General features: G+C 42.3%; 3 protein-coding genes and 2 long non-coding RNA genes across 13 annotated transcripts; 2 read left to right on the top strand and 3 right to left on the bottom strand.

The window, feature by feature from the left end:
• Nucleotides 1–100885: 100885 nt before the first annotated feature.
• Gm14634 (predicted gene 14634) lies at nt 100886–160100 on the bottom strand. Its single transcript, NR_045852.1, has 5 exons — nt 159392–160100; nt 152043–152149; nt 105119–105192; nt 102213–102293; nt 100886–101576 (listed from the first exon to the last, which is right to left on the bottom strand). It is a non-coding gene; the product is annotated as a predicted gene 14634 (long non-coding RNA).
• On the top strand, nt 159784–247010 carry Med14 (mediator complex subunit 14). Of its 7 annotated transcripts, NM_001048208.1 has the most exons (31): nt 160405–160911; nt 165923–165949; nt 168166–168271; nt 173041–173214; nt 173830–173959; nt 174401–174529; nt 174802–174909; nt 175621–175753; nt 176482–176632; nt 177550–177661; nt 194239–194364; nt 198517–198595; nt 202628–202787; nt 205322–205516; nt 206297–206431; nt 208719–208795; nt 215686–215846; nt 215933–216079; nt 217199–217290; nt 218475–218627; nt 218896–219165; nt 226088–226225; nt 228682–228793; nt 232918–233049; nt 235177–235359; nt 236427–236662; nt 238014–238193; nt 238293–238400; nt 241481–241606; nt 241942–242134; nt 244727–247007. In NM_001048208.1, exons 1-31 carry the CDS (start codon nt 160679–160681, stop codon nt 244798–244800), a joined length of 4380 nt encoding a protein of 1459 aa, NP_001041673.1. In that variant the 5' UTR covers nt 160405–160678; the 3' UTR covers nt 244801–247007. The 7 variants fall into 7 exon arrangements, 6 of the variants coding, with proteins under 6 accessions (XP_017173999.1, XP_006527692.1, XP_030107217.1 ...); XM_017318510.2 differs by lacking the exon at nt 218896–219165 and having other exon boundaries at nt 159784–160911; nt 244727–247010; XM_006527629.4 differs by lacking the exon at nt 232918–233049 and having other exon boundaries at nt 159784–160911; nt 244727–247010.
• Gm52422 lies at nt 216430–225295 on the bottom strand. The gene is made up of 2 exons (XR_003953047.1): nt 224166–225295; nt 216430–222255 (listed from the first exon to the last, which is right to left on the bottom strand). It is a non-coding gene; the product is annotated as a predicted gene, 52422 (long non-coding RNA).
• Nucleotides 247011–248441: 1431 nt separating the features above from the next.
• On the top strand, nt 248442–267499 carry 1810030O07Rik (RIKEN cDNA 1810030O07 gene). Of its 3 annotated transcripts, none has more exons than XM_006527698.4 (7): nt 248442–249052; nt 249218–249352; nt 252732–252851; nt 257729–257878; nt 259549–259728; nt 264354–264516; nt 265343–267499. In XM_006527698.4, exons 1-6 carry the CDS (start codon nt 248837–248839, stop codon nt 264513–264515), a joined length of 963 nt encoding a protein of 320 aa, XP_006527761.1. In that variant the 5' UTR covers nt 248442–248836; the 3' UTR covers nt 264516; nt 265343–267499. The 3 variants fall into 3 exon arrangements, with proteins under 3 accessions (XP_006527761.1, XP_011245797.1, NP_780350.1); NM_175141.6 differs by having other exon boundaries at nt 248739–249052; nt 265892–267499; XM_011247495.3 differs by lacking the exons at nt 252732–252851; nt 257729–257878; nt 259549–259728; nt 264354–264516; nt 265343–267499 and adding an exon at nt 249946–251442 and having other exon boundaries at nt 248622–249052.
• A 2053-nt stretch (nt 267500–269552) lies between these two features.
• Gm4984 (predicted pseudogene 4984) lies at nt 269553–270125 on the bottom strand. The gene has a single exon (NM_001101484.2). It carries the CDS (start codon nt 270073–270075, stop codon nt 269716–269718), a length of 360 nt encoding a protein of 119 aa, NP_001094954.1. The 5' UTR covers nt 270076–270125; the 3' UTR covers nt 269553–269715.
• Nucleotides 270126–288358: the final 18233 nt, after the last annotated feature.

The following is a 288358-nucleotide window of genomic DNA, read 5'->3' as shown; positions in this document are numbered from 1 at the left end:
GTGTATTTGTGTATATATGCATGTGTGTGATATGTGTGTATGTATGTGTGGTATGTATTTATGCATGTGTAGTGTGTATGTGTGTGTGTGGTATGAATGTGTGGTGTGTGTGTATGTGGTGTGTGTGTGTATTGGGTGTATATCTGTGTGTGTATATATATAGGTGTGATGTATATGTACATGTTTGTTGGTGTGTATGTGTGGTGTGTATGTATGTGTGTGTGTATGTGTGGTGTGTATGTATATGTGTATGTATGTGTGGTGTGTATATATGTGTGGTGTATATGTATGTGTGTGTGTGTATGTGTGGTGTGTATGTATATGTGTATGTATGTGTGGTGTGTATATATGTGTGGTGTATATGAATGTGTATGTGTGGTGTGTATGTATATGTGTGTATGCAGACCAGAGGCCAACATGCAGTGTCACTCTCAGTCACCACTGCTCACAATTGGGACAGGGTCCCTCACTGAACATGGGCTTCAACAATCTGTCTAGGCTAGCTGCTCAGCAGGTTCCAGAGACCTGCTTGTCTCTTGCCTTCCCAGTGCTGGGATGACAGACACCTGTTGCAGTAGCAACTGGCTTCTTAGGTGATGGTAGGCTTTGAACTCAGATCTTCGTGCTTGCAAACACCTTACTGACTGAATTATTTCTCCAGCCCCTGGTAAGTCTTAGAAATAGGAACTGAAGATGCTTCGGACTTTGTTCTTCTTTAAATTGTTTCACTTATGCTAGTGACTGCCTTTCCAGTTTAAAATTCACTTGTCTACAAAACAATTCTGACAAGTTTTTGACATCTACAGGTCATTTGGAGGCACTTGCTCTGTTTCTATGTTGAATCTTCCAATTTATATTTCCATTTCTTTACCTGTTTGTCCTATCTTCTTAGTTTCTAAATAGTTTTAGTGTCTAGAGCCTAAAAATGTGTCATTAAATTTTTATCTAGTGATTTCATTTTTAGAGCTATGCAGATGATCTTTTTTAAAAGTTAGGGCTTCTTTAAAACATGGTGGCACATGCCTTTAACCCTAGCACTCCAGAAGCTGAGATGGATAGATCTCTGTGAGTTTGAGGCCAGTCTAGTATACAGAGTGAGTTTCAGGATAGCCACAGCTATATAAATGAGACCCTGTCTCAAAAGATTACAAGAAAAGAAAAAGTCAAATTGCAACTATGCAAGAATCACCCTGCAAACTGTTAGAAATACTGTGGTTGGCCTTGACTGCACATCTTTTTCTTTTTTTTTTTTTTTTTTTTTTTTTGGTTTTTGGTTTTTGAGACAGGGTTTCTCTATATAGCTCTGGCTGTCCTGGAACTCACTTTGTAGACCAGGCTGGCCTCGAACTCAGAAATCCACCTGCCTCTGCCTTCTGAGTGCTGGGATTAAAGGCATGCGCCACCACGCCCGGCTTGACTGCATATCTTGTGGCCTTGCTGAATGCCCTCATTCACGTACTCTAACATTTGTTCTTGTTTGAATTTTTGAAAGTTTCCTTTGTTTTTATTTTATATAAATGGGTATTTTTTTTCTGCATGGAAGGAAAGAACTGACTCTATAGAGTTGTTCCCTGACTGCCCTACTCCACATATTACCTGGCATGACTACACACACACACACACACACACACACACATCATACACACAAAAACACACACTATAATACTAAATTTACCCATCCTTGGCAAAATTGCCATGCATCAACTGAATTCGGTGCAAATCCTCTTGAAAGCACTGAATTTTAGGGATTAAGAAATAATTCTGTTGTTGCCGGGCGTGGTGGCGCACGCCTTTAATCCCAGCACTGGGAAGGCAGAGGCAGGCGGGTTTCTGAGTTCAAGGCCAGCCTGGTCTACAAAGTGAGTTCCAGGACAGCCAGGGCTACACAGAGAAACCCTGTCTCAAAAAAACAAAAACAAAAAACAAAAAAAACAACCTTTTCAGTCAATTTGAGTTCGAATCCCTGGAGCCCAAGTAAAGGCCGGGAGTGAGAACTAGTCCAGCACTCTCACAGCAAGACAGCAGGAGAATAGCTGTCCTCCCCACCAGAAATTCATAGAACAGCTAGCCTAGGGTGCAGGGTAGCAGCAATATGAGCCAGTACTTCAAACAAAGGGTAGGCAAGAACTCACACCCAAGTTGGGCCTCTGACTACCACAGGAGCACTGTGACATATGTGTACCCTAACACACAGTACATGCACATTCATACACACAAATGAATTAACTGATCGAATAAAAAATGACTAGGACCTGGGGCTGGGGAGATGGCTCAGTGGTTAAAACTACTGGTTGTTCTTCCAGAGGACCCACATTCAATTCCCAGCCCCTACATGGCAACTCACAATTGTCTATAACTCCAGTCCTAGAGGATCAGACACCTCTTCTGACAACTGAGGGCGCTATATGCACAGGGGGTACCCCCTCCCCCCACACAGACAAACACACATATACATAAAACAAAAATTAAAATTAAAAAAATGGCTATGAGGCCTGGAGAGATGGCTCAGAGGTTGAGAGCACTGACTGCTTTTCAGGAGGTCTTGAGTTCAATTCCTTGCAACCAAATGGTGGCTCAGAACCTTCTATAATGAGATCTGGCGCCCTCTTCTGGTATGCAGGCATATTTGCAGGCAGAACTACATAATAAATCTTTTTTAAAATGGCTATGATTGGTCAATGGTCTATAAAAGGCAGACTCTCAGAGACATGTTATATACACTGTGACAAATGGAGAGAGAAATAGCGATGAACATGATGTAGCCAACTAAATCCTGTAGACTCTGGAGCTAGAAACCCGTGGAGGTGGGTGTATGCATCCAGTACCCTCTGAAAATTATTTAAAACCTCTCAGTCAGGAATGGAGACAGAAGTATTTTTCTCTGAAGGAATTAATGACTGTCTTTAAGGCATTTGTTATGTAGAGACACACTTTGTTTTTGTCAGAGTAGTTTAAAGCAAAACCCAGACCATGTTGTGGCATCCAAAAAATGCTTCTATAAGCATTTCTACCTAGTAAAGTCATGGAAGTTGTTTTAAGTTCCATCCACGCCCAGCTGCATCTTCAAAACGAATAACTGGGCTCTGTAGCTCTGTGGTCGAGTGTTTGTCTAGCATGTGCAAGGTCTTGGGTTAAATCCCCAATTCTAGAAACAACAAAAGTCTCTTTCTCCTTTTTTCCTTCTTTTCTTTTTTTCCTTCTCTTTTTCTTTCTTTTTCATTTGTTGGGCTGGGACTCAAACTTGAGGCCCAATGCCTGCTAGGCAAGCATTTTGTCACTGAATTCCATTCCCAGCACCAATAATTCCACAGCATCGTCTCACTTTAATCTGTATCCAAAGGTCCTTAACGATAAGAAAGACATACTTAAGACCTAAGCAAGGATCCTACATTCCACTTGGTTACCAGGGCCCTGAAGTTTGTGTTATTCACTAACAGCCTTATCCCCACCTTACTTCCGTGCTATTGACTTATTGAAAATGCAGACTGGCCGGGTGGTGGTGGTGCACGCCTTTAATCCCAGCACTTGGGAGGCAGAGGCAGGCAGATTTCTGAGTTCGAGGCCAGCCTGGTCTACAAAGTGAGTTCCAGGACAGCCAGGGCTACACAGAGAAACCCTGTCTCAAAAAACCAAAACCAAACCAAACCAAAACAAAACAAAACAAAAAAAAAGAAGAAGAAAAGAAAAGGAAAGGAAAAAAAAAAGAAAGAAAATGCAGGCTGATCCTTGACACTGGCTGATTGCTTCTGCAGGCAGTCACTCCACTCATCTGCTCTTTTAGACACAGAAACTTATTGACGCTTTGTTATAGGTGGGATTATTTAATAGGCACTGTAATGTACTTTGGGTCACGCCACAGCAAGAGATGGATAGCGTGTGTGTCATCTCAAGGTACCACGAGCCTGGTTCATTTATTAGAAAGTTTCCAGGCCTGATTTTACTTAATGCTTTCTTTATTCATTAGTGTCCACTAATGAGCATCGCTGAAACCCATTACTTTCATCTTTTCTTTTCTTATATATTTATTTTTACGTGCATTGGTCTTTTGCCTGCCTGTGTGTGTGAAGGTGTTGGATCCCCGGAACTGGAGTTACAGACAGCTGTGAGCCGCCATGTGGGTGCTGGGAATTAAACTGGGGTCCTCTGGAAGAGCAGCCACTGCTCTTAACTGCCAAGCTGTCTCTCCAGCTCTGCATCTTTTGTTTTCTTGCACAGACTTCTCTTTGTAGCTCAGGCTAGCCTAGGATTCATGATCCTACTGCCTCTGCTTCCTGAGTGCTGGGATTGCGGGTGCTGGCTAGCATGAGAAAGTCCCCGGGGCTCATTTATTCTGCATGCACATGAATTATTGACAAATGAAACAATACAAGGCCTAGCATTTGCTGTGAAATGGTGAAGACAGGTAAGCAGGAGTGTGGGACTGGCTCTGGGATAAGAACTGGTGACCCTAGACATTGGCTATTAAAACTCATTATATGACTCCTTTTGTTGTTATATTGCTTTTTTTTTTTAAATATGTGTATGTTTGTGTCTTTGTGAGAGTATGTGCACTTGAGTTCAGGTCCTCTCTGAGGCTGCAGTCCTCAGATGACGCCGGAGCTGCCTGACATAAGTGTTGCAAACCAAACTTAACCATCGCGGAGCCATCTCTTCAGTCTGCTTGTTTTGTTTTTCTGAGCCTGTCTCATTTAGCCCGGGTGTCTCGAACTCATTATGTAGCTGAGGATGGCCTTGAACATGGGTCTGATCCAGGTATGTGCTACCATGCCAAGTTTGCCACCCACTCCCCTCCGCGTCCTGGTGTTTGAAAAGCTTTGTTTGAAGTCTTTCTGAAGGGGCAGCGGGTATTGGATGTTTTCCTTTCGTCCTCTAGATCTACTTTCTGCCGTTCCCTACCATGCCCTGTACCAGCGAGGCTGGCCCCCATGAACAGAATCAGTGGGCTCCAGTGCCCTCTGTTGGGTTTGAGAACTGGGCTGGAAACAAGGAGTCTGAGGCCCTGCACTGTAGTTTTCCAAGGCCTCTTGCTGAGAGTCCTGGGAACCGCCCGCCTGAGGCAGCCAACCACTGCTTTAGCTACAGCAGCGCCGCTCCCACGCTGCTACCGCCTCTTGCCACGCGGGGCTGCCCTAGCCGAGTGACTTCCCTATGTCCTGCCACACTTTCGGGAACAATCCTTCATTAAATTCTTAAATTGCCCAGGTGGAGTGTGTCATCTGTTTCTTGCTGGGTCCTGTCTGCTACCAGAAGGCGATTAGCAGCAAAAGGACCAGATCAAGGCCAAGAGCCCCGAAAGAGGCAGGGGGAGGAGGTACTGAAGAGCGAGGAATGGCTACGGGGGACAGAGGTGATAAGCGAAGTATGTGATGGGGTCGGTGTCTCAAACAACCCTAGTGAACAGAGTAAACAGCTCTGTTAGCGCTGATGTATCTATCCCTTTGGAATCCCCGGCCTGCTGGAGGGGGCGCAGACCTGCAAGACAGGCTCCGCTAGGTTCTTTGAATGCCCGGCTTTCCCAGATGCTTGGGGTCTGGCAGTTAGCCAGTGCCTCCGAATCTTCCCTCCTGGGGGTGACCTTCAGCTGCCATCAGGGGCCCTGGGGGCGCAACAGGAGAGCCTTGGTGACCTCTGGGGAAAAAAGCAGCCCCTAAATCCTGTCCAGCTCTCTTGGGGTGGGAAAGTTAAGGGGTGACTCCTCTAAAAGCTAGTGACGCCCCTGCAAAATCCGTAGGACGGCTGGGGTGGGAGGAGGTTGGGCACCAGGCTTGGTACTCCAGTTAATACTGGGAAGAAGTGCTAGAACGATCTCTTGGTTTCTGAGCTCTACTGCTCCACAGCCTCTTTAAATGTTTTCATTTAAAACACATTCATTGGAGGCTGGAGAGATGGCTCAGCAGTTGAGAGTGTGTCCTGCTCTGGCAGAGGACCTGAGTTCAGTTCCAAACACCCTGATCACGTTGCTCACAACTGTCAGTAAGTCCAGCCCAGGGAGATACGATGTGGCTGTACAAACACACATGCACATGGTTTTAAAAACCCTTAGAAATAAATACATGTAAACAATAGTTTATATAATTGATAGTTCAATGTGATTCAAAAACAAAATATATAGGGGAGGAAGCCACAGCTCAGTTAACGGAGCACTTACTTAGCAGCCCAAAGCACAGACCCAGTGTGATAACTCAGGCCTTTAGTCCTAAGCACTTAGGACGCTCATGAGTTCAAGGTCATCTTCAGCTACACGGTTTGAGGCTGGCCTGGAATACAGTAGACTCTAGCCCAAAAATAAAAGTAAAATAAACTAAAAATGTATCCACAAACACTAGTGAGAGGCTCTGTCCCTCATCTTCTCTAGTCCCCATTCTCTCCAGGCAGGCAGCCATTGTGGGCCTTCCAGGAGGGTTAATTCAAGAACGAGCAAAACCAAGCCTGGACCCTCGGTTTTCTCCTTTTACCATTGTGGGTGCTTTGTTTTTCCTTAAAAAATGTATTGAAATCGTTCCAAGTTGATTCATATAGAACTTCTTCATCATGTCCTCAGGAGTATTCAATTGTACACAATGTATCGAGGCATCTCTACAGACAGGCATCTAGATTATTTTCTATGTTACTGGCAATGCATACCTATTGACTGACTGAGCAGCTGTGTAGTCCTGTATAATGTTATACCCAGTACAGATCACCTCCCATGTCTGCTAATGTATGTCTCTGGGTGGAGTTAATTCCTAGAAATGAAATAACTGAATCAAAGAGCATATACTAAAGCCAGCCACATGGCTTGGTGGGTAAAGTCACCTGGGCCAAGCCTGGGGGCCTGAGTTCAATTTCCAGGATCCACGTGGCACAAGGAGAGATCGGGTGCTGGTTATTTTATTTTATTTTTTTTGGTCAGCTTGACACAAGCTAGGGTCAACTGAGAAAATGCCCCCACTAGAATGTCCTATAGGCAAGCCTGTGGGGGCATTTTCTGGATTAGTAATTGATGTGGGAGAGCCCAGCCCACTATGGGTGGTGCCACCCCTGGGCAGATGCTCCTAGGTTATATGAAAGGGCAGGCTGAGCAGCCATGGTAGCAAGCCGAGCAAGCAGCACTCCTCCATGGTTATTGCTTAAGTTCCTGTTTTGAATTCCTGCCCTGACTTCCCTCAGTGACTGACTGAAATAACAGTGTAAGCTGAAATAAAATGAGCTCCTTTCTCTCCATCTTTCTTTGGGTTATGGTGTTTATCGCACCAATAAAAAGTAACCCAGGCGCACGCCTTTAATCCCAGCACTCGGGAGGCAGAGGCAGGCAGATTTCTGAGTTTCACAAAATGAAACTATCTCAGAAAAGAAGCTAGGCTAACAGCCTCCACCTGCAGAATTGGGGGAAGATGGGGAAATGGAAGTTTTCTGCTTGCCTAGGACAGGTAGGAAGGTAGAGACAGAACCAATCTAAGAATGGCTGACATCACCCAAGCCTGAAAAGGGGTCCCAGAAGACCCAGCCACCCCTTCTAAAAAGCTTAATAGGGGCATCTTAGCAGAGCTCCTAAGCAGGCACTCGGCAGTGCAGGATTTTGTCTTCTGGTTCAAAACTAAAACTTAGAGCAGGATGGACAAGGTAGCTCTGGGAAGAGCTCTCCCAGCACCACTGCCCTGGGACCTGGCCCTGGTTCCTAACTCATCCCTGGAGACATTATATTTAATATATTTTATATTAAGACACAGAGGAATAGAAAACATAAAATCTGAGAAATTGAGGGAAAGTGAGGATTTGGGGAGAAGATGGAGCTGCAGACCTTGCTCAGGCCAACTTGACTTCTTCTTTGACCCCTTTGGCTTCTGGCTTCTCCTCCTTGGTTTTCTCCTCTTCTGTGACTTCTTTTTTCTCTTTGGGATCTTTCTCTTTCATCTTCTGTTTTGACTCTTTTAGCTTTTTTGGGGGGAGGGGGTGTTCTGAGACTGGAACTCACTTTGTAGACCAGGCTGGCCTCGAACTCAGAAATCTGCCTGCCTCTGCCTCCTACGTGCTGGGATTAAAGGCGTGCGCCACCACGGCCGGCTCCTCTTTTAGCTTTTTTGAAGTTAAAAGAGTTCTTATGACCACCTTCTCCCTCCTCATCTGAATCTGAGAATTCTTCCTCACAGGCAGTGCATCTGTCAGAGGAGCAGATGGAGATGTTTGTCAGGGTCTTCCTCATCCTCATCACTTCTCTCTTCTGGGATGGCATCCTCAGGTATGGCCTGCATCTGGACCCCAGGGTTATGGGGCAGCATTCTCAAGTTCTCAAAGAGCTTGATCTTTTGCAGGTAGTCATTAGTGTTCTGGTTAGTCATATTGGAAGGGCTGATGTGAAGCTTGAAATCTGATCACAAGTATTCAAAGTAGTCATTGTATGGCAGCTCATGAGGGATCTCTGTGTCCAGGGCCACAGCTGTTTCGTAAGTCCAGCACTGAGCGACATTACAGATAGTGTGGCCACCTCCTCCCAGCATCCCTGGAATAAAGTCTACTTTATCATTTGCATAATTCTTTTATATATTTGTATGTTTCATATATGTTCAATTCTATGTGAGAATATTTTAGCTGGTTATCTCTACATGTATATGCACAATGGGTGTTGGTTTGTAGAACCTGTTTGTTCAGTCTTTGTCTAGTCTTATAGATGTGATGCTCGCTAGCTTCAGAAAATAAATTGGGAACTTGATTCTCTTTTTTTTTGGAAGATACTATATAGAATTGGTAAAGTTCTCCAGTGAGTCCATAAGGCTACTGATATTTATTTTGGGGAGAGTTTTTAAATTACAAATTTGATTATCTTGATAGTCATAGAGATATTCAAATGGCCTATTTCATTGTTAATTTTTAAAATAATTTATTTTTAGTCTATGTGCATTGATATTTTGCCTATATGTATGCTTGTGTGAGGGTGTCAGGTGCCTTGGAACTGGAATTACAGACAACTGTGAGCTGCCATGTGGGTTCTGGGAACCAACCTAGCTCCTCTGGAAGAGCAGCCAGTGCAGTTAACTTTTGAAGCATCTCTCCTGCCCCTTGAATTACCAATTTCCTCCTTCCTGCCTTCCTCCCTCCCTCCCTCCCTCCCTCCCTCCCTCCCTCCCTCCCTTTAATTTTTTGGTTATTTTGAGACATGGTTTCTCCGTATAGCCATGGCTGTCCTGAAACTCACTCTGTAGACCAGGCTGGCCTCGAACTCAGAAATCCACCTGCCTCTGCCTCCCAAGTGCTGGGATTAAGGGTGTGCGCCACCACTGCCTGGCTTGAATTACCAATTTCATATTGGGTAAATTGTAGTTATGTTTTCTTCCCCCTTTGGGTAGTCTGTCTATTTGCTCTAGTTGTCAAATCAGTATGTGTAGCATTCTCACCAAAGTTCTCAGGCCTTTTTGATGCTGACATGGCCTGTAGTGACATCCCATATTCCATTCTTTTTTCTTTTTTAAAAAAGATTTATTTGTTTATTTTATGTATATGAGTACACTGTACAGATGGTTGTGAGCCTTCACGTGGTTGTTGGAAATTGAATTTAGGACTTCTGCTGCTCCGGTCGCTCCCGCTTGCTCCGGCCCAAAGATTTATTTATTATTATACATAAGTACACCGTAGCTGTCTTCAGACACACCAGAAGAGGGTGTCAGATCTCATTACAGGTGGTTATGAGCCACCTTGTGGTTTCTGGGATTTGAACCCAGGCCCTTTGGAAGAGCAGTCAGTGCTCTTACCTGCTGAGCCATCTCACCAGCCCCTGTAGTCCATTCTTGATATTGGTCAGGCCATACCTGGCTTTCACACTGACCATGGTACCCTTTCTTATTCTTCATTTTTTCTTTCTTCATCTAAATGGAGTTTCATCATCAAGCTTGTTGATGAATTCACAGAACCAACTCTGTGTTTCATGGTTTGTTTGTGTTTTTAAATTGTTTATTTATTTGTTTCCTTCCTTCCTTCCTTCCTTCCTTTCTTTCTTTCTTTCTTTCTTTCTTTCTTTCTTTCTTTCTTTCTTTCTTTCTTTCTTTCTTTAGTGGGGCAGTTGTTTTGTTTGCTTGCTTGCTTGCTTGCTCACTTCTGGAGACAGAGTCTCACGATGTAGCTCTGGCAAGCCAGGAAATATGTTGACCAGGCTGGCTTCTAACTCAGACATTCATCTGCCTCAGCCCCTGAAGTTCTAGGATCAAAGATGTGTGCCACCACACCCAATCTTGTCTTACTATTTTAATTTTATTTAATTTTGCTCTCATCTTTATGATTACTTTCTTCTTCTTGCTTTTGTTTTTTATTAGATATTTTCTTCATTTACATTTCCAATGCTATCCCTAAAGCTCCCTATACCCTCCCTCCACCCTGCTCTCCTATCCACCCACTCCCACTTCTTGGCCCTGGCATTCCCCTGTACTGGGCCATATAAAGTTTGCAAGACCAAGGGGCCTCTCTTCCCAGTGATGGCCGACTAGGCCATCTTCTGCTACATATGCAGCTAGAGAGACAAGCTCTGGGGGTACTGGTTAGCTCATATTGTTGTTCCACCTATAGGGTTGCAGAGCCCTTTAGCTCCTTGGGTACTTTCTCTAGCTCCTCTATTGGGGGCCCTGTGATCCATCCAATAGCATCCACTTCTGTGTTTTCTAGGCCCTGGCATAGCCTCACAAGAGACAGCTGTATCAGGGTCCTTTCAGCAAAATCTTGCTGGCGTATGCAATGGTGTCTGAGTTTGGTGGTTGTATATTTGCTTTTGGTTTGTTTCTCTTTTACTCTGGATTCTCGAGGCACATTCTGCTACTGTCAGGTACAGTATTGCATAAATGTCCATTGCATTCTGCTAGTGAACGATGCTCTTCTGAGTTTCTCTATACTCTTGCTGATTTTCTGTTTAGCTGTTGATAAACTAATGTTGACATTTCAAATGCTGTTGTCCATTCTCCTTTCAGTTCCAGCGGGTTTCGACTTCCATGGTTTTTATGCTCTGTTGGCTGCTGCGCATACATTACAAATGCCATGTCCATTTGCTGTCTCCGTGCTTTTATCCTAATACAAAGGCGGGCTTTGTTGCGGGTGATTTTCCTTTCTCTGCACTCTATCTTATCTCATGCAACCAGTCATAATTTTAATTAATGTTTGAGATACACACACACACATCACTTTTCATCCTTTTACCCTTTTTAAAAGAATTATTTATTTATTTTATGTGTGTGAGTACACTGTAGCTGTCTTCAGACACACCAGAAGAGGGCATCAGATCCCATTACAGGTGGTTGTGAGCCACCATGTGGTTGCTGGGAATTGAACTCAGGACCTTCAGAAGAGTCAGTGCTGAGCCATCTCTCCAGCCCCCTTATCCTTTTAGTTTCAATGGGCTTTTTCTTAAAAAAAAAGAAAAAAGAAAAAAAGCCTTGTGTCTGTGTGGGTACATTCAATATGGGTGCAGGTGTCTTAGTATCCCTCGAGAACTGGAGCTACTGATCGGGGTACGGGGAACTGAATTTGGGTCCTCTCCAGGAGCAGTATTTGCTTTTGGCCACTGAGTCATTTCTCTAGCTCCTCACTCAACTTTTATCATTACATTTAAAGTTAGTTTCTTACATACACAATGTCACTGGGTTGTGCTTTTTAAATATACTCTACTATTCTCTGCTTGCAATTGGTGGACAGCCTCTGCTTAAGGTAATTAAATCTGCTGTTTGATTTCTTGTTTTCTGTTTTTCTTTTTTCTTTCTCTCTTTCTTTCTTTCTTTCTTTCATTTTTTTTCTATCCTGGGTTTTCTTGAACATTTCTTATAATTCTATATTGGTTTATTTATAGTACTTTTCCATGTATGTATTTGTTTGTATTTTCTTTCTTATTGGTTTCTCCAGGAATTGCATTATATCATTACATTTTATTTATGTATTGAGGGTGGCCATGCATGCCTTCATTTTTTACCATGTGAGTGGAGGGTGCTTCTTTTCCTCCAGCATACTGGTCCTGGGGATCAAACTCAGGCAATAAGACTTAGTAGCAAGCCTCTACATCTTCTGGCCCAGAATTATATCATATACACAGAATTACACCGCCATAACCATCTTCTCACCATTTTGAATGATGGGCAGAAATTTTATGCCTATTTATAATACTCACTCTCCCTCATTTGTAATTAAATTTTCTGGGCTATTTCCTCTAGAGGTACTGGACACTGGGCTAAACAGTCTATAGTTTCTGCTTTAGCAGCCAGCAAAATATCTACGACCCAAGAGAGGGAAAGTTGCAGCCGCTCATAACTTTCCCTACTGCAATCTCTTTTCCTTCTGTCTGTTCCAAGAGTTCTTTTCTTATCCCTTCTACTGCATGGCCTCCCGCTGTCCTTTCTTTAGGAAGCTTGCTGGAAACAATTTCTCTTTGTTTTCTGGCATCTGAGAGTGTCGGCATTTCCTCTTCTTTCTAAAGGCTATTTTCACCGCGTACAGGAGTCTAGATTGGCACTTCTTTCATAGCCTGAAAAGTGCAGGTCCCGCCTCTTTCTAGTCTGTTCCCTGAGCAAGGCTGCTCTGCAGCATCGTCTCTGCAGTCCTGCCATGTCACTCCTTCCTGCCTTTGAGATTTTTTTCCTCACTGTCCTTCATCTTCAAAGGTTGATCGTATGTATGGTTTCATTTCATCTTTTGGGGGTTTATCCTGTTTCCTGGTCAATCACTCTGTTAGATCAATTGACAATTCCTTTGCCAAATGTGGACAGTTTCAGCCATTACTTTTTCAGATTCTACTTTGGTCTTACCGTTATCTTCGGGGACACCAGAGATATCAACGCTAGAGTTTCTGTTAGCGTCCCTAAGGTCTCATCTATTTGTGTGTTTTTTTCAGACCACTTTTCTTCTGTTTGAGGGTGGGTAGTATTCTGTTTTCTGTCTCTTCCACTCTGAGTTTTAGATTTGGGGACCCCTCCATCTAAACTTTTCATCTGTTTCTTTATAGCTTCTATATTTGTTGACACACTTTATTTTATTTTATTTATCTTAATTTTTGGAGTGTTTTGCCTACATGTGTGGCTGCACACCAGGTACAGGTCTGTTGCCCTCTGAGGACAGACGACGATGTCAGATCCCTTGGAAGCAAAGTTAACAGATGATTGTAAGCTGCCATGTGGGCGCTGGGAATGCAAGCCAGGCCCTCTTGAAAAAAAATTCAGTGCTTGTAACCGATGAGCCATCTCTCCCTCCTTATATTTTATTTTTTAAATCAAACATTTTTTGTTGAAAATCGTTTTTTAAATATAATATATCCTGATTACAATTTCCCATCCCTCTACTCCTCCCAGTTCCTCCCCTCTCCCCTCCATCCAGATCCACCCCATTTCTGTCTCATTAGAAAGCAAACGGGCTTCTAATGGATAATAATATAATAAAAATAATAAGATAAAACAAAAACAAACACATCAGAATAGGAGAAAACAAACAGAAGGAAACAGATATGGCTGCAGCTTGTTCATTCATTCAGAAATCCCATAAAACAAGAAAACCAGAAGCCATAATATATATGCAAAGAAATTGTAGGAGAGGGAAAGGGAGAGGGAGAGGGAGAGAGGGAGAATTACAAAAAGAAAGACAAGGACCCTCCAATGACGCCACTACTGCTGGCCACCCAGTCTACCCTTAAGAGTGGTTTGTTTTCCCAGTGAGATTCCCTTGGAGGAAACTAAATTTTCATTTGCAAGTGGCTATAAATGGGTGATAGCTTCTGTTTTAGGAATTGGAGCATGTATCCACTTTTTTTTTTCAGCTCTAGGATTCCATCTGGTGCAGACCCTGTGTGTGCTGTCTCAGGGAGTTCACATGAGCTTTGATCCTGTTGATTTCGAGGGCCTTGTTTCCTTGGTGTCTTCCATTTCTCTGACACTTACACCCTTTCCAGCCTCCTCTTGCACTTGGTTCTCTGAGCCCTGAGGGGAAGGATTTGATGGAAGTATCCTGTTTAGGGCAGAGTGTTTCAAGGTCTCTCACTCTCTGTGTAATGTCTGGCTGTGGGTCTCTGTATCTGTTCCAATCTGCTACAGGGGTTAGGTTCTCTGATGATGTCTGAGAAAGGCACTGATCTATGACTATAGCAGAATGTCTCTGTCATTTTATTGCCATGTTCCTTTAATAGAACAGGAATATTTAGTTTTTCCCCTAGGTCTCTGGGCTATCTAGCATTAGATTTTTGTCTACTCAAGCAGTGTCAGGTATGGATTCCATCTCACGGAGTGGGCCTTAAGTCAAAGCAGACAGTGGTTGGTTGTTCCCACAAGCTTTGGGCCACTGTTGCACTAGCATCTCTTGTAGGCAGGGGACCATTGTATATAAAGGGCTTGTGGCTGGGTTGATGTTTACATTCCTCCTTTGTTATTAAGCAGAGTACCAAGAACACTAGAACATAGGAGTGAAGGCTCTAGGTAGGCACCAGCTGAATTTCTCTGTTTATTGAGTTGTTTAGATGTTGTCTTCAGCAATGGGGCCCTCCCTGCTGTCAGTTTGTTGAGAGCAACCTATAGTCTGGGCAACAGCCTGAGTTGTTTGTGGATTCCCATTGCCCAACTCAATTAGATGTAACCCATTTCCAGTACTGGAAGCTTCACTTGGTGACAAGTCCAGTTGGGTCTCTGTCTTCCCCATTATTTGCTGATTTCCTTTAGAACTCCTTTATATATAATTTTACTTTTTAGGAAGTTTCCACTGTACTATATTTCCATAGTACCTGTCAAATGAGCCTTCATTTTAGCTGTCTCTCCCTGTATTGCCTCCCTTGTTTCCCTCTCACTTGACCCTCTCATTTCAGTCCCCTCCCTGCTAGTCCACTCATAACTATTCTATTCCCTTTCCTAGGGAGATATATCTGCCCCCCTCCCCAGATCCCTTACTCTATACCTAACCTCTGTGGTTCAGTTTGTCTTGCTTATCATTACCTTAACAGCTAATATCCACATATACGTGAATACATACCATATTTATCTTTCTGCATTTGGGTTACCTCACTCAGAATGTTTTGTTTTTTTCTAGTGCTATCCATTTACCTGCAAATTACATTGTGTAAATGAACCACATTTTCTCTATCTATTCTTCTGTAGAGGGCTATCTAGCTTGTTTCCAGTTTCTGGCTATGATGAATAGAGCAGCACTGAACATAGTTAATTGATCAAGTGTCTCTATGGTAGGATGAAGCATGCTTTGGGTATACGCCCAAGGTGGACCTTGAGGAAGATCAATTCCCAGCTTCCTAGGGAACTACCACACTGCTTTCCATTGTAGCTGTACAAGTTTACAGTCCCATCAGCAATGGATGGATATGCCTCTTACTACACATTCTCACCTGCATGAGCTGCTATTTGTTTTATTGATCTTGGCCATTCTGACAGGTGTAAGATGAAGTCAAAGGAGTTTTGATTTGCATTTCCCTGATGACTAAGGGTATTGAACATTTCTTTAGGTGCTTCTCAGCCATTTGAGTTTCCTCTATTGAGAATTCCCTATTTAAATCTATACCCCCATTTTAAGTTGGATTATTTGCTTACTTGATATCTAGCTTTTTGAGTTCTTGATATATTTGAGAAATTAGGCCTCTAGTAGATATGTAGTTGGTTGAAAAACAATCTTTTCCCATTCTGCAGGCTGCTGCTTTGTCAGAAAAACTATGCCCTTGGCCATGCAGAAGCTGTTCAGTTTCATTAACTCCTGCTTATTAATTGTCAATCTTAGTGCCTGGGCTAACAGTGTTCTGTTCAGAAAGTTGTTTCTTGTGTCAATGTGTTCAAGACTATTCCCCACTTTCTTTTCTATCAGGTCCAGTGGATCTGGTATGTTGAGCTCTTTAATCCAGTTGGTCTTGACTTTGAAGCCTATGTATGGATCTATTTGCTATCTTCTACATGCAGACATTCAGTTTCACCAGCACCGTTGAAGATGCTTTCTTTTTTCCAGAAATGCTGTGTATTTCTGGCTGCTAAAAAAAAAAAAAAATCCGGTGTCCATATGTGTGTGGATTTATGTTTGGGTCTTCAATTCAATTCTATTGCTTAACATATTAGTTTTTGTGCCAATACAATGTTGTTGTTGTTATTGTTGTTATCCTTATAGCTCTATAGTACAATTTGAGGTGGGGGATGGTGATACCTTCAGCAGTTCTTTTATTGTACAGGATTGTTTTGGCTATATTGTTTTTTTTTCATTCATCCATATGAAGCTGAAAAGATCTGTGAAAAAATTGAGTTAGAATTTTGAAGGGGATCACATTAAATAAATAAATTGTTTTTGGTAAGATGGCCATTTTTACTGTTAATCCTACCAATCCATGAACACAGGCGATATTTCCATCTTATTTAATTTCTTACTTCAATGTCTTAAAGTTTTTTAAAAAAATTTATTTGTTTTATGTATGTGAGTACACTGTCACTGTCTTCAGACACCCCAGAAGAAGGCATCAGATCTCATTACAGGTGGTTGTGAGCTACCATGTGGGTGCTGGGATTTGAACCCATGACCTCTGGAAGAGCAGTCAGTGCTCTTAACTGCTTAGCCATCTCTCCAACCCTGTCTCAAAGTTTTGAATCACACAAGTCTTTCACTTGCTTGGTTAGAGTTACCCCAAGATATTTTGTATTATTTATGGCTGTTGTTTCCCTTCCCATTTGTAACTTGCATATAGGAGGGCTACTTTGCTTTATTGGCTGTAGAGTTCCCCAGTGAAATTTTTAGGCCATTTATGTGTACTATCATATCATCTGCTTATTTGATCTTAACTTTGGTAGGCAGTATGTATCAAGAAATTTATTCATTTCATTTAGATTTCCTAAATTGGTAGAATGCAGGTTTTTAAAGCATGATCTTATGATTCTCTGTATGTTCTTGATGTTTGTTTTATGTCTTCCTTTTTATCTTTAATTTTGTTCATTTAGATCTTCTCTCTTTATGTTTTAGTTAATTTAGATAAGGATTTGTCAAGCTTACTGATTCTCTCAAAGAACCAACTCTTGGTTTTATTGATTCTTTGTGTTGTTTTTTGTTTGTTTGTTTGTTTCTATCTTATTGATTTCAGTCTTAGCTTGACTATTTCCTGCAGTCTACTCCTCTTGGGTGTGATTTCTTCTTTATGTTCTAAAGCTTTCAGGTGTGCTATTATGTTGCTAGTATAAGATCTCTCCAATTTTTTTAAAGTTTTTTTTCATTTATTTATTTACTATATGTAAGTACACTGTAGCTGTCTTCAGACACACCAGAAGAGGGCATCAGATCTCATTACAGATGGTTGTGAGCCACCATGTGGTTGCTGGGATTTGAACTCAGGATCTTTGGAAGAGCAGTCGGTGCTCTTACTCACTAAGCCATCTCACCAGCCCCTCCAATTTTTTAGTAGGCACTTAGTGCTATGAACTTGCCTTTTAGACTCCTTTTCATTGTGTCCCATAGCTTTGGGTATACTGTATATTCACTTTCATTGAATTCTAGAAAGTCTTTCATTTCTTTCTTAATTTCAGTCTTGACCCATTTTTTAATCAGTAGAGAGATTTTCAGTTTCCATGAGTTTGTAAGTTTTCTGTTGTTCCTGTTGTACATATCTAGCTTTAATCTGTGATGGTCTGATAGTATGCAAGGTGTTGTTTCAATTTTCTTGTATCTGTTGAGACTTGCTTTGTGTCTGAGGATGTGGTCAGTTTGGGAGAAAGCTCTATGAGGTGCTGAGAAGACTACAGTGTTTGGGTGAAATGGTCTGTAAACATCTTTTGGGTCCATTTGGTTTATGACGTCAATTAGCATTTCTCCTGGGGTTTTGTTTTATTTATTTATTTTTGTCTGTATGACCTGTCTATTGTCAAGAGTGGAGTACTAAAGTCTCCTACGGTCCGTGTGTGAGCATCAGTATGTGATTTAAGCTGTAGTTTTGTTTCCTTTATAAATTTGGGTGCCCTTCTGTTTGGGGCATAGATGTTAAGAACTTCAATGTTTTCTTGTTGAATTTTCCCTTTAAGAAATTTTCTTCTATAAGGACCTGCAATGTTTAAATTCAAAGTTTCTTTTTAGAGCTGCTTTATCCATTTCCCATTGTTTGTTTTCATAGATTTCTTTAAGGGTTTTCTTCATTTCCTCTTTAAGGACTTCTATCATATCCATAAAGGCTATTTTAAGGCTCTTGTCTTGTGCTTCAACTATGTTGCATTTCCCAGGGCCTGTTGTGGTAGAGTTGCTGGGCTCTAGTGGAGACATATTATCCTGGCTGTTATCAATAGAGTTTTTATGCTGGCATATAGGCATCTGGGTTTGGGATAATTGTAATTCTGGGTGTTAATACCTGGTCTTGTCTTTACTGGGTAAGTGTTTTTTCTCTTGGTTTCCATTGTCCTCTCTGGTCCTTAGGAGGGTGTGGTGGCTATATGTTGCCTGGTTGAGAATTCTTCTAGAATCCTGCCAGGTGTGGCAATGGTTTCAGGTATAATGTATTCCTAGTTACTGGGAGCTGACACATAGGAAGGGTGATGGGCTAGGAGCCGGGCTGAGGGGTCCACAAGAGGGAAGTATTACAATTATCCCATCTCACTGGGCCCATTTCTTACTTTTTTGAGAATGTTGAGATAATTGAAGTTTCTCTATGTCTATGTCTATGTCTTTGTCTTTGTCTCTCTCTTCTGGATCCACATTGAATGATTCACTTAATAGTTCAGAATCTTGGGCTGGAGAGATGGCTCAGCAGTTAAGAGCACTGACTGCTCTTCCAAAGGTCCTGAGTTCAAATCCCAGCAACCACATAGTGGCTCAAAACCATCTGTAATGGTATCTGACTCCCTCTTCTGGTGCATCTGAAGACAGGTACAGTGTACTTACATATAATAATAAATAAATCTTTAGGCTAGAGTGAGCAAGGCTGACTGAAGCAAGCAGAGGTCCTGAATTCAAAATTCCCAGCAACCACATGATAGCTCACAACCATCTGTACAGCACAGCTACAGTGTACTCATATACATAAAATAAATAAATAAATCTTTGAAAAAAATAGTTCAGAATCTTACTTCGTAAAACTGGGACTGGACTGGGCTGGAAAAAAAAACATTCACCTCTTACCACAAAGAGGATGGAGCTAAAGACATATTTTATAGACAAACTTGTATTATATTTCCCTCCACATTCATTCATAAGAGCCATCTCATTCAAATAACAATGTTTTTGAAAATTATTTCTCACTTCAATGTCACAGCAATAATTTCATGTATGTTCTTTTTTTTAAAAAGGACTTTTTTATGTTTGCTTTCCCTGCATGAGTGTTTGTCTAAATGCTTGTTTATGTACCATGTCCATATGCACCTGTCCAATAAGGTCAGAAGAAGGTTTCAGATCCTCTGGAAGTGGAGCCACCGTGTCGGTTCTGGGAATTGAACCCTGGTACTCTGCTAGAACAATAAATGGGCCTTAAATACTGAACTCCTCGTGTAACTTCTAGTCTTTGTTGGGTTTTATGTAGGTGGATATAGTAGAGATCATGATGCACCTTGGCTTTCAAAGCATGGTAATATGCTCTATGATATTCCCAATATCTTCTACTAACATATTCCTATCCACACAACTTGTGGGTAACTGAGCTAAACCTGCCCATTGATAGGCAGTAAGTGCCCTCTGGCAGAGTGATGGGAACACTTGTTTTTCTATTTCTCTTTAGCTCCAAGGTTCTCACCCTGTGGGTTGTAACCCCTTCAGAAGTTGAATGATCTTTTCATAGGAGTCACATATCAGATATCCTGCACAGGGCACAGGAACTCTATGAGAGAGTCAATTAAGGCCCAGCACAGAGTAGTTGAAGCAGCGTGACATGGGTCTGGAGGAGCAGTAGCAAAATTACAGTTAGGAAGTTACAATAAAATAATGTCATGGTTGGGGTCACACCATGAGGAAGTGTGTTAAAGGGCCGCAGCCTTAGGAAACTTGAGAACAGCTGCTTTGGCTGGACTCCTCGCCTCTTCCAGGCCTAGAACGTCAGCCTTGAGCAAAAGTGGAAGCCTCTAGAGCCAAGCCTCCATTCTCTTTTCAGTCTGCCTCTGCCTCTTTTCTTGGAGAACGTTGGCATCTAATGTCTCCTCGGGCACTCACTGACTGCATTTATGGGAGTAGAAAACCACTCACAGAGCAATCTCATGGTCTGAGAAAGGGAACCCCTTTTAAGGCAGAATGGTGATCCAGAATGAAGGAAGGCAGCAAACCTGTTCTTAAGAAGGACCCACTGTCAAGGAGCTCACATTTCTGGCTTCATTCTAGGCAGTACTCTTCCAGTTATGTTCAGGCTGCCCTACCTCTGCCTAGCACAATAAAGGGTACTTGGGCTTGCCATCAATAGCTCTTGTTAGACAAGCCATCTGTATCATTCCAGGTTCTGGCACGAAACAGATGGTACTCTCTGATTGGGTAAAATGAGATGAGTTTAATAAAGAGACTATTTACGAAGGCAGATCAGGGTGTATGGAAACCACAGGCCAGAAGGGGTAGAAGAAGGAAGCAATTACTGGAAACTTGAGAGAGAGAGAAGCCTGTGAAGAGGGCCTCTTGACAAGACTTGTGGCTTCTGGTTCAAAGCTGTAGCTGGCTAGCCCTCAAGGAGGCATTTGTGGGAAATACATATGCTTTTACCTACTGGCTCCTAGAGTTGGCCAGGATCACCTGGAGGGTAGAGGGCACAGGAACTCTATGAGGGAGTCAATTGGAGCCCAACATAGAGCAGTTGAAGCAGGGTGACATGGGTCTGGAGGAGCAAAGGGCAGTCACAGAACATGCCAGTCAAGTTTGGAGATAGTCTGCTGTGGTCCTTGCACAGGGCTGTTGCTCTCAACACTTTTTGGAGAATGAGTCTTTCTAGCCAGAGATAGGAAAGCCTACCTAGTCTTCTTTCTAGCGTTTGGGCTCTTGAGTGTTCTTTCTCCTCCATCCTTCATTGTCTACAAAAGGCAATTGCATTAGTTACCTTTCTGTTGCTGTGATAAGAATAGCCTGACAAACGCACCTTTGGGAAGGAAGGGCTTATTTTGACTCTCTGTTTGAGGGTACAGTCTATCACAGTGAGGCAGGCATGGAAATAGGAGACCAAAGCAGTGGGTCATGTACCTACAGTCAGGGAAAAGAGAATAATAAATGCTAGTACTTGTCTGGTTTTCTCCTTTTTATGCAGTCCAGGACTTAAGCCTAGGGAATGGTGCTGCCCACTTTCAACCTAAACAAATTCTGGCATGTCTAGAGACTCACCTCCCATCAAGTTGACCATTGAGATTAACCATCACAGAAGAGTGGTCTATGAAAGACAATGCATGTTCTGGGTCTCAGCCTTTAGATAGAGGACTGGCTTCCTGCACCTAGTCTGCAGGTCGTGTATCTTTTCTTCCTGCCATCCTCCGAACAGCAAGCTGCCTTTTCCAGGTTGGTTACCAGACAACCCTGACATAGCCAGATCACAGCTCGTTCCACTTCTTTCCCTCATATTCCCCACCGCCACCAGAAGTCAGAGCATACTTCCCTATGTCTGTGGAGGGAGACTTCATCTAGATTAGAGGGCCCACTAATACTCACTCCAGCGCCATGCTCCACATGACCTCTGCTCTGTCTTCCTCTGGCTAGCTCACTTGCACTTTATTCCTAGCCTACTACGTGTGGCTCACTACCATACAATGCTTCTCTTTTTAAAATAAAATTTGGAACAATGAGATTGCTCAGTAAGTAAAGGGACTTTCTGCCAAGCCTGATGGCCTCAATTCAATCCCTGAGACCCACAGAGGAAGTGAGCGCCAAGCCACTGAAGATGGAGTCTGACCTTGTACTCCAGGTAGGCTGGCCTTCAGTGAGAGTGGAACTAAGTACGTTTCTCTAATTCTGTTAGGAGTCTACATAGGAAACTGAAGTAACTGTTGTGGTGTTCAGTTACTCCCTGACAACCTGGCATCCTGCCCAGACAAGTGCCCTAGGATGCTGTCTGGTTGGCTTGCCCTTTTCTGGCTCCCCACGCATCCTCGTACTTGCCAGGGGATCTTGTTGCTGGTGTTCTGTATCCTTTATTTAATAGTTTTCATCGCTGTGGCCAAAGATGTTCGACAGAACAATTCAAGGGCAGAAGGGTTGGTTTTGGCTCAGGGTTTTAGAGGGTTCAGATCGTGGGTGCACGGGCCATGCTTGGGTTATTGGGCAAACCATCATGGAGCAGGGAGGGAGCAGGTAGCAGTGGAGCGTATGCATCTTGTGGCAGACAAGAAGCAGAAAAGGCGACAGATAGGGACCAGGGACAATACTAAATGCCCACCCCAGGGACATGCTTTCTCCAGCTAGAACACACCTCCTAAAGTTTCAAGAACCTCCTAAAATAGCATCACTGGGGGCCAAGTCCCCACCACACAGACCTATGGGGGACATTTCACCACGACAGACTGACAAGCAGTCTTAATTATCCTTCCAGGTCACTTAAAACCTTGCTAAGAATGAATGAGACTATTCCTAACTCAGGGCAAGCAAGCAAGCCAGAGTTTTCTTCTCTCTTCTAGCGTCCTTTCCAGCCTCACCTACCTGAGAGATACAGTAGTTATAGGCAGCACAATGAGGAGCCAGCACAGTCCTCTACTGAGGGATTCCAAAGAAAGGCCCTTCACCCTCTCTCTCCCCCTCTTCCTCCTCAAGCCCTCTTCTCCATCCCTCCAGCCGCCTGCTGAAGCACTGTTACCGGCCTGCCAAGGGGAGCCTAGATAAGAGGTTCCCAGGGATAGCCAGGTGGAACTGGAACTGTTCCTGAGCTGAGAGAGATGTTAGATAGTAGGATGTGTGGGGAACTGAAGGTTGCAACTCTCTGTAGATTTGTTTAAAGAGCGATAGTCCAACAGCTCTGATTGTTGCCAGCAAGGCTCTGGTAAACAAGGCCAGTAATGGCACACTAGTCTTACCTTGATAGACAGTGAAAGTCATGATAAAGGTAGTCTTATTAGAAAGATAGGGTCTTGGCACAGGAACAGACAGTGGGACACAGTGGAAAGAAATTGACTTCGTGGGAACTGGGTACAGTGTATAATAAAGGTGTCATTTCAATTCCCTAAGGGCTTGTTTCATAAATGCTGGTAGAACAATAGCCATTGTGTGGGAAACAAAAGACTTGCCATTGATGTAGCTACTGTCAGATAAGGATGCAACAGTAAAGCAAAGCAAATATCTAGAAGGAAATTTGGGGGAAAATATTTGTGTGCCGATCAGGGACCTCAGCCCTCTAAATAGCACAAGAAACGTAAAAGTCACAAGAGGAAGAAAACAGAATTGTTAATGTGGATAATTAAAATTTCCAGGGGTAGAAAACATTATAAAATATCCAAGTATGGGCCAGCGAGGTGACTCAGAAGATCAAGGGGTTTGCTGTCAAGCTGGATGACCTGAGTTCTGTCCCCAGGGCCCATAAGACAAAAGGGAGGAACTGACTTCTCTGAAAGTTGTCCTCTGACCTTCACACAAGTGCCATGACACATGGGTGCCCATACACAAACACACACAAAATAAACTTAAACAAAATGTACAGGGGGTGGGGGGGTATGGAGAAATGGCTTAGTAGTTAAGAACACTTGCCGTTCGTTCTTCATGCAGAAGATCAAGGTTCAGTTCCCAGCACCCACATGGCAGCTAACAGACATCTGTAACTCCAGTTCCAGGGATCTGAGCCCCTCTTCAGTCCTCCATGAGCAGCGGGTGTACACGGTGCACAGACATCCATGGAGGCAAAACTCTCATACACATTAAATATGACTAAGATGCTTTTTTAAAAGTTTTTTTTTTATTTATTCTATTTGTATGAGTGCACTGTGGCTGTCTTCAGACATACCAGAAGAGGGCATCTGATCCTATTACAGATGGTTGTGAGCTACCATGTGGTTGCTGGGAATTGAACTCGGGACTTCTGGAAGAGCAGTCAGTGCTCTTAACCACTAAGCCATTTCACCAGTCGTAAAAGTTTTAAAAATTTTAAAGTCAAAAGACAGCTAATAAGCAATGAGAAAATAGTTATAACTATAGTTACAACGGCTGATGGAAGATGACTGTCAATAATATTAGAATTAATATCAGTATGAATATTAAGCTGCTGAATATCAAATATTTTTATTAAGGAAATGGCAGATTTGTTATTTTACTCCAACTCTGATGAGAAAAAGGCAAATAATTTAAGGAGTTGGGGAGATGGCTCAGTTAGAGCAGTAATGCCACCCACATTAAAGTCAATTGCAAAGCAACAGTGAGCCTGGGGTAGAGAGGAAAGAACAAACAAACATGGCACATCAGTGGAAAAAGAGTCATTTCCAGGTGATCCGAGTGGCTAACCCCAGCAAAAGAGCAAAGCTCATAAGCTGGCTGCCTATGTTGCCTTGTCATGGAAGGTACACTTAACATGCTCACTGTCAGTAGGCACTTAGTACATTCTCACTGTGAGTCAAGGACTTAACAATATGGTAAACAAAAGGACCAATCTGACCTCTGGGCCAGCAATAAGGCGGGCTTATCTGATGAAGGTGCTTGTCGCCAAGCCTAATGATTTGAGTTTAGTCCCTGGGACCCACGTGGTAGAAGGAGAGAACTAATTCTCATAAGTTTTCCTCTGATCTCCAAGCAAGCATGAGTATACACACACACACACACACACACACACACATACACACACACTTGGGTGGGGTGTGTATATGCTGAAACGTTGACCTCTCTTCTTAAATTTCACAAGAACTGGTCCAATCAAAATGTCTGCACTAAAGGACTATTTTTCTATATACCCAATAAACTTTATTATCCTTCTCCCCCTCTTTGTGTGTGTGCACATATTTGTGTGTGTTGTGTGAGTGTGTACTCGAACATACTATGGCACCTGTGTGGTTACAGGACAATCCTAGCCTCTGGCCTTGTTTGAGACAGGGACTCTCTGTTCCTTGCTGCTTACCCTGGGTTAGTCCCTAAGAGCTTCAGGGGACTCTTCTGTCTGTATCATCTCTCACAGCAGAAACACTGAGAAAGACTACAGACACGAGCTTTACACGGGTTTGGGGGATTTGAACTCAGGACCCCATGCTCTCTCTGAGTCTTCCCTCCAGCCCCTAATCTTGATTCTTACTGGATTCTGGAACTGTCATCTAGATAGTCTGGAGACACCAACTAAGGACCATGCCAACTGATGTCAATAAAGATACAATAAGGGCCATAATAGTACAAGCCATGCTTCAAAGAAAGTTTTCCTCGGTTTCTTCTCCCAGCAAAGCAAGCACAGTTTAGACACCCAGAAGGACAGATCCATGGTTGATGTCTTTCTAATTGAGGATCTCTTTTGAACACCCTTCATAATGCAGATATAGAAGAGGGAGATTGAAAAACTATACAAAGCCATAAAATTGAGCACAACGTGGAGTTTGGCACTATGGCTACAACCCAGGGGTTGTTTGCTGACATATTTTAGATTTAGATTTAGTAACTTCAGCTCTCAAGGGGTTGGGATGATTTTCTGAGTAAAGGTTATATTTTTAGAACTATCAGACACCTTTTAAATACAAAGTCCTCAGGGCTGGAGAGATGGTTCAGTGGTTAAGAGCTTGTGCTATACCTCTTGTGGTATGGTTCCCAGAACTGCATTGGGCAGCTCACAACCACCTGTACCTCCAGGTTCAGGGGATCCAACTCCCTCTTCTAGCCTCTGTTGACATCCACATTCATGTGCACATACCTATACACACATACACAGACTTAAAGATAAAACAAATCTTTAAAAATAAAATCTCCACTAGATGTTGTTGCATAGAACTTTAATCACAACACTAGAGAGGCAAAGACAGACAAGTCTCTATCATCTTGAGGCCAGCTTGGTCTATGTACATAGTAAATTCTAGTTCAGCCAGAGCTACATAGTGAAACCCTGTCTCAATAAAATAAAATAAAATCCCCAATTGAGTATAGAGAGCCTGCAAAATGGGGGGAAAAACTGCTAGTTATATATACTTACTGAGAACATCTAGGATACACAGATATACAAAGAACTCAAAAAACTAAATAACAAGACATTAAAAATAATAAGCACTGGGTGTGGTGGCGCACGCCTTTAAATCCCAGCACTCAGGAGGCAGAGGCAGGTGGATTTCTGAGTTCGAGGCCAGCCTGGTCTACAGAGTGAGTTCCAGGACAGCCAGGGCTATACAGAGAAACCCTGTCTTGAAAAAACCAAATAATAATAATTAATAAATGAACAAATGAAATGAGCAATGCTTCTCAAAAGGTGAATTACAGATGGTCAATAAACATACTCAGCCTTATTAGTCATCAGTAAAATGCAGATTAATACTATATTGAGATTCCATCTCACCCCAGCCAGGACCTTCAGTCATTAAGAAAACAAATACAAATGTTGAAGATGTGGGCACACTGCTGGGCATGGACTAAACTATTAGTTCAGCCACTCTGGACATCAGCATAGAGATTCCTCAACAAACTAAAACTAGATTTACCATATGGCACAGATTTTCCACCCCTGGATATTTAGGCAAAGGGCTTCAAGCCAACATGTGACATAGATACTTGCTAATCAATGTTCACTGCAGGGCTATTAACAGTAGCTGAGTTATGGAACCAGCCCAGTACACTAATGTGTGTGTGTGGGGGGGGGGTGGATAATAAAAAGGTAGTGTATATGCACAAAGGAATTTTTTAAGCCATAGGAAAAAATGTAGTTACATTGAGCAGGGAAATGGATGCAACTAGATGCTATCATATTAAGCAAATTAAGTCAGTCTCAAAACGATAAAAATTGTGGGCTGGAGAGAACTCAGCTGTTAAGGGCACATAGTGCTCTTCCACAGGACCAAAGTTCTGTTCCCAGCTCCTACAGTGGGTGGCTCAACTGCCTGTAACTCCAGCTCCAGGGGATCTGATGCCATTGTAGGCTCGCATACATACACACAATTTTAAATAAATAAATAGATAGATGGATAGATAGATAAATAAATAAACAAACAAGCAAGCAAATAATGTTTGTCTTCTCTCATGTGTAGTTCAGAGATCCACCTGCCTCTGCCTCCTGAGTCCTGAGATTAAATGCATATGTTACTACAACTGGCTCTAGATTTTCTATAGATACATAAGATCATATACGTACATATGACAAGACAATTAAAGCAAAGCTGTTTAGGGAAACAAAGGATTATTGGTGGGGGAAGGAAAGACATGGGAGAAGAGCAGGTTATGAAGTAGGTAGTATGATTAAAAATTACCTGTATGGAAATGTCTTTGTGTAACATGTCCTTGTGTGTACAACAATAGAATAATAATAAAGAAATACAATGAGATAAAATCCTGCCAGGTGTGGTGGCGCACGCCTTTGATCCCAGCACTCGGGAGGCAGAGGCAGGCGGATTTCTGAGTTCGAGGCCAGCCTGGTCTACAGAGTGAGTTCCAGGACAGCCAGGGCTACACAGAAAAACCCTGTCTCAAAAAAACAACAAAAAACAAAAAAAGAAAGAAAGAAAGAAAGAAAGAAAGAAAGAAAGAAAGAAAGAAAGAAAGAAAGAAAGAAAGAAAGAAAGAAAGAAAATGCCAGGTTCCAGGTTCCTTCTCTGGGGATTTTGATGTGGGACGCCAGGATATAAGTGTGAGGCTATAAGTTCCTAATTTGGAAGTTTCACAGGAGAGCCTCACACATGCCTTTGTTTAAGAACCCAGGGAGGCTTAGGGGACAAGTGTACTGCGGGTTTGCAACCATGCCCACTCTCCTGATTAATAGGCACCTTACACTGAAAGCTTGGGGAATTAATGGTGACCTTGGAAGGCAGTGAAAGTATCTATCCCTTGGAAAAGCCCTGATAAAGGGTGCAGAAGGACCTCTGTGAATGACAGTCATCACAAGGACTCACAACTCTAGTGAGCCAAGAAACAATCCTGGATATCTTTGGTTTGATGTTGAGGACAGCCCCAAAGCTGTATTTCTTCACTTGATAGCAAATGGGCTTAAGTGAAGAGCATCCCCCACCCTCACATTGAAACATGGATCGTGTAAGAAGGTTGGGGCAGATGCTAATATTCCTAACTTAGAGGTGAAAGATAAGACACATAGTAATGAGCATCCCCTGGTTACACGGTTAATCATTCGTTGAAACCAGGTCACCAAAATCGGCTTTCTACACTACATCCAAACAGCCGGATTGCCTATGTAAGCTTCCATGCTTGGCAGCTATGGTGTCCCACACTTGGAAGGCTGAGGCAGGAAGAATACAAGTTCTAGGCCAGCCTGCACTACAAAGTGAGTTCCAGGCTAGCCCAGACTACATAGTAAGACCTTGTCTAGAAAAATCAAATCAAATAAACCAACAATAAAGATAATGTTCTGGGGGACTAGAGAGATGGCTCAGTGGTTAAGAGCACTGTCTGCTCTTCCAAAGGTCCTGAGTTCAATTCTCAGCAACCACATGGTGGCTCACAACCATCTGTAATAGGATCAGATGCCCTCTTCTGGTGTGTCTGAAGACAGCAACAGTATACTCACATAAAATAAACAGTATTTTTTTTTTAAAAAAGATAATCTTCTGTAGTTCATTACTTCATTCTTCTTTTCTTATTCTGTCATTCCTTCTTCTTTTCTTCCCTCCCTCTCTCCCTCCTTCAATTTATCTCTGAGATCTCTTGCTATTGGAAATATAATGGACTTCAGGGTCCCTGCAGCCTTTAAAATCTACCACCCCTTGGTGCTGAGACCATACCTTTACAGCCTATTCCCTACCTGGTAGAGACTGGGTAAAACAGGGGAACACTGAGGTGGGCCCATTTCTAGGGAACAAGGAAAAAGGTCTTTGACCAACAACTTTTGCTCTAGGGCTCTGCGCTGGCCTCACCAACCCTTCCTAGACTGAACTTAGTCTGTTGCTTCCACTAAACTTCCTTCTTGTTCTCTCTCCTTTGTAAGGTGGACCCTCACTGAAATCTAAGAGGCCTCGTAGTCTTTTCAAATTCCCTCCTGCATTTCCTCTTTAATATGCTTCTTGCATATCCTATCTCCTCTTTGTGCTGTCTTAGAAGAGAAACTAATCCGATTTGTGCTGCATAGGTTTTGTCATCTCAACAGAAGCTAGATCAGTGGTTCTCATCCTGTCAGATATCCTGCATATCAGATACTTGCATTACAATTCATAACAGTGCCAAAATTAGCAACAAAATAGATTTATGGTGGTGGGGGGGTGTCACCACAATATGAGGAACTGTATGAAAGAGTTGCAGCATTTAGGAAGATTGAGAGTCACTGAGCTAGAGTCATTTGGGAAAAGGGGACTTCAATTGGGAAAAGGCCTCGACCAGACTGCCAGTAGACAAGTCCCTGGATTATTTTCTTGATTAGTGATTATTTGAGAGGGCCCAGCTCACTGGGAGTGTGGGCAAGTGCTCCTGCGTGGTATGAGAAAGCAGTGTTCCTTCATGGCCTCTGCTTCAGTTCCAGCCTCCAGGTTCCTGCCCTGACATCCCTTCATGATGTAAGCTGTAAACTGAGAAAAACCCTTTCCTCCCCAAGGTGCTTTTGGCCATAGTGCCTCATCACAACAATAGAAAGCACTAAAAGAGCATCCCTCTCTTGCTTCTTCCCTCTCTTACTTGCTTCTTTCTGGACTCTGCTCCAATCATACTGCATGTACACAGATTGATGTTATCTCGTCATAGGCTGCGGATGTAGTTCAGTTGAGTTGGAGGCCAGCCTAAGCTACATGAGACTTTGTCCCTTCCCCCAAAAAGTATTATAATGGGGCCGGGAGAGATGGCTCAGTGGTTAAGAGTCCTTGCCACTCTTGCATAGGACCTGGGTTTGGTTACCGGCACACACGTGATGGCTCACAATTGTCTGTACTCCAGCTCCCAAGATTCCCGTGTTCTCTTCAGGCTTCTGTGGGTTACAGACACATGCACGGTGCACATACACACACACAGGCAAATAATCTTGACTCAAAAAACAGAACTAGGGGGCTGGTGAGATGGCTCAGTGGGTAAGAGCACCCGACTGCTCTTCCGAAGGTCCGGAGTTCAAATCCCAGCAACCACATGGTGGCTCACAACCATCTGTAACAAGATCTGATGCCCTCTTCTGGAGTGTCTGAAGACAGCTACAGTGTACTTACATATAATAAATAAATAAATCTTTAAAAAAAAAAAAAACAGAACTAAAGGGCTCATTGAAGCCTAGTGTAATAAATGTGACTGCAGGGTATGGATAAGACATCAGGAGGACCCAGAGGAGTAGAGAAACCAAGCCAACTCACAGTGAGAATAGGTCCAATCCTAGGTAAGAGAATGGAAATCACTGGGGTGCTTTGACCTGACCAGAGATGATGAAAACGCCCCCGGCTCTCATACCTCCTGGGCTGCAGATTCTACCCAGAGAGCAGGAAAAGAGGCCAAAAGCTGAACAGGGGTACATGCCCTAGCACTTTAAATGCTTCCCTGAGAGCTGGGCTCTTAGCCTGGAGCCAGTGTTTCCCAGTATTGAAAATTATAATTATGAATTATTTATAATTATTATAATTATAATTATGTCGCTATGCTAGACGACATAATTACCTGGCACCTGATTTTTTTAAAAATCCACTCACATGCAGTCTCCTGCCAGAGGAGAGCGGTTTGGAGACTGAATATGCATTTTTCTTGTTCTTCTTCTTTTTTTTTTTCCATAAGAATTTGTCCCTCCGTGCTCCAGACAGGGCTAAAGAGTCACTCGAGAATTGTTTGACTTGGCAGTCTCCCTTATGTATTATGGAGACTAAAGCAATGGAAAATATGAAAATCCAGAGACCTGCTACTCCGTGTTTGTTGTCATTTGTTCGTTTGATTTCTGGTGACTTAAGTTTTGTTTTGTTTTCAAGCCAAGCAAAACAAGGAAGTCCCCACTTACAGTCTTTAACCATGACTTGACTTGACATGACAGTCTTAACTCTTCCTTGATCCCTCTTGGGAGAAGAGACATTTCAACAACAGGACCCCAATAGAAGGGTTCATGCAAGCACCCAGGGTAACAGGAGAGTAAGAGGGCACAGCCTCCTAGCCCTAACTTGCCTCCATCTTATTCAGACATTTCATGGAAGGCTTTCCCTATAATGAGATGTGGAAATTTGAATAGGTATGGCTCCTATAGACTCATACGTTTCAATGCTTGCCCATAGTGAGTGGCACTATTAGGAGGTGTGGCCTTATTGGGGTAAGGGTGGCCTTGTTGAAGGAAGTGCTGTATATGTGGGTTTTGAGATCTCCTATGCTCAAGCTCTGCCCAGTATGGAATGAGAGCCTCCTCCTGGCTGCCTTCAGATCAAGTGTAGAATTCTCAGCTCCTTCTCCAGCACCATGCCTGCCTGGATGCTGCCGTGCTTCCTGCCATGATGATAATGGACTAAACCCCTGAAACTGTAAGCCAGCCCCAATTCAATATCTCATAAACAAAGAAGTGAATGGGGACTTAAGCATTCAAGGTGCAGATAGGGAAAGAAAAGTCCTTGAATAATAAGAAAGACTGATTCATGGTACATTAAAAAGAAGATGAAAATAGTATCAAAACAACATCCCTAATAATGAAGTCTTACTCTTGCTAGGCATTATTTTAAATTCTTTACATGAAATAATTTGCTTCTGCTTTCACTCTGTGTTTCTTTGTCTTTCTGTCTCTGTCTCTTTTTCTCTCATTTCTATCTCTGGACATAGTCTCATGTGCCAAGGCTGGCCTCAAACTTGTTACACAGTCAATGCTGACCTTGAACTCCTGATCTTCCCATCTCTATCTCCCAGGAACTAAGATTACAAGCATGTGCTGCCACACCCAGTTCAAAATTTCTTACAGAAACCTGTAGAAGATGCTGTCCCACTTCAGTGTCCCCTAAGCTAATATCTGCTTGATGACTTGGCCCCAGAGTATGGCAGGAGGCTGGAAGTGGGCCCTGAAACACAGAGAAGAGGGATCACAGACTGAGCCCCCTGAAAATGTGAGCCAAAATAAAGATGTGAGTGGCTTCTGTCAGAAACTGGGTCAGAGCAAGGAGAAAATTAATATGGAAAATTGGTCCCAGAAAAATGGATTGTTCCTGTGACTAAGCCTGACCACACGGACCTAAGACCTTTGAAACTGGTTTCTGATATGAATGTGAAGAAGGCTGGAGAAGTGGGCCAGAGAAGGAAGGGAACGCCATCGGCAGAGCTCAGTGAGCAATGCTGATGGAAGCTCAATACCGAAATATTGAGAGAAAGGCTGAAGGAAAGCCTGTGTTCACTGAGGATTCCGATGGCACTGAGAGCTATGGGGAACTGGGTTACAAGCACTGCATTCTGGCAGTTTCTCTACACTCTGACCGTGTGAAGTTGAATTTATTTTATTAATGTTTATTGGTTGTAAACAAACAAACAGCAGGAAGCTGGGGAGATACTCAGTTGGTAACGTGATTGTCTTACATACATGAAAACCTGAATCAATCCCTAGAATTTGCATGTTTTAAAAAAGCCAGGCATGGCAATGTATTCTTGTAATCCCAGGGCTGGGGAGGTCAAGACAGGTAGAACCCTGGAGCTGGCTGGACAACAAGCCCAGCCTTGGTGAGGCCCTGGCTAGTGACAGACCTATCTCAAAGGAGGTGGATGCTCCTAAGAATGACAACCAAGGTTGTCCTCTGGCTTCTATAAATGCATGCACACACACATACACGGATTTCATTATGATATTTCCTACATGTATTGTTAGTATTCCTTCAAGGCTCTGCCACACAGTTACCTGGCAACAGTCAGGTCTGACTGACTCACTATAAAAGGAGCTCTTTGCCCCCTCCTCTCTCTCTCTTGCTCTCCCTCTGTGCTCTCGTCCTTTCCCCCTCTCTCCCCATTCCTCCTTTTTTCCTGGCATTCCCCCCCCCCGGTATGTGTGTGTGTGTGTGTGTGTGTGTGTGTGTGTGTGTGCACGAGTGCACATTTCTCTATCTCTACTCCATCCCCAACTCCCCTCCCCATGCCCTGAATAAACTCTATTCTATACTATACCATTGTGTGGCTGGTCCCTCAGGGGAAAGGGGTACCTCAGCACAGGCCCCACAAAGGCATTCCCTTCCACCTCACCATACCTTGCTTCTATCAGACATACCCTGGCTCTTTCTTTCTTTTGTTTATAAAGCACAGCATGTATATGATGTGCTTTGGGTGCCCTCCAACAATCCTCTCTTATGGCCTTGTGCCCTCCCACAGGTCCTCTTACCCCTTCTGTAGTTTTCATGGGTTTTGTTTTGTTGTTGTTGTTTTCTAAATCTAGGTTCCTCTTGAATGAGAGCATGATGTTTTTGTCTGAGTCTGGCCTATGTCTACAGCCATTCAGTCCTGACCATGCCAGATCTCTCCTGACTATTTCAGTGAGCATGCCGATCACCGAGTCCATTTTTTTCCCTGTAGGTACTGTCCCTCTGTATGGCTGAACAAAAATCCCTTTGTGATTTGTCCTTAGTGTCTCTCTCTCTCTCTCTCTCTCTCTCCCTCCCTCCCTCCCCCTCTCCCTCTCCCTCTCTCTCTCTCTCTCTCACACACACACACACATACACACACACTCTCTCTCCCTCTCTCTCTCTCTCTCTCTCTCACACACACACACACATACACACACACACTCTCTCTCTCCCTCTCCCTCTCCCTCTCCCTCTCCCTCTCCCTCTCCCTCTCCCTCTCCCTCTCCCTCCCTCTCTCTCTCTCTCTCTCTCTCTCTCTCTCTCTCTCTCTCTCTCATGCACACATACACACATACACAGAGGGGGGAGGGAGGGAGGAAGAGGGTGTGTATTTGAGCTCAAATTAATCCATTAGCCGTCTCAGCAGAGGCGACACTCTCTCAGGGTCGAGATTCTTACCTTTACCCAGCAACAAGGCTTTGGTTCTGAAGAGAAGAAAAACAGACAAACAAAACCCTTCAAATATCGCCCTACAACACACATTAGCTTAAGAAAGCCTAAATTTGCTCTCCCACATCTTGCACTCTAATTTACACATATCTCTTACCTGATTTTAAAGGAATCCTATGGCTTTCTGCTTGCGAAGGAAGCTCGAAATGAAATTATATTCCCCAAATCACATTTTAAGAGACCATAATAAAGGCAGAGATGTGTTTCAGATGGCCTCTCCTTGTGTACTTCCGCAGCTCACCACGCTGTAAACACTGGAGAGTAAAGTCCGTCACAATGCTTCATGCTGTGTCGCTGCAATTGGAAAGATGTCAGAATGTGTCACCAATCGGTACAAGCAATGTCCAAATTTATGCTTTCCTAAGCTAATGTTTTTGTAGGTAGCTATTTGAAATAAAAGACTGATTTGTAAAAACTGTGGTCATATAGCAAGACAAAAGACTAAGTGTGAGGATGGGGAAGTAATAAACCCACTAACCAAGGCATTGTTAGCATTCTTTGTTCATTTCCATCAGTAATCTTTTGTGTGTTTTTAAGGGCTTTTGTGACTTACGATCAAATTTCCTCAACTTCTGTATTTTGGGGACAAATGAAGCCGGTTTGGCCACATTGTGAGCTTATACATAAATACCCTTGAGAATACATAAACAGAGACACGACTAATAGACTTGCCAATTTCTCTAATAAAGGTAAACTGTGCAGGCCAAGATATTTGGGATGGCTTAGTACTTAACCAATAAATGTTGCTAATAAAGCTGCCCCCTGCTGTCCTGTATAGAAATGCAGAGGCTTAAAAAAAAATCAAAGAAGGGATTTTAAAAACCTACAAGATGGACTCTACAGCCTGGAGTCCCATAAAAGTCTTTTACATGATGAATACTGCTTGCCTTGGTGGAAATCAGTGTCATGGCATACAAATGACAACTGTGTCAATTTATTTCAGGCCTACCTGATACTATAATGTCCCCTCACTTTCCATTCCATTAGCAAACTTTAGCATTTAGATCCCATTTTGGGATGAGGGAGTGTCAAAATTTCAAGTCGCCGAGACTAGACTCAAACTTACTATGGAGCTGAGGTTTTGATCCCTCCTGCCTCCAACCCCCATTTAGATTTCTGGTTTGGGAAAAAAATCCGCTGGTAAATTCATTTCATACTTAAATCCAAAAGGTCCTTTTAATATGGCCTAGCATTCGTATATCATATTTGCATTAAAAAGGATTACATGAAATACAATGGAGGTTGTAATAACCACGCTTACAGAAACAGCAAGAGAGGCTTTTGTTTGGTGCTGCTGTGCCTTGGATGTCATCTGTCCCTCTCAAAGGTTAATTGGGTTGAGAGATTGGTCCCCGGTGTGACAAAATGGAAACAGCAGGAGCTTCCCCGAGATGGGGCCTAGATGGCAGGTCCTATGTTGATGGGGAATGACTGGGGGTAGTCCTTGCAAGAGGATTATTCTAAAAGGTTGAATCTGACCCCACATGGTCAGTGTTGCTGTGGTTTCTCATCACACGACCTATGAGTGCTCCTGTCGCTGCCATCTGCTATGACGTCAGACAGCTGAGAGACCTCTTCCAGGGCTGAGCTGGTAACAGTACCATACCCTTGAGCCTCCGGAACTGAGAGTTAAATAAACCACGTTTCTTTCTATGAATACCCCGCCCTGGCTATTACATTGCGGTAATGAAATACTCATCTACGTCAGCCAGGCATTCTTTGAACACGTGACTTCAGTTTACCCTTATAACGACTCTGTGAAAGGAGTCACTGTCCCCTGTTGCAGTTTGAATATAAAATGTCCCCACAGACTCATGTGTTAAAAGCCTAGTTGCCTTCTGGGGCTATTTTCAGAGGGCATGGAAGCGATTCGGGACAGCGCAGTTGGAGGAAGTGAGCCCCTGGGGGCGTGTCTCTGGAAGGTATTTTGTCCTGACCCCTCCTAATCTCTCTTTGCATCCTAGGCACCACAAAGTGAACAGCTTTGCTCCTCCCTGCCCCTGCTACAGCGACCCTTCCCCCCAGCACCACCCCCCTTCCCATGAAGGGAAAATTTGTGAAACTCTAACAGGCCTAGCAGAATGCAGATATTCTCGATCTGACCACTGGACTGTTGAAATAACTGACCCAAAAGAAACAGGAACACCGCACCCCCACTCCCCAGCAACCTCATGCTGTGAGAAGGAAAGGGCACCATCAGAGGGGGAACTTGGCTCCAAGCAAGAGATTTCACACAGTTCTAAGGACTTGTCAGACCACCTAACAGAATGAGACGAAGCCCAGAGAAGGAAGGGGTTAATCTTTGCTTAGATCCTTGCTTACAGGATCCTTGCTTTAAAGATTTTTTTTAAACGATTTATTTATTTCATATGTGAGTACAACTGTCACTGTCTTCAGACACACCAGAAGAGGGCATCGGGTCCCACTACAAATGGTTGTCAGCCACTATGTGGTTGCTGGGATTTGAACTCAGAACCTCTGGAAGAGCACTCAGTGCTCTTAACCGCTGAGCCATCTCTCCAGCTCCCCTTAAGTCATTTTCTTATACCTTTACAAATTGCACGTGCACACCTTAAGACACTTTCTTAGACCCCTATAAGTTGCATCTATGAATCCTAAGCATTCATATCCTCAGATCCTACATAAATCTTTTTTCTATCCAATCATTCACCATGAGACACAGGTGGTTGGTTACTGAGAACAGCTGTTGTAAAGCTCTTTACTTTAAGTAAGGGAATAGTAACTTTTTACCAAAATTACTTTGAAATCTGTTTTGTGAATTTATCTCTTTTTTGAGTCTGGTATAAAGGAAACAGCAGGAAGTAGTCTAAAGATCGTGGCATCCCCATTCCTGCCTCACCAGTCACCCCCTCCTATTTCTTCACCTTTTATAATAAACAAAGGGAGAGATGGCTCAGCGCTTAAGAGCACTGAGTGCTCTTCCAGAGGTCCTGAGTTCAAATCCCAGCAACCACATAGTGGCTGACAACCATTTGTAGTGGGACCCGATGCCCTCTTCTGGTGTGTCTGAAGACAGTGACAGTTGTACTCACATACGAAATAAGTAAATCTTTTTTAAAAATCTTTTTTTAAAAAGGAGAAATGTTAAAAACCAGGTGCTCCCACAGCTTACCTTCAGTGACTCAGCAGCCACCAAATGGGACACATTTCTACTGTTGCCATGAGTCACCTGTCTCTGTCTCTGTCTCTGTCTCTGTCTCTCTCTCTCTCTCTCTCTGTGTGTGTGTGTGTGTGTGTGTGTGTAGCTGGGGGGGGGGGTCTTGTCCCTGCTCAGAGGTGACCTTTTACAATCTTGCATGCAGTTGGATGGTATGATCTTCTTTAAGAGCTCCCTGGTGAGGCCTGAGGGCTTTGGGGAGGAGCTGGTATCCTTGCTGCTATTAAACTGGCACATTTATTACTAACCTAGTCATCAATGCCATCAGAGAAGGATAAATGTCACCAGAGTAAGCAGGAAGTATAGACCAAGCTACTCCCAAATCTATTAAAAATGACTGACTGATCAGCTACCTGAGCTTGTCTTCATTTTGTTCGGGGCAGAGGTCCTGGCACATCAGTCTCTGCAAGACCCGCCCAGAAGATCTAACGGACTTTATGATGGAGTAGGAACTTGAAGGGAAGCCTGTGGACTGGCCTGCCTTGTCAAGGCAAATCAAGCCAATCAACTCCTCAGAGTCCTGCTTTTCCACAGTATGGACAGAGCCCTGGAAGTGGTCGAGATAAAGGGCAGTTTTTCACCCAATGGTTGGCTTTGCCACATTTAAAGCATGCTCCAGGTGGAGTTCCTCTGTGCTCTCATCTTCTTTGGAGAACATTAGGGGTGCTATCAAGAGCTGTCTTGTCTCTCTGTCATGAAAAGCTTTTTCATTTTCTTTTTTAAAAAGATCTATCTACTTATTTATGCACATGCATGCTCTGTTTTCATGCACACCAGAAGAGGGCATTGGATCCCATTACAGGTGGTTGTGAGCCACCACATGATTGCTGGAAATTGAACTCAGGACCTCTGGAAGAGCAGTTGGTGCTCTTAATCACTGAGCCATCTCTCCAGCCCTGAAAAGCTTTTTTTCCCCCATGAAACATTTTAAATGCCATATTCAGCAGACCTCTGAAAAGTTTTGAGGCCCATTAGCTATTAAGTATATCTAAACTAAACAAACTTTGTTTCTAGTTACTTGGTTTAGGCTTAACTTTGAAAACATAGCAGGCTAAATAAAGCTTATTCCTGTAATAATTACTAGTATTTAACATGACTACAAGTATAGTTCTGAACACATTAAAGAATTTGATATTTTGACTATTAACTTGCATGTCTTAATTATCTTTTAACAGTTTTTAATAAGTTGGTAGCTTTTATAAGATTAGGATTTTATAGCTTTATCCCTATTAAGTTTGAATCTTAAAAATAACAAATTTTTAATTGAAGCTCTTTTAGTATCAAAACCCTTTTTATTATAGATACAGTCCACATTGAGAGTATTGAGGGTGTATGTAGCTGCTAGTGCTGAGTCTCTGAAGGTGGGTTGGAGGTGAACCTGGTTTCTAGTATGAAGTGGAAACTTAAGGGTTCTTTGGAAAGTAGGTTGGATGGTGTTTTGCTGGGGCAACCACATGAGGGAGTGTTTTCTTGAAGTGGACATAGGTGAGAGGCTAAAGCAGATTCGTGAAGGAACATTTGGCTGAAGCAGACACAGGAGAATGGATATTCTGCTAAAGCAAGCACGGGAAAGGGCATGTGATGAAGAATTCTTTGCTAACAATGCATGTATTGGTCCACCTTACATTGTGTAGTTGAGCTGCATTTGTCAGAACTCCATAGAGAGAAACACACCAAAAAAAAAAAAAAAACAAAAAAAAAACAAAAAAAAAACAAAAACAAAAACAAAAAACCATTCTGGTGGTGTGCTGCAGTTTCTTGCCACTTCCTCGGACTCGGTCTGATTGGCAGAGTGACGTCAGCTGAGACAGATGCACATGCTGAGGCCAACACGTGCTGTTTGGAGGGTATAAATAGGACTCGGGGGGGCTGGTGAGATGGCTCAACAGATAAGAGCACCCGACTGTTCTTCTGAAGGTCCTGAGTTCAATTCCCAGCAACCACATGGTGGCTCACAACCATCCCTAACAAGATCTGGCGCCCTCTTCTGGAGTGTCTGAAGACAGCTACACTGTACTTACATATAATAAATAAATAAATCTTTTTAAAAATAAATAAATAAATAAATAAATAAATAGGACTCGATGGATGATGACGAGGCTGAGCTAGGCTTGCTTATAGAGCTAGTGCTTAATGCTTGTTGCTCTCCAGTCTTTGCTGGTCTTCACTTCCCTGAGAGAGGCACAGCTGAGAACTTCTCCTGGCATCTCTCTGGGTCCCTCCTGCCGACTCATGTGGAGGCTGAAGTCTCACTGTCTCTGCTGCTGATACATGTTTGCTATTCCAACTCTACTGAACTGGACTGCTGGTGTATGCGGGTGGATCGAGCTGCCACTGCCTGCTGACCCGTGAACTTAACTATCGATTTCCAGACAACACAGAGGGAGTTGCTCCAAAGAACCATTTCTAAACAGGTCCACTTCCCCATATCCTTTCTTTTCCACTACCTCTGGTGCGTGGAGACTAAAAGGGAGGTTAAAGCATTTAAGAACCATCATTAAAAGTAAGATTTGAAAAAAAGTAAAGTTACACTAATGCGTACATTTTAAGAATTTTTTCATTTATTTCATAAAACAAAAGTCATGACTACAATGCTAAATGATTAAATGATAGATTCTTCACTTATGTATATATTCAAATTAAAGCAAAATGCACATAATAATATTAGGTCTCACACTCAAGACAAATGACTGATATACCTATTTAACATATGTACTGGCTAGTTTTGTGTCAACTTGACACAGCTGGAGTTATCACAGAGAAAGGAGCTTCAGTTGAGGAAATGCCTCCATGAGATCCAACTGTAAGGCATTTTCTCAATTAATGATCAAGGGGGAAAGGCCCCTTGTGGGTGGGACCATCTCTGGGCTGGTAATCTTGGTTCTATAAGAGAGCAGGCTGAGCAAGGCAGGGGAAGCAAGCCAGTAAAGAACATTCCTCCATGGTCTCTGCATCAGCTCCTGCTTCCTGACCTGCTTGAGTTCCAATCCTGACTTCCTTTGGTGATGAACAGCCATTTGGAGGTGTAAGCTGAATAAACCCTTTACTCCCCAGCTTGCTTCTTGGTCATGATGTTTGTGCAGGAATAGAAACCCTAAGATAACATATCAAATCGGAACCGGCCACCAGGCTTCCAGCACCTCTCAGTATCTGTTATTGAGTTATCCTGTCTGGAATACTCCCTATCCTAAACTCTCCAGCCCAGGCACTGCGCTGAACCCCTTCCCCTAATTTCTCTTCCCTAAATAACCCAGCCATTTTGGCTATGCCAGTCTTTCTTGGTCTCCTGGCTTGCTTCTGGTCTCTTGGCCCCCCCCTTCCTTTCATCGCCTAGTTCAGTCTGGATCGTTCCAGATACCTCTAGCTATGTTCCCCTTCATATCTACAATAAATTTCCTCCACCATATCTAAGAGCATCATGTTCTCCTTTAACTTCTTTTCTTCAGTTACAAGTGGGTGGAATCACCATAGAAATTCATGGAAAGTTTGTAGTAGCCATGATTCAAAGCTCAAAGATGATGGCTGTATACCTGAAGCACCTGCTTTCTGTGCATGATACATGTATACTTGTTTATGTGTGTGTATATATGTGCATGCCTGTGAATGCATGGAAATCAGAGGTTGATATCAGATGTCCTTATGGTCGTTGTCTCCTCCTCCTTAACATCTTGGGTTTTTTTTTTTTTTAAGATTTATTTATTATTATATGTAAGTACACTGTTGCTGTTTTCAGACACCCCAGAAGAGGGAGTCAGATCTCATTACGGATGGTTGTGAGCCACCATGTGGTTGCTGGGAATTGAACTCAGGACCTCCGGAAGAGCAGTCAGTGCTCCTAACCGCTGAGCCATCTCTCCAGCCCCAACATCTTGTTTTTCTGAGATGAGGCATATCACTGAATAAGGAGTCTACTGATTGGCTAGACTGGCTGACCAGAAAATAACCAGGGTTCTTGTCTTCCCCTCCTAGTACTAAGATAAGCGTGTGCCTCTATGACAGTTTTTTCCCCTTACCATGTACTACCCATGTTATACAAATCCAAGTCTTTGTACAACCCCCAAATTCTGAATGTATCTGCTATATTCACTTTTTGTTTGTGTTTTAAGACAGGATCTTCTGTAGCTGAAGATGACCCTGAACTTGAGATATTGCTAGTTCCCCCTCCCAAGTGCCAAGATGTCAGGCATGGGAGGTTTGTAGTATCCCTGATTAAAATCTGAAAGATGAACTGGGTGGCAGTGGTGGCACACACCTTTAGTCCCAGCACTTGGGAGGCAGAGGCAGGTGGATTTCTGAGTTTGAGGCCAGCCTGGTCCACAGAGTGAGTTCCAGGACAGCCAGGGCTATACAGAGAAACCCTGTCTTGGGGGGAAAAATACAAAGAAAAAAATGTAAATTAAATCTGTAAGATGATAGGTGTGTACCCAAAGAGGCAGGCACTCACTCTTGCTCGCACTCGATCGCACTCGCTCTCTCTCGCTCTGTGTGTGTGTGTGTGTGTGTGTCTGTCTGTGTGTGTGTGTGTGTGTGTGTGCGTGTGTGTGTTTGTGTTTATGCAGAGCTAGGGATTGTGTGTACTAGGCAGTCACTGTAATCATTTAGCTCCTTTCTCAGCCCTATGCTAGTTTTGTTAATTTTGTTTTTCTTTCCCTCTCAGTTTCATCAAGCCCTCACTGACGAGTAAAAATTATATATATTTAGGGTGTTCAGTGTGATGTTTTGATATGTGTACACATTATGACATGATCACCACAGCTACGCTAATTGGCATATCCATCACCTCTCCACAGCAAGGTGTCATCAGAAGCCTGTCAGCCTTAGCTCAGGCTCTTTTCTGCTCCTTTACGTTTGTTTAATCAGAATGGATGGTAATTCTGAGAAAGCAAGGTCCTGCACTGCTCACCCGCCTCCAGCTCCTGCATTATCATTCTCTCAAGATGTGGCTGCTTCCAAGGAAAGCTGGGCCTGGCAGGTAGCCTGTGAGCCTTGAGCCTGAGAACCACTTTAAAAAAAAAAAAAGATGGATTTCTTTGCAGTTGGGCCAGAATCAGGAGAGTAAAACGTTCAGTCTCTCTCCACCTTTCCCAGTATGATATTACGGTTTATAGACAAGATGCAGTTATATAAATCTGGAGAATCAGCTACGGGGGCACCATGACAATGGCCTGGAGGACATGTTTCCTAGGAGCTTGCCTCTGGCAGCCCCTCCTCTGGTATAGGGGCTTCAGGCTATTCTCAGCCTAGCGTGCTGTTTTCTTGAGAAAGTTTCATTCTTTAGGTCCCTGTTGAGACTTTCTCTTTTTTTTTTTTGGGGGGGGGGGGGTCAGGGTTTCTCTGTATAGCCCTGGCTGTCCTGGAACTCACGCTGTAGACCAGGCTGGCGTCGAACTCAGAAATCTGCCTGCTTCTGCCTTCCGAGTGCTGGGACTAAAGGCGTGTGCCACCACACCCAGCCGTTGGGAGGTTTTGTTTTGTTTTGTTTTGTTTTGTTTTGTGTTGTTTTGTTTTGTTTTGTTTCTGTTGAGACTTTCTAACCCTGCTTCTTTGTGACTTATTTCTTGATCTTGAAGGATTTGAAGTGCTGTGTCATCTACAGGCCAGTGTGAGGTTTCCTGAAATATGCTTACACTTACATAACTGCTTTGTGTGTGTGTGTCTGTGTTCACATGTGTGTCCATGTGAAATCCAGAGGTTGGTGGCAGATGTATTCCTCAGTCATTACTCTCTATCTTATGATTTTTTAATTTTTTTGATATATTATTATTAGGGTACTATAGTATTGTGTGTGTGTGTGTCTGTCTGTGTGTGTGTTAGAGAGGGGGAGGGCCATATATACCATGGGTACTGTCTTAGCGGTTTTTCTAGGTTCCAACAGTTACCTAGCAACAGCCAGGTACTAGCCTGGCTTGTGATAAGAAGACTGTTTGAAAGGACTATTTGTTTGGCATGTGTGTCTCTCTCTCCCCCGTATGGCACCTCCTTGTCCCTCCCTTCCTTCTCTCCCCTCCCTCCCTCTCCGCTTTCTCTCTCTCTCTCCCCACTGTATTCCCAGCTCTGCCTCTTCCCTTCTTTCTCTCTCCTCTCTGTGTCCTTCTCTGTCTCCTTTCTTTCTCTGCCTCTACTCCCTTCCCCACACCCCCTTCCCATGTCCCAAATAAATTCCATTTTATACTAGACCAGTCATATGGCTGGTGCCTGGGGGTACTAGCTAAAGCACACATAGAAAATGTTTAAGAAGCCCTGCCCTGGCAGATGGCTACCCATCCCTCTGCAGGCTCTCTATGTTGCCTGGCTCAGGGGAACCACAGAAACCCTCACCGTGTGCTGCTGAGTCTAAGATTAGTGGGATAGAGAGGTGGACCCTTCTTTAAGACCTTCTGACCTATTAGCACAGTCTAAAACAGTGCTTCTCAACCTTTCTAATGTTTTGACCCCTGAATACAGTTCCTCATGGTGTGGTGAGCCCCAACCATAACATTATTTTCATTGCTACTTCATAATTGTAGTTTTGCTACCGTTATAAATCGTAACTCAAATCTGTGCTTTCCAATGGTCTTAGGTGACCCCTGTGGAAGAGTCACCTGAGCCCCAAAGTCGCAACCCACAGGTTGAGAAACACTGATCTAAAGGGGGACAATGTTCACAGCACTTCTTGCCACACTTGTATCTCAAATGGAGATTAGGTTCTGAGGAGCCTCACTCTCACCCCCTACCCTAGCCAGAGTTCCTTAGTTCGTCACACAGATGGCTTGGCCTACCACCCAGAGGCTCTGGGTCCCATTCCCAGAACCTCAAGCAAAATAAAAACCGAATTGCTGCAGAAGAACAACCTTTTTCTTGATGATCTATGATCTATTCAGAACTAAGCTGCGAGTATCCAACTCAAGCCGGGGGAGCATGGATCACTGTTTATGATAACAGCTGTGGCCTTGCTCTTTGGTTTTAGAATGGGGATGAACTCAAAGAATGGACATTCTGTTGCGTGGCAATTATTGGTACCAACCTGTGATTTACTTAACAGGAGTTGGTGGGAAGTTTTGGTTTCATTCCCCATTTTCCTCTCAATGCATATATTCATATAATCATGGAAATTGCATAATATAGTCTGAATTGCATAATTATGGAGAGTCAGCTATGTATGCTAAATCCGGTACTGTGGAGCCTTCATTTCAACTCTTTTCCTGGTCAGAGCACAAAGGACATTTTTCAGTTAATTTCCTTTGTCTGGGCTTCGTTTTCCATCTCTCTAGCATAAAGAGATCGATGTGTTTTCTATGAGATGCTGGGTTTTCATTTTAGACTCTAGGCAGTCTGATAGCCGCAGCCCAACATTGCGTGCCTAGCGGCTTAAGTTTCAGCTCATTGCAGACAGGTCTGGATTTCTGTGTCACTGAATGTGACTTCTACTCGATACTTGCTCACCTTGTGATGTGCCCCTAGCCCCACCCTGAAGAACTCTTCAGGTTTCTTTGTGGGTAGTAGCTTCCATGATAAAGCAATAGATTCTCTCCCCCCCCCCCGCACCCCCCAAAGGCTCTGCATTCCTTGCTGGAAGAACTGGAGAGCCAGGAGCCTCACACTGCAGGGTAAACAGAGCTGGAGCTGAGCCGAGCTGGTCACCTGGCAGTGCCTCCCATTGACGCAGAGAATTATTCCTCTGCTCAGTCATTTCAAATTGAACTGCATCTGCAGAGATGAACACAGTCCTTTAACCTCATTTGCTAGGGATATTTGTCTGCCCTGTCAATAGCCACCATTCTTTTAGAATAGTCCATGTCAATCTCCTTTGAGCCTAATACACAATAAGGAACACATCTCTCCCCCACCCCACCCCGCTCCACCCACCCCACTCCTTCCCTCCCCCCTCCCCACCCTCTCTCTCTGTCCCTCTGTCCCTCCCTCCCTCCTCTCTCTCCCTCTTCTCTCTCTTCCTCTCTTCCTACTCTCTCTCTCATAAATATACACCACACAAATACACACATAACACACACACACCACACAAACACACACACACATGATAGAGGAAAAAAACAGCTTAACAAAACCCTTTTTGTTCTATGATTCTTGTTTTTATCTTTTCTAACAGAAAAGAATTGACTAGATCTGAGGCTGGGGCTCAGTTCTTAGAGCACTTGCTGAGAATTCACAAGGCCCTGGGTTCCACCCACCCCAGCATGTGAACCTGATGTGGCAGGGCATGCTTCTAATTCCAGCATTCTGGAGGTAAAAGCAGGAGGATCAGGAATTTAAAGTTCAAGGTCAGTATGGTTTATAGAAAACCTGTCTTTTTTTTTTTTTTAAAAAAAAAAAGGAAGTAGAAGAAGAAAGAGAAAAAGAAATGACTGATACTCATTTAACACTGTTTTTCCCAACTGTAGACCAGGCTAGCCTGGCAATCACAGAGCTCCGCCTGCCTCTGCCACCCTTCCATCTGTATGCCCTCTTCGGAGACTGCCAAATGCAGATTGACTCTTTGGTTCTCAGTCATTTTGTCACAGTCCAAGCAGACGGCACACTCCGAATGGGTAATTTGAGAAGAATCAAATAGGAACTATTCATTAAATGTGGGCAAGGCCTAGGGAAACCACTAGAGACCTGGCTGGTGAGACTTTGGGCACACCGATGCCATCACTAGGCCCTGGAGAACCTGGAGCTAGAGAGCTGTAGAGATAGGTGCCAGATAGTAGCTATAGGTGTTGGCCGAGGTGTGGGGCCACCCTTAGAAGCCAGTGCCCTAAACAGAGGCAAGAATCACAACCCTCCATCCCTTTGTTGTCCTGCTGAGGATCCTGGGGGGTGGACACCCACCTAAGAATCAGAGGCCACAAAGAGTCTGTTGGCAGACTCCACAAAGCTGGGAAGCCAAGAGAACAGAGGCAACATTTTATGTAACTAGAATCCATAGCTGAACAGTCAACATTCTTTCCTTTCTTAAATAAATTTGGTTTTCCTTGGAGTTAATAATTGGCTCTTTTTCTTTTAAAGATTTATTTATTTACTATATATATATATATATATATATATATATATATATATATATATATATACAGTGTAGCTGTTTTCAGTCACACCAGAAGAGGGCATCAGATCTCGTCACAGATGGTTGTGAGCCACCATGTGGTTGCTGGGATTTGAACTCAGGACCTTTGGAAGAGCAGTCAGTGTTCTTAACCACTGAGCCATCTCTCCAGTCTGGCTCTTTTTCTTTTAAAAACGTTTTTTCAATTTCCGTTTCTTATATTTCAAATGTAGGTTGTTTCATTTTCACCAAAATTATCCATCCTTTTTCTCCTACTCCCCAAGGCAACCATTTTCTCCTCTGGTAATAGATTCTTCTTGTACTTTGCGCACATGAGGGTAGTGTTGCCCTGACCTGTACAGGGACATCTAAATGTACAAAAGAAAATTACTGTTCCCATAAACAGTGCCACACTGCCAGTCCTCGAGCCCCCAATCAAGTTGCATCATCATTTTGACTAAACCAACATGGAACCTTTACATCATTATAATTGTATAAATGTGCTTCACGGTGAGGCTATATAGTACCATTCTCTCTTCCTTTTCCTTAGTTCCCCCTCCCCGTCCCTCCCTCTCTTTCTTCCACTGCTGAGAATAGAAGCCAGGGCTTCATGCAGAAATAAGCCTATACTCACTCCTGAGCTACCTCTCAGCCCTTCTGTGCTCATCCGTTAGTCTTCAGCATCCAGCTTTCCTATCACTGGACCTGCCTGCAGGGCTTGCACCCTGGTGGGCTGTGAGTCTCATCCACTGTCACCCTGGGAGCTCCCATCACCACACTCCTCCTCTTAAGGATCTTTCTTCCTTGCTGGAGCAGCTCTGCTAGCTCTTGAGGACTCAGGGCATGGGAGGTCAAGTTTTTGAGATTGTTTATCTAAACATGTTGTTAATTAGTCCCGTTAATGGGTTCTTGTTACAGGTCCAGAAGTCTCTGTTGGAATTCATTTTTCTTGGCATTTTTAAAATACTGATTTTGTTTTGGATGATGCTCTATGTGTGAGGGAGGAGGTGTACACATGGAATTGGTATTCCGGGCAGATGTGACCCACTGGATGTGGGGGGTGGAAAGCACCCAACCACTGAGCCACCCATCTAGCCAGCATTTATTATAAGGCAAGAACTCTGCTAACTGAACTACATCTCCGGGCCTTCTTTTGTATGTTTTTAATTAATTAATTAATTAAAAATATTTTGAAAGAGGGTCTCATTGTAGAGCTCCAGCTCTCCTGGAACAAACATCTACCTGCTTCTGCCTCCTGAGGGCTGACATTAAAGGCTTGTGCCACCATGGTTGGGTACGGTTTCATATTTGAGAGATTTACTCAACCTTAGCTTTCAATCTGACCGTTGAGTTTTTCATGTATTCTAGTCAGTTCTTTTCTTTTCTTTTCTTTCCTTTCCTTTCCTTTTCTTTCCTTTCCTTTTCTTTCCTTTCCTTTTCTTTTCTTCTCTTTTCTTTTCAAATCTCCAGGGGACTTTTCCTATCCCTTAGGTGGTTTTGTTTTGGTTTGGTTTGGTTCTTGGTTTTTCAAGACAGGGTTTCTCTGTGTAGTGCTGGCTGTCCTGGAACTCACTCTGTGGACCAGGCTGGCCTCAAACTCAGAAATCCGCCTGCCTCTGCCTCCCAAGTGCTGGGATTAAAGGCGTTAGTCACCACCACCCGGCTCCCTTAGGTGTTTTTATGTGGTTGCAATATCATCTCCTATTTCTCAGAAAATATTAACTGTTGAAGTGGCTACATCTCTCAATGGATTCTTTTTCTTCCAAATGATTTTATAGTCAATGTTTTATGTTCTGTCTTGATGTAGTGGGTTTCCTGGGGTATATACTAGTTCCAGGTTATAAGATTAGAACCTAAGGACAGGATTAGAAGAGAGTCTGATGAGGGTTGTTTGGTATGACGTTTGCTGAAACCCAGTTTAGACCACTATTCTGGTGTCTAAAGCTGTCAGTGCCTGAGAAATGCAGCTTTCTGGCATGCTGATGACAGGTGATATCTTCCATTGAAGGTGACCGGACGATGAGGGCTGAGGGTCATTTCACCCTCAATTACTCCTCATTCTTGATGTAGAATCCCTCGTTCAGCAATGCTTAATATGCCCCAGTCAAGTGACAACACCCTTTAAACACATCCCCGCGCGCGCGCGCGCGCGCACACACACACACACACACACACACACACACAGGCGCACACACAGATTGTTCGGCATGCGGCAGGGGTCGGGGGAGCCGTTACATCTCTGAGGCTGGGAATCTATGGCTCCTGACACACACACTGTCAATAATTACTGTTTTGTCTTCTGGCTCTAATCCACCCTTTTCTGTCTGGCTTTGTGCTGGCTGGGCGGAGTCTGCTAGCCGCATTGATTTTGCTGGCTGGTCCTTGCTAGACTTCACCCGTAGAGGGCAGTAGAGGGAAGCAGCGGCTAGCAAAGGAAGAGGGACCAGCTTCCCACTCCAGCCTGCCGCAGCCCAGCCTGGCTTAAACGCTCCAGCAGCTGCGTTTCCCTGCAGCAAGGCAGGTCTGCAGTGCTTGAGCTACCTTATCACACCCTCATCCCAGGGACACTTGAACCTGTGCGTGCAGCAACGCCCTGCTTTGGGGGCGTGGGGGTGGGTCCTACGTTCCAGTCCTTTGGGACCCTTCTCTGACATACTTATTTTTTTTGTTGTTTGCTTTTTAATAATTCCACTCTCTTCTTTGTTTCCCCAGCCTTGAGGATTATCACTGCCTCCTGTGGTTACTGTCTCCATGATACCTTCTTTCTCAGAGTTCTCTTTGTGTGCTTTCAATGCCTACCGAACAACTTCCTAATTAGTCAACTCGTTGATGCAATACATTAGTCAGTACATTAAATCCCTTCTGTTCAGCCTAGGGGTGTCGCTCAGCAGCACCTGCTGAGTATGTGCTATTGCGGTCCTGGTTCTCTGTGCAGCAGCGTCCTGTTTACACTGCTTCTATCTCCAAACCGGATTCACACTGACCCAACTGTTTTCAATATGGCTTCTTATTTTCCAGCTTCACCTACACCCCAGTTTCATAAGCTAGAGTTGGGCCCCCCATCCAAATCCAGAGTCTTTCTGAAGCTTAACAAAAGGTCAGTTTGCTTCTTGGATTCAGCCCCTGCGGTCCATTTCCCTATGTGTTTTGCATCTTCACCCCCAAAGTTCTGCTGCTGTTACTCTCCCAATCTATTTGGCCCTTTGGGTTTTGCTTTTTTTAAAAAAAAAAATTAGTTTACTGTCAGCATAATGAAGTCTGATGGAGAGGACCTAGTGTTACCATTATTATTTTCTTTTTATTAAAAGCATACAGGCATGACGGTAATTCTCTAATTCCAGCACAAAGGAGCCAGGGGCGGCGGGATTACTGCAAGTTTTTAGGACAGTCTGCTACATAGTGAGTTCAAGGCTATCTAACCACTACCACATAGTGAGACCATGTCTCAAAAGTAAATAGAAATAAAATAGGGGACGGGAGACGATTTACCAGGCAAGAGTATGCTGCTCTTGGCTCTCAGTACCTATGTCCAGCTCAGTCACCTGCCCCCCACGTGTGTACACATGCTCAGCATGTACACACAAATAAAAACAAACCTTGAAAATTATAAAAAGGGGGCTGGTGAGATGGTTCAGTGGGTAAGAGCACCCGACTGCTCTTCCGAAGGTCCGAAGTTCAAATCCCAGCAACCACATGGTGGCTCACAACCACCCGTAATGAGATCTGACGCCCTCTTCTGGTGCGTCTGAAGACAGCTACAGTGTACTAACATATAATAAATAAATAAATAAAATAAATAAATAAATAAATCTTTAAAAATAAAAAGAAAATTATAAAAATACATCTGAGAAAGCCAAGTGTGGTGCATACCTGTAACCCCAAGGCTTGCAAGGCACAATCAGCAAGATCTTGAGTTTGAGGACCGCCTGAGCTACTCAGCAAGACCCTGTCTGAAACAAAGAAATGAAGAAATAAGCGGCCAGAGTAGGCAGCTTTCATTTTTAAAAGGAATAACAGGGCTAGGAGTGGTGGCGCATGCCTTGAATCCCAGCACGTGGGAGGTAGAGGCAGGTGGAGCTTTCTAGATCCAAGGCCAGCCTGGCCTACTCAGCAAGATCCAGGACAACCAGAGCTATATAGAAAGACCCTGACTCAATAAACAAACAAATCAGTAACTTACTAAAAGGAATGACATCAAACCTGGAAAATATTTCCTGACAAGTCAGGACAGTGGGCTGCTCCAGGCCAAGGGAACAGAACAGAGACCAGGAGGAAGTACACAGGGAATTTCTACTGGATTTCTCAGTCATATATGAGTATACATATAGTCTGTACATGAATTATTTTACAACATTTGTTGTGTGTGTGCTATGTGTCTCTCTGTGTGTTGTGTATGTGTGTGTGTTGTGGGTGTATGTGTGTATGTGGCAGTCGGAGGACTCCATCCTGTTAGAGGCAGAATCTGTTGGTTTTTGCTTTGCTTCGTATGTCAGGCTAGCGGGCCATGGGCTTCCAGGAGTCTCCTGTCTCCCTCTCCCATCTCCCAGTTGGGTTGCTGGGATAACAGCCATGCACCTGGCTTGCCATTAACTCTAGGTATTGTATTAGGTCTTCACATTTTCCTGATGGCGAGCACATTACCCACTGAGCCATCTCACCAAGCCCAAACTTTCATTTTGGAAAAGGTTAAGCTCACTGTACAACCATACCAGTTATTCAGCTGCAGAGGGTAGGAATTGGGTTTTAATCAAACAGGACTTTGTTTTAGACTGGTTTAGAACTTGTTATGTAGCCCAGGCTGGCCTTGAACTTGCCATCTTCCTGCCTCTGTTTTCTAAGTACTGGGATTTCAGGTGCGTGCCACCATGCCTGACTACAGTTTGTTTTTGTATCCCTTGCACTCCAGTGTGTTACATATATGTTGTGTATGTACATATGTATGTGAGTAGCCATGACAATTCCCACTCATGGAGGCTGGAGGAGGACAACAGGTCTCCCACTCCATCACTCTCTACCATATTCCCTTGGAGACGGGGGTCTCTCACTGAATCTGGAGCTAGTCTAGCTGCTAATATACCTTATCAGCCCTCCTGTCTCTCCTTTCCACCATAGTGCTGGGGTTTCAGGCATGTGCAGTCATGCCCAGCTATTTATACGGGTGCTGGCAATTTGAACTCGCGTCTTCATGTTTTCACAGAAACTGCTCTTATCCACTAAGATATTTTCCCAGCTCATAGGGGTTTGTTTTTCTTACATGATTTTTTTTAACGGGTTCAAGGGAAGGCAGGCCAGGGTGACACACAATCTCTTTGGTATCCTGGGCACTTAAGGATCCTCCCAGCTATTATGAATTCATGTTCAGCTTTGAGCTTTAATGTGGCCGCTTTACTTCTGAGTATAACCTGCCTATTCCAACAGAATAGAAAGGGCCAGGAACAAGGTGGCTGAGGGGGCCCCCAGTGGGAAGTTCTCCTCAATGATGGTAACAGCAACTTTTCTTTCTCAGAGCCTTGTCACAGGTCTCACCCAAGTGAAGAGGTCTGGAAAAGGGACAGTGTGACCTGAGCAGGTCACCTTAGGAACCAGGCTTAGGGAAGAGACTCTTAGGAGAGTTACCACTGCACGTCTCAGGCCCAAGGGAGAAGCAGGGAGAGCTCTGCTTCTCTCCAAGATTGTGAAATGACAAAGTGGGCATTAGGTGGGCCATTGAAACTGTGTGCTGCTCTGGCTAAGCAAAATGTCTGCTTTTGGCTGCTACAGACAGACAAGATGGCATTACACTTAGCTTTAAAAGCATTTATATGAAGGTTAGCAAAATGACTCAGGGGGAAGGTTGCTTACCACTGAAGCCTGCTGATCTGAGCCCTGGAATTCATGTGGTAGAACAAGAAAAACTACTCTTGCAAGTTGTCCTCTGACCTGTGTGTGTGTGTGTGTGTGTGTGTGTGTGTGTGTGTGTGTGTGTGTGTCTGTGTGTGCGCGCGTGCACACACACACACACACACACACACAAAATTTAAATTTAAATCCTGGCCTTTATTAACTCATAAAGGTAGATGGTTCTAGACTTCACTGAGTCAACATTATCCAGGACTGTTGCTTTGGGCTTCATGTTAGTGCCTTGTTATCACAAAATAGCAGCAACTAGTTATCCTCACAAAATGGCATTGGAGGATGGGCAGAAAATGAGAGGAATGTTTCCTGTCTTCTTTCCTATCCTACAAGTGAGCAAAATGCCTCCCAAAATTCCCAGTGGCACAAAGCCCCTCAAATTTCATCAGCCCACTTTGGATCACACACCCATAGTTAAATTACCAGAGAGGAGGCATGGACTCACCCTACCTGTCTGGGAGTTGGAACAGTCTGGGAGGGTGGACTGGGTGGCACCTTCCCAAAGAAGGTGATTCTAGGGGAAATGGAAAGTGGCTAGGAAAGCAACAGTGGCTGCTGGATTTCATCATTTTGATGTACTGTGACCATAAAAAACATGTTAGTGCGAGAGCATCCATGTAGCTGGGAAATGGAAGCAACCTCGATGCCTGAGAACAGATGATTATAGGAAATGTGGTCCATATGCACAATGGAATTTTATTCAACCATAAGGAAAATGAAGTCATGACATTTGTATGAAAGGAACTGGGTATCATTATGCAAGGCCAAATAAGCCAAACTCAGAAAGACAAATAGCACATGCTTGTACCTATGTATGAACTCTCTCTCTCTCTCTCTCTCTCTCTCTCTCTCTCTCTCTCTCTCTCTCTCTGTGTGTGTGTGTGTGTGTGTGTGTGTGTTTGAATGTGTGCATGCATGCATGCATGCATATGTAAGCCATAAAACTAGAAAGAGAGGAAGACAAGGTCTTAAGGGATGGATAGAGGATAATAGAATATATGTGATATGAGAACAGAAGAGAGCTATTTGAAGGAGGAAGGGGACAGGCAGGAGGAGGTGGGGGATGGAAGATGGGACTGGGAAAGGAGGAACAATAAGAGTTCTTACTGCTGCTAATTTTAAAAGAAAATTGCTGCTAAGAAAAATGCTGCTAATTTTAAAAGGGAAGGACACCGGGGTGGTGGTGGTACACTCCGAAGACAGAAGTAGTTGGATCTCTGTGAGTTCAAGGATAAGAAGAGCTATTACAAAGAGAAACCCTGTCTCAACAGAAAAAGCAAAAACCAACCAACCAACCAACAAAACCCTGAAAGGACAAACACAGGACTGGGAAGGTTTAAACAAAGGGAGCGATGCGAAGAATGAACGGTTGTCCTCCTTTCTTGATTCTTTCATATGCTCATTTCCAACTTTGGGCACAGGGAGCCTTATTTGATGGTTTAAGTTCTTTCAATTGACACTAGTCTTCCTTATCTGTGGTTTCCCATTTTCATTCACTCATAGTCAATAGGCAATTATAAAAAACAAGCAACAACTTTTAAATTACATGCCATGCTGCATAGTGTGATAAAATTTGCAACTGGATGCCAAGTACAGTGGTGGATGCCTTTGATGCCAGCACTCGGAGGTAGGTGGATCTCTGTGAGCTGGAGGCTAGACTGGCCTACACTGAGAGTTCTAGGCCATCTGGGAGCCAGGGTTACATGATGAAACTGTCTTTGAAAAATGCAACTACCCTGCTCCATTCTGCCTAAGGATGTGAACGATCCTTTTGTCCAGCATGTCCATGCAGTATGCTTTATCCACCCATTAGCTACTTGGCAGCTATTAGTTATGAGACCTACTGCCCCAGTACCTCAGGGTTTATGTTCAAATAAGCCTTGTGTACTAGCCTAATACTACCTCACGATGCCTAGATCATTCACTTCATTTCACCATGTAGATATTGTGTCATGTCACAAGTAGAAGGGTGAGGGGCTAGGGATGTGGCCCCGCTGACAGAACACTTGTATGGCACGCACACAAGCCTGAGGTCACCACAGAAGCCAGGTGTGCTGATGGATGTCTAATCCTAGCATTCTGAGGATGGAAGCAAGAAGCTCAGGTATTCGAGGTCATCCTCAGCTACAAATCAAGTTCAAGGATAGCCTGGTCTATGTAAGACCCTGCCTTAAAAGGGAGTGGGTGGGGATATTAGTACAGTACAATAAGATATCACCACAAGTGAACTCCTGCCCCTTGTCTCTAGACTTCCAATTTGTCTCCCATAAAAGCTTTTCAAACTGGACACTCTCTGAGATGGAGATCTGAGACAAAGTATCTCTTCCTCTGGTCTTCAGCACTGGCTTTGAAACAGGCCCATTGCTACCAACTTCTGTCTCTTGGGTCTTCAGTTGAGCCAAGAGCAATACAGACTTCCATGGTGTGGGTGGCACACGCAAGAAAGAACTACCCTGAGCTGTATGACCTTCCAAGTTCCCACTGGAGGACTGGAGATGTCTCAAGCAGGGGGGATCCAACTGCTCATGGCTAATGAGAAATTGTCTTCTGGATTCCAGGAAAATCCCAGCAACTGTCTGGAAACATTTTACATACAACCAGCGGCTTTTCCCTCTCTTTCCTACTGAGGCCTTGGCTGCCTATCAATGCTCTGTGTTGATGGAAGAAAGGGGTCTTGACGCTCTCGTTTGGTTGGATTATTTTGGATTTTTTCTTTTGGTTTGGTTTTGAGCCAAGAAGCTCCAAATCTAGCCTCCAAGTTTGGAGAATACTCATTTGTTTGCTTTCTGAATTCAGGGATCCAATTGGGCTATAGCCTTGGCGTATACACCAGTTTTCTCCCTCAATCACAGGATGAGTTGATCTGCCATATGAACTGATGAGCTGAGCTAGCTCTACTGTTTGGGGACTTGAACAGCTTTGTAGACATTCCTAGGGTTGTTTTGGGGGTTCCTGGTGATGTAAGATTAGACTTGCAGGGCTGACACTCCCAGAAATGTGGTTGGTGAGATATTGCTTACATGTTGGCTTTCTCTTTCGCTCGCAGCCACTATTATTTCTAGACTGGGGAGAGACCTCAAAAGCAAGCAGATCTGCTTCTTTGACAAGCAGTTCCACTGAGGCCAGAAAGGTCCTTGGCTCCATCAGCAGTTCTGCCTTGGCCTGAAGCCAGAAATGTATGAATCATAATAGGCACTGGTTTGTGTCTTTAAAAAAAAAAAAGTTCTCAGCACAGCAACCTAAGGAGCATGGCAGCAAGCTTTCAGTGCCTCTTGGAGGGTTTGTACTGTCAGCAGGGTGGAGAGGCTCATGGATATACCTCCTGGGGATCAGTGGGTGGACCACCTGGACTGTGCAGCCTACCTCACCATATCTCAGCGGAGTCACTTCCAAAACCAAAGGATGTTCTTAATCGTCTCTCCCCACTCCCACCCCATTTTGCTCTGGACTTCGCACTGGCTGATGGCCAACATTCAGCAATGGTCCATATGGACCATGTATATGGTAGAGTTTTGATGATACCATTGTGGTATAAAGTTTGCCTACCAGTCTGTCAAAGATCAAGAAAATCGGAATCAATCTCTCTCTCTTTCTTTCTTTCTCTCTCTCTCCAATATTTTTATTTTATTTAATGTGTATGTTCATCACATGTGTGCCTACAGGGATCAGAAGAGGGCATTAGACCCCCTGGAACTGGAGTTACAATTGTAAGCCACCATGTGCCTACTAGGAATTGAACTCAAGTCCCCTGGAAGAGCAGCCAGTGCTCTTAACCGCTGAGCCTCAGGGAAGCGATCTTTTATATAGGCTTTCATATTCTAAAATAATAAAGTTTTTTTTTTAACAAAGAGGGAACTAGAGCAATGACTTAGAGAGGAGGGAATGTACAAGAGTCATCTCCTAGTTAGTGAAACTAGGGAGAAAAAATAAGACATGCTTTCACTCTACCCCAGTTGGCATAGTGACTGTGGCACAGGTCCCATGGATTTTAAATAGCCTCCTACTGGTCCAGAGCACCTGTCACAACTTCAGTTTGGGCATGACCTTTTTCTCCTGCCCTCTTGCAAATCTAAATTTGTTTCTCTCCTTCCCGATCATCACCATCTTGTGTCTTTAAAAGTGGAAACTCCAGGGCCTGGAGAGATGCCCCAGAGGCTCGGCTTACTAACTGCTCTTCCAGAAGCAGCGAAAGCATGAGGAACTTTTAATCCAATCAATTAATTACTTTTATAGTTGAGACAGGATCTCACTATGTAGCCTTGGCTGTCTTGGAACTTACTATGTAGACCAGGCTAGCCTCAAAGTCTTACAGAGCCTCCTGCCTCTACCTCCCAACGTGCTAAGATTAAAGGTGTGTGTTACTATGCCTGGCACTTTTTATTTTTTAGATTTATTTTTTATTTTATGTGTAAGAGTGTTTTGATCACACGTGCACCGGGTGCCGAAGGTGATACTGGATCCCCTGGAACTGGAATTATGGATGGTTGTGAATTACCATGTGGGTGCTGGGAACTGAACCTGGGCACCAAGAATAGCAAGTGTTCTTAACCACTGAACCCTATAGTCAGGAACTTTAGTGCATCTTCTGAGAAAGTACACAAGGGTGTGACCACGCAGTGGAAGAGCCCTAGTGGACCTAGTCTAGGGCCCTAGACTCTCTCCAGGAAGGTGAGGATAGGTGACCCACAGGAGCCCTGGCATCCAGGAAAAAGGCTGAATCTACATATGCAGATTTCCTGATATCACCTCTTCTATAGACAAGGCCAAGAGAAATGGAGAGCTTTTCTCCCTCCAGTTCTGGGCCAGCATAAAGAAACCCATGACCTTCTCTTTGGTCTGCAGGTGGGGAGTGAAGGGGACAGAGTGGATTGCTGGAAGCCACAATGTTTCATTCCTGGGACATCGTGAGAGGCTCCTGTTTGTCCTGGAAACCTGCAGGAGAAAACCCCCAGAAATTCCTCCCTAAGCAACCCAAAGCCCTTCAAAACCCGATTCCAGCAGTAGTATAGAGGGTTGCAGTTTTCAGGAAGAGCAGCACCTTTAGCTGAGTTCTGTGTGTTCTCAGGTTAAATGGGCATAATGGCTGCGCTTCGCCCTACGAATCCAGGGCTTATGTTAAATTGTGAAAAGATGTTTCCCACTGGGGGTGGGAGGGTACAGTTAAAGGATCTAAAGACTATATATTTTGACTGTAAACATGACTCATAACCTTGTTCGAGAAATTTTGCAGGCAATTTGGTTAACCATCCTGAAATTCTTGACACTTAACCAGTGAGACACCTCAACCAGCTTCAGGGGACTGAGGGGTTCTTTTCCTTTCTCATGGTCCTTTACATGTTTTAAAAACTGTTTTTAAAGAAACCTTTCCAGCCTGGTGGTGGTGGCACACACCTGTAATCCCAGCACTCAGGGAGGGAGAGGCAGGCAGATCTCTGAGTTCAAGGATAGCCTGGTCTATAGAGCAAGTATCAGGATAGCCAGGGCCACACAAAGAAAGGAGAGAAAGAGAGAGAGAGAGAGAGAGAGAGAGAGAGAGAGAGAGAGAGAGAGAGAGAGTATTATTCAGGCCCAGTGGAAGAACACTAAGAAACCTTGTCCTCTGGAAGAGCAGTGCTCTTAAACACTGAGCCATCTCTCTACCCCTGTAACTTTTTAAAAGATGAGATAGAATAAAACTGAGGGAAAAGAACCCCTCAGTCCCCTGAAGCTGGTTCAGGTGTCTCACTGGTTAAGTGTCAAGAATTTCAGGATGGTTAACCAAATTGCCTGCAAAATTTCTCGAACAAGATTATGAGTCATGTTTACAGTCAAAATATATAGTCTTTATTTTTTAAAGATTTATTTATTACTATACATAAGTACACTGTAGCTGTCTTTAGCCACACCAGAAAAAGGCATCAGATCTCATTACGGGTGGTTGTGAGCCACCATGTGGTTGCTGGGATTTGAACTCAGGACCTTCAGAAGAACAGTCAGTGCTCTTATCTGATGAGCCATCTTGCCAGCCCCAAAATATGTAGTCTTGACCTCAGTGTGACACATGTATACTAAGAATTCTGGTATTTTTTTTCTGACTTAGGATCTTATTTTGCTGGTACTTTTTTCTTATCTGCAAACCCATGTGAAACACCTCAATTTCACCATAAAATCCCATCTATGAAAGAAAAATCTTTAGATGGACATGAATATACCCAAACATTGTTTTACTGTCATTTAAACATACAGAGAGGTGGTGGTGGCCTTTGAACAACTTCAAAAAGCCACAAAATCATATAGAAAGTTCTTATTAGACCCTCTAGTGTGACTGTCTCAGGAGGCTGCATATGCCTGCTCAGTGTCCGAATGTCCATTCCTCAGGAAACCCTAACTTGGCTTCATGCTTAGTCACCCTGAAGTTCTGTTCTATGGCCTACACTAAGATCCAGCTTATAGCTGGGATGTAGTTCAGTGGTAAAGTGACTACCTGGCATTCACAGGGCCTCTGTTATGTTGTAAAATTGCTACATGTAGACCCCAAGCTGCAGGCTCTCCACGACTCAGGGCCATAGCAAGATCTCGGAGAGGCGTCTCTGTGGGGGTTCAGTATTGATAGTGCAGCAGAAACCAGAGGCCTCCAGCAGGACCGATAACTCACTGCAATAAGAATTAGCAAGTGAATTTTTGCCAAAGGATATACTGTGGGACACACTGTAGCTTCCATAGGGAGAAGGTTTTTTTGTTTTTATTTCATTTTCTTTTTTCTTTTTTTTTTTAAAGATTTATTTATTTATTATATGTAGGTACACTGTAGCTGTCTTCAGACACTCCAGAAGAGGGCGCCAGATCTCATTACAGATGGTTGTGAGCCACCATGTGGTTGCTGGGATTTGAACTCCAGACCTTCGGAAGAGCAGTCGGGTGCTCTTACCCACTGAGCCATCTCACCAGCCCCATTTTATTTTTTCTTATTTTTTTATTTTCTTTTAGGGGTGTGGTTACAAGGGTAGAAGGCAGATCCGGGAGGGCTGGGAAATGAGCAGGACTGGGATGCATGATGTGGCCTTCTCACAGAATTAAGAATTATATTAGCTATAAATAAATAGAATGACTTCACGTGTGCTTGAGCGGCCTGGGGCCTCCAGAGGTCAGAAGAGGGCGTCAGATCATCTGGAACTATAGGTACGGATGGTTGGCTGCCACTGTATCAGTGCTGGGAGTCAAACCCTGGTCCTCTGAAAGAGCAGCAAGCGTTGTTAACTGCTGAGCCACCTCTCCAACCCTGAAATCCGATAGTACCCTGGGTCTCCCACAGTATGTATGATGGAAAAACCTTCTCCAGTGTAGAAGCATAGGACGATTGGTTATAATCATGTCGTGAAGGTTCAGCCCTCAGGGAGAGACTGACCTTGTTATCGTGGGAGTGAATTAGTTACTTTGAGAGTGTTAAGTTCCAAACCTGGGACTAGCAGTTGAGATGTTTATTTACTATATTAAAGCAAACCTTGCCTCCAGGTTCTGCTAGCATCCCTCAGCTCCTACCTGTTACATGGTACGGCTAGCATTCCCCGCCTGCTACCCTAAACGCTTCAGTCCCGGGGCTGAGCTGCCCTGCCCTCAGAGACGCTTCCCTGTATAACCCAGACGTTTTGGTTACCCACTCTTTTGCTCCTTTTGTACCTTTGTCCTCCTGGCTGCTGCACTTGGTTCCCCCTCACCCTTCCTCTCCTCACAGGGCTCAGGGTCATGACCACTATGTGGACTCTCAGATGTGTCTGCCTGTGGCTCTGCTCTCCCACATCTCTACAATAAATTTTCTCCTCCACCATTCCTAGGGACAGTCACATCCCTTCCTTTCCTTCTTCTTTTTTTCCATTCAGAGAGAGCCTGTTATTAAAACGGAGTTTATCTTTCTTTACAAAGACAAATATTTATTTTTATTATTATTTAAAATTTTTATTTTTAACGGAAGGGGATATGTGTGTACATATGTAGGTCTGCAGAGGCAAGATGAGGGCATCAGATGCCCTGAACAGACATCTCAGGCAGTAACTTGTGCCCTCTGGAACAGCAGTACTCGCTGTTAGCCACTGAGCCCTCTCTCCAGCCTCTTTCTCTTTTGCTATTTTTGCCTTTCTGCTTTCTGCCTTGGGACAACATAGCAGGAAGGGCAACCTCAAACGCCAGCACCTTTTCGTGTGGGATTCCTTAGCCTTGAGGACCATGAGAAGTCAAATTCTTGCTTTCTATTGTTTCTGTGATAAATTGCCCAGACTATAGTATACTACTGTGGCAACATAGCGAACAAAGGCAGGTGGGTGTCTGCTTGGGAGCTGTAAGTACCTAGTTAGAAATCTGCAGATTTTTCTGCATAGTGGCCCATGCCTTTGATTCCAGCACTCAAGAGGCAGAGACTGAGTTTGAGGCTAGCCTGGTCTACATAGTGAGTTCTAGGACAGCCAGGGCTACACAGAGAGAGTCTATCTTAGGAAAAAAAACAAGAAAACAAGCAAGAAAGCGATTGAGTAAATGAATTTTCAGATTTGAAGGTCACTGAGGGTGACCTCTTCATTCCTAACCAGCTTCAGGGACCTGTGTTTCTCTTTCAGGCTTCCTGTGTTCCCTGTAATACACTCATTTTTTTTTAAAGATCTATTTATTTTATGTATATGAGTATATTGTCACTGTTTTCAGACACACCAAAAAGGGCATCAGATTCTATTACAGATGGTTGTGAGCCACTATGTGGTTGCTGGGAATTGAACTCGGGACCTCTGGAAGCAGCCAGTGTTCTTAACTGCTGAGCCATCTCTCCAACCTTTGGTTTGGTTTTGTTTGTTCGTTTGTTTGTTTTGTTTTTCTTTTGTAGACAGGGTTCCTCTGTGTATCACAGGCTCTCCTGGAACTCTCTATGTAGACCAGCCTGGCAGAGATCTGCCTGCCTTTGCCTCCCAAGTGCTGGGATTAAAGGCATGGGCAAACATCTCCCAGCCTCTGTTAATGATTTTTTATTTGTGTGTGTGTGTGTGTTCAGGTGTGCACACATGTGTGTGTACATGTACACATGTGCTTGTTACACATGCATCTGTCATGGGAGACGGGAGAGTGTTCTCATACTCGCACATGTGAGTAGAGGATAGGGCTTTGTGTTAGATCTCTTCCTCTATTCTTCTCATCTTATTTTTATAGAAATGGCCCATCAAACTTAAGGTTGCCACTTTGGCTAGACTGGCTGGCCAGCCAGCCCCCAGGATCTGCCAGTCTCTGCTCCTCACCACAGGGGTTACATGTGTGCACCTCCTATTCCAGTTTTCATGCAGGTTCTGGGAATCTGAACTCAGGTCCTCAATGCTTGTGTGACAAACACTTTCTCCAATGAGCCATCTCTGCAGCCCCAAGATTTAAAACACCTTAACATAGAGACAGCCTGGCTTTGTTGAGGCCCATGAAGGGAAGCCCATTTCTTCCTGGTAAAGTATTACTATTTTAACAGGTTTCATTAGGTTCTTATTTTTTTCTTTCTATGATCCCTTTTAACTTACTCTGTTACATGACTTTTGGTTAAAAGAATGGGGTGTGAGTCATATGTCTAGCCCTGGATACAGATATGAAATTCTGAGCTGCCAGGAAGATTACTGTCCAGCAGGAACAAAAGCACTTTGTCCCTTCTCTTAAGAGTTAATCTAAATGGGGCTGTCAATCACCTGGACAGGAATCTGCCTTGCAGGAAATCTGTTTCAGAAACTTTCAAATAACTTAAAACCTGACTACCAACATATGAGACCAAACCATGAGCTCTCTGGCCATGGTCCTTTCCCACTGTGAAAGTGTCTTCCTTCACAATGGTCCCTTTTAGGAAGTGCCCACCACTGCCTTTGCGCGTGCCTCCTGCCGTTCTGTGAAAACCTTTGCCGTCTAGCCATAGATATAGAATAGAGGGACTGGGAAGACCAGAAGGAGGCCAGAGCAGATTCCCAAACAGGAAGTGTTATGGATACCTCTGGCCACTGGATGGAGTAGAGTTGCAGGGTCAGAGTATGGTAGGCCGGAGCCCAGGAACACAGTCCTGTCTACAGAAACCTGACTCCAGCATAGCGGCATAACAACCATCCCAGTTCAGCCTAGGTGCTAGGAAGGAATGCAGGTTTGGAAACCTGTTTTTTCCTGACTCCCTTCTATGACTTTGTGATCTCTCCTGCACTGGGCCTCACTTTGGTGGCTTGTTTTTGCCTCAAGTTGTGCTTCCTTTCTTGTTTTAATTTTCAAGACAGGGTTTCTCTGTGTATCCCTGCTTTCTAGAACTCAATCTATAGACCCATCTTTGCCTCCTAAGTGCTGGGATCAAAGGCATGTGCTACCACCGCCTAGCTACTGCTGCTTTCTTTAAGATTCGTTTCATTATTTTAATTGTGTGGATGGGTGTGTTGGTTTGTGTCTGCAAAAGTCCAAAGAGAGCATCAGATGCCTTGGAGCTGGAGTTATAGGCAGTTGTGAGCCACCCAACATGGTACCCAAACTCAGGTCCTCTGTAAGAGCCATATATGATCTCAATGCTGAGCTGTCTTTCTAGCCCTGCCTTGAGTTCTAATAGCCCGTATTATAAGCATCCTTAGCAAGACCCACCCTTCTCTTTCTTTGTTTTCCTATCAGCCCAGTAGTCTACTGGGCAGTTAGTCTTTTCACTTGATTTTCTACAGAAAAATCTGCCTTTGTGTATCCAATAAAGAGTGTTAAATTAACACCATGGGGCCAGCCAGGTATGCTCCTCCCCACAGTGACCTGGCAACAGCCATGTAGGCCTGGTCCACTATTAAAAGGGCTGCTTGCCCCCTCCTCCCTCTCTTGTTCTCTTGGTCTCTTTCCTTCTTGCTCCTGCTCTGTCTCCTCGACCCTTCCCCACCCCCACCACCACCATGTGCTCATGGCCTGCCTCTCCTCCTCTCCTCTCCTCTCTCTACCTTTCTCTGCCTCTACTACCTTCTTAACTCCCCTCCCCATGCCCTGAATAAACTCTATTCTATTCTATTCTATACTGTTCTGTGGCTGGTCCCTCAAAGGGAAGGCATGCCTCAGCATGGGCCTGCTGAGACATTCCCTTCCCCCACACCTCACCACACATCCAAAGAACATAATCTCTTCTCTCTTTATCTTTTTATTAACACATCACAGTTGACCTGGTTCAATGCCCAGCACCTACATGGCAGCTTAATTCTAGTTCCAGGAGATCCAATGCCCTCTTCTGTCCTCCACAGGCACCAGCCACACATGTGCATGGGCATACATGCAGGCAAAACACCCAAACACATATTAAATAAATATAAGTAATTGCCAGGTATTTGGTTGTTTTTTTTAAAATTACACAGTGTGTACATGTGCTTGTTCAAAGACAGTTGTTATGCATTGTACCAGCTTTGTGGGAAAACCCGCATCCATTCTCCTCACACAGCTGGTATCTGAAGGCAGAGAACAAGGGTCATCTATGTACTATACACTTACCGACTCACTGTTTTATCAGAGGATGTTAAGTAATTACAGATTTCAGCATAGACTCAAAGATTCTCTTCATCTGGGAACTTCTCTTATCACTTGTATTCAAAGGTTAAATATAGAAGAAGGAATAAAAAAAAAAGACTCCAGACATTATGTAGTCACTGTCTGGAACTGGCAGGCATTATATTTCAACAGGATATTATCACTAAGGCGAAGAGAAATGATTCTTACTGGGTAGGAAATGATTGCACAGAGCAGTGTTGTTCAAGCAATCAGAGATCACGTCATGTGGTGAATGAAGGGTTTGCAATTCTATTGTTCATTTAAAATGGGCTGCTGGGAGAAAAAAGGCTGAAAAGAGCTTAGGGAGCAATGTCACACAGCTCCCCACCCCACCCCCACCCTGCTCTCCGCCCAGAAAATTCTGGAGTTCTAAAGTACCTGCTCTGACATCAGCCATCAGCAACCTTGGCTCTTTGAATTCCTTGCGTTTAGCTTGCACTCCCACCCGGTTCCCGTGTGGCGTTCATAGGGAACTGAAAGGGACCACGGGGTGTCTTTCCAAAGGTTTGTTAGGAAATCTGTCTTAGTTTCAGAACAGATTTTCTTCAGTTCTCTCACTGACTTCTGTTCTCAAGCAGGCCACTTGAGCGCATGTCACCCTTAGGAAATGAGCGTTTGCTACGGGATGACAGTAAAGAGTCGGTTCCTGGCAATCTCTAGCTGAGGTGCCATCTTGGAGCAACGCAGTCTTCCCCCCTCCCTTCCCTCCTTGCCTCTGCATGCAGGAGAAGAAAGAAAGTGGGAGGCACCCGGGAGGCTTTGAGCAGAGGTGGGGACTTCCCAGCACTAATAGAAAGAGGAAGGGAAAAGTGCCGGGGTGGCCCAGTAGTGAGACAGGGGGCAGAGCAGGAACATTGATCATATTAGCCGCCATCAGGAGGAAAGTCCCTGCCCGTGGGACACTGGCAACTGGAGTGGTAGTAGCTGAGGTACTGTTCAATGTACAGGTTGCTGGTTTAATGTTTTACTCCAGCCCACTGAAACCTAACCTTTTTCTTATTTTGAAACAAGCCTTCACCGGATCTCTCTCTCTCTCTCTCTCTCTCTCTCTCTCTCTCTCTCTCTCTCTCTCTCTCTCGCGCGCGCGCGCGCGCACACACACACACACACACACATACACACACAGGATACAATCACTGGGTCTGTCTGTCTGTCTCTGTCTGTCTCTGTCTCTTTCTCTCATACATACACACACATGGGATACAAAACAATACAGCAAACATCTGGCTTAAGATAGAAAGCAGGTCTGGGGGTGCTAGGCTTGGTGGTGCACACCTTTGGTACCAGCACTTAGGAGGCCAGGACAGCCAGGACTCCATGGAGAGGCTCTGTATCAAAAAGCAAACAAACAAACAATAACAAAAACACAAGAAAGGGAAATAGGGCTGCACTGCGGAGCACAGAGACTTGAGTTCAGACCCCCTCCCAGCCAGGCACAGTAACCCCTGTCTAATCCAAGAGCTCCACAGCAAGATGGGAAGCAGAGACCAGAGAATCCCCAGGAGATCTCAGGCCAGCTAGCCTGGTATAGCCTGGGGCAAACAGCAGACTTTGTCTCACATAATGTGGAAGATATGGATTGATACCCAAGATTGTTCTTGGACCTCCGTACATGCAGTGTAGTATCTGTGTGAGTACACTCACACATATGGACAGATATACACAGACACATACATCACATATATATAAACTCACAAAATATAATGATAAAATACAAGATAGAGAATGGCTTAGATAGTCAGAGGCAGCCTCTGTGTACCCTCAAGACAACCATAAGTTTTGAATAGTATTATAACTTCCATGTGGACTTTTATTGTTTTGTTACACATATATTTATTTTATCAATCTTAAATGTATTAGTCTACTTTGGATTACTAGAACAAGATACCTAAGGCTGGTTGTTTGTAAAAGGTTTATTTAGCTCATAGGTCTGGACATAGACTAACTAGTCAGGGAGCATGGCAGTAGCCACTGTAAGGCCCCCACTGGCTCCATCACAACCCAGCAGAGGGCAACATGTGGTCAGCTGCTACAAAAGGAGAAATTACAGAGTGGAACAGTAAACTGAAAATGACTTGGGGTCTGGCCTTGCTTTTTCAGGACAATTCATGCCTGCAGAGAACAAACTGACAGGCCATCACCCTGATCCTTTCTAAAGACAGTGCCCCTAATCAACTGCTAGGAGGCAGATCTAAAGGTTCAACCACCTCTTAGCATTGCGGCACTGGGACCCAAGCTTTCAACACATTATCACTTAAGAGACATACCACATACCACATCCAAACTACTGTATCATAGAAGTGATATCCCATTAGGAATCACTAGGGAAATGATTTCTAAGATTTTTGCATATTTTAATATTTTAAAAACACTAGCAATTCAGTATGGCCTTCTGAAATTTGCTTTTTCTCATCACACTCTTAAAAACTGTGAGCAAGTGCATTTGACACATCCACTCTAACTGTTGGGTAGCATTTCATCCTCTGAATAAACATACCCTTGCTACCAGCCCAAACCAGGACCCAGCCACATACTCAGCTGCTACCCACAGGAAGTTTAATTCTTAGTTTACAATGAAAGGACCAAATAGCTCACATCCTTTATGCAAGCCCTCTTTCCTGGACCTCAGGAGAAGTTGCCAATGGCTACTGCTGGCAGCTTGGTGTGATAAGTTCAGAATATTATCTGACTTTGAGAGAGCAATTGCCCTTGCCACAGGATGACTGTGGTGTCTAAGTGACTCGGGTCACTGAATTCCCTGTCTTTCCGCTGGATGGAGACCCAGTCATGTTCTCAGTGGGTAATTAGTTTGCCTATCATAAAGGGTTAAGGAGCCTTAATAGTGTATGAGAACCACCCAACACAGAGTAGATCTCTGATCTACTCCTTCCTGACCACAGCTCCCAGCCCTCAGTACAGCCCAGAGGACATTCTGGACATCAGCCTAGCAAGCCATCTGAGCAAATTGCAAGACTATTGTCACTTGGGGTGTGCAGGATGTGAAAACTTGGAAAGGGGGCCAAGGCAGAGTGCTGCAAAAGCTGAGTACCACCTTGGTGACACTCAGTGACAGGCCAGCCATTTCTCTCTGGACTCAGCTCACTCACTAGTCAGGAATCTCCTGGCTGAAGGTTCTGTCTTAGGATTTCTGGCACTCGGTTTTCTGGCCCGTGGCAAACATTCCTTGAGAACCGGCTAGCCAGTCAAGTGCTGGCGCCTGCCACATTGTTTGTAGCCAGATCACTGAAGGGCTCTTTTGAGCTTTAAGCCAGTGGAGACTTCTCACTTCTCAGTCTTTCCAACACCCTTTGATCCTATAAGCAGCAACTGAACAAGAATCCCAGGAGGGCAGGCTGGCATGAGTTCTTGAGATGGTCTTGTTCAACATCTGACCCATCATTTGTTAATTTTATAAATAGAAGCCAGGTGCCTACAGTAGACCAGATTCTGGGCTGGGCACCAGGTTAGCCTCATCTATGCATCAAGATATGTCTCAAAACAAAGAATGTATATTATGTGTATGTGTTTGTTACACATATATCCTTTTTATCAATCTTAAATGTTTCAAAGAATCTGACCAGATTCTGGGCTGGGCATCATATTAGGCTCCTCCATGCATCAAGACACCGTCTCAAAACAAAAGCAAATAAACAACACCATCCAAATCAAAAGCTCCAGGGCTGGAGAGATGGCTCAGTGCTTAAGAGGCCATTCTGCTCTTGCAGAGGATCACAGTTCAGTTCTCTGCAAGCACATGAGATAGCGCACAACAGGCTGGAATTGCAGCTCCAGGGATTTGATATTCTCTTCTGCACGCCATGGTCTCCTGAACGCATGTGCACACACCTCTCATCATGCATAGACACAGCAAAAACTTTCATATTAAAAAAAACACTTTTCTTTTTAAGAGAGAGAGAGAGACATGCCCTCTTGAAAAATGCACAACAGTGGGTGGGACCAGAGGCAATCAATGCTAATAATAGAGCAACAAGGCCACACCTCCTAATTCTTCCCAAACAGTTTGAAAAAACTAAAGGCCAAGTATTCAAATATATGAGCCTACAGGGACCATCCTCATTCAAACCATCACAAAGATTGTGGTGGTTTGAACAGGTTTAGCCTCCATAGACTCATGTGTTTGAATGCATGGCCCATAGGGAGCAACACTATTAGGAGGTATGGCCTAGTTGGAGTAGGTGTAGTCTTGTTGGAGGAAGTGTGTCACTGTGGGTGTGGACTTTGATGTCTCCTATGCTCAAGCTATACCTAGTGTGGCACATAATCTCCTGCTGCCTGTGGATCTAGATGTAGAACTCTCAGCTCCTCCAGCACCATGTCTGCCTGCAGTGATACCATGGTTCCCACCACGATAATGAACTAAATCTCTGAAACTGTAAGCCAGCCACAATTAAATGTCGTCCTTTATAAGAGTTGCCTTAGACATGGTGTCTCATCACAGCAATAAAACCTTAAGACAGAGAGCTTCTGTTCACACCACATGAGCCATGAAGCCCAAGGAGAACTATTACTTTCTGTCCTAAAAGCAACAGAATGCCACCGAGATCTTCAACTAGGCCGTGGAGCATGCTGAAAGACAGCTCTTGACTGCTGTATGGAAACCAGGCTGCAGAGGTATCCATGGAAGCTACTTTTAGGCAAGGGACAATGGTGACTTGGGCTGGGATGGTAGAACAGAGAAGAGGACATGTCGGACACACGTTTAAGGGATAAAATCCACACAGTGTCTTAGATAGAAAGCCATTTGTAAGCTGGTTGTGTTGACTCACGTCTATGCATGCAGCATTTTAGATGCACAGGCAGGAGGATCACTGAAAGTTCCAGGCCAACCTGATCTACATAATGAGCTCCAGGCCAGTCAGGGCCACATAATGAGACAGTCTCAAACAAACCAACCAACAAATAAGAAGCCATTTCTAACAGACTAGATATCCAGTCTACAGGCTCTATAGTTCGTTTTTGCTCGGAGTAGGATCTGGAATGATCTATGACACCGGCTAAAGGGCCTTTTGACCTTTGGAATTTCAACAGTGAGGGGCCAAATCTGCATTTGTGACAGCTCCCTTGGAAACCCCCTCATCAGCTCTAGTTCAAATGCCCACACTAAGAAAAACCCACTGTTTTCTCCATGATCAAGTAAAGGACTAAGATGTCTTAGTCTGTTTGGGCTGTTATCTAACAGACTCCTCCACACTGGATGGCTGATGGACAAAGGAAACACATGCTTCTGATATGGTATCCCTCGAGGGCCTGCTTCTGGGTCCATAGACAGCTGCTTGTCACTATGTCTTCACATGACACATGGAGTGCCACTCTCTGAGGCTTCTTTTACTTCCTGCGTCTTCCTCAGTTCTCTCCTCTTGCCCCCTCTCTCCCTTCCTCTTTCCTTTCCTTTTTTTAAAAGACATTGGCCTCAAACTTGCTGTATAGCCAAGGATGACCTTGAACTTCTGACCCCCTGCCTCCACCTCCTGAGTGCTGACACAACAGGTTTACACCATCACATTCCGTTGACTGGGTGCCAGGGATCAAATTTAGGGCTTCCTGCATGAAATGCACTCTACCGGGCGAACTCCACGCTCAGCCTTCAGGACCTGTTATGAGGGAACTAATCTCATTCTTGAGGGTTCTGCTGGTAATGACCTAATTAATCACTTTCCAAACACCCATCTCCTAGTGCTAGCACATCAAGGGCTACCCACATCAAGGGTTAGGACTTCAAATTGCAGATTTGGGAAGGAGGTTCTTAAATATTCAATCTTTAACAAAGACTATTACATCTCTAGGTTCCCCAGTCTCCTCAATAAAATAAATGTGCTGGATAAAACTTGTGGGATACTATTTGGACTAAAAGACTAATCCAAGATGGAGTCACTCATGCTCAGGTTCCATGTCACAAAGAAAACTCAGACTACTTATTGGTAAGAACTGACCTCTCAGGAAACTGGGAGAGAAATAATAGCCAACTCCCAGAAAGCCAACAAAATTCCCTGTTTTCCCCTAAGGAAAGTAACTTCAAAATCACCAATCTGGCAGAGGGTGGTGGCAGAGGAAGGCAGATCTCAGTGACTTCAAGACCAACCTGGTCTACACATTGAATTCCTAGCCAGCCATAGCAACACAGTGAGACCCTGTCTCAAAAAATATATATCATAAATAAATGGATAGTAGATAGATAGACAGATACATACATTGAATAAAACAAATGAATAAATCTTCTGCTTGTTCCTAATTTTTGCTTTCCTCAACCCTTTTGGTTTTAGTGTGTTTTGTTTTTGTGGTATTGTGATGGACTGAACCCATGATCTCATCTGTGCCAGCCAAGTATGCTTCCAGTGAGCTGTGTCTTCCAACCGTGCCACCCTTTAACTTCGAGAAAGGGCCTCACTAACTTACCCAGACTAGCCTAAGAACTTGTGGTCCTTCTGCCTCAGCCTCTCAGATAACTAGAATTACAGATTTGGACCACCAGGCTTAGCTTCTTCAGCCTTTTGCCTACCCTTCTCTGCTCAACTTGTCAGAGCTTGTTTCTGTCTTGCACACCAACTGTTGCGCAGTTCAGGAAGTTTCTAAGGAAAGTTAATTAGAGTGGCCGAATGTTTTCACTCCAGATAATGGCTCTTGGTTTAACTTTCTGCATCACAAAAAGAATAAGAAAGTAAACTAACAGAAAATTAGATATTTTAAAAAATGTATTATTTTGGGCCGGGCAGTGGTAGCATGCACCTTTAATCCCAGCACTTGGGAGGCAGAGGCAGGTGGATTTCTGAGTTCAAGGCCAGCCTTGTCTACAGAGTGAGTTCCAGGACAGCCAGGGCTACACAGAAAAACCCTGTCTCGAAAAAACAACAACAACAAAAAAGTATTATTTCATTTGTGTGTGGGTGTGTGTGTGTGGGGGGGGGTTGCTTTGCCTGCATGTACACTATATGCATGCAATACTCATAGAGACCAGCAGATGGCAACAGATGTCCTGAAACTGTAGCTAAACAGACTGTTTTGAACCATCAAGTGGGCTTGGTGCTGGAAATGTAACCTGGGTCCTCTGCTAGAGTGGCCAGTGTTCTTAACCACTAAGCCATCTCTCCAGCCCCCACATTAGATCGATCGATCGATCTATCTATCTATCTATCTATCTATCTATCTATCTATTTTTTAGTTTTTTTGAGACAGGGTTTTTCTATCTATCTATCTATCTATCTATCTATCTATTTTTTAGCTTTTCGATACAGGGTTTCTCTGTGTAGCTCTGGCTCTCCTGGAACTCACTCTGTAGACCAGGCTGGCCTCGAACTCAGAAATTCACCTGCCTCTGCCTCTCAAGTGCTGGGATTAAAGGTGTGCGCCACCACTGCCCTGCACATTAGATCTTTTAAAACTCTATTAATAGATCTGGGTGTGGTAGCACATGTCTGTAATACTCAAGAGACTGGAGCAGGGTAATCTAAAACTTGGAGGCTAGAGTAGGCTACAGAGTGAAACCTTGCCTAATAAATAAATAAATAAATAAATAAAACCCACCACTACCACCACCAGCAACAACAAGAAAACACACTGTTTGCTGAAATGTTGTGGAGAAGTTCCTGTGATGCAGGCAAAGCGAAGACACCTACATTTCTTCTGCTGTCACCTTCCTGGCACTGTCTTGTCTTTTCCAGGCATCACCCTCTGAGGTCACCTCTGCCCTTACATTTTAACCTGTGCCTGTTTGGTTAAAATAGCCATGTAACAGTGTCAGACCTAGTTTCCCCCAAACTTTCCCGTTTTAGTACTGAGACCTCATCTTTTAGGAGCTCCTGAGTCCCAGAGGAGGTAGGCAGTCGGTCACCATACATCCTGTGCCATACCTGTGCAGTCCTGCAATTTGTACCATACCGAGCTGCCCAAGGACTTTTGCTCTGGGAAGACTGGTTGAATGAGCTGGAAAGAACATTACCTATTAAACTCCATTTAACTCATTCAATTCTTAGCCCGCACTCCAGACCTATCAGATCTGAATCTTGTTAACACAAATGCACTACATCTTATGAAGCCCTGCTCTCAGATCGCTTTTATCACAACTGATTTCATCTGGGAACTGTGTCCAACAAAATATGGCCCCTGCTCTCACCTCTAGTGCATCTCATTTACATGGTTTGCAATGTGGCTTGGACAGCTGGTTATTTGGTTTATAAAGCCCTAAATCTTTTCCCTGGTGATCCTACTGGGTAGCCCAGGTTGAGAAATACCATTCTAGGGCTGGAGAGATGGCTCAGTGGTTAGGGACACTGACTGTTCCTCCAGAGGTCCTGAGTTCAATTCCCAGCAACCACATGGTGGCTCACAACCATCTGTAATGAGATCTGACGCCCTCTTCTGGTGTGTCTGAAGACATCTACAGTATACTTATATACATAAAATAAATAAATAATTATTTTTAAAAAAGAGAGAGAAATACCATTTTAAAAAATACAGAACTTGCTGGGTGGTGGTGGTGCATGCCTTTAATCCCAGCACTTGGGAGGCAGAGGCAGGCAGATTTCTGAGTTCGAGGCCAGCCTGGTCTACAGAGTGAGTTCTAGGATAGCCAGAGCTATACAGAGAAACCCTGTCTCAAAACAAAACAAAACAAAACAAAAACAACAAACAAAAAATATAGAAGTCAGGGGCCAGCGAGATAGCTCAGTGCATAAAAGTACTTGCGCTGTATGCCTGACAACCAGAGTTCAATCTCTAAACCTATGTAAAGGTGGAAGGTGAGCATTAGCACAGATACAGAATTTAAAATAATATAAACAAATCTTAAAAAAATAATAAACAATCGGCTGTAGTGGCACTCGCCTTTAATCGCCACACTCAGGAGGCAGAGGCTAGCAATGGGACAACATGAGATGTCTACACCTTGTTCTTTGAGACAGGGTCTCTCACTGAACATAGAGTTCCTGATTCAGCCAGCCCAGCTGGTCTATAAGCCCCAGGGATCGGCATAGCTCCACATCTTCAGTGTTGGGATTACAGGTACAAGCCTATGTGCCTGGCTCTTTTACATGGATGCTGAGGATCTGAACTCATGTCCTTGTGCTTACATTTACTGGCAGATCCATCTCCCCATCTCTTTTACTTTTTAAAAAAAGATTTATTTATTTTATGTCTGAGTGCTCTGCCTGCATTTATACTTTTGTGTCAGAAAAGGGCATCATATTCCATTATAGATAGTTGTGAGCCTCCATGTAGTTGTTGGGAGTTGAACTCAGGACCTCTGGATGAGCAGACAGTGCTCTTAACCGCTGAGCCATCTCTCCAGCCCCACCAGTTTTCTTTTAGGGGTAGACTTCCAAGTCAGCCTGGCTTCAATGAAAAGTCAGTATATCCACTCACATGAGAGCTAAGTCCAGGCATTCTACCACCATTCAGGTCTGGGGGAATCCCGGTTCTGACATGACATCATCGGAAGATGCCCTTTTCCCTTTCACTTACTGCTTGCTGTGTACCCTTTATTCTCAGACAGCCTTCTGGCCACTTTTTCCCATTGCTGTGACAAAAGCCACTTAAGGGAGGAAGGAGTTGTTCCAGAGGGATTTTAGTTCTGTAACAGGGGGGAAAGGCTTGGCAAGGTATCCAAAAGGTTTCAGGCTTGGGATTCAAGAATAACAATGAGATGGACTGAGATACACTTTGTATCTGAAATGTATTATAGAGGTATTGAGGGCATAAACAAGCAGACAGCCTTATGGAGTGGGCTCTGAGGTTCAGGGCCAGGTGGATGGGTAGAAACCAGGTGGAAGGGGGTAGATTGAAAAGTTTCTTTTTTTAAAAAAAAATCCGGTTTTTTTTCTTCTTTCTTTCTTTCTTTCTTTCTTTCTTTCTTTCTTTCTTTCTTTCTTTCTTTCTTTCATGTAAGTACACTGTAGCTGTCCTCAGACACTCCAGAAGAGGGCATCAGATTTTGCTATGGATGGTTGTGAGCCACCATGTGGTTGCTGGGATTTGAACTCGGGACCTTCGGAAGAGCAGTCGGCGCTCTTAACCACTGAGCCATCTCGCCAGCCCCGAAAAGTTTCCTTTTTGACCCATAGTTAGCCCCTGCTGGGGGTGACCAGTGAGGGGTCTGGTAAAGAACCAACCATAAGTTAGATAAACATCTCTCCTGGCTGAGCAGGGCAGGGATGACACCAGCTTAGAGAAACAGCTTACTTTAGTTCTACAAAACAAATGATTGAGGTTATTGGAACTATCAGTTCAACCAAAATGGAGCTTTGCGAAGTAGCGAGGCCCTGGCTAACATTACCTGCTGGAGAGAGTGTGAGGGAGCAGGTCACTTCCTAGAGGCTGATTGAGAAGCAGCCAAACCTACCAGAACCAGGTATGAACATCAGGGCTGGCTGCTGGTGACCCACTTCTACCCACTAGGCCCCACGTCTGAAACCAGCACCACCAGTCGAGAGATTAAGTGCTCAAGCCTGTGGGGAACCCAGCACATCCACGCCATGCCAAAACCAAAGTGGCTGCTGGAAAAGCATGGGAAGTTGAGGTGTGGGCACTCTGAAAGCACTCTGAAGTTTCCTCTGGATAACTATGCTTACCGTTATACCTGGGGCTGCAATCAACCATGTCTTGTATCAGCTTTGGTTTGGAGACAGGGTCTCACTGTATCGTCCTGGCTGGCCTGGAATTCACAATTCAGGCTGGCCTCAAACTCAAGGAGCCTTGCCTCTGCCTTCTGAGTGTGGTGAATTAAAGGCATGTGCCACTACACCCGGATTTTATTTTATTTTATTTTATTTTATTTTTTTGTTTGTTTGTTTTGGTTTTTCGAGACAGGGTTTCTCTGTATAGCCCTGGTTGTCCTGGAGCTCACTTTGTAGACCAGGCTGACCTTGAACTCAGAAATCCACCTGCCTCTGCCTCCCAAGTGCTGGGATTAAAGGCGTGCGCCACCACTGCCCGGCCCGGATTATTTTTGTACGATTTGTTCTATTATCTCATATTAGTGTTCATATTAGTGTATGTGTCCTATCTCTCTGTGTGCATGTGCCATTGGATCCCCTGGAGCTGGAACTGCAAGTGATGGTGAGCCACCTGAAGTAGGTTCTGGGAATAACACTCCAGACCTCTGTAAGAGCAATATGTTCTCCTGATGGCTAAGCCATCTCTCTAGGTCCCACATTGGGGGGGGGGGCATAGAGAACTAGAGAAAAGACACCAGGGGACAACTTACAGAAGCAGCTTCTCTGCTACCATGTGGTTTTCGGAGGTCAAACTCAGGTCATTAAGCTTGACAGCAAGTGCTTTTATCCACTGAGCCATACTGCCATCAGTCCCATTTTAAATATCATTTTGTCAACCTATTTGACAGAAACTTAGCTCCACAAAGAACAGAAACAGCACAGAACACAGACACATCCCAAGAACAAAAACAGTGAGAACCAGAGAGCTGGCCCCGAACTCTTCCTAATGCCCTGCCTTGCAGTGCAGAACGGTTACACCTCTAGAACATTCCATGCACATAGCAGACACCCACCACCTACTGTGTGTTCAGCATAGTGCTAGACTCTGGTGAGGAAGACACGGTCTCAGAAGGAAGCACCAAGAGGAGATGGGGAGATGGGTCAGCGGATAAAGTGCTCTCCACAAAAGCATGAGAACCTGAGTTCAGATCCCCAATAGCCAGGTAAAAAGCCAGGCTTGTTGTGGCATAACTGTAAACCCAGGGTGGGGGTTGCAGTGACAGACGGTCCAGTGACACCAAGTTGGTGAGCTCCAGGTTCACTGGGAGATACTATGTGACAAACCATGGTGGAGAGCCATGGAGGGAGGTGCCCACACAGGCACATGAGTACACACATGTGTATACACACGTAAATACATGCACAAATATGAGTCACACATCAGAAGGAAGGAAGCAGACAAGTCACTCTTGGGCTGGGGAGATGGCTCAGTGGTTAAGAGCACTGCCTGCTCTTCCAGAAATCCTGAGTTCAATTCCCAGCAACCACATGGCATCTCACAACCATCTGTAATGGGATCTGATGTCCTCTTCTGGCATGCAGGCATACACGTAGCTAGAGCACTCATATACATAAAATAGTGATTCTTAAAAGGACAGGAGTGCTAACAATTGCATTACATCATGGCAAGGCCAACTGTGCCTGTGTCTGGGCTATGCTTCTGTAAGGATGGGCTTCCTCCACTTAAACTGCCTGCTGTCACTTTTCTCTCCGTGAAACCCTCCTCCCACTGGAACAAGCATATTTAGCTCTGTGAGGAAGGGGGTGGACTCCAGCTAAAACCCATTACAGATTACCTTAGGGGTAACTGTTTTAAATTACTGATGACTGCTCCCAAGGAAAGCCACTTAAAATGGCGGAAAGAAGCGAATGGAAATGGGATCTGTTCCGTGGGACATCAGAAGAGGACAGAGGGGGAAGGGCTGGCTAGCTGCAAAAAAACTGCATCTGACCAGTCCACTTCCAATATTTAAGAGCAAATGAACAGCAGAGGGAAGAACTTCCATTCCATGTTGGTCTTTGCATGGAGACCCAAATGTGGACTTGAGTTTTGGGCTATAAGTAGGTTGTTTCAGCTCCTCACTGAAGTGCCTGTTTCCTGATCCTTCATTTCTTTTTTGCGCCTTTTAAGATTTTAGTTTTACTGTTGTGTTTCTCTGTGTGTTTCTGTATGGTTATGTGCATGTGAGTAAAGGTTCCTGAAGAGCTTGGGTATTGGGAACTGAACTTGGGTCTTCTGCAAGAGTAGTATGTGCTCCTAACCACTGTGCAATCTCTCTAGGCTCAAGCTGTCTGTTTGTTTTGCTTTGAGATGGGGTCTCACTGTGTAGACTAGTCTGCCCTTAAACTCCCAGAGATCTGCTGCCCTGCCTCTGGATTAAAGGATGTACCACTGTAGGTGATTAACCATGAACTTCTGGTTCTCTTGTCTCACCTCCAGAGTGTCTAGCTTATAAGTGGGTACTGCCATGTCCAGTTAGGGTAAAACCTTCCAAAAATAGAAGGGGAGGGGTGAGGGCTCAGAGCACCAGGGAGAGAAGAATATACTAACCAGGCTGTGTAGGCCCCTATGACAAACAACACAGGCTAAGCCGTAGGTGGCAAAGAAACTCTTTCAGTATGCTAGGACTGTGTCCATCAAAGACCTCACACACATACAAAAACACACAGACACACACACACCACATATAGCATACACAGATATAACACACGCACACCACACACATAACAGACACACACCTGACACACCACACACATAACAGGCACACACATACCCCACCACCACACACATACACATACACTGTACACACATACCACATGCAGATATACCACCCCAACACACACACACCCCCATATAAGATCTTTGGGGTCTAGAAGGAGGCCAAGTTCTCAGGCTTAACACCCAAACCAAGGAAACTTTGTACCTTATCAGAATAAAAACGTGTGCTCTGTAAGTTCATGTAAAGCTAAGCTAAAAGGTCTGTATGGTGGCATACACCTGTGACCCCAGAACCCTCCAGCAGAGGACTGGGCATTCAGGTGTGCACCCTTCAAATAGATTAGTGCATCTTTTACCACTCACCAGGAAAGCTGCTTGTTTTCACTGCACAGCCTGCAGACATTGAGAGTCAGTGAAGTGCTCAGCCCCAAATAGGAAACACTCAGTATGTATGTATATATGTATGCATGCATGTATGTATGTTGTGTGGCACTGCTTCTAGGGAGACATGAACAAACATCTACTAACCTCAGACAGGGGACCAATAACAGACTAAAACACAGGTGTCACCAAAGTCCGACTTGGTGAACCAATGAGATTTATTGGAGTTGCTTATAGGAGCAGAAACAACTCAAAAGACAGCTGCATCCCCAAAGCCCACTGCAGCCACGTGACAGTTCATGAAAACTGGAAACCCGGGGCGCACTGCACAGGCTGCAGGCAGCTCAATAGGTTGGAGGGTGTCCCTTCCTGGTGCTTTGAGTCCCTTCCAGGCAGCTCTGCTGGTCTTTGTTTCTTCCAGGCACTTCAGCTGCTCTATGCTGCACCTAGGCCACTTGGCTCAGAAGGCTCTGTTTAGTGCAGGTTGCTCACTCTGAGCCTCAATGTAGTAGTTCAGCTTATCTGAGAATGAGTATAGGCAGTCGTTTTTGCTAATATGCTCCTGGGAAGGAAGAACCTACTGAAGCTGGGTTCTTTCAAGGACTTCCTGAAGCTATTGCATGTTTACTTCCTGTCTAAAGGAGGTGATGGATGGAGTATCACACCTCCCCTTAGAACATCCTGTTGTTTCACCTCCCAGTAAACATTCCATCTAAAATATCCTGTTGTTCTGCCTCCCTTTTCACACCCTATGTCTTAAGTAGTTTCTCTCCAAGATGGGATGTTTTCATGTCAGAAGAAACTGCTACACAACAATGCACCACAGACTCCTCCAGGGTTAAGGACCGTCTCAGAAGGGGAGACAGGAAGACTCTTAAGAGCCAGCAGTAATGAATGACTACTGACTCATCAGGAAGAGCCCTGTTGGCTACTGTGAGACAGTAGTCACTGGACAGGACAGGGTCGTTGTACATATGACTGTATACACATGACCTAGACCACATCAAACCAACCAAAAATCCCAGCACAGATGGGGGATCGGCTCAGGGAGGTCCACTCCTCACTCAAGAGCTACTGTCAACTGATGACTGCTAAAGAGGAAAAGTCAGTTTACATTAGCGATGCAAGCCCTGAGAAGCTAACAGATGGTCGTGGCTCTACAACCAAGGATAGACAAGCAGCACTAAGTGGACTTAGCAGATTAAAAAAAAAAAGTCATGAAGTTGGGAGGGAAATGAAGTATGGCACAGGAGAGGGACTGGAGGGAAAGAATGGAGGGAGTAGATTTGATTAATATACATCATATGTCTATATGAAATTCTTGCTGGGCAGTGGTGGCGCATGCCTTTAATCCCAGCACTCGGGAGGCAGAGGCAGGCAGATTTCTGAGTTCGAGGCCAGCCTGGTCTACAACATGAGTTCCAGGACAGCCAGGGCTGCACAGAGAAACCCTGTCTCGAAACAAACAAACAGAAGGAAATTCTCAACAATTTAAAAAAAGAAGGAAGGAAAGAAAAACGTGTCCTGTGTCCCGCTTCCTGCTCTTTCTCTCTCTGCACTCTTTTCTGTTCTTAACAATTATTTTATTTTAGGTACATGAGTGACTTGTGTGTGTGTGTGTGTACCATGTGACTGCCTGGTGTCCTCAGAGTTCAGAAGAGTCTATCAGATTCCTTGGAACAGGACTTACAGATGGTTATAAGGCACCGTGTGGGTGATGGGAACCAATCCTGGATCCTCTATAAGAACTAGTGCTCGAAACTGCTATGCCATCTCTCTAGCCCTTCCTCTGTATTTTTAATACATCAACTCAGATTCATATTTGGCTCACTCTGAAATCCATCTTTGCAAAAGCCATGAATCCTGGTGGGGATTCTGGCTAGGGATTTCTGAATGCAGCTCTTCAGGCAGCTGCCCACCTGGGATGGAGCTGGGCATCTATTTCAGGAATAAGAGTTTCTTAGTTTCAGCCCGGGCAGTGGTGGCGCTCGCCTTTAATTCCAGCACTTGGGAGGCAGAGGCAGGTGGATTTCTGAGTTTGAGGCCAGCCTGGTCTACAAAGTGAGTTCCAGGACAGCCAGGACTGCACAGAGAAACCCTGTCTCGGAAGAAAAAAAAAAAAAAAAAGAGTTTCTTAGTTTCTTGAAAGCTCATATCAGTGGGTTACGGATGTGGCTCAGTGGTAAACTGGAGGCTTACCCTGCACCAGGGAACCCTGCATCTCTTTAGCCCGAAATAAACAGACAAATACATATAATTAAAAAAAATTATACAGTGTAACCTGCCAATCAAACTCCTGGTATTTATCCTAGAAGAAAGAAGGTTCCCGCCCATGCAAAGCCCATACAGAAATGTTCATAGCACCCATCTATAATAACCTAAAACTAAAAGCAACTAGGTTCTACCTCAGCAGATAAGTGGCCAGCCAGAATGTGGTACTCTGGACCACGTCATTTTCACTAGAACAAGTATTCTCCCTGGTTTTAATTATTTTGGGACAGGTTCCCATATAGTCCTGGGGTGGCTGAGGCTAGCCTTTAACTCTTGATCTTCCGGCCTGTACCTCCTAAATGCTAGGATAACAGTGTGTAACAGCATACCTGACTTATTCAGGGCTAAGAATCAAACCTAGAGCTTTGTGAATGTTAGACAAAGCACTCCACAAAAAGACCTATAATCTTTACTTTGATGTAGGCGAAAATTATTTTATTAATAATATTTAAACAATTTATTTTTATTGTGATGGATATATAAGTTTACACAAAGGACCAAATCATGCAGACACCTAAAACTACATCCAGTACCATGTTCAAGAGCTCACACATTCACACCCAAGTAACACTGGAAAATGTTATTTTCTTCCTTTTAAAAAGTGTGTGTGTGTGGGGGGGGGGCTGGTGAGATGGCTCAGCGGTTAAGAGCACTGACTGCTCTCCCAAAGGTCCTGAGTTCAAATCCCAGCAACTACATGGTGGCCCACAACCATCTGTAACAAAAATCTGATGCCCTCTTCTGGAGTGTCTGAAGACAGCTACAGTGCACACACATATAATAAATAAATAAATAAATAAATAAATAAATATTTTTTTAAAAAGTGTGTGTGTACGTGCGTGCGTGCTCGTGCAAGCACTTGTACATGTGTGTATGTGAGTGTGGAGGTAAGAGGAGGACACAGGGTATTCCCCTCCATCACTATGTGCCATATTTCCTTGAGACATATTCTCTCAATGAGCCTAGATTTGGGCTGAGAACCTCCAAGCCCTGGTAATCCTCCACCCATCCCCACCCCCACCCCCAGCACTGAAGTCAAGTGTATATGGCCACATCCAGGCTTAAAAAATAATTGTATGAGCCGGGCATGGTGTTGCACGCCTTTAATCCCAGCACTTGGGAGGCAGAGGCAGGCGGATTTCTGAGTTCAAGGCCAGCCTGGTCTACAGAGTGAGTTCCAGGACAGCCAGAGTTACACAGAGAAACCCTGTCTCAGAAAAACCAATAATAATAATAATAATAATAATAATTGTATGTATGTGTATGACGTGTGTTCATGTTTATATGTGAGGGGACACACATATGGAGGTCAGAGGACAACTTTGGGTGACTTTCCCCCTTGTGACTTATAGTGACATTGGAAGCCTATTAAAGGAAAACTATTCTTGGTCAGGAGAATGGAATCTCTCTCTGGGTAGAGACATGGCATTGTCCCTTGAATTAATCCAGTTGGCCTGCTTATTATATAATCCAGTGCTCTGGCCAAGGACCACCCCTCAGGAAGTCGGGTTCACTGGATCTATGCTAGAGAGACAGGTGGAATAATGAGCCCTTTAATCAGCTGATGTATTTTCCCTCCCCAAAGCAGTTGCTAAGGAGCTTCCATGAAGTCTATCAAAGTATAAATTTTCCTTTTTCTTCTTCTTCCTCCTCCTCCTGTTCATGGAGCCTAGGTAAGACTGGTCTACACAGTTCCAGGAAAGGCAGGGCTACGTACAGAGACCCTGTCTCAAAGCGGGGCAGGGTCAGAAAAAGGAGTTTTAGTCAACTTGACCACCTTGGGAAAAGGGACAAAGAAATCTGTCCTCTGTTCTTGTGTCGTCATGCTTCCACTCCCATCCTCCACTGCTTCAGTCTCTCCAGCAAGGTCACCTGACAAGACAGAACCTGGTCTCCATTTCAGCTCTCAGCCTTCCCTTTTCTGAGTATGAGGTTCCTAGGGAAATTACAATGTTAAGAGTGTCTGTTGTTTCAATAGTCTGTTTGCTACAATGTCTCTTTCCAATATCCTCTTTCCTGCCTAGCAGGCTGGCTACAAATGGGTGGTGGTTAGGCGGGGTGGTGGTACGGTGGTGGTGATGGTGGGATATTCCTGGGGCACACCTTTCCTCCATTCCAAGAAACCGACCATGGTCACTAGCTGCCCATCAATTTAGTACCAGATTCTCAGACCGGACTAAGGAGATCAGTCCGTGCATTTGATTTCAGAAACCGTGAGACTGGAGGTCATCGTGCCCCTTTCACTGGAGAAATGGTGGGAAGAAAGAAACGCGTCATTACAATCGTTAAGGCTGTCTCTTTGTCCTTGGTGATACAAACTAGTTTGCTGAATTGGCTGCTGTAATGAAAAAGGGGGTGGGGGGAGAGATTGAGATTTTTCCCAAGCGTGGGAGGTAATTACTGGAGAAAGGTTGCGCGTCTGCGGCGAGCAGGTTACACCACACGAACAAGAAAAACGCGGAGCATTTTTCTAGCTAATAATGCCCATCCAAAAGCAAAGGGTGGGAGGACCCTGCGGCCCCGCAGGCCTGTGCTGCCGACAGCAAGCTGCTTGGACTGGATCCAGGATGCTGCTGGCAGCTGCCCATTGCTCACACGGAGGGGGAAGGGGTGGAGACTCAGCTGGAGCAGGAACAGGGCTGCAGCTCCTTAAACGCCCCAGCTTTTGCAGGCATTGTCATTCCAAATCCCAGCTCCCTTAGGGACTTCGTCCAAGAACTCAGGCTGGCTGTCTTTGCTATTTAGGACTAAAATAAAATTCCCTGCTTCTGTAGGATGATTTGGTAGTAGCTCTGCGTAAATCAGCTTCTAGCCCTTTAAAATTTTTTCGTTCTTTTCTTCTCTCTGGTCTGCAACAGATGCTTGAAATTCCTCTTTGGCAAAAGGAATTCTCCTTTGCAGCCTTCGCTTTTAAATGCAAATAAGGCCGTGTGGGGAAAGTGAATCGGTTTGTCTGAGGATAGCATGTGGATGCTTGCACAAACATAACACGAAATGAAAATGTTGTAAAGGGCTTTATGGGGGGGGGGTCTGCCTGCAAGACCACCACCAGTCTAGCCCGTTGGCAGAATAATTCCATTTGGTCACATGCTCACTTAGGCACTTTTTTTTTTTTAAATCACTTTCAATTATGTCTGTAAACGCCAAGTGCAGGTGCTCTCAGAGGCCAGAAGAGGGCATCAGATCTCCTTTAAGCTGGAGCTACTGGTAGTTGTTGGGGAAAGGAACTCCAGTCCTCTGTAAGAGAAGTAATATTCTTAACCACTGAACCATGTCTCCAGCCCTCCCCAAACTTTCTAATTAAGGGTTACTAAGTACAATAAGTTTGAGATAAGAACTGCCCCACCCCCTGGCATACCACACCTCCCCGTGGGCATGGGGTGGGGGGGTCCGCTCTCGAAAACACACACACACACACACACACACACACACACACACACACAGTTCCAGTCGCTGAGCCAGGCCCTGCAGGTACAAAGAGATGGTTCCTCACAGAGAGGTTCAGGGAATCAAATGTGTAAAGAGAGGGCAGTTACAGTATCAGGTTTCTGTTAGAACCATGCTGACCTGGCACATGCAGTGGAGACTGGGTTAGGTAGTCACAGAAGGCTTCTTGGAAAGGGCATGTCCTAGTGTTAGAGAAGCGATATGCTTTCTCAGTGAGAAATCAGTCCTCAAACTAGAGGTGAATGAAAGCTCTTTAGTAGCGGTTAGCCAATTGGGGTTAATGCCCAAATAAGAACTGACCCCCATCAGAAGGTTTCTATAAACTTTAGGATTATACAGTCCATGAACATTGTCATCCTTAAATCTTTTTTGAGTCCTAGCTCCAGGTTACACTTTAAACAATTTAAACACAGACAGGAGACTGTAACTTTGGTCCCTTAGGCAGGGAAGAGGTTCACACAGCAAAGATACTGCATATTGCTAGAATTATTTTTAAGTACACCAGTGGTCTTTCTTTCTTTCTTTCTTTCTTTCTTTCTTTCTTTCTTTCTTTCTTTCTTTCTTTGAATAATTGTTCCAGGTGGGTCATCTTGTTAGAGGTATTCTTTGGGAATGAGAATCAGGGATTAATGACTGGTTGTATATCAGAGGTGTCTCCTTGTTGGGAATAGGGTCTAATATCTGGAAAAAAAATTTACACCCTAGTATCCTAAATTTGTTTGTTTTTCAAGTCAGGGTTTCTCTGTGTAGCTCTGGCTGTCCTGGAACTCACTCTGTAGACCAGGCTGGCCTCGAACTCAGAAATCCTCCTGCCTGCCTCTGCCTCCCAAGTGCTGGGATTAAAGGCATGCACCACCACTGCCCAGCTCAAATCAAACTCTTGTGTGAATCTGTTTTGTGGTGTGATCTTTGCATTACCTTAGCCCTGACCTGCCAAGATACTTCTCTGCCAAAACCCTAAGAGGCCTGGTTCACATACCTCCGGTATTTTGGAGGCAGTGCTCCCTTAGCTAAATTCCATGTCTCCTAAGCAAATCTATTAACAAATTCTTTATAACACCATTTGTATTTGTTTTGAACTTTGATCTCATTAGTGTGGCAGGAGATCAAACTGGAGACTACATCAAGATTAACATAAAGGTTAATCTTAGCGCTCCAGAGGCAGAAGCAGGCTCATCTCTTATTTTGAGGCCAGCCTCTTCTACTTAGTAAGTTCAAAGCTAGCCAGGACTACATAGTAAGACCCTGCTAAAAGAGAAAGGAGTGAGGAAGAGGAGATTAACTCATAAAAGAAGCCAGTTGGGGAAAAAAAAAAGGCAGGAAACCCTTCTCTACTTCAGCTTCACACAGCTAATGAAGAATGTTTATGGCAGGTTGCAAAGAAAGACTGCAAACCTTCTAAGGGACTAGAAATTAGCCAGTCTGAGGCAGCCAGGGAGAGGAACCATGATTACATAATAAATGTGGCAAACGTCCAAGATGGCTGCCTTCTGCCTCACCCCACTGACCTGCTGGCAGCTTAAAATAAAGGCCTGGTGGGCTTTTTTTCCTCCAGCCAGTAGGGCCCCCTCCTGACAGACTTACTTGTTTAACAAGCTCAAGGCCAGATCAGCACTGTTTATATCAAAGATTTGGGCTTATCCTTTCCAATTGACCAGCAGTAAATTGGGGGGTGTGTGTGTGTGTGGGGGGGGGAGCCTTACAAGAACAAAGCAGGAAAGTCCTCCAGGAAAGACTGGACTGTGAGCGTCCAGAGGGCCCTCCCTGCTGGATTTCTTCTCTTGTCCCCAATTAAAAGCCAGTCTTCGGCAGCTCATTTTCTCAGCAGTGTTGGAGATTTTCCCTGATGCATTTGATGGTAGCTTATAGATGATTCTACTAGGTTCCTGCCAGGGACCTAGCACGTGCCACTGCCCCCTACCCCTGTGCTTCTGTTCCAGGCCCACACTCCTCTCCTCTGTCCTTCTCTGTGCCACCTCCTCTTCTCTGGCCTCATGGCTCTGCTTGCAGCTGTCGGTCTTTCCCAGGTCCTCACATCTTTCCCTTCCCCCAATAAACTCCCTTTGTACCAGCTCTGTTGCATGGGAGTCATTTCTCAGGGGCATGCCTTGGCATGGGCCTGCCAGGTACCCCTTGCCACATTATAGTTGATAACACTTGAGATTTTCCCTGACATTTGTTTAAATGACAGAGAAAACAAACCCAATCAAGATCCCTAGAGGGACCAGTCATCCCTGAGCTGGAGGAGAGAGAGGAGGAAATCCCTGGAACTCACCATCAAGTGATAGAGAAGAAAGAGTAAAACCACTGACGTTAAAAAGGAATTACTACTGGGCGGTGGTGGCGAGCATGCCTTTAATCCCAGCACTCAGGAGGCAGAGGCAGGCGGATTTCTGAGTTCGAGGCCAGCCTGGTCTACAGACTGAGTGCAGGACAGCCTGAGATACACAGAGAAACCCTATCTGGGAAAAACCAACAACAAATAGACTTGTCTTCTGCACACCCAAGGCTGACCTATTGAACCCTGCCTAAGGGGGTGTGGAGAAGCACCTCGTGTACACAAATAAAAAACCTTAGCCAGGCGCATGTTGGCGCACACCTTTAATCCCAGGAGGCAGAGGCAGGGGAATTTCTGAGTTCGAGGCCAGCCTGGTCTACAAAGTGAGTTCCAGGACAGCCAGAAACCCTGTCTTGAAAAACCAAACCAAACCAAACCAAACCAAAAAACCCAGAAGCTCTCAGTTCATTTGCTATGATGATTTGAGTCAGTGGTCTTTCTCCCCCATCTTTGAGATCACCATTTGCTTAGGAGACATTAGCTCACATATAGTAGAATTGAGCTAAGGGACAGTGCCTCCAAATTATCCCAAGGATAAGTAGTACACAAACCAGGCCTGTTAGAGACCAGGCCAGGATGGAAGCATTAGTTCACTGACCAGCCATTAGGTTCCATTTTCACAACAAAGAACATGCCCCTACCAGGCAGCTCGAGGGGGCAGTGCAGGCCTGCCTGTCTTAAAGAATCTAGTTCTGTTCTTGAGAAAAGCATGATTTTGTTAGGTGGGCAAGAGGACCTCAGGTGACAACTATTGGAAAAAGTACACTGGTGTACTTAAAATAATTCTGGCAGTATCTCCATGTGCCTTAATGGCCAGACTTGCAGTCTCCTGTCTCTGCTTAAATTATTCAAAGTATAACATGGGGCCAAAACCTAAAAGAGCTTTAAGGATGACAGCATACATGGACTACCCAAGCTTAAGGTGTATATAAGTTCGAAAAATCATCTATTCAAGGCCAGCTCTTCTTTGAGCATGTGGTAGCTTAAAAGAAGATGGCCCCAAAAGGCCCACAGGCAATGGCACTATTTAGGAGGTGTGGCCATGTTGGAGTATGTCCCTGGGGGTGGACTTTCAGGTCTTAAGACACTCAAGCTAGGCCTAGTGGCTCATTATCTCTTCCTGCTGTCTCTGGGTCCAGTTGTAGAGCTCTCAGCCCCTTCTCCAGCACCATGTCTGCCTGGACTCTGCCATGTTTCTGCCATGACCATATGGACTGAACCTCTGAAATCAGCCCAGATTAAATGGTTTCCTTTATAAGAGTTGCTGTGGTCATGATGTCTCTTCTCAGCAATGGAAACCCTAAGACAGAGCATTAGCCAGAATTGGCTGCTTGCTATTACAGTCTTTTCTTTAATCTCTAAGTGTGCTGAGTGACTTCTCACTGGGAACACACCCGATGTCAACTTCTGACTTAAACACACACATGCACACTTGCTCTTGAGAGCACACATGCACATCCTACACAAACATGTACAACACACACAGAGAGACAGTGATCAGTTCTAAATACACATGGTCCCAGTAAGAGAGCTTCCACATACATAAGACAGGCTGCGGATGTAGTTCAGGTGGTGGAGTGCTTACCTAGCCCTGGGTTAAGTTACAGCACTCTACAAACTGAGTGTAGTGGCACACATCTGCAATCCCAGCTATTAAAAAGTGCAAGCATCGGTATCAGACGTTCAAGGTCATCCTCACTACCTCCATATACAGCAAGTTCCAAAACCTCTAGGATTTGGCCCCAGTGACCAGGCTCTGGGAGTGCCTTTATTAAAGCACATCTCAGACTAGCAAACATCTTATCCATACAAACAGGAAGCCAGCCTTTCACAGAACAATGCCTGCCCCTGCTACCTGTGCTGCTCGTTGGCATTTCTCATTGTATTCAAATCTGATTCCATTCCTTTGGGGTGGTTTGGTTTTTGAACTGGAGGGGCCATCTCTTAAGTCAGTTTCATGAGCCCTTACTGTACTGCAGACAGCAGTTTAGAAAACACTGTTTGCTCTGAAGGGCTGGGCAGGGAAGGGTATCAGGACTACTCTTCCTTGGAATTATGTCACTTCTACACTTTGAATAATTTAAGCAGAGACAGGAGACTGCAAGTCTAGTCACTGAGGTACATGGGAGATTTATACAGCCGGAATTATTTTAAGTACACCAGTGTATTTTTTCACCGGTGTACTTGTTACCTTGGGCCCTCTTGCCCACCTGACAGAATCATGCTTTTCTCAAGAAGAGAATTGGGGACGTTAAGACAGGCAGGCTTGTACTGCCCCCTTGAGCTGCCTGGTAGAGGCATGTTCTTTGTTATGGAAATGGAACCTAATAGTTGGTGAAGCCTGGTGAACAAACACATTCTAGCCTGCCTTTTGTCTGGAGAGTAAAATGTAATCAGGTATCTTTCGGCACCTAGTTTTCTGTAAGTGTTGACATGTGACATTGGGTAGAGGATCTCCTTCTAAGTCTGGAGAAGTACAATCTCTCTCTCTCTCTCTCTATATATATATATATATATATTTGTGTGTGTGTGTGTGTGTGTATCATGTGTAAATACTGATTGAAATCTTTTAGTAGACACAGCAGCTATCTGGTGCCTTTTAAATTTTTATTATTATTTTGAGGAGAGTGAGTGTGATGGTTTGTATATAATATGCTTGGTCTTAGGAGTGGCACTATTGGGAGGTGTGGCACTATGGGCAAGGGCTTTAAAACCATAGCCCTAGGTGCCTGCCTGGAAGTCAGTATTCTGCTAGCCACCTTTGGATGAAGATGTAGAACTTTTAGCTTCTCCTGTACCATGCCTGCCTGGACTTGCCATGTTCTTGCCTTAATGATAATGAACTAGACTTCTCAACCTGTAAGCCAGCCCTAATTAAATGTTGTCCATATAAGAATTGCCTTAGTCATGGTGTCTGTTCACAGCAGTAAAACCTTCCTAAGACAATGAGGTTAATAAAGACATTTTAAGCCGGGCAGTGGTGGCACATGCCTTTAATCCCAGCACTTGGGAGGCAGAGGCAGGTGGATTTCTTAGTTTGAGGCCAGCCTGGTCTACAGAGTGAGTTCTAGGACAGCCAGGGCTACACAGAGAAACCCTGTCTCGAACACTCCCCTCCCCCCCCCAAAAAAAACCCCAAACCAAAAAACAAATAAAAAAAAAGACAGGCGGTGGTGACACACACCTTTAATCCCAGCACTTGGGAGGCAGAGACAGGCGGATTTCTGAGTTCGAGGCCAGCCTGGACTACAGAGTGAGTTTCAGGACAGCCAGGGCTATACAGAGAAACCCTGTCTCAAAAAAAAAAAAAAAAAAAAAAAAAAAGACATTTTTATATAGGTTTTAAGCACACATATTAACAAAGAAGATTTTTGTTTTGTTTTGTTTTTTGTTTTGTTTTTTGAGACAGGGTTTCTCTGTATAGCCCTGGCTGTCCTGGAACTCACTTTGTAGACCAGGCTGGCCTAAGATTTTTTTAAAGGTTTATTTGTTATGTATTATATGTAAGAGTACTTTCTCTGCATGCCCACATTGGATCCTGTTATTGATGGTTGTGAGGCATCATGAGGTTGCTAGGAATTGAACTTAGGACCTCTGGAAGAGCAGAGCAGTCAGTACTCTTAAGACCAAGCCATCTCTCCAGCCCCAAGAAAGAAGATTTTAAGCACCCAGAGTAAAGGGCAAAAGAGACAATCAAGAGAAGACCAAGACATACTCACGTGTGGGCATGGGCTTCTCAAGACAGAGTCACCTATTTTTACTTGGGATTGGAGAGAGAGGCAGTCAGTGCCAGCTACTCTGTTTTAGGAGTTCTGAAATCTGCCAAAAAAAACCAACCAAACAAACAAACAAACAAACAAGACTGGGTGGTCTCCTAACCCTCCAAGCTTTAAAAGGCCACACCAGTGGTGGAACACAGCTGTCTCATCTCTGAAAAGAAATGGACAAAGTGACAGGTGAGGCAGAAAAATGTAGGTTGTCAGAAGGCAATTTAAGTTATAGTTATGGAAGGGCCAGGAGTTCTTCTAGCCATAAGCTAAGCGGCATGATACTACAGGGGGTTGCTTTTAAAGAGTGACCAAGCATGCCGGGGAGAAGGCTCAGCAGGGACAAGCACTTGTAAGCCATATGTTCTAGTGTTCCGGTTTGCCTTCTGTTGCTGTGATAAATACTATGACCAAACAAACAACTCAGAGGAGGAAAGGCTTTCTTTAAGCTCTAGGTCCCCCAGTCTGTCCTTGAGGGAAGACAGGGCAGGAAGTTAAGCAAGAAACTGAAGCAGAAACTGTGGAGGAACATCACTTCCTCCCTTACTCTCTGGCTTAAACTCAGCTAGCTTTCTTATGGAGCCCCAACTCAGCTGCCTAGAGATAGGATTGCTCACAGTGGGCTGGGCTCTCCAGTAATGATCATCAGTCCCAGTCATTTCTCAGCCAAGACTCCTTCAGATGACTGTAAGCTGGTCAAATTGAACACTGTACAAAACTGATACTTGAGTTTGATCCCCAGAACGTAAGGGGGAAGGAACTTGTATGTGGATTCATGCAGCAAGGCTTCCGTAATAAGCCAGAAAATTTCCCAAAGGTCTCCAAGTTCCCTGCCATTTGCTACCAGTGGGCAAATCATTCAATGTCCAAAGCCTTCACTATGTGGTGGATGATTCTTAGTAGAGCAATTTTATAAAAGTCTCATCAATGTTGATGATCGTCAGACTATCACAGCACTGGTGTAGCCTGTGGCTAAGGGTCATGCTTTGTACATGGAATACCCCGGCCAGAGCCTCTAGTCTTCCTCATCCTATATACTTGTCTGAATTAGGGTTTTATTGCTGTGAACAGACACCATGACCAAGTCAACTTATAAAGGACAACATTTAATTGGGGCTGGCTTACAGGTTCAGAGGTTCTGTCCATTATCATCAAGGTGGTAACATGACAGCATCCAGTCAGACTTGGGGCTAGAGGAGCTGAGAGTTCCACCTCTTGTTCCAAAGGCAGCTAGGAAAAGAATGGCTTCCATGCAGCTAGGATGAGGGTCTTAAATCTCATGCCCACAGTGACACACTTCCCCAACAAGGCCACACCTCCTAATAGTGCCATTCCCATCACAATACTGTAGCTCCTTCCTAAGATTCTGAGGCCACCTAAGGTTAGTGAGGGCAGAATTGTGTACCGGGGGGGGGGGGGGGAATGACCAGATACTCAGTTCCCAATGACCGTCTACACCCGTCCTTCTCCGAAAGCTAATAGCCCACAGACCAGATTCAGGGGTCGCCTGCAGGTAGGCACAGCTCATCTTATGGACATGTTGACTGTTTGGCTTGGAGGATAGTCCTGTACAACAATTCCCTAAGAAGAAAGAGAGCTGTACCCTGTATTGAATTCTGTGGGTACTGGAGAATGTCTGTGCTTCATTCAGACATAGTACTTGGTCTTTTGAATCAGTTCATGTCTTGAAGCAGTATCCTTTGAGTGGGACTTCTACCAACATCTGTGTTGGAAGCTGTCTGGCAAGCTGCGGTGTACATGTCACTGTTAGGGTCCTGTAACTTCATGATCTCTAGGGGTGATTTGATGGCTTGAAGACTCTGGCAAGAGCTTGGGATACAGCTCAGTAGTAGAGTGATTGCTGAGCATGTGTGATCCCTAGTACTGGAAGATACTGGCAAAGGCAGGGAGCTTCCGCCAAAAATGCCCCTTGGCATTTGGTATGAGTTTCCTTCCTGACAATGGCTACCAGAAAAAAAGCCTTTGGAAGAATACCTCAGCCTGTTCCTGGGTTCTGGTTGAAAAGGAGCGCCTACCCTATCACTGCAAACAACAGTAACAAAAGCCGATCATTTAATTCATAGAGGTCCTGGGCCTGTCTAGAGTGTTTTCCCCATTTGCAAGTGTGCTGATTTTCATGGGAATGGCCTCCATGGGCTCATTTATTGGAATCCTTGACCCCCCCAGTTCGTGGAATGGTTTGGGAAGGATCAGGAAGGATGGCCTTGGGAGGAGATGTATCATTGGGAGCAGGCTCTGAGGCTCCAGGTCTCTTTCCATGCGCACTGTGTTCTCCCCTCCTTCCCCTTCCCCTCTCTTTGTATGTATGTGTATGTCTCCTGCTAGTGGATCAAGATGTGCACTCTCAGCTACTGCTCCAAAACCATGCCTGCCTGCATGCTGCTCTGCTCCCCACTGTGATAGTCACGGACTCTAACCCTTTATAACCGTGAGCCTCAAATTAAACAATTTCTCTTCTAAGTTGCCTTGGTCATTGTCTTAGTTACCATTCTATTACTGTGAAGTGATGTCATAACCAAGGCAACTTAAGAAGAAAGAGTTTGGGCTGGTGAGATGGCTCAGTGGGTAAGAGCACCCGACTGCTCTTCCGAAGGTCCAGAGTTCAAATCCCAGCAACCATATGGTGGCTCACAACCATCCATAACGAGATCTGACTCCCTCTTCTGGGGTATCTGAAGACAGCTACAGTGTACTTACATATAATAAAATAAATAAATCTTTAAAAAAGAAAAAAAGAAGAAAGAGTTTATTGGAGGCTTGCTTACAGTTACAGAGGGTTAGAGCCATGTGACCATCATTGCTTTCTATTGCTGTGATTTAACAGTGACCAAAACTGACCTTGAGAGGAAATTTCGGGTTTATTCAGCTTACCTGGTATCAACAAAGGAAGCCAGGGCAGGAGCTCAAGGCAGGAACATGAAGGCAAGCAAAGACCATGGAGGAATGCTGCTTACTGGCTTGGTTCCTCTGGCTTATTCAACTACGGATTTTATACAGCTCAGGTCCATTTACCTAAGGATTGCGATGCCCACAGTGAGCTAAGGCCTTCCTACATCAGTCAGCAATTAAGAAAATGCCCTCACAGACATGGCCACAGGCCAATATGATCTAAGCAATTCCTCAGTTGAGGTTCCCTCTTCCCAAGTAATTCTGGGTTGTATCAAGTGGATGGCTGGAATGAACCAGGCCAGGATCAAAGTCAGGCCCTCAGGCTTGTGCTGCGATCATTTTAGTGACTTAGCTACCTATTGCTCAAGCCTCACAATGGATCTTTGGCCCTCTTTGAGCCTATGGTGTGGAGGGGGGTGCAGTCATTGTTGCTGTCATCCTTCTGGGCTACTGCACTCCGGCTGAGCCTGAGTAAATCATTGTGACCCTTGAGGCGACTCTGTCATGTGATAAATACCACATACATTTGCAGACTGACAATAATGCCCCTTTTCTTACAAAAGTCACACACATTGGGCTCATTGTTAAGGTATTCAACGGGCCTTCCATGATGCCTAGTATCCACAGACATCTGTTAGGGAAGAGTATGACCAGTCCCCTTTGAAAAGCCCTCACCAGTGGTGTGATAAAAGATGAAACTCAGGGTCCCAGCTTGCAAGTTCCAAATGTCTTGGACCTATATCCCTAGCAACTCAGAAATCTTTAAAGAACTTCTAACTCTATTTTTCTCAGCACCACTGCCCACCCCAGGCCTACCAGCTTTAATAAGTCAATTTGGCCACTGAATACAGTTGGCCTAGAAAGAGATCCCCACCCCAGTTTAAAAAAAATGGTAACTGTGACAGGGCAAGACGGTGCAGAGATTTTTTTTCCCCATCTTGTCTTCTTGCTGAGGCCAATTCAGGTTTAACTAGAATTTGATCTCTTTGATGTAGGATCCCATGGAAAATTACCCAACTCTATTCTAGAAACCTAAGATCAAGATGCCCCAGCTAACTTACCTTAGCTTTTGTTAAACTCCCTGCTTGCTCAAACCTCCCTGTCCAGCTGACTTATCTCCCCATCTGTTAAACTGCCTGCTTGTGCAAGCCTCTCCCTCCAGCTAACAGCTTATCTTAGCTTCTAAACTGCCTGCTTTCAGATTGCCCAAAACCTTTCCCTGCAGCTGCCAGGTAAGACAACAGGATTCGGGTTCTGCCGGTGAAAGCCCTTGCCCTAAATGCTTGGTGACCCTTCGATTCCTGAATATCTGATTGTAGTTGCAGCTGTCTGGAATAAAGACTCTTTTCTTTTCTTTTCTTTTCTTTTCTTTTCTTTTCTTTTCTTTTCTTTTCTCTTCTCTTCTCTTCTCTTCTTTCCTTCTTCTTCTTCCTTTTTCTTCTTCTTTTCTTCTTCTTCTTCTTCTTCTTCTTCTTCTTCTTCTTCTTCTTCCTCTCCTCCTCCTCCTCCTTTTTTTTTTTTTTTTTTTTTTTTTTTTTTTTTTTTTTTTTTTTTGCTTTTTCAAGACAGGGTTTCTTTGTGTAGCCCTGGCTGTCCTGGAACTCACTCTGTAGACCAGGCTGGCCTCGAACTCAGAAATCCACCTGCCTCTGCCTGGGTGTAGTGGCATATGCTTTTAGTCCCAGCAAAGGCAGGCTGATCTCTGAGTGTGAGGTCAGCCTAGTCAACAGAATGAGTTCCAGGACAGCTATAGCTACAGAGAAACCCTGTCTTTAGAAAACCAAATGAAATGAGGCCAAAAATAAAAAAAACAACTGAGCAGTACTATCTGGATAGAAATGAGAATATCTCATGAGATACAGAGCTTCTGTGACCTTTCAGAGTCAAAACCTCGAGGGACACAGTGGCTGTCCACTGAGGCAAGGGCCCAGTTAGGAACCTGAGGAAGAAATCCTGATGTGACCAGAGCATCTAAAACCAAATCCCCATCAGCCTGATAGCCACCAGGCAGCCAAAGCCCACAGCCCTACATAACACAGGCCAGAAGCCAACTAAACCTCTCCAGCCAGGCTCCAGGGAGTGAGGAACAGAAGACTTGCAATTGGATATAAACTGTATACGGGCTGGCGAGATGGCTCAGCGGGAGCATTGACTGCTCTTCCAAAGGTCCTGAGTTCAAATTCCAGCAACCACCTGGTGGCTCACAACCATCTGTAATGAGATCTGACGCCCTCTTCGGGTGTGTCTGAACAGTGTACTTATTTATAATAAATAAATCTTTGGGCTAGATCGATCAGGGACTGAGCAAGTGGGGTTGACCAGAGCGAGCAGAGGTCCTAAATTCAATTCCCAACAACCACATGAAGGCTCACAACCATCTGTACAGCTACAGTATATATACTCATATACATAAAATAATTAATCTTAAAAAAACAAAAACAAAACTGTGTCTACGTGGCCAACCATGGTGGGCTCCCTGTAACGCTGTACCAAGAGAATGCTGGCCCACTTGAAGATAACTGAAGCTTCAGCACTCCAGGACCTTTGTCGGTTGAGCTTAGCCCACCAGGCAAGATGGCTTGGATTTGCCTTGAAGAGACGGAAGCAGCAGCATGTCCCTAGCTGGTGGCTTTTCTCTGTCGAAATAAATGATTAATTTTCTGCTTCTTTTTTCATCGGTTATACAATATTGTGGTGGTCTGAATGAGAATGGCCCCCAAGGGTACATAGATTTTAATGCTTAGTCATTAAGGAGTGGCACGATTTGAGTGAATTAGGAGGTATGGCCTTGTTAGGGGTGGGCTTTGAGGTTTCAAAAGTTATGCCAAGCTCAGTGTCTCTTCTTCCTGCTGTGGATACAGATATAGAATTCTCAGCTATCTCTCCAGCATCTTGTCTGCCTGCACACCACCACGCCCCTGCCTTGGTGATAATGGACTAGGCTAAGCCTCTGAAACTGTATGCCAGCCCCAATTAAGTTGCCTTAAACTGGGTGGTGGAGGAACATGCCTTTAATTCCAACACTCGGGAGGCAGAGGCAGATGATCTCTTGAGTTTGAGATGAGCCTGGTTTACAGAGTTAGTTCCAGGACAGCCAAAGCTACACAGAGAAACAGTAGAAAAACCCCATCTGGAAACAGACACACACACACACACACACAAGTTGCCATGGTCATGGTGTTTCTTTACAGCAATAGCAATGGAAACACTAAGACAAGTAAGATTTTTAAATAATCGACTGTTTTGGGAAATATTAAAAATTGAACCTGCCTCTGCCCCAGTGGTCTGGCCGATGAGCAATGGCCAACCTGTTTTTATCTGGTGGAGACTCTCTGGTCCTGAAACGCCTCTACCCAGCTCACTAAGTTCCCACTTGTGGGTCACTATAACACCCAACCCTGTGCTTCAAATTCCCCACAGCCTTTGTGGTGCACATCTGGCAAACCCACACTTTGCTGCAACACAAACTTAGTTGACAGTAATTCAATCGTTGGGCGCAGCAACTAAAATCCTAATCTTGTAAGCCTTATTAAATCTAAATCCTCCAGTGACAGATCCACCATTGACACCTGGAGACACTCATAGCTGCATCTCATCCTCACACTATCCCCATCCAAAAGGACCTAGCTCTCTCCTGCTTCCTCTCTTCGGCTGTCCAACCTGGAAGTCCCGCCTACTTGCCCAGTGGTTGGCTCCTTTATTCATTAGAGGATTGGTTCACAAAAAGTCACCAGAGTATGACTCACTGCTTGTCCACAGCTCCTCCCAGGAGAGTGGAATTAGCATCAACATACAAATAGTACCAGGTCCACCACAACAGTTGGCATATTCATAGACTACTAGTATTTGTTGCTGATATATATTCAGTCCTATTTTTCATTTTTATAGCTGTAAGCACTGAGAAAAATGATTCTTAAATGGCAACAGATGTTTTGCTACCTCTGTTCTTTGAACACCTTTGTTTGAAGGAAAGCAACTATGTTCAGGGCATATTGCCAAAGTGGGACATTTAATAGAAACTCCTCTTATAAATGTAGGACCATTAAATTTCCCAATAGGAGGCATGTTCATTCACACTGGATTCTATAACACATTCATTGAAAATATGAAGACTTCCAGGTATAGTGGAATTTTATATGTATGAATGAGACAGAGAGAGAAATGCACAGTACCTCTTGGGTGGAGGGAAGCAATATGAAGGATCACCTCCAAATTTCTTCTCCATTCCCCCTTTAAAGACAGGATCTCATGTATGCAGGCAGGTTTTGAACTCCCTATATAACTGAGGATGACTTTGAACAGAGGGTTCCTGTTGTCACCTCCCTAGTGTTGGAATTACAGACAGGAACCATTTTGGACAGCTCATGTGGTAGGCTGGGTTGCTCTCATAGTTCTACAGTCTCTAGCCTTTATATCAATTTGGACTTGACAGTCTGTGGCCAAGACTAGAAAGCAGGAAGACAAAAGGGGGCAACTGCCTCTGCTCACAATACCAGGTGTGATGCTTGGTTTTTTGTTGTGGACTTTATACAATATAGAATCACTTAGGAAGGGAGCCTCAACAAGGAAGTTTTTAGATTATGCTGGTTTGTGGGCATGCCTCTGAGCAATTTTCTTTGGATTGAGGTGGGATGAACTCCGCCCCCCACCCCACACACACACTGTAGGTGGCTCCATTCCCTAGCCATCAAAGCCTGAGTTGCACAGAGTGAAGGAAAGGAGCTGAGCATTAGTATGTATGCACTAATCCCTCCATTTCTCTTCTTCACTGTGGATGTGATGTGGCTAACTGCTTCAACTTCCTACCCCTTGACTCCTCCACTTGACCCCGTGGAGCTCAATGATGCACTGTAACCTAGAAACCTAGAATTGTGAGCCAAATAAACCATTTCTCCCTAAATTGCTTGTGCTTGGTTATTTTATCCTGACAACAGAAAAGTAAACTAAGACACCTGGGGATCCATGCCTAGCCCTGTTCCCTACAGTAGCCCTAGCAGGACGGTAGTGTTTCCACAGTTCTCGGGGCAGTGGCAAGCAAAGCACTCACAGCTGTGTGATAAGATAAAGCTGCAAGCAGACTGGCCTGAATAGTTCTAGTCAGTAAACATGTGCCTTTTCTGTAGACCTGGCTTTTTCCACAGCCCAGATTCACTTCATGAATGCCAACCTTCCCAATGCCCAAGATATAGAAAGGTGGCCAAGCTAAGGATTTTTATGATCCAAATTTCTAAATGCTTTTCTTCTGTCTTCTTTTTTTTTTCTTTCATCCCCCCAGCCCTCTTTAAAAAAAATTTATGGCAGGGTGTCATGTAACCCAGGCTGGTCTGGAACTATTCACTATGTATCACATGGTGATAAAGATGACCTTAAAGTCCCAAACCCCTAGCCATCTCGCAAGTGCTGGACCACCCTGGTGGCTCCTAAATGGCCTAAACTCAATCCTTTCAGTTGACTGGGGTTGCTCTCCCTGCTGTGTTCCCATCCATTCCCTCTCTCTGGTCTCTACTTGACTCTGCTCTCCTCTGGGATTCAGGCCTGGCAAGAGCTGGCCAATTTTCTTCCCGCACACTCCAAGGGGTTCGTGGGCTCAGCACTCAACCAGGTTACCTAACCTACTCTGTTTAACTTCATCTTCGGTTACCATGGCACTGTTTCTGATACAGCTTTGCCAGCTGGATTTTGACAGGATGTTGTCATGTCAGACTAGAAGGCAGTAAGAAGGGGAAGGCTGTTAGGCTCTCAGGATAGCAATGACAGCCCCGGTCAGGCGGTCAGGCAGTCAGGGGTTGTAGGTAGTGAGAACAGGCTTAGGCCCTCAGGCCTTGGATAGCAGTAACTTCCTCATACTGCTCAGCACTCTCTCCCTAAAGGAGAGCAGCTGCTTCCTTGTTTCTAGGGCCCAACGGTCCTTGCTCCTCTATCCTTAATACCGTCCTCATTCCTTGTATAAAGGCCTTCCCTGCCCAAAATAGTCAGTACACAGGGTTTAGACCCAGTTTTGAGACAGGGACACCTATATGCCAAGCTGAGTGTCTCATTGTTCTGCCTCCTCCTCTGGAGTAGCCTGATTTCAGGTGGACACCACCCATATCTGGCTTACCGGGGCTGAGGAGGGTGGTGTCATGCATGTGAGGCAAGCATTCGACTGACTGAGCCCCAGCCCCATTGTGCATGGTGGTTTGCGTTTGTTTGGTTTGCTAGAAATTCACGCCGTTATTCTCCAGCAACCTTTTACACCTCTCTAAATCATATCTGAAGCATGTGAGTTTTACCTAAAGAATGATAACTGAGCACTTCCTGAGTGCCTTGGCCCTGAGCAGTTTAGAAAAGACAGAAGCGTCCCGAGACAACTATTGCAAATTGACCAGAGATATATTTCATAAAACCTGGAGTTTTTTTAAAAAACAAAACAACAACAACAACAAAAACTCCGCTAGGCAGTGGTGGCATATGCCTTTAATCCCAGCACTTGGGAGGCAGAGGCTGGCAGATTTCTGAGTTCGAGGCCAGCCTGGTCTACAGAGTGAGTTTCAGGACAGCCAGGGCTATACAGGGAAACCCTGTCAAAAAAAAAAAAAAACAAACCCAAACCAAACCAAAACAACAACAACAACAACAAACCCCAAAAACCAAAAAACTCCACCAGATATTTTCTTAACAGTCTAGGGCCAGACATGGTACTACATGTCCTCAATCCCAGCACTCAGGAGGCAGAGGCAGGTGGATGTCTGTGAGTTCAAGGGCGGCCAGGGCCATAACTATGTATAGTGAGAAGCTGTTTCAAAACTAAAGCCTACAAACAGCCATAGGATACACTAACAGCAGGAAGTGCAAGCTCCCAAGGGTCCTAAATAATTACAGATGCAAAAGTCACTGGGAGAAGGAAATGGCTGCACCTGGATGCAAGCCAGGTGGGAGAAATGAGGTCAGGTAGAGCGCTGGGCACAGTTCAGCTGGTCAAAGGGAGCATGCGTGCATGCTCAAGGACCTGAGTTCCAGAGAAAACATGGCTAGAAGGCTAGAAGGGCTGTTTGTAATTGCAGTGCTGCAGAAGTGGAGGCAGGCTGGTCCCTGGGGCACTAAGGCCAGCAGGCTGAGCCTAATGATGTGAGCCCTAGGCCAGTGAGAGAGAGAGACTTTGTCCCAAAACAAAACCAAAGAGGATGGACCTGGGGAGGAATTCCATCTGAGGTTCTCCTTTGGCCAAAGGTTGTCATTTGTCATTTTTGCTAGACAGTTCTCAGGTCGTTATTTCTAACTGTCTTTTCTAAACGGCCAGAGGCCAAGGCACGTCTGAACTCAGGAAGTGCTTTCAGATATGATTTAGAGAGGTGTAAAAGGTTCCTGGAGAATAGTGAGTTTGAATTCTAGCAAAACAAACAAACAAACAAACAAACAAACAAACCAACCACCATGTACAATGGGGCTGAAGCTCAGTCAGAAGAATAGAATAGGACTTGAGATCTGGCTCCTCTGACGCTCGCTCGCCGCTCCCTAGCCCCAGGCCAATGCTTGCTGGAGTTGGTCCAGCGGACTCAAAGCTTAGAATCAAGAAAAGGGGAGGGTAAGGGCCTCTGTTTAGAACGCGCTGGGTGAGTTACTTTTGTCATGCCGATACCTGTCCGCCTGGAACAAGGAATGTTTGTGTTCATCCAGGGATGTACATTTAAAGAGAAGGAAAGGAACATGGACATTTTTTTTCAAAGGCAGGAAGTTTGCTTCGCCCCTGTATATGTGCTGTTTATATGCTCTCTTAGACAGCATAGTTAGGGCTGCCGAGACAGCTCATTCTGTGTAGTGGTTCTTAACCTGTGAGTCTCCATCCCTTTGGGGATCGCATGTCAGATATTTACAGTACAATTCACAAGAGCCAAATTATAGTAATGAAGCACTAATGAAAGTAATGTCATGGCTGGAGTCACAACACGAGGAACTGTAATAAAGGGTCACAGCATTAGGAAGGTTGAGAACGACTGGCTCAGTGGGTAAAGTACTTGCTTTGCAAGCATGTAGGTCTGAGCTCAGACCTTCAGAACCCACATAGACGCCTAGACTGGTGTAGCTGCTATCTGTAATAGCAGCGCTGGGGCATGAAGACAGGTGGTGCGGGGATGCCTGCTGCAGCCAGTCTGGTCAAAACTGACAGCTCCAAGTTCAGTGAGAGATTCTGTCTCCAAACATGTAAGATAGAGAGTGATTAGGAAACCCTCTGATATGGGCCTCAGGCCTCCACATACCATGTGTGCATATAGCACATACACACACACGCACACACACATTCACACATACCTGCATCACACACACAGACACTAATAACCAAGACCGATCAAAGCAAGACAGATTGGGTACAGAGTTGAGTCAGTGACCAAAGCTGTAACTCTGTTACTGCATTCACCCTAATGTCTTGGAAGCAAGCAGGGCAGTTGACTTTCCGCTGTCAGCCATCCCTGCTGAAATGGGTACTTAACTTCTAAGCCACCATCTCTTCTGCTTGTCAACTGGAATGGGAAGTCTTCCCAGATAAAGTGCTTGGTGCTTCCTAAGCCCAGGACCAGTGTGAACACAGCCCTAGTGTGAATTGTAGTCCTAGTGCAACTGAAGAGCTTCTAATGGCTGGCTGCAGCGGTCTGGGTTTCTATTGCCCTTAAAACATACCATGACCAAAAGCAGCTTGGGGACGAAAGGGTTTGTTTTAGCGTACATGTCAGGATCAGTTTATTATGAAGGGAAGTCAGGGCAAGAATTCTAGATAGGATCCTAGAGGCAGGAACTAAAGAGAGACTATAGAGATGTGCTACTTACTGGCTTGCCCTTCTTGGCTTGATGAATTTGTTTTCTTACACACCCCAGGCCTACTTGCTTAAGGATAGCAACCACCCACAATAGGCTGGGCCCTCTCACATAAATCATTAATAAGAAAATACCTTACAACCTTGCTTATAGCCTAATTTTATGGAGGCATTTTCTCAACTGTCAGTTGCCCTGTTTTGACATACCCACCAGAAAAGATGACTCAGACATGGGTTTAAGCCAATAAAAGGTCTTTATTATCTGTCCAGCAAGTATATTGGGTGTTCAGGGTCCCAGGGTAGCACTGAGCCTTTCTTAGGGTGAGCTTTTAGAAGCACAAAAACCATGATCTTGTTGACATAGTTCAGTTAACAAGAACAGTTAGCCAGAAGCAGAACTATAGAAGGCAATAAGCAAGGTCAGTACATTTAAGGACTTCGATGGATTAGCTTTTGGTTATTGTTTTGGCTAGTGGTGCTTTCTACATGCTGGATTCTATGACCTGTATTGTACTTCTATGAGTTATGCTAGAGGTCTGGGGACCTGGAACACATCCTCTCAGATAACTCTAGTTTATGTCAAGCTGGCGAAAAATTTAGTCAGCATGGGTATAAAAGGAGAGCAAGATACAAGGAGATGAAGATCCATTTTCTCCTGGAGAAGAGGGAGACAGTGGCCTTGAGGAAGTTTGAAGAAAGGGAAGCTGGAAACCAAAGCCAAGTCCACTTTTGTTTGTTTTGAGACAGGGTCTCAGTATGCAGCCCAGGCTGGTCTTAAACTCCTCATAGAGATCTGCCTGCCAAGTGCTGGGATTGAAGGCAGGCACCATCACAATCCACCTCTTGGCTGAGACTGGTTCTGATAACTGAATGTGGTGGAGTGGTCAATGGGCTGGAAACGCTGTAGAAGCAATGCTTCAGCACCAGCCCTGGTTAATGAGAGATAGAGACTGTGTCACCAACACTGAATGTGAGGCATGCAGGTTAGCCATGTCCTATCTCCCAGAGAGACTCCAGTAGAAACTTGGAGGCTCTGTCTGCTAGCACTTAGTAGTTGTGGTGGGCCGATGCCTTGTCAGCTTGCAAGTAGGGAAAACCTCAGAATTTTCATCAGTCTTCATCTTTTCTGGAATTCTGTCATAAGTATCATTTGTATTTATTTCTGTTAAGATTTATTGTATCTTAATATTTATTTACACGTATATGTGTGTGAGTGTATACCACATGTGTGCAAACCAGAAGAGGGCATCAGGACCCTGGAGCTGGAGTTACAGGTGGTTGGGAGTTGTGCAGCCATGGGTGCTGGGAACCGAACTGTGGCCCTTTGAAAGAACAGCAAGATCTCTTAACCACTGAACCGTCTCTCCGGCCCCTATCATTTTATTTTTCTTTAAAAAAACCTGTTAATTCACATTTATTTATTGGTTGTGTATGTATAAGGCTAAGGGAATATGTCCCTAGTAAGGCAGAAGGGTCAGAGCAGAGAGAGAAAGTCTGAGTGAGGCCTGAGATGGTAAGGGAGCCAGTGCCCAGGAAAACCCACTACCTCCCTTACCCACTCCTACCTATGGATGGCCTTTCTCTTCCCAGTCATTTGGTTCCCAGGCGACAGATTCACTTAATGACCATGAGATGGTTCAGAGCCCCTGGAGAATTGAGTGAAACATGATGAATACGGCATGTGGTACATTTGTCTGAACAACGAACTGCAGTAATAAACAGCCCTTGGACACTGAATAGGAAACATGCGAAATATTTAATTTTAAAAAGCATTCTGATAATGCATGAAAATAACTAAGAGTCAGGGTCAAATTAAGATCCAAATAGCAGCTATATACAAAGAAACCTATGAGCGCTAGAGAAACTAGTGAGGAGCATTAAAGACAAATAGCATGCAATCTGACTCAAAATATTTTTCTCTCATATGCATAATTAAAGCATGCTATTCATGTTCAAGGTTGCTACAAACTGAAATGAAGAGAGCAAATTACACTTTATATAACGATGCTTTGAAAAGGCATCTGGAGCTTTACAAAAAAAGTAGAAATTCAAACAAACTAGTGTTTTGGCATGCCCTCTTGTCTGTGGCTGGCTGAGTGCTGTGTGGTGCAGGTGTGAGTGAGCGCATGTACGTGTGTGCATGTGGAGACCCAAGGTCAGCCTTGGGCCGTTCTTCATGAGCCACCCCGCCCCCGTGTTGATTTAACTATTTGGGGATGGTACTTGCATGCCACAGTGCCAAGTATGGAGAACAAAGGACAACTTGAGGAGTTCATCCTCTCCTTCCAACATGTAGGTTTTAGAGCTTGAGCTCAGGTCACCAGACTTGTGGGAAAGTATCTACCAAGGCATCTTGCAGACCCCAACCTTGTTCCATAAGACACAGCCTCTGCCGCCTCCAGTCTGGCAATGTGACACAGCTTCTAGGGATAGAACGCATGTTCTCATGCTTGTATGACAGGCACTTTACTAAATGAACCATTGCCCCAGCCCTGCCATGACTTTTTGTTTGTTTTGTTTTCAAGACAGTGTTTCTCTGTGTGGCCCTAGCTGGCTTGTAACTCACAGAGCACAGCTGGCTTTCTTTTTCCTTCTTGACACTGGTTTATTCAAACCCTGACAGCTTCCCAAGGTACTGTCTTAAGTGACCACCTTCTCCAAAGGTGCCTGTAGTATTTCTTATCTCTACTACTTGTTTGGCACTTAATAATAATAGCTAGCACTTAGTGAGTAGCTATTCTATGTCATGAATTAACTCTCTAAGGACAATTACTTAACTAAACACAGCAATCCTTAAATTAGCACTATCATGCCAAATTACATTAAAGGAAGAGGAGGAGAAGGAGGAAAAGGAAGAGAGGAAGGAGGAAAAGGAGGAGGAGGGAGAGGAGGAGGAGGAGGAGGAAGACAAGGAGGAGGAAGAGGAGGAGGAGATTTCAAATCAGTGATGCTGGTCTCTTATTAATCACAGCGGCTTTTCAACCCCAGCTAACTAGCATCTCCTGTCTCAGCAACATCCCTTGAATAGCACTGGTAGGTTTGCTTCTCCCTGAAATTTCATAAACCAGGCTTCTATCTGCTACTTTTTAAAAAAGATTCATTTATTTTTATTTACATGAGTGCACTGTACCTGTCTTCAGACACACCAGAAGAGGGTGTCAGATCCCATTACAGATGGTTGTGAGCCACCATGTGGTTGCTGAGAATTGAACTCAGGACCTCTGGAAAAGCAGCCAGTGCTCTTAACCTCTGAGCCATCTCTCCAGCCTCTCATCTTCTACATTTATCTTAGTATTCTTTCAAGTTCCCACAACAGCTCATTAAGCAATGAACATTCAATGGATTTTCTAGCCCAAAGCTCCAAAACCGTCTATCTCCCTCTCACAAAGGAGTTTAAGGGTTAAATGCTACATGGTGAGGCCCATCACTGAAACATGCAACTCTCTGGTACCAATTTCTGTTCTAGTTTGCCTTCTGTTGCTGTAAGAAGCACCACAACCGAAAGCAACTTGGGAAGGAAAAGGTTCATTTCATTTTATACATTACAGTCCATCATGAAAGGAAGACAGGGCAGGAGCTAAAGCAGTGAGCAGGAAGGCTGCTTACTGCCTTGCTTCCAGGTCACACTCAGCTGCCTGTTTTTATATCACCCAGGACCATCTGCCCAGTGATGCCTATAGCTTGTTCAGAACAGGCCTGTAAACCTAACACTCAGGGGGTTGAGGCAGGAGGGTCAGGAGTTCAGGGTTATCCTTAGGTATTATATTAGTTCTCTAGAGTAACAGAACTTACAGAATAAATCTCTCTATATAGAAAGGGGATATATTAGAATGGCTTACTGGCTCTATGGTCCAGCTAGTGCAATAACGACTGTCTACTACCAAAAGGTCCAAGAATCTAGAAGTTGTTCAGTGCACAAGGGTGGATATGTCAGCTGGTCTTGAGTATATGTCAGAATTCCAAAGAAGAAGGCTCTAATGCTAGTGAAGGAATGGATTTGCCAGCAAGAGTGAGAGGAAGCAGGCAAAAAGCAAGCTTCCTTCTTCTATGTCTATGTTCATATAGGCTGCCAGCAGAAGGCATAGCCTAAAGGTGGAATTTCCCACCTTAAATATCTTGATTAGAAGTGGATCTTCCCATTTCAAATTAAGCAAAAGTCCCTCATAGGTATGCACCTCCATTTTTGGGTTTTAGTTAATTCCAAGTATAGCAGAGTTGATAAAGAAGACCATCGAGGTATGTACTAAGTTCAAGGTCAGCCTTGGAGACATGAGGCCTTGTCTCAAAACAACAGAAACAACAACAGCAATCTTCTCTCTGGGGCACAGCTCAGTGGTAGAACATGCACTAAGTCTGTATAAGGCTCCAGCCCAAAAAGAAAGACAGACAAATTAATTTTATGTTATTAAAATGACCCACAGGTCAAGGAAACTTCTTGTTACAACAGAGGAGACCACCTATGGAAACTTACAACCAGTCCATAGAGTTGTGGAGCCCAGTCCCAGTTTATAGCAAACACTCCAAACATATAAGGCTCAGGAAACACTGAAAAAGAAGAGGCAGAAAAATTATAAGGGCCAGCAGGGATCATCAAGTTTGCTGTATGAGTATGTCTCCTAGTAATACCAGAAGCTGCACTCATAAAGTCTCATTAACATGATTGTGCAATGTGAGCTGAACAAAGATGGCGGCACACGCCTTTAATCCCAGCACTCGGGAGGCAGAGGCAGGCGGATTTCTGAGTTCGAGGCCAGCCTGGTCTACAGAGTGAGTTCCAGGACAGCCAGGGCTATACAGAGAAACCCTGTCTCAAAAACCCAAAAAAAAAAAAAAAAAAAAAAAAAGATGACACTATGAACACCTTGAACTGGAAAAGGAAAAGCCCATGAGGCCTCAACCCCATACAGAGCATGATAGGCAACTCAGTAAAGCAGGGAATGGGAGAGGAGGGTATAGAGAGAGGCTGGCTTTCTTTAAAACCCAGTTATGTTAAGTGACTATGTTTTTGTTTTAATCTCAGCTGTACGATAAGAGGCTGCTTCACAACAGGTGATTATGATTTGCCTGGTGCACTAGCAGGGAATGATTTTTGCCAACTGCAGATAGTTTAATTCTGGGGACTCTGGAGAGGGTATAAGTGGGAGACCAAAGGGCCTGTGGTGATTGCTGCTGCTGGTTTCTGCTGCTGTGCTTGCTGGGTTGCTATTGCTGCACTGCTGGATTGCTAGATATCCTGACTATGAAGATTGGATTTGCCCCTAGCCACCTGACATCCCTAACCAGTCTAAAGAGGCCTACGCCCCCTTTCCCTCTAACCTTCTCTCTCTTACCTAGTTTTGGGGAGTTGGAAGGAATTAGGGTGTAATAAGGATCGAAAAGGTGGTAGTTTTAAGAATCCAATAAAATACCTAAACAAATAAGCTGACAGGAGCCTTTCTCCAGGGAAGAAAACACACCGATTGGCTGTAGAGTGCCCTGAAAACATGCATACAAGAAATATATGAGCAGAACAGGTTATAGTTAGGAATATATGTGTATGTACATATATGCAATTAGTGAAAATGAGGTCATGAATTTGAAGTAGAGTGTGGAGGACTATATGGGATGGATTAGAGGAAGGAAAGGGAAGGAGAAATGTTGTAGTTAAATATAATCTCAAATTACATTTAAAATTGTTTTGAATGGTCAACTAATGTTTGTCTGAAAGTAGTACAGATGGGGTCATTGCACAGGTCAGCTTTTTGTGGGTTACATATACAATGTCATTTGTTTTTAATGAAGAACCCAATTTTGCTCAGTTCTGGGAGGCTTGGGTACAACTGTGTAGTGGTTAATATTCCAAACCACACAGCTTCTTAGAGAATCAAGGCGCCTCTTTGGTAAGTCAACAAATGTGTGCTTTTTGCCTACACTCATTCAGATGACAGATTCAACTACCAGGTATCCAAAAAAAATCTCCAATTAGGGTACTTTGTGTGTCCTTTCTTCTCAAATACTTACATACTGTTCCTTCTGAAACCATGTCTTCCTCACCAGAGTCCATCACTTTGCTGGGCACACAGTAGGTGGTGGGTGTCTGCTGTGTGCATGGAATGTTCTAGAGGTGTAACCGTTCTGCACTGCAAGGTATGGCATTAGGAAGAGTTCGGGGCCAGCTCTCTGGTTCCCACTGTTTTTGTTCTTGGGGCATCTCTGTGTTCTGTGTTATAATTCTGTTCTTGGTGGGGCTGAGATTCTGTAAAATATGATTGACAAAGTGACGTTTAAAAAGGAGATGATTTGGGCTGCCAGTATGGCTCAGGGAGCAAAGGCACTTGCTGCCAAGCCTGATTGTCTGAGTTTGATCTCAGAAACTCACATGGTATAAGGAGAGAAGCCATCCCTGTAACTTATCTTCTGATTTCTATATTTTCATATGTGTGCACATGGGGGTGATGTGAAGGAAAGAGTGGGATGGAGAGTGGGGTGCCACAGGCTCCTGTGACTCCTTGAAGAGTCCTGAGCTAATGCCACATACAGCATTAGACCTAAGATGGCTCCCAGAATATTGGCGAGACAGCAAAAAGAGCCGAGGCCAGGCTGGTGGCTGCTTCCCTGTCTTCACAGAAATCCTAACAGGTGACAATGTTCCTCCCCCTGCCCCAAATGTGAGAGCACATGCCTGTAATCCTAGCATTAGGGAAGCAGAGATAGGAAGACCCATGGGCCTCAATGGCCACACAGTCTTACTCACTCAGTGAACTCCATGTTCAATGTGGAACTCTGTCTCAAAAACCATGGTGGAGAGGGATGGAGGAAGACATGTGATATGGACCTCTGAGATCCACATGTATGTGCACACATGTGCCCATATGCATACATAAACGTGCAGAGTCATGAAAGGTTAAAAAAGGTTCTTTCTTTCTAAAAGAAAGAAAATGGCTTGAAGTAGGGCAGGTGCCTTAATAGGCAGAGGCAGAGAGGCAGAGGCAGAGAGGCAGAGAGGCAGAGAGGCAGAGAGGCAGAGAGGCAGAGAGGCAGAGGCAGAGGCAGGCTGGTCTCTGAGTTGGAGGCTACATAGTAAAACCCAGTCTAAAAAAAAAAAAGAAAGAAAGAAAGAAAAGGTAAGCAAAAAAGAAAAAACGGGGTGGCTGGTGAGATGACTCAGTGGTTAAGAGCACTGACTGCTCTTCCGAAGGTCCTGAGTTCAAATCCCAGCAACCACATGGTGGCTCACAACCACCTGTAACGAGATATGACTCCCTCTTCTGGTGTGTCTGAAGACAGCTACAGTATAATTACATATAATAAAGAAATAAATCTTTAAAAAAAAAAGAAAAAATGATACTTCCAAGATAAAATGGCAGGTTAGAAATTTCCTCTGAACGGCTCTGCATATAGCAGGAGTCGAGAGAACAAAGATCAGGTTGCCCCGGTTGAGAGAGAACATCTCCAGTCAAAGAGACCAAAGGGAGCTTCCCAGAGCAAGCAATGAAAGAAATTCAGGAAGAAGCAGGAAGATGCCCTCAACCCAAGCCCCACTTTCCTGAGAACTCAAGGCCACACAGCACAGCCTAAATCTGGAGAGAGCAGATAGCCTCAAGGAAAACAGTTATCAAGGCCAACACCATACACCCAGCTAAGAGTAGGGGATAACCTTGCCTGCAAACATGGAGCTCCAAGAGAAACCCATTGCTCGCAAACCTGAAATCTAAAATAGGGATTTGATGCTGTGAATTTGATGCAACTGAGAATTCCATCACATAGCTCCTCACTATCCTGAGACTGAGCTTCTCTTGGAACCTGAAAACAAAGACCAGTCAGTCCCAAGTCGAGCCTGGGAATACCTTGTGTGGTGACTAATACTGTGAGTTTGACAGGATCTAGAATCACCTAGGGCTCAGGCCGCTGGGCATGCTCTCAGGGATTATCTAGAGTAGATTAATGGAGGTGGAAGATCCTCTCCAAATATAGGTAGGTGGTGTCAGTGTTATTCCACAGGCTTGGGGCCTGAAGTCGATAAAAAAGGAGCAAACCAATCCGGCAGGGGTGGTGCACGCCTTTAATCCCAGCACTCTGGAGGCAGAGACAAGTAGATGTCTGAGTTCGAGGCCAGCCTGGTCTATAGAGTGAGTTCCAGGACAGCCAGGGCTACAGAGAGAAACCCTGTCTCAACAACAAAAACAAACAACAAGAATAACCATAAAAAAGGAAGAAGGGGGGGAGGAGGAAGTCAGCTTCCACTCTCTGCTCCTTGACTGTGACTGTGGATACAGTGTGACCAACTTCCTCAGCGTTCTGATGTCATGGCTTCCCCAAGGTGGACTACATGCACATGAACTGAAATAGAACCTTCTTCTTTCAGTTTGTAAATTAAAGTACCCAGTCAGGGTGTCCAAGAGAGGCACAGGCAGTCACGGGATTGGGAGGAGCAGGGGAGAAGCTCCAGCACTAGGGAGCTGGGGGAGTGATAAGAAACTCCACATCTGCGGTGAAGACCGAGTCCTCATTGTGCAAGAGTGCAGGCAATGAGCCTTATAGCCTGTGGGCATCTCCCTGTCACAATGTGAGCTAGATAAGGTCTGAGCAGCAAAATGAAGGCCGGCTGAGTCCCCAGCTTCTCTCCTTCAGGGTATAAGTCCATGCTCTGTTTGATCTCCCTAGCCTGCTTTGCTGTTGCTGTCCAGGCAGGTGGCTTTCTCCTCTAAGTGGTATGAAGTATTGTACCCTGAAGAGAAGGCTGCTCATAAGACCTTTGCATGAAAGAAGAGAGATCCTTTCTAACAGTGGTACAAAGGTCATTAGAAACAGAAGAGAGCCAGGTGTGGTGACACACGCCTTTAATCCCAGCACTTGGGAGGCAGAGGCAGGCGGATTTCTGAGTTTGAGGCCAGCCTGGTCTACAAAGTGAGTTCCAGGGCAGCCAGGGCTACAGAGAGAAACCCTGTCTCGAAAAACCAAAAATAAATAAATAAATAATCAAATAAATAAATAAATAAATAAATAAATAAAATAGAAACATGTCCCATGTTGGGGCTAACTTGATGGTCATTAGGTGAGGTAATCTGTTGTCCACCCTGACAACCTGAGTCCCATCCCCAAGATCCATATGGCAGAAAGAGAAAATTGAATCTTTCAAGTTATCCTCTGACAGTCACAGGATCTACACACATGCACAAATACACACAAAGCAAATACATAAAATGTAGTAAGAAACAAACTAGCAAACAAATAACTGTTGAAAGAGGGCTGGAGACATGGCCTGACAGTGCAGAGCTGGCTTCCAACAGCTGGAAAGAGCATCCCATGGTGGCTCACAACTGTCTGTAACTCTAGGTTCAGGACATCTAGCATCTTCTGGCATCTGTGGGCATCAGACATATATGAAAGTAAAACACTCTCACACATAAAAAATCATTACTTAAAAAAATAAAAGAATGCGAGAATATTTTTTCCACTCTTTATATGACAGCAGACCAAATCCAGGATATATAAAGAGGTAAAAACTTACTGATTTTGAGTACTAACTCAGAACAAATAATCCAGTCAATATATGGTCAGTTATCAAAAGAAATATGAAGAAAGAAAGACATACATACATACAGACAGACAATGAAAAAAATGCTCACCATTCTTAGTCAAGGACCAGTCAATCAAAACAATAGTGAGGTTGTGGTTTATGTGGTAAACACGGCTCAGGGGTAAAGATGCTGATCTTCCAGAAGACCTGGGTTCAATTTCCAGCACTCACATGGCAGCTCACAGCTGTCTGTAACTCCAGTTCCAGGGGATCTGACAACCTCACACAGACATACATGCAGGCAAAACACTAATGCACATAAAACAATAACAAATAAACCACTTAAATATATTACAAAATTAAAAATAAAAAGGAAGGAAGGAATGAACAAATTAATTAATTAATCAATCAATCAATCATGACCAGCTAGCCATCACTGAAAGAAATGTTAAACAAAGGTCTTTGGGCAGAAAGAAACGTCAATCTATATAAAGGAAAAACATAGAAATTGCCCCTAAGTATAGATGAGTGGCTTAGTCTGTTTAGATGGCCATGTAACTGGCTAGTTTACTGTTACGGTTTAATAGGACATGCTATCCACAGGCTTATGCTTTAGGGCCTTGGCTGCCAGAGCATGGGCTTCTCAGGATGGGATCCTGAGGACTCTTGCCTGTTCATTGGAGTCATCTCTTCATGGAGTCATCAAATGATGGTGGCACTATTAGGAGGTACTGAACATAGGAGGTGGGGACTAATCAGAAGTAGGGGGTCGTAAGGGATGTGACATGGAAGAATTGTTATTATCAGGGATGGAAGCCAGGACCTTGCAGGTGCCAGACAAGCACTCTGCCATTGAGCTGCACCTCAGCCCCACAACCATGTAACCTGTCTTTCTTGTTCCTGTCCTTTTCCTCTCTTTGCTTTCTGACCTGCCATGACGTGGAGTGGTTTGCCCTACTACATACTCCCCGTCATGAAGTTCTGTCTAAATATGGCTTTCTTAGTCTTTAATGTCCTTGAAATACTTATAAGATAAACATATATAAAGTATAAACCATTAGAATAACAAAAACATCTATAGTCCATAGGGCGGTGGGTGGGGAGGGGGTGGGAATCTCATAGGCTAGGTGTATTGGTATATGCCTGCAATCCTAAGATTTGAGAGACTGAAGTAGAGAATGATCACTTTGAGACCAGCCCAGACTACATAGAAAGTTCAAGGCCAGCCCGAAACAGACAAAACAGAACAGAAGGGCTGGCAAGATGGCTTGGCAGGTAAGGATGCTTGCATCATGTCTGACAACCTGAATTCAATTCCTAGAATCCAAATGGTTGAAAGGAAACTGACTCTCACAAGTTGTCCTCTGACCTCCACACACATTTGGTGGAACAAGGGCATGTATATCCACGCCCCTCCCCAACTTAGTAGACATTAAAAGTTTATAAAAGAAGACAGAATAGCACAAAACAGTAACCATTCAGTTCTGGCAGGGGTCAACTGAGTGTTGCTTTCAGGTAGTTGTTTTTCCCCAACACTAACTACAGTGGAGGATTGGGGTCAAAACATAGAATTACACAACCTGACTGAGAGAATAATTTGTCCAGACTGAGACAAACAGGGTAGCAGTGGAGATGAAAAGGGTCTAGTCAACCAGAAACACAAATAGAAACACTTGACTGTGGGCTATAGCAGATCTGGGCACCAGAAATCAGAATATCACCAAGTGTGTCACTACAGTCCCCAAGAATACTGCGTGTGTGTGTGTGCATGTGTGTGTGTGTGTGTGTGTGTGCACGAGAGTGCGCAGTTGATAAGGTCAGTTTTGCTACATGGTATCAGACCAGGCTCCAGAAAGGTTTACCAGAAGGTGGTGATGTTCCCAGCAGCCAGTTCTAGCACAAGGGCCAGGAGGTGGCCCTTGGGAAGTGCTATGTGGTCTTCAGAAAGCTCCTTTGGGAATCAGCACTTGAAGTCAAAGGCATAAAGAAGGGGAAATGTGACAGAAAATCTAACAGAGTACATCTTCACACCGAGCTCCATGGGGCCTTCTAGGCTTTCCCCACGGACAATGATTTCACTCTGCTGGCAGGGTGCTCACTATTGCACAGTCTCAGGAGTGAGGAAGCACAGCTTCTACTGCATCTCAAAAGGAAAAATAACCACTCCCCTAAGGAAAAAAGCCGGAGATAGGAAAACTGTTCAACAAAAAGCAGCCAGATCTGCAGTGAATTTGTGCAAATTGTCAAAGAGTAGGACTGGAAAGGGCATTATATGTTTTTAAAAATGCTGAACTCCATGTGATCAAGGATTGTATCTCAAGGACAAAGAGGAGGCTGGAGAGATGGCTCAGTGGTTAAGAGCACTGGCTGCTGGTCTACAGGTCCTGAGTTCAATTCCCAGCAGCCACATGGCAGCTCACAAATGTCTGCAACTCCAGTTCCAGGGAATCTGACCCCCTCAAACACCAACATACATAAAATAAAAATAAATAAGTTATTTTAGGACAAAAAAAGCAGAATTGGGAAAACACTTGCTCAAGGAAAAACTGTTTTGTTTTGTTTTTTGAGACACAGTTTCTTTATGTATCCTTGTCTGTCATGGAACTCACTAGGTAGACCAGGCTAGCCTCAAACTGACAGAGATCTGTCTGTCTCTGCCTCCTGGGAGTACTGGGACTAAAGGCATGGACCATCTCTGCCCAACTCAGAAAGTATTTATATAAAGTTACTCTGATGTCACTGTGGCTCACCCATGTGTGTGTTTTCCCCCACCCTGTGCCATAAATAAAGTATAAATGTGTTAAAAATGGCTTCTGCAATGGTTTGAATGAGAATGGCCCCAAAAGCTCATATATTTGAATGCTTGGTCCCAAGTTGATGGAACTGTTTGGGGGATTAGGAGATATGGGCTTGTTGAAGGAGGTGTGTCACTGGGAGGGGAGCTTTGAGGTTTTTAAAATGATTATTTCTTTATTTTATGTGTGTTGACATTATGTCTGCATGTATGTTTATATGAGGGTGTCAGATCCTCTGCAGCTGAAGTTACAGACAGTTGTGAGCACTGGGAATTGAACCCAGGTCTTCTGGAAGAGCAGCCAAACTGCTCATAGCCTTTGAGCCATCCCTCTAGCCCTAAGCCTTGAGGTTTAAAAGCCGATGCTAAGACCTGCTCCCCACCCCTCATTCGGCTGCTTGTGGATCAAGATCTAAGCTCTCAACTACAACTCTAGAACCATGCCTGCTGCATGATCCCTGCCATGATATTTATGGACTAGCCCTCTGAAACTGTAAGCAAGCCCCCAGTTAAATGCTTTCTTTAATAAGTTGCCTTAGTCATGGTATCTTTTCCCAGCAATAGAAAAGTAACTAAGACAACTGACAACTTCTTCTTCTTCTTCTTCTTCTTCTTCTTCTTCTTCTTCTTCTTCTTCTTCTTTTTTTTTTTTTTTTTTGGTTTTTTGAGACAGGGTTTCTCTGTGTAGCCCTGGCTGTCCTTCACTCTGTAGACCAGGCTGTCCTGGAACTCAGAAATCTGCCTGCCTCTGCCTCCTGAGTGCTGGGATTAAAGGCATGTGCCACCACTGCCTGGACAGACATGACTTCTTTAGTGTCATTAAAAGACACAACTAAATCAAGAAATAAATACAAAGCAATAAAAGTTAAAGTGGTTTTTGTTGCCCTTTGTCGACACTTCTGGTATAACAGCTGATGGTGCTCCAGTGATGAAATAGACTTGTAAAGTTAATAGAAGACAATGTAACTGTCACTGAGATCCATGTGTATCAGAGTCATCAAGAAATTTCAAAAGCATTACAAAGTCATGTAAGCAGACGTCATGCCTGCATTTTCTGCAGGGATTGCTAAAGGTGACTCGGACTGTGGTGACAGCATTCACTTTTCAAATGTAAGCTGGCTAAGGCGAAGCCAAATGTGGAAATGATCTTATGATTTGCAGTGTGTTACTAAGCTGCTTATGGTAACGAAGGCAAAAAGTGTTACCAGAACCTGATGATGAAAACTGATTTATACTTTTAGCAAGTTCCAGGACAGCCAGGACTGTTAAACAGAGAAACCCTGTTTTTGGTTTCTTGTTTTTTTGAAGATTTATTTATTTAATGTAAGTACACTGTAGTTGTCTTCAGACTCCCCAGAAGAGGGCGTCAGATCTCATTACAGATGGTTGTAAGCCACCATGTAGTTGCTGGGAATTGAACTGAGGACCTTCGGAAGAGCAGTCAGTGCTCTTAACCACTGAGCCATCTCTCCAGCTCAAGAAATACTATCTTAAAAACAAAACAAAACAAAACCAAACAAAAAACAAACCCCCAAACCCAACCAAACAAAAAACACCCAACAACAATAAATAAATTTGAAAAAGAAAAAAAGACACAGTGACATGACTAGGGGTAATCACTGGCTTTCTGATGGAATCTGAGGCCTGTTCCAAAGGCTGGAATTGACAGATGGTAGAAATCTATGGCTGGGGAACTTAGAGGCTTTAGCAGGTAAACTACTGCTGAGTTTTGCTAAATACATATGATGTGCATGTTGACATGGCTTCTAAATATGTATATTTATACCTATAGATTAGAGAGTGCTATACCATGTGGAATTAAAGTAATTTCTTTCTTTCTTTTTTTTCTTTTTCTTTTTCGAGACAGGGTTTTTCTGTGTAGCCCCAGCTGTCCTGGAACTCACTCTGTAGACCAGGCTGGCCTCGAACTCAGAAATCCACCTGCCTCTGCCTCCCAAGTACTGGGATTAAAGGCGTGCGCCACCACTGCCTGGCCCTAAAGTCATTTCTTACTGATAAAGGAGTGAATTAGTTAGAACTTGATCTAAAACATCTATACACCAAAGAAGAACAGAACTTCAAAATAAACAGAGAAGAAGTTCAGAGAATATTCAGAGACTTTGTGGTAATGCATTTACCTAACTTCAGAATTGGGAAGTTGAGGTAGGTGGATTTGGAGTTCAAGATTATCCTTTCCAGCTGTGTAGTCTTTTAAAAAAATGTCTTTGAGAACTGGGAGGAGAAACGAATGATTGTAATTCATTGTTTTCACCCCCTCGCCTTAATTAAATAGAGTAAGTTGACAGAAAATCAGCAAAGCCATTGAACACTTCAACAACATAATCAATACATTTGACCCTTAGATAATTATAAAACACTCCATCCAACAATAGCAAAATAGAGAACATTTGCCAAAATCGGCCATATTATGGGTCTTAAAATCAGTTTCACTAAATATAAGCTGGATACTAAAACCTACAGAGCATCACTGAGATAAATGGGAGCCATTTAAGTAGCCAATGCTCTTAGCTGCTGAGCCACCTCTTCAGCCCCTATATACTATTTAGACATTTAAAATTACATTTATTGGGCTGGCGAGATGGCACAGCGGGTAAGAACACTAACTGCTCTTCTGAAGGTCCTGAGTTCAAATCCTAGCAACCGCATGGTAGCTCACAACCATGTGTAATGAGATCTGACGTCCTCTTCTGGTGTCTGAAATCAGCTTCAGTGTACTTATTTATAATAATAACTAAATCTTTAAAAATTACATTTATTAATTTATTTGGTGTGTACATATGTGTGTTTTGTGCCTCTGTGTGTGTGAAATTGAGGTCTATGGCATATATGTGTAAGTCATAGGACAACTTTCTGGACTGGATTCTCTCTGTCCGCCATGTAAGATATGGGGACTAAATCAGGTTATGAGGCTTGGTAGCAAGTGCCTTGACCTGCTGACCCATTTCAAAGGCCTTATATATTATTAATTTTTAAACATGGCACATTTGTCTTTTTTGTTGTTACTCTTTTTGCTTTTGAGGGATACATTTAAATTTAAAATTAAGCACTTATGTAATTATTTCTCTCCCCTATCTGTGTGTGTGTGTGTGTGTGTGTGTGTGTGTGTGTGTGAGAGAGAGAGAGAGAGAGAGAGAGAGAGAGAGAGAGAGAGAGAGAGGTGGGGGAGAATGTGAGTTGATGTGCACGCCATAGTGCATACAGTGCATATAGTGGCATGTGTGGGGTCTGGATTCCTCTCAGAAGTCAGTCCTCTCCTTCCAGGATGTGATTAATTCCCAGGGGTTAAACTCAAGTCACCAGGCATGCCAGCAAGCACTATTACCCACATAGCCATTCTAACCACCCTTAATGTCTATAATAATGCAATCTCAATAAAAATCCCAGCAAGCTTTTCAATAGAAATTGACAAGGCCATTCTGAATCTTAAACAGAAGTGTGAAGGACTTGAAATAGCCAAAATAGCTTTGGAAAACAAACAAACAAACAAAAGCAAAACCAAAAATGATTAAAGCTACCTGATTTCAAACACTTACTATAAAGACAATATAAGATTGATGTCAAATTATACCATTAGATAGATATAATAGATTAGAGGCTAGAAATAGACCTATACATATGTGAACACATGATTGTTCTTTACAAAAATAGAAGATAAATTAGTGGAGAGAAGATAATCTTTCAAAATATTATTTTGGCAAAAAAATATTTGGGTTCATCCCTCACAATACTAATAAAAATGGAAGCAAAATATTTAGGACCTAAATATAATAACTATATACTTTCATAAGGAAAAATGAGAAAAAAATGTATGTGCTCTGAGTGAGGCAATTACCTAGAAATGGCGCCAACAGCTCTATCAAAATAGAAGCAAAAAAAATTAATAGGTTGTGGGGTTTTTGCTAATAGGATTGACAACTTAAATTCCATCATATTTAAAACATCTTGGGCTAGTCAAAGAAGCATTCCTGTAATCCTGGAGGCAGAGGCAGGAGGATCTCTGTGAGCCTGATCTCTGAGTTCCAGGCCAGCAGGACTACAGAGTGAGACCTCATCTTAAAGAAAAACAAAATCCTTTCAAATGACACTGTTTTTTTTTAAAGTTTTTTTAAAAATATTTTTTATTATTATGTATTTTCCTCAATTACATTTAGAATGCTATCCCAAAAGTCCCCCATACCCCCCCACTCCCCTACCCACCCACTCCCCCTTTTTGGCCCTGGCATTCCCCTGTACTGGGGCATATAAAGTTTGCTGTCCAATGGGCCTCTCTTTGCAGTGATGGCCGACTAGGCCATCTTTTGACACATATGCAGCTAAAGACAAGAGCTCCCGGGTACTGGTTAGTTCATAATGTTGTTCCACCTATAGGGTTGCAGATCCCTTTAGCTCCTTGGATACTTTCTCTAGCTCCTCCATTGGGAGCCCTGTGCTCTATCCAATAGCTGACTGTGACTGTAGAAAAAAATTACCAGTTTCAAGGATAGAGAAACATTTCTTAGGCAGGATAGCAGCAATAGTATACTGGACATGACGGCACACAACTTTAATTCCTGTACTTGGGAACTTGGGAGGCAGAGCCAGGTGGGTTTCTGTGAGTCAAAGGCTGCCTTGTTAGTGAGTCGGTGACTTCCAGAACAGAGAGGGCTACACAAACATTTGTCTCAAAAGAAACACAAACAGCTCCTGCACACACACGTGTACACACACACACAATCAGGTGGAGCAGCACATAACTGTAATTCCAGAATTTGAGAGACTGAGACAAGAGAATTTCCAGGAGTTCAGATCAGTCTGAACTACAGAAGAATAACCTATCTCAACACCACACACATAAATGTAAGTTTTCTTGACTAAAAACAGGACTTATATCCACAGTATATAAACAATCTAATGAACTAAAATGTAAAAAACAAGTTTTAAAAGCTACAATTGATCTATATGTTGCCTGTGGTCTAATGTGAGGACTAACGTTATATTATTAAGAGATCCATAAAACAAAAACCGCCGCTGACCTATAAGCCCCACTTGCCCAAGGAAGAGAACTTTCTGGAATGTTGGGGGCTGTTGTTCATGTACAAGCTTGGTTGCCCAACTGCACAGGATATATGGTTGATCACACATAGGCAAGGAGTTACATAGGAAGGAAGTCAGGATGTATGATTGGCTCTGATTGGACAAAGGCTGGAAGGACGTAGCTTTGTGGGGTTTGCCTTTACAAGACCCTGACTAATATAATTTTTCTGATGCTCTGAATAAAGTGTAAGAATATTATGTATTGGGGTTACAAACAGTTGTTAGTTACCATGTTGAGGCTGAGACTTGAACTCAGATCCTGTGGAAGAGCAACTAGTGCTCTTAACCACTGAGCTATTTCTCCAGCCCCTTTATTAACTTTTAAAACAGCAGTGTGTGTATGTGTGTTCATATATGAGGTCAGGTCAAGACACTGTTGAGTGTTGGCAAGCTATCTGGCCCTTGCATTTCTGGGATATCTCTTTCTCCCATCCATCTTGGCACAGGTACACTGGGACTGCAGATATACCTCCACTGTGCCCAGCTTGCATTTGGGTTCCGGAGCTCCAAATTTTAGTCATCACGCTTGCACAGCAGGCTTGTGCGGCAAGCACTTTGACCCACTGAGCTATCATCTCAGCCCAGTGTATTAACTCTTAGAGTATCTTTGTATTCAGGTCTCATGGTTTGTATATTCTTGGACCATGGAGTGGCACCATTTGTAGGTGTGGCCTTGTTGGAATAGGTGTGACCTGGTTGGAGTAGGTGTGTCACTGTGGGTGTGGGCTTAATACTCTCACCCTAGTTGCCTGGAAGTCAGTCTTCCACTAGCAGCCTTCAGATGAAGATGTAGAACTCTCAGCTCCTTCTGTACCATGCCTGCCTGGATGCTGCCATGCTCCCACCTTGATGGTAATGGACTGAACCTCTGAACCTGTAAGTCAGCCCCAATTAAATGCTGTTTTTTATAAGACCTGCTGCGTGGTCATGGCGTCTATTCACAGCAGTAAAACCCTAACTAAGACATCAGGTATGAGGAAACATTTACTTTTGTCTATTTTGTGAGTAAATAGACTTTTAAGTTCTCCCTCCTAAAACAGTGTATTACAGTTAACAGGTGTCATTATCCCATGTTGTCCTGAACCTCCAGCATCTTCATCTGAAGGATTTAGTTTTTGCTATCTTAAAACCAGAACATCAGTTCCTATCTGCCTCTTAATCTCCTTTCTCTCCCATTCCTGAATAAAGTATGATCCCAGGTATTGTAATATAATTTAATTTTCATCAAAATTGTAAAGAATGGGGCTGAGGGGTCTGGAGAGATGGCTCAGCAGTTAAGAGCACTGACAGCTCTTCTGAAGGTCCTGAGTTCAAATCCCAGCAACCACATGGTGGCTTACAACCATCCTTAATAATATCTGACACCCTCTCCTGGTGTGTCTGAAGACAGATACAGTGTACTTACATATAAAAATAAATAATAAATAAATCTTTAAAAAAAAAAAAAAAGAATGGGGCTGAAATGATGGCCCAGCCATTAAAAGCTAGGCTCCCAAGCAAAAATACAGAATTGTAAAAGTTAAATGAGCCAGTTCAAGTAGTAGAGGTAAGAATTCCTTTCTTTTGTTTGCTCAAGCCCTGCTCATTCTGAATAGCTTCTTTTGCCTGGTGCACCAATGCAGCTCAACAAAAAGGACACGGACCCACCCACCCCCACACCCCTGTCATACTCCCCAAAGTTGATTCAGCTGACATCTCTTTGGTTTCCCATTTTAACATTCAAGTTGTTCAACTGTAGCTTTCTTCCCTGCCCCTACTCAGAGGGATTTCCATTTTCTTTAAAATGTTTATGATTTGTTTATTTACTTCTCCACTGTGCATTCATGGGTCATGACCATAGCACAGGTATGAAGAAGAGCTTTCAGAAATTGGTTCTCTCCTTCCACCATGTGTGTCCCAGGCTGGTGCTACACCTTGGGTCCTCAGGCTTAGCAGCAAGCACCTTTACTCACTGAGGCATCTCCTCCACCCTGCTAGCTTTTTTTTTTTTTTTGAGACAGGGTTTTTCTGTGTAGCCCTGGCTGTCCTGGAACTCACTCTGTAGACCAGGCTGGCCTCAAACTCAGAAATTTGCCTGCCTCTGCCTCCCAAGTGCTGGGATTAAAGGCATGCACCACCACTGCCTGGCACTAGCTTTCTTTTATAGTAGGATTTATCTGTACAATAAAACTAGATGCTGTTTTATCCCTCTGCAGTACAAATATAGAAGACTGGAGTAGTGGCACATACATTGGAATCCCAGCAGTTGGGAAGCAGAGACAAGTAGATCTCTGAGTTGAAGATCAGCTCAAGATCAGCCTGGCCAGTCAGGGTTACACAGTGAAACCCTGTCTCAAATTTAAAAAGACTAAGAGAAGCTGGGGTGAAGCTCAATGATATAATACCTGATTAACAAGTACAGGGTGGGGTGGGGTTCACATGTAGCAGAGCAATTCCCTCGCTGCGACCTATTGAAAGTCAGCCCTCGACACAAGGGTTTCAAAAAAATTAAAAAACAAACAAAAAACAAGTACAGAGCCCTAGAGGCCATCTCCAGCAACACACACACACACACACACACACACACACACACACACACACACACAGAGACACACACGTCTGTGTTAGTGGTAAAGATGTCAGTGGGTAAAGGCGCTTTCTATACAAGCCTGACAACCAGAGCTCAACCTCCAGGGTGCACATAAAGGTCAAAGGAGCGAGCTGACTCCACGAAGTTGTTCTCTGAGCTCCATCCATGTACTGTATGCACTGTGGCATACATCCTCCACTACCCCACAACAATACTAGATAGAATATTTCAAAAAACAACAACAACAACACACACACACACACACAGAGAGAGAGAGAGAGAGAGAGAGAGAGAGAGAGAGAGAGAGAACAAAACTAAATACAAGCTAACAGGGACAAGCATTGAGAGCTATGCATTAAGATACTCAGGGCAGCCATGGCGCATTTTGTGACATGTCCAATTTGTGACAGCAGCAAATGCATACTGACAGAAAGCATGGAAAGCCAAATAAGAGCAGGAGCCAAGATTGTAGGGTTCTAACAGACCAGTGGCAATGGTTCATGGAAATCATAAGATGGCTCCACCAACCTGCAGTCGTTCAGCCAAAGCATGCTTTAGGATAGAGCTCTACACTGAACAGAACTGCTAACTAATCTAGACTGAACAGGACAGTGACAATAAAGGAGAAACACATCCAGGATAACTAGGGAAAGGGACCAGTCCAGGTCCCTTGGAATAAAAGAGGACCCTTGCTTGGTGGGCCTCCAGCATCTACTAAAAGGATTCACAACTGAAATACCTTTCATAGTTCTGAAGCATTTTTTTCAAGGACATGAGAGACATCAAAAGAAGACCTGGGTCTGTAAGTCTGAGTGGGAGAACAGGATCTAGCTTTGATCTTTGCAAGCCAATAAACGCAGCCTGCCTAGTCTCCTTGGGACTCAGCAATCTCTTCTACATTTTATACCTGATTCTGAGCCCCTATGCTTCCTTAGGTACTTGCTTTCAGTTGTCTTTGAAAATGTTGCTGCTCACACAGCTGTAGACAACATCTCTGACATGTGAGTCGTGATGATAATGGTTGCCTAGGCTACTCTTTGGAGATTTGAAGGCTGGCTTTATCTCTTTTTTTTTTTTCTTCAGTTATTGTTTTTCCCATGAAAACCCGTGGACTCTTCTTTTGGGTCTGAACAGGTATCTGATGGGTGACCCCCTGCCATCGGGAGGCTGAAAACTCCATCCTTAGACTATGGTAGCACTGCTATTTTCTGAGCACACATTCTATGAAAAGCCAAAGAGACTGAGTACATGTGTGCAGGCTACTCATGCCTTCCCTGCCAATCGCCCTCTTCATACCTCCTCCAACCACCCTGTTTCTTTGCCCTGTAACCATCCTCAAATCCGAGGAAGATTTGAGGCTTGGGTCTCCCATGTTTACTTGGCAACCTTACAGATGTGTTCTTTGTCTTTTGCAAACTCATTATTTCTCTAACTGGTTCAGCACTCCTCGAACAAAAAGAGCCTGATTTGGTACCAAGAAAATAAGCCACCATATTTTAGGATAGTTTACAACAACAGGAGACAAATTCCAGCCATGAAGTTTGAAAATGCATTCCTATCTTCTAAATCATAGAAACATTAGACTTACTTGACAATGGAAAGTGCAACAGAACAAAGGCCAAAAGCCACATGTCCATTTCCTGCTTCCCTTTTCCCCTCATAAAATGGTTATTTGCTATTTGCTCTGTAATACAATAGTGACAAATTAAAATCTTAAAAAGCTGCTATGGCTTAAAATTTTGTTGTGTATTAAATATGCAGCATTGAACAATGGAAAGGCATAGCTTTATCTCTGACCAGCAGAGTTCAAAAGAGAAATCTCCATTCTCCTTCATGATCATGGGATCCACACTGATCAGGCAGTCCAGAGGAATAAAGTCTTGTACTTTCACGGGGAAATAAGACCAAGGGCACTGGTTATGTTGCCATACATTTACAGTGTATAAGAAAATACATATGCGAGGCTCTGCCAGTGCCTGACAAATACAGAGGTGGATGCTCACAGCCATTCATTGGACGGAGCACAGGGTCCCCAATGAAGGAGCTAGAGAAAGGACCCAAGGAGCTGAAGGGGTTTGCAGTCCCATAGGAAGAACAACAATATGAACTAACCAGTACCTCCAGAGCTCCCAGGGACTAAACCACCAATCAAAGAAAACACATGGTGGGACTCATGGCTGTAGCTGCATATGTAGCAGAGGATGGCCTAGTCTGTCATCAATGGGAGGAGAGGTCCTTGGTCCTGTGAAGGCTCGATGCCTCAGTATAAGGGAATGCCAGGGCCAGGAAGCAGGAGTATGTGGGTGTTGGTGAGCAGGGGGAAGGGGGAAGGGATAGGGGATTTTCAGAGGGGAAACCAGAAAAGGGGATAACATTTGAAATGTAAATAAAGAAATTATCTAATAAAAAAAAGAAAACACACATGCAGAGAAGTGAAGGGTTAACAAGAATCTATTCATAGGAGCACATGTACAAAGAGAAAACAAAGTTAAGCAAATGAAAGGGGACCCAAACCATCTTTCTCTTTGGAGCTTTTAACCTGTACCCTGTGAGCACATATGGAGGGGACAAAAGGCTACCAACATGCACCAAGACAGGATAGAAATCCTCCATTGTATTAATTTCTTTTGTTTGTTTTTCAAGACTGGGTTTCCCTGTATAGCCCTGGCTGTCCTGAAACTTGCTCTGTAGACTAGGCTAGCCTGAAACTCAAGAGATCTACCTGCCTCTGCCTCTCATTGCTTGAATTAAAGATGTGGGCCACCACACTCAACTGTATTCAGTTTTTAAACATATATTTAAGATCATGCTTTGAGTTGGGCATTCCATTAATCCTAGCACTTAGGAGGCAGAAGTAGGTGAATTTCTGTGAATTTGAGATCAGTGTAATCTACATAGTGAACTGGAGGCCAGTCAAGGCTACAAAGTGAGCCCTGTCTCAAAACAAATCAGACTTTGAACAGAAAAGGGAAAGCTTAGAGATAACATGCTGAGTGGGAATAAATATTAAAATAGAGGACCAGCCGAGCACTGGTGGCGCATGCCTTTAATCCCAGCACTTGGGAGGCAGAGGCAGGCGGATTTCTGAGTTTGAGGCCAGCCTGGTCTACAGAGTGAGTTCCAGGACAGCCAGGACTACACAGAGAAACCCTGTCTCGAAAAACCAAAAAAAAAAAAAAAACAAAACCAAAAAAAAAAAACAAAAAATAGAGGACCAGTGAGATGGCTCAGTGGGTAAAATCACTGTGACCCACATAGTGGAAGGCAAGAAACAGCTTCTTGAAGTTGTCCTCTGACACTCATATGATTGCTGTAGCATGCACACCCTCAGTCTCCCACACTAAATTTATGTTAAAAAAAAAAGGTATGATAGTTTGAACAGCCCCCATAGGCTCATAGATTTGAATGCTTAGTTACCGAGAAGTGGCACTGTTTGAAAGGATTAGGAGGTGTGACCTTGTTGGAGGAAGTGTGTCCCTGGGGGTAGGCTTTGACATTCCAAAAGCCTATGTCAGTCCCAGTATCTTGGCTTGAAGATAAAGATGTAGATCTCTCAGCAGCATACCTGTCTACTGCCATGATGATAAAGGACTAACCCTCTGAAACTGTAAGCCAGCTCCAATTAAATGCTTCCTTAAAGCTGCCTTAGTCATGGTGTCTCTTCACAGCAATAGAATGGTTACTAAGATGGTAGAGGGTTGGAGGAATTGCTCAGTGGTTAAGAGCACACTCTACTCATACAGAGAAGACAGGAATGTCAAGCCCAGCCCCATATCAAGCAGGTGGATCTCTGTGAGGGTGAGGCCACCTGGTCTCTCAGTTACAGGACAGCCAGGACCACATAGTGAGACCTTGTCTCAAAAAAAAAAAATAAGTTAAATCATTAGGAGCACCTGGTCATCAATAGATAAAGGAAAATATAGAACACTCTTGTTTTTCAAGATTTTATTTCTATATATAATAATTTATGTGTTTATGTTACTTGGGTTTTAAGGCTTTCTTTTTCTTGTTTTGAGACAGGGTCTTTAAATTTTCTAAGTCTTCTTCCTGTGACATACTTCTTCCAATAAGACCACACCTCCTAAACCTCCCAAACAACACCATCATTGGGAACCAGGTGTTCAAACATCTGAGCCTATGGGGGATAATTCTCATTCAAACCAGCAGCCTGTGTGTCTCTGTAAACATATGCAACAAGTGTGCCAGTGCCCAAGGAAGAGGATGCTGGATCCCCTGGCACTAGAGTTCCAGGTAATTGTGAGCTATGGATGCTGGTGTCCCTGGGAAGAGCGGGAAGCATTCAGTAAACTGCTTATCTTGCAAAGTTTAAGGTCCTGAATATAATCCTCAGAATCCACATTTTAAAATCTAGGTGTGGCCACACCTTTAAACCTAGCACTCAAGAGGCAGAGATCTTGAGCCAGTCTGGTTTATATATCAAGTTCCAGGCCAGCTGGGCTACATGGTGAAACCCTATCATAACAAAACAAAACACATAAAAAGCGGGCATGGTGGCTCATGGTTGTAATTCCAGTGTTGGGAAGGCAGAGACAAAGCCCTGGGTTCATTTGCCAGACACTATACGAAACAGTGAGTCCCAGGTGTCAGTGAGAAGAGATGGCTCATCTGATAAAGGTTTCCCTACCTGAATTTAATCGCAGGTTCCACTTGATGGAAGGAAAAAAACTAACTCCTCCAACTTGTCCTCTGATCTCCATATATACACTGGGGCACACCTATGCCCCCAGTAAGTAAGTACATAAGCAAATAAATAAATGTAAACAATTAAAAACAAAAACCCCAAGGTGGATGGTTCTTTAGGAATGTAATACCTGACATACACACATACCTGTACACATAGAAACAAATACACAAATACACACTCTTGAAACCCTAGAAGCTAGAAATACAAAATTAAGGTATCAATACAAGCTCCCCTTCTTCCCTCTCTTCCCAATCTCTCAAGGTTGGCTTTTTTTTTTAATTTATAGGGAAGGGACATGTGTTGGGGATTGATTCTAATGTTGTGAATTAATTGGGAATCTGCCTGTCCAAACACTGGAGGTTTTTTTGTTTTGTTTTTGTTTTTGTTTTTTTGAGACAGGGTTTCTCTGTATAGCTCTGGCTGTCCTGGAACTCACTTTGTAGACCAGGCTGGCCTCGAACTCAGAAATCCGCCTGCCTCTGCCTCCCGAGTGCTGGGATTAAAGGCATGAGCCACCACGTCCGGCCCCAATTGGTTTTTGATCGATCAATAAAGAGCCAAAGGCCAATGGCTGAGCAGAAAGAGAGAGAGAGAGGTGGAACTTTTAGATTTGCCTAGGCTAGGAACTGGAAGAGAGGAAGAAGAGAGAGATTGCCATGAAAGAAAAAGAAAGACCAGACCTAAAGGCCCACCAATATGTAAGAATTAAGGAAAATAACCACATGGGCCACTTCCCCTATTGTGTTTGGGATAGCAGAGATGAAATATAGATTTTAAAAGATATTAACTCAGGAGTACTGGAGGGTAGTGTTTGCTAGCAGTGGAAAGGATTAGAAATGCCCAGCCATTTAAGCTAGTCAAGGCATATTAAAAATAACTGGTGTGTGTGTGTGTGTGTGTGTGTGTGTGTGTGTGTGTGTGTTTCATTCGAGAATCCAGATAGCTCTTGAGCGGGTATGCGGGTGCTCTGGAATGGGAGTACAAAGTGATTAGCTAACTACAGGTACAGACATGGTCTCATTATATAGTTCAGGTTGGCCTTGAACTTATTATGTAACACACACCTCCTGATACCTCTGTATCAGATTCCTCAATTCTGGGATTGCAGATGTGTGCTATTATGCCCGGCTTTCTGAGGGACCCTAGGGAAAAACATCTTTCCTGGCCTCTTGAGGCTCCAGGCAACTCCTGCATTCTGTGGCATTCTGTGCATACCCCGCAGCTCACTGTCACCTGAGAACAGGGCCTCCTTCCTCCTGTGTGTCTCTGTTGTCTAAATCTCCTTCTTTCCCTTATAAAGACATGGGCTGGAGAGATGATGGCTCAGCAGCCAGGTAAAGGTACCTGTTGCCAAGCCTGATGACCTGGGTTTAATCACCAGGACCCACATGTTAGAAGGAGAAAACCAACTTCTTCAGGTTGTCTTCAGACCTCCACATGTGTGCTGTGCTGTGAGTGATCTCTCTCTCTCTCTCTCTCTCTCTCTCTCTCTCTCTCTCTCTCTCCTCTCATGCATATTAACTAAAACGGTTTAAAGAGATAGCAGCCACCCTATTCCAGTGTGACTTCATCTTAACTGAACTATACCAACTGTGGTGAACATATTTTGAGGAGATAATATATGATTTTCTATGCTGTCAAAGAATCACCACAGACTTAGCAAGTAAAACAACAATGATTTCTTTCTAGGTCACAAGTCCAGACAGGCTCAGACGATTTCTCTGCTTCAGATTGTACAAGGCTGAAATCTATTTGCTGGTAAACCTCAGCTCTAATCTAGTTGGTACGAGGTAGCCTCAGAGACAATCTGGGCTAAGTGAGACTGTCTCAAAAAAAAAAAAAAAAGTCTAAAAACAATGACCAGGAAAAAAAAATTCGAAAGGGGATAGAGAGATGGCTCTTCCAGAAAACCTGGTACCTCTACTTCCACACCCATTTAGGTTGGCAGAATTCAGTTCCATGCAATTTTAGTTTTGAAATCCTGAGTTGCTTGCTGGCTGCCACCAGGGGTCATGCTTAGCTTCTAAAGGGTACTGTGATCCTTGCACATGGCTTCAAGTAATTGGCAGCATGTCTTTCTTCTGTTTCAAACCCGACTTTACTTTCTGTTCAACCCTGTAAACATGCACACACACATGCAAACCAACCAAATCAAAATAGGCTCATGGTGGTGCATAGAGGCTCACACTGGCAATCTCTGAACTTGGGAAGCAGAGGCAGAGGGTTTCCACAAATTTGAGGGCAGTATGGGTTAAGTGAGACTCCACCACCCTCAAAGGCTAAAAACAACAACAGGGGCAAAAATCCAAAAAAGGGCTAGAGAAATGGCTCTTCCAGAAAACCTGGGTTCAATTCCCAGAACCCACATGGCATCTCACAACCATCTGTAACTCCAGTTCTGAGTTACATGGGATGATCAAAGAAAGCAGGTCACTCCAGGATGAAATGTGGCCTTGAAGGCAGCAGGGAGGTCCAGCCTCTGATGGACTGAACCTCAAACTACTGTATAGAAGCATAGTCATTGATTATCTCACAAAGTTGCTTTGGGGGTAAAATAAGTTTCTCATATCAAATCTATAGTTCTTGAAGGAGCACCTCACAGTCTCTGTCCTTACTGTGCACTGTTTGCAGCACTCAGTTATGCAGGATGTTCCAGGTGTGCCAGGACCGTCTTCTGACTAAAGCATGCAAAGGTTGTAAAGCGCCCGCAGGAAAACAACTCTGGAAACCAGAGAAAACCATCACTATTTTCTTTGTTTTTTTTTAAAGATTTATTTATTTATTATATGTAAGTACACTGTAGCTGTCTTCAGACACTCCAGAAGAGGGGATCAGATCTCGTTATGGATGGTTGTGAGCCACCATGTGGTTGCTGGGATTTGAACTCTGGACCTTCGGAAGAGCAGTCGGGTGCTCTTACCCACTGAGCCATCTCACCAGCCCTCATCACTATTTTCTACAACAATTTCTTAAAGGTCGAAGAACTTCTAGAAAACAACAACTTCATTCTGATGTTCACCTAAGATATAATGACTCTACAACTTATTTTCCCTCTATAGTATCCAATGCTCTCTTCTGGTCTCTGAGGGCTCCAGGCATGCACATGGTGCACAGACTGGGGAGGTGGAGGCAGGAAGATCCTGAGTTCCAGGACAGCCTGGTTATTTGAGACCCCGTCTAACACATATCCTACCCACCTAAGAGGCACTAGGCTAAAGCAGTTTTAAAACCCAGCTGAGTAACTCCTTTAAGTGTTGAGACTGGTAAAAAAAAAAAAAAGCCTCACGACTCCCAGTTTTGCCCTTAGGCCTTCTGGCTCCTCCCTTTGAGTCATCCTTTTTTTTTTTCCATGAAAGGTAGAAAGTATTTACATCCTGAGTAATTTCATTTTATGTATATGTGTGTACAAGTGTGTGGGGGTACCTGAGATCAACCTTAGCCATCATCCTTACGATGGCCACCCATCTTGTTTTTTAAGATAGGATTTCTCACTGGACTGGTTTGCCACGTAGGGTAGCCTGGCTGGCTAGTCAGCCGGAGGGGTCCTTCTGTCTTGGCCTCCCCAGCACTGAGAGTGTGCCACCATGTCTGGCATTTTTACATGGGTTATGGGGATCAAATTCAAGTACTCATGCATTTTACTGAGCTATCTCCCCAGACCTACAGACATTTCTCCTAATTTTTCATGTAACTTGTTTGAAATCTGAAGTTGTGTTTTTCAATCCTCAAGACAAATACATAAACCTTAACATACCTCCAATTCCTCTTCCAATTTTACATATTAGTATTTTCATTTCATTTTTAATGTACTCCAATCAATCACTGTTGTATTTATCTTTTGAGAGAGTCTCTCCCTACTTAGCCCAGGTTAGTCTCAAGTTCAAAATCCACCTGCCTTATTCTCCCCAGTCCTGCAATCACAGGTATGCATCATGGAAATTTGGTTTACTTCTCTACTTACAGGTAATCAACATCACATTTAGATATTTTTAATAAATAATGTCAATAGATTTATCTGCATATTTGTTGATTTTTAAAATTACATTTATTTTATTTGGTGGTGTGTTTGTGTACATATGCAGAGTAGAAGTCAGAGACTGGTGGTTTGAATAGGGAAGGTCCTGACATAATAGACATAGATTTGAAGGCTTGATAACTAGGGAGTGGCATTACTTGAGAGTATGCATGGTCTTGTTGGAGGAAGTGCATCACTGGGGGTGGGCTTTGGAGTTTCAAATCTTAAGCCAGACCCAGTGTCTCTCTCTTCCTACTGCCATGGATTCTAGATGTAGAACTCTCAGCTACCAGGTCCCCTTGTGTGCTGCAATACTCCCTATATTGTGGACTATGAACTACGCCTCTGAAACTGTAAGCAAGCCCCTATTAAATGCTTTCCTTTATAAGAGTTGCCATGGTCAAGGTGTCTCTTCACAGCAATAGAGCACTGACTATGACAGCGGCCAACTTGCTGGACTAGGTTCTCTTCTACCCTGTGGGTTCTGGAGATTAGACTCAGTACATCAGGCTGCTGAGTCAGCTGCTGGCTCCTGCATTCATTGATTTCTTTCCCAAATGTTTCCTAGCTTATTTGCTTTCCACTGCTGCTTCCACCCTACAGTGTCCTTCTGAAACCATTTCTCTTTGAAGCAAATCCTTAAGAGGTCCTTAGGTAATACAGGAAGCCATGCTACATCTATAAAATGTCATACCAGGCAAGTCCAAAGTGACGGTTAGATGTAAAATGAAATTTATTTGATGTAGAAGACACGTGAGTGATAAGCTCATTTAGCCTTTGTCTGAAAATGCCTTCGTCCCTTTCAATACAAAATTTCGTCTCATGATGTGGCAGCTATGAAAATATGCCACTCCAATCTCTTGCTCCAAGGAACATAAGTAACAGATGGCCTCAGCCTGCTGTATTCTGAATCTCCAAGGCATCAGTGCAGACATACATAGTCCCTCACAAAGGCTGCTGGTAGCAAGCAGCCAGTGACTAAGTACGGCATGTATATCAATGTACATCTATTTCTGCAGGATGTATCTTTCTTCTGATGGGTATTTGGGGCCTGGGGCTGCTTCATCAGCCTGACAAACCTTTTCCAGAACTGCTCTGCAGTGTTAAGAATCTGTGGAACAACCTGCCTTCCCCAGGCACCAGAACTGCATTGTCTGAAGGCTCCTCCCCTTTCTCTCTCACAGACATCTCCCTAATCAGTCCTCAGTGGCCAATCCCATCCTGGCTTCTGCTTCAAAGAGAGGCCAGCCTAATGCACCACTTTGATAAGTGAAACCAATATAAAATGCATACAATTAAAGTCCCAATCTCATTCCTGCCTATCACCTCCACACACATACAAACAAATGACTGCTCTTAATTTCATTATTTGTATGTCATTTTGATTTGCTATGGAAATATAATAAATATAAACACACAGATTTTTTTTTTAATTTTTATTTGAGATACAATCTTTGCTTCCAATTGTGTCACAAGTACTGAGATTTCAGGCACCCAAAAACCATACCCCACTTTCTTTTCCTTTCTTAAATACAAGGGGACACACTATAAACAGTTCTCTTAACATTATTACTATTGCTGCTGCTGCTACTACTATTATTAATTTGTGGGTTTTGAGACAGGGTTTCTCTGTGTAGCCCTGGCACTCACTCTGTAGACCAGACTGGCCTTGAGCTCAGAGATCCACCTGCCTCTGTCTCCTGAGTGCTGGGATTAAAGGCGTGTGCCACTATACCTGGCTTTTCTTAGGTTTATATATTTTATCTTCTAAGTCTCAAACTTGTTTATATGTTTCAATTTGGTGTTATTCCTGTCACAGCATTCAGGAAAACTGCCTTAATCGATTTTAGTGAATTGACTTCTTTTTAGCTATATCTAATTTGCTTTGCAATATATCAACTGACTTATTTTTTTAAAAGATTTACTTATTTTATGTATATGAGTACAGTGTGGCTGTACAGATGGTTGTGAGCCATCATGAGGTTGCTGGGAATGAAGGTTGCTCGCTCCAGTCGGCCCTGCTCATTCCAGCCTAAAGATTTACTTATTATTGTATCTAAGCTGTCTTCAGATGCACCAAAAGAGGGTGTCAGATATCATTACAGATGGTTGTGAGCCACCATGCGGTTGCTGGACCTTCAGAAGAGCAGTCAGTGCTCTTAACCACTGACTGTCTCCAGCCATCTCACTAACCATCTCTCCAGCCCTGCAACACCTGATCTTAATGGCTTAGCTGAAGTGGAAACTTAAGGGTTCTTTGGAAAGTCAGTTGTGTTGGATGGGGTTTTGCTGGGGCAAACATGTGAAGGAGTGTTTTCCTCAAGTGGACACAGGTGAAAGACTGAGGCAGACTCCTCCAAACATGACGTGTCCCCCACAGATCCTGCCTTAGCACCTGTCTTGCCTCAGCATGTGCATTTGTCTCAACTGACATCACTCTGCCAATCAGCCAGAGTCTGTGAAAGCAGCAAGAAACTGCAGTACGCCACCAGAGGGTTTTTAGTGCTTCTCTCTCTATGGAGTCCCGACAAATGCCACTCAACTATGTGGGTAAATGCACATGTATGCTGGTGCCCATAGAGGCCAGAAGAAGGTGTCTGTCACAATGGAGCTGAAGTTTTAGGTGGTTGTGAGCAGCTTGGCATGGGTGCTTAGATCCCAACATGATCTTCTCTGTAAGAGCTAGTAAGTACCCTTAACACTGAGCTATCTTTCTAGTCCTAGTTCTTTTTAAAAGTATTTTTAGCCGGGCGTGGGGGTGCACACCTTTAATCCCAGCACTCGGGAGGCAGAGGCAGGCAGATTTCTGTGTTCGAGGCCAGCCTGGTCTACAAAGTGAGTTCCAGGACAGCCAGGGCTGCAGAGAAACCCTGTCTCGAAAAACAAAACAAAACAAAAAAAGTATTTTTATAATAGTGTGTGTGTGTGTGTGTGTGTGTTAGGTTTGGAAGCAGGCATCTTTATCCATGGAACGATTTCGCCAGCACATGCTTTTTGTTGGGGGTGGTGGTGGTGTCTTTATGGTTTTTGACAGTTTTTGAAATATTTATGTTTAGCCAGGCAGTGGTGGAGCATGTGGAGGACACACAGAGAAACCCTGTCTCAAAAAACCAAAAAAAAAAAAAAACCAAAAAAAGAAAGAAAAAGAAAAAGAAATATTTATGTTTGATAGTGGTGGGATGTCATTTTTCAAGTGGGAATTTAATCCAACCTGGATTCTTTGCATTTAGTTTTGTCATGTGTATCAATTAGGGTGCAGTAAGGAAACAGAAACCATACCAGTAATTTGAACACAGTTTGTGTAAAGAATTACTAAATAAAGATGATAACTGAAGGGATAGAGGGCTAGGGGGATGGCTCAGTAAGCCATTTGCCTGAGAGTGTAAGGACCCGAGTTCAGATCCCCAGAACCTCTGGACAAAGCTATTGGTGATGCCATTTTCTTGTAATCCCTATGAGGATGAGACAAAAGGTTGACCCCATGCACCTACTGGCTAGATGGGCTAGCCTGCCCTATGAGAAACCTTGTTAAAATAATAACAAAAGTTAGAAGACTTCTGGCTTCCAAATGTGCTTTCTGATTTATATGCACACATGAACACACGAGCATCCCCCCAGACACATCCACTCACAAAGGATGACTGACAGAAGACTGAAAAGAATGGGCCCTTCCAGTCGGTGTCAGCACCAGGTCATCTTGGGCACGGAGTCAGTGGACACCTCCGCAAGGTCCCTAGAGGACTCTCCACTCGATCTTAGGACCACCAGTGAGTGGAACACAACTTCTGTTCCATTCCAATTGCACAGGACCTAAGACAGCATTAGGGAAGCAGAAAACCCAGCCTGACCAGGGTCACAAGTTCCTTCCGGTTGGTGCCAGCACTGGGTCACCTGGGCGAGGAGTCGGAGGACACACCCAAGGTGCATTAGGCAGAACCCATTTCGGGCTCCAGACATCCTGGCACCTTCCCTGCCAGAAGAGAAGTGTCCTCCCCGCCCGGGAGGGCTTTCCCTGAGCACCTGGGGAAGCCATCTTGGTTCCCAGATCCCTTTGAGACTAGTCTGCACAGGTGAGAGTATGGACTACAGAAGCTAACAGCTTCTGGGACAGGCCCTGTTTTGGGCCTTCATCTTCTGCCAGGAGGCAGGTCCAAACGCCAGACATCTGTGTACCTTCCCTGCAAGAGGAGAGCTTGCCTGCAGAGAGTGCTCTGACCATTGAAACTCAGGAGAGAGCTAGTGTGCTGATAGAGGCTAACAGAATCACGGAAGGAACAAGTTCTAACCAGAGACAACTATAACAACTAACTCCAGAGATTACCAGATGGCGAAAGGCAAATGTAAGAATCTTACTAACAGAAACCAAGACCACTCACCATCATCAGAATGCAGCACTCCCACTTCGCCCAGTCCTGGGCACCCCAACACACCTGAAAACCTAGACCTGGATTTAAAAGTATATCTCATGATGATGGTAGAGGACATCAAGAAGGACTTTAATAACTCACTTAAAGAAATACAGGAGAACACTGCTAAAGAGTTACAAGTCCTTAAAGAAAAACAGGAAAACACAACCAAACAGGTAGAAGTCCTTAAAGAAAAACAGGAAAGCACATCCAAACAGATGATGGAAATGAACAAAACTATACTAGACCTAAAAAGGGAAGTAGACACAATAAAGAAAACCCAAAGTGAGGCAACACTGGAGATAGAAACCCTAGGAAAGAAATCTGGAACCATAGATGCCAGCATTAGCAACAGAATACAAGAGATGGAAGAGAGAACTCTCAGGTGCAGAAGATTCCATAGAGAACATCGGCACAATCAAAGAAAATGCAAAATGCAAAAAGATCCTAACACAAAACATCCAGGAAATCCAGGACACAATGAGAAGACCAAACCTACTGGAGTAGATGAGAATGAAGATTTTTCAACTTAAAGGGCCAGCAAATATCTTCAACAAAATTATAGAAGAAAACTTCCCAAACCTAAAGAAAGAGATGCCCATGAACATACAAGAAGCCTACAGAACTCCAAATAGACTGGACCAGAAAAGAACTCCTAAACCTGATAAACAGCTTCAATGAAGTAGTTGGATAGAAAATTAACTCAAACAAGTCAATGGCCTTTCTGTACACAAAGGATAAACAGGCTGAGAACGAAATTAGATAAACAACACTCTTCTCAATAGTCACAAATAATATAAAATACCTTGGCGTGACTCTAACTAAGGAAGTGAAAGATCTGCATGATAAGAACTTCAAGTCTCTGAAGAAAGAAATTAAAGAAGATCTCAGAAGATGGAAAGATCTCCCATGCTCATGGATTGGCAGGATCAATATAGTAAAAATGGCTATCTTGCCAAAAGCAATCTACAGATTCAATGCAATCCCCATCAAAATTCCAACTCAATTCTTCAAGGAATTAGAAAGGGCAATCTGCAAGTTCATCTGGAATAACAAAAAACCTAGGATAGCAAAAATTCTTCTCAAGGATAAAAGAACCTCTGGTGGAATCACCATGCCTGACCCAAAGCTTTACTACAGAGCAATTGTGATAAAAACTGCATGGTACTGGTACAAGGACAGACAAGTAGACCAATGGAATAGAATTGAAGACCCAGAAATGAACCCACACACCTATGGTCACTTGATCTTTGACAAGGGAGCTAAAACCATCCAGTGGAAAAAAAGACACCATTTTCAACAAATGGTGCTGGCACAACTGGCGGTTATCATGTAGAAGAATGTGAATTGATCCATTCCTATCACCTTGTACTAAGGCCAAATCTAAGTGGATCAAGGAACTCCACATAAAACCAGAGACACTGAAACTTATAGAGGAGAAAGTGGGGAAAAGCCTCGAAGATATGGGCACAGGGGAAAAATTCCTGAACAGAACAGCAATGGCTTGTGCTGTAAGATCGAGAATTGACAAATGGGACCTAATGAAACTCCAAAGTTTCTGCAAGGCAAAAGACACCGTCAATAAGGCAAAAAGGCCACCAACAGATTGGGAAAGGATCTTTCCCTATCCTAAATCAGATAGGGAACTAATATCCAGTATATATATATAAAGAACTCAAGAATGTGGACTCCAGAAAATCAAATAACCCCATTAAAAAATGGGGCTCAGAGCTAAACAAAGAATTCTCACCTGAGGAATACAGAAGGGCTGAGAAGCACCTGAAAAAAATGTTCAGCATCCTTAATCATCAGGGAAATGCAAATTAAAACAACCCTGAGATTCCACCTCACACCAGTCAGAATGGCCAAGATCAAAAATTCAGGTGACAGCAGATGCTGGCGAGGATGTGGAGAAAGAGGAACACTTCTCCATTGTTGGTGGGATTGCAAGCTTGTACAACCACTCTGGAAATCAGTCTGGCGGTTCCTCAGAAAATTGGACATAGTACTACCGGAGGATCCCGCAATACTCTCCTGGGCATATATCCAGAAGATGTTCCAACCGGTAAGAAGGACACATGCTCCACTATGTTCATAGCAGCCTTATTTATAATAGCCAGAAGCTGGAAAGAACCCAGATGCCCCTCAACAGAGGAATGGATACAGAAAATGTGGTACATTTACACAATGGAGTACTACTCAGCTATTAAAAAGAATGAATTTATGAAATTCCTAGGCAAATGGATGGACCTGGAGGGCATCATCCTGAGTGAGGTAACCCAATCACAAAAGAACTCACATGATATGTACTCACTGATAAGTGAATATTAGCCCAGAAACTTAGAATACCCAAGATATAAGATACAATTTGTGAAACACATGAAACTCAAGAAGAACAAAGACCAAAGTGTGGACACTTTGCACCTTCTTAGAATTGGGAACAAAACACCCATGGAAGGAGTTAAAGAGACAAAGTTTGGAGCTGAGACGAAATGATGGACCATCTAGAGACTGCTATACCTGGGGATCCGTCCCATAATCAGCCTCCAAACGCTGACACCATTGGATACAATAGCAAGATTTTGCTGAAAGGACCCTGATATAGCTGTCTCTTGTGAGACTGTGCCGCGGCCTAGCAAACACAGAAGTGGATGCTCACAGTCAGCTATTGAATGGATCACAGGGCCCCCAATGGAGGAGCTAGAGAAAGTACCCAAGGAGCTAAAGGGATATCTGCAACCCTATAAGTAGAACAACATTATGAACTAACCAGTACCCCCCGGAGCTCGTGTCTCTAGCTGCATATGTATCAGAAGATGGCCTAGTCGGCCATCAGTGGAAAGAGAGGCCCATTGGTCTTGCAAACTTTATATGCCTCAGTACAGGGGAATGCCAGGGCCAAGAAGTGGGATGGGTGGGTAGGGGAGTGGGGGGCAGGGTATGGGGGACTTTTGGGATAGCACTGGAAATGTAAATGAAGAAAATACCTAATTAAAAAAAAGGGAGAGAGAATGGAAGAATAGCATTGCAAGAAGTAGCTATCTCTAGAGTTGAAGGGATGGGTCCAAGGTAGGCCAACACATGGGCACTGTCCTGCCCCATTCAGGCTAACTTTCACACTGTTTGACAACATAGTTTGTAGCTGGCTAGACAGTGGGAAAGCAGCAAGGTAAAGCTGGGCAAGGATAGAGACAAGGGAGCTGCTTGCCATAGTGCTAGTGAGCTGTTGGCGGTGAGCTGCTGCCACCGAATATCCTGATTGCTAACAAGGATGTTAACTGCCGAGATGCTGGCAACTGCTGAATGGTGGGTTCTAGATCTTCTACACACCACTTGGACCATAGATGTCAGGAAAAGGAAACAAGCTAAACTAGAAAGACAAGTTCCTGATGTTGTCGGGTTTTGTACTGTTTCCAGCACCCTCACCTGACCAAGCTTGACATTGTGAGACCTAGTAACTGCTTACAATTCCAATATTACAAATCAAGCCCAAGAAATGGGGTGGGGTGGGGCAACTAGGAACTGTGAGGCCACAAACTGATAAATGGCATAACTTGTTCTGAAGTGGGAGTTAACTGGCTGGGTGAACTTCTAATATGGACTTACAGCTTGGGATGAGCAAGTGGTATGGCAGTATATATTATAATGGGAAGTTTTGGAGATTTTCAATACTGACTTCTTAGGGAAGATTACCCTAAAGCTTTATACATAACACTGTCTGCTTTTAAAGGAGGCCCCACTTTTTTTTCCATTTTTTTTTAAAGATTTATTTATTTATTATATGTAAGTACATTGTAGCTGTCTTCAGACACTCCAGAAGAGGGAGTCAGATCTTGTTACGGGTGGTTGTGAGCCACCATGTGGTTGCTGGGATTTGAACTCTGGACCTTCGGAAGAGCAGTCGGGTGCTCTTACCCACTGAGCCATCTCACCAGCCCTTTTTTTCCATTTTTTATTAGGTATTTAGCTCATTTACATTTCCAATGCTATACCAAAAGTCCCCCATATCCACCCACCCCCACTCCCCTGCCCACCCACTCCCCCTTTTTGGCCCTGGTGTTCCCCTGTACTGGGGCATATAAAGTTTGCAAGTCCAATGGGCCTCTCTTTGAGGCCCCACTTTTATGTAGCATCGTTACATATGTAATATGGATGTAAAACAACTTACATTTGGGAGCTGGGGATATGCCTCAGTTGGTTCAGTGCTTGCCTCGCATGCATGAAGCTCTAGGTTCTCTGTTCCTAGCATTGCATGGACTGGGCATAGTGGTACATGCCTGTAAATGGTCCAGCCACTTAAAAGGTAGTCAGGAGGACCACAATTACAAGGTCATCCTTGGCTAGATAGTGAGTTGAAGAAGCCAGGAAAAAAAAATAACCCTTCTATTTTGGCATTGAAATATCTATTCTGCGGATTAATTCAGCTAACAGAAACATACTTTGAATCTCTCATTGATAAAACACTGACTTCCCTCTATGGAACAAGAATTCACAGACAAAATAACAGCATCTTGGGTCCTGTTAGATGGCTCAATGGATACTGATGCTTTATGCATAAACCTGGTGACCTGAGTTCCAGCCCTACAACCCATACACAGGAAGGAGGAAAGAACCAATTCCTAAAAGTTGCCCTTTGACCTCATCTCTACAGGTATGCCCCTGCTACCCAACAATAATGATAACATAATTTAAAAAAATAACAGCATATAACATTCTCCTGCCACCATTACCCCCACCTTCATCAGACCTGTGACTCCTGAACCATACAAGTAAGCTTCCCTTCCTTCAGCTTGCTGAGCCCTCTGGGGACTTCCATTCTCCTGCCACCTTCATCAGGCCAGTGACTCCTGAACCATACAGGAAAGCTTCTCTTCCCACACCCATCTTCCCTGCTCACTTAGTCCTCAGGAGCAAGCAGAGCTGCCCTGAGCAAGCTGCTATCCCAGGGGGACCTCCATTCTCCTGCCACCTCTCTTCCCACCTTCATCAGACCTGCAGAGCCTGAACCATACAGGAAAGCTTCTCTCCCCTCCTCCCACCTTCCTTGCTCACATAGTCCTCTGGGCACGCCAAACTGCTCTGAGCAGCCTGCTAGACCAAAGGGACTGTCATTTTCCCAATAACTATCTGCCCACCTTTATTGGATCTACAGCTCCTGAACCATACAAACCTGTGGAACTGGAACCATATAGACCTGCAGTTTCACAACCATACAGCCCAGGGATACCCACCAGAGGCCTGTCACACCAGGACCATCCAGATCAACCACTGCCACCCAATAGCTACTACAAGAGCCTCCAGGGACCAAAGCCATCCAGTTGACCTTTAGCTCTTGAAAGAACACAATTGTCAAAATCCAGGGAAATATGACACCTTCAGAACACAGCTACCCCACTACAACTAGCTCTGGATATCTTAACATAACAGAAGCACAAGAAAATGACTGTAAATCCAATCTTGTAAAGATAGAGGTCTTTAAAGAGGAAATGGACACATCCTTTAAAGAAACACAGGAAAATACAATCAAACAGACAGAGGTCTTTAAAGAGGAAACAAATGAATTCCTTAAAGACATACAGGAAAAGACAATTAAACAGGTGACGGAAATGAATAAAACTGTGCAAGACCTGAAAGTGGAAATAGAAGCAATAAAGGAAACATAAACTGAGGAAACCCTGGAGCTGGAATCCTAGGGAAGAGAACAGGAAAAACAGACCCAAGCATCAGCAAGAGAATACAGGAGATGGGAGAGAGAATCGCAGGCATAGAAGATACAATAGTAGGAATTGATACTTCACCCAAAGAAAATGTTAAAGTTAAAAAATTCCTAACACAAATCATCCAGGAAATCCAGAATACCATGAGAAGACCTAACTATGAATAATAGGAATAGAAAAAGGTGAAGAGTCCTAGCTCCACAGCCCAGAAAATATTCAACAAAATCATATAAGAAAACTTTGTCAAGGTAAAAAAAGATATGCCTATAAAAATACATGAAGCGTATAGAACACCAATTAGACTGGAATAGAAAAGAATATCCTCCCACCACATAATAATCAAATACAAAATCTACAGAACAAAGAATATTAAAAGTGGCAAGGGAAAATGGCCAAGTAACATACAAAGGCAGACCTATCAGAATTATACCTGACTTCTCAACAGAGACTCTAGAAGCTAGAACGTCCTGGACAGGTATCTTGCAACCTCTAAAAAAAAAAAAAAAAAAAAACCACAGGTGCCAACCTATACTACTATATCCAACAAAACTCTCAATCACCATACATGGAGAAAACAAGATATTTCAAGATAAATTCAAATTAAAGCAATATCTATCCACAAATCCAGCCTTACAAAAAATACTAGAAGGAAAACTCCAACCCAAGGAGAATAACTACATCCAAGACAACACAGGAAATAAGTAATTCCACATTAGCAAGAACAAGGAAAGTATGCTTGCACATGTATGTGTGTGTCTGTGTGTGTGCACACGCACTCACACTCACACACACACATACACACACACCACCACCACCAACATCAAAATAACAGGAAATAAAATCACTGGTTGTATAAGTTAGGGTTTTACAGCTGTGAAGAGACATCATGACCAAGGCAACTCTTATAAAGGACAACATTTAATTGGGGCTGGCTTACAGGTTCAGAGGTTTAGTTCAGTATCATCAAGGTGGGAGTATGGCAGCGTCCAGGCAGGCATGGTGCAGGAGGAGATGAGAGTTCTACATCTTCATCTGAAGGCTGCTAAAAGACTGGCTTCCAGGCAACTAGAATGAGGGGCTTAAAGCTCACCTCTACAGTGATGCAACTACTCCAACAATACTATACCACCATAGTGCTATTCCCTGGGCCAAACATATTCAAACCACCACACTGGTCATTAATACCTTTCAACACCAATGGACTCAATTCCTCACTAAAAAAGACACAAGCTAACAGAAAGCATGTGAAAACAGGATCCATTATTCTGCTGCATATAAAAAACACACCTCAGCCATAAAAATAGACATTACCCCAGAGTAAAGGGCTAGAAAAAAGTTTTTCAAGAAAACAGACCCAAGAAGCAAGCTTGAGTAGCCATTCTAATATCTAATAAAATAGACTTTCAACCAAAATTAGTCGAAAGAGACAGGGAAAGACACTTCATACTCATCAAAGGAAAAAAATCTAACAAGATGATATTTCAGTTCTAAGCACCTAGGCCCCATATACAAGAGTACCCACATTTGTAAAAGCTTAAATTGCACATCAAACCCCAGACATTAATAGTGGGAGACTTCAACACCCTACTCTCACCAATGGACACGTCATCCAGACAAACCTAAACACAGACATAATGATATTAACAGATATTATGAATCAAATGGACTTATCAGACATCTACGGAATATTTCACCCAAACACAAAACAAAAAAAAAACTTCTTCTCAGCACCTCTTGGATCCTTCTCCAAAATTGACTACATAGTCAGTCACAAAGCAAGCCTCAACAGATACAGGAAAACTGAAACAACTCCTTGTATCTTATCAGAGCATTGTTTATTAAAGCTGGACTTCAGCAGGGCGTAGTGGTGCACGCCTTTAATCCCAGTACAGGCAGAGGCAGGCAGATTTCTGAGTTCGAGGCCAGCCTGGTCTACAAAGTGAGCTCCAGGATAGCCAGGGCTATACAGAGAAACCCTGTCTCGAAAAACAAAAACAAAAAACCAAAAGAAAGCAAGCAAGCAAGCAAGCAAGCAAGCAAGCTGGACTTCAAAGACACAAGAAATACCAGAAAGGCTACACACTCATGGAAATTGAACAACTCTCTCAATGATCTCTGGGTCAGGGAAGAAATAAAGAAATTAAAGACTTCCTAGTATTCACCCCAAATCTATCGGACACAATGAAAGAAAGCAGCACTAAGAGGAGTGTTCACAGCACTAAATGCCTCCAGAAGAGAGTTCTCTTACCAGCAATTGAAAAGTACACCTGGAAGCTCTAGAGAAAAAAAAAAAAAAAAAAAAAGCATGGGCTGGAGAGATGGCTCAGAGGTTAAGAGCACTGACTGCTCTTCCAGAGGCCCTGAGTTCAATTCTCAACAACTACATGGTGGCTCACAACCATCTGTAATAGGATCCAGTGCCCTCTTCAGGTGTGTCTGAGGACAGCAACCGTGCTGTGCGCTCAAATAGATAGATCTAAAAAAAATAAATAAATAAGGAAGCAAGCACACCAAAGAGGAGTAGAAGACAGGAAATAATCAAAATCAGGGCCAAATCAATCAGAAACAAAGAAAACAATACAAAGAATGAAACCAAGAGCAGGTTCTTTGAGAAAACTCAGTAAGATAGAAAAACCTTAGCCTAACTAACCAAAAGACAATATCCAAATAAACAAAACCAGAAATGAAAAGGGAGACATAACAACATACACTGAGGAAATTCAAAGAACCATTAAGTCTTACTTCAAAGGCCTGTATTCCACAAAATTGGAAAATCTTAATGAAATGGCTGATTTTCTAGACAGATACTATTTACCAAAGTTAAGTCAAGATCAGGTGAACTATCTAAAGAGTCCCATAACCCCTAAGAAAATAGAAGCAGCTGTTAAAAGTCTCCCAACCAAAAGGGTCACATGGTTTTTGTGAAAATTCTAAGAGATTTTCCAAAGAAGAGCTAATACCACTCAAACTATTTCACAAAGTATTCCACAAAATAGAAACAGAAGGAACACACTGCCAAACTCATTCTATGAGGTCACAGTTACCCAGATTCCTAAAACAAACAAAGACTCCAAGACCCAAGGGGATGACCTTAGTCAAACTACTCATCAGTGGGGAAATGGAACCTGAAGAGACCACCTCCAGTAGATAGGCGTGCCCCCCAGTTGAGGGATGGGGCCACTCACCCACCTCAAAAAATTTGACCCAGAATTGTTCCTGTCTAAAGGAAATGCAGGGACAAAAATGGAGCAGAGACTCAAGGAAAGGCCATCCAGAGATCACCTCAACTTGGGATCCATTCCATGCATAGACATCAAACCCCAACACTATTGTTGATACCATGTTGTGCTTGTAGATAGGAGCCTGGCATGGTTGTCCTGTGACTCTACTAGCAGCTGACTGAGACAGAGGCATATGCTTAAAGCCAACCACAGGACTGAGCCTGGGGATCCCTATGGAAGAGTTAGGGGAAGGATTGAAGGAGCTGAAGGGCATGGCAACCCCATAGGAAGACCAACATTGTCAACTAACCTGGATGCCTAAAAGCAACTCTTAAGGACTAAGTCACTAACCAAAGAGCATGCATGGGCTGGCATGTAGCACTCACTACATATGTAGCAGAGGACTGCGTTATCTGGCTTCAGTGGGAGGAATGTGCTAGGTTCTTTGTAGGCTTGATGCCCCAGAGAAGTGGGATGCTAGAGGGGGAGGGGGTAGGGGAGCACCCTCTTAGAGGCAAAAGGGAGGTGGACAGAGTTGCAGTCTCATGGAGGGGGGACTGGTAATGCAGATAATATTTGAAGTGTAAATAAATAAGACGATAGAAAAACAAAGAAAGAGAACTTCAGACCAATTTCTCATAAAAACATTGATGCAAAAAAACTCAATAAAATCCTTGCAAACTGAATCCAGGGATATATCAAAACCATCATCTATCATGATCAAGTAGGCTTCATGCCAGGGGTTCAGGGATGATTCAATATATAAAAAACAATTAGCATAATCCACCATATAAACAAACTCAAAAGAAAAAAATCACATGCTTCTCTCAGATGCTGAAAAAGCCTATGACAAAATCTAACACTCCTTCTTCATGTTACTAGTAGTAAAGAATCAGGGATACAGGGCACATACCTATACACAATCAAAGCAATATACAGCAAGCCAATAGCCAACATCAAACTAAATGGAGAGAAATTTGAAGCAATTCCACTAAAATCAGGAACAAGACAAGGCTGCCCACTAAAAGAAGATCAGGGGGATACAAACTGGAAAAAAAGAAGTTAGGTATCAATACTTGTGGATGATATGACAGTATACATAAGTGACCCCAAAAGTTCTCCCAGAGAACTCCTACAGCTGATAAACACCTTCAGCAAAGTGGCTGGGTACAAAATTAACTCAAAGAAATCAGTAGCCCTTCTTTATACAAATGATAAACAAATGGCTGAGAATGAAATTAGGGAAACACCCTTTACAAAAGCCACAAAAAATATAAAATACCTTGGTATGACTCTAACCAAGAGAAAGATCTGTATGACAAGAACTTCAAGTCTCTGAAGAAAGAAATCAAAGAAGATCTCAGAAGATGGAAAGATCTCCCATGCTCATGGATCGGCAGGAGTAATATAGTAAACATGGCCATCTTGCCAAAAGCAATCTACAGAGTCAATGCAATCCCCACCAAAATTCCAACTCAATTCTTTATAGAGATTTTCAACCTCTATGGAAAAACAAAAACCCCAAGATAGGAAAAACAATTCTGAACAATAAAAGAACTTTGTGAGGAATCACCATCCCTGACCTCAAGCTGCATTACAGAGCAATAGTGATAAAAACTGCATGGTAGCTGGGCGGTGGTGATGCATGCCTTTAATCCCAGCACTCAGGAGGCAGAGGCAGGCGGATTTCTGAGTTCGAGGCCAGCCTGGTCTACAAAGTGAGTTCCAGGACAGCCAGGGCTATACAGAGAAACCCTGTCTCAAAAAACCAAAAAAAAAAACCAAACCAAAACAAAACAAAAAACAAACCAAAAACCAAAAAACCAAACCAAAACCAAAACCAAACCAAACAACAAACAAAAAAAACCCTGCATGGTATTGTTACAGAGACAGGCAGGTAGATCAATGGAATAGAATTGGAGACCCAGAAATGAACTCACACACGTATGGACACTTGGTTTTTTTCAACTAAAGAAGCCAAAAGCATATAATTGAAAAAAAGAGACAGCATCTTCAACAAATGATGCTGGTCTAACTGGATGCCTGCATGTAGAAGAATGCAAATAGATGTAAATTCATCACCCTGCACAAAACTTAAGTCCAAGTAGATCAAGCACCTCAACATAAAACTCAGTACACTAAATGTTACAGAAGAAAAAGTGAGAAATACCCTTGAATGTATTATGGCTCAGGTTCTAAAATCAACAATTGATAAATGGGACCTCATGAAACTGCAAAGCTCTGTAAGGCAAAGAACACTGTCAGTAGTATAAAATATCAGCCTACAGATTGGGAAAGGATCTTCACCAACTCTACATCTGCAGAGGGCTAAAATCCAAAATTTACAAAGAACTTAAGAAGTTAGACACTGTGGTGGTCTAAGTATGCTTGGTCCATGAGGTGGTACTGTTAGGAGGTATGGCTTTGTTGAAGGAAGTGTGGCTATGGGCTTCAAGACCCTTGTTCTAGCTGCTTGGAAGCCAATCTTCTCCTAGTGAAGATTTAGAAGCTTTTGTGATTTCACATGAAGATGTAGAACTCTCAGAGCCTCCTGAACCATGCTTGCCTGAATGCTGCCATGCTCCCACCTCAATGATAATGGACTGAATCTTTAAGCCAGCTCCAAATAAATGTCCTTATAAGAGTTGCCTTGGTCATGGTGTCTGTTCACAGCAGTAAAAGCCTAATTAAGACAGACATCAACAACACAAATAACTCAATTTAAAAAATGGGGTACTGAGCTAAACAGAGAATTCTCAACAGAGGAATCTCGAATGGCTGAGAAGCACTTAAAAAATGCTCAAAGCCCTTAGTCATCAAGGAAATGCAAATCAAAACAACTTTGAGGTTCCATCTTACACCCATTAGAATGCCTAAGATCAAGAATTCAAGACATAGTACATGCTAACAATGATGTGGAGCAAGGGAAACACTTCTTCATTTCTGGTTGGAGTATAAACTTGTACAACCACTTTGGAAATCAATTTGGTAGTTTCTCAGAAAACTGGGAATAGTTAGTTCTACTTCAAGACTCAGCTATACCATTCCTGGGCATATACCCAAAAGATGTTCCAACATCCCAAAAAGATACTTATTCAACTATGTTCAAAGCAGCTTTATTTGTAATAGCCAGAAACTGGAAACAACCTAGATGTCTCTCAACTGAAGAATGGATAAAGAAAATGTGGTACACTTATACAATGGGTACACTTATACAATGGAATACTATTCAGACATGAGTTTTGCAGGGAAATGGATAGAACTTGAGAATATCATCCTGAGTGAGGTAACCCAGAGCCAGAAGGACATGGATGGTATGTACTCACTTATAAGTGGATATTAGCCATAAAATACAGGATACACACACAACATACCACAGACCCAAAGAACAAGAAGGAAGGCCCAAGGGAGGATATTTGAATCTCACTTAGAAGCGGGAATAAAAGAGTCATAGGAAGGGTGGGTTATTTTTGGCTCACAGTTTGAGGCACAGTCTGTCTTGGTGGGAAAGGCATGACAGCAGGTCATGCTGCAGCTACAGCTGCAGTGGGGGAAGCAGAGTGGTGCTAAGCTTCTTTGCTCTTTCGCTTCATACGGGAGGGACCCCACCCCATGCAGCAGTGCTGCACCCATGCAAGGAGGATCTTCCCGCCTCAAGGAACTAAATCTAGACATCCCTCAGACATGCCCAGAAGCTCGTCTCCTAGGCGAGGCTAGACTATTTGTTTATTCATAAGCATTTTGAGAATTCCAAGGCAAAGGCTGAATAAAGTAGGAGAGGAGAGGCTAGTAAGAGGAAAGGTACTAGGCTGGAGAAATGGCTCAGCGGTTAAGAGCACTGACTGCTCTTCCAGAGGTCCTGAGTTCAAATCCCAGCAACCACATAGTGGCTCACAACCATCTGTAATGAGATCCCATGCCCTCTTCTGGTGTGTCTGAAGACAGTTACAATGTACTCATCACATATATAAAATAAATAAATAAAATCTTTAAAAAAAAAAAAAAAGAGGAAAGGTACTGTTCCACCCTTAATTCACCCACTCGCAAGCACAGTGTTGAGTGAATAGATTTTGGCATCGGGCAGAGCTTGTCATCAGCTGTGTGATCTTGAACAACAGAAACTTTCTAAGATTTTTGTCTCAGCAGCCTCACAATGAGGACAATAGCTATACCACTGGGCATGCACACACATGAGCACCTGCACACACAAAAGTGCAATACACCATGCACATGACATAATCTCACACAAAGCACCTTAAGACAGTGTTCTGAAGACTAGAGAGCCTATGTAAAGTCCTCAAGCTGCTGCCACTTTAGACAGTAATGTGCCTTGGAGGTCACAGATCAAACCCATTTGTGGATACTAGGGAATATCTCCTTGAAGGGATATTGTTTAAGCATAGTTGCAATGAACAACAAAAGGCTGCTGAGATGGCTTAGCAGATAAAGGTGCCCGATGACCTGGTATGATCCCTCAAAACACATGATGGAAGGAGACAAATGACTCCCCAAATCTGTCCTCTGGCATCATGCATACCATGGCAAATTTGCACACTAAAGAAAAGACAGCAGGGTAGGGGGATTTAGTACAGCTGAGCTAGCCATGAACAAATGCAAGAAAAGTGGGGACTTAATTTGGTCCAATAGAGAGGATATTAAAGAGGCAGAGGCAGAGGCAGAGGCAGGCGGATTTCTGAGTTGGAGGCCATCCTGGTCTACAAAGTGAGTTCCAGGACAGCCAGGGCTACACAGATAAACCCTGTCTTGAAAAACCAAAAACCAAACAAAACAAAAAACAAAACAAAACAAAACAAAACAAAACAAAACAAAAAAGAGGGTATTAAAGGATATATTAGTAAACAGAGTTGCAACGGCCTGTGTGATTTATAGTTTGGAAAAGTAAATAGAACCAGGATCTTGACGTTCCCACAACAGAATGGGTTTGATTTTGTGACAGGACAAGACAGTTCCTCCATCTTGTATTCTTGCTGGGGTCATTTCAGGTTTAACTAGAATTTGAACTCTATGATGTAGAATTGCACCATAAATTATCCAACCCTATTCTAGAAACCAAAACTCAAGATGCAAACCTTCTCCTCCAGCTAACAGTTTATCATAGCTTTTGTTAAAATGCCTGTTTGTGTAAACCTTCCCCTCTAGCTAACAGCTTATCTTGGCTTATAGCTTCTGTTAAATTGCTTGCATGTATAAACCTCCCCTCCAGCTATTGAGAGAGAGAGAGCAGTATGTGGTTTTCTTTTCTCTTTTCTTTTCCTTTCCTTTCCTTTCTTTTCTTTCTTGTTTTGCAGTGCTGAGATCGAACCCAGGACCTCAAGCATGCTAGGCAAGTGCTCTACCACTGTGCTATATCCCCAGCCCTTCTTTTCTGTTTCTGTTTCTTTTTTCTTTTTTTCTTTTTCTTTTTGGCGTTTAAAAGACCCTTAGTATATATGCTCAGGGCTACACTTGGGTCCCTAAAAATCTGAGTGTAGTCCCAGCTGGCTGGAATAGACTTTCAATTGGCTATAAACTGTGTCTTGAAGGGTCATTTCTGGTAGGCCCCCTGCAACAATTTCTCTTATTTTGCTGCCCCATGTCCTACTGAATAGACCTGATTAACCAAACAGTACCACGCGCACTCATGTACTTGTAGGCTAAGCCAAGTTTTGTTCCTGTTTTCACTGATCCTTGGCCCTCATTTCCCAGCCTCCCTTGAGTGTTTTCTGCTGACTGGAGACAACCAGTAGAAACCTGTTGGAGAACTGGGAAAGTTGTTCTATAAATTAAAAGATACATCTCCTGCTCCCCTTTCTTTTTATGCCAAGTGTACGGATCTTGTGATCATAAGCTTATGGAGCAGAGGACTCGGGTACAGGAGAGACGCTGAAGCAAATTCCCGATAGCCCAGGGCTTCGGACACCTTGGTATCTAAGAAAAGCAAAGCCCTGTGCACTGGCAGCCATACTTTCTAGACTTGGGACCCAAATCCCTCCTAACTGACACAATGACGGAGAATGAAAAAAGCTGGTCCTGGTCACGCATGCCTGCAACCTCAGCATTCCAGAGACAATAGCAGGAGGACCAATTAAAGATCATCACCAGCTACACAGCAAATTCAAGGCCAGCCTGACTTTACAAGTCTGTGTCTCAAAAATTTTCATTAAAAAATAAAGTAGTGTTTTCTTCAGGCTGGGCTTCACTTATTTTTGCTTTTCTGAAGTCAGAGCCCACAGTGTTACAGACTAAGACACACTCCGGTATTTGGCTGAGGTCAGCCTAGGACTGGGCAAGTCTATAAATGAGCTGTTACAACTACATACCAGGGACAGATGGGCTAAAGCTCAGTTCCGTGACTCATCAAAACAGGATGTGAATAGTCTCTTCAATCTATTTATTGTTTGTTCTATCTGTAAACATGCTCTCTCGTAAAGATTTAATGCTGTGACCTTAAATCATGACCCACAGTGTCAGATTATGGAATGCAACATCCATAAAGAGTCACTAACTGGCTTTTACACACATTCAGCAGGACAGATTGGCACCTTTTGCCAAATATAAGGCAATTTTGTCTAACTTTTCTGCAGTTAGGTGGAGATTCTAAGGGCTAATTAAAGGTTGGACCCAATGTCAGGATTCAAGGTACAGTTTCATTCTCTTGTACTTAGACATCTTGGTATAGAACACACCTTTAATAATCTTTTGACAGCCTGGCGTGGTGTTGCACGCATTTAATCCCAGCACTCGGGAGGCAGAGGCAGGCAGATTTCTTAGTTCAAGGCCAGTCTGGTCTACAAAGTGAGTTCCAGGACAGCCAGGGCTATCCAGAGAAACCCTGTCTCGAAAAAAAATAAAAACAAAACAAAAAAATCTTATGACAACATTCAGAGGAAATAATTTATTTAGCCTTCATAAATAGCGAAACAAATTTCAAGTTTACAAGACCAGTATGGGGTTTATATGTGTAATCTCAGGACTTAGGGAGCAGATGCAGAAGTAATACAAATGCAAGAGCAGCCTGGGTCACACAATTAAAAGTTCAGTTCTACCTGGACCACAGAGTGAGAACCGTCTCAAATCCCAACCCCCACCAAAGCAACTATAAAACTCAGGTTATAATTTCTATTTTCTTCTGGAATATGCTTCTCTCTAAACTTTATTTAGTTTGGAATTTGGAGTTTCTCTTTTGATTCATTCCATCTTCTTTAAAACCTGTAGAGAACCAAGAGCTTGGAAATGTGGTTTTAATTGGGAATACCAGACTCAAGAGTTCACATATATTCCTTGTAGAGCTCAGGGAATCCCATAGCTGCACTGGGCAGTGCAGACCTGACCTGAGCCCTCTGTCCGCAGCCTTGCTTTGAGCCTAGCACAAAAGTGACTCGTTTAAACGGTACTGGCTTCCCAACATTCTCCTAAATGTCATAGTCGTCCTTTCTTTCCCTTCATCTGGCAGCCTAAGCATTATCCCCGTCCCATCATGCTGTCTGCATTTCTGTATACCATGTGTGTGCCATGGAGGCCAGAAGAGGTTGTTGTATCCCCTGGAGCTGAAGTAACAGGTAGTTGTGAGCCCCCTCACCAGGGTGCTGTGGACTACACTTCAGTCCTCTGTAAGAGCAGCCAAGAGCTCTTAACTACCGAGCAGTTTCTTCGGAACTACTCCCATAGGCTTTACACGGAAAGATATCAGTCAGCCTGGGAGCAGCAGTCACCCAAAGGTGCTGGCTCTTTTTAGCTGTAGTGATCCCTTGGGAGAGAGGTCATTTTCTGTTACTAATCAGTTGGCTTTATCTGTGTATCCTTCCAGCTTAATGAACGGCTGGGCAAATTCATACTTTCTCACTCTGAGCTGATTTACTTTCTTAGTCCCTTTTGGCCAAGAGCCATGTAATTTATCCCCCAGAACATTCTTTTGCGAAATCCAGAACTGCCCTACTGAAATCCAGTCAATGGAAGGCCATGCAGGCAGCTGGCCTGGAGTCAAGCTTTTGTGTTCTTTTCCTTGTAAGAGAAACTGTTAACTTATGTAACAATGACTGAACAGTAGCATTTGTGAGTTAAGATAACACATTTGAACACTGCAACATAGACAAATGTAACATGTTTGTTACAGAGTAAGCTTTGTAGTGAACTTTGAAATGGAGTCAAGTGAATCTAAACTAAACTCAAACAGGCTGTCTTCCCTAATCTATTTTTGGCCAGGTGTGGGGTGGGGGGTGGGGGGACTATAAAGTCTTTTTTTGTTTTTTGTTTTTTGTTGTTGTTGTTGTTTGAGACAGGGTTTCTCTGTTGTAGCCCTACCTGTCCTGGCACTCACTTTGTAGACCAGGCTGGCCTCGAACTCAGAAATCCACCTGCCTCTGCCTTCCAAGTGCTGGGATTAAAGGCGTGCACCACCACTGCCCGGACAACCTAGTTTTCCAAGAAGTCCTTCTTCCCTATAGAGTACTTGTTGATAAGTACAATCACCCAGGAAGCTAATTGGTAAGCTCGCTGGCCTATCATAAATGTCTATACTTAAGGAAGTTGAATAGATGGTAAATACAGTTTCAGTAGTTGCTTTTTTTCTCTCCCGAGACAGGGTTTCTCTGTGTAGCCCTGGCTGTTCTGGAACTCACTGTATAGATAGACCAGGCTGGCCTCCAACTCACAGAGATCTACCTGCCTTTGTCTTTCAAGTGCTAGGATTAAAAGTGCATTCCAACAGCACTGGGCTAAGTTGCTTCTCTACATTTGAGACAAATCACAAACGGCAGTCAGGCGTATTGTTAGACCTAAGAAGCAACTAAAGCTGCAAAGGACAATATTAAAACTATGGCCACACGTATTATCAAAGTTGCTTTACAGTGTCTCACTGTGCAGCCCTGGCTGGCCTAGAATTCACTAGGTAGACCAAACTATCTTAGAACTTACAAAGATCCGATTGCTTCTTCCTCCCCAGTGCTGGGCTTAACGGCATGTACCATTGCCTGGCTACAGTTTTGAAGATCTCAACAATTTAATCCTTACCTGGCAAAACGGAGAAATTTCTCCTGTTGTGAGTAGATGAAATCTGGCCACATCAGGCTGTGACCCAGTCACCCTGTGCTCTATGGACATCATATAACCTTTGAGATACCTGGGTCTACGGAGCAACAACCTGGAATATTAGTCTTCTGCTGGGTAACAGTGCCAGGCAATGACCTTCTCATTATATCTAGCAAGATGTCTTCCTGTAATCTTCCCCCAGAGGACAAAGTGTCTGCTTTTCAATTGTGAAGAGGTTTCTTGTCCTCAGCACCACTGACCAAAACGTCGCTGTTGTAGGAGGACTGTCCTATGCACTATAGGAGCTTCCCAGTGCCACTTGCTTCTACCACCCCCACACCCCCATACCTGACAATGAAAAATGCTTCCAGAGGTTGCCAACTGGTTCCCAGAGAGCAGAGGAGATGCTGCCAATGCCACTGCTTCAGAGGCTGTGCTGAAAAGTCTCCTTGGGCCTGTGAATAAGAGCAAAAGTGATTTGGGCAGTGAAGAGTTGAGCAAAATGTAATCTCTTTTCTTTTTGTTTTTAAATTGAGATAAGGTCTTACTATGTAAGCCTGGTTGGCCTGGAACTGTATTTAGAGCAGGGTGGTCTCTAACTTGCAGAGAGCTGCCTGTTCTGGGATTAAATGTGTGCATGTACCGTGCCTTAATTTCTTGAGATAAGGTCTTATTTTATTTTCCTGAGACAAGGTCCAGTCTAGCCTTAAACATACAGATACTTGAAGATGGCTTACAACTTCTTATCCTCCCATCTCCATTTCCCAAGTATTGAGATTACAGGTATCTACTACCATGCCCAAATGATAGGGATTGAAGATGGGTTTTGTGCATGTTAGGTACAAACTGAGCTCCATGCCCAGACTAAGATGAGGTATCTTCAAAAATATTTAGCTGCAGTTATAGACAAGTATCACCATTATTGGAAAGAAAAGTCAACATTTTTCAAGTGGAAAAATATTAGCAAGATTTTTTTTGCTGTAATAGTTGTATTTTTTAAAAATTTTAAAAAAAAAGATTTATTTATTATTATATTTAAGTACACTGTAGCTGTCTTCAGATGCACCAGAAGAGGGCGTCAGATCTCATTACGGATGGTTGTGAGCCACCATGTGGGTGCTGGGATTCAAACTCAGGACCTTTAGAAGAGCAGTCGGTGCTCTTAACCACTGAGCCATCTCTCCAGCCCCTTAAAAAATGTTTTTTTAAGTTTTGCTGATGCTCAGAACAGATATAGAATGGACAGACATATTTATAAGTATAGTTGGGGGCAGCTAAATAAAATCAGAAAGGAAGTCCCAGGCTTTGATTCCAGTTTCTAGTTCATCTTTACAGTTTGGACCGATTCATGCTAGAGGTGGGAAGGGCAGGCACACACATGATAGAGGTCAAAAGGGAATCTTTCAACTTTCCCTACCAGTGCTGGTTTTACAAACTTGTGAATTTGCTGAGTGTGGTGGTACACACCTTCAGTCTCAACACTCAGAAGGCTGAGACAGGAAGATCTCTGTAAGCTGGAGGCAGCCTGGTTGACTTAATGAGTTTTAGGTCTTAACAACAGTGAAACAAAGTAACAAAGAAAAAAATCAAGAAGAAGCTAGTCATTTTCTCTAGGCCTTAATGATGTGACAGAGCAACTCTGGAGGCACCAGCGGAAGAGAAGCAAGTAGAATCCTCTCCTGGGGTAAAACACAATTTATTCACAAGGACAGAAAAAGTACTGGGGGGGTAGGAACACAACATGTCACAACAGTGGGGCACTGGCAAGCTTCCGGGCTTTTTTCCCTTTAAAAAAAATGTGACTTTCCTTTGTTGCTGCCTCCCTCCACCCCCACCCCCACACCCGCCTGCATGTGCCAAAAAGAGTGCATTGGATGCCCTAGAGCTGAAGATATACAAGCAGCTGTGAGCCACTACACGCACACATGCTGGGAATTGAACTCTTGTCCTTTAGAAAAGCAGCAAGCCCTCTTTTAACTAACTACTGAGTCATCTCTCTTGCCTCCAGCCCTTGTTGATTTCTATCTTAGAGTATTATAGCATTGCCTTTCATTGACAAAGTTACTGAAGAAAGGAAGCAACTTTGTTGACAACTACTGTAGCAAAGTATGTGCAATTAGGAACACATTTCCTTTCACCTGAAGGTCCACAATCTCTGACAAGTATTCAAGCGATTTAATTTACATACAAATGACCTAGGAAGACTAAACTTCTTTGATTGGCTAGCATCCCATAGTTTTCTCCTAGCACCTCCCCACTAAACCTCCAGCCCAAAGAATCCTTACAATAGTTTTGAGTTCAAAGATGAAAAGGCTGAAGCAAATCAAACTAGTATTTATATTTAACTAATCTAGTATGCCTTTCTATTTATTTGTTTGTTTGTTTGTTTAATTGTGGTTTTCTGAGACAGAGTTTCTCTGTGTAGCTCTGGCTGTTCTGGAACTCCATCTGTATACCAGGCTGGCCTAAAATTCAAAGATCCAACTGCCTCTGTCTCTGTGTAATCCCAGGAGGCTGAGGCAAGGGGATCATTATGAGTTCAAGGCCATCTGAGTGGAGATGCAGGATATTGGGTAAAGGAAGACAGTGGTTGCTACTGTCTTAGGGTTTTACTGCTGTGAACAGACACCATGACCAAGGCAACTCTATAAGGGCAAGCATTTAATTGGGGCTGGCTTACAGTTTCAGAGGTTTAGTCTGTTATCTTCATGGTGGGAAACATGGCAGGATGCAAGCAGACATGGTGCTGGAGAAGGAGCTGAGAGTTCTACATCTTGATCTACAGGCCCCAAAAGGAGACTGTGTGCCACACTTGAGCACAGGAGACCTCAAAGGCAATCCTCACAGTGTCACACTTCCTCAAACAAAGTCTCAGACAGTGACACTTCCTATGGCCAAGTATTCAAACACATGAGTCTATGGAGCCATATCTATTTAAAGCACTACACTGGCTTAGGATAAAAAGCCTATGCGGCCTTGGAGACAGCAATAAACTAGGTACCTAAGAAAGGCACATTTCAGTTCCTAGCGGGTGTAAAGAGTAAGGTTGTGTGTGTGCAGCATTTAACATGTTTTGTTTCCTAGATCCAGCAACTGTAGTATCACAAAACACCTTGTTTATCTGTGTCTGGTAGCACTTGACATTAGCAATGGGACCCTGTCCTCATGCTCTCCCATGAAAGCAGAAAGTTCTGAGTGGCATGGCTGGATCCTAACTACTTTGTGATCCGTTGGAAGGCAGGATGGCACACACAGCCTTTCAGCTGGGCTAATCTCCAGGGGACCATGACAAAAGCAGGAGCTTGAGCAGGTGCTTCTCGCCTGAGCTACTTCCTCATCTGTGCACCAAGACAGCCTCATTTCATTGTGATTGAGAAGAATTAAGGCCTGGAATTGCTGGGGATGTAGCTCAGGTGGTGGAGTGCTTGCCTAGCAACTACAAAGCCCTGGATCCCATCCACAGCAATTCAGAAAAAGAAATACTTGGTATGCTGGTGCAGGCCTGGACTGGGAAGTAGGAGAATGATCAAATAGACTTGAAGGTCATGCACTCTACTCAACATATGGAGTTTGAGCCCAGCCTGAGCTATAGGAAAACCTATCTCAAAACAAACAAAACAAAACGCAAACCAAACCAAAAGTGAAACTAAAACCACCAAAACAAAGGAAACACTTTGGGTCCTCACCTGTGGTTCAATTCATTTTGCATAGCGGCTCTGAGACTCTGCCTATTTGTGAGACTTGAGGGCACTGGAACTTGGCCATCAGCTAAGATGCTGATGATGGCTCTGCTGTTTACTGTGCTGAGATTTGTTTGGACTCTTCTTGAAGAGAGACCCTGTAATCTTTCGGGAGCTTCCAGAGTCTTGTAAATTTCATGTGTTTCTTGTACATCCTTAGCTTTCTGAGTCTTTTACCTCTCTCCAGAATTGAATGTTTCAATTCAGAGGAAATAAATTGAAACAGAACCACAGGTGGGCTGCTCATTAACAAAGAAATGAGGCAAGGGAAAAATCCATTCCCTAAGGAAGAATAATTAGACTTTTTTTTGAAACAGGGTTTCTTTGTATAGACCGGGCTGGCCTCTAACTCAGAGCTCTGCCCGCCTCTGCCTTCTGAATGAATACTGGGATTAAAAGCCTGCACACCTGGCTAATAATTAAGATTCTAAATGGGGACTTCCTTTCCTTCAAAAGTGCCTGTCTTTTTCTTCTTTTTTGTTTGCTCATTAGCAACCATTCATTTATAGGATATTTAATTTTAGTATAGCTAGAAAAAAATTAATGTTCTAAGCCTAGGAATTTTTGAGATAAGACCTCACTGTGTATCCCTAATTAGCCTAGAAATCCCTATGTAGACCAGGCTGGCCCTGAACTCACAGTGCTCTGCTTATCTACACATCTCACCCTGATAGTTTCCTTCTACCCACATATTGGCAAGACTCTCTCTAGGTAGAACCTTACTATCTAGTAAAATACAAAAAGGTAAGGTTTGTGGCTGTTTATACAAGAAAACACAATTGCAATCCTAGTAACATACAGAACTGTAAAGTATTAGAGAAGACTCTATGGATCATCTTATACAACCATCTTTTGTATGTAACAACCAGAATGTCTTAGCAGAAGTCAATAATGTTTTCTTTCCTTCTTTTTTTCTTTCTTTCTTTCTTTTTTTTTTCTTTTTTGGTTTTTCAAGATGGGGTTTCTCTGTGTAGCCCTGGCTGTCCTGGAACTCACTCTGTAGACCAGGCTGGCCCTAAACTCAGAAATTCTCCTGCCTCTGCCTCCCAAGTACTGGGATTAAAGGCATGCGCCACCACTGCCTGACCATCAATATTGTTTTCAAAAGAGAGAAAAACCTTTCAATAAGAAAAGTCAAAACTGGAAAAGGAATGGTCTGATTCGAGCTGACACGAATTTATTGTCTGTTCCTCATGAAAATTAAAAAGACAAGAAATGACCTTATATCAGTGTGATGGGTATTCCTGGTTGTCAACTTGACTATATCTGGAATGAACTACAATCCAGAAATAGAGAGCACACCTGTGATCCAGATGGGTTTTTTTCCCTTTTTCCTTCCTTCCTTTCTTTCTTTCTTTCTTTCTTTCTTTCTTTGTTTTTTTTGTTTTTGGAGACAGGGTTTCTCTGTGTAGCTCTGGCTGTCCTGGCACTCACTTTGTAGACCAGGCTGACCTCGAACTCAGAAATATACCTGCCTCTGCCTCCAGAGTGCTGAGATTAAAGGCGTGCGCCACCACTGCCCGGCATGATCCAGATCTTGAGGCTAGAAGACACAGGCTTCTAACCCAGATCTTGACATGGGACAACACACACCTTTGATCCAGAATTTAAGGCATAGTAGCCATGAAAAATTTAGGCTCAGGCAAGGTAGTATACGCCTTTAATCCTAGGAGACTGCGGTAAGCAGATCTCTGAGTTCAAGGCCTGCCTGAGAGAGCAAGTTTCAAAACCAGGTGTGGTAGTACACTCCTTAAATCTGGGCCACACCTTCTGCTGGAGGCCTATGTAAGGACAATGGCGGAAGGCTCTCTCTCCCTCCTTTGCCTGCTTGACCTTACTTTCCAGCACATCTGTTGGAACCTACTTCTTCAGGATTCCAGCTTATAGAGAAGGCCAGCTGAAATACCTAGTCTCATGGGAATGAGCAACTACTAGATTCTTGAACGTCCCATTCACAGTTGCCCATTGTTGGGTTAGTTGTACTGCAGACTATTAATCACTACAATAAATTCCCTTAGTACATAGAGACATTCTGTAAGTTCTGACTCTAGAGAACCCTGACTAATACAGTCTTCTAGAATGGACATGAATAAAAAGTATACAAATGATGAAGATGGTGAGCAAAAAGAACCCTTGTATACTGTTGGGGAGAATTCAAAATCTCCACAGGCACTTTGGAAAACAGCATGAAGGACCTAAAATCACTAAAGAGATTACTGAGTCAGTAATTAAATTTTCTGGGTATACATTAAAAGGGAATGAAATTACTATGCCACATATCTGCACAACTCTCACTTTTTTTATTTTTAATTTTTTTTTTTTTTTTTTTTTAAACAGCAAGTTTAATTTCTTTTTTTTTTTTTTTTTTTTTTTTTTACTTTTTTTTTTTTTATTTATTTATTATATGTAAGTACACTGTAGCTGTCTTCAGACACTCCAGAAGAGGGAGTCAGATCTCGTTAGGGATGGTTGTGAGCCACCATGTGGTTGCTGGGATTTGAACTCTGGACCTTCGAAAGAGCAGTCGGGTGCTCTTACCCACTGAGCCATCTCACCAGCCCTATTTTTAATTTTTGAGACAGGGTTTCTCTCTGTAGCTTTAGCTGTCCTGGAACTCATTCTGTAGACCAGGCTGGCTTTGAACTCAAAGAGATCTGCCTGCCTCTGTCTCCTGAGTGCTGGGATTAAAGGTGTGTACCATCACCACCATGCTAATGCTTTTTTATTTTTGAGGCAGGTTCTCATATACTCTACACTGGCTTTGAACTCATTAGGGCGTTGAGAGCATCTTTAGCTCCTGGTCTTCCTGCCTCTAATTCCAAAGTGTTTCAATTACAGCACTACACTGGACAAATACAGCATTATCCATAATAACCAAGATACAGAAATAACCTGTGTTTATCATGGAGAGAAATCAAATGGATAGAAAAGATGTAGCTGAGTGGCAGAGAATGATAGGCATAGCTCTATCGAGGTCCTGTGGTTTATCTTCAACACACCCACAAAAAAAATGTGTGTGTCTCATCATGTACAGTGTCCTAGCATTCAGGAGTGAGGCAGGGGGGATTTAGCTTACAGTCAGTCTGAGTTATACTGTGAGACTGTAGACATGTCTATTATATATCATACACAATGAAATGTCACCTGCAACAACATGTATGGATCAAGAGGACATTACATATTGTCAAATAAGACAGGCACACAAAGCCAGTATCTCTTCTCACTTCAAGTGGAATCTTAACAAGTCCAATTCACTAAAGCAACAGTAAATAATTTTTATCAGATGCTGAGGGCAGAGAAAAGGGAAATGTTGCTCAAAAGATACAATGTTTCAGTTAGGCAGCAATATGTTACATAGCGATGTTAGTTAATATCCCAGATATAGAATAACATCTCCTACAGATAAGAGTGAATTTTAGTTGGACATGAGGTGCACACCAATAATCCCAAATACTTAGGAGACTGAGGGAGGGGATCACAAGTTATCATTCTAATTTACATAGCAAGTCCCAGGTGAGCCTATGTCATTTAAGGAGAACCCAACTCAATAAAAAATAGCTGGGGATATAAAGGCAGAATGTTTGCCTACTATAGGCAAGGATTTGGTTGGATTCAATCCTTAGTCCTGCAAAAGGCAATGTTGTGGCAGGAGGTGGTGGTATATTCTAGCTGTCACCACAAAGAATAAAGTATGAGAGGTGATCAAAGTCAATGAGTCCGATTTGTTCATTCGGGAGTGTATTCATGCACTGTACCCCATAAACATATGCAATTTAACACTGTACCCCATAAATACATGATTTATCAATCTGAAAAATGGATGAGGTAGTGGAGGAGCTTGTGATCCCAATTACTTTGAGCTCAAGAGCTAAAAAATGCCAGCCCCGACAACACAGTGAGACCAAGAATCAAGAGCACTGCAATTGTACAAGTGGAGAACAAAGAGAATTGTCTAACCTTACGATCAGCATGAGCATCTGTTACACCTGCGAGAGATGAAGCTGCAAAACGATGTTTAGGTAGGGTCACAAAAATAGACGCTTTTAACAGTTAATTTTTCCGTGACTTGTGCGTGAGAATAGCTAGGTTACTAAACAAAAAACAAAAATAAACGCACACAAAAAAACTTTCGAAGCCCAGACATCACGAAAGACCAATTGCTTCCGAATCTATGGAGGTGGAGGGAACCCACAGACATGTTTAAAGGCTTGCAGTTCGTTTCAAACAGAAGCCAAGATTAGAAAACAGACAAAACATGTGGATTTTGGGAGAAAGAGGCTGTAGTTGGAAAGATGAAAACCCAGGCAGGATAGGGCGGCTACTGCAAGGGCAGGGACAAAAGCCAAGAACACCAGCAAAGGATTTAAGGACTACATGTGTTTCAATGTTGGGCTTTGGGTGACAGCAAAGGCGCGGCACACAGGAGACTGCATTCAAATGACGTTATTGTGTCGTTGCTCTTGTCCCACAATTGACAAAAAAAAAAAAGGAAAAAGGAAAAAAAGAGACTGTAACGTTTTCTCCCACGCGTCGCGCCAGGGTCGCCTATGGGCGGAGCGTGCGTTGGACAGTCACAGCGCGCGGTCGCCGCAGGCCGCCTTTTTGGGGCCCCGAGAGGAGAGACGGGTGGTTTCTCCGCCAACCCTTCTCCGTTCACCGTCCCGCTGCGGTCGCCTAGGCGGGGAAAAAGAGCGCTTAGGGACCACTGACGTTACTGTGACGCGGCCGCTGGACTGGCGGCGCGGCTTCCGGCGCCTTGCGCCCACCCCCCTTTCCGCTTTCCCGCCCACGCACCTCCTGGCTCCGCCCCTCTCCCACGCACCCCCTCCTCCTGTCCCCCAGAACAGCACAGCGCGGGGAACGGTCGCAGGTTGCCTTTGGAAAGGGCCTCCCGCGGGTTCCCCTTCCGTTCTGCCTGGCGACTTCCGCTCTCGGCCCAGCAACATGGACGCTATAACCCGCCGGCCGGGCGGCCGCTGAGCAGTCGCGGAAGCTTCCCCACTTGAGTGGCGGCCGGCCCGCCTCTCTGCCCTCCCGCCCCACGCTCGCCTCCCTGCGGCCGGCCGGCCCGGCCCTACATGGGGGCGGGCCTCCGCAGCTTGGGCTCGGCTTCCTGTTCAGAGGCGGCCTGGCGCTAGGCGGCGGCCACTCTGCCCGCGCCCGCCTCGGTGCGGTCACCGAGCCCGGGAGGAGGCTCCAGGGCCGCATCTCAGGCGGTTGCCCCGAGCCGGGCTGTACGCCGCCATGGCCCCAGTGCAGCTGGACAACCACCAGCTGATCCCTCCTGGCGGCGGCGGTGGCAGCAGCGGCGGCGGAGGCAGCAGCAGCGGCTCCGCGTCTGCCCCGGCTCCCCCGCCGCCCGCAGCCGCTGTGGCGGCGGCAGCTGCGGCGGCAGCTAGCCCTGGATACCGGCTTAGCACGCTCATCGAATTTCTGCTCCACCGGGCCTACTCGGAGCTTATGGTGTTGACGGACTTGTAAGTGCTGCGAACCCATGCCTGCTTCCCGGCTCCTCACTTGCCCTTCCCGCCTTCAAGAGAGGCTTATGCTTGCCATTTACTGAGCTAGGCTGCTGAGCGTAGAATTTGGAAATTCATGGGGTTTAGGTTCTGGGGACAGGGAGGAGGTAACTATTGGGGATCTGGTTGACGATGAAAGCACGGAGACTGGTTAGTTTCGCATGTTAACACTTGCGCTGAAGATTGTCTTTGGGATTTTTGTCTTGAGTTCCCAACAGAAGTGTATTAATTTCTATGTGGAATATTTTCTAAAAACCTAAGTCGAAGAGTAAGCATTGAGGACTACGTAGAATTCGAACTGAACGGGATTTTCAACGAAGGGAAATGTTTTACATCTTTTTTGACAATGTTTTAAATGAAGGTTGCAATTGTTTCTCTTAAAATGCCGGAGGTCGATTCTGTGTAAAACAATTACATTATAAATTCTGATTCTTTCTGCAACATTTGAAAGCGTGTTAAGTCTTTATGGATGTAGTGAAAGTAGAATACTTTTTTTCTAATGAGCCTCCGGGTTTCAGTCTAGTTACCTATGAAATGCCTTGGGGCGTGATTAGGGTGTTAATACCTTCAGAGTACAAGCCGACTACACGGATGGTTCACTATGTGAATAAAAGGTACTAGGAAAATTTGAAACTCTTTAGCATCTTCTACCTGAGGTCCATAAAAGTTTTCTTTTTACCTATTGTTAGGCTCCCTCAGGTTTCCAGGGAAATACGTTAGTATGTAGACGCTAGGATGTATCTTGCAATACTTTGTTACTGGAGAATTACATTGTACATGACTAAAAGAATTAGGGCGGGCTTCACTTACTCTTGTAAAACATTCCCTTTCAGTTTTGATGTACAATATTTTATTGAATGAGACAAAGCTTAACCTTATCAAAAGTGGTGGCGGTATTACTATTCTCCTTACTATTGAGACGGGGTCTTCCTGTGTAATCGGGCTGGTCGCTAACCTTCAGTTCTGGCTCAGCCGCTTTAGTGTTGGGATTACAAGTATGAGCCACTACACCTGGCTGAGATTTTTTTTTTTTAACACACGATTTCCTCATCTAGTAAGAGCTAGGATTACAGGTGTGTGTACGTCCCTCACCCCGTATGGCTTCTGACTGAGTGATCTGTCAAGCTTAGTTCTTGTAGTAATGTACGTATATTGCATGTGTTCATAAGAATTCAAGACAGTTTAATATATGTCCTGTGCGTAGCTGTGGTAAAAAGACTGATCATGGATCATGTGATTGGTTTTCTGTAAAGAATTTGTAAAAATGTATTGAATTGTGTTCTATTTTTAATTTTAGGATTTAGTTTATGGAGAGAGATCTGTTTTATTGATATAGAATAATCTATGTTTAGTCCCCCCCCCCCATCATTTGTATGACTCCTAAACATATCTCAAGCACAGCCCTCAGCTGAATTCCACATTCTGTGTCCAGATCCTTACAGCTCAATATCTAACCCAGAAGCTGTGTTCAGTGAAAAATAAGAGATTTGTGGCCCAGGGTTTCGGAAGGTAAAAGCAAGAGGATCACAAGCTTTAGGCCAGACTCAAAGTACAAAGTGAAACTCTAGTTTCAAAAAAGATTCCATAGCCAAACATGGTGGTGCATGGCTTTAATCCCTGCAGAGGCCCCACGTGCATGCCAGTCTTACGTTTGAGACTAGCCTGGTCTATATATAGCCAATTCTAGGACATTGAGGGCTACATAGTAAGACCCTGTCTCAGACTAACCACCCCCCCACCCCCGTCTAGAAAAAAAACCACAGGGAAAAAAATGTTTAGAATCGCTTCTCTATGAGAGAGAGCATAAAATTTGTGGCTAAACCAGGATACCTTTGAACATGGGGAAAATGTTATAAATATAGTAGTGTATATCTGTAGCCCTAGCACTTCAGAGGTCAAGGCAGGAGCATCAGAAATTAAAGAACAGCCCGTAGGCAACATAGGAAGTTTGATGTCAGCTTGGGTTGCCTGGCATTATATTTCAGTAGTAATAATGATAATGCACATTGGTTAGGGAATGTAGCCTAGTGGTAGAGCGCTTGTTAGGTCCTGACTCCCTCTCTCCAGTGCTACACATTTTTTTTTTTTAAAGATAGAACAGCAAGCCTACACTGGGACTACGCTGTACCAACCAGAACATCTTTAAGGCCTTGGGAACTTTGCCTTACCTACTTTACTTGTTTAATTCATATGCTAATAGTCTCATTCTGTTCTGTCAACCTTCTTGCTGTTTCTCATAGTTCTTCACACAATTTACAATTGGATAATAATGCCTTTTGTTCTTTTTCCAGAAATATAAGTGGTTTTCCTTCTCTTTTCCTTTAGGTCTTAGCTCACATAGAACATAGATCAAAGACTTTCTCCAAGTGCTCACAGAATAGTATTTGCACCCATCCTCCTCTTTTGTTTTCTTTTTTTCCTACAGTGCTCATTCCTTGAGACATCATTAACATATTGTGCCTTCTCCTTGGAATAGGAAATTCAGGAGAACAAGGATTTTGATTTGTTTTGCTTTTCCACATGACAAGACCAATGCCTGGCATGTACTTGGGGGCTTTTATTTAGTACACGAATGAACGAATTTTCAGATATGTCTCAATTTTTTTTTTTTTTTTTGTTTTTGGAGACAGGGTTTCTCTGTGTAGTCCTGGCTGTCCTGGAACTCACTTTGTAGACCAGGCTGGCCTCGAACTCAGAAATCCGCCTGCCTCTGCCTCCCGAGTGCTGGGATTAAAGGCATCAGCTATGTCTCTTAAACCATTGATGATTATGGGAAAAGCAAGTGCTATTCTTGATACTTAAAACAACAACAACAACAACAACAAAACCCTTTCCAATTAAGTGTCAACTAAGATGACAGGGTTTTGTTTCTGAGACAGTTTTACTCTTCTCTAGGTTAGGTTGGCACAGAACTTTGTATATTTTTCTGCCAGCATATTTAGGTGATTTGGTTTAGCATCAAATTTCTAGATTTTTTTTTTTTTATGCCTGTTCACCTCCAACATACACCGATGCTTTCTGCCTTAATATTTTAGGGGCATAGATTCTATTCTTTGCTTTTTACCGCTTGTTTGTTTGTTTGTTTGTTTTTGAGACAGGGTTCTCTGTGTAACCCTCCCTGACTGTCCTGGACTCGGATTTGTCGACCAGGCTGACCTCCCAACTCCTGTCTGCCTCTAACATGGCCTGGGATTAAAGGTGTGAGCCACCACACCTTTGAACCTTTTAAGGTCAGAAAATGGACATAAACGTTTACTAAAATGTGGCATAAATATGCTTGTTCTGTACTTTTTTTCTTTCATCATTTGTATCTAAGAGCTTTTTCTCCATGTGGTGGGTTTTCATAAAGGAATTTAAAATAGAAGTGTAAGCATTGGGAGAAAAGGGAGGCAGGCAGCAAGTCCCGTCTTTTGTTTTAGAAATGCGGACCTTTGTTGGTGGGAGCTGATCCTTTCGGGTCTCTGGGGACAGGTAGGAGCTGGAAGGATGGTTTCTGCCTTCCTATTTACCCCTGAGCTCTACTCTACCCCCATCCCCCAATCCTCACTTTTGTCACTCTTGAGAACAAGGCTTCTCTGGGAGTACTGTGAGGGACTTTTATCATGTAGAGGAACTTTTCCAGGGCCTGCTTTTATTTGCAATCTTTGAGACTGGGTCTTACTTCACACATCTTTGGCTGGCCTTGAGGTGTAGTCCTCTCCTCTCAGCCTCCCAGGTGCTTACGATCACAGGTGTATGAGGTACCATATCTGGTTCTTATTTGTAGCCTTATAATAGGCCCTTAATTTCTACTTGGCTTTGTGATATACTAGCCTTTTTAGTCTCTACTTAGTTTAAGCCTTCCCCTGCCCCGGACCTCTGGCTTGGTGTTCATCAGTGTCCTAAAGCCCACCTCTCTCCTAGAAATTGAACCCTGGAATGTGCTATGCAGGTTCTTTACCACTGACCTATACATACCCGTACTCCCTGCCTAGGTTCTCTTTCATTCTGCTCATACCTGTAGCTTCCATCTACCTCAATGTCTTCCCTGAGAATAAGACAACTCACTTTAGTAGTTTCCCCTCCCTCTATTCTTTCCTGTTTGGGTGGTTGTGTATGTGGGGGGAAGAACATTAAGCAGCTGGGTGCATTTTTCAGGATCTGATAATTGCTGGGCAGGTTTGACAGGTATTCAGGCAATTGAGTCTTGCACCATGAGCTAGAAGATACTGGAATGCTGGGGGGCGGGGGGGGTGTTCAGAAATCTGTTTCAGACCTTTCCAAGCATTAATGGAGTAGTATAATTTATGAAGGAGAAAGTTAACATAGGTTGCTAGCAATCAGTACTGAAGAACTAGCAAAAAGGAAATAAACACTATTGGAGCTACTTAAAAATAGTATAAACCCTTCATCTAACCACCATGCAAAGTTATAACTGCCATAAAACCTTGATTGTACCCTTAACTTCCAGATTCACCTACTATAACACAACAGAATGGGATTACTGCTAAGAGTCTAAAAGTGTTCACAAGTTCAGAGACACTGACAACTAAGCACTATTCCAGCAACTGTAGCCATTTTGGTCTTAAAAGATATTTTTCTGCCTCTGGTATTTACTTATTGGAGACAGGGTCTCTATGTCTTGGAACTCACTATGTAGATCAGGCTGGCTTTAAACTGACTCCTGAGCGCTGGGGTCGAAAGGTGTACACCACCTAAAACCCCAAGACTTGAGCTTTTAAACTGTTAAAGGGTCACACTGTATCTTCTGAAGCATTTTGAATGGCAAGAAATGTTACTTTTTCAGTTTTTACTTTGCAGCCATATTGTTGCTAATTTATCAGTGCAGAGAGTTAGCAGCCACTTGAGCCTGTGGTTACTGTTTGGTCAATTTTTCTGAAACATGAAGATGAAACAAAGGCCAAATAAAGGCCACCATTGCAGTTTGAGAAGGCATACATATATTTAATCCACTTTTTTTTTTCCTTAGATTGCCAAGGAAATCTGATGTGGAAAGGTGAGTATGAAAAAACTTAAATCTGTCTCCTTATTGATTTTTTTTTTTTTTTTACTCCGTGAGCATGAGTATGGTGCTATTTATTGATGATGAAGAACCTAGGTCCAAAGAAACTTAGGACTGTGTATTTTCTTGGGAGCATCAGGGAGTGCAGTTTTTGTGTTCTTGGTACTTGGATGTAGACCCTTTCTTTTTTAAATCTTTATTGATGGCTGACCAAGGCAAGTCCTTGGGAGGAATAGGAAAATGTAACTGCATAGACACTAATAGAAGTTGAGTCGACTGGCTTTGGGCAGCTGGCTGTTAATTTACCAGTTGCTGTAATGATGCTGTTAGATCCTGTTATTGCTATTTTATAGTTGAAAATTTTTATTTCAATTTAAGCTTGGGCTTAAAATTTAACACTATTATGTTTCCATAAGCCAAAGAAAAAAGTTTTTTAAAAAGATTTATTTACTTAATATATTTATATGAGTACACTGTAGCTGTCTTCAGACACTCCAGAATAGGGCATCAGATCTTGTTAAGGATGGTTGTGAAGCCACCATGTGGTTGCTGAGATTTGAACTCGGGACCTTCAGAAGAGCAATCAGTGCTCTTAACCACTGATCCATCTCTCCAGCTTGGTTTTGGTTTTTTTAAACTAAGTCCCTGGGGAGGTTTGTAGTATTCATTAGTAGTTACCTCTTCATTACCAACACCAAATGCCTTATTTGTAGACTTACACGGGAATCAAAAAGATAGAGCTGGAAGACACAATTGAAACTTAACCTGGTTTGTGACTTGATTGGTTAGTTTTAAAACAAGGAAACAAGCTAGGTTTATTTTGCCTGTTGTGGAGTAGGAATGAACACTGGGCTTTTGAAGAACTGACTCATGTATACTATCAGTTGAGACACTGTGGTGTCAGAAAACTACATTAGAGTAGTTTACAGAGAAGGGCATATTTCTGATAGAGGAGCATATTTAGGGAAAAAAATCAGACAAATCTTGCTGCTTGTGGTAAGAGAGGGACAGCACTGGAATTCCAAGTCCTGAGGTCGGTGGTGTCCAGGTGGTTGTATATTTGTGTTTTGTGCCTTACATTCTTGAGCTACAACCCTAGCCCTGTCAGATCTTAATGTACTTTTAACACTTGTGCTCATTCTTGTTTTCTTTAATAATCCTTGACAGACACTGACCAAGAGCCATAAGTGTGCCTTGGCTTTTTTCTTTTTTGTTTCTAGTATTCATGGTGTTGACTGTTCTTAAGGAAGCTTTTTTTAGGTTGTGTGTGGTCTTTTCACACTCTCAATAGCAGCTTGACTTTGACATATTCAGTCAGTGATAGACTTCAGCAAAAACTTACGTGGGTGCGTTGCATCAGGGTGATGTTATTGGCAAGATGGAGAGATATTGGTTGGATGTGTAGGTCATTGAAAGGTCACATTAAATTAATAAATAGCTTCGATTTTACTTGGAGTTAGGTTAGTATTCTTCTGGGTCTTGTTATTAATTAGTCCTGGCATGTTGAAATTTTTTTCCAGTGTCTTAAACCATGAGAGGTATGATTGTCAGTTGTAGTGGTCCTGAAGAAAAGAGGGCTAGCTAATATGTAGAGGGTAGAGAATTTTTAATGATGCTCTTAAAGCTTTATGAGATGATAAATATTGGCAATTGCTGGGCAGAAAAAGTATAGAAATGAATACAATATAAAAATAGATATTGACAGACCTACCTTTTACCAATCTTTAATTTGGGTAAGGTAATATATTCAACTTTGTCATCAAAATCATCAGAGTTTTTGTTTGTTTGTTTGTTTGTTATGCTATTGTAAGTTGGGAAATAACTCTTGATTTTATAGAAAGGACATAGTTTCAAGCTTTGGTAAAGAGTATATTTTAACTCCTCTAACCAAAATGGTAACTTATTACCAGTAACTTCAGTTAGGAAGTTTATACTAACTTTCACTACTACATATCCATACGTTTAGTATATTTTAGGAATCATTTAGTATAATAGTTTCAAGTTTTAATTCATTGTGGAAAAATTCCTATTGGATTTATTGCTCTGTGGTAAAGGTATGAGAACACAAAAATGAGATGAAATTAATATTTGTGTAAAAATTTTAGGTTAATTTTGTTGTGCTTGTAAATGAATGCTTTTTTATTTAGATGAAACAAGTTATGAAAAATAATGTGCTGCTGGTTCAGATGAAGAATTGTTTTATTTTATAGGAAAATAGAAATTGTACAGTTTGCTAGCCGGACACGTCAACTCTTCGTTCGATTATTAGCTTTAGTAAAATGGGCCAATGACGCTGGCAAAGTAGAAAAGTGTGCGGTAAGTTAAACTTTGGTTTTTACGTTGTATAGAAGAACTTTGAGAGCTGCACATTCGTACATGTGCCTGTGATCTTAGCACTCAGGAGTCTGGGTAATGATGATCATGAGCTCTAGGTTAGAGACTACATGGCAAGATGCTGTCTCAAAACAAATGCCTTTAAATGTTACATGCATAACTTAGAAATTTAACTTTAACATTTGTTGATTTCAAAGTTATTACTGATGTCAGTAATCATGTTCCTTTATGATAATACATAATGCGTCTATCTGTGGAAGGCTAGTATTTGTATATGGACACTTGACCAAAAGGAAGAGGAGGGGATATGTGGAAGATTTACATGGGGAGATGGAAGATTTACATGGGGAGACTTTAGATAGAGCACTGGAGAAACTAAAAGGGGAGAAATGGTTGGCTTCAAAACTTTATAATTCTTCAGAGCAGTGGTTCTCAACGTGTGTGTCAAGACTCCTTTGGCAAACTTTCATCTCCAAATATATTTACATTACAATTCATAACAGTAGCCAGATTAAAGTCATGAAATAGCAACAAAACAATTTTATGGTTAGGGTCAGCACAACATGCGGAATGGTATTAAAGGTCACAGCATTAGGAAGGTTGAGAAGTACTGCTTTGGAGTTAGGAAGATTCTCTTCAAGTTTACTTATTGATTTTTTGATGTCCTTATGAGAATGACAGAGTCTGTATTTTCTGTTTTACGGATGAGATGATTAAATTTCTAGAAAATATGTGGTTTCTTCAAGGTCACAGAACTGATGACAGCAGGTATCAGTCAGTTCAGTTGCTTGTTCATTTACTCGTGCTCAAAGACTCCTGAGCATAAGGGATGGTAGGGAGACTTGAGTAAAGCCTCCTATACTGCCTGCTTTCAGGGACACTTAAGAGTCTTTGGACTGGTGAATTTTGTGTGTTTTTTTTTTTTTTTTGAGATAGGGTTTCTCTGTGTAGCCCTAGCTGTCCTGGAACTCACTGTGTAGACCAGGCTGGCATAGAACTCAGAAACCTACCTGCCTCTGCCTCCTGAGTTTTAACGTAAGAATGTTAAGAGAACAGCCTAGAGGGGCCTTGGGTGAGTTCACTGTGAGAACTTAGGGAGTATGATTTGGTTTTCAGAGATGAGGAACACTGGCTCTTGTTTTACTTCAATCGCTCCTAAAGAGTTATACTGGAAAGGGCAATTAAATAGTGAATAAAGTCCTGAAATGAAGACAGCGTGCCCCCACTTTCATTGAGGTGCCCTTTTTAGGCTCAGCTCTACAAGACCAACTATATGTCTACCTGCTGTCAATTAAATTTGTGAATGGAAAGGAAGTGCAGAGATATAACTTACCAGTGATTCTCACATTCCTTTTTTGGATTTTTTTTTTTGGTTTTTAGAGACAGGGTTTCTCTGTGTAGCACTGGCTATCTTAGCTCACTTTGTAGACCAGGCTGGCCTTGAACTCAGAAATCCACCTGCCTCTGCCTCCCGAGTGCTGGGATTAAAGGCATGCACCACCACGCCTGGCTCCTTTTTTGTTTTTTATTCTATCCTGTATTGACATTTTTTTTTTTTTGGTGTATTGACATTTTTAAAAGGTTCCTAGTGTTCATAGATTAAAGCAGATTAACAAATTAGATCTGGCTAGGTTAAGTTTGAGAGCTTCAAAAGTTCTCTGTAGCCTGGCAGTGGTGGCGCACACGCGCCTTTAATCCCAGCACTCGGGAGGCAGAGGCAGGCAGATTTCTGAGTTTGAGAACAACCTGGTCTACATAGTGAGTTCCAGGACAGCCAGGGCTACACAGAGAAACCCTGTCTTGAAAAGCCAAAAAAAAAAAAAAAAAAAAAAAAAAAAAAAAAAAAAAAGCTCTGTAGTTTATCAAGCTTCTTCCATAAAAATCAGCAGGGTAATGATGGTGCACCCCTTTAATCCCAGCACTTGAGAAACAGGCAAGTGCATCTCCATGAGTTCGAGGACAGCCAGGGCTACACAGAGAAACCCCGTCTTGAAAAACCAAAGAAGAGAAAAAAATGAACAGCTACCTGCCATGATGGTACTGTAGTATATTTATTTTAGCACTCTGATAAATTAAAAATGGAGAATTTTCTGTTTGTAAGCTGGCGAGGGTTCTTATTCCACAAAAGCCCTATTTTACAAAGCAATCTACAGCATAGCTATATTTCTGGCCTGATTTCTCTGACATTTTCACCTTGGTTTTAGCCTGTTTTAGTCTTTGCTTAACCTGTTTCACTAGATTGCCAAAACTTTAGGGAAAGTTGCCAAACCAAAAGAAGGAAAAAGATCATAAAATTGGACTTTGGAAAGTTCTAGAATATAAGTTTGCATTTTGAAGCATATCCTGTTAGTTTCTATTGTCAGTTTGACACAAACTATAGTAACCTGGGAAGAGAAAACTCCCCCAGTTGATAGTTGATTAAGATAGATAGGCTTCTGGTCATATTTGGAGCATTTTCTTGATTGCTAAGTAGTATGGGAAGCCCAGCCCACTGAGCGTGATCTTCCCTGCGTAGTATAAGAAAAGTCTTGCTATGCTATGTAAGAAAATTAGCTGAATATAAGCTAGTGAGTGAGTCAGCAAGCAACATGTCTTTGTGTCTTCTGCTTGAGTTCTTGTCCTGCCCTCCTTTAATGGTGTATTAAGATAGAAGTGTGAGCTGTACAAATCCTTTCCTGTATGCTTTTGATCAGAGTGTTTTGTCATAGATGCAGAAAGCAAACTAGAACACAGGGGGAAATGATTTTTTTATTGACATTAGTATGTAGTTCTAGTTCTGGCAGCTTAGACCATGAGAGCTGTAGACCAGTTTTGTCAGACATGTTTATCTGTCTCTGAGTAAGCTAATATACCCTTCTCTGTAATATTGATCAAAAGCATATTTGACTTAGGTTGGCCTTAAACTATCAGTCCTCTTGTCTTCTTGAGTGCTGGGATTACAGATATGTATGTACCACCAGCACACTCAGTTTTTGAGGTAGAGTGTTTTGTATGTTACATCTCCCTTTAGCTGGGAGGGTGGGCTGGAGAGATGGCTCAGGGGTTAAGAGCATTAACTGCTCTTCTGCAGGACCCAGTTTGACTCCCATCACACTCAAGGCAGCTCATAGCCATCTGTAACTTCAATTTCAGGGAATCCAATGCACTCTGCTGTTTTTGTTTTTTTTTAACCTCTTTGTGTACCAGATATACACATGGTACATAGACATACTTGAAGATGCAGACAAAACACCTATGCACAAATAAATTAAGAATTCAAAAATTTTCCTCAAGGGAGAAAAGTTTCCATTGTCTATAAATGTGATTGGGAAGTTAAAATTTGCAAACTTTTGTACAGTAAGCAATATTCAATGTACTGTGGTTAGTGTATTTTGAGTCTGTCTCATTACACAGATGGAGTAGTGTAGGCCGGATAAACTGATCTCTCAGTTTATCTCTCATCTTCCCAGAGGGAGGTCTCTGGTTTTCTTTTCCCTTAACTTGGTCTCAAGAACATTTTCTGTTGATTCTTAAAAGGCTTAAATCGCTGGGCGGTGGTGATGCACGCCTTTAATCCCAGCTTTTGGGAGGCAGAGGCAGATTTCTGAGTTCAAGGCCAACGTGGTCTACAGAGTGAGTTCCAGGACAGCCAGGGCTACACAGAAAAACCCTGTCTCGAAAAAAAACAAAAGCAAAACCAAAAAAACCCAACCAACCAAACCAAAAAAAAGCCTTAAATCAGAGTTAAAACCAGTTCAGCAATTGAGACTATTTTAGTAGTATCATGGCTATGAATAAGAAGTTAGAGTTGGTGACATTGATAGAACATTGCATCAGTTATAAAAGGTAACATTTCAAGATATACACTGGGTCTAAAACTATGAGAAGAAAACCCATTTTCTGGTTCTAGCTTCTCTAATTATTAAGCTATATTTCTTTGGAAAAAGGTCTTTACCTGTGAATCAGTTTTCTCATCTCTAAGGTGATAGTAACTATCTGGTTTTGTTTTCTAGAGTTGTAGAAATGAGACAATAAAACAGCTGTGGAAAAAAGATCATGGTCTATGTATGGTGCCTTCTTACATTAGCTCTGGGGGACTGGTTTTAAGTTGTTCACCAGAAACCTTTTTGAAGGACATGAAAGAAAGGAATGTTAGATATTGATGTAAAACAGAACTAAAGGTTTGAAGGAGATGGTTTTCAGCCCTGTGATGACTTTAACTGACTAGAAAACTAATAGAATGTCTGTATTGGGCAGATAGTTGGCTTGGATCTCATATTGGGCAATATGTACCGTTTCCTGTGTTCTAGGCATGGTTCTGAAGGCTAGTTATGTAATACCCTCAGAACAACTTTATTCATTAGGTTGAGAATCATCTCCATTTTACTGTTGAAAACCTGAGACACCCATGGGCAGTGGTGGCACATGCCTTTAATCTCAGCATTTGGGAGGTAGAGGTCAAGGCAGGCAGAGTTTGAGGTCAACCTGCTCTACAGAGTTCCAGGACAGCCAGGGCTGTCTCAGGATGAAAACCTTAGGCATAGAACTTGTTTGCCCAAGTAGACATGGCTAGTAAATTATAAAGTTAAAAAGATCGAGGCAGTCTGGGAGTCCATGATTTTAACTATTTCATTGCTATCCAACACTAGAAGTCTGTTAGGATAATTTTTACTCTTGATATTTCATCCGATAAATAAGAAGCCACATATATTAATTTCTTTTTAAGTTTGCTTTGGAGTGAGTAAATGATGTATTTACCCTTTGTTTTAAAGATGATCTCAAGCTTTTTAGATCAGCAAGCTATCTTATTTGTGGATACCGCTGACCGCTTGGCCTCCTTAGCTAGAGATGCCCTGGTCCATGCACGCCTGCCTAGTTTTGCTATTCCATATGCCATTGATGTACTGACTACTGGCTCTTATCCACGGCTTCCAACCTGCATCAGGGTAAGTGTTTTGCCCCTTTACTCAGAAAAGGCTTTGGGTTTGGATAGCACAGTATAGAAGAAACTGTTTTGGGTTATTTTTCCCTTAAAAAAAAAATAAAAAAGGTAATTCAATTTTTTTCCTCTTTAAGTAAAAGTGTGATAGTTTGAAATAAATTGGGGCCAATTGAACCAGGGAATCTGTTTTTTCCTCCTTTTTTCTTTTTTCTCCATTTCCTTCCCTTTCCCCATCCTTGTTGGGAGTGAGTAGATGTACAAATATAATTTAGTGTGTATTTCAGATGTGAACATGACTCCATAGCAGTGGTATTTTGGAAGTGCTTAAAAATGAGTTGTTGCTATTGTATTCTGTACATTTAGGAAATAGAGGAAGTCATCTAGTGACATTTACTTGGTGTCATAAATGGAGCACCATGCAGAACATAGCCGGCTTTAGCAAGGTGGCTGAGAATTATTTACAGTCAAATGTATAGTCACTAGTTTTGGATGCAGAGAACAGAAATGAGTGTTGTGGTTGTCTTGAGTACAGTAAGAAGTACTCACGTGTACAGTTGGGTGCAGGTAAACATTTACATCTTTTGTATATTATTTAAAAATATTTTTCATTTTTTTGTAGGACAAAATTATTCCTCCAGACCCAATTACCAAAATTGAGAAACAAGCCACACTTCATCAGCTTAATCAGATTCTTAGACATAGGCTTGTAACGACAGATCTTCCTCCACAGCTAGCAAATCTTACAGTGGGTATGTACCTGAGATTGTTTTTGTAAGACTACTTTTTTAAGTGACCTTTTGGGTTTTGTTCAAAGAACAAGTAAATGAAGTTTTGATTTTGTGGTGGTTGAACCTATGTTTTGCCATCCATAATTGTTCTCTCTTTGGTACCTAAAAGTAATGTGGTGATCTTTGCACTGAGGGGAATGAGTGGGATTACCTGAGACTGGAAGAGAAAAGAGGTTCCAAAGTTGAGCCTGGAGGACATGCTTTGGTGTTTATTCATAATGTAACAAGAGGTGCCTTTGGTTTCTTAATGACCTGGACATTGGTACTCTCTCTGTTTGAATCACTGACTTGTTTCAACACCAGGATGAAAGTCTGTTTAAAATGTCTTATAAGTGAGACTGAAACTTGGAGGTTAGCCAGAAGCTTATTGTTTGAAAGCAGTACATTTTCCTCTTCTAAAAGCAAATGGCCGTGTGAAGTTTCGAGTTGAAGGAGAATTTGAAGCAACCTTGACAGTGATGGGTGATGACCCAGAAGTCCCGTGGCGTCTTCTCAAGCTAGAAATTCTAGTTGAGGATAAGGAAACAGGAGGTAAGTCATCATAGTAATGGTTTTTGGCATTCTTCTATTTGTGAAGTATTTCTGTGGGAAAATTTGTGTAGCAATTCTATAATTTGAAGCAAAATTTTGATAAGCATAACTACCTACTGATGGAAGAATTTTCAGTGTGTAAGCTATAGTTTTCTCAAAATCTTAACTCTTTTTTTTAATTTAAATTTATTTTTAGTGTACACTTTCTCAGTTAATGCTATATAATGCTGACTTTTCTAATTAACTCCTTTCTTTTCTTCTGCCAATGGAAGATGGGCGAGCTTTGGTTCATAGCATGCAAATCGATTTTATCCATCAGCTGGTCCAGTCTAGGCTCTTTGCTGATGAGAAACCTCTTCAGGACATGTACAACTGCCTACGTATCCTTCTGATATTTGAGACCTACTGCTTTTGTGTCTCCCTCTTCTACATTTTCTGTTTATCCTTTGTGTAGTAGTTTGGTCTCTCCTTCCCACATCCTACCTTTTTTGGGTATAAATAGACATTGAGAGAACATGAATAGACATTGTGTGAACATTAATGGTATATCTATAAGATTTCAAATTTTACCACTGCTTTGCAGACAACTCCTAAAAGTGATTGCTTCGGCAAGGTGTGGTACATAATCCCAGCACCTGAGAGGAGAGGCAGCAGGATGTTGACTTCGAGGCCATCCTGTGCAACATAGCTACTTCAAAGTCAGTCTGTTGTACATAATGAGAAGCTGTCTCAAAAAAGGTACCATTTTGATCTGGAAATATGTTATTTGTTCAATTTGTATTTTCCAAACAATGATCAATTAAGGGGCAAACCTAGACATTAGTTTTGGTTATTTAGGCCAAAATTATCAGCCCTTTTTCTAAAATTATTCCACACATTCTACTACTACTACTTGTGATGAGTCATTTGAGAAGATAATTCAGAAAACCACAAATTCTGTCATATTTAGGATGAGTCATTAGACAAAGATGATTCTAGAAAATTTCTCCATAGCCAGCTTTTTCGAGATAGATTCCTTGTTAGATGCTGTTTACCTGTGCTTAGTAGCTGCGTGAGTAACATACTGTATTTTGCTTAACAAGATAAATCAGATTGTTTCTGCTTATCGCTTCAACTAGAAGTATTACATTCCCAGACACTAATGTTAATCCGAGAGAGGTGGGGAGACCTTGTACAGGTGGAAAGATACCATGCTGGAAAGAGCCTCTCCCTCTCAGTTTGGAAGTAAGTAAAATTGGTTCTGGTAGGTCATTGTGATAAGTGAAGCCTGTCTTTTTGGTTTCTTTCCCTTGTACAACTGACTTATTACATATGAATAGCTATGTGCCCATAGTAATGTGCTCACTATCATGTAGACCACCTGAGACATCCATTACTTTACTGTGGGCTCATGCTGGATTGTTCAAAAAGCTATGAGCTTTGGGTGATGCTGGCGATCAATCTAGGGCCTTATGCATGCAAGGTCAGCCCTCTGCCAGTGGAGCTAGATCCCTAGTCCCCAAAGGTTAGAGTGTTGAGTATCACTTTGTAAAACATACTTGCTTATTTATCACAGTTTCCCCTTTTAAATTGTATCTTTGAAAACTTATTTGGAGAAAATTGCTATGAGCCTATTTATCGTCTTTATTTCCTGTTTGAAATTGACTACGTTCTGATTTTCTGTGGATAAATCAGAGACAAATATTTATTAGACGGTTTCTGTTTACAGGTTTTTTTTTCTTTTTTGTGAGTGCATGTATCTTATTTTTAAATTCAGTATCTATTTCTAAAATGCAGTAGAACAAATGCTGAATTGGATTATGAAATGTCTTCTCAGTATTAATGTATTCCCTGCACAAACACTGAGGGCCTGCTATGTTCAAGGTTCTGACTCAGCATAATGCATGTTTCTATTTGACTGTAAACGATGAAAAGCTGTGTTTATATGTTATTCTCCCCCTGCCCCCTTTCAGTCAACAGGTTCTAGGGAGAAAAACAGGCACAGCATCTGTTCACAAAGTTACAATTAAAATCGATGAGAATGATGTCTCCAAGCCTTTACAGATTTTTCATGATCCTCCTTTGCCAGCTTCTGATTCTAAATTAGTAGAAAGAGCCATGAAGGTAAAGGGTTCTCAGTGTATTTTAATATTGATTTGATTAAATAAATATAATTTAGCACATATAAAACATTTAGCAAAAATTCTTCAAGATACGTAATTTTTAAAACCCTGTGTGAAACTTGTTTTATACTTCTGTATTTGTTTTTGGTCTTTTAAACATCTAATAGAATATAACATAACTTTTCATATCTTTCAGTTTCAGTTCATAGGAGAATGCTACTGGTTGCATCTGAGCGTATTCTTTGATGCTGAACTATGCCCCTAGCCTAGTTTAAGTTTTATAGTTTAAATCAGACTATTTTGTTTTTAAGGTCTGGCACCTGAGAACTGTGATTACTGATATGTATATAAACTCTAGATTTACATTTATCAAAGTGTAGCCTTGGCTCTCTTGGAACTTGCTATGTAGACCAGGATGGCCTCAACTCATGTAGATGGAGCTGCCTACCTCTGCCTCCCAAGTATAAAAGGAAGGATCTCAAATGTCACCCAGCTGGCCTCAATCTTGTTATGTATCTGAGAATGACCTTGGATTTCTGATCCTCCTGCATGTACCTCCTGAATGCTGGGATTATAGTCATGCTCCCCCCCTGCCCCCCAGTTTTCAATGAGCTGGGGAATCAAATCCATAGCTACCTGCATTCTGAGCACTCAACTAACTGAACCCCCCCCCCCGTCTCCTATACCTTGCAAAAAAAAAGAAATTTAGTTTGAACGCTTCCAATGTAATTAAATACAATTAAAATAATTAAAAGCTCAGAATCATTAAGTTATATTTTTACTTTATCTAAATTTGCTTATACTGGATAATTTCCAATACTGAAAAGAAACATCTTAAGGCATAGTTGTGTCCATTCACACACGTACAATAAAAATATTTGAATTGTACATTGGATTTTATTGTTGCTGTTTATGCAGATTGACCACTTATCAATAGAAAAGCTCCTGATTGACAGTGTACACGCAAGAGCCCACCAGAGGCTGCAGGAACTGAAGGCCATTCTTAGAAGCTTCAACGCCAATGAAAGCTGTAGGTGTTCTCAGTTGATACTCTGCTTTTTCTTTTATTTAAGACTTTCTCCTGATGTATGGTTTTGTTGAGGATGCTGGACATTTGTTGCATTTAACCTGAAATCTACCAAATTAGTCCTAATTTTCTCTCTCTCTTACTTAGCTTGTCTTAATTTTTAAACTGTTTGCATGTTATCTCTCCTAAAAAATTTAAACTTATGGAAATAGAAACATTTTAATATGACTTGTAATTTAGTGTTTCTTTTGACAAAGTAGTACTGCAAATGCTTTTATAATGTATTTAAAAATATGGCTGAGTAATGCAGAATTCATGTCTTTAGTTTTGCATTATAACAGTATTGAGTAAGAAATGCACATGTAAAGAGTAATTGTAAGTCATGTAAGACATGTAAGTCTTCCAAGTTTTAATTACCTATCTAGTCTATTATGAACTTTAGAAAGCAAACTCTAGTATTTCATGCGCTTCTCTATTTACTATTCTTACCTCCCCCCATGCTCCCCCCCACCCCATACAGGGTATCACTATATAACCTAGACTGGCTTCAAATTTGTGGTCTTTGCTACTTCAGTTTCTCATTGCCCAAGATAACAGGCATGGACCAGTATATCCAACTCCTTCAATTGGTTTTGACCATAGTTACCTTATGTTCAAAGTTCATAGTGTAATAAAAGTAGAAACTAGTAGTAGGGGAAGTACAGAGCCTAGATCACTCCATTACACTCCCAGAAAATTGACTTCTTAGATATGTACTAGTAAGTGTAGATTAAGGTCATTTTGATAAAAGATAAAAACTCTGCCCATAGCAAAGATAATTTTGAAAAATGGACAGTACATATTCAAGAATGCTGTGTTCTCTTGAATAGTTAGATATACTAGTTAATAACAATGTACTTGTAGTATGTACTTTAAAGTAGCTACAAATGAAGTTTTTGACTGTTCTCATCACATAAATACTAAGGTGATGGATATACTAATTACTGACTTGATCATTGCACAATTTATAAGTTATTGTAATATCACATAATCTATAATATATAATTATTTTGTCAGCAAAACATTCAAGGGCTGGCGAGATGGCTCAGCAGTTAAGAGTGCCGACTGCTCTTCCGAAGGTCCTGAGTTCAAATCCCATCAACCACATGGTGGCTCACAACCATCTGTAATGAAATCTGATGCTCTCTTCTGGAGTGTCTGAAGACAGCTACAGTGTACTTACATATAATAAATAAATAAATCTTTAAAAAATATTCAATGAAAATTAAAGAATAGATGTGAAAAGTAGGACTGACAAGTCAATATTAATGCATGAATATATTAAAAATTTTTTTTAAATTAGTATGCAGAATAATAGGTCTCTTTCTTTACATCATATTTTTTATGTGTATGGATGTTTTGCTTGCATGTATGTCTGCCCTCAGATGCCAGAAGAGAGTATAGAATTCCCTAGAACTGGAGTTACAGACTATTGTTAACTGCCATTAGGTACTGGGAATTGAACAAGGGTCTACTGGAGAAATAGGCAGTACTCTGAACAGCTGAGTTCTCTCTCCAGCTCCCTCTTTCCCTTCCTTCACTAGCTTTGTGGACCAGACTGGCTGTGAACTTGCAGCAATCCTGAGTCAGTGCCTTCTCTCCTTAAGTGCTACGACAACATATACGCACCCTTGGAATCTATATGATTTCATTGTGACATTTCAAATGTGTATGTTGTGCTTTGCTGAGAGTCACTCCTACTATTACTACCTCTTGTCCCCTTTTCTCCTCTCTGATGGCTTCCCTTCTCCCCTCAAATAGCCCCACTTCTGCTTTCATGTCTTGTGTATATTGTTAAATATCTCATTTGAATTCTTCTTACCAAAGAAAACATACTTGTCTGAGTCTGCCTTATTTTGGTTAATATGATGTTCTCCAGTTTCACCCATTTTTTTTCTAAAAATGCCATAGATTTGTTGTTGTTCTTTATAACTGAATGAATTTCCATTGTATATATATTCCACATAATTAAAATACATTCATCTGATGATGGGCATCTAGGTTGATTTTTTTCAGTCTTAACTCTAGTGAATAGTGCTGTATTAACATGGTGTACATGTGTGTTTGTGGCAAGCCAACTTAGGCTCCTAACTAGTACTGATGTAGTTGGGTCATACAATACTTTGTAGTGATCTCCCCATTAGATGTATTAATTTACAGTCCGATCATTGCCAGCATGTTTTGTTTGCTTTGTAGTAGACATTCTAATTATATGGGATCGCAGTGTATTTGCATTTATTAAGAGCCAAGGATGTTGAACATTTCACATATTCATTGGTCCTTGTTTCTTTTGAAAACTCTCCAGTTCATTTGCTCATTTATCCTTTGGATGATTTTTCTGTATTTAATTTTTTGAGTTTTTTTTTTAATAGATTCTAGATACTAATTTCCTTTTCATATATAGCTGGCAACAATTTTTTTCTTGTCTTTTTTTAAAAGTCCAGTCCTTACTCCCTCCAAGTTTGCTCTTTCACAGTTCCTCATCCCCTTCCCGCAACCCCCAGTGTCCAAGAGGATGTCCTCCCCACTCCCCAACCAGGCCTCCCCACTCCCTGGAGCCTCAAGACTCTTGAGGGTCAGGCCTGTTTTATCTCACTGAGGCCAGACCAGACAGTTCTCTGGTGTGTGTGTTTCGGGTGTCTTGGATCAGCTTGTGTATGCTGCCTGGTTGGTGGCTCAGTGTGTAAGAGATTTTATTCTATAGTCTAACCTCTTTAGGCTGGTAATTGTTTACTGTGTATGGAACCCGTTTAATTCCATACAATCCTGTTTGTCAATTCTTGCTATTATCTCCTAATCCACTGGAGTCCTTTCTGTAATAAAATATTTTTCCTGTATTTTATTTTTGCAGTTTCAAAGTTTCAGGTCTTCAAGTTTTAGGTTTTAAAACATTTTGAATTGAAGTCTTAGAGATCTAATTTCATTCTATACACAAATGTTAAATTTTTCCAGCACCATTTTGATGAAGTCTCCCCATATGTGTTTTTGGTTTATTTCTGGGGTTTATATTTTATTCCATTGGTTTACAAGTCTGTGACCATACCATGCTTTTGTTTCTACAGAAGTACTACAGTTTAGTTGTATGGTTTGAAATCGGGCATTATGATGCCTCTAACCTTAATTGTGTGTTGGGGGGTGCAGGCTATGGGAGAGTTTGGCCCTTGTTCTTTAGGAATGCTGTTTTACCATAGGATTTCATTGTTTTGGTTTTTTATTTTTATTTTTCGTTTAGACAGGGTGCTAGGATCACAGGCATGAATCACTATGTCTGCTTCAACATGGATCTTGCAGTTCAGGATTGATTTGGTTGTTTGCCTGTTTGCTTCTGAATAGATTTTAAGATTATTTATTATAATTCTGTGAAGAATGGCATTCAGATTTTTAGTGGGGTCACATTAAAACTACATAGATTTCAGTAATATAACCACCTTCCAGAATTAGTCCTATTGGTGATGTATGAGCATGTTATTCCGTCTTCTAGTGTGGAGGTTGAATGGTGGATAGATACAGGTTCTTGCTCTGCAGCACAGTTGTTGTAATGTGCAATGTAGTCTAAGCTGGCCTTGATCTTGTAGCAGTCCTATACCCAGGTTTTGTTTTGTTTTGTTTTGTTTTTTTGATTTTTCAAGACAGGTTTTCTCTGTGTATTCCTGGCTGTCCTCGAACTCGCTCTGTAGACCAGGCTGGTCTTGAACTCAGAGATCTGCCTGCCTCTGCCTCCCAAGTGCTGGGATCAAAAGCATGCGCCACCATGCCCAGCCACACCCAGGGTTTTGTGTGTATTAGGTGGCACACACTACCAATTTAGCTACAGCTCCTCTCCAGGGCTTTTCTTTTGAAGGGATGTTGAGCTTTGGAGGCCTGTTGTTTATCTATTGAGAAGATCATATGATTTCTGTTGCTAGTCTGCATGTTGTATTATATTGAATAATTTGCATTTGTTGAACTGTATTTGCACTTTTGAAATGAGAACAACTTGACTAACTTGATCCTGAGCATTCTTTCTTTTTTTCTTTTCCAAAGTTAACAATCTGTTATTATTCAACTTGGACAGGGTTAGTTCATTCAACTATAAAAACAGCACCTCCCTTGAGACCCAGGCTGGAGGTACAATTCTCAGAAAAGATTTAGAACATGTCTGTCTGCCTAAGGACTGTACAAAAATATGACATTCTCCAGTGTTGCAGATGAAAATATCTCTACAAGCAGCTTCATGAGTTGGATCTGCAGCACTCCAGACAACAAAAAATATGGATGCTTTAGAAAATGTGAACTCTGCTGTGCAGTGGTCGTATCTATCTATCCAGCACTTGGGAGGCAGAGTTCCAGGCCAGCCTGCTCTACAGAGCAAGTTTCAAAACAGCCAGGGCTACATAGAGAAAAACCCTGTCTTGGAATAACCAAGCAAATTAAAAAATCTCTCCTCATTTCAAAATGAAACAAGATAGTACCCTTTCTTCCTCTTGGCTCAATTTCCATCCATTTCTTGGAAGAAAGACCCAAGAATAGGATGGGAAACAGTTGTTTTCCTCCCTGTCCACAAAGAATCATACCAATTGTGGGAGGAAACAGATCTCTACTTTCTGAGCTGGATTTCTAGAAACTAGGAAACTCCCTTTAAGCTATAAACAGGGAGGGTCTGAGGGCTCCTTGAAAGGTGGTTTTTTTTTTTTTTTTAAGATAAAAACATTTGAAGCTGTGGTGGTGCACGCCTTTAATCCTAGCACTCGGGAGGCAGAGGCAGGTGGATTTCTGAGTTCGAGGCCAGCCTGGTCTACAAAGTGAGTTCCAGGACAGCCAGGGCTACACAGAAAAACCCTGTCTCGCAACATTTGAGATAGCCTTATAACCTATAGGTCTAACTTAAATTAAGTAAAAATAAGTAGCCATTGACACTATATTGAGCTGGCCAAAAAGGTATAGGATCCTTTTAATTGATGTCATGTGTCTTGGAAGAAGTAGCTATATTTTGGGTCAGGTCATCTCTGTTGGTTAGAGCTCACATCCTGTATTGCCTGGAGGGCTCAAGTATGGAAACTGAAAGATGAGGGTTGAACAGAGCTCTCATGCTGTGTAGCCTGAATTTTGGCTGTTTTATAGATGGTTCTCTGCGTAGAACAGAGAACTTTTCAGACACTTCCTAACTGAGGAAGGCTTCCTAGGAGCCGAAAACCACTGCCTGAAACAGGCTACTCCCGAGAGGTGATAGATAGGCTTCCTGTCAAACCTCAGCAGCAACTCACTGGCTTTAGGAGGAGGTCTGTCTATATCTAAAGAATCATCTGTCTACCGACTTGGAGAGGATTGAACCGTATGTAGAATGTGGTGACATTTCTCATTGGTGCCATTGGTAAGCACCCTTCCACCTGCCAGCATTAGAGCTGCAGGGTAGCAGATAGGGTTCTGAAAAAGAAAAAACCCAAACCCCTAAAGAGGTTGTGATTTAAACAGCACATAGCCGTTTGAACTGCTCGAACTGTTCCCAACTCCTTGCTTTATAGGAATTGACTTGATGAGCCCAGAGAACAAGGGCAATATCAAAAAGGAATACATTCTTTGAAAGGCCCATGAAAACACATCTCCATGGCTAGGATGAACAAAACCATCTCTTGGTTGACAGCTCTTGACGAAGTTTTCCAAATTCGGCTGAGGTGGAACTTGTGCCTGGATGGAAAAGCAGAGCCTGTGCACTTGAGTATGCTCTTGGTTAGGTCATGACTGATCCCTGTTCCAGACTGAGCCTCACATTTCATACTTCACACATTTGGGGCTTGGTATGCGAGTGCATAAACAACAAATCCCCTTACCTTTATACAATAGGTTCTTCAAACATTGTTGAGGTATTTTTAATTCTTTTTTCTTTTTCTTCTTCTGTTTTTTTTTGGTTTTTCTGAGACAGGGTTTCTCTGTATAGTCCTGGCTGTCCTGGAACTCACTCTGTAGACCAGGCTGGCTTCAAACTCAGAAATCCGCCTGCCTCTGCCTCCCGAGTGCTGGGATTAAAGGCGTGCACCACCCCCACCCAGCAGTTGAGGTATTTCTTAAAGCTTTCACAAAAAACCCTTGAACGTGTTGCGGGCTGAGTAAAGACTGAGTAAAGCTGCAGTATTAGTCTTTTCCATTCAGACCAGCTAGCTCTTTGAGGCTTGAGGATGGATGGTGAAGGAGGTGTTCTGGGTCCTTTTGACAGAAGTGATTAACGCACCTTTATGGCCTTCATCAATGATCACCACGTTGGTTCCTTTGTTGGGAACTCAGGGCTGAAGGCAGGTCAATTTCTCTTTAGGTTTGGACTGAAATAGAGAATATTATCACTGAAGGTCCTGGAATCACACATCTTTTGTGTTGCTAAATTTGACTTGCAATCATTGAAGTACCTTTATGTACTCGGGTTCATCAGAAAATTTGTTGTGTGTTCATCCTTGTTTGATCTTGGTATCAGGGTAATATTGACTTCATGGAATGAGTCTGGTAATACTCCCTCCCCCTTCTATTGTTATGGATTAGTTTGACGAGTGTGTGTTTTTTTAAACTCCAGTACAATTTGGCAGTGATTAATCCATTTGCTTCTTCTGATCTTTTTTAGCTAAGAAATTTTATTCTTCAGTCTCATTGATCTTTGTAGGTCTGTTTAAACATTTTCTATTCTCTTGGTTTTAATTTTGTAGGCAATGTCTAGGAACTTTCTTCTTGGTAGGCCATTTTTTCTTGGTTTTTGAATACAGGTTTTCAAAGTATTTCCTAATTTGCCTCTGGATTTCATTGATATTTTTTATATTTTCTCTTTTCTATGTCTAATTTTTCTGATTTGCTTCTTTTATTAACAGTATTTGCCTTGAAGAACCAAGTGTTTGTTTCAATGAGTCTTTGTTTTTCTTTGTTTTGTTTGGTTTTTTCATTTCCATCTTCCTATTTCTGCCCTGAGCTTGATTAGGCTGTTGGAGAAGCATTTGTTGTTTTTGTAATTTTGTTCTGTTGAAATTTGCCATTTAGTACTGGACTATGTTCCTTTTCTTTTTTTCTATTGAGGCAGGATTTCTGTGTATAGCCCTGGCTGTCCTGGAACTCACTCTGTAGACCAGGCTGGCCTCGAACTCAGAAATCCACCTGCCTCTGCCTCCTCAGTGCTGAAATTAAAGGGGTGTGGCACCACTGCCTGGCTTGGAATATATATTTTTAAATTAAATTTATTTACTTATTTAGTTTACAACCCCATATCAGCCCTTCCTCTCCTCTCAGTGTCCTCTCATGTAAGTTATCCCCACAATCCCCCCCTAATCTCCATCCCCCACCCCAGAATACACACACACACACACACACACACACACACACACACACACACACAATTTAGTTTTTATTCATGTGCGTGGGGTGGGAAGGCATGAATGACAACATATTTGTGGAGGTCAGATGACAACTTAAAGAAGTCACTTTCTTCTCCCCTTGGAGTCCTAGGGATTGAACTCAAGTCCTCAAGCTTCGTGGTGAGTGCCTCACTAGCCCTGACATAACATTTCAGTGTGCATTTCTTTCTTTCTTTTTTTTTGGTTTTTCGAGACAGGGTTTCTCTGTATAGCCCTGGCTGTCCTGAAACTCACTTTGTAGACCAGGCTGGCCTCAAACTCAGAAATCTGCCTGCCTCTGCCTCCCGAGTGCTGGGATTAAAGGTGTGCGCCACCATGCCGGCTTCAGTGTGCATTTCTTATTTCATGTTTTTGGTAATATTGGAATCTGTTATTTATATTTGTCTTATACCATGAGAATGCTAGATAAAATAGAAACTCTAGTGCTTTTCTTGTGTTCAGAGTTGGTTGTAAAGCATTGGAACTGACTTGCAACTTTGACAGTGCATTTGGAACTGCAAATAAATGCGTAGTAGAGTAGGGATTTAATGTTTACAAAGCCTGGAAGTGCTTTTAAAAACTCAGTCATCTTTCTCCTTCATTCCATGAATTCTTAATTTGGCTTTTTGTTATGCTGATCTATTTATTTTCTTTGCTGTCTGATAGAATTTCTTTACCCTTGTCTTCCATCCCTGGTATTGTTTTCTGCTTGGTTTAGTCTATTGTTTTATTTACTTATGTAGGAATGTTTCTTGTTCATGTTTATCATGTGTGTGCCTGATACTTGAGGTGTCAGATGAAGGCATTTGATCCTGTAGAACTGGAGTTAAAGACTGTTGTACGCCACGTGTGGGGTTAGCAAGAGCTCTTAACCACTGGATCATCTCCAGCCTTTTGATTTTAGTGTATTGGTTGGTGAAACTTTCCATTCTGGTTTTCTGTCTCCCCTTGCCCACTCTCAAAGTCTCTTTTTTTGCTGAACTTTTTATCAGTCTTGTTAATTTCATGTCTGTATTTCAGGCCTTTGAAATCTGGATCTATAATTGACTTTCTTACTTACTTCATCTGTTTTGTTTTCTAAAAATATTTTTACTGGCAGAAATCCTTTTTCCAGTATTGGAACTACCTTAATATCTGGATTTGTTGATTGAGGAATTAGCTTTTGTATATGCTATGCTGATTTGTTTTTTCATGGTTCTTGATGCACCTGTCTGTATGGGATATCTCTTCCAGTTTTAGTGGAGGATTTTTTTTTTTTAAACTGAGAAACTTTTTCTTGAGGGATCAACCTCCACTATCGTTCAGAGAGGAGAAAACTGAGGTGCTATAATCAAACCTGATATGGGAATACAGTTAAAATCAATGCTAACTTGTATAATTCCTATGACCACAGAACAGAAAATAACTAAAAGAGAGCAGAATACATTATCACCTTAAATTTTTTTTAAAGATTTATTTATTATATGTTAAGTACAGTGTAGCTGTCTTCAGACACACCAGAAGAGGGCGTCAGATCTCGTTACGGATGGTTGTGAGCCACCATGTGGTTGCTGGGATTTGAACTCCCGACCTTTGGAAGAGCCGTCAGGTACTTTTACTCTCTGAGCCATCTCACCAGCCCATCACCTTAAATTTTATTAAGGATAAAAGTAAAAGTAGTAAATGAACAAAATAAAGGTCAAAAGAAAGCAGAACCAAAACTAAGAGAAAAAGAAAGATGAATGTTAGGAAGACAAAAAAAGAACAGGAATATTAAAGTATTACACATTAAAGAAAAATGCATAAACAAAATTAGATAAATGTAAGAAGAATAAAAAAAGTTTTTCTGGGAGGGAAAAGCTACCATTATGTAGCCTTTTAAATCTGTACTATGGCTATATTTTTGTGATTATTTTTCTGTAATGAGAGCAACTAAAATTAAACAAGTATTTACCTGTTTTGTTTGTTTGTTTTATTAAAAAGACTAAAGTTCACACTTAAAATGCCAGCACTGAAGAGGCTGAGGCTGGTGGATCTGGAGTTGAAGGCCAGCCTGGACTATATAGTGAGCTCAAGGTCATCTGAGCTACTCACGTAGGCAAACCCTGCTTAACCCCCAACCCCATATATGAAGTAAAAATAATACTCAAATTTATAATAACATGAAACAGGTAGTAAAGATGGAAAAAAACTAAATGGCAAAGTGTCAGTACTTTTTTCTGTATACTCTAATATTAGAATCTTCCAGGTAGGAAGAGTATGCAATTGAAGTTGGAGTTTCTTTTTCCTATCATTTAGGAGGGCGCTGAGCCTGGACCAGTCAAGTGTCAGATGTCCGACAGAGCTGTCTTCATTTTAGGAGCTTGCCTTCCTTGCATATTAGAAACCTCTTCTGGCCCCTTTTAGATTTGCAGCCTGTGGTCTATGCAGGTTATCCCATACTCCAGAGACTTCCTAGTTGAATGCATTGGGGGAGTCAAGAAAGCAGAGCACTGACATCTGTACTGGAAGACTATGTGTCTCAGTGCTTTGAGTACAGCATTAAACACCCTTCGGGAGGGAGGAGGCTACAGAAGTTGAGAGAATGCTACTGGACCTGAGCTTCAGAGTTCTCAGTCCCATCAGCAGAGAGCCTTACAGCTGACAGGTGGCTCCAGAGGTTGGGGGTTGCCTGCTGACCTTGGGCTCATGGGCTGTAAGACTCTGCATCTATCCTCAGATGAATGCTTATCATGGATTACCACCAGACCCTTCAACGCCCAAGCTTCCTGCTGCCTCAACTCAACATGTCCACATCTGGCTCTCCTCCTGTTCACAACTGCCCTTCACTGCAGCCTTCACCCAGGAGCTGTGGCATGTTGCCCCCCCCCCCCCGCCAGATCCCTTGACTTCTGATTGTTCCAGAATAGTTTGTGTTTTATATAGTAGGCCTTTTCAATCACAGCCCTTCAAGACATGAGTGAGAGAACGGATCTCATCTCCACTACCAACTCATCACACAGATGGAGTCATTCCCTTAACAAATCCTGAGCTAAGAACGTAATCCTCTGCTGTGGGTAGACTCTCCAGTCACTCTATCAGGGCTTCCTGCCTCACTTTTTTTTTTTTTTGGGGGGGGGATGAGGCGTCTGTGTTGGGTCTTGTCCCCACCCAGGCTCTCCCCACCAGGGAGTCCTAGCATTTCTCAGAACTAGGGAAAAGGAAACGTAGCAAAAAGTGCAAATGTGAGCCTTAGGGAAGAAAGACAGGCAGGGAAGAACTGGGGTGCATGTGTTGGTTAAATTTTATTTCTGCGTGTATGTGTGTGTGCGTTAATTGTCAGTGTTCACTAACTTTAATTATAAGAAGCTTATCTCTCTCATCTTTCAAAATAAAAGTAGTGATTAAAAAGTACAATTGAAACTAATGGGAACTAGAAAGGGCAGTAATCCCCCATTCTTTTTTCTTAGCAATATTGTTGAAATATTCATGTACACTTAATGGGATTTTTAGTATATTTTGAACAGTCCAATTTTAGAATATTTCAGTCATCCCCCAAAGAACCATTATATCTACTAGGGGGTCATTCTGTATTCTCTCTAGCTTCTGACAGCTACTCATCCACTATATATATTTATATGTATAAGCATTTCATATAAATGAATCATGTAATGAATGTTCTTTTGCATATTTGTTTTTGAGGTCTATCCATGTTATAGCATGTTTTTAATAATTGTTATATATGCCATATATTATCAGTTCATTGATAAACATTGTGGTTACTTTTAATTTTCAACTATTGTGAATATAGCTGTGAACATTTGTCTAAGTTTTCATGTGGGCTTATACTTACTTGTATATATGCCTATGAATATGATGGCTGGGTGATCTGGCCACTCTAATCTTTTTTCATACTGAAACTATTTCACAACCTCACCAACAGTGTTTAAGGGTTCTGCCTTCTCCATATTCTCACTGATACTGGTTGTTTTTTATGTTTCTAGCTGTCCTAGTAAGTGTGAGATTTCATTATAGTTTTGACTTGTATGTTCTATGTTGAGCATCTTTCCATATATCTGTCTGTTCAGATCCTTTGTCCGTTTTATAATTGCATTTATCTTTTCCTTATTATTGCATATATTTTGGATATAAGTCCCTTTTTATAAATTATGATGTGTAAGAATTTTTCCCATGCTTGATAACTTTTTTATGGTATTTCTACTACTGACTTCCTCCCTGCCTCCCTCCCTTCCAATAGGATGCTATGTGGTTTAGGTCGGCCTTAGCCCTGATATGTAGTTGAAAATGGCTCAAACTCTTGCTTCTCCTACTTCCATTTTCCAACTGGTAGGACTAAAGGTGTATAGTACCATGCCTGGTCTTTTTTTTTTTTTTTTTTTTTTTTTTTGGAGATAGGCTCTCATCATGCCCCCTGTTGATCTATTACTCTGTATACATCAGGCAGGCTTTGAACTTGAGGCAGTCCTTCTGCCACTACTGTCCTAGTTCTGAGATTAAAAGCATATACCACTATGCTCTGCCTTTTTTTTTTTTACTTTAAATGGCATTCAGTGTACACTTTTTTTATGCTTCTCATGTTATACTTAAGAATCCATGTCTTATAAACCTGAGATCCTGAAGACATACACTTACATTTTCTTTAAATGTTATTATTTAGATCTGAATCATTATGAGTTAATTTTTGTGTATAGTATCAGATAGGTGTCAAAGAAGATATGCAGTTGTACCAGTAACATTCCTTCTTAAGGAAAACTCTTAGCATTCTACAATCTTTTTTTATCCACACCGAGTCAGGGGTTCGCAATGTAACTCTGGCTGTCCTGGAATTCACTTTGTAGACCACGGTGGCCTGGACAGAGATCTGCCTGCCTTGTCTTCCTGAGTGTTGAGATTAAAGGCATGAGCCGCTATACCTGGCTAAGCATTTTGTAATCTTTATTTCTTCTTATTTCCAAGTTTACAAAGTAGTAAAATTCTAAAATTTTGTTGTTGGAGCTGCAGAAAATGAAGATGTGTGATGTTTTCAGTAAACAAAGCTTAGTAAGTAAAAACCTGTCAGAATGATTGCCCATGGGATATTATTTTCAAAAATAATCTCTAGGGCTGTGGCTGCAGTTCAGTTGATGAAATGCGTCTCTAGCATTCATCAAAACTTGAGGTCAACCCCAGCACCCACCACATAAAATTCAGTGTGTTTGCCGATGCCTGTAATCTTGACAGTGGGAGGTAGAGGCTTAGACGTGGACGGAGTGGGTTAGGAATTCAAGATTATCGTCAACCTCATTGGTTAGCTTATATTAAGCCAAATGTAGACCTGCCTGGTTTGGAAATCGGTGTGTAGTAATTTATGTAGTGATTTGAGGATAGCCTCAAGTACAGAGTTCTGTCTACCTCTGCCTCCAGTTTAAACGTGTATACCATCACACCTGGGTAAACTCTAAAACACATGTTCTGGTAGTGGTAGTTTGGTGTACTGACTTAAGTTCTCAGAATTTCTTTTACATGCATATTGTAGCGGTGTCTCTACCTGAATAGCCGGAAGGTCTTGAGTTCAGCTGCATGCTCTCAAACATATTATATACATGCTTTGAGCTCCATTCTCTAACTGTAATTGGAAGTGGTTGTTAGCATATCTTCTTTTTAGATCTCTAGTTCCAGTCGAAACGTGTGCTACCTCAGTTACTTCAAGCCCTTGTTCCTACTGTCCTAGGTGTTTGAGAATAATCTTATAGGGACTTTTGAAATTGGTCCCCTCAAGTCCTGTTTTATCAGCATTTTTCTACAAGGGAAAAAGGGTCTGTTTATCTAGCTTTTTAGGGTATAAATTGTTTCTTTTTGGTTTGAGACAGTTTCACTATGTAGTCATGATTACCATGAAACTCAGATTATCTTGGCTCTGCCTCCAAGTTAGTGCTGGGAATAAAGGTGTATGTGCCTGGCCTATAGAAGAACTGTAGCCCATTCTTTGAATCTGTTAGTGCTGTTGCTCTCAGTCCGTTGCATTTTTCCAAGCTTCTAGCTGGAATAGCCTAAAGTGAGTAATTGAGAGATTAGAATATTTCAAGAAAGGCCTGGGAGAAGGCACAGCTGCAGGGATTTGAAATAGCACAGATAGAAGCATACAGTTTGCTCAGGGTCAAGTTGCCTCAAGGGCAACCAGGTGCAGAGAAGACCAAAATAGTATAAGGCAGGGAGATATGATATGGCTACTTTTCAATAATGTCTTTGAGTCTTAGGAGTCTCCACCCATTAGGTCTGAATTGGCATTATCAGGTGGAAGCAGTCTATGGCAAATAACTTTTTAATTGTGCTTAATTTCATATTTCTCTTCATTTTCTCAGAAAACCAACTAACAAACAAACCCACCAAAAATAGATATTGTTGGCCATAGGATATATTCAAATATATGTATTGATGCTATTTTCTCTTGAATGTATATCTTTTGATTCATGTCTGTATGAGATCATTCATTCTTGTTAATTAGATTGAAATTATAATTGTTATCCCTATTGGCAGTTGTACTTTTATTATTATAGTTTAAAAATGATTTTTGATTAGAGACTGCATTGTTTTGTACTCTAACACAAATTATAACTGTATAGAAATGTTTTAAAATTAGTAACTAATTTTTTATTTAGATATTTTCTTTATATTTATATTTCTTTATATTTCTCCATATATTTTTCTTTATATATATTTTCTTTATATCCACTATATACATTTATATACATTTCAAATGCTATCCTGAAAGTTCCCTATACCCTCCCCCGCCCTGCTCCCCTACACACACACTCCCGCTTCTTGGCCCTGGCATTCCAAGAATTTCATAAATTCATTGTTTACTAATTTTTAAATCAGGTGATGTGATTCAGCAATTGAGTATAGGCTTAGCATGTTTAAGGCTCTGGGTTCTGTTCCCAAAGCCACATAAACATACACAGCCAGCAACCCTGTTTCAAAACTGAAAATACTTTTGATTCTGCTGCATAGTGTACTGTGTTTAAGACACTATTGCTTTAATTTCATTTGTTGTGCTGGTGTTGGATTATAAAATACTGTATCAAAAATTTTTAGTCTCCTTCAGTTTTTTACCTTTAAAATTTACATTACATTTTGTTTGCATAGATAATAATAATGGTATCTTCACCCATTTTAAATATTGTCAATTTATAAGAGGTGACAGACCAATTCTGTGAATGGCGGACTTGTAAAAGTATCTTTTATTCCCCTGGCTCAGTTGTTGTCTTAGAGGCTTACTGTCTCCATCTGCTAACCTAGGCCTAGTCCTGGAAGCTTCTAGCCTCCATACAATGGAATCCAGGCCTAGAATGTTTTCAGCCTCTGAGACTTACTGCTGAATTAGCTCACCCTTTCTAGCTCTTTCTGAGCTCTGGCTGCCTGGTTCAGATCAGCTGTTCTGACTCAAAACTCTTCTCCAAGCTGACAGACTCAAACTAGCTTCTTTTTGCTGCTTATTGAGTTGCTCTGCTTAGCCTAAAACTAACTGTAGCCATCTTTTCTAATCTTCTGGCTTCTCCTCCTCCGGCTCTTTTTGTCTTTCCCTGTGTTTCAATTGTTCTGTGTGGAACCCGTGTCTGTAACGTTTCCTGGTAACTGAGAATCCCACACACTGACTAGAAAGAACTAAGGTCTGCATGAGTGTTGGGATTAAAGATGTGTACATGCCTGGACCTAAGCTTTTCTTTCCCTGAAACTTGGCTCTATACCACACTGGCCTTGAACTCAGACTTCAGTCTGACTCTGTCCCCTGGGATTAAAGGCATGTCTACATTCCAGCCAGATCACATAGACCTAGAAGTCTTTTTATGTGTGATCTCTTACCAGAGCAGTCATGTTCTGAATTAAACTTAAAATTTCTCTACAGTGGCTCATGCCTCTAATCCCTTCACTTGGGAGACTGAAACAGGAGGATTGCTGAGATGGAGGCTTGCAAGGCTTCCATTGTGAGTGGCTACACAGTTAGAACCCATCTTAAAACACATGTGAGTGAAATAATGTGCTTTTCTCATCACGCCATAATCAGGCCTGGCCCTGTGTCAGTCTGCAAGACGAGTAGGGTGGTCACGGATGACTTTTTTCTTACTTGTTTGTGGCCAGAGGACTTTGCTTTTGTAGGCTCCACCAGTCTGAGCCCGGTGTGCTTTTTAGTGCTTTGAGTTCCTAGGTTGCCTATTTGAGGGATAAGACGACAAGTTGATAGGGTCTGGTGGAAATACCACCAAATTCTTAGATTTATTATCAGCTTTAGAGGTTTGACCATAGCCATTGTCTACATTCTTATCTCCTCTAGGACTTAAAAACAAGAAGAAAAATTCCCATGTAATAATACTGAAGAGTTCTTAAGTGTTTTGTTTTTTTTAAAACATGAGCTCGGACTGGTGAGATGGCTCAGTGGGTAAGAGCACCCAACTGTTCTTCTGAAGGTCTGAAGTTCAAATCCCAGCAACCACATGGTGGCTCACAACCATCCATAATGAAATCTGACTCCCTCTTCTGGAGTGTCTGAAGATAGCTACAGTGTACTTATATATAATAAAAATAAATAAATCTTTTAAAAAAAAAACATGAGCTCTTGATGTCAGAAAAAAAAACCCTGATTTTTTTAAAAATAAAAGAGTACATTGAAAATCTTATTGGAGTATGAATTTGTGTTCTAAAATATTTTTTTCCTGATATCTTTCAGCTAATTAAGAAAACTTGAGGTGGGCACTGGGGACTCACACACTCCTTTAATGCTTGGGAGGCAGAAACAGATCTCTGTGAGTTCAAGGTCAGCTTAGGCTACAGAGTAAAACCCTGTCTGAAACCAAACCAAAAAAGGGGTGCCGGGGGCGGGGGCGGGGGCGGGGGCGGGATTTATAAACATTGGCTTAAACCTGACTTATTGAATGGAAAGAAATCAGTTAACTGCTAGGATCGGGCTTTACTAGATAGACTAACTCTCTTGTAATGGAATTTCAGATTTTTCCTGTCTTTTTCTATCCTTTCTCTCTCTCTATATATATATATGCCTTTTGTGTATCAACTAGTAAATGCTATTTTTCCTTTTCAGCTGCTACTAATTAGCATTGTGATCCAGTTCCAAACTTTATAAAATTAAGTCTTCTATATTCAGACTTACCTTTGTTTCTACTCATTAAAAATAATTTTGAGCAAATGTTCAGATAGAAAAATAATTTTTAATTCTCAACTGTTTAGCTTCCATAGAGACTGCACTTCCAGCTCTTATTGTACCCATCTTGGAGCCTTGTGGTAATTCGGAGTGCCTACACATTTTTGTAGATTTGCATTCTGGAATGTTCCAATTGATGCTTTATGGACTTGGTAAGTTACTAAATGTCGTCACTCAAGTAAGTGTGTGTGTGTGTGTGTGTGTGTGTGTGTGTGTGTGTTGCCTGTGTATATGCATGTACACCACATGAGTGTTTAGTGCCCCTAACTCTATGAGGTCAGAAGAGGATATCAGATCTCCTGGAATTGAAATTACAGATGGCTGTGAATTACCATGTCAGTCCTGGGAATCGAACCTGGATTCTCTGCAATAGCAACATGTGCCCTTAACTCCTAGGCCATCTCTCTGGCCCAAGGAAAATTTTGTAAGAAAGCAAATTGAAACTTAACTACTATAATGTGTAGGAAGGGGTGGTGTGTGCAGCGTGAAAGTAAGTATGAAAGGAATAATGAACTGTTTGACATCTCTTCCTTGGAATTTTTTTGAGTCCTATCTGAAATTTTTTTGTATCAGAAGATAATTTTTTTTTTTTTAAATATTTATTTATTTATTTTATCTAAGTACACTGTAGCTGTCCTCAGACACTCCAGAAGAGGGAGTCAGATCTCGTTATGGATGGTTGTGAGCCACCATGTGGTTGCTGGGATTTGAACTCCTGACCTTCGGAAGAGCAGTCGGGTGCTTTTACCCACTGAGCCATCTCACCAGCCCGATAATTTTTTTATTATGTAAAAATAACAGTGATGACTGCTTTTAGATTATCTGCTCAGGAGTTCAGTTTTTATTTTATCACTAATAAATTGACATATAAATGACTAGTAGGAATTGCTAGTATCCTTTGTGACTAGAGAAAATATTTGTGACAGTATATCTACATAATGACCTGGAATATGTATCTATATAATGACTTAGAATATGGAGCCCTAGAGGAATTGAAAGTTTGCTTTCTAGTCAAGTGTATGGAGTGAACTACATTCCTAGCCCTTATTTCAAGGTCAGCCTAGTCTACAGAGGACATCCAAGGCTACACAGAGAAACCTTGTCTCAAATTTTTTTTTTTTTTTTTTTTTTTTTGGTTTCTAACTTGTTCTTTTATTGTGTGGGTATTCTCAAATGATATATATTTACTAGGAACAAAAGTGTTTTCGATGACTGCTCAAACAATAGTCCTAACTATGGTGTATATACTCTATTTAGTCAGTTAATATTAAACAAAAGAAATTGATTAAAATAAGGGATTTTTGATTCTATTATGTAGCTATAAAGGTGAGTTAAATTTTATTATTATTTATTTAAAATTGTTTTTGAAACAGGCATGTAGCTTTGGGTGGCCTGGAACTTGCTATGTAACCCAGGCAGGCCTTGAATTCAAAGAGACATCCCTACTTATGCATTCTGAGCTGGGATTAAAGGCATATACCTACCACACGTGGCTAAAAAGGTAGAATTTTGAAACATATTGGCAGCTCATGGAAAATAGGACTTTGAATCACATATTTATTATAGGTAAATGACATACATATGACAGTGGTTTGTTTTTTAACTTGCTCCCCCCCTCCATTTAACATGGAAACATCACTTATTTGTTGCTCAAGTATACGACATAGTTTTACGTAACAGCAGACAATCCCAAGGAAACACTGAAATTACCTCATCTGGTTAATACTAACATTTCCCCTTATCATCTGCTCTCTAGGGTAGCCATATCTTCATAGGCTTCAGAAAACTTTCCTTTCTCCATCTCTTCCCTCATATACCAGTTTGACAAGGGCAAATTTGGCACACATCAGGTCAGACATGGTCCAAGTAAGCCCAGGCCTTAGCAGTGACCGGTATTTGTCAGTTTACCCATAGCTCACCGCATATTGGCTAGGCCCACAAGCTACCTTAGTAGGATGCTATTAAGTATGCTAATCTTGAAGCTAGTGAATAACCAAGCCAAACTGGATAGTACAGTTAGCTTTGAGGCAGCAATGACAACACTGACATTTTTGGGAACCATGTCACTGTGGTATGACAAGAATTAAGCTGTGTATTTATCATGCCTTGGCTGACCATATTGTTGGCTGGATTAGCAAGATGATGGTTGTTTAGGGACAGGAAAATCAATATGGCATGGGGCACCATGAAATGGCTCATAAGGAAGGCAGTCATTTGAGTCAGAGGTGGCCAGTAAGCATAACTAAGGTTAGTTAATATATCAATCATTCAATAGAAAGGATTTGTGATGGATATATTGAGGTCCTGATTTTTCATCATGAAGGCACAGAGTGTAACCAGTTGGTATGGGCAGTAACTGGAGAGCTAGGTAGAGTCCTCTAGCTTAGACTTCTTGCTGTGATCAACCCGGGCATTCCATCAAGGCAGTGACAGACACAGTCAGCCAGTTCCACCATCAAAGCTACTGAAAATCCTGAAGTCCTATTTAGTTAACATATTGGGGACAAATTCCTTGCTGTTGATGAGCTGCCAGGGGGTAAGAGCCAATATTAGGTGGCAACACAAAGTTCATAAGGAAGCCTAGGTTATTCAAACACAACTTTGGGTTCATGTCTGCCACTCCCCATCCTCCTATCATGTACCCACTGAAAACGGATTACCATAGTGATCCTATCTCTCGTACTTGACCATCTATTAAATACCATATTTTATTAGTAGAACAGGCAATTGCAATTAATTTGGAAACTAGCCTAGCCAGTGTGGATGGATTTGCACGCATATGTGCACACATGTTTAACATACATGACGTTTAGATTTCTATTCCACAAGGCAGGAGAGAAGTGGCCTACTAGGAACCTCCACTGAGATGCTACCAAAGTCTGAGGGAGTAGAATGGAAGGGCAGCTGGCTCTGAGGGGTTCAGTATATTGCACAACACCCCCAGCTGGGGGCAGCCCTCACCAGCCAGTGCTGCTCCACCCCCATATGCCTGTATACCTTTTGTTTTTCAAAACCCTTTCTTTAGCTATTTTCTCAATCATTCATAGTATACACTCAGATAAGCACATAAAAATGAAAAGGGATGGACAGTAGGTTTTTGTGCATAGAAGTCAAGATGCTATAAGAACATACAGTAGAAATGTATTTTGTCACCGTTGTAGGGGCTGCAGAATAAGCTAATGTCAGTGGAGTTGATTTCAGTGCGGGCTTCACTTCTGACTCCTAGGCTTTTCTGACCATGTCCTTACAAGGGGTTGCACACATTCCTGTAGGGCAGTGCTTCTCAACCTCCTTAATGCTGTGTCTCTTTAATGCATTTCCACATGTTGTGGTGTCCCCACTTTAAAATTATTTTCATTGCTACTTCATTTTTTAAAAAATATTTTATGAATGTGAGTGCACTGTAGCTATCTTCAGACACACCCGAAGAGGGTGTCAGATCCCATTACGGATGGTTGTGAGCCACCATTGTGGTTGCTGGGAACTGAACTCAGGGCTTCTGGAAGAGCAGTCAGTGCTTTTAACCACTGAGCCATCTCTCTGGCCCTTATTGCTACTTCATAACTGTAATTTTGTTACTGTGAGAACTTAATGTAGATATGTGACATGTAGGATATCTGATATGCGATCCCTGTGAAGGGGTCATTCAACCCCCAAAGGGATTGCCACCCACAGGTTGAGAACCACTGCTATGGAGGTGCTCCTCTCTTCGAGACCCCTTCTGCACTTAGCTACCTCAAAAGTCTGCCTTTGAACTGCATCGCAGTGGAGATAAGGACTTTAATATATAAGTTTTGGGAGGCAGGGACTGCAATGGCTTCCTTTTTTTTTTTTAAGATATTGATCTAGTTAGTTGAAATCATTTCGTGCCTTCCTTTTTTTTTTCTACTTAACTAATTATTTTCTACTGCCATTAAAATTTTGGACTGGCGTTTATTAGTAAGCCAGTCATTTTTGGACAATGACTTGTTTGGACAATGTTTATGCTTGAGATCATTTGTATACTGTTCAAAGCAACATTTTAATAGGCAGTGATTTTTTTTTTTAGTTAAGATTCTAAGTCTAGTAATTTTCTGAATTTTAAGTTGAAAATGGTATTTAATTCTTATAATACAGGCAAAGAAGTATTTCTGCACGTGTTCCTTGTTCTTGTTAGTGAAATGTGAAGGAGGAAAAGCAAGTTGCTGACAGCTCCTGGTGGATTGATTTTATTCTCTCACATACAACATGGTTTAAAGTTGGGTTGCATAGATGAAGGTTTTGCTTGTGTTTAAACAGTGGTGAATGAATTCTTTATTCTGTAGACCCAGCCACTCTGGAGGACATGGAAAAATCTTTGAATGATGACATGAAGCGGATCATCCCTTGGATTCAGCAACTTAAGTAAGCTCAAGACTCAAAAGGGAAACCTATCCTGACAATATTTCTTTTCTTCTCCATAATTAGTCTTAATCAGTCACTGCCCTTAAAGTTTGTGACATGAAACCTGAGCACCTTTGGTACCTTGAACTCTAAATTGCCTTGGAATGTGTCCAGCCAGGATGGCTGTCTTCATCTCAGATTCCCCTCTAGATACAATGTTGGTCTGAAGGGCATGACACTACATTTTCATTGGTCATATTTTCTCCAGAGCAAGTACTTCTCACAAATTCGTAGTGAATTTTTATACTGTGTTCTCTAATAGAATCCAATTTGTTTTTGTTCAGAAGCAGTTACTGTCCGAACTGTTGTTCCCTTTTCTCTAACATTGTCATTTAGTTTGTATCAAAACTACCTTGTTAACAGAACCAGAGACAGTTATCTGGGCTTTCCTTTCCATTTGGGCTCCACTGAGGTAGCATTATGGCAACTTTACCAAGCTATTCTTACTTACTTCTGTTTCTGAGACAGGGTCCCATACAGCTGAAGCTTACATTACTATGTAGCTGAGACAAGTTTTGAACTCCTGATCCTCCTTCCTCTATCTCTCATGTCCTGGCATTATGGACACGTGCCACCACGCCCAACTCAATCTTTGAAATATTTCATAAGATTATTAACTTGTACTAAGTTGACCACATTTGACAGCTGTTCCAACGATCTAGTTGTACAGCATTGTTTTTAGTCCCTCTTCTGTTGCCTATGTACAGTTAATCATCGTTGCTAGCCCTGGGTAATCACAAATCTAGTTCTCTAAATTTGGTGGCTTGGTTTTTCACTTTTTATATAAACAGAAGCACGAGCTGTGTGATCTGACGTGCTTCTTCCACTTGTATTTTCAAGGGTTATGTTGTAGCATCTATCAATATTTTGTCCTTATGCTTTAATGCTGAATGGACAGACCATGTGTTCTTTATTTTATAATAAATGGGTTTACAGTAAGTGGAGTTTTAGCACTTCTTCTTGGCTGTTGTGTGAACTTCCATTTTCATTTTCTGTGGCTAAAACTTAGCAGTGGAATTGTTGAGATAGAGAGTAAAAATTATGTTAGACTTTTGATATATATTCTTAAACTTCTTTTTAAAGTAGCCATGCCACTTTGCCATTCAATCAGCATATGAGGGTTTCTGTTTTGGCACAGATACTCGCTATTGTCTTTGGTAGGAGGAGGTATCTCATGGCAGTCTTAGAATATTTTGCCTCTAATGGCTAACGATATTGAGCATCTGGTTTATGGGATATTTTTGTACTATGGAACAAAAACAGATTCTATTTAAAGAAATGCTGGGCATGGTGGCACATGTCTCTAATCCCAGTACTTGGCAGAGGTAGAAAGATTACTGAGTTCAGCCTGCTCTCCGTGGTAACTTTTAGGTTAGCCAGAGGTATATAGTTGGGGTCCTAATCCCCAAAATACCAAGCCAAACTAAACAAAAACCCCAAATGAGTCACATATAACATAAACCCCAGCTTCTTTACTATTTGAGTCATAGACATAATGTTACATGTACTCCGATAAAGAAAATCAGACAAGCCTACCCTAGGAAAGTAATTACCGAAGCTGCACAATTTTCAGTGTTTATAGGAAGTTAGTGTAAAGCTCACCTAGAAATTTATTTCCAGAATCAAAACAAAAAGTGAAGGATGAAATAACATGCTGGACATGTGTTCTAGCCTCTTGTCCTAGCTCTCAAGTGGTTGAGATAGGGGATTGCGAATGGGCTACATTGTAAGACTTTGTCCCAGGGACAGAAAGAAAGGAGAAAAAGAAATAGTATTCCCACATATACTTTAAAAGACTACCCTATATATTATTTATTTTGTTTGGTTTTTCAGGACAGGGTTTCTCTGATTAACCCTGCCTGTCTTTTTGTAGACTTGGCTGGCCGTCGAACTCACAGATCTGCTGGGCTAAAGGTGTGTGCCATCACACTTGGCAATATTTAGGATTTTTAATGTAACAGTGAGCCATATTTTGTCTTGTACACTATGTAGGTAGTCTGAGGTAATTAAGGAGGCTGTGTATGTTAATGTTTATCTTGTTTTTTTTAATAACATTAGTAGACATAATAGTCTCAAAAAGATATTTTGATTGGAATGAATTCATTTTCAACTCTTGCCACAAACGAAGCAAAGGATACATTTTTAACGTTCATCTTTATAGTTTTTCAAATTGATTCTTTAACGTTATGATTAGATGGTTGTGACAGCTGTTTCCTCACAGAGATCCCACTGCCTCTGCCTCCTGAGTGCTGGGATTAAAGGCGCCTGCCACTACACCCCCCCTGAATCACTTTGGTTTTCATGATTAAACAAAAAAAATTTCTAGGAATAGGGAGGGAGGGAGGGAGGGAGGGAGGGAGGGAGAGAGAGACAGACAGAGAGAGAGAGAGAGAGAGAGAGAGAGAGAGATACAGATCTATGAGTTTGAGGTAACCTGATCTACATAGTGAGTTGCAGGCCCAACAGGCTACATGGTCAGAGTATGTCTCAAAAAAAAACAAAAAAAAAAAAACCCAGAGGTCCCCACTTCCTATTTCACACTGGGGGAGCTGTCCAACTGCTTTTAAGATGTACTATATTCTGACACAGTTTCATTGCACATGCCTAGCATACTATTTGTACCACATGTAGTTTTTGCAAACTGACCTATACCCTATTGGATAAATGGAGCAAGCATGCTCTCAATAGTTGGGCCACTTTGTCACTATATTGCTATGGAAGTGCTTGTACCTTAGCTCATTGTGCATCAGTGAGTCTGAGCCAGTGCTTAGCTCTTTTTTCACATAGATCCTTATATTTTATCCTAGCCACAAGGATGATCATACATAAACCCGGGAGGAGTACTATAGCAAACTCATCAAAGTAAAATCCCAGGTCTGACCTCAATGGGAGGAGGGAAAGGGTAGTTAATGCCAGACGCTTTACACATACTTTTTATAGAAAGTGGTGCTGACATCTTAAGTGAGGAAAGAGAAATAAAGTGTTTTTTTTTAAAAGATTAATAATAAAATTAATAAATAAATCTTTAAAAAAAAGAAAAAAGATTTATTTACTTATTATATGTAAGTACACTGTAGCTGTCCTCAGATACTCCAGAAGAGGGCGTCAGATTTCCTTATGGATGGTTGTGAGCCACCATGTGGTTGCTTGGATTTGAACTGGGGACCTTCCGAAGAGCAGTCTGCGCTTTTAACCACTGAGCCATCTCGCCAGCCTGAAATAAAGTGTTTTATGCTTGCTTGTTTAGTTGTATGAATACTTTCGATTATTTTTTTTATTTTTGAGTTTATACTATAGGTCCCTCCAAAATATGTATATACATTCATATTCCTAAATAGAGCCAGTTGTTCCACATATGTATGTTTTCAGTGCTGACTGTTGGGCACTGAACAGTTGGTGTGCTTTTCCCACTTTATAGTTTTTGGTTTGGTTGTTTTGTTTTTAGTTTTTCTCTGTGTGGTCAATGTTGTCCTGGAACTTACTCTGTAGACTAGGCTGACTTCAAACTCACAGGGATCCCTCTGCCTCTGCCTCTGCCTCCTGACTGCTGGGATTAAAGGCACCTGCCACTACCCCCCTGAATCACTTTAGGTTTCTTATTTAAAGCTGTTGAGTTTAGTTTGATCTGTCTTTAAGCATCAGGAATCTTCCATTCCCTATGCTAAACTAAGCTACTACCTTAGTCTTAAAGTTCATTTTTCCTCACAAATAAGCTAGTTGCCAAATACAAAACTGGAGCAATGACTCAGTGATTTGGTTGTATGTCAGCGTTTCTCCGGCTGTCCTGGAATTTACTATGTATACCAGGCTGGTCTCGAACTCACAGAGATCTGCTTGCCTCTGCCTCCCAAGTTTAGGAATTAAAGGCGTGAGCCACTACTGTCTGGCTTTTTCAGTTATTCGTTAGTGTTCTGTAATTTATTTGTATATCAGTGGCATATAGTTAACCAGAAAAGTTACGACTTTATCATGTGGATTATCTTTTAAATTAAGGTTTTGGCTGGGACAACAGCGTTGCAAACAATCTATAAAACATCTGCCTACAATAACCACTGAAACGTTGCAGCTTGCCAACTATTCAACACATCCCATTGGAAGCCTTTCTAAGAATAAGCTGTTTATTAAACTTACTCGCCTTCCACAGTACTACATTGTAAGTATGCCAAGCATGATGGATCAAATTCAGTAATTTTGGATGTATGCAGAAAGCTTTCTTGTCTAGTTTCCCATGCAAACGAATTTTCCTTGGTGTCTGACTTTCATATAGGGATTTCAACCCAGGGGTACGATTAAAGGAAGAAAAGTCAAATAAGCTGCTGAGGAGTATAAGGTAGCCTTCACCTCTCACCCTAGTGCCTCTGCCGCAGTGAGGCCTCGCTTGTTGAGGAGGCTTTGTTTACATTAGACAAGGAAGGCTTAGGTTCTAATTGGAATGAAGTGTCTCTTTGGTTAGATACAAAAAATAATGTAGAGTGAAACTAACTATAACTATTAAGAAGATTTGGAGATATTTGGTATCAAGACAAACTTGCTTTGTTTTAGTTGAACTAGAATTTGGGGAAATATAGGCTGACTAAAGTAGATTCATTTTCTCCTTTATTGAAGGTGTATTCTATTTTGTGGATGGCATTCTTTTAGTGTACAATGAGATTTTTTTTCTTTTCATATTTCCATTCTTCCTAGGTTTTTCAGATATTTGACTTTTCACATGTTTATTTTTCATTTTGGTTTTTGTTTGTTTTGTTTTTGAGATCTTTGAATTGGTTAGAATTATTTTTAAGAATTTACTATAAATATATTTTCACATTTAAAGTAGTTTCTCTGGACAGTAAATATTTTCGACAAAAATCTATGGTGCTTGAATGTTTTAATTCAAGATTTCTGGTTGAAAGGAATAGGAATGAATTTTTAAGATTTTCCGATGTACCTTTTAATCATACTATCTTAAAGTGATACCAGGTACCAGCTGATCTATTTAGTTAATAGGTTAGTAAGTCTTATCGCTGATATGGATTTTATCAAAATTCATAAAACCTGAATCAGCCAGTGAACATATTTAGAACTTTGTGCTCAGTCATACCAAAAATAAAATTGAAGTAGGTGCATACTGTTTAAGTTTCTGGTTTTATTTGGTGTCAATGAATAGCTTTTAGTGTCAGTGTCCTGGTAATAAAACAAAAATTCATTCCACTGTAAGTCATTCTCCTTCCCTTAGATTTGTCTCTATATTCATAAGCAGAAAAGTAACTATAACCATAGTCATTAAGAATAGGATAGGAGCTGTGAGGTGGTGCCATATGCCTTTAATCCCAGCACATGTGGCACAGAGGCAGTGTCTCTGGGATATCTGAGGTCAAGGCCAAACTCGTCTACATAGCAAATTTCAGGATAGCCAGGGCTATACTGACAAATTCTGTCTAGAAAAAAAAAAAGACAGAAAGGAAAGGATACTATATAATTGATTACCTCAGAATTTATTTTCTGTGTTGTAATTAGATACTGTGAAAATCTGTGCTTTTCAGTCTCTTGACATTTCTTTTTTGGGCGGTGCTGGAGATTGACTTCATGCTAGAACACATGCTGGGCAAGCAATTTGCCATTGAGCTCTTCTTTTTTATGTTTTAAGACAATGTTTCATTAACTTGCTGAGTTCGCTTTGAACAGAGCTCTGTAGCAAGGCGGGCCTTGAACTCATATATGTGTTTTAGTGTTGATTGTTTCTTTGGTGGATGTTTGTGCACCATGTGTGTATAGACAGAAGAGAAGATCTAACCCCTGAGACTGGAGTTATATATGCTTGTGAGCTGCCATGTGAGCGCAGTGAATTTAGCCCAGATCATCTGGAAGAGCAATCAGTGCTCTTAACCTCTGAGTCCTTTCTCCATCCCCAGACCTTAAACTTGTAATGTTCTTGCCTTATCATCTGCAATACCTGCGATTAGAGGCCTGATCCACCAGGCCTACAACAAACTTTTTATTTTTGTACAGTATACATTTTGGTGACTGAATACTATTGTAACCTCTATCTGAGTAATGATACAGATTTATCATGCCACTACGTGTCCTCATGCTCTGGCTTTTAGCTAGATGTTTACATTTGTAAAATGTGTTAACTGTGACAGAATACACAAATAGACAAGGTGTGGCCCCTCAATGGCACTCTCAGCAGGCACTTACAGTGCTTGCTCACTCATGTTGTGCCCACAGAAACCCCAGTTTCTAGTTCATAAGTCAGGGTTCAGCTGGATGTGTTGGCAACAGGGGTTTTTATTCCCAGTCTGTGGAAGGTAGAGGCAGGAGGAATCGGCTCACAGTCTGCTTGGGCTACTTGAAAATCTGTCTCAGAAACAAAAATGAGAATGCATTTCCCCTTGTTTCCCAATGAGAGGTGGGTCAGGCCTCTAATCCCACTTGTTTTTACCTTGGCTACAATAATTGAGGTTTTAGGGTATATTCACAGGTAAGGGAGGTAAAAGGCAATTTAAAATTAAAGGGCAATAAAAGATTAAAATAGATAACTTTATAGAAGACCTGGTATATTATATAAATTTCAAGGATAACCAATGACAATACTTTATCTCATTTCTTGTGTTTACTGTCTACAAACTGCACTTGATGTAAGATGGACAATGTACAATGGTTCTTATTCTACTGGGTCTCACCTCTTTCTGATTTGTGTCATTTTAGGTTGTGGAAATGCTTGAGGTTCCTAATAAGCCTACGCAGCTATCATATAACTATTACTTTATGTCGGTGAGTACTGCAGATCGTGAGGACAGCCCTGTCATGGCACTGCTGCTGCAGCAATTCAAGGACAACATCCAGGACCTGATGTCCTATACAAAGACTGGGAAACAGACCAGAACTGGTACCAAGCACAAGGTATGCTCACATAGGAGTTAGCAGACAATGTTTGTGCAACCCCCTTCCCATTTTATTTATTTATTTATTTATTTAAATTTATACTATTTTGGTTTTTTGAGACAGGGTTTCTCCATTTAGCTCCACCTATCCTGGAGAACTGGCTCTGTAGACCAGGCTGATACTAAGCTCATAGATCCTCCTGCCTCTGTCTCTCAAGTGCTGGGTTTATAGGAGTATATTAACTGTGCCTGGTTTCATTATTTTTAAGTGGGAAAGAGTTAGATATAGTTTTTAAGGTACACAGCAGCAATGAAGCAGCTATGCACATTTTCTGTAAAAGGTGTCTTCCTCTTTGGAGAGTAGGGGTTGGTGATAGAAGTGGACCCCAGGGCTTTGTGCACTGCAGGCAAGCACTCTCCACTGGTCCTTGGCAGCCCTTGTTTGTTTCTTTTGCAGACAGATGCAGAGCTTTTCATGTTCCGTTTCTTTGTAGCCCTGGCTAGCCTCAACCATAGCATTCTTCTGTGTTTTGCTTCCTGAGCAAGAATTTGACCAAAGGCTTTTGTTTGAATTAAGAACAATATATCATTAACCACAAAGGAACTTGCTAAACACAAACTACTTGCTACTTAGTTACTTGTGCCTGTGTTATGAGTTGTTTAATTTGTTACTACCCTGTGTTGAAAGGTCACATTTGTTTGGGTTAGCCCCAAGCTTTGTTGTAGTGCTTCCATTACCTTAGTGAATCACAAGCACACGTAATTTTTTTTCACACATTTTTTAAAAATTATTTTCTAGTTGTCTGATGACCCATGTCCGATAGACTCCAAGAAAGCCAAACGATCAGGAGAAATGTGTGCCTTCAATAAAGTTCTAGCTCACTTTGTTGCTATGTGTGACACCAACATGCCATTTGTTGGTCTTCGATTGGAGGTAAGTTGGGAATTTTCATATGTTAACTCAAATTGCATGGCACCAGCAGGAGTAGTATCTGGCCCACACAAGACTATTCTTTTTTTCTCCCATTCCACTATCTCATAGTCTTCTCCTTAGATTAATGGGAATTAAATTGTTCCCAGTTAAAGAAGGTGGACAACATTGTTTAGGTCTTATCAGAGATGGCTGCTTAATAAAGCATGGCATTTTGAGTTGGTGAAGTAATGTTTGAGCACTACTTACACTGGCATCCTTTCTGAGAAGTAAATCAGAAAAATATTAAACTAAATGTTACTTTGATGTTGTGGAAGAACATCAGATGCAGAATTCATGTCTTTCAAGAGTATGGCGTTGTGCCGGGTGGTGGTGGCGCACGCCTTTAATCCCAGCACTTGGGAGGCAGAAGCAGGCGGATTTCTGAGTTCGAGGCCAGCCTGGTCTACAAAGTGAGTTCCAGGACAGCCAGAGCTACAGAGAAACCCTGTCTCGAAAACAAACAACAGAATATGGCGTTGTAGGGTTGGAGAGATGGCTCCCTACTAGAGCATTGGTTGTTCTTTCAGAGAACCCAGGTTCAGCACCCACATGACAGTTCAACACTGTTGTAACTCAGCTCCAGGGGATCTGACCTCCTCATATAGACATGCATGCAGACAAAATAACAATGCATATAAAATAAGTCATTAAAAAGATTGTGTTGTTATATCTACCATGATCTCTAAAATATGAATGTAAAGTGAAATAACAACTGGTTTTTTGGATTTTGCTTTTTGAAAAAGGGGCTTATGTAGCCTAGCTGGCCTTGAATTTGCTATGTAGCTAAGGATAAACTTAAATTCCTTTTGTTTTTGTTTCTCCTTTCCTATCCTAAGATTACAAGTCATATGCCATCATGCTTGCTGAAACCTTCAACTTTTCCTTATTATTTTTTAAAAGATTTATATGAGTACACTGTAGCTGTCTTCATACACACCAGGAGAGGGCATCAGATCCCATTACAGATGGTTGTGAGCCACCATGTGGTTGCTGGGATTTGAACTCAGGACCTCTGGAATCTGGAAGAGTAGTCAGTGCTCTTAACTGCTGAGCCATTTCTCCGGCCCCATTTTTCTTCATTATTATTAGTACTTTTTAAGTGTATTGGTGTTTTGCCTTACATGTATTTCTGTGTGAGGGGGCCTGATCCGCATTGTTTCTCTCTTGGATGTTATTTCAATTACTTATAGAAGTCCCTGAGTTACTGTTTGGGTGATGGGAAGAGTAGGCACATGATTTTGGGGCATGCAATGCATTCCTGTCTACCTCCCTGTGCGTTGGGGAAAATGGAAAGACACGTATGGTTTTTGTAGGTGCACATGGTTCTTATACTCTACTCAGATGTTTTTGTCTTTCTCCTCTGTGATCCATACATGCTATACACACACGGATCTTCATACAATACTTTCTTGAATTCATTCAAGCTCTTAAAAACTTAACTACAATCTCCTCTTTAAATTGATGGATAATATTAAAATACCAGCTCATTTTCTTCTTATAATAATGAATTCTGAGCTGTGAATAACTACATGTAATCTTACTGGCAGTGTTTTTCTCTTTATTGATTGCAAGTTGCAAGTCATTTTTTGAGCTGTTCTAGACTTTAGTTCCTTTTGAGTGTAAACTTGTATTGTCTATTTGGTCATCAGCTAGCTTTCTAAACTTTCTTCTTCTGACTCTCAAAGTCAGGCTAGATAAATATTTAAATAATTTGTGGGACAGGGTATGTAAGAATCCAGTCATAGAAGCCATGTCATTGTTTACTGAGGGCAAGGCTTTCTTTCCTCCATCAGAGGACCTTCTGGCCTGCCTTCCTAAGATGGACTCTGCCAGATGAGTTTCAGCCTGTCCCTACTTTTGCCTGACTTCAGTTTCATTTTGACGAAACAGTAGAATCACAAATATAATCAGTTCTCGTTTTTAGTTCCTTCATTTGAAACCACTTGAACTGATTCTGGAGTACTTACAGCTTGTAGCAAAAAATGGGAGCATACTGTGAATTTTGAAGATTTCCGTATTGCGGATATTCTCTTTGAAGCGAAACGCCGAAGCACCTGTGACTTGTACTTGCTTTACTCTAGTTTCCAAGGGCATCTGAGAACAGGAAGACTGCTCATGCTGATACACTGTCACTTTGACAAAGATTGCCCTTAGAAAAGATGGGATCAAGATAGATAACAGGCAGAGAAAAGCTGATTTCTTTTGTGAATTTAGCAGTTTAATACCCCTGTGCTTTTTCTCTTTTCAGTTGTCTAACCTCGAGATACCACATCAGGGAGTGCAAGTGGAAGGTGATGGCTTCAACCATGCAATTCGCTTATTAAAGTAAGCTTGTGTTCTGTGTCTAACTTGGCGCTACTTGTTGCAGTCACAGTGGAGAACAGTTTCTCTCCTATGGAACAGCGTAAAGCAGTGCTCACAGTCTGTGTATGTCGTAGATTTTTGTGTAGAATTACGGAGGTCCAGGGGAGGTTCTTTTTTGTTCATTTGGTGGCAATCCAGCACCATCTGGCATTTTAGGGCATCATTTGTTAACCAGATAATCTAGTCAGTGTAAATGTTTCAGGTTTGATTTTTGTAAAGCCCTCCAGGATGCCTTGGGTTTGCATAGCAGGGAAATATAGGCTACTTCAAAGTCAAGGTGGGAATTCCCAGGAAAGTGCCAGTTGTATATGCAGACTGAAAGAGTGATGAGAATTAGCCAGACGAAAGGGAGATGGGGTTAGAGTAGAGGTCCTAACCAGAAGAGGTAACTGCTAATATGAAGGGTTGGAGGTAAGAAAATGCTCAGCATGATGGATCTGAATGTTGAGCAACAGATAAAGGCAGGTGATAGAGATGAGCACAAAGGTGTAAGCAGGAATGCCTAGAGCCCGTAGAGTCTTTTTTTTTTTTTTTTGTCATTAAGCAATGTAGACCTTATCCTACTGGTACTAGGAAACCATCTGAAGCTGGACACTCTATTCTAGCACATTCCTCACAATATCTTCACAATTATTCAAGAGGCTGATGACAGAGGATTTAGACCAGTTTTAACATTACAGTGAAGTGCCCATTTTAAGACACAAAAACAACCCCAAAAAGAAGCCAATATGATTTTAAGTACAAACTGACATCATTAGAAAAGTTTTTCTGGAAATTGAACCTTATGGCAATATGCAGAATAAAGGAGAGTGAGATTGAAGTAGCAACACCAGTTGAAGTGGTTCATGGTAAAATTGCCGTTAGTTTGGACTAGGGTATGTTCCTGTAAGGACTTAGGAGATGAACCAGTCAAGGGTTGGTGATTAGATAGATTTCAGAGGTACAGGGGACGGAGGCAGCAAGGACTCATTAATTTTGTCCTAGGCAAAAGATGGGTGATGGTTTGAAGTAGAGGACACCACAGTGTGAAAGGACTTTTCTAAGTTTGAGGGGCCTACAGATCCATTGAGCATACACAAATGTTCTCAAGCTCACGGTAACGTTTGGACAGGTGACAATGTCACCATCCCAGTGGTAGTAAGTGAGCTGACATAGCAAATTAGATGAATAGGAATGTGCAAACAAATGAAGTTGGGTGCTGGGCCTGGTGGTACACATCTATAACTCCAGCACTTAGGATTCGGATGCAGGAGGATGGCCATGAATTTGCTTTCAGTCTGAGTTAGATAGTGAGATCACGTCTTAACCTCCCAACCCACACACATACAAGAGACGGGAAATCAAGCTGGTCATAAGGTTTAGTTTTAAATGGACAGAAGAAAAAAGAACCAAATGATGCTGGAAAGTACAGGTAGTGGGTGGAAAGCTGAACATGAGAAATATGAGATAAGGATATGTCCTAATGAACTTTAGTAGCACATTAAAAATTAAGAACACTTGGAAAGGGGGAGCTGTTACTCTAATTCACTTGGTAGAATATCTTCTTGATATACATGAGGCCATGTATCAAGCTTCAGCAGCTCATAAACCAGGTTTGTCGCATGCCTATAATCTCAGTACTCAGAAGGTGGATGGAGAATGGAGGAGCAATTCAAGGTTTGAATTGCTTTGCATAAAATAGATTACAAAATCAACAAGTTCCATTTGACTACCACAGATAAGGAGATGATAATAACATCTGTGTTTTATTCGTTTTAGTTTTCACAATCTTTTGAAGCATCTTGTCAACATTTTTCAGAGAGCTTTCACATTTGTCTCTGATGGAACCAGGGCTTGAGACATGTCAGATGAGCTGCATTCCAGTACCCTTTCTACTTGAACTCAAGCAAACTCTGAAGTGTCCTTCCTAGGAAAGATGCATTCTTCTTTCCTCTCCCTCTCCCTCTCCCTCTCCCTCTCCCTCTCCCTCTCCCTCTCCCTCTCCCTCTCCCTCTCCCTCTCCCTCTCCCTCTCCTCATTAGGTATTTTCCTCATTTACATTTCCAATGCTATCCAAAAAGTCAGCATTTTTGTTTTCTTTTTTAACTTCATTTCATAAAATTTAAGGGAGGTCTTTAATTCTCCCTTTCCCCTCTATATTTACAATGTAAAGGGAAAAATTCAAAAGTTGATAGATTTAAAGACAGTTTTCCAGTGGCTGTTGTTATCATGCTAGGGTATTTAAAGGGAAGAATGATAAATGAGGATCTTTATGATTGTTTTTTTTTCATTAAAACCTTATACTGATTATTATAAATATAATCTTTTACTAACTGTTCTAACACATTTGATTTTGAGAAACTCTTCTTTCAAGCATGAATTAATTTTCAAAAAGAATGAGTCAACCTTTTCAAGCTCTTAAGTTTGGGCACATTTTTGCTTTTTGCTGAAAATATGCTCTGTTCTTATTCCAGCTTTTTTAACTCTTTGAAAACCTGAAATAAAAGTATCAGTTCTATCACAGTAACTTTCTTCATCTGCTCTGCTTCACTGACCTGTTACCTTTTGCTGAATTTAAAGACCCTTGTTCCTTCAGATGAGATACAGAACACGTGCTAAGAATGTATGCTCATGTTGCTTAGGTTTTGAGCCTTGGGTAAACTTCAATTTTCACCCGAACTCACACTGTCTCAGGCGTGAATCATTGTTTTTCATACCCCCATGTGTTTCGTTGCTTCTTATAGCCAAGGCCTGGCAGATAGGCACAACTCACTCTTTCTTTCTTCCTTTCTTCCTTCCTTTCTTTCTTTCTTTCTTTCTTTCTTTCTTTCTTTCTTTCTTTCTTTGGCAAGTCTTGGGACTTGAGTTCCTACTGCATGTGCATGTATGACCTTTAGAAAAACCTTTCCCCTTTTGTTTTCTGTCATACTTGAATCCTGACTTTACTCTTAGCTCCCTGAGTAACCTTTCCGCTTGTTACTCTATAATATATACTTTTTGATGTTTGTTTGCTCAGACATACATGTTACCCTAGAGAAGTTTTGTCTAATTTCTCAGGTTATTCAATGCTAGAGAAACATCACGAAGGAGTAGCTATTTAAATTAAACTTTTAAAAGATTTTTGGGAAGTTTTCAAATAAGGTTAACCCTCTTTATTCATGAAATAGTGTCCTCAGTTCTTATTCTTTTTTGTATTAAGATATTTTTTGTATATGGTTATTTCATCTGTATGAATATCTGTGCACCATGTGAGCGTGCATGCACTAAAAATGACAAGGATGCACTTTGACAGATCTACTGTAGTTGAGGTCTTAAATGAAATGGAGTCTTAGACTTCCCTTAGTTCTCACTTTGGAAATGTGTAGGTTCTGTGCTTTCATTTTCTCTCCAGATGGATGTGATGTAAACCTAAGGTGAACAGAATATGTGTCTCCACTTATACTCCAGACTCAAGGTGAAATGTCCGTCTAAATTAGCTGCTTTAGAGCTCCCCAAGAATGCCTGTTGTGAGGACTAAGGGTGGGCAAGTTGAAGATCATTTATCCAATATTGGTGTGGTTCTTTGAAAATGGTTAGCCCATAGAGAGTAGCAGTGTTGGGGTCCCTTCTAATTAAGATGTAGAACTCTCAGCTCTTCCAGTGCCATGCCTGTCTGGATGCTGCCATGCTTTCTGCCATGATGGTAATGGACTGGACCTCAGAATCAGTCCAGCCCCAATTATTAAATGTTGTCCTTTATAAGAGTTGCCTTGGTCATGGTGTCTCTTCCCAGCAGTGGAACACTGACAAAGAGTCATGTCAGTTAACTTTTAAAGTTGAATGGATTAAGTGGAAGTCAGCTTTTAGAGTTTTCTTTAAACATCAAGCTCTAGTTCCATTACTTTATGCCAGGTAAACACTATATAACTAATGTTTCAAAATAATTAAAAAAGGGGTATGAAGCAGTTACATTCAATTAATTTTTTGGAGAGTCCATAGAAAACTGATTACTACAGATACAGATTGAGCTAGCTATAACACGGTACACTCAATTTCAGTCTCAATTTGGACTGTGTGTTCATTATCAGTATTAATGCCAAAACAGATCACAATTTGTTAAAAGAATCATATTGTTGTCCGTCTTCACTGGTGTTTATGTCCATTTGTCTCTGTATGTTTGTGTGTCTGTCTGTGTGTATGTTTGCGGGTATATTAAATTCTAAATATACATCTACATGCAAGGAAAGGTTTTTTTTTCTAGGAGGAATTTACAGGAAGTAGTTTGGGCTATGCCAGATGACACAAATCTCTCCACAACAAGGTGCTTGTCTCTCTTAATCCCTAGGGTCCCCATCATGGAAGGAGAGAACTGACTTGTGCAAGTTGTCCTCTGACACATATACCATGGCATATGTATGCTTTGACTTACAGAATAAATACATTTTTAAAAAGAAACTATTTTAAAGTGTCTAATTTTATGATAGTAATCTGTTCTCACAGCAGTCCCAGTTATTGGTTTAAACCAATTACCACTTTTCTGATTTGGCACCAACATTATCCCTCCATTGTAAGCAGTCGGGCATGAGAAACCAGTGGTAGGGTTAACTATTTTCAGGTTTAAATACTACATGTTGAAATACCCCATCCAATATGATTGTCTGGCTCTGACTGACAGATTATATTTGGCTTTCATGTGGCTTCTAAACAATCCCTGACTTTTGACATGGATAAAGAGAGGCCACTGTGGAACAGAGTATTTGCCCATCTACCAAAGCTGCGAGTGAAAGACAAATCTAGAAAATATTTCCAAACTTTGTCATCTTATTATGTTTTTGGACTTTGATCATAAAAGCCACACATATCTTGGTCATTTGCCTATTTCACAAGTTCCTTTCAATATTGCCATACATTCTGAGAACTTTGCCCATTTTTTCTTTGTGACAGTGTTTTATGTAGCATATCCTAGTCTTGAACAAAGTAGCAAGGCGATTTTCTAGTCTCTTGGTCCCTAGTGTAGGACTTGAATTGCTTTTCTACTGCTGGCCTTATAAGCACGATATCAAGCTCAACTTTTATAATGCATTTTGGATGGAACTATTTCTTTTCAATGTATTTTCCCTACCACTATTCTACATCAGCAGGATCTATGTGAATCAGAGTTGCTCAGGCTGGGTTTGAATTTGAGATCACTTTGCCTTCATCTTAAGTAGCTGAGATCACATACACACTTGGGCCACCATACAAGAGGAGTCATGTTCTCTTGTCTACAACAGTGCCTATCAATAGCTAGATATCTTGTACATTTTTATTTTTTTCCACCAAATTCTAGAGTTTCATAAGATGTGGAGTTGGCCCTATATATCTCTACAGATGCTAGAAAGATAATGCATAATAAATATTATGTTGTTATAAATTATTTTGTTATAAACTTGTGACCTTTTTACAAACCCTGTACTAGGTAGTGCTTCAACATTTACCATCTTTCTGCTATGTGGCCCATACATTTTTCTTGGTATTGAAGCAGTTTTTTCATGACAGTGTTTATTACTGGTTTTATTTTTTTACTGGTTCCTGGAGGCTTCATTCCTCCTACCTGGCCTGTGACCTTCTGGTTCCTCCCTACTTTCTCACCTGCCCTCCTCACTTGAGGTTGCCTATCTCTGTTCCTGCCCTCAGCTAACTACCAGTAGGAGGTCAAGGAGCCTGGTGCCTGGCCCAAGCCCTTCCATTCCTGCCAGTCCACTTTTGAAGCTGCCCCAGAGGCCCCAGTGGGTACCTGAACAGTGTTGCTCAAGCTCTGCCTCTGGAAGCCAGCAAAGATGCCCACCAGGAGCCACATGCTTACGTCTGCTGTGTACTCTTTGGCTCATGGCACCTGCCAGCCCCATGGGCCTTACCCCTGCCCTCTTCTTTCTGATATTTTTCTTTTTGGCTAACTTTATCTGGTGATGTTTTGGTTCCTGCCAATAATTTCAAAACTCAATTGGATTAGGCATGAAGATTGCTGCAAATTCTAGGCCCGCCTGGACTAAAAATAAACCAACAAAGCAAAAATCTGCATGTTGAAGAGAAAATGTGTTTAAAGCTTCAATGGAGAACATTGTGATGCAACATTTTAATGCAATATATTTCACTTTTGCTCTATCCATATATTTAATTTTTTGCCACATGCAAAAAATAAAAAAAAAAATAATGTCTCTTACTGTTTTTCAGTTCCAGGTCAGCGGTTTTCAACATGGAGGTGGGGTGGTTTTACCCTTTAAGGAACATGAAGGGCAATGTCTAAATATACTTTTATCATTACCTAAGCAATCAGGGTCCGAAGTGCTATTGGCATCTAGTAGATTGAGGCCATGGAGGCCCATCACAGCTCCCCACAATAAAGACTTGTCCAGTCAAAATAGCAATATTGCCCAGACCGAGGAGTCCATTCTGGGTATTCTGAATAAGAAAATTGAAACAAGTTTCTGTATTTCCAGATATTGCCTTGATAGGAATAATTATAAAATCTAAGATCCAATCTGTGAGTTGAGAGATACTATATAATTAATGTAGCAGCTGTTATTTCATCTACTACTGAAATACCAGCTAAAATATATTGTTCATAACATTGTATGGTATGGTAAATAGTCTCTAAAGCTGTAGAAGGAAAATAGAAACACTGTCTTTGGGTTTGGGGGTTGGGGGGTTAAAATGAGAGTCCTAATATAGGTTGATGTCATCTGATGTGGGCTAAATATTACCAATTGCTGGGAACTGTTGCATTGTAGAAGGGATCTAGAAGCCATGTTGGACCTAAAGCTCTGTTGTCATGTCATACCCTGTGTGTCATTTTTACTTTGTGCTTTGTCTTTGTGCATAACATACATCTCATGTGTCATCTTTCATCACAGGATTCCTCCCTGTAAAGGAATAAGTGAGGAAACACAGAAGGCTCTGGACCGCTCTCTTCTTGATTGCACTTTCCGATTACAAGGTAGAAATAACCGCACTTGGGTGGCTGAATTAGTGTTTGCAAATTGTCCGCTTAATGGCACTTCCACCAGGGAGCAAGGTAAGATCTTTCACACTGTGTTTTTGCTTATGTCCATATTTTTAAAAGTATTGGTTACTATTAGTTTTTTCCTTTGAATCCTTTAGGACCATCCCGACATGTTTACCTGACGTATGAAAATTTGTTGTCTGAACCTGTTGGTGGCAGAAAAGTAGTTGAAATGTTTCTTAATGACTGGAGTAGCATTGCCCGTTTATACGAGTGTGTGTTGGAATTTGCACGTTCTCTACCAGGTACATGTAATAGTCTTCCTTTTAAATGAAAATACCTCCTTCATGTAACAGAAAAAGTAAAACCTGTACAGTGTTTTAAAAAAATACAGCCAAAAGTATCTAAGGAAAATTGTCTTCTTTACCGCAGTGTATAGTCTCTCTTTCTCCGGCGGAAAAACTGTTAAATTTCTTTTATTTCTAGAAATTTGGGCACATAGACAGACTTGTGAGTAATATACTTTTGTGTTATAATATAGTCCTCATCTACTGTGAGCATGCAAGCTAATAAACATTGTGCTGTGTCAGCATGATACCACTCTAAGAGGACCTGAGAGAATGGAGCCAATAAATGAGGCAGACTTTATAAATAATAAATAATAAATAGCCAATTTTATTCAGAGCATCATATTATGTATACCACAAGGGTTAGATAGTATCATATAAGTAAAGTATACAATTACAATGGAAGTCACATGTGGCAAAACATGTTTTCCACAGAGGCACAGAAACAACAATAGTTGGAACGAATAATCTGAAGTCAACTCAGATGGGCACAAAAGCACATTCCAAGAATGATGCTGTTTTTGAAGACACTGAGGTCATAACACTCAGAATTCTCATACGGCTCCATTCTTTGATTGTGTCCCAACACTAGCACATTTAATTGCACAGCTACTTAGGAAATAGCTATCCCCTATTTTACAGATGACAAAAACATTTCACAGAGACTTAAAAACTTCACTTTGTGTAAGAGCTTTTCTTGGCATGAACTGAGAGCAGAGAAGGCCAGGACAGAGAAAGTGCCTTGCTGTATTAGCCACTGTGCTAGACCTTTTCCATGGCTCACCTTCTCTGTGCTGGCTTTACATGCTTTTGATTCTGCCACTGCCTTGGCAAACAATCAAACGGGCATGGTGATGTGGGCCTGCAATCATGACACTTGGTAGGGAAAAGCAGCAAGATCGAGGCGTATATCCATCACCCTTAGTACACAGAGACTCTGAGGGACAATGTGGGGTTCAAGGAGACCGTATCACAACCAAACTAGGCATATGATTTGCCAAAATGCTCTACTTTTCATACCTGCTTCTTAAACATGTCCGTGTCCGATCAATATGCATTTTGTTTGTTTCTGCTTAGAAATACCTGCTCATCTGAATATTTTCTCAGAAGTTCGTGTTTATAATTATCGAAAGCTTATCTTATGTTATGGAACCACCAAAGGAAGCTCAGTAAGTATATGAATTAAAACATGGTTGTTCTGTGGCCTGGAGAAATAAATGGCTTAGTGCTTATGTGCACTGTCAGTATTTCAGAAAACCTGGATTCAGTTCCCAGCCAGCCCCCATATAGCAGCTCACAGCAGTTTGTGTTCCAAGATCTGACTCCCTCATCCATGCAGGCAAAATATCAATGCACATGAAATAAAATAAAAATAAATATTGAAAAATGGAGGTTCCTTTCTTATTTATCTTTTAAAAATTAAGAACTTAAATGATAGTTGCCAGACACTGCAGCTTGGAAAAGAAACAAAGGAAAGAAAACTGCCTTAAATAAAGGCTCGAGGAACATCAATTTTAAATGCTCTGCTGAAATAAAAGTGTGATATATGCTTAATTCTTTAAAACTGAAAAATAAATTATAGTGTCTTTAGAGCATATGATCTTGATTTTAAAACAAGCACTCTTGACATTTTTTCCTTCACAGACTTCAATTGGGATTCATGTTTAACTTTATATGAATGGCTTTGAGAAATACAGTTTGTCTTTGGTTTGAGTTATACGAAAATATTCAGTCTTTATTCGTATCTTAATCCTAAGTATATTCCCTGTAATCTATACTTCTTTTCCTTAAAAATGAGTTGGGAACTAAAGAGAGGACTCAGTGATTGAGAGGCTGTACTGGTCTCATAGAGGATCCAGCAACCATCTGTAACTCCAGTCCCAGGGTTTCTCGGACACCAGCCATGGACATGGTACACATAGAGACTTGTACAACACTTGTATTCGTTTCTCTCTAGACACTTCTATAACTAGTAATGTCTGAAATTATTAGTAATTGAATGAACATGTGTTTGAGGATTTTCCCTTTTTATTATAACAGTGCTTGCTACCTTAGTTGATGGCATTGAGAATATGACTCTGCATTGAAATAAATCTTTAAATCTCAAGAGTTGCATTTTCTATTTAAAAGATTTATATTTCTAGTTTATATAATAAAAGGGAGATGATATGTATGCTCATAGGCTCTGTTGATCTATATAAATATCATATTTGGAGATTGGGAGCAAATCTTAGCACATTACTCATTTTTACAAGAAGCCCTCCTTTGATGCTTGCTGACTTATCTTTATCATGGTTTGCACCTGGAATCTGTTACTTTGCAGTTTGTTTCACATGTGCTCTCTTTGCTCTAGATTAGTATTCAGTGGAACTCCATTCATCAGAAATTTCACATTGCGTTGGGAACAGTTGGCCCAAACTCAGGTTGCAGTAACTGTCACAATACCATTCTCCATCAACTTCAAGAAATGTTCAACAAAACACCAAATGTGGTTCAGTTATTACAGGTAATTAAGTTCTCTGTCTTAAGATGTACTAGTAGTATGCTATGCAAAACACCTAAAATTATCTGCATTTCTCTTTTAATGACGAAGATGGATGTTTTTGTCTTACATGGTTTAAACTCTGCCTGGAGAACTTAATTAAAATGATCTAGTGCACTTCAAAAGAAACTTTTCTAGAATGTCCCAGAATGTTCATTTGTGACAATGAGACAGAAAATTGTAAGTTTTCTGCAGTTACATGACAACTGGGTGATATCTCTGTTTCTTCCAGGTTTTGTTTGATACTCAGGCACCATTAAATGCTATCAACAAACTCCCTACTGTTCCAATGTTGGGCTTGACCCAGAGAACTAACACCGCCTACCAGTGTTTCTCCATTTTACCACAATCATCCACCCACATCAGACTGGCCTTCAGGAACATGTACTGCATTGACATATACTGCCGTAGTCGAGGCGTCGTGGCAATACGGGACGGTGCCTATAGTCTTTTTGATAACAGCAAGTTAGTTGAAGGCTTCTATCCTGCACCAGGATTAAAGGTACACACTTCCTCGTTAGGGAATAATAGAATAAATATATTCTCGAAAACCATTCCTTTGAGGGAGAAATGTCCCATTCGAATTTAGTAAGCAATACAGTTGCTATATCTTCTCTGCAACCTCATTTTGGAGGAGCTAGGGTTTGCAGTAAGTTCTGTGTCTTTGTACATGAAATGTTGGGAAGCCCCTTGTTTCCTCATTCTCTGGTTAATAAGTTTGGGAATATGAAAGAGCATAATATTTGCTTATTGGGACTTTAAAGGAAGACTTTATTGCTTGAGATCCTCATGAAAGATGTTTGGAGAGTCAAATAGTTCTAAAGGCTGCTTCTGAAAACTTGCTCCCTTACCCTACTCCTGGTGTGTTCCTGCTCCTCAGAGAAAACTGTTGTCACTTGTCAGCACTTGTCAGGTAGCTGCTACTCTTTGTGTTTATATAGCTGTATCTCTGAGTACCAAGGTACGCTGTCACTTGTTGAGTAATTCTCACCCTCAAAAGGGAGTGCTTACAACTTTGAAAACTTGGTTTCACTTACTCTTTCTTCCTTCAGGCTGCTCCTAGTATATAAGTAAATACATTGGCCTTTCTCCTGGTTTTACAATAAGGTTATGTAGCAATTGTGATTTCGTAGGGGTTTGTTTGTTTGTTTGTCTGTTTGTTTAGTATTCTTGTTGTTCTGAAGATACTTGTCCTTTTGGGCCTCCACATGGAACTGCACTCATGCAAAAATGTGTTCTCACAGGTCTACATGCAAACAAACAAAAAACCCTAGTCAAAACTCGGTTGGGATTAGTGTGGCTCCTGGGAACACATGAGAGCAGGAGCTTGAGGTGTGTTGCTCTGTTGTGCTCACAGTCAGGAAGCAGAGCAGGTTGCTTCCTCCTTTATTTAGTTCAGTCTCCCAGGCTCCGTAAAATCTGTTACTCACATTCAGGATGTGTGATCTTAATTCTCTGGAACCACCCTCAGAAGCCCATTCAGAAGTTTGTCTTCTGTGTGACTCTACATTCCTCATGCTAACAGTCAGGTTAACCATTACACATCCCATTTCTTTCTCTTACATTGCTGATTTTTGTAGTATGCCTGCTATAGTAGCTGCCTGGAAGAAGGTACATAGGAGATTGGTTGAAGTCCATGGAGGTTATTGGAGACCTTGTATGTTTGACAGTGTTTTTAGTTTACCTTCATTTAACTGAGAGTGCCTAGGTATAGAATTCTAGACTACGATCATTTTTTGTAGAATGTTTGAAGCTCTGCTGCTTTGTTTTCTACATTGGATTGTGACTGGCCTGAACCAAGTGCCTGTAAGCCTTAATAATCTCCTTGGGAGGTTGTTTTGTCTTTTTTCCTCACAGTACTAGGTTTCAAATGTACCTTGATACTCCTTACATCAGTGCTGGGGTTCAAGCACCTTATCCCCTGAGCCATCTGCCCAGCCCAGAAGCATGTTCTCATATGGATAGATCACTTTCTCTTCCCTTTCATCTTTCAATCTTAACTCCATTTCTTTTGTAGAACTTTGATCTCTTTCATGTTGGTGCCTTTCTTCGATTATTAAGTAATTCTTTACTCTCTGCTCTTATTTATAGGTAAGGTTTGGAGACTCTGGTGTTCATCCCAGGACAATCTGCATGGCCATACTGCCAAAATCAGTAGCTTTAGGTCTCTTGTTGGGCCACTGCGAATTTGTAGAAATGTTGTATATCTGTTTCCCCATTTGCAAAAGGTCAAAGGAGAGGATGAAAAAAGTCTTACCAGCTTTAAATATATGGCCTTTAATACCCATTTTAAGGGTGGTAACCTTTTTCTGGATTGCTGCTGGATCCAGTCTTCCTGCCCACACAGAGCTGCTCCTTTAGAAGCTGGTGATGCGTAGAGCTCTGGGAGAGTAGTGGTGAATTTTTTATTCTTTGTATAGTTTTTGTTTTGTTTAATATGGATGGATGTTTGGTGTTAAAGAGAAGTTATTTAATCCCATCTTGGGGTTTCTACCCATCTTTGACCATTTAGTTCCAGGATAAAAGAGACACACAACCTTTTTGTTTAAAATAAGCCTTAAACAGTATAAGAGTTGGACAGATACCTACCTGCTGTGCTATTAGAATCTACTTTGCTATTGATAACCCCAAATTATTATTTACTACTTACTGTATTTCATTTGGGCTGCTTTTATCTCTAATTGACAGCCCTCAGATCCATGTTTTTATAGTTCACCTAACTCATGGTGACTTCTCCTTCCTCCTCCTGCACCCTTTCCTTTTCCTATGATCCCAAGCCCGTGAAATGTAAACCGTAACTATGTCTTTTCTGCCCAGCAATTGGCTGTTGGCATCTTTATTTACCAATCAGAAATAACTTGGAGGACAGGGCCACTTGAGTCCACATGCACACTCCAGGTCTTGGGAGCCCACACTTAGCATTATAGTAAACAGCAAGACCAAACCTCAACAATTCTCCTTTTTAGTTCAATATTAGGCTCATTTTCTCTCAGATATAGATTGGATACAATTATATAGCAATTAGGAAAATTACTAGGTATGATACACATTTATAATAGGTATTTTATCATCTATCCTAACTTAATGAGTTTGCAGTTCTGTACCTCAGTCATCTTTGATTTTAACTTGTATTACCATCTGAAACCAATCGTTTACACCTAGAACATCTTAAATCCTAACCAATTCTGAGACTGGAACTATCTAGTTTTCAGCCCCATCAGAGGTTTAAGAAGGAATAAATATTTGAATATTCAGGAACACAGCTTCCAAAATTTAAACAATTGACAGCTGACAATTTGGACAGTCTCTAACATTTCTTATAACATTGGAGCATCTTTCTGCAGCCTTCTGGCCCAGAACAACTGACTGAAGAGAAGTATGAAGGACTTATGAAGGACTAGCTTTAGCTTACCTTGTCTTGGCAGAGCTTAGTAGTTGACTATCCCGCGTCTGTTTATCTTTTTTTGGATAGCATTCTGTCTGCAGATGAAGTCAGGGCATTTCTTGCCTAGTGGCTAGCTCGCCACAAATGAAGCAACTTCACATGGAGGTAATGATGCTTAACATTTTCTTTGAAGTGGAATGGGGTATGCTGTCAGGAACAGACACATGTTTTGTAGTCAAATATCTTTTAATAATAAAATAACCTTGAATGTCATACTCTGTGGTTCTCTGATGCCTTTGAAGACCATCTACCTATATACAGCATAACTAAATTGTTAAACATTATTTTTTATCTATTTACTATTTGAGTGACCTTGAGAACATTTTATTGTAATTATCTAAATTAGACTTTAATAAAGTTTGACTATCTGACTATTTATTTGTATTACTTAATTTTTCTAAACAGTTTATAATAGGAGCTATTAAAAGGACTGAGTCTAAGCCTTGTATTCTTAAATGAGTTGCACATGCACAATGCCTATCTAAGAGGAACAATAGTAATTTTAAATTCTGTGTCTATAAAATATTCTGTATCAGTGTAACAAATTATAACTTCAATTTTGCATCAAAATATAAAGATCTCTACCATTGTTAGATTATGGCTATAAAATTCTTTTATTTAGCCGGGCGAGGTGGCGCATGCCTTTAATCCCAGCACTTGGGAGGCAGAGGCAGGCGCATTTCTGAGTTCGAGGCCAGCCTGGTCTACAGAGTGAGTTCCAGGACAGCCAAGGCTACACAGAGAAACCCTGTCTTGAAAAAACCAAAAACCAAAATAACTTTTATTTAAGAGTAAATTTAATAATTCATCCTTATTTGTCTAATTTCTTATGATATTTCTATATCTATTTCTTTTCAACCCCTTCCCTTTACCTGAGAAAGAAAGGGTAGAGAAGAAGGAAAGATAGAAATCCCTCAGTGTAAGCCCCCTATTTTATTTCTTCTGTTTCCGAGACCATAATTATGTGTAAATTATCCCTTAAAGTGACAGTATATTTATAATTCATAAAAAACAAAGCCATCTACTCCAACTTAAGGGACTGGGACAACAGTATTCTAATTATTTTCTGCTGAATTGGGTTGAAGAATTTCTAACCTACAAGGAAACTGAAAAAATTGTTAAGTCAAAATAACGCTAGTTAGCATTTGTTGTCCAGTCTTCCTGTGTTGAGAACGTGCAGGGCTTAACTGAAGTCCTGTCTGGAACAGTCTGAAAGACTGGATGAACCAAGGTCATTGGGATTAAGCAGTCTTTTCTGAAGCTGTTCTAGATGCAAGTCTCTGGAAACAGCATTAGTTGAAGTAGGATTAGGCAGGGAGCTGAAACAACAGATAATCTCAGCACCCCTGAGGTTCAATGTTGTCAGAGATGTACTCTTGTTATTTCATTCTTTAATATATGAACCTTATAACCAATATTTTGTTCTATAAAGATATTTGTATGGAATGTGCACGGTTCACAGATCGTTTAAGGATTAATTTTTACTCCTTGTTAAGTTAGTTTGATCAGTAACCAATTATAATAAGTCCTCATTCATGTCATGAAAGAATGGCATGATGAATTTTGAGGATTCTGTAGCCAACAAGATTTACAAGCTATGTATATCTGAAGTTCTGGCTACAGACATTTTTATGTCTCAGCCAGTTTCAGGGCTGTTCCCATGTAGAGGGGATCAACAAATCATGTTACCTGTCCTGTTTGGTTTACTTGATTTTTTTTTCCCCTCCTGTCTGCAACTAAACTCATCAAATCTTATCCTATTACTAAGGAAGGTGTCCTATTAACAGAGATAGAGCCTCTCTCTCAAAATAGCAACCCAAAGTCATCAAAATATAGAGTAATTCAATTAGCAGACTTAACAATTTGGTCTACATATATGTCTGTGTACCATTTATGTGTCTGCATCCTGGGAACTAGAGTCATAGATGTTTGTGAGCTGTCATGTTGGTGCTTGGAAATGAACTTGTGTCCCTCAGGAAGAGCACCCAAACCTCTTAACTGCCAAGGTAACTGGCCCTGCTACTCTCAAAGTGTCTTGAGAATCTGGATGGAAGTACCTTTGCTTCTTGGCTTTCCTGGTGGCTTCCTTAGGATATGAGTGTTCTAATTGGGTAGTTCAGCCATCTGCTTTAGCAGCTTCTAGGAGCTTCCAGCAACTTCCATGGTACATCGCTGTTTTTTTTTTTCTTCTTCTCTAATTTAAAAGACTATGTTCTTTTAATAATCCTCTAATGATTTTGATGAAATAATGACATGCCTATTTGAAGATGGGAAAGCGGTATTAAGTGGAGAATCAGACTGCAAAGGTGACTCGATGGATAAGAGCACTTGCTATGAAGGAAAGAAAATCTGAGGTCAAATTCCTTGCACCCATATATAAACTAACAAGCCAAGCATGGCTGTGTGTGACTATGCCTTCATTGTTGAATGAAGACAGGTGGTTTATTGCAATTTACTGGCCAGCAAGCTTAAGTGGAGAGCTTCAAGTTCTTTCAGACACGCCCCCCCCCCAAAAAAAAAAGAAGGAGGAGGAGGAGAATACAAGACCCAGTCACGCAGTCAGTCCTCTACTGACCTGTATCTGCACATAGAATCCTTGCACATCCTGAGAGAGCCATACACAGAAAGACATCGCTTGAGACATAAACTCTAGTAGTCTTGCTTACGTTTTTGATAACATACCTTATTTGAAAAGGCTTTCTCACTCCAGATGGTTCAGGATTAAAATGAAGCAGTCTAAAACACCAAAAGTTAGCTTTGTGTGTACAAGCGTGTGGGTGGGTGGTGATGGGGTACATGTTTGTATTGTAGGAATGAATCCCTGTGTGTGTGTGTGTGTGTGTGTGTGTGTGTGTGTGCATGCGTGCGTGCGCGCACACGCGCGCACATGCGCAAGTCTAAGCCAGACGTTGATATCAGTTATTTTCATTCTTTAGTTTACTTTTTGAGATGAGGTCGTTTACTGATCTTGGAGTTCACAGATTTACAAGAGTAGTTAACCAGCATACACCCCTTCTCTCTGCCCCTCCCCAGTGCTGGGATTACATCTGTGCAGTGCCACAGCTAGCTTTTTAACAGAAATCCTCTTCTTGTGTAGAAACACTTTACCAGCTGAACCATCTTCTTTGTGTAGCGCTCTCTCTTTTTTTTTTTTTTAAATAAGGTCTTGTTTTTTTTGGTCCAGGCTAGGCTCTAATCCAACAGTTCTCTTATTCCTGCCTCCTACATGCCGTGGTTATTGGCATGTGTCACCATGCTAAGGTAATGCACTTAATTCCTATTCATCTTTTTAAATCATATTTTCTAGATTAAAGTGTGAGACCTTGTGCCTGTCATTGTGGCCATATGCCTATAATTGTAGCACATCAAGGTAGATATCTGTAGTCAATGCCAGTCTGGTCTTAATATATAGTGAGTCACAGGTCAGCCACGATTACATAGTGAAATCCTCCCTCAATATCCCCCTAGCCCCCCCCAAAAAAGAACAAAGGAAAAAGAAGCCCTTTGCTAATGAGAAATTTTATGCTGATGCTCATGTATATATGGCCTGCATTTCTGGGTGAGAGAATGCCACGTGCTTAGAGCTCTCAGGGTATTTAGTTTACTGGACTCTTTTTACTGTTTACAGGTTACCTCAATTTGCTCTCTTGCTCCAGAACTCAAATATCTCATTAGACTGTCTGCATAGCATGGTTGTGTTACAATATTCTCAATGATCATACATATTTTACTTAGGTTGTAAGATGTCTCAGCAGGTAAAGGCATTTGTCATCATGCCTGACAACCCAAGTCTTGGCCACAGAACCCACTTGATGGAATAAGAGAATTGATTCCTGCAAGATGTTTTTTAGCCTCCCCAGATACGCCATTGAAGATGCATACACATGCACACACACAAGTACACACATACCTAAACAAATGGTTACATGGGGAAAAAATATTTTGCTGAAGTAATTAAATTTTGTGTTTATACCTGTAGACTTTCCTGAACATGTTTGTTGATAGCAATCAAGATGCTCGGAGAAGATCTGTAAATGAGGATGATAACCCTCCTTCTCCTATAGGAGGTGACATGATGGACTCTTTAATATCACAGCTCCAGCCACCTCAGCAACAGGTAAATGTCTGCCTGCAAGTCTACTGTCCCATCTGTGGAACAGCTTCTATAGGTGTCAGCATTTCTTTGTTAAAAGATAGAATGTCTTTGGAAGACCTAAGAAGCCCAGGAAACCCCTATTAAAAAATTGTAACAGAGACAACAAGGAGACCTCCATTGGTAGGAAATGAGCACTTGAGGTCAAGGCTTTTTCTATTACTACTCATTTCTAATTGGGAAAAAAAAGTCTCTTGCTGGATGCTGGGCAACCTTTTGTGCAGCAGCCTCACTGTGTCTTTGAAAGGCAGCTGTTACACATTTGCTGTTGTTCATTAAGGTCTCTGCCAAGCCAGCCAGTTCTAATTTCAAGGGTTCTTCTATCCACAGCTTCACCAAGTCATGCGATCACAGCTCCAAAGCTTTGAGCACTCTTGCTGACTCCTTCCCTTGCCTAGTTGAACAGCCCGCAAGCCAGCCTCAATTTGTTCTCACTTTGTCTCTCTTGAAATAGAAAGTAGTCACTCATTGATCTTGGACTCCTAAACCAGTGCCTTATGATTCACTAGCATGGAAAAGACTCTGTGTGTCAGGGTACAAAGAACCTTTTGGCTGGAGCCTTTAGCAGTTGATTTTAGTTGTATGTGAATGCACAACCTGTTGCCAAGGTTCTGAGGCGCATCCTTCAGAGGCAATTTTCTGAAGTAACTCACCGCTCCTCCTTCGTAATCTTTTGTGAAATAGCACAGTCCTTGGGCTTCCTCGCTTCTGGCCTGGCTACTTATGCTTAGTAAGTCCAATATGCTGGTGCTTGTGTCTTTCATCGAGTACTAGACTCTTAACAGCAGGAGTTTGTATATTACACCTGGCAGGTATTTAGCTTTTTTCCTTCCCTGTATTTGGTTTTCTTGCTGACATAAAAATACAGGGCAGCCCAGTAAGACCCAATATGAATACCTCTGTACCCAGAGTGGGGCTGTGACAGATGTTGACTTAGATGAGAAGATTGTAGACCATCACAATGGAGGAGGACCTTGCCCAGCAATGCCAGAGGAGTGCTGTTGCTGCTGCTGCTGTTCTTCCTCCTCTCCCTCCTCCTCCTCCTCCTCCTCCTCTTCTTCTTCTCTGCTATTATTTATTTTGCGGGTTTTCTTTTTGTTTTGTTTTTTTTTACATTGTAAATCTCTCCTTGAATTGATGTTGGGAAAGAGTAAGTCACATATTCTAGGAAAGCAGTGATTGAGATGGGCTAGATAGTAGCCACAGCAAGTGTCATACTGACAATTAATAGAGAATCTGTTATTCCCCTCTCCCTAAATAAATCATCCATTGGCTGCTTTCCAAGAATTTTATAGGTCACAGAAAAATCACACTGTAGCTTATTAAACATTCTGGTTTTGCTAAGAGTTCTATGTACCAATAACTTTAATACTTGATATGAGATTTCCACCTGGGAGAATAGTTAGAGGCTAAAGGATTAGAGGTGGGTAGATTAAGGAAAATTTAGCATGGTCTAGTGATGTTAGGAAGATTCATCACTGTTACAACTCCTAGATTCTTTGTTTCTGTTTTGTTTTTCTTGTTTCTTTATTTTTAAATCAAATGTCTGACAGTGTCACTCAGAATACTTGGGGGGTAAAAAAACAACAACAGGAAAAAAAATTACCACCACCAATAAAAATTGTGTTTTGAGACAGTATCACTATTAGTCTTGGCTGTTCCGGGAACTCCCTCTGTAGGCCAGACTGGCCTCAATCTCACAGAGATCAGCCTGCCTCTGTCTTCCAAAGTCTGCATTAAAGGCATGTGCCATCTCATCTGCTTAATGTTTTTAAACATTTATCAAATGGTACATTTAAGAAGTGTTGAAGGCGCATGCACAGAGTCAGAAAATGAAGCAACATGAAGCTTTTAAGTAATTACAATACTGTTCTATATTTTGCTATATGTGATTAATACCTCAACTTTAAAAAAACAGACTTGGAAGGTAAATGTAAAATATGCTTGCACACATGTGTGGGTGACTGTATCACTGGAAAATGGATCAGGAGGAAGTGTGCTACCATGGAAGCTATATCTCCAGCTACATTTACCACTTTTTATTTGCTGCAAATGGAGGCAGCAATTAAAGGAATGGGTATTGAAAGATTCACCCTGATTTTACAGATGTTAACATCAAGGATAGAAATAAAACTGGCAGGAAAATGGGGGACGGGGGGACAGAATTGGTGATGTTGAAGCAGGTAAGAAATGAGGGGCTTGCTGGTTTTCAAACAGTTGCAAGCCTTCCTTCTTCCAGACTTCCTAGTTTGCATGGTCGACGTGTATTTAGAATAGATCTGTATCTAAATGGTTTCCTATATGCCAACCAGTGGAGCAGCAAAGCCTTATGTTGGTCTAATGAGGAAAAACTACACATATATTCTCTGTGGTTGACCAGCATGCCAACATTAACTTTGCTTTTCTTTTTTTCCCACCAGCCATTTCCAAAGCAGCCAGGGACATCAGGCGCTTACCCTCTTACTTCACCCCCTACATCCTATCACAGCACAGTTAATCAGTCCCCCTCTATGATGCACACACAGTCTCCAGGTAAGATACGAGTTATTCTCTGTTCTTGTCTACCTCAAGAGGAAGCATTGCTTAGGTGACCTCAGGTGTCACACAGGTTTTTACCTGCTCTCTGTCTCATTATTTGCCTACATTCATTGGAGCAGTGCTGAAAAACCCACATTTGCAGTACTTTAGGAGCATTTTGTAAGATTTGTTTTAAGTGCCTAGAGCCAGACTTGTGGCACCATTTCCAAGATTGCTAGTAATCTGATGGTCTGCATTAGAGGTTGACAGTCATAGGCCTTAAGTAAACAAACAAATGAAACAAAGCCATGTCAACTTATGTGGTATTCATGTCTGCTCTTTTTCACTCTTTTTTTATATATATTTTGAGGCTGGGTCTGATATTACCCAGGCTGGCCTTAAACTCACTATGTAGTTAGACTGTCTGGAGATCATTGATCCTTCTCTGCTTTCTCCTCCCTAGTATTGGGGTTAGGAGTACACCACCATGCCTGACTGCTTTGTGATGGATGGCCTTCTACCCCTGCTCCATATGTGAACCTTTGGGAGATGTGGCAGTGATTTGTTCTCCAGCTCCCTGGAGTCGGGCACATCATATCTTATTTGTCCTGACCAAATGGCTTTGTTGGGCAGTTCTGTGCACTGTAAAGTGTGGGTGGCATGTGAAAATTTTACTTTTGACTGAATAGTTCTATGAAATCTCTTGAGCCTGAAGTTCAGCAGGAAACTAGGTCCTAGCCCCTGGCTCCCATTTGCCATCTAAGAAATGATAGGCATCAGATTTCTTAAGGAAAATACCCTCTTACCTTGCAGTTTCCATTCTCAAATTAATAGGATAAAAAATTTAAATTGTTATATTACAAAAGAAGTATTAGGTAAAATATAAGAAGTTAAATAATTTTGCCAGGCCTGGTGATGGAAATCTATAATCTCAGTTATTTTGGAGGCTAGGGGAACAGGATCAAAAGCTTAAGAACAAAAAAAGAAAAAAAAGGGGGGGGGTGAGGAGGGAAAAAAAAGTTTAAGACCACAAAATCTGAAAAAAATACAGAAAAGTCTGGGCCATAGTTCAGTGGTTGAGTGCTTGCTTAGCATACATACATGAGGCCCAGTGTTCAATTCTTAGTAGTACAAGAAGAAAAAAGCCTTTGGTTTAATGCATGGATCAAATAGTGAATGTCTTCATCGTTAGAGGATGCTCTGCGTATTAGCTTGATATGTGTGTGTGTCTGTGTGTGTGTCTGCATTTGTGATACTAAGGATGGAACCCAAAGTCTCACATATGCTAAACAAATGTTTTACTAGTGACATCTCCAAACCCGAAGAGTTTTCCCATTGTAAAGTAGAATTGGTATTATATGTTTTTTCTTTTTTCTTTATATATTAATTTCCTAAAATCCCTTAATACAGATATGTGTGTATTCGTGTACATACATATAACAAATGTACACGTACCCACAGATCTTGCTAATCTGAGACACTTGTTTAACCCACTCATTCCATTTGTAAATGAGAATAGCATAAAACACTGGCTATTCCAGCTGCCACCTTTCAACCCGTCTCATCATGGCAGCCTCTTCCTCTTTTGTATGCCTCTCTCACAGCCACTCAGATTGCTAAAGGGATTTGTTGATTTTCAAGTCGGATCCTGGGGGAAGAATGCCACATCCTTGTTTTTAGAAAAGTCTTTAAATGTCCTACTTTTTGGAGGCTCTATGTGTGTGCATGGTTCTGCCCTAGAGATGCTTCTTTGCCTGCCTCCTTCACCTTGACTCGGCTCAAGATGAGACTTAAAGGATGCCTTGGAGAAGGCCAAATGCAAGGACACAGACTAGGTGGGTGGGTATTCCAGGCACACCCCCACACCATGTGTGTGGAACCTGTGGTCCCAGAGTACACTGTCTTGAATGACCAGAATATGGATATGTGAGACTCTTCAAGAATTTGGTCTTTACTGGATCAGCCATCCATATTTGGACTTTATTAGGGTAACAAAGGGGTATTATTATTATTATTATTATTATTATTATTATTACTATACCAGAGAGGAGCTGGTTTTTAGTACTACAGAGGTCTTTAAATTCTTTGGTTACAAAAGCCTAGAGATTTTTCAAGTCTAAGTGTGCTGTAGACATTTGGCTCTATGGAGGCCTGCAGCTTATCAGAGAGTGAAGAAGGGTATATAGAGTCATTCCAGACTCTAATTGCCACCCACCATGTGGGACAAACTATCTGTCCTTAGAGTTGCCTCTAAGTCCACATGTGGTCTGGAACTCACCTTTAAACTCTGTCATCTCCTCTCAGGCCACCCTTCTTCACTCTTCTTGGACCATAGGTTGAAGATTTGGAAGTTATCATCCCCAGGATCATTAAAGGCTGAGTGGGTGGGAGAGCTTAGTCCCTATGAATACCAGAGGTGAAAGTCACAGCTGGAGAGGATATAGGCTCTATCAGATAGATACCCAGAACCCCAGGGGTATGTCTCTAGGAAAAGCAGAGACTAGTGTTTAGGAGGAAGGGGAAAATGCATTTTAAGTAATTATAATAGTAGACAGACATGCTTGCTATGACTATGCCAAGCCCAATTCTAAGCACTTTACTCATTTAATCCTCACAGCAAACTTATGGCATAGGTCCCATTATTATTCCCATTTTATGGAGAAAAACCGAGGCATGGAGAAGTTAAGTCACATGTCAGATCATACAGCTAAATAGGTAAATATAACACATGTCAATTTGGTTGACATATTTATTGAGAACACGATATTGCTTAAGTATTTTAGAACATAAATATGAAATTATCCTATACTACAGTAAAGAGTTTGAAACCTGCTAATATTGAATGATAATAAAGCAAGTATTAATATGTTGAGTTTATTCTTAAGTTCTCCCTTTGAAGTCCTTTAAAGTTAAAATCCCTCCCATGGCTTTAAGTGCCATCTTTAAGTGCCTGTCTCCCAGCTTCTGTATGTATTTTAGATCTCACTTTGGAACTCCAGCCTTTGATTTTCTAATTATCTATTCAGTACTTCTACCTAATATCTAGTGGCTTGCCAAAACTCACCAGGGCTGAAACTAAATTCCTAGTTTCCCAGTCCTGTGTCCTGATCCTTGTATGGACAACACACTCAGAAAGAGGCAGCCCCTTCTTTCATATTCCTTGGCATATTCTGCTCATATCAGAGATACACAGAATATGTTTGCTTATATGCCCATATTGAGTTATTTACCAAATACTATTGACCATGTCCTGTTTTTAAACTCAAATTGAAGCCTTTTGCAGTACCCCAACCAGTCTTCAGTCACCCTAGCAGCTCATACCAGCCACTAGAGTGATCCTTTCTAGACAGAAGTTTGGTAATGGCTTTCATTCCAGACTCTAATTGCCACCCACCATGTGGGACAAACTATCTGTCCTTAGAGTTGCCTCTAAGTCCACATGTGGTCTGGAACTCACCTTTAAACTCTGTCATCTCCTCTCAGGCCACCCTTCTTCACTCTTTTCCAGCACTCTGGCCCCCTTCCTGTCACACAAACTATCCGTTCTTTGAGACCTTTGGATTGGCTCATTTGTCTGCCTGGATTATCTTTCTCCCTGTGCTGTGTCCTGCATATTTCTTCCTGTCTGGTTTACACATCAATTTAGAGTCTTTAGCTCTGCCACCACAAGGAATTCTTTTCCTTTGCACTGGTCTTCCCCTAGCACTTGTCATTACCTTCTAGGTTAATCGTGCTCATTTTAGTAGATTACATGCTCCAGGAGGGCAGAAATTGTCTTATGTTAACTATGTCCTTTGTGCCTAGAACAGTGCCTGGCAAGAAGCTGGTAATCTCACCTATTTGTAGACAAAGTATGTAACTAAAAAGTGCAGTGGTTATATTTCTTTGCAGTTAGTGAGTATAAGAGTTACAATGTGGATCCATGGATTTGAACTTTCTTGTAATAGAGAGGTCTTTCCAGTTTTCCTTCCTGCTATTTATGGGACTTATTCTGTCTCTTTAGTCTCTAGGGAGTTTTTTTGTTTTGTTTTGTTTTTTGTTTTTTGTTTTGTTTTGTTTTGTTTTGTTTTACTTGTGCTCCTTGGACAGGACATACTATGTGTCCTGTGAGATCATCTGTAATTATTTTCCTTTATTAGGAAATCTGCATGCTGCCAGCTCCCCCAGTGGGGCTTTGAGAGCCCCATCACCAGCGTCATTTGTTCCAACTCCTCCCCCATCCTCGCATGGAATCTCAATAGGACCAGGGGCCAGTTTTGCTAGTCCACATGGTGAGTCCATACATGGAAATCGCTATAGCATTTAGAGCGTGATGGAAAAGTAATTTTTGTTAAATAAAATTCCTTATTGAAAACTGGTAATTTATTGAGGAGTAGCAAAAATACGACTTGAGCAAAAAGACATTTTTTCATAGTTTACTCACACAGAGGCACTGACTGGTTGGTCTGTGGCTGTCTTCCCCTGCTTGTCCTTTTTGTCACCTGCTGCTTGCTTGCTGGCCATCCCGTACCTCTGTGATTGCTTTCTAGTTATTGGCCTGTCTCCCTCAGATACCTCCCCTAACCTAGGTGGGTACCTTCCCAGATGAGTGGATTCTCAGTGGGATCAAATAAACATTAGAAGGAGGTAGACAGTGAATTGTCCCCCTGTGATTGTTGTCAGTTTGTTTTTTGAGATCTTGCTATATAGCCCAGGCTGGCCTCCAAGTTGCAACAGTTCTCCACCCCAAGTGCTGAGATTAGAAGCAGCATACAGGACACCCGACTTAAATGTTTTCTTTCATGTCACCAGACAGCCACCTTACCTCTTTTCTCAAAGTCATTTGTCTTACTGGTTTCTGATATATTCTTTATTCTTATATTGCTAATTTTTGGTGTATGTGTGTGAGTGTTTTGTCATGTATGTATGTGAATCATGTACATTCCTAGTGTCCCTGCCTAGAGGTCAGAAGAGGGCATCAGAACCCCTGGAATTGGAATTACAAGTGGTTGTGAGCCACCCTGTGGGTGTTGGAAAGCAAACCCTGGTAAATCCTAATCACTGAGCCATTTCTCTCTCCCTCCCCGGGTTTATAGTCTTACAGATCTGTTTTACACACACACACACACACACTACCTCCTCCCCACCTTACATGGCAGCATATTACATAACCTGTTCACTTAAACATCGTAAACATTGTGCCACATTAGAACATAAAGAACTTCTTCAGCCTCTCAGCTGTGTTCAGCTATGACCTTACTTCTTATTAATACTATTGTTTTTGAACATTTGTCAGTGAATATTCATTATCATACTACAGAGCTTTATAACATCCCGTGTCTGGGTATACCATAACTTAAGTATAGTTCTATTTTGAATGTTTACGTATTTTCACAATTGAAAATGCTGCCATAGGTATCCATATGATCTCCTTACATAAGTTCCGAAAAATGTCATTGAAGTCATTCGACAACATTGGGCATATTTCTTACCTGAAGGGCTGGACCAATTTCTTGTAGCAGCTGGGGAGAATGCCTGTTGTCCTCCCACATAGCCAACATGGGATAGTAGGATTTTCTAAAAGTAACTGGGCCACTTTTCTAGGTGAAAAAATTTGGCATTTTAATATTAGATATGTGTTTCTTGATTATTAGTGAAATTTCACTTACTGAATTCACACTTTTTTGAATGCCCATTTGTCTTCAGTGTCTCTTTTAATAAGTCAAGACCATTTATTCACTAAAACAATCAGTATACTTTCTCAGTGTTTCATTTGAGGACAAAGGGATATAAACAATATATCAAAGATAGTTTTGTGGTGAAATTTAAAATGTCAAATTGTTAAGGAAGCCACTGCTTTCAAAACTTGATTCTCAGTTATATTTCTTATTCAGTGTAGCCGTCACTGAATAAAGAAAATGTATAGTTTCCTTCCCTTGTCCTTCTCTGAGAAGAATGGAAACATAATTTTTCAGAGCTGGTCTTCCTTTCAGCAAAGCTTGATGTTTTCATTAAATGTATGGGGCCTTCTCTGGAGGAAAATTCATCCCTTCTTAGTCTCCTCACTTCCTAACTCTGCAACCCACTTTGAAAGTACAGAAAGCCTAGCAGGGCGTGGTGGTGCACACCTTTAATTCCAGTACTGTGGAAGCAGAGGCAGATGGATTTCTATGAGTTCAAGGCCAGTCTGGTCTACATAGTAAGTTCTAGGGCAGCCAAGGTGATGCAAAAAGACCCTGTGTCAAAAAGCAACCGAAAAGAAAGTACCAAAAACGCTACAAAAATAGAGACTTAGGTGTAATGTGAAACAGAACAACGAAAATGACTCATTCTTTAAGGCGCTGGCTGTTTTCACATACTTTAGGGACATTAAAATATGTGTTTTGAGAATTATGTTTTATTACACCTTTTTTTTTCAGGAACCCTTGACCCTAGTTCTCCATATACTATGGTGTCACCAAGTGGACGAGCAGGAAACTGGCCTGGGTCACCTCAAGTGTCCGGACCCTCACCAGCAACCCGTTTGCCTGGAATGTCACCAGCTAACCCATCTCTGCATTCTCCTGTTCCAGATGTTTCTCATTCTCCTCGAGCTGGCACAAGTGAGTGTTGTCAGCACTGTTTTTCCAAAGCAAACGCCAATGTCTGACTCCGCCTTCACATTTCAAAGTCACAGTGTATTTCTCTAAGGAGAATTTCCAAACCTTAACCTTTTTTCCTTTACAAATCAGTCTGCGATATTAATTAGCAATGTCATGAAAAATGTATTAAGAAACCAAGTCTCTGCACCTCTGTCAATGTCTGCTAACTTATGTCTTCAATATTGAACCATAAAAGATACCTTAAGTTAACCACCAAAGGCATAGAAGTTAATATAAGGCCATAATACTGATGAAAGACTGGACAGTTGATTGTAAATAGGATTTTCTAGACTCGGTAGGTGGAAAGAATTATTTTTCTTTGAAGGAAATAACTTTTTATCATGGTAATTTTGAAGGATGATTCCTATGACATGTTCATGGGGGAATGTGGCTTTTACAAATCTTGTATTGGTTATAATTGTTCATATCTTCTTTTCTGTGTTGACTTCATTATTCCCATGGTATTGGCCTTTTAAACTATGTGCCTCTGAGTCTTTGAATTTATAAATTTGTTATCTTAATAAATATTGTAAAAATGTAAAAAAAAAAAAGATTTTAAAAGTGTATGCATTCCATAACTTTCAGTGCTTAAAGCAACAAATGCTATGTTAGCTCACAATGTTTGCTCTGATAACTCTCCTGAGCTAGTTGACTTGTCCATAGCCTCAGCTGGCATGGATTCTCTTGTTTACCCAGTGGATAGAGCACATGACAGAGGACATGGGAGTCTTGTAAGTATTCCAGCATCCCTTGCAAAAGCAGGTCACAGGACCAAGCAGAGTTTAGGTTGAGAAGCAGAACCCAGTTCCTTGAAGGAGTCCCTACAGGATCATATTGAACCTGAATACAATCAGAAGATTCACTGTAGCTGATTCTGCTATCTGAGAACTGACATATGATCCTTCATAACAAGGACTAGTTACAAGAGTTACAATTACCTGGCAACTGTCTGATGAAGGCAAAGCAGGCAGCAATGGCATGGTGTGTATGCATTCATAATTGAAGTTACCTGTTTTCCTTCCCAAAAGGTTCCCAGACAATGCCAACCAACATGCCTCCACCTCGAAAACTACCTCAGCGCTCCTGGGCAGCATCTATACCCACCATTCTCACTCATAGTGCCTTGAACATCTTACTGCTACCATCTCCAACGCCAGGCCTTGTGCCTGGCCTGGCAGGTAGTTACCTTTGTTCCCCACTTGAGAGATTCCTTGGATCTGTCATCATGAGACGACACCTTCAAAGAATCATCCAACAGGAAACGGTACGAGTATTACGCAAGTTTCTAAGTGGTCGGTCATTGTCAAGGGCAGAAGACAATCTTTGGGAGGGTTACCTTCTTAACCATCCTGGTAGAATTGGGCTTCAAGCCTTTACCTAGCATTAAAGATGCGCCCCACTTAATCTAATCAGATCTTAGATTAGAGGGTTGTACAGTTTACTGTTCTGTGATTTTAGATAATGTGGTTTACCAGGGCCGAGGAACAGATGATCACACTAAACAGATTCAGTGCACATAGGTCTGACGGCGCACATACAAATGACTGTTTGCTCTCTGATGTGCTTTTGTAGATAGACTGACTTTGAAGTCGAGTCCTCATCAAAATCAAAGTGTTGATCATAGGCATTAGGGCTTTTTTAAAACTGATGAGTAATTACATTTGTTTAAAATCTTGCAGACATAGGCATCTAGCCAACCTTACGGTGATAACATTCTTTATTTATATTTACCATTATTACCAGTAGATACATGTGTTAATGAAGTAGCCAAAGTGTTTGTTTGTAATAAATACTATATACACTTGCCTCAAAGTCATTTCATAATCTTTATAGTCAGATATATTTAAAAGAATGTAAAAAGTATTTTAATTTGGATTGTGTAAAATAGTGGGTTTCATTTGATTTTTTTTTGATTTTGATTTTTTTCTTTAATGTTAATTGTTAATTAATAATTCATTAATAATTAATAAATTAAGCTGGTTACTAAGTTTTTATTAATGTGTATGGGTGGTTTTGCCTTCCTGTTTGTGTACCACATGCATGCAGTGTACAGGAAGGCCAAAAGAGGCCATCAAACCTTCCTGGAACTGGAATTACAGGCGTGAGTCCTAGGGTGCTGGGAATCAAACCTGTTCCTCTGGAAGAGCAGCTCCTACTTTAATGTTTTTCTTTTTCTTTCCTTTAAAAAAAAAGATATTATTTGCCTTATGTATGAGTACACTGTAGCTGTCTTCAGACTCACCAGAAGAGGCATCAAATCCCATTACAGATGGTTGTGAGCTACCATGTGGGTGCTGGGATTTGAACTCAGGACCTTTGGATCTCTCCAGCCCCAATGTTTTTCATATGTGAACATACTTATGCATACTCTCCCCCATTGCCCTCTCTTTTCACTGTACCCCTGTTCAATATTAACATATGTTAATTAAATTGCCATTCAGCTTAGAGAGGATGAGAGCTGTGGTGCAGCCTCAGTTCTGCTATTCGTGGTCCCTGTAGCATTGGGCTTTGTGACTCTCGTCAGAATTACTGGATCAACATGTTTTCTATTGAGACGATTCTGTCAGCTAAGTTTGTGTCTTTCCCTGTTGATTTGCTGCATCCTTGTTTTACAGTTGCAGCTGATCAATTCCAATGAACCTGGTGTAATCATGTTCAAGACAGATGCCCTGAAATGCAGAGTAGCCCTTAGTCCCAAAACCAACCAGACCCTTCAGCTAAAAGTGACACCTGAAAATGCAGGACAATGGAAACCCGATGAGCTTCAAGTTTTGGAGAAATTCTTCGAAACAAGAGTATGTGTTTCCTAATATATGCTTGACTTTAGTCAGTGAATCCATGAAGTCGAAGTAGAATGAAGAGTAAGGTGATTTCTTTGCCCCTACCCCCTGTAGGTTGCAGGACCGCCATTTAAAGCCAACACACTTATAGCCTTCACCAAGCTGTTGGGAGCGCCGACACACATCCTCCGGGACTGTGTGCATATAATGAAGTTGGAGTTGGTGAGTTGCTGAGAAACACAAACTTTTCTAATTGGGTCTATTGGAAGAGACTGTAGAACAGTACTTATGGTCTAGCTCACTCACTTTGCGTATCATTCCATTTCTCCTAAAATTCATTTCCTTTAAGATAATAAATTTTATCTATTTAATAATAATTACTATTTAGTACTAAAATATTAATAGGGACTTACTATCCTGGCTATCCTCAAATTTATGTGCTTGCCTCTAGCCTCTAAGTGGGGAGTTAAAGGCTTCAATTCAAGAAGTATATTCTGTCGGGTGTGGTGGGACACGCCTTTAATCCCAGCACTCTGGAGGCAGAGGCAGGCTTAGTGGTTAAGAGTACTGACTATTCTTCTGAAGGTCATGAGTTCAAATCCCAGCAACACATGGTGACTCACAATCATCCATAATGAGATCTGACCCCTTCTTCTGGGGTGTCTGAAGACAGCTACAGTGTACTTAGATATAATAAGTTAAAAAAAAAAGATATAACCCCTCTCCAGCCATTCTCAGCAAGCAGAGTTCCCAGAAGCTAACTTCTTGCAGAGATGGTTTGATGAAAAGAGCAAAGATCTCTCTTGTATTTGTATCTATTTCCATTATGAAACACTTTACATGTATTTCTTTCCCCTGAATATCTGTGAAGCCTCAGTGTTGAGTCACACAGAGCAGGTGCCAGAAGGGCAGCAGTCATCGTTAGCGCTCTGGGTATCTGTTCCTGCTTTTGTTTGAGCCTTTTCAGGGTCGCTGCTGGGCTTCTACAGCTTGGTTTTCATTTGTATTTGGGTTTCTATAGCCAGGAAAAGAAATGGCTACTAGCAGAATGATTTAAAACAATAGCAGTTAATTCAGTCTTAATTCTAGAGAGAAGTCCTAAATCAAGGTATCTTTGAGGACTTGCTCTCTAAAGGCTCCACAGGAGGATATGTGTCTTGTCTCTCACTTGGTAATTCAGCTTTTGCTTCTATACCAATTACTCTGACTTATGCATCCCCATGTATGAGGGCTCTACCTGATAATCTCTTCCTAACTTGCTTATATCTGCAAAGACCTCATTTTCAAGTGAGATCATACTGAACTGGTTGGTCCTGAGAATAAGGACTTCTTATCTTGTTCTGGCACACAATTCAACCCATAACAACCCCCCAGTATTTGCTAGTGTTCATGAGAGAGACCATTTCTAGAATGTCCTGCTTAATCTCTTGCCAGAAATCCACTGAGTAAATCTTGGAGATCTTGCCACATTTTAGAGCATAAAATGTTTCCCATTTTCAACAAAACGAATGTTCTTTTAAGTCAGTGAAGTAACATGGCTAAATAGCCACTCCTCCCTAACCTTCATTCCTACCCTAGACTCAAACCCAGAACCTCACGTGCTCTGTCATTGAGCTACATCCCCAGCCCCACAGTCTTCTACATTTAAGTATTACAAAAGGACACAACAAAGAACTTCTAAAAAAGAGGTTTTGCTTTGTCTGTAGTGTCATTTTTTAGGACAAATTGGTGAACGAAAGGATATGTAGATGTCATTAGGCAAATTATTCTCTCTGTTGAGGTTACCCCAGTTTATGTTCCCACAAGCACCCCCAGGTCAGTTATCAGTTAGTTTTCCCCCCTCATTTTATACCATTGTTTTAGCTATTATAAACCTTTGCTATAAATAGGTATTTTAAACCTTTGGTAAATTTAGCTAGTTCTTTTTATTGTTATTTACTTTTTCTTGTTTTTTCAAAATGACTTATTTTTCTGTAACGGTTACCTGCATGTATGTCTGTGCCCACATCTGTGCCTGGTACACTAGGAGGCCAGAAAGCGCTGTCAGATTCCCTTGGAGTGGTGTTAGAGATGATTGTGAGCCAGAGCCTGAGCCTTTGAATCACTCAGTCATCTTCCAGCACTTTTTTTTTATTTCGTGTGTGTGTGTCTGTCTGTCTGTCTGTCTGTACCTCAGTTTATGCAACTGAGAGCAGTGCTCATGGCAGCCAAAGAGATCATTGAATCCTCTGGGGCTGGTTGTGAGTCTTGACATGGGTTCTGGGAAATAAACACAAGTCCTCTGCAAGAGCAACAAGCTCCCTTAACCTCTCAGCCATCTCGGCATCCCAAGATGGATGTTCATTTTACTTTGCATGTCTATATATGTGCATTCTGTGTATGCTATATGCACATGAGTGCTGGCATAGGCCAAAAGAGAAGGCATCGGATTCCTTTCAGCTGGAGTTAAAGTTGGTTGTGAGCTACCCTATATAGATGTTAGCAATCAAACTTGGGTGCTCTGGAAGAGCAGTATGCATTTTTAACCTGCTGAGTTATCTCTCCAGCCCTATGTTTTAGGTGTTTCTTAAAACTATATAGTTTGAGCCTTTATGATAGATGGTGTTTATTTGATTAACCTAATACCCCCCTCCTCCTTGTTGCCATTTTAATATCAGGTTTAAGGAAGCAAGGATTTTTTTTTCTTGTTTTTCTTTCTTTTTGGTTTTGTTTAGATTTTCATCTGATAGGATATAACAGACATTATAAGTCAGAAAGATTTCTTTGAGATTTTGAAGGAGTAAATATGTATCTATAAAAGCACCTGTGATTTTCTCTTCCAAACGATCACCATGGCTTCAGTCGTTTATTTAGGGAAGCAGTTAGAAACCAAAATGAACGTCAGTCAGCAAGAACTTTAAGTGACATGAGTTGATCCTTATTTGTAGAAGGGAGCAGCATATGTCAGAGTGCCACTGCATGTTCGTGAGCGAGATTAGAGCCTCACTCAAAATGGGGCACTGGCTGGGATGCAGGGAGGAAGCAGTGAAGTCCCGAGTGTTGATGGCTTTATGAAAACAATGGGGCAAGAGTTGGTGTCAGAGACACTGCAGCCACTGGCCTTGGGCGGAATAAAGGAGAACATAGCGCCCAAATTTACCCCAGAGCTTTTAGTTAGTTGTTTCATGGATTTTTTTTAAGTAAAAGTGCATGCTGTCTGGATCAATAAATGTAAGGTGAAGTTCTAACTCTTCAGACTCCATAGCAGATGTAATTTTTAAATGTTAAGAGGTTTTTGTCATTATTTTTCCCCTTTAAAACAGTTCCCAGATCAAGCAACGCAGCTGAAATGGAACGTTCAGTTTTGCCTCACCATCCCTCCCAGCGCACCACCAATTGCACCGCCTGGGACACCAGCTGTGGTCCTGAAATCCAAAATGCTATTTTTTGTAAGTATCACCTGACATCGTCTGTGCGTGTAGAGTTTCTGAGGAAAAAGCCACATGAGCATTGTAGAACATCTTTTGAGTGAGCTCTTCCCTGTTAGCTATATGTCTAGGGTTTTCCACTGTTAGACTGTGGGGTTCTTAGCTCCCTTAGTAACAACAGAGATTTATTCAAGGTTGTAATTGGGAGACAATTATAACACTCGGGTGGGTCTCACTTTTTTCCTCATATTTAATTTTCCTGTACTTGCTGTATCTTATTCTGAAAGTAAATGATAGTACCTCTCACAAATCGAGACAAATATTTGATTTTCTGTTTTTATTCTCTTTATCTACAGCTTCAACTAACTCAGAAAACATCAGTCCCTCCCCAAGAACCTGTTAGTATAATAGTTCCAATTATTTATGATATGGCTTCAGGTACCACTCAGCAGGCAGACATTCCCAGACAGCAGAACTCTTCTGTTGCTGCGCCAATGATGGTCAGCAACATTCTGAAGAGGTTTGCAGAGATGAACCCTCCACGACAAGGTACATGAGCAGTAGATGGTATTTTGTTGCATATATGTTATAACACTTCCTTTTAGAGAGACCTCCCTCCCGTTCCCTCTCTTCTCCCTCCTTCCCTACTCTGCATCCCAATCCTAGCACTAGTACTCTGTTGCCATGGCCCTCTTAGTTAGTGTCTGCCTGTCGCTTTCTTTCTTTCTCACTGGTTCTTCAGTTTTGTCCATTTCTCTGCTGCCTGGACTTTTTTGTTAGCAAATGACTATTGGGACTGAGCCAGTTGCCAATGCCAGAAGCTTGTATTTATAGCACACATTGCCACAAAGCCCTAGGTTAGGATGATAGACTTTTCCGGGGCTGTGAATCCCTGCCTTGCCATCAGTACCTGCCGCTCTGTACATCACAAAGTTGGAATGCATGTTGGTTTCTCATACTCCATGGTTCGATCATGAATAGAATACTATTATCAAAAGTTGTGTATCTTCTAAATGTTTTGTGAAGAATAAAAGCTGATACAAATGGCATCGCTGCTTTTTGGGCTTCTTATGTAAGTGTCAGGCGGGTGCAAGTGAGCCTTTACCCTGAACGCACAGTGAAGCTCTGAGACTGGACATTTCCCAGGAAACCAGAGTGTTTCTTGACAGATAAATGAGGTCCCTTCGACAATGGAGTAGCCCACACTTAACTCCTGGCAATGCCAAATTTGGGGGTCTAAATCATGAAGCTCAGCAAAGAGAACTTTGCTTCAGTTTTGCTCATTTCTAATATTTATGAATGTACGCTCATGCCTGATGCTAAGGAAGTCCTCTTTATAGCCTTAGAATAGCTTGCAAACAGAATTAGGAGAAATGAGGACAAAGCTGTTCTCTGAAACATTTTAAAGTATCAGTGTCAAAAGTTTTAGGAATCCTGAGGGGAAAAGGAAGTTTTTAAAAGCTATCTGTTCCCCCATTCCATACCTAGGTAAGGGCTTGCCTCAGTTTCTAAGGAATCCACTGGGCAGTAGAGAACAGTGTGCTTCGTTTGTTAGAATACTTCTGACAACTTTCTGCTTTCATTCTTTAACCTTTCTCTTCAGCTGAGAATAGGCCCTCAGGAATCAAAATTTAAAGCCATCACAATTCTCAAGTTAGCAGTCTAGTAGAACTCGGATGGTAAACATAATTCCTTCATATGGATAACTTTTAAGTATGTCCTATCCACTGGGATTGAAAAATTAAAAGGGAAATGATTTGATCTTACTGTGATCTAGCAAATTTTCTACCTATCAGTGTAAAGTGTCAAAGTGTGTATGCATGTCCCTGTATGCACAGGCATGCATGCACACACATGCGCTTGCACATGTACATGCACACATACGCACCGCAGTTTGTTAAGAATTGGTAAGGTATTATGGGGGTGCTTTCTTTTTTTCTTTTGTTCCTTCTTTGGTTGGACAAACCTTTGGATTTCCTTTGTCCTTTTGTCTGTACCCTCATTTTCCAGTGCTTGGAGCAAAGACTGGCAGTGACTTGCACAGGAACACAGTGTCCTACCCTTTGACAGGCCATAATTCCTATGAGGGCTTCCGTTCACCCCCTATCAGCCATAAGTAGTGTCAAAGCCTGTTCTAACAGGAAGGATCTAGTTTGGCGTGAGGATGAGGAGTATGAGTTGTACCTCCACAATCGAGTTTTTACATCCTTGCCATGAGATATGTCAGCTTCCTTGCCCTTCTCCCACAGTGCAAACATTTTGAGGGAAAATGCTAGCTTGGTTCAGTGGTGTTACACCTGTAATCTCTGCCCCTGGAGGCTGAGGCAGGAGAGTTTTGAGTTCTAAACCAGTTTGGCTTACATAGACCATTCGTTGTCTTATAACAACTACAATGAAAAGAAAAGGGGAAAAATACCTAAGCTTAATAAACCTTTTCTCCTTTGAAAACAGAAACAAAACCTCCTTTATTTTTGTATTTAATTGACTTCAGTCTTAATGTGTAAATTTAGAAGTCAAATATTTCCATGAAGCCAACAATCTCTATGAGCTGTCATAGACTTTCATTGTGCAGTATAACTTCACTAGCCAAATTTAAAATTTAACCTAACTACAATATAAAATGAAAATGTTGAATTTCTTAGCCAAAGTAGTGCTGTGTAGAGCATGGACATTTCTTTTGCTGCAGAACATTGTATTGGTCAGCAGTATTACTATAACTTAGTGGAAGTAGCCTTATCTGGCCTTTCATGCAGAGTTAGCTGGAAGGACATCACGGATGTCATAACTAATGCACTGATATACATTAGAACTATCGTTAGATCAAGAATGCATTAAGTATTCTAGAGTCAGACTGTTCAAGTCTTATCCAATGTGGCACTGCTTCCGTGCACTGAAAGCATCTCTTTCTCTCTGTTTAAACTTGACATGTGCTCCCAGTTTCTTCCTGAGACAAAAACAATGCCCAACCCAAATATAATGTTACACCACACCAGTTCCTACTGCCTAAAATCTGAATAGTTTAAAATACTTAACGTCTTTGATTTCAAATTCGTGACTGATTTTAACCATCCCTTCCCTCACTGGTGTGTTAACGTCTCTCCTCCACTGCGAATAGCTAATGACCATTTTTCTCTGTTGCAGGTGAATGCACAATATTTGCAGCTGTTCGTGATTTAATGGCTAATCTTACACTGCCCCCTGGTGGGCGTCCATAGACACTATTGTTTTTAAACCAGGAAGGCTGACTAATGAAACAAAACAACACACACACACAAAAAGGCTGAATTCAGCCTTCAGTTTTAAAAAGGAAAAGGACTTTTTTTAACCTTAAGAGCTAAATATTCTAAACTGGCAACATTTTCAGGGTGCACTTCATCAAAAAGACCATCAATTTTTTTGTATAGTGAACTTGTATAGTGTGTTTAAATGCGACACATTTCAAACTAGGTAACAGATCAGTGTCCTCGTGCCAGTAATAGATTTAATATTCTGTTTTATACTATAAAATAATGAAAATGCCAAACTTGTTTATTTAATTGTTTTCTTATGTTTTGGGTGTAATGGTCCTTTTTGATTTTTATTTTTATTTTTTAAGGCAGGTCTGTCAGTTTTGAATACTGTAAAACTGTGACAAACTTTATATTGAAGCTGTATTTTAATATGCCCGCTTTGAATCCTTACTCCGAAATGGTTTTGGGAGCTGTTAAACACATCCCAAAGAAGCAATATTTAATAAAACTAGGATCTAAAAGAGACACTTGTGTATGTATAAGCTCTCTAGAGTTCTTAGGGCCTCCCTTCATCTTTAATCTGGTGGGGCCAGTCAGTTTTTTAATTATGTATGTCTGAAATTTGACCAAAAACATTCTTGTTTTAAGGTTAGTTTCTTCAGACATTCCTAACCTGACTGGTGATAGTCTTTAGCACCTCAGTTGTTTTTCAGTATAGGATTTTGCTAAAATGAAAGAGCTTTGTCTTTAAAAAAGAGATCAAGGATCCCAAAGAATACGATTCTCATATGTGAGAAAATGGGAACCTTTTTGCTAGGAAAATGTCATTTTTAAGGTATACTTAAAAATGTATACAGCATTAACTAGGAACAAAAACGTGACTGCTCTAATTTGCATGACGTTTTTCTTTTATCTTATTTAACTTTTTACCTTCCCCAGCCCATTTGGGGTTGTTCTAAACAATCTCAATTTAATCTGTCGTCAGCAAGACAATAGGACGTTTTGCTGGTCACAACCTAGTCCAGTCATTTAAAAAGTCCACAGTGCAGTGCCTGTCCAGTGTTCAGTGGAGTTTCTGGCACTGGTACATCTCAATAGGATTTCTTTTTAAGAGTACTGTACTGTCTCTTGAAGCCAGTCAGGGACTTTTTAAACTTTAATGAATATGGTGTGATTCAAATGTCTTCTGATAACTTGATGTTATTTGGAGGAGTTTTTGTTTTGTTTTGTTTTGTGTGTTTTTTTAAATGATAATATCATGCTGAGTTATCTAGACAATGTATTATCCTTGATGAAATTTTAGATGTTTGTCTGATTACATTTTAAGATGATTGAGCTTCTACAAGTATAACCATGAAATTCTAGTTTTTTAAGTATCTTACTGCAACTGTATCATGTGTTCTCCTCAACTTGGCTTGAGTCTCCCTTGCAGTCAGAGTTGAGGCCTTCTTTGTCTTCTTTGTCTCTTTTCTGCTTTCATCTCCTGCTTTTCACCCAACTCTGCCACTGTTCCAGAGTAGGTGACTAAACTTTGATTCTTCCTTTAGCTTAACCTTTTTCTCCTTCTGTTTCCAGTTCTCTTCACAGTACTAATCACATGGGTTCGGCAATCTAAGATGTCTTGATCAGGAGTCAATCCTTTTCTATTTGGAGCTGAATCCTAGCTTTCATGTAGAAATCTACATGTATATACAAGAAATGTATTTTTATCTGCAGGATGATATTGTTTCAAATAATTTTATTAATAGAATTAACTTTTCAGGTATTTTCTCTTTTAAGTGTGGTTTTAAAATGTTAAATGAATTTTTATACATGATGCATTCAATGGCTACTTTTTTCCTAATTATAACACCTTTGAATGCATTGTGTAAATCAAGTAAGATAGGATTCAATGAACAGAATTTGATTTTGATGCTTATTAAGAGTAAACCAATGAATTTGAATTTTGATATCATGCTTGGTACTTGGAATTGGTATATACTTTATTAAAGCTTGGAAATACTTAGCATTTGAATCGTAACTTTCACCACGAACCATGTCTTTTGCCTCTTTTGTTAACCAGATTCAATCAAAGAAACTGGATGCCATAGTGATTTTTCTCTAGTAGGTGGTTTGGAACTTGATTTTAAGGTGTTTTCAATGTGATTTTAGTATTTACGGTAATAAATAAAATTTATACAAGTTTCAGAGAACTACCAACTCTCTTTGGTGAAGATGTTTTGGGTTGTAATCCTGGCTTAGTATTAGTTCAACCCTGAAAGAAGACATCAGTCCTGATTCACCCTTTTCCCTTTTACATCTACAAAAATTTCATTTCAAAAAGTATAAAAGGACTTTTCACGTTAAGAGAAAAGGGGGAATGTCATCAAAAATAAGGCCACTTAGTAACTGCAGGGACTGACTGTTGTTTGACAGTTAACGGACTTAAGGATAGGCATACATGGTTTTTCTGCCATGTTTTTCCCCTCCAAGAGAAATTCCAATTAAGCTTTTTCTTTCTTTTTTTAAACAAGACAGGGTCTTGCCATGTAGCCCAGGCTGACCTTGAACCTCCTAAGTCCAAGTGACCCACTTCTGAGTACCAGGAAAACAGGGCTGTTCCCTACTCCCAGGCCCCCCTTTCAGTTGTTCTTGATACAAAGTTCATACTTACAGAAAATGTTTTAGTCAGAAAAAGGAAAGTCCTAATGTAGACTTCATTCAGAGGTGGGTTTTTTTTGGAATTTTTGATTTGATTTGATTTGATTTGATTTGATGGGAATAGGGTATTTCCCATCATTTGCTTTGAATGGGTCTAATGTTGAGGTTAGTAAGACAAAATTGGTATATACTTTATTAAAGTATTACAGAGCCTGCCTACACTGACTGTACTTTGAGTCTTCAGATCATCACATCTGGTCTCTATTTTTTATAAATTGTCCCCACTTCCAACTGGCCAGTGGTTTGATAAAATGTCCAATAATGTAAACAGTGGATGAAAGAGCATATTTGCGTCAATATAAAATAAGTTAGCATTTACTCAAAGCTTAATGTGTGCCAGGCATCATTGTAAGTGTTCCCATCTGTATAAATGCTCCTCACCACACTGTGAGGTAAGTATTAATAACCTCCTCTTACAGATGATAAACCGAGTTACAAAGAAGGAAATAACGTCTTAATAATATTAAAATTAGGATCAGCCAAGATCAAAACACAAAAAATTGAGAGTTTGAGCCCAGAGCTAGTGGTCCTTACCATTGCCTGTGCAAGGCTTCTCTGTTTACAGTGTTCCTTCCGACTCTTTTGATTCCATACCACTTCAATATGTTTGCCAAGGTCAAAAAACCTCACTCAAAGCATCTAAAACATGTTTTCTCACTTGATGTTGACAATCTAATGCATTCTGGTCTGTGTAGCATATGGCTTCCCTGTGCAGCTGAAATAACCCTTTTCTGAGCTGTCCAAATCCAGGAAGTACATTATCCCTTTTGCTTCTTCCTGCCAGGTACTCTAGTTAAGGAGTTTCTGGTCCTAGTGTCACTTTAACATATGTACTGGGGAGCATGGCACACAATACAATAGGCCCCCTGCTTCAGGTGAGGGTAAGCATGTTATTGATACCCCGAATTTGCTGTTCAGTGGGTTTAGGGATGAGTTAATTTTGTAGAATTGCACAATGCAAGGAACATGTCATTCGAGAAACACACCTTGAGCATTCCTCTTTACAATAAAAAGGTCAGCACATCAGGAGGGGATCAGGTTGGTTAGAGGGTTGGCAGGGTATTCAGGAATAAAAATTAAAGCTTTAAAAGGATTAGTCTAAATGTTCCATGTCCACAAACCAAAGCGGTTCCTTTAAGCGGGGGTGGAGCTGCCACTTCCTGGAGCGGAAACAGTGGCCAGCCTCTAGCCTCTGAAGTGTACACCGCACAGTGACGCTAAACGTCTGGACGTTTTGGGGGTTGGGCTACGCCTGCGCTGCGTGGGAGCATCCCAGGGTGCTGCGCGTGCTTACCGCCGGCCCCGCCTTCAGGAGTAAGACATGGTGGTGTCGGAGCTGGCAGCCCGCCTCAATTGCGCCGAGTACAAAAACTGGGTGAAAGCAGGACACTGCCTGCTGCTGCTGCGCAGCTGCCTGCAAGGTTTCATAGACCGTGAAGTGCTCTCCTTTCACCGTGGACTGCTGGCTGCAGTCCCTGGCCTTGGACCCCATGCTACCTGCCGCGGCGGTTCCCGGTGCAGCCCGCGCGCTCGCCAGGTGAGCTGCTGACCCCGAACTCGGGCGCGTCTCCACAGCTTGTCCCCCTATTCCGTATGCTTGCAGTCTTTTTCCTTCCCGGGGCGGGACTGCTTCCTACTTCCGGGGTGTTCCTGTTTTGCTGCCCCGCCCACCCCAGTCCCTCCTCACCTCTGCCCTCTGTAGTTTCAGCCTCAGTGTCAGGTATGCGCAGAGTGGAAACACGAGATCTTGAGGCATCACATCAACAGAAATGGAGACGTGCACTGGGGAAATTGCAAGCCAGGCCTCTGGCCCAAAGACCCTTGGGAGGTAGCCAAGGTAAGTACTTGTAGCCTGGAGGAAAGCATATGAAGTTGCTCCTGGTGCCCCAGGGTGGAGGGTGGGTTTTGAGTGCAAGCTGGGACTTCAGAAAGTACAGAAATACTAGAAGATAGGTTGGTTCTCTGGGGTCTAGTGGCGTAGTGGTGAGGGGATACTAGAGTGGACCCATCTAAGCTCAGTAAAATAAACGCCTCTGTTTCTTCGCTTCCTGCAGGCACTTGAGTTTTATTGTAAGACGCTGTCTTAAAATAAGGGGAAAAACAATACAGGCTGAGAGACATGGAAGAACAGTTAAGGTTTACTTTACAGCAGACTTTAAAAAAAGGCTTACTTTTGCTGTGGCGTGCGTGCCAAGAGGATGCTTAGCTAAGGTATACATTTTTAGAAGGTAGAAATATTAGTTATGAGGTAGGGGTTGTTAGGCCTGTGTTTAGATTTTGTCACTGTGACTTAATGCCTAGTCTGATTGGGAATTTGCTTGGATTTCTTGATGTTGCCTGGAAGCTGTGTAGTGAGTGGAGGGAGGTGTCAGAAGTAGCTTCCAAATGCAAATTGACAAATTGCTTTACTATTATCTTGGTTTGTGCTAGCTAGTTTTCCGTCAGTTTGACACACCTGGCTTAAAACCACCTGGGAAGGAGGGAATCCAAATAAAGAAGACGCCGCCACAAGATCAGCTTGGAAGGGAACCCACTGCTGTCACTTCATTCTTGACTGAGCCTTAATGCCTCTCTCTGCACTTTGGTTCCTGGAGCTATCTGTTCCTGCCTTCCCTCCCCAAGCTCTTCTTCCCATTTCCCCTCCTTCACCCCAGCTCATGCTTCATGGAGTTGATGGAACCCCAGACACTGAGTTCCTTGTCCTTTCATTGAACCTATAACTCTGCATGTGTGTGTGTTTCTTCTTTTTGCTACAAAGTGACTTCCCATTTGCCCTGTCCCTCCACTTATATGTCGAATCTCATCCCTTAAATCTTTAGCTGTCCACTCTTCTGTTTCCTGGCTTATTCCCATCACCGTACGAATAGCTTTACCATTATCTTAGTTTGTGCTAGCTAGCTTTCTGTCAACTTGACACAAGCTAAAACATCTGGAGAGGAGGGAACCCAAATAAAGAAAATACCTCCACAAGGTCCCATTGCTAGCAAGCCGGTAGGACATTTTCTTTGATTGATATGAGGAGTGCCCAGCCTGTTGTGGGTGGTGCCATCCCTAGGCTGGTGGTCCTGGGTTCTATAAGAAAGCAGGCTGAGCAAGCCAGTAAGCAGCACCTTTCCATGGCCTCTGCATCAGTTCCTGCCTCCAGGTTCCTGCCCACAGTGATAGTTGCTTACAACTATCTGACTCAGAACCTCTGACTTACATACTTCATAGCTATATTTATAACCACTTGGAAAATACTTAGAAAATAAAATTGTTGGGAAGGGTTTTCTCTAAACTCCTACTGTCTCCCCATTTATCTATCAGCTGTCTTTACATCTACTTAGCAGAACTTCCTCAAGAGGACTTGATGCCTGGTACTCCTTAGCTCCCACATGTTCTTCAACTCATGCAACCCTGGCTCCTGGCCCTGGCCCTGGCCCTGCCCCTGCCCCGCATCTGTCCCTGACCTCTGTTCTCCAGCCTTCTCCCTCCTCTTTCCAAGGCTAGCAGTGTAACCCAAGACCTTACACATTCTAGGAAAACACGCTTAATCCTGAGCTACACCCCAACCCTGGGTTTATTGTGTCTTGGTTCTCCTTCCTCTACTTCTCAGCTATTAGGTTTGCAGGTATGCAGCATAGCTCCTAGCTTCATCGTTTTTACCTATCAGGCATGTACCACTCACCACCGGCACTTGGATTTAGACACTCCTGCCTTTGTGACATCTCTTCCTCCTCCTCTAGCCTCTCTGGCAATGACCCTTGCCCTTGTAATTCAGAGCTACAGATGTGCTTATTCCAGGTGTTTCCCTAACCCCTCTGCTGCGTCTCCTCAGCAGTTGGCATTTAGTTCTGCAGTGGGATTTACCTACCTGATTCCTTGCCAAATAATACTCTCCTTTCTTTCTTTTTTTTTTTTTTTTAAATAAACTGGCTTTTTTTTTTTTTTGGCTTGTGAAATGTCCTTAATTTGTTGATGTAGCCAACAAATTTCAAGTCCGCTATGCAAATGGCAGAAAGAATCTGTTCAACAATTAGCTTTTGAGCTCAGTTTCATAAGGCTATATGTGAAAATATTCTGAACTACAGGTATTAAATACTGAAAAAAATGAACAGTTTATTATAATTTATTTTATTTAACAAACTGGGAAGTTTGCAGCCATCAGCAGTTCCAGTGCAATTTCAGGTGCAATTGGGAATTCAGGTATTTCAGTGGAGCTGTTAGTATAGCGGACCTTGTAGGTAAACTACTCGCCCAGCATGGCCTGCCTGAGTTCATTTCTCCAGCTCCAGCCCCTCAGTGAAGAGGTAGCGGAAGGCTGTGGGACTTTCATAGGGGTTTCTCTGCTGTGTGTTTACTGAGTGACACATGTCGGTGTGCAGCGCTGTACGGAGGCAACAGAGGCTCCCTGTTAGCTTCTGATTTCAAAAGAAAGGGAATAATTACCAAAATAAAACTAATCTGTCAAAGACAATTAATTGTTTGTATTAGCAAGAACATATCGGGTAGAAGCTATTCTACACTGGGGATGTAAAGCTAGGCCAGTTTAGAGGCATTGATGGACCGTCTGTGTTTTCCCTTCAGCAACAGCTGAAACGGGCTGTTGGTTTGCTTTAGTCTCCTTATATTAGTTACCTGGGTACACTGATTTCTTTGTTAACCTCTGTAGCATCCCTAATAGAGAAATATGATGACCATGTGTTATATGTACACAAAATTCTTTTGACTTACGTGAGGCTCAAGCATGGTGTTTGTTCTCTTGGCATGACAGCTGAATAACCTTGAAAGCAACTCTCCCTGTGCCTACTGCCAGCCTTTGGAATATCAGTGTGAACAGTCCTGTAGAAAGCATCGGAGCTACTTCCTGACTGGATTGCTTCCAAACATTCCTTTTATAGTTCAGGGTGTTTGAAGCTATCCGGGCCTACCTATTGAGCTCCAGGAGAGCCAGGACTATAGAGAAAGACCTTATCTCAAAAAAGCAAAACAGAAGGACAAGAAGAAAGCCAGTTTATCAGCTCTATGCAATATTGCAGATGGATAGTGCAGCCCCGCCATTAATGCCCTGCTTAGGGGCGATAGAACTTGCATTTTGAAGTCATGGGGTTCTAGCTTGAAGCTTCACGGGATAATAGACCCTTGAAGTCATCAGTTAGGAAATTGGGAAAGAATTTGCCTCTATAATACTCAGAGTTCAGGGACACTCAGGTGACCTAGTACCTCTCTTACTATAGGCCTTCATGCCCCGAGGACTGGCAGACAAACGAGGACCTGAGGAATGTGATGCAGTTGCTCTTTTAAGTCTCATCAACTCCTGTGATCACTTTGTGGTTGACCGGAAGAAGGTCACAGAGGTAAGAGCTTTCAGACTCAGAACTGTCCACCCATGCAGTCTGGTCAACACTAGGAAGGCTACAAGGAACCTCCTGTGATAATAAGCCAGCCACACGGTTGTAGCTTAGCAGCACTCAGAACGGCAGTGGCAAAGAAAGACTTGAACCCAAAGTGGGCATCATGGACTAAGCAGCTCATGGACCTCATTTCATGTGTACTCTGTATGTCTGAGAATCAGACTGAGTGTTAGCAAGTGTAGCCTTACACTTCTCTGGAATTACTTTCCTGACAGTTGTTACTATGATTGTCTTAATCACTATTCTATTGCTGTGATCAGACACCGTGACCAAGGCCACTCATATAAAGGACAACACTTAATTGGGGCTGGCTTACAGTTCAGAGGTTCTGTCCATTTTCACCCTGGCAGGAACCATGGCAGCATGCAGGCAGACACAGTGCTAAAGAAGGAGCTGAGAGTTCTACATCTGGATTGGCAGGCAGCAAGAGAGAAACTTTGGGCTTGGAATGGGCTTTTTGAAACCTTAAAACCCACCCCCCAGTGACACACTTCCTCTGAGACCACACCTACTCCAACTAGGCCATACCTAATGCCATAGCCTATGAGCCTATAGGGTACATTTTCATTCAAAACATCACAGCGCTGTTGGCCATTTGAGTAGATGGAAGTCAGATTTATCTTCTCTGCCATAAACAAACGTAAAGAAATTTTCTGTATAAAAATAGGTCTGGGGCTGGAGAGATCGCTCAGCGGTTAAGAGCACTGACTGCTCTTCCAAAGGTCCTGAGTTCAAATCCCAGTAACCACATGGTGGCTCACAAACCATCTGTAATGAAATCTGATGCCCTCTTCTGGAGTGTTTGAAGACAGCTACAGTGTACTTATATATAATAAATACATAAATCTTTAAAAAAAATAGGTCTGAGGTATTGGGGAGATGGATCAGTTAGTAAAGTAGTTGCTATGCAAGCATGATCCCGAGCACCCATGTAGATACTGGGTATGGAAATACATGTCTAATCCCAGCACTGGGTCAGGCACAGAAGCAGTAGGATCCTGGGGCCTTGCTGGAGTTAGATGTATATTTCATTATCAAAATAGTCATTAACAAAATCAGAACACTCCCAAGTTCACTGAGAGACCCTATCTCAAAATGTAAGGTGAAGGGGTGTGTGTGTGTGTGTGTGTGTGTGTGTGTGTGTGTGTTTAGAGCCAATATGCTTGTCAAATGTTTTAAACCATTTGGGAGAAAGATGCAAAGCTTTTTTTTTTTTTCCACACACACACGAAAAAGGGGAATTGTTGAAGTTTGATTTTTGTTTTGTTTTTGTTTTGTTTTGTTTTTTGGTTTTTCGAGACAGGGTTTCTCTGTGTAGCCCTGCCTGTCCTGGAACTCACTTTGTAGACCAGACTGGCCTCAAACTCAGAAATCCGCCTGCCTCTGCCTCCCAAGTGCTGGGATTAAAGGTGTGTGCCACCATGCCTGGCTAGTTTTTAAAAAGGGAAACAAAAACCTTTTTTAAGGTTTCTATTGTTGTGATGACCAAAAGAACCTGGAGAGGAGAGGCTTGATCTCAGCTTACAGTTTCCCACTATAGTCTGTTCTTCAACGAAGTCAGGGCAGGAACAGAGGGCTCTGTGGTCCTCATACGTTGCTCAGCCTGCTGTTTACACAACACAGGGCTCCTAGTCCAGGGTGGCACTGTCCACAGCGGGCCTGGTCCTCTCTCTCAGTCAAGAAAATGCACCACAGACTGATCGATCTCATGGGAGCATCTTTTTCCACAGAGGTTCCCTATCCCAAGAAGGTTCTTGTTATTTGTGTCAAGTTGACATGAAACTAGCTAGACTTCTTGTCAACTTGACACACTTTTCAATTAGAATCTTTCTTTTTTGTTCCCAAGATGGTATGTTAATATCACAGTATAAAACATTCTAACTTTTTTTAAAAAGATTTATTTATTAATATATGTAAGTACACTGTAGCTGTCTTCAGACACTTCAGAAGAGGGGGTCAGATCTTGTTGCAGATGGTTGTGAGCCACCATGTGGTTGCTGGGATTTGAACTCTGGACCTTCGGAAGAGCAGTCGGGTGCTCTTAACCTCTGAGCCATCTCACCAGCCCCCATTCTAACTTTTTAAAGTCTCACATTATTTAAAAATTCTTACTCTTTGAAAGTTTAGTTTCACTAAAGTACCCCAGCTGCTATAACTGTGGGCTCCTGTAAATGTAAAAGTTAAATACTCTCGTACTCTAAAGAGTAAAGAACCAGGACACAGGCACAATCAAAGCAAAGCAAAATTACGATTCATCAGTGTAAGATGCTCAGGACATGAGACGTCAGGGATTCATCCATGCTCTTCTGGGCTCCTAAAGGAGCACACACACACACAGTGTTTCACTGGCTCAGGCTGGCACCCCTCCATGACTGCCGATGCTTTGGAGGTAATTCCGTGGTATGGCTTCTCTAAAATGCTGGGGTCTGCACTGCAGCTGTGTTGTATCTGCTCTTACAGCCTCTCCTGGGCTCTCTCCAGTACGCTGACCCAGACACATGTCAAGCCTCAGCTTCTCATGAGTCCTTCAGTACTGAGGTCTTGACCTTTCATTGGGGGACTCAGTGCCTCAGCTGTTTTCCATTATTCTTTCATGCCTTCAAAACTAGTACATTCTGGGTAGCTTGTACTCTACAGCTTTCTGGAACACAGCACCTTTGTGCTGTCGCTGTGGACATAGTCCCAGGTTTACAGTCGTCATCTTAATCACTGCTGATTTCTCAGCTCCAGCTAACCAGCATCCATTGTCCTAGTAATCAGGAGGTTCCGTTTCCGTGGTGCTGCTCTCTTGTGATCATGGTCAATTCTTCATCTCCACCTCATCAGACACTACAGAGTTGTAATTCAAAATACTAAATGACCACAATAGAGTCTTTAAGGGACTCCTCAAAATGTCCCTCTAGAACATCACAAGCCAGGCAAGATTTTAGTGTAACTATCTTCCAACCTCTCATAGAACCTAGCTCCAATATCCTTCCACAATACTATGAAGGAAAACCAAAACCAAAACAAAACCATGGTCGTGTCTACGACCACAATACCTCTGACCCTGATGCCAATTTCTGTCTTAGTTAGGCTTTCTATGGCTGTGATTAAACATTGTAACCAAGAACAACCTGCGGAGGAAAGGCTTACAGTTCCACAGCTCAGTCCATCACTGAGGCAAGTCAGGGCAGGAACCCAAGGCAGAAGCTGATGCAGAGCCATGGAAAAAGCCATGGCACCATCTACAATGAGGTAGGCCTTCCCACATCATGAAAATGTAACATGGACCAGTCTAGTGGAAGAAGTTTTCAACTGAGGTTCTCTCTCCGAAAATGACTCCAGCTTATATCAAATTGATATTCCTATAACTAAGACATTTTGGGATGATTTCCAAGGCTAAGCATGGAGGTTTCATGCATTCCTTGTTTTTCTGTTTGAGACCAGGTGTCTCTGTGTGTGCCTTGGAACCCATGATGCTCTTGCCTTAGCCTTCCAAGTGCTGTGATCACGAGTGCATGCCACCATGACTGTCTACCTTCCCTTCTTAGAGCTTGCTTTTTATTTTACCTGCATGTTTATATTTTTTAAAATTTATTACATATGTATGGGTGTCTTGCTTGCACATATGTCTGTGCACTACGTGCCTACTTGGTGCCTGAGGAGGTCTGAAAATGGCATCAGATCTCATGGAGCTGGAGTTATAGATGGTTGTGAGAACCATATACTTATTTGTTGTCTGTGTAAACGCGCGCACGCGAGTCTGTGTGGATGGTGTGTGTGTGGGTGGATGTGCTCATGTGACTATAAGAGGACAACTTTCAAAAGTCAGTTCTTTCCACCTTATTTATCCCAGGGATTGAACTCAGCTTGCCAGGTGTGGCGATAGCGCTTTTACTCACCGAACCATGTCAGTAGTTCCTGCCTAGTTATTTCAAATAAACAGTTTTCAAATTAGTAGTCATTTAATCTGAATTTCCATCTTCTTTGAAAAAAAAAAGGAGAAGACCTGGTGACATTGGGTTCATAAAGCTCCCACGGCAAAAGCAATGAGCCGCTGCTGCTTTAGATGGGCACATACATTCTCTAGGTCACGCCCGTCCCTTCTGTTTTCATCTTTCCACCTGCATATAAACCAGCTGCACAAGAGCTATCACCTGAGCCTTCCGGTTGGAGGCCCACAGGGACTTCACGCCTTGGCAGATGTGCTCTGGGCAGGCAGAAAATAAATAAAGGTCTGACATATGGGGCTAGCAGGCTCCACTGTCCTCTTAAAATGGCATATCTTAAGTACGTGCAAGATCATGCAGTGGTCTCATGAAAGGTCCAGCCCTCGCCCTCTGGATACCAGACCACACTGGTCAATTTTGTAATTTAGTAAAGCATTTCTGTAATTTCTTTTTAAAGCTACATGGTCCCAGTTTGCCCCATTAACTTAAGGGTTTTTTAAAGTGTTGTGTCCGATTTGTTATTGTTACATTTCTTTACATTATGCACGTGTAGAGACCAAACAACAACTTGGGAGGAGTTGGCTTTCTCCCGTATGAGTTCCTTTTCTGTTGCTATAGTGCAAGGCAGCTTAGAAAGGAAAGATTTAATTGGGCTTCCAGTTGCCGAGGGTTAAAGTCTGACGGTGCAGCACAGGCTTGGCGGCTGGAACAGCTGAGCATGTGTAGGACCTCCACGCAGGAGGTAGACAGCATACTGCAAATAGCATGGCTCCTTGGAAACTAAGGCCTGACTCCAGGGAAGCACCTCCTCCAACAATGCCACATACCTCCTAATTCTTTCCAAACAACTCCCAACGTTTGGAGACTCTTATCTTTGTTTTTCTGTAGGTGATAAAGTGTCGAAATGAGATAATGCACTCTTCAGAGATGAAAGTTTCATCTACCTGGCTTCGAGATTTTCAGATCAAGATCCAAAATTTTCTGAACGAATTCAAGAATATCCCAGAGATTGTAGCAGTATATTCCAGAATAGAACAGGTAAAAAATCTTCATACATTTGGAGTTTTTTTGAGGCAAAAAAAAAAATCTTACTGTTAACCCTTCCTGTCCTGGAACTTCATATGTAGACTAGGTTGTCCACAAATGTGCATGCAGCAGCCTGTCTCTACGCAACGAATACTAGGGTCATAGGCATACACCATCCTGCCCATCTGAAACTATACTTAACAGTTCTGATATACAAAACTTAAGGGGTCAAAAGCATCCATAGTCATTCATTAAGAATTTGCTGTTAATATGAACTAACCAGTACCCCAGCGCTCGTATCTCTAGCTGCATATGTATCAGAAGATGGCCTAGTCGGCCATCATTGGGAAGAGAGGCCCCTTGGTCTTGCAAACTTTATATGCCCCAGTACAGGGGAATGCCAGGGCCAAGAAGTGGGAGTGGGTGGGTAAGGGGGCAGGGCTGGGGGAGGGTATAGGGAACTTTCGGGATAGCATTTGAAATGTATATAAAGAAAATATCTAATAAAAAAAAAAGAAAAGAATTTGCTGTTAGTGGCCCATATAAATCCCAGCACTTGGGAGGTCGAGGCAGCCTATATTACGTTCTGAATTCAAAGCCAGCCTAGATTGTGTATTATACATTTCTGGGAAGCCTGAACTACATTGTGAGACCCTCTCTCAAACAGAAGAAACCCAAATTTGATGTTTATTTTAACCAAAATGTATTTCTGTATTATCACTTGCTGCTGCTGCTGCTGCTGGCACACACACAGGTCCTTGTGAATTCCAGGCAAGCACTCCGTACTCCTAGACTTTGTTTGATTCTATTGGAGGCCTACCTGGGGAAGAACCTAGGGCTGGGCCTCACACATGGCTTTTTCACTGAACTATAGTCCCAGCTCTGAGCTAAGTTTTATAGTGGGAACAAAAGGGAAAAGCTGCTATAAAACCAGAAAGTAACAGTCAAGTGTTCCTCTGATAACTGTGTGTGGCTAAAATAGATCTGGGGAATGGTATTTTGTTATGAATTCTTTGAATAATCCAGTAGAATTTTTCTGTTAAAGTACATTTATGTTGTGTGTCCATGTGGGTGTGCACCGGTGTACCCACACACAGATGTGTCCAGTCCACAGTACACACGTGGAGATCAGAGGACAACTCTTGGGAGTCTGTTCTCTCCTTTCACCTCATGAGATGCAGGAATGGAGCTCAACTTCTCGGGCCTGTACTCAAATACAAGCCTTCTGTTAATACAGTGGAAGTGGCAGGGTGGGGAGGGGGGTGGTGCTGGTAGAGGTAGATTAGTTGTCTGTCATAGTTTACCACTACCAACACTACAAACAGTGGCATAGCTTAAGAATGAAGCTTTAATGTACAGGTGAGTCCAGGAGAAGTCATGGGGAATAAAGTGACTATGATTAAAGTACATTGTGTGTACATATGAAATTCTCAAAGAATTGATTAAAAAAAATTGTTTAGAACCTGAATTTTAAAACATAGTTTGTTCTTTATATGCCCCAGTACAGGGGAACCCCAGGGCCAAGAAGGGGGAGTGGGTGGGTAGGGGAGTGGGGGTGGGTGGGTATGGGGGACTTTTGGGATAGCATTGAAAATGTAAACAAGGAAAATACCTAATAATAAAAAAAAAGAAAAAGAAAAAAAAACATAGTTTGTTGATGGATTTGTGTGGTCACCCCACAGCTGTTGACATCTGACTGGGCTGTTCACATTCCTGAGGAAGATGAACGAGATGGGTGTGAATTTGAAATAGGAAGTTACTTGAGTGTGAGCCAAATCCACGAAATTGAAATAGAATTGCTGAAGGAAAAACTGCAAGAAATGTATCTTCAAGCAGCAGAAGAAGAGATGTTGCCAGAAGAGGTACAGGGATGAAGTGTGAGGAGTAAAGAGAGGTGGTGGTGGCAGCGACATGATGTGACACTTTCTGTTGCTGTGACAAAACACAACTTGGGGAGGAAAAAGTTGATTTCATCTTACAACACAGGTCACACTCATCTCTGAAGGAAGTCAAGGCAGGATGCAGAGACCATGATCAGTGCTGCTTTCTGGCTTGCTTCCCCTGGCTTGTTCAGCCTGATTTTGTATACAAGTCAGGCTCACCCGGCATTCCCACATCCATCTTTAGTCAAGAAAATGTCCCACAGGTTTACCCACTGACCAGTCTCATTGGAACATTTTCTTTCTTTTTTTTTTTCCCCGAGACAGGGTTTCTCTGTATAGCCTTGGCTGTCCTGGAACTCACTCTATAGACCAGGCTGGCCTCGAACTCAGAAATCCACCTGCCTCTGCCTCCCAAGTGCTGGGATTAAAGGCTACCACGCCTGGCTGGAACATTTTCTTAATTGAGGTTCTGTCTTCCAAAATGACTCTAACTTGTGTTGACATAAAACTCCAGCCTGGACAGACACAGAGAGCTAGGTTTCTAATTAAGTCAAATGTTGTCTAGAAGTGCATATTCTTTGACTACTTAGCAAATGCTTGAGGACCTAATATGTACTCCAAAGTGGAAGATGGTATAAGAGCTCCAACAGAATCTGGAGCAAGATCCTTGTAAGCTTATATGACGTAAGGGGAAACCCTCCTCACAAAAACAGAAGTAAAGTCAGGATTTAATAAGGCCTCAGTATTGACCTGGAAGGAAGGATGCTTTTAGCAGAGGTGTGAAGTGCTAGTTAGTTTTGGCTCCGCAGTGGCCAGGAAAGCACAAGTAGTATGGTGAGGGAGGGGTGAGGCAAAGTAGGGTGAAACTGTTTTGGGAAGATTTTCTAGGCCACACAGAGTCCTTTGGGTCTTTGTCCCTGAAAGTAGTAGGGAAACAACAGGTGTCAGCCAAAAGAACAATGGGATCAGAAGTGGGTTTTCAATTAACAGATAATAAGGGTTGAAAACATGCAGCCCTCCATGTATTAGCAGGTCTGCTACCTCAGAGCCACTGGCAACTATGTATTTCTGGCCCTCCTTGCCTGTTTGAGTCAGGAGAAGGGTTAATTAGCCTGTTCTTTGGGCACCAACTCTACATAGATAATGTTTTCTATGCCTTTATATTTAGTAGACCATGGAACATTTCATATTTCAGATAGTGTGGTCGTCATAGGTGGAATGTGGTAGGGAGTTTGGGCTTAAATGTCTGGAGGAGTAAGACTGTTAGCATCCTTTGCTTGGAACAATAGGTAACTGACTTATATAAATAAGCACATAGTTAACTGACTTATATAAATGAAGTTAATGTGTGCTGGATACAATGCTAAAGTACTTTTATTAGATTAATTCTTGGATCCATCCCCTTAGGTCATATTAATATCATCATAATTAATTTGTATATATAAAAGTGAGTCATAGCCGGGCGTGGTGGCGCACGCCTTTAATCCCAGCACTTAGGAGGCAGAGGCAGGCGGATTTCTGATTTAGAGGCCAGCCTGGTCTACAGAGTGAGTTCCAGGACAGCCAGGGCTATACAGAGAAACCCTGTCTTGAAAAACCAAAAAAAAAAAAAAAAGTGAGTCATAACCAAGCCTATATAACTCCAATTTTCTCGAACTTTCAGGTTTTCATATTTACTTTCTCTTCCCTATACTTGGAAGTGCACAACCTTCCCATTTCTCTCCACCCGATTTTCTCATTTTTGGTTTTTTTTTTCCAGAGTATCTCCTGTAGCCCAGGCTACCCAAACTCATTGTGTAGCCAAGGATGACCTTGAACTCATGACCCTCCTGCCTCCACCTCCCAAGTGCTAGCTTTTCCGTCGTGTGTTTCACACCTAGATCAGCGTTTATAAGAATTGTAATCAATTAGATCCTGTAATACTGAGGTGAAGACCAGGTTTTCTGGTTTGTTTTGATACAAAGTCTCACTAGTGGCATATACCAGGGCAAAGCCTCCCTTTTTAAATTGGCCTTGCCTTCAAGCTGGAGCAGTCACCGCTGCTGGAGCTATGAAAACCTCGGAAGCACATTTATTATGTTTATTATTCTGACAAAACGGAAAGACTAAAACTCTGCCTCTAATTGGAAATGAGAAAGCAAGCCAATTTTGTACCTGCATGGCAGACGGCCTTATAACCTGGCCAGGACAGCGAGCACAGTCTAGAAGATCTTGTGGTTATTAACACATGCCATGATCATTAGCACTACTTTGCTCCTCACAGTTTTGTGTTTTCAGGAGGTTAACCAAAGCCTGGCATTTTGTAGGGCCTCTAGACAGGCCAGCTGAAGGGCATTCTCCTTGTATGCTTTCTAACCAGTGAGCAGGCCTTCTGCCATCTTCAGCATCTGGTTCTTACTTATCTTCCCTCCCGCATCCCTGGCATCAAGCATTGGCCTTGAATGTGTGCTGAATGTGTGCTGGTTCTGCTGTGGCCCGGTCCCTTTTTTCTGCACTCCAGAGCTGATGCCTTTCTGTTGTGTTAGTATTTGTCATTAGAGTTAAGTAATCTTGACTTTGTGTGGTTGGTGGACCCCCCGTCTAATAAACTTGCTATATCCTCAAATCAGAGTGTCTGTTGGAATAGCTCAGTGATAGGCAAACTCAAGGCCCTGGTTCAGTTCCCCAGCTCCATCAGTTTAATAGTAATAGTGCCTGGCATTTTTTTAAAAGATTTATTTATTATATATAAGTACACTGTAGCTGTCTTCAGACTCACCAGAAGAGGGAGTCAGGTCTCATTACAGATGGTTGTGAGCCACCATGTGCTTGCTGGGATTTGAACTCAGGACCTTCGGAAGAGTAGTCAGTCCTCTTAACCACTGAGTCATCTCACCAGCCCGTGTCTGGCATTTTTGTAAGACTAGGGGCCAGTGAATGTGTTCTGGGATAAGACCAGTGCAGACACTACCACTCTTGAGATGGCTAAAATGTTGAGGAGTATGTTGCTGGGAGATTTAAATCAGTATAACCTCTATACATAGCATTTCTAGCTAACTACTAAAATTAAGACAGACTCCACTCAATCAGAGTTAAAGCTGCCTACTATTTCTATAAACAGAAATGTCATTTATGTGAGCCACATATGTGTGAGGGTAAATTCCACATGGTTACTTGTTTCAACAAAAGGTTCAGAATGTATTGAAAGTGAAATTTCCACAATTGGAATATTATTCAGCCATTAAAAATCAGGCTTAGGAAATATGGAACTATGGCTGAGAATACTGGCTGCTCTTGCAGAGGACCCAGGTTTGGTTCCCAGCACCCACATGGTGACTCATGGCCATCTGTAACTTTAGTTTCAGAGGGATCTGATGTACTCTTCAGGTCTCTGCAGGCATCATACACAGACAGACAGACAAAGCACTCATACATGTAAAATAATCCAATAAAATAACGAGGCTTGAGACAGGAGGTAAGTAACGGGAGCCCGACCTTTTTTTTTTAATTATTAAAACTGGATGATGGTGGTGCACGCCTTTTAATCCCAGCATTCAGGAGGCAGAGGCAGGCAGATCTCTGGGTTCGAGGCCAGCCTGAGTGAGTTCCAGGACAGTCAAGGCTACACAGAGACACCCTGTATTTTGCATATATGTATAAGAGGTCTTGACCTCTTCGCTACTAGTAGATTCAGAGAGAGCAAGTGCCTGTAGTTACTGGAGCCCTTGGTGATCTCAGTAAGTGGCTGTGAATAGCCCCAACTGGGTGATCATACAGATGGCCCTGATTCAACTAAATGGGTCCTATGGGATAAATAAAGTCAGAAGTTCTGAATCTCGGGAAGAGACACTTAGGGAGGAGTAAGGGGACAAGAGGGCTAAAGAGTGGTGGGGAGATAACAGAATACTTGTGTACACATAGTCTGTGATTTCAAAAATGTGTACACACAAACACATGACATGTTTTTAGAAGAAATTGGATCCTTTGCTATGGTTACATGTAAAGGAGGAAATGGAATAACTAGGGTGAGATTTAAGGTTTTTTTAACCTTATACTCTGTTGACATGGAATTTTGGCATGTGTACTGTTTTATAGATTTATCTTCCATCAGTAATACTTATATAGACATCCTTTATGTGGCTGATGTTTCTGTGATCATGTTTGGTTTGCGTGGCAGGTGCTTTTTTATTTTGTCTTACTTATTTTTTGGTATAGGCCTGCAACTTGTGTTCATTTTTCCTCCCTCAGCTTTCAAACTGCTGACTTTAAGAGGTGTGAAAACCATGCCTGGCTAAGTGTACCTTTTGTGTGTGTGTGTGTGTGTGTGTGTGTGTGTGTGTGTGTGCTTGGTTCAGTATTTCTTCACAATGCCATCCACTCAACCTCTGTGTAGATGCTTGCCAGTAGTCCGCATTTCTGTCTTGTAGTAGGCATATAAACAGAACAGGTGGTTTAGGGCAAGAGTGAAGCTGGAAGGCAGTACCTTGCACATGCCAAGTGTGCTCCTGCTGCCGAGCTTCTCCTGCAGCCCTGGGAACCAATCTTGAGATTACACTGTTCCATTTTAATTGAATTCTGTTACAGTAATTATCCTAAGCAGCATTTTGTACACTTTCCTCTTACAGATCTCAAATCAACTGGATGTGGTGAAAGGTTTTCTGGGAAGCAACACAGATCTTAGAAACGGCCTTACAGAAGACTTGCAGAAGCTAGAGAGCCTCCATCTACAGCATCAAAAACAAACTTCAAAGGATGCCGGTAGACAGACACCTGAAAGGAAGGCTTGAGGTGAGTGTAGGTACTGAATGTTAAAGAGGGACACAATAGCCTTATCCCTTTGATGTCTGACTTCTCATATGAACCAACAGTCTCACTTGCTCTTCGCTGTGCCCTTACTATTAGAAAGGAAGGTTGGGAATGGTGATGTATAGCTTTAATCTCAGCATATGGGGAGCAGAGACAGGTTGATCTCTGTAAGTTCAAGGCCAGTCTGGTCTACAAAGTGAGATCCAGGCTAGCCAAGACTATACATACATAGTGAGCCTGTCTTAAAACAAACAAACATAGAAACCTTTTCAAAAGCAGGCCAAGTGCCTGTTCTGTCATTAGTGGCTCACAGACCTGTGAAAGCTCAACATTCTGGAGCAAGGTCAGCCACATAACCCTGAAGGCAAGGTCTGGTGTTAGCTGAGCCACTATATCATTTGTGACATGGTCTAAAACCATTCTGCTTTCAGATGATGCCCGGGATACCCAGTTTTCACTGTAGCATTAATTGTGCTTGGCTAGTGTCCATTAGAAAGCTGATTAATGTAAATATCTCTACTGTTCTTCTCCCAAATAATAATGAAAATACGGTCTTATTTTACATTGTCCTTCGCAACATCCAGGCTTGTTTTGTGAAAGTTGGCCTGGCTTCCAGGTCAGGCCTCCTTCTCTGTGCAGAGAGGAAACATTTCTAAAGCACACAAGTTTCTGTTGTGTGCCTTTCTATAATGCATCAGAGATACTTTTTTCATATTCATCAACTTGGAATTATGTGATGTGCCAGGAATGGTGCGGGAAGTAAGTGTCCAAATAAAAATGTTTAACTTTGTTTTTACTTATGATAAAGGAAAGAGGAAAGTGGTCGTTTTCTACCATTTCCTCTTGAGTGTGGAACTGTTACTGTGGGCTCGAAGCCAGAGACAGAAGTGAAGCAAGAAGGTTTATGCCTGTGACCTCAACTACTCCAAAAGCTGGGCTAGGAGGATCCCAAGTTCTAGGCCAGCCAGGGCAACTTCGGGAGCCCCTATTTCAAAATGAAAACAAATCGTAAGGAGGTGGATGTGAGGCAGTTATACAACATTTTCTTCCTCTGCCCGACCCTGGTGTCAGTTCTCAGCTCGCTGTCCCCAAAGACGGAGCAAAGCACGCACACTTGCAGCATCTCCTGAGTACTGCAGCTCAGGCTCTGGGACTGTGTGGTTCTGGAAATGCTAGGAAAGTGCTTGGAAACTTCATTCTTAGCAGTAGTCAAACAAAACTTTCTCTTTCACCGTGCTCATAAATTCATTCCCAGCTCTGCTCTTCTTGAACTGTGTGGAAGCCTTGTACTATTGTGTGCAGTGTTCTGTGGGAGTCAGACTCACTTCCATTTCTTCCTCGGTCTGCTCATTCCCAGGGTCTTTGCCATTAGACTGCTTCATGTCACCTCTGGACGTTACTATGTTCCCCGAACTACCTAGAAGAAACGCTCCATGCCAAGGCTCGGCAAAGATGAAGTCACTCCCTCACCTGGCCAGCTGCCTGCCCAACAGGGATCCTCCAGAGAGGGGGTAGCAATAGAAACTGGATTTGGCATGTATTTCAACTTTATAACCCAAATGAATACAAATGTGCTTTCAGCTTGCTTATTTAATCTTCCAGGTTGCTGTTTAGTTTTCAGTGTTATGGTTTCTTTCTCCCTTCATTTGTGAAAGTCCTTGAGAAGACTTCAAGCAAAGCAAGATTTTGCATTTATTTTGCCACTTTGCCATAGGAAAAAAAATCAATTCCCTTCTAGATCTGAAGTACAAAACATAGAATGTTGATGCACTAACCCACAAAGACCTGGTTTCTAACTGTAGGAAGTTTGAGATCCTAACCTTTCATTTTATTCTTGTCTAGTTATTTTGTCCTTATCAATTCAACACACACCAAGTGTCAAACCTGTGCCAGACATTGAAACGAGTGGTGAAATCCAGTCTTACTACCTTCATCTGCCACTCGGACAGTTCAGAGGTTCTGTTCAGAGAACTATACCAGTAACATTACAGTGAATTGAAACAGAAAAGGCAAGACCCTTGTATAAAGGGCTCGAAGACAGATGTGCTGAATACAGAGGTAGCGGCCTGTCCCACGTCTCTTCCACAGAACTGTGCCTGGGTATGTCCGAATGGATGTTCACAAGTTGAGGACCTACTAAATAAGTTGTAGAACATCTGTACTATGCCACCTGTCTTAGTAAGGGTTCTATTCCTGCACAAACATCGTGACCAAGAAGCAAGTTGGGGAGGAAAGGGTTTATTCAGCTTACACTTCCATACTGCTGTTCATCACCAAAGGAAGTCAGGACTGAACTCACACAGGTCAGGAAGCAGGAGCTGATGCAGAGGCCATTGAGAGATCTTCCTTACTGGCTTGCTTTCCACTGGCTTGCTCAGCCTGCTCTCTTATAGAACCCAAGACTACCAGCCCAGAGATGGCACCACCCACAATGGACCCTCCACCCTTGACCACTAATTGAGAAAATGCCTTACAGCTGGATCTCGTGGAGGCATTTCCCCAACTGAAGCTCCCTTCTCAGTGATAACTGCAGCTGTGTCAACTGACACACAAATCCAGCCAGTCCACCACATAACTATTCTAAAGAATGACCCCATAATGAAGTGCAGTCATGGGAATTACCTGTAAGGCATCTAAAGGAAAGAAACGGTTTGAAGGGTGGACTGGAGCTCCGTGGTGGGGCGCTTGCCTACCCAGCATGTGTAATACCTTGACTAGATGGCTGTTCCACTGCCAAAAGCAAATCAATAGAAAAACAAAGTATTGAATAATGATGAGCATGCTATAGTGCTGTTTGTGTGCTATAGTAACTGAGCTCTGGAAAGGGATGGTCTGCTTTCTAAGCCTTTCTTCTATATTATGTCTCTAAGAGGAATTGGGGCTGTGGGAGCAGTCAGAGGAATTTAGCTTTTCTGCTTTGTATATTCTTTTTTATAATAAACATGCATCTGTGTATTTTGAAAAATTCTTACAGTTTTTAATTTCAAAACAAGGCGCATGAATAACACACCAAATTGTAAGCCATGCGAGTCAGATTATATGGAGTTTGCTGTGGCCTCTTATTTTGTAGCTCCACCCCCAGGGGTGCTTTTGAATCCTAGCACCAGGGAAAGAAACCCAGGAAAGACAAGCCTTCTACCAAGGCTGCCCTCATCGCCTGTAGGGTGCCTTGTCTCCATCCAGTACGCTTTACACTCAGCCTCTCCCCGGGACACTGGTGCTTGATAGTTTGAAAGAATTTGTAGAAAAAAAATGGCTAAATCATAGTTGCAAAGATCAGGAAATTATCAGAGATTGCCTCCTTTCCCTTTACTAGGTTAATTAGAAATTTACCTGCTCTGCAAAGCATTCACTCAACAGTGGCCTGTATTAAAACACATTCAAATTATAAAATACACTTTGCAAGACAGGCCTAAATAGTAATTTCAACTCATGTGATTCTCAGTGGAGTGAAAAAATCCTTTAATGTTTTAATAAAAATCTTAATATAGTTCACTTCGTAACTTTAAGGACTTGGCAGAGCACTTTATACCAGCTCTTTGCAAGGTGGTCTCTATAACTGCAAGGCTGTCAGAGTAGCAGGGCATTTTTAATTTCAGAACCTTGTGGGGCAGGCCAGCCTCCACACCCCTAGTGATCCTTGCTTTCTGGTATTGCACAGTGCAGCAGGGTTGCTTTGTGAACATAGCAAAAGTGATGATAAATCACTTCGTGACTAAGCCTCAGCACAGTAAGACTTTAATCTTCCATCCTTTGCCAACACCACGGTGGGGGAAGCCATGCTGTGCCTTGAGCAGTCTTTTGGAGACTGCTACAGGAAGACACAGAGCTGAAGCCTCCCACAAACACCCATGAACCTGGAAATAGAGCTTCCAGCCACAGAGACCACAAAACTGTGAGAGTATGTTGTTCTATTATTGGGTGGCTGGTTATATTGTGGCAGGCAATTAATATCCTGTCCTATAATTTGTGCCCTACCCTCCACCCTCATATTCAGAATATGAAAGGGACTTCCCACGAATGACTTTTGCTAGGATGCTGCAGATGCGTGGATGCTTAGATGCTTGGTTCCTGCAGCTTTTCCTGGAGTTCCACTGTTGGCCTGTCTTAGCCAAGAGCAGATGGCTTCAGAACCTATAAGAAGGGGTTTAAATCTCTTTGCATCTGTAAGCTTGACCACAGGCAGGTTCAGCACTTGTGAATATGTGTATTGAGTCCCCCCAAAACCACATGGGCTTTCCTGTATTCAGCAGAATCCTAGGCAAGGCCCGTGTGGATCAAACCCCAGGGGACAGCTTGTCCTAGCTATAATGATCCTACCTCACAACATCGGTCTTCCCTCTTTACAAGCTTTTCGGTTTAATACATCATTGGCACCCAGAAAATTCCTAGGGGATACTCTGAGCTGCTGACCAGTGACCCTCACCCCCCCACCCCATCCCTAGCTAGTTAACCCTGGGGCAGGGCTTAGCAACTGCACAAACTCCTGTAGTTTCCCACTTTAAAGGGAAAGCATTATAATTTGGGCATGTTTTCCTAGAACTTGCTGAATTGACAGCAACCATCCTGAGCCCAGAAACCATTCTGAGTCCTTTATCCCATCTCCATGGCAACTTCCATTATTGTTCTAGGTAACCAAGAGCACTAAACTCTTAAGATGTAAACTGGAATTTCACTACATTTAAACTCCCTTCTAAACATTTCTCTCTACAGAAATAGCCCCCAACTGAACCCCCTTTGGTGTAGGGATTTGTCACTACCAAATTTTAAGTAGCCCGTGGCGCCAAACACCCTGGGTACCCAAAAGCCTGTTCCCTAGAGAGGGTTTTGGTTGGTTGGTTTTGTGCAGTTTGTTGTTGTTGTTTTATTTTTTAAAGCAAAGCTATGAGATAGTTTGGTTCTCCTCTTGTCTTCCTCCCTGAAGTCTTTTGAAGAGGGAGACCAACCCACCAATCTGCCCTCCCTCTTACCTAGGAAACCGTTCCCCTCCCAGTTCACAAAACAGGCAACACTCAATATCAATTTGATGGCTTTTTTTTTTAATTAACCAATCTGGTTTAAATCAGGTTTGAAAACCAAAGTTTTCCTTGGCTTTTCTTTAGGAGGAATAGAGTCCAGTGCTTGCAAGCTGCAAAATCTGGTTCAGGCTACCCCTCTCATCCCTTCCCCCAGTCATGAGGCCTATTTGGCCGGAGGGTTGGTGGCTTTGGCCTTGGCTCCACCACCATATTGGTGCTTCAGGAAACGGCCCGCCTGGATGCTCTGCGCCAACACGTTGGAGAAATGGCACGCCAGCAGCAGGTAGTTTCGAGGCTGGACACGGTAGGCAAAGCGCATGAAAGCCATGGAGTAGAAGATGAGGGCGGTCGTCATGCGGCCGCTGATGATGTCGGGAGGCGCCTTCATATCCTTAAAGGCGGCCAGCGGAAGGCCCCAGTTGGCCACAGGACCCCAGAAGTGGGTGCTGGTTATATAATCCCGAAACTCCTTGGTCTTAAGATAATCTAGCGTTTTCCGCATTAGCGCTGCTACTGCTGCCATGGTCGCCTCAGTCGGAGAAGTGCCTACAGCCAAGCTGCCAGCCACCAAATGAGCACAGAAATGCGGACCTCACAGAAGACCCTGACGCAGCAGCCGCTTTGTGCTTTTGCGCCTCTGCCATAAAGGACACCAGTTCACGCGCTGCTGACGTGCTCAGTTGACGTCCTCAGCTGACTTGAGGCTTTTGGCAAGGAAAGTGGCGGCTTATGGCTGTAGCCCATGGGGCCTGCGCACATGCGCCCTTCCGTATGATTGCTGTGGGAGGAGGGGCTTTATGTAGCTTGTAGCTCTTCCTACACCCAGACCCATGCAAAGGCAAGGAACTGAGGGCTCTACAAGCAGCGCAGGGCAGTGTGACCCAGCCGACATCTCTTCAGTTACTTCTTTCATCCAGCCTGTAACTCCATGGCAATACAATTTCTCAAACATGCAGAAATTTAGTCTTTATTTTTTTTTTTATTTTTTATTTTTTTTTAAAGATTTATTTATTTATTATATGTAAGTACATTGTAGCTGTCTTCAGACACACCAGAAGAGGGAGTCAGATCTCGTTACGGATGGTTGTGAGCCACCATGTGGTTGCTGGGATTTGAACTCTGGACCTTCGGAAGAGCAGTCGGGTGCTCTAACCCACTGAGCCATCTCACCAGCCCAAATTTAGTCTTTATTAATTTGAAGACTTAGTATGCCACTTCACCCCAAAATATTTTAGTATCTATCTCTTAGGAACAAAAGCCACAATACCATCAGTCACTCATAAATATTCAGGACATCACTATTATTAAATACATATTTAAAGGTTAGAAATTGAGGACTATCTTTGTGTTTTCTTCTATCTCATTCTTGTTAGGACAAACTCAAAATCCAGTCAAAAGTCATATTTGATTTACATTGGGGTTAATCTTTAGGATAGTTTCCCAGGCGTCTCTCTCTCTCTTGTTTGTTTTGGTTTTGGTTTGTTTGTTTTGACTTGGTGGGTTTTTTGGTTTTTGTTTGTTTTTTTTGTTCTTCTGTAACGTTGATATTATTGGAAAGTCTAGCCCTTAATTTAGTTTTGTGGATTTTAAAAATAACTCAGTTATGAAAAAACCCTCATATTTGTAAAACAAGAGAAGCAACACCAAGTTCTATTGTGTCTCTAATGCATCACCAGGAAGATGCTTGGTGTTGTGGGAAGCTGGAGACTTTTTTTTCCTTCATGAATCAAATAATCTTAGACATTTTGATAATATATGGGTACCGTATTCTCCAACAGCTTTCTATAACAGTTTTTTCTAACATAATATTTTTATTGACTATTTGGGAATTTCACACAATGCACCTCATCACACTTGTTTCCCATTCCTTCCAGGTCTGCCTTTCACCAAAAAAGAAAAAAATATATATATATACCAAGTCCAATTTGGGTTGCCCATATTCTCACTGGAGCATATACTCCCAGGGGCCAGCCCCTTAAAGAAGACCGAGTCTTTCTCCACTCCAACCCTACCCCCAGTCACCAGAACCCATCAACCGTGAAGAGCTGCACTTCAGCCTCCCGATCACAATTGTTAAGAACCCTCTTCAATGGCTTCCTGTCTAGACTGTTTTTGTTTGGTTGTTTTTTGTTTTGTTTTTGCAAAGGGGGTGGGGTGGAGAGGAGTCACGAATACTTATATGCCTTTCATTCTCAGCGGTAACCGTTATTGTTTGTTTGGTTTGGTTTTTCTTTTTTCTTTTCTTTTGTTTTTTGTTTTGTTTTTCTTTTTTCTTCGAGACAGGGTTTCTCTGTGCAGCCCTGGCTATCCTGGAACTCACTCTGTAGACCAGGCTGGCCTCGAACTCAGAAATCCGCCTGCCTCTGCCTCCCGAGTGCTGGGATTAAAGGCGTGCGCCACCACGCCCGGCTGGTAACAGTTATTGATTTGTTACCACTGCAGAAGAAGTTTCCTTGTACTTAACAACCAACAGCAACAGGGACCATGGACACCATGTCCTCTGATAACAGCATGGACCCAGGACACTAGCTTGACTCCTGGCTGTAGCATGGAGCACAGACCACAACATGGCCTCCAGCAGCAGCAGCAGCTTTCTAGGAGGCCACCACCCTGAGAGCCCTACTTGCAACATTCCCAGATCCACATCTCTTGAGTGCACACGTCTCAGCCATCTTGCCTTCCAATTTCATGAGTCCAGTTTCTAAAAGCATCTTCTTATAAGACCTAGCTTTTTAGTTCTGGTGATACTGAGGGCTCTGCAGTTCCTCCGGTACCAGTGGCCACCACCGTCTTGAGTCAAATCTCTATTACACGTTTTTGACATGTGTTAATGAAAATTCTTTTCTCTGATGACTTATCATATGCACAGGTATACATGTGCCTAATTGTGTACTGGGCCTATAGAGCCCAGAAAAAGGTGTCTGATCACCTGGAGCTTGATTTATGGGTGTTGTCAGCCACTAGACATGAGTGTTTGAGAACTAAACTCAGGACCTCTGGAAGAGTGACAGGCATTCTTTTTTTTTTTCTTCTTTTTTTTTTTTTTTTTTTTTTTTTTGTTTTTTCAAGATGCGGTTCTCTATGTAGCCCTGGCTGTCCTGGAGCTCATTTTGTGGTCCAGGCTGGCCTAGAACTCAGAAATCTGCCTGCCTCTGCCTCCCAAGTGCTGGGATTAAAGGCGTGCGCCACCACCGCCCAGCGTGACAGGCATTCTTAACTAAGCCACCTCTCCAGTCCCACTGAAAATGACAAACATAGAGCTTCTTTTTTTAAAAGATTTATTTACTTATCATATATTTGTAAGTACACTGTTGCTATCTTCAGACACACCAGAAGAGGGCATCAGACCTAGTTACGGATGGTTGTGACCCACCATGTGGTTGTTGGGATTTGAACTCGGGACCTTCGGAAAAACAGTCAGTGCTCTTAACCACTGAGCCATCTCTCAGTCCAGAGCTTATTTTCCTAGTGATTTTACTTTAATAAAACTAGCATTTGCTGGGCTAGAGAGATGGCTCAGTGTTTAGGGGCACTTGCTCTTGCAGAGGACCAGGGTTCAGTTCCCAGCATCCTCATAGCTGCTTACAACCATCTGTGACTCCAGTCCCAGGGGATCGGAAGCCCTCTTGTGACCTTCAATGACAAGGTGTAAACATTTTGCATCTGTATACATGTAAGCAAAGTACTCATGCACATAAAATACATCTTTAAAAATAGCTATTGTTGAAAAGTAATTGGATATACATTACATACTAGTATCTTCTGTTATTTACAAACAACCTTAAAAATTCATGTTATGAACCAAAGTAAATAATAACTACATAGCCAGGCAGTGGTGGTGCATGCCTTTAATCCCAGCATTTGGGAGGCAGAAGCAGGCGGGGTTTCTGAGTTCGAGGCCAGCCTGGTCTACAGAGTGAGTTCCAGGACAGCCAGGGCTATACAGAGAAGCCCTGTCTCAAAAAAAAAAAAAAAAAAAACAAAAAACGAAAAAAAAAAAACAAAAACAAATTCATGTTATTTGTATATTGTTGGGAGCACAAAGGTCCTTGTGCCCACAGATCTCCAGAGAAACTAGGAATATTAGGCACCCAGGATTGTCCTTTCAAAGGGAAACATATATAAGCTGTTTTTCCTGAAGGCTGGGAATTGGAGATGATACATCGCCTGATGACCTGTATTATCTGTTGGGCCAGGGCATACCAAATTCCTCCAGTCAGGACCAGAGTTGGCTAGTAATCCAAATGAGCCTTACACATTACCTGTACAGCCAGGGACTCCCCCAAGCTCACACAGCCAGGACCAGAGGTGGCTAATAGCCCAAATGACCTCTATGCTATCTGTATGACTGAGAGCAGGCCAGAGACTGCCTTAAGCTAGTACAGGTAGTCTATTTCTGGAACTCATCTTGGAAAAAATATGGCATGCATCTTAAGTTTCAATGCAATTATACCCCCTTATACACTGCAGATTGTATTACACCAGGAAACTTTTCCCCAAATTATATTGTGTTTAAATATGTTGGCAATAAACTGCCTGGCATCCAACTCTCTAGGAGTTCGACAAGTCAGCCTGAGTTTTCATCCTCACCTTTTCATGGTTCATTTCTCTGCCTACTGTGTGACACCTGAAGGGACCCCCTCAGAGTATATTTATATCTCAGCTAGTTCATAAATACAGAGTAAGTACACAGTATAGCTAACAGTGATACATACCTGCACTTGAAAGCCTTCAGTGTATTAGTCGGAGTTCTAAAGGAACAGAACTGATATGAATATATATATACATATACATATATATATATATATATATATATATATATATATATATATATATAAAGGGGCTTTATTAGGCTGGCTTATAGGATGTGATCTGAATAGTCCAATATTGGTTGTCTCATGATAGTAGTAGCTGTTCGGTCCGTAGGGTTGGGTGTCTCAGCCTGGGGGATTCCTAGAGAGCTCCTAGTCTTTAGTCTACAAGGGAATCCTCAAGAAATCGAATTTAAATCAGCTGCAACAGGATAGCCCAGCTTGCCAGCGAGAGTGAGAGCATGTCCTCCTTCCAGGGCCTTTTCTGTGGGCTCCCTCCAGAAGGTGGCCTGTCATGTGACTCAACCAAACCAACATGAACATGACTAGTGAGCTCACTATCACCCTTCAAAAGACAATGACGGGAGAAGACAAGCAAATAGAAAAAAAAGGTTCCTAGCATCGTCTTGAGGAATGTACCATCATACATTCTTCCCAAGTCCTTGGTCACAGAGCCTATAGAATTTTACTTGACATGAATGAGCACAAGCCAACACAATTTTCTGGTGAGTCCCAGTGTATTCAATTTTTTTTTCTTTTTTTTTAAAGATTTATTTATTATTATATGTAAGTACACTGTAGCTGTCTTTAGACACACCGGAGGAGGGCATCAGATTTCATTGTGAGTGGTTGTGAGCCACCATGTGGTTGCTGGGATTTGAACTCAGGACCTTTGGAAGAGCAGTCAGTGCTCTTACCCGCTGAGCCATCTCTCCAGCCCCCAATTTTTTTTCTTACAGGAAACCTGGACTACTAAATTGGACTGTTTACGTTCCCAAGAAAGCAAAAGATACTGCCCTCTGTCCCTCATAGGCCCTTTACTTAGATTCACACCAACATCCCTGGCCCAGAACACACTGTGTGACTGCCAATGGCCTTGAACTGTGTTCCTTCTGCTTTCACCTCTGGAGAGCTGATATTACATACCTAGCTCTAAGAGTATTTCTTTTTATCTTTTTATTGATTCTTTGTGAATTTCATATCATGTACCCCAATCCCACTCATCTCCCCCTTCCCTTTTTATCTACCCTCTGCCCAAGGAAATAAAAAACTAAAATTAAAAAAACAAAACACCTTATCGTGGAAGCTGTAGTGTGTCACTGTGCTCCACAGTTTCTCGCCCACATAGTGTTCCTCACAAGTGTCCGTTGCAGTGGGTCCCTGGTGGGGTGTGAGGCCTCTGGCTTCTGCTCCACTGTCAATATTGGATCATCACTGAGACTCCTCTCAGAGATCCTGTTGTTGCTTGGTGTCATGGAGAACCTACAGCTTTGGATTGGCAGGACCTGCCCTTTCATGCACCCCAGCAGTTCATCTATGGGGTGGATGTTGGGATGAGCCAACTTAAAGGCCCAGATCTGGGCCTGGCTGGTAGCTGAAATGGTCTATTAGTTGTGATCTTGAAGAGTCAGTTGAAGCTTGCAGTTCAATGGAATGTCCCTCAGTTTCCTCAATGCCTACCTCTATGGTCTAAATATGTTCATATTGAAAAGTTCATGTCTCGAGTTGGCCATGGTGGCACACACCTTTAATCCCAGCACTTGAGAGGTAGAGGCAGATGGAGCTCAGTGAGTTTGAGGTCAACCAGGAATATACAGTTAGACTGTCTCTAAACTTCACACCTTGGAACTTAACTCCCAAGGTGACAGTTACAAATGGGGCCACTAGGCCTGGTAGTGCATGCTATAATCTAGCCTTGGGAGGTAGAGGCAGGAGGATTGGGTATTTAAAGGTCACCCCCGGATATTACATTAGTCAGGATTCTCTGAAGCAGTCCCATTCGTGTCTGTATGCTATCTGGAGAGTTGCTGGTCTTCGTGTTAAAAGGCTGAAATAACTGGCTTCTGCTATCACTGACAGACGGTGGCAGTGTGGCAGTGGCGTTGGCAGCAGCCCTCAACACAAAAAGGCAAGCAGGCAAAAAGCCAAAGATTTTTCTCTCAGAGCTCTTTACGTCAGGGCCACTGGAAGGTGCTGCTCACATACAGGGACTTTTCCACTTCAGTTAACCTAATCAAAATCGCTCACAGCCTGCCAGAGGCTTGTCTCATTGCTGATTCTTGGGAGCGGAGAAACCCATCCAATGCTGAATTTCCCAAATGCCTAAATTTTGTACCTCCCAGCTTCTAGAACTGTGTGGACTATGTTTCTGTTGTTTATAAATTACCCAGTCTAAGTCATTTTATTATAGCATCCCAAAGTGGCTGTGACAGCTATGTTGAAGGTGCTCCTTTTTGGCAGGCACACAATGGAAGAGATGTACCTCTAGGGTATTGTGTTAGGAAGCACGTGGTCTCTGTGTGACTCTTTATGATGCTACAGTTGTGGTCGCAAAATTTCTCCCCTGTAAAGTCAGGGTTTCCCCCCTTGGCAAGTTAACAAGCAATTTGTGGGAAGATACTTTGAGACCATGTAAATGTCTCATTAGCTATTTAACCCTCGCCTGTTAACATCCATCGATGAGTCTGAGCAGAGTCAAGCATTAATGATAACAATGTTTTACTTCTTAAGAGTTTCTGTCTCCTAATAAAAAACACTAAACATCAAAAATGTGTTTCATTACATTTGCCCTGGAATACTGGCCAGTGTTCTTGCTTTGTTTGTTTGTTTGTTTTTGCTTTTAATGTTAACTGTTTCTGAATTATGGTTCTATAGAAAAAAAATGGGACATTTAGGAGTTGAGTAATTTAGGAACCTTTTTTTTTTTTTTCTATCTCTGGTGCTGACTTCCTTGGACTATTTGCTCATCATTTCTACCAAAGGGAATAAATAGCACTGTGCCTCATGAGGCTGGATGAATAAAACAATAGGCCATTATATTGGCTCTGCTATTTTCAGTCACTGCTGAAAGCAATTTTCGAGCCATCTGTGGCCCTGATACTTATCTCTCTCATTCTTTACTCTTTCTCTCATGTGTGTACAGTGGCCAAAGGCCGGGTGCTACTCTTGAATATGCCAGGAGCTACAAAGACAAGGATTTTAGTTTGGCATGCTATACCTCAGTTTGCCCAGTGGCCCCTTGTCTGCTCACCTAGTCAGGGTCCCTCCGTGCAATGAAATGGCAGAAGGAAATCGGTTGTGCTCAGCCCCCGTGAAACCCAACATTTTACACATACTGCTTTTCATCTTATGCACAGGTACACACCACCTGGTCCTGTCAACCGTGAGCCCAGCAGAAGGTACAGTTTTCCTCCACATCCTCTCTGCTTAGGGCCCACGTTGGAGGATTTTATTGCAGGGGAGGCAGAATTTTCTGCTCACCAAATAAGGTCCTAAGACTGAAGTTGACCTGAGAGACTAACAGGAGAAAGGCATACAAATTTAATGAGAGTTACATGACCTACAAGGAGTTGGCAGGACCAGCGTGCTTTTGTATTAGGTTGAACAAAGACAGGCACTTGTAGAAAAGTCAGTCGGTAAGAGGACAAAGGAAAGTGATGGGTATTTTAACAAGGTCTGGATGCACAGGATTCTCTCCACTAAAAATTGTCTCTTTTGCTACACAGACAGTGTCTTTATGTGGGACAGTTCACCTGCATTCTGAAAAAAACTGAATCTGCTGTGTGTCAGGCACTTTGAAATGAAAGTAATCCCTTGGCCTAAGTGGCACATTTTGGGATGGCATATGACTGCCACAGCAGTTGGTTAGTGCTTGCTCTTACTACCTACTCTTTGCACCAGAAATAAAAACTTAACCTTTCAGTGAGACAATCAACTACTATTTTACATCTCAGGAAGATGTATATATAGAAACAGGATTTGGGGGCTGGAGAGATGGCTCAGCACCATTAAAGCACTGACTGTTCTTCCAGAGGTCCTGAGTTCAAATCCCAGCAACCACATGGTGGCTCACAGCCACCTGTAATGAGATCTGATGCTCTCTTCTCGTGTATCTGAAGACAGTGACAGTGTACTCATATATAATCAATAAATCTTAAAAACAAAATACCCCACAGAATTTTGACTTTAAAAAACGTTTGTGGGCACTGGGGATGGAACCAAAGCCTTGTACTTGCTAAACAAACACTCTCAGCACTAAAACTTTTTACCCCCCCCCAAAAAAAAGATTCTATGCTTATTGGCTGGGAAAATAGCCCAGTTATTAAAGTATTTGGCTTGCAAGCATGGGGACCTGAGTTAGATAGAGTCCCAGAACCCACATTAAAAGGCAAGGTACTCCCAGTGTTTAAGAACATGTTCTCAGCCAGCGTGGTGGCACAAGCCTTTAATCCAGCACTCGGGAGGCACAGGCGGGTGGATTTCTGAGTTCAAGGCCAGCCTAGTCTACAAAGTGAGTTCCAGGACAGCCAGGGCTATAACAGAGAAACCCTGTCTCGGAAAAAAAAAAAAAAAAGAATGTTCTCCAGCTAGTGTGGTGGTCACACCCCTTAGGTGAGCACTCAGGAGGCAGAGCAGGTAGATCTCTGTGAGTTCAAGGCCAGCCTGATCAACATAGTGAGTTCCAGTACAGCCAGGGCTATTTAGAGAGACATTTTCTCAAAAGAAAGAAAAAGAAAAAAGAAAAGAATCAGAGTTTAATCCCTGGTACCCGTGTCGGACAAATTGCAATGGCCTTGACTCCAGCTCCTGGGTGCACACAGACATACATATACATAACTAAATATGGTATCTTTCTTTTGAAAAAGCAAAGCTTAGTGGTACATATTTGTAATTCTATTGTTGGGGAAGAAAGAGCAGGAAAATCCAGGTTTGCCAGCCTAGACTAACTGATGAGACAGACCAGACCAGTGAGAGATTCCATCTCAATTAAAAAAAAAAAAAAAAGTAAGCCGGGCAGTGGTGGTGTACGCCTTTAATAATCCCAGCACTTGGGAGGCAGAGGCAGAGGCAGGCAGATTCCTTAGTTGGAGGCCAGCCTGGTTCCAGGACAGCCAGGGCTATACAGAGAAACCCTGTCTCCAAAAACAAAAAACAAAACAAAACAAACAAACAAAAAGTAGTTGGCCCCTTAAGAACAACACCCAAGAGAGACTTGAGGTCCCAGGGAATGAGGAGGTCAGGTAGGATGGGGTTGGGGTAGGGACCTCTTGGAGGCAGGGATGGGGAGGGAGGAATGGAATGAGGAACTGTCAGAGGATGGACCAGGACAGGGATAATCTTAAAGGGACTGGAGAGATGGCTCAGTGGTTAAGAGCACTGACTGCTCTTTGGAAGGTTCTGAGTTCAAATCCCAGCAACCACATGGTGGCTCACAACCATCAGTAATGAGATCTCACCCCCTCTTCTGGTGTGTCTGAAGACAGCTACAGTGTACTTATATAGAATAATAAATAAATCTTTGGGCCAGGGTGAGTGAGGCTGGAGCAAGCAGAGGTTCTGAGTTCAATTTCCAGCAACCACATGGTTCACAACCATCTGTACAACTACAGGGTACTAACATACATTAAAATAAATAAATAAAAAAAGATTAAAGAACAATAATAATTTTTTTAAAATTAAAAAAAAAGAAAAAGAAAAAAACCTTTAAAAAAGAACTTTTAAAAAAGAACACCACCCAAGGTTGTCGTTAGCTCCCTACGTGTATGTATGTGTGCATGCAACCCGGTTGGAGAAGATGGGAAAGGAAGAAATACAAAAGCTTATACAAAGGAAAGAAAGAAAACCTAAAACCCCAACATTCTGTTTTGGGGCAAAAGTGCAAGGCCTACTCACCAAGACCAGAGTCCAATGTGCAAGTCTTTTTAAGCTCACTGGAGAGAAACAGTTCTCATAGAGCACCCTGCCTGCTTTCTGCAGGGAGCTTTTAAAGGCACAAACGCTATCCTGGTTGGCAACTGCAGGGGAAGTAGCTTGAGGAAGCAAACAGCAGCAGTTAGCTGGGGCATCCTCACCTCACGTTTCTGGAGCAGGGTTGGGTCATTTTTTTTAGGGTACTTTCCCAAGGGAGTCTTGAGAGGTGTCAGCTCTGGATCAGACCTAACATGACTATGACAGGGACAACATGGAGGAACCTTGGCCCTGTCACATACTCAGGACTCTGGGACAGAAGGATTCTGACTTTTAAGCCAGCTTGGGCTATATAGTGATACCTTATCTCAAAAGAAAAGAGTACACAGACCTTCTGATATACTCTTGGTTCTGACACCAGTGTCAGCTTGTATCAGGGAATGACCCAGGACTTAAGTCCTTTCAGGGACTTAGATGGGACAGAGTTGAAGGAGCTGGAGAAGTAATTGTGTCTGAAAGGCAATTTGGAAGATTAGAGGAAGCACCACACAGACAACCTGAGAAGCCAGAGTAGAGCCCAAGGAAGAAGTCTTAGTCACTGTTTTAGTACTATGAAGAGACACCAGGATCATGGCAACTCTTATAAAGGAAAGTATTTAAGGGGTCATTAATTAGTTCATTATCATATCAGGGAACATGAGAGCAGGCGTGGGACCAGAGAAATAACTTGAAAGGTCTATCCTGATCTGTAAGCCAAGAGAGAGACTGGGTCTGCCATGGGCTTTTAAATCTTAAAACTGACCCTCAGTGACACACTTTCTTTAACAAGGCCACACCTCCTGTCTTAGGGTGTCTATTCCTGCACAAACATCATGACAAAGAAGCAAGTTAGAGATGAAAGGGTTTATTCAGCTTACACTTTCCACATTGCTGTTGATCACCAAAGGAGGTCAGGACAGGAACTCAAGCAGGTCAGGAAGCAGGAGCTGATGCAGAGGCCATGGAGGGATGTTCTTTACTGGCTTGCCTCACCTGGCTTGCTCAGCCTGCTCTCTTATAGAACCAAGACTACCAGCCCAGAGATGGTTCCACCCACAAGGGGACCTTCCCCCTTGATCACTAATTGAGAAAATGCCTTACAGCTGGATTTCATGGAGGCATTTCCTCAAGGGAGACTCCTTTCTCTGTGATAACTCCAGCCTGTGTCAAGTTGACACACAAAACCAGCCAGTACACCTAATTCTAACCCTAAGTATTTCCACTCCCTAACGACTAAGCATTCAATTATACGAGCCTATGAAGGCCATTTGCAGAGGGCATGGGAGACTAGAGCACTGCTGGCTGGAAAGAGTCACAATCAGGAAGAAGGGCTGGACATAGGGTGAAGAATGCAAACAAACTGGAACCTGCCTCACTCACCCCTGCCTTTAACTATGGCTACTGTAATAGACCTGGCAGGAATAACTATAAAGAGACGCTTTCGCCTTCAGACTATTAAAACACTGGAACCCAAGAAATTGGAATTTCCACCAGGATTCTCACAATCAGATAAGTCTAGGCTAGCCTGAGAGATTTGTCTCCCTGGCAAAGAGATTTACAGCCTTCCAGAGGCAAGTATTGGTCAGTGGTGGCTACTACCACATCTTGACTGGTAATGGTCGTGTATGTGTATTCAAAACCTGGCTCTCTATTTAAATTTTAATCTCACCTTGAGACCCCCATAATGGACTGGAGAGGGTCAGCAGATCTCTTGGTTCTCTTCACAGCATAACCATGTTGAAAAAATTTCTCTTTTCTGCTTTTTTCCTATTAATTTGATTTCTTGCGGATGAGGGGCCAAAACCTGGCTTCTCAGAGTTCAGACTGTGCGTGACTCTAATTGGTTTACTAAAGGTGGGTAGGCAAACTTGGCTTCTCGGAGCTCAGAGTGTGCTCCCATGTTTGCTAGATCTACTTTCTTCCGACATTACAAATCTTTCCCAGTGATCTCTACAAACATGAGGACTCTGAGAAACATCCTTTCTAGCTTACCTAAGTCAGTCAGAACAAACTATGACAATTCATTTAAACAGTTTGTTTTGTGTTTCTTTTTTTTTTTCTTGAGACAGGGTTTCTCTGTGTAGCCCTGGCTGTCCTAGAACTCACTCTGTAGACCAGGCTGGCCTATGAACTCAGAAATCCACCTGCCTCTGACTCCGGAGTGCTGGGATTAAAGGCATACGCCACCACGCCCGGCAACAGTTTGTTTTATTCTTTTCATGATGTGTGTGTGCACATGTAACTGTATATTTGTATATCAATGTGTGCATATACATATGTATGTGTTCCACAGCTACATTACTATTCTCTCTGGGTCTTTTGGTGGAAGTAGGCTCCTTCTGATTGACTTCTTAATCCTTCTGTGCCCGTTTCCTTAAACAAAGATGACATCTACTATGACCATTTGTCCTGTTTAGGAAGCATAACATGGATACAATCTTTAGCATTGTCCGCTGTCCCAGCAATATCCTTTATGACATTTATTTCTTCAGTACACAGTCTAGTTGTGCGTCAGGCAGAGAGTTCTAGAACAGTTAGTTCCTCGACTTGCTTTTGTATTTCATGCCATTAGGTATTTTGTTTTGTTTTCCTTTTGTTTGTTTGTTTGTTTTTGAGGCACCATTTCTCTGGGCAACAGAGGCCTGGCTGTCTAGAACTCACTTTGTAGGCCACACTGGCACCAAAGATTCATCTGCCTCTGCCTCCAGTGTCTGGGATTAATGGTACCCCAGCAGCCACTGATGTTTTTGAAGAATACAGTTGCCTCACAAAATGTTTCTTGGTTGGGTTTTGTCTGGTGTTTCATCAACATTACATTCAGATTGTATGGTTCCATTTAAAATACTGTCCCCAGAGCACTGTGTCCCCTGTGTCCCCAGAGCACCACATATAGAAAGAAGCACAGCTTGTCTCTCTTCCAGAATGTGCCTTTTCAAAATTATACTTATTTGGTGGAGGAGCACAGGCCATGCAGATAGCAAATTAACAGGAGTCAGTTCATTCTTTCCACAGGAATCAAATGGGCAACAAGTGCCTTTACCCACTGAACCATCTCACCACCCCCAGAAGGCACCCTTTGATCACCCAGTTAGGAACTGTTCAGCAGCTAGATACTTTCAAACTGGAAGCATTCTGCTCCTTACCATAGGGTTAGCATTCATCAGTAACTTTGTCCAAATCAATGCGCTCATGAACTGTCTTTCAACTCGACCAGCACCTCAATGTACAAACCAGCCAGCATTTATTTAACTGTAAGGCAGACTCTGTCTTCTCTCCCTCTTTGGTTACCTATTTATCATCAGTATAGAATCAGAGATTCTCACTTTATCCACTGGGTTATGATCTTGCACTAGCCTCTTAATTTTAATGCACAGACTGGCCCAGCATTGGACAGTATGTCCCCCTGAGGTCAACTCTCAGAGTGCAATTCCTTCCCTTATTTACTTTATCCTGTCCATTTTCACACCTTATAGGATCTAACTTGGCTATTTGAGTTAGTTCTGTTTTCTGCTTTTTCCTTCCGGGTTTGTTTGGGGTGTTGCTTTCTTACCCCTCCTCCCCCGACACACACACACTTTTTTTTTTTGCACCAGATCTCATAGGGCATGTCTTTAATCCTAGAACTTGGGAAGCAGAGGTAGGTGGATCTCTGTGAATTAGAGGCTAGCCTAGTCTACATTGTGAGTTCTAGACCAGTCAGGGCTGCAGAGGAAAACTCTGTCTCAAAAGGAGGAGGAGGGAGAGGAGGAAGAAGAAGAAAAAAAGTAAAAAGGTGATGCCCTCCTTTAATCCCAGCACTTAAGCTGCAGAAGCAGGCACATCTCTAAGTTTGAGAGCAGCCTGATCTATGGAGCAAGCAAGCTCTAGGACAACCAGGGCTATACAGAGAAACCCTTTCTCAAAAGCAAACAAATAAGAAGGGAGCATTGTCTTTTGAAACCTTAGAGCCCACTCCTAGTTACATACCATTTCCAACAATGGCACACCTACTTCAACTGGGCCACACTCCCTAATCATTTCAAACAGTTTATCAACTAGAGATTAAGCCTATGGGGGCCATTGTCCTTCAAACCACCACAGAGATAGTTATATGTAGCCCAAACTGGCCTCAAACTTAGTTTCTTTTCTGGTGTTATAAACACAATGACCAAAAGTGACTTATAGAAGGAAAAGTGTATTTGGGCTTATAGTTCCAAGTGAATAAGAGTCCATCATTGTGGGGAGGCATGGCAACAGGCAGGCATGGCAGCCAGAGCAAGAAACCAAGAAATCGAATCCTCAAGTGAAAGCATGAAGCAGAGATAGTGAACTGGAAGTGAGATGAGGCAATGTAATCTCTGCCCAAAGGAGTGTATTTCCTCTAGCAAGGCCATACCACCCAAACCTTCCCAAACAGTGCCACTAAGGGCCAAGTATTCTAATGCCTGAGCTTCTGAGGTATCTCATTCAAACATGACATTCCACTCCTTGGAGCATATAAGCTTGCCACATAATGAGGCAAAATGCATTTAGTCCAACTTCAAAAGTCCCCATAATCTTTCACAGTCTCAATACTGCTTAAAAGTACAAGGTCTCTTTTGGAACTCAAGGCACTTTTTAAAATAGATTTATTTTTTTATGTATGTGAGTACACTGTAGCTGTCTTCAGACATAGCAGAAGAGGGCATGAGATCTCATTATAGATGGTTGTGAGTCACCATGTGGTTGCTGAGACTTGAACTCAGAACCTCTGGAAGAGCAGTCAATGTTCTTAACCACTGAGGCATCTCTCCAGCCCTCAAGGCAATCTCTTAACTGTAGCAAATTGCATACTTCCAACATAAATGGCAGAGAAGATATCATTCCAAAAGAGAGGACTTGGTGGATGGCATTGTGAGGAAATACTGAACCAAAATAAGACTAGAACCCAGCAAGGCAAATACCAAATGTCAAGTAGCAAAGGATTTAAATGACTTTACCCCTCCAGCTTTGTTGCCTATAGAATACATCTCTCTATTGAGCTGGATCCACTTCCTATATGCAGCTCTCCTTGGCAGAGGTCTCAAAAGGCTGGCTTCTCCAGCATCTTGGGTCTCTATTACAATCCAGGTGTAGGCATATAGTTTTTAAAGCCTACTTTAATAAAGGTTCAACTTCCCCTCTAGCCTACCACCCACCAGAGGTAGTGGGAAAGAAAGGTTATTAGAATACAGGGGAAGTGGACCTGTTTAGTTCTTTAGGGTGACTCCAATTTTTGTTATTCTCAGTCCAGTCCAGTAGCAAACATGAAACGCAAATCAGCAGCTGCATCCCAGTCTACTTGACAGACACCACACACAAATCAGCAAGGGTAATTCAATCTGGAAGAACCCGAGAGGCGTAGCAACTGGCGCATTTTGGGAAGCACAAGAAGCTGCAGGAACACATGAATGTCATCAGGGAAGACTAGCAAGGGGGAGCAAGGCAAACCAATGATTGAGCCACCACTGTCTGTGGGGTCTTATTTATAGTCTTTCTAAACATCATGTTTGCTATAGCAAACATCTTTTCACCTGTGTCTGCTTCAGGAAAACATTCTTTCATGTGAATGCTTTAGCAAAACATCATCTAACAAAGAAACCAGGTTTCCACTTTACCCTTGTTTCACTCTCATGCTTCATTCAATGGTCTCACAGGGCCTCCCCACCCAAAGAGGACAAAGACATGGCCCCTACACTCTTGCATTTCTCATGATTCCAAAGGCAGCAGCTTATTATGGACACTGATCCCCTAAGATCACATTAGCAGCACCCCCTTTTTATTCTGTTGGCCTTCACAAGATGGAAGCTTAGTTGGATGAGGTATTGCCCTGAAGGCACTCTACTCCCCTTTCCAGAGGAAAACTGGAGGCATCTCTTTAACTGTACGGGCCCCCTTAACATTTAGATCCTTCTTTTTCAACACTTGCTTTGGTTCTAGCATTAAGCTTCCTAGTGTTTTTCTTTTTCCTCTCTCCAATTTATACATTTTGTATTTCTTTCTGCCCCATTTGTTAATTTTGATTGTAGACCAGCATAAATGTTATCAATAACAACCATACCACAGATTCAATGTTATGTCTTGAAATTTCCTCCACCAAAGAAATTAGTCCATTAGCCTTAGGCAAGTTCTTAAGATAAGGGCAGAAGGAAGCTAGATTATTTGCTCAGATATCTCTAGTCCAGTAGCCATTAAAGTATTTACTTGTACTATCTTCTAGGCTCTCAGTTGTATGCATCGTGATATATTTTCTGAAAATATCTGTCTTCAGAGACTGAACCTTTTCCAGATCTTGCAGCTAAGTTAAGAATATGCCTTGAGATCATTTAAGACTATGTACTTCACCTGCTCTCCTTCTGTGTACTTAGCCTAGTTAAGTGTAACCTGCCTTAAGAACAATGTGACCAACCTGACTGTACCTTGGATTTCCTATGCCATCAGCTTTTACAACCTAAGCTAAATGTATAGCTTTCATTTTAAATTATGTATTTTATGCCCCTGATCCAGAATACTGTTTCTGTGTGCTTGTATGTTGTAGTAATTGTTTTCTGAAAGCAACCTTAAACAAAAACAATATTCTCTATAAATTTTGGAAGCAATATATGGGTATAGGTTAATTACATGTATGTGGTTTGGCATGTTATTCTGGGTCAGGTGCAGTCAGTAAAGTGACTTCTTCCATTGAAAAACTCTTAAAGATATCTGTATAGTTGACTCTAGCTGTATATGTATCAAAAGATGGCCTAGTCGGCCGTCACTTGAAAGAGAGGCCCATTGGACACGCAAACTGTATATGCCCCAGTACAGGGGAACGCCAGGGCCAAAAAAATGGGAATGGGTGGGTAGGGAAGTGGGGGGGAGGGTATGGAGGACTTTTGGGATAGCATTGGAAATGTAATTGAGGAAAATATGTAATAAAAAATATTAAAAAAAGATATCTGTATAGAATCCATCACTCCTTTTCCAACTCGTGTTTTCCACACTGTTCCATAAATACAGAGCAAAAACCTATGTTAAAGACATACACAGGCTCAATAGACACATAGGCACAACACACAGACAGATCAGACAGGCAACAGGGACAGACAGATCAATACATACACAATAGACATACTATAGACAGGCTAGTAACCACAAACTACAGATAGACAAAAGACACAGGGAGAGAAGTAGAAAATTCAAATTTGGGGTCACTCTAGGTTTAAGCAGATCAAGAGGCAGTTGCCTTTTTTTAAAATTCCTCAATATGACATTGACACATTTTGGTGGCCCCTCTGGGACTTCTTTAATACATTAACTAGAGGGCTGGAGAGATGGCTCAGTGGTTAAGAGCACTGACTGCTTTTCCAGAGGTCCTGAGTTCAAATCCCAGCAACCACATGTTGACTTACAATCACCTGTAATGAGATCTGATGCCCTCTTCTGGTGTGTCTGAAGAGAGTGACATTGTATTCACATATATAAAATAAATAAAAAATAAATCTTTAAAAAAATACATTAAAAGCCGGGCGTGGTGGTGCACTCCTTTAATCCCAGCACTCAGGAGGCAGAGGCAGGCGGGATTTCTGAGATCAGGGCCAGCCTGGTCTACAAAGTGAGCTCCAGGACAGCCAGGGCTATACAGAGAAACCCTGTCTTGAAAAACCAAAAAAAAAAAAAAAATACATTAAAGCAAGGATGGCCTTCTAAGTTCTGCTTACAGCCTTCAACTGTTTTAGGGATGAGATTTCCAAAGTCTTCCATATAAAAAACATCCTGAAGAAAATGGACATATTTTCATGCATTTGTGGGTTTCATGTCCCTACAAAAGGTATGTTGAGGTTATGTCAATGTAACTTCTTTTTGGGCACTGGGTCACTGTGGTGTCATTTACCAAGATAAAGTCATTCTTGACTATTATGTGACAGGAAGAATTTCTTTTCCGGACTAGTCTATTTGGAGTTCTGTAGGCTTCTTTTATGTTCATGGGCATCTCTTTCTTTAGATTTGGGAAGCTTTCTTCTATAATTTTGTTGAAGATATTTACTGGCCCTTTAAGTTGGAATTCTTCAATCTCTTCTATACCTATTATCCTTAGGTTTGGTCTTCTCATTGTGTCCTGGATTTCCTGGATGTTTTGGGTTAGGAGCTTTTTGCATTTTGCATTTTCTTTCACTGTTGTGTCAATGTTTTCTATAGTATCTTCTGTACCTAAGATTCTCAGTTTTATCTCTTGCATTCTATTGGTGATGCTTGCATCTATGACTCCTGATCTCTTTCCTAGGTTTTCTA

The sequence above is a fragment of the Mus musculus genome, chromosome X (genome assembly GCF_000001635.26).
Source record: "Mus musculus strain C57BL/6J chromosome X, GRCm38.p6 C57BL/6J".
Taxonomy (NCBI): domain Eukaryota; kingdom Metazoa; phylum Chordata; class Mammalia; order Rodentia; family Muridae; genus Mus; species Mus musculus.
The sequence above is the reverse complement of the archived record's forward strand: the minus strand, read 5'-3'. Positions and strand labels throughout refer to the sequence as shown.

Coding starts and splice junctions, on each gene's coding strand:
- Med14 (NM_001048208.1), top strand. CDS start 160,679: ATGGCCCCAGTGCAGCTGGACAACCACCAGCTGATCCCTCCTGGCGGC. Junction 175,754..176,481: donor CTCTCCCTCTCAGTTTGGAA/GTAAGTAAAATT, acceptor GCCCCCTTTCAG/TCAACAGGTTCTAGGGAGAA. Junction 228,794..232,917: donor GATGCACACACAGTCTCCAG/GTAAGATACGAG, acceptor TTCCTTTATTAG/GAAATCTGCATGCTGCCAGC.
- 1810030O07Rik (XM_006527698.4), top strand. CDS start 248,837: ATGGTGGTGTCGGAGCTGGCAGCCCGCCTCAATTGCGCCGAGTACAAA. Junction 249,053..249,217: donor GCAGCCCGCGCGCTCGCCAG/GTGAGCTGCTGA, acceptor TGCCCTCTGTAG/TTTCAGCCTCAGTGTCAGGT. Junction 257,879..259,548: donor TATATTCCAGAATAGAACAG/GTAAAAAATCTT, acceptor GTCACCCCACAG/CTGTTGACATCTGACTGGGC.
- Gm4984 (NM_001101484.2), bottom strand. CDS start 270,075: ATGGCAGCAGTAGCAGCGCTAATGCGGAAAACGCTAGATTATCTTAAG.